General features: G+C 40.3%; 12 protein-coding genes and 1 pseudogene across 29 annotated transcripts in view; 5 read left to right on the top strand and 8 right to left on the bottom strand.

The window, feature by feature from the left end:
* Window positions 1-10,616, bottom strand: part of LOC101488096 (myosin heavy chain, fast skeletal muscle) — a 13,178-nt gene extending 2,562 nt beyond the window's left edge. Inside the window, exons 1-32 of the mRNA XM_024802469.2 lie at window positions 10,539-10,616; window positions 10,288-10,342; window positions 9,805-10,020; window positions 8,626-8,769; window positions 8,382-8,538; window positions 8,231-8,258; window positions 8,025-8,136; window positions 7,852-7,944; window positions 7,690-7,753; window positions 7,479-7,577; window positions 7,272-7,375; window positions 6,923-7,061; window positions 6,703-6,821; window positions 6,361-6,510; window positions 6,038-6,208; window positions 5,646-5,952; window positions 5,416-5,486; window positions 5,232-5,319; window positions 3,808-3,925; window positions 3,607-3,730; window positions 3,340-3,476; window positions 2,916-3,171; window positions 2,591-2,833; window positions 2,316-2,492; window positions 2,080-2,225; window positions 1,702-1,792; window positions 1,202-1,591; window positions 958-1,084; window positions 738-856; window positions 446-642; window positions 181-364; window positions 1-92 (exon numbers count right to left, since the gene is read on the bottom strand). The exon at window positions 1-92 is cut by the window's left edge and continues 74 nt beyond it. Coding sequence (XP_024658237.2) covers window positions 1-92; window positions 181-364; window positions 446-642; window positions 738-856; window positions 958-1,084; window positions 1,202-1,591; window positions 1,702-1,792; window positions 2,080-2,225; window positions 2,316-2,492; window positions 2,591-2,833; window positions 2,916-3,171; window positions 3,340-3,476; window positions 3,607-3,730; window positions 3,808-3,925; window positions 5,232-5,319; window positions 5,416-5,486; window positions 5,646-5,952; window positions 6,038-6,208; window positions 6,361-6,510; window positions 6,703-6,821; window positions 6,923-7,061; window positions 7,272-7,375; window positions 7,479-7,577; window positions 7,690-7,753; window positions 7,852-7,944; window positions 8,025-8,136; window positions 8,231-8,258; window positions 8,382-8,538; window positions 8,626-8,769; window positions 9,805-10,008 — 4,451 coding nt within the window. The 5' untranslated portion in view covers window positions 10,009-10,020; window positions 10,288-10,342; window positions 10,539-10,616. The remainder of the gene's footprint in view (window positions 93-180; window positions 365-445; window positions 643-737; window positions 857-957; window positions 1,085-1,201; window positions 1,592-1,701; window positions 1,793-2,079; window positions 2,226-2,315; window positions 2,493-2,590; window positions 2,834-2,915; window positions 3,172-3,339; window positions 3,477-3,606; window positions 3,731-3,807; window positions 3,926-5,231; window positions 5,320-5,415; window positions 5,487-5,645; window positions 5,953-6,037; window positions 6,209-6,360; window positions 6,511-6,702; window positions 6,822-6,922; window positions 7,062-7,271; window positions 7,376-7,478; window positions 7,578-7,689; window positions 7,754-7,851; window positions 7,945-8,024; window positions 8,137-8,230; window positions 8,259-8,381; window positions 8,539-8,625; window positions 8,770-9,804; window positions 10,021-10,287; window positions 10,343-10,538) is intronic.
* A 10,562-nt stretch (window positions 10,617-21,178) lies between these two features.
* LOC101487820 (myosin-4-like) lies at window positions 21,179-28,347 on the top strand (annotated as a pseudogene). Its single transcript, XR_013098732.1, has 13 exons — window positions 21,179-21,268; window positions 21,556-21,692; window positions 22,176-22,290; window positions 22,375-22,523; window positions 22,655-22,825; window positions 22,915-23,215; window positions 24,151-24,330; window positions 25,617-25,863; window positions 25,949-26,422; window positions 26,518-26,663; window positions 26,897-26,998; window positions 27,992-28,123; window positions 28,241-28,347. The product of XR_013098732.1 is annotated as a myosin-4-like (transcript).
* A 5,788-nt stretch (window positions 28,348-34,135) lies between these two features.
* On the top strand, window positions 34,136-45,639 carry LOC101472529 (myosin heavy chain, fast skeletal muscle). Its single transcript, XM_014412906.4, has 41 exons — window positions 34,136-34,186; window positions 34,389-34,440; window positions 34,884-35,096; window positions 35,475-35,618; window positions 35,706-35,862; window positions 36,067-36,094; window positions 36,178-36,289; window positions 36,375-36,467; window positions 36,552-36,615; window positions 36,703-36,801; window positions 36,931-37,034; window positions 37,137-37,275; window positions 37,368-37,486; window positions 37,584-37,733; window positions 37,858-38,028; window positions 38,140-38,446; window positions 38,541-38,614; window positions 38,691-38,778; window positions 38,881-38,998; window positions 39,113-39,236; window positions 39,332-39,468; window positions 39,571-39,826; window positions 39,912-40,154; window positions 40,241-40,417; window positions 40,501-40,646; window positions 40,739-40,829; window positions 40,906-41,295; window positions 41,396-41,522; window positions 41,822-41,940; window positions 42,027-42,223; window positions 42,301-42,484; window positions 42,563-42,728; window positions 42,844-42,968; window positions 43,226-43,534; window positions 43,629-43,832; window positions 43,921-44,046; window positions 44,160-44,330; window positions 44,426-44,530; window positions 44,621-44,716; window positions 44,830-44,961; window positions 45,485-45,639. Exons 3-41 carry the CDS (start codon window positions 34,896-34,898, stop codon window positions 45,503-45,505), a joined length of 5,814 nt encoding a protein of 1,937 aa, XP_014268392.3. The 5' UTR covers window positions 34,136-34,186; window positions 34,389-34,440; window positions 34,884-34,895; the 3' UTR covers window positions 45,506-45,639.
* A 3,302-nt stretch (window positions 45,640-48,941) lies between these two features.
* On the bottom strand, window positions 48,942-91,844 carry cacna2d2b (calcium channel, voltage-dependent, alpha 2/delta subunit 2b). Of its 2 annotated transcripts, none has more exons than XM_004548515.5 (38): window positions 91,409-91,844; window positions 81,700-81,781; window positions 74,538-74,654; window positions 72,411-72,470; window positions 68,233-68,277; window positions 67,714-67,849; window positions 67,492-67,623; window positions 67,320-67,377; window positions 67,175-67,225; window positions 64,306-64,405; window positions 64,054-64,215; window positions 63,828-63,938; window positions 63,627-63,705; window positions 61,728-61,777; window positions 61,461-61,550; window positions 61,291-61,356; window positions 60,792-60,866; window positions 60,619-60,693; window positions 60,361-60,432; window positions 60,022-60,093; window positions 58,964-59,025; window positions 58,735-58,811; window positions 58,591-58,651; window positions 58,419-58,516; window positions 58,242-58,332; window positions 58,093-58,155; window positions 57,902-58,005; window positions 57,319-57,417; window positions 57,113-57,204; window positions 56,983-57,030; window positions 56,245-56,316; window positions 55,155-55,307; window positions 55,013-55,065; window positions 54,759-54,814; window positions 54,425-54,548; window positions 54,209-54,318; window positions 54,025-54,107; window positions 48,942-53,507 (listed from the first exon to the last, which is right to left on the bottom strand). In XM_004548515.5, exons 1-38 carry the CDS (start codon window positions 91,519-91,521, stop codon window positions 53,394-53,396), a joined length of 3,306 nt encoding a protein of 1,101 aa, XP_004548572.1. In that variant the 5' UTR covers window positions 91,522-91,844; the 3' UTR covers window positions 48,942-53,393. The 2 variants fall into 2 exon arrangements, with proteins under 2 accessions (XP_004548572.1, XP_076740181.1); XM_076884066.1 differs by having other exon boundaries at window positions 60,792-60,860.
* Window positions 91,845-98,254: 6,410 nt separating this feature from the next.
* LOC101471948 (aminoacylase-1A) lies at window positions 98,255-106,648 on the bottom strand. Its single transcript, XM_004548514.4, has 15 exons — window positions 106,527-106,648; window positions 106,062-106,207; window positions 105,162-105,226; window positions 104,953-105,057; window positions 104,765-104,859; window positions 104,491-104,567; window positions 103,539-103,628; window positions 101,827-101,883; window positions 101,645-101,718; window positions 101,498-101,547; window positions 100,683-100,827; window positions 100,291-100,359; window positions 100,126-100,205; window positions 98,949-99,009; window positions 98,255-98,813 (listed from the first exon to the last, which is right to left on the bottom strand). The coding sequence occupies exons 2-15, from the start codon at window positions 106,186-106,188 to the stop codon at window positions 98,649-98,651; spliced, it is 1,260 nt and encodes a 419-aa protein (XP_004548571.1). The 5' UTR covers window positions 106,189-106,207; window positions 106,527-106,648; the 3' UTR covers window positions 98,255-98,648.
* A 1,564-nt stretch (window positions 106,649-108,212) lies between these two features.
* abhd14a (abhydrolase domain containing 14A) lies at window positions 108,213-113,707 on the bottom strand. Of its 3 annotated transcripts, XM_004548512.4 has the most exons (6): window positions 113,548-113,707; window positions 113,321-113,469; window positions 112,324-112,604; window positions 112,051-112,166; window positions 110,081-110,316; window positions 108,213-109,835 (listed from the first exon to the last, which is right to left on the bottom strand). In XM_004548512.4, the coding sequence occupies exons 3-6, from the start codon at window positions 112,584-112,586 to the stop codon at window positions 109,653-109,655; spliced, it is 798 nt and encodes a 265-aa protein (XP_004548569.1). In that variant the 5' UTR covers window positions 112,587-112,604; window positions 113,321-113,469; window positions 113,548-113,707; the 3' UTR covers window positions 108,213-109,652. The 3 variants fall into 3 exon arrangements, with proteins under 3 accessions (XP_004548569.1, XP_004548568.1, XP_076740179.1); XM_004548511.4 differs by having other exon boundaries at window positions 113,321-113,707; XM_076884064.1 differs by lacking the exons at window positions 113,321-113,469; window positions 113,548-113,707 and adding an exon at window positions 113,137-113,291.
* Window positions 113,708-114,893: 1,186 nt separating this feature from the next.
* On the bottom strand, window positions 114,894-120,714 carry hyal2b (hyaluronidase 2b). 4 transcript variants are annotated; one of them, XM_004548510.6, is made up of 4 exons: window positions 120,544-120,714; window positions 118,086-119,069; window positions 117,541-117,630; window positions 114,894-117,451 (listed from the first exon to the last, which is right to left on the bottom strand). In XM_004548510.6, exons 2-4 carry the CDS (start codon window positions 119,037-119,039, stop codon window positions 117,062-117,064), a joined length of 1,434 nt encoding a protein of 477 aa, XP_004548567.1. In that variant the 5' UTR covers window positions 119,040-119,069; window positions 120,544-120,714; the 3' UTR covers window positions 114,894-117,061. The 4 variants fall into 4 exon arrangements, with proteins under 4 accessions (XP_004548567.1, XP_004548565.1, XP_004548566.1 ...); XM_004548508.5 differs by lacking the exon at window positions 120,544-120,714 and adding an exon at window positions 119,445-120,231; XM_004548509.5 differs by lacking the exon at window positions 120,544-120,714 and adding an exon at window positions 119,537-120,231.
* A 3,343-nt stretch (window positions 120,715-124,057) lies between these two features.
* On the bottom strand, window positions 124,058-127,021 carry tusc2b (tumor suppressor 2, mitochondrial calcium regulator b). The gene is made up of 4 exons (XM_004548506.3): window positions 126,840-127,021; window positions 125,983-126,227; window positions 124,946-125,066; window positions 124,058-124,849 (listed from the first exon to the last, which is right to left on the bottom strand). The coding sequence occupies exons 2-4, from the start codon at window positions 126,129-126,131 to the stop codon at window positions 124,784-124,786; spliced, it is 336 nt and encodes a 111-aa protein (XP_004548563.1). The 5' UTR covers window positions 126,132-126,227; window positions 126,840-127,021; the 3' UTR covers window positions 124,058-124,783.
* A 1,415-nt stretch (window positions 127,022-128,436) lies between these two features.
* rassf1 (Ras association domain family member 1) lies at window positions 128,437-137,217 on the bottom strand. The gene is made up of 7 exons (XM_004548504.4): window positions 137,110-137,217; window positions 135,701-136,200; window positions 132,324-132,448; window positions 131,071-131,175; window positions 129,339-129,630; window positions 129,138-129,253; window positions 128,437-129,059 (listed from the first exon to the last, which is right to left on the bottom strand). The coding sequence occupies exons 2-7, from the start codon at window positions 135,990-135,992 to the stop codon at window positions 128,910-128,912; spliced, it is 1,080 nt and encodes a 359-aa protein (XP_004548561.1). The 5' UTR covers window positions 135,993-136,200; window positions 137,110-137,217; the 3' UTR covers window positions 128,437-128,909.
* Window positions 137,218-141,540: 4,323 nt separating this feature from the next.
* cyb561d2 (cytochrome b561 family, member D2) lies at window positions 141,541-143,721 on the top strand. The gene is made up of 3 exons (XM_004548500.6): window positions 141,541-141,909; window positions 141,993-142,030; window positions 142,114-143,721. The coding sequence occupies exons 1-3, from the start codon at window positions 141,777-141,779 to the stop codon at window positions 142,615-142,617; spliced, it is 675 nt and encodes a 224-aa protein (XP_004548557.2). The 5' UTR covers window positions 141,541-141,776; the 3' UTR covers window positions 142,618-143,721.
* Window positions 143,722-145,255: 1,534 nt separating this feature from the next.
* rad54l2 (RAD54 like 2) lies at window positions 145,256-158,433 on the bottom strand. 5 transcript variants are annotated; one of them, XM_076884058.1, is made up of 22 exons: window positions 158,312-158,433; window positions 155,968-156,166; window positions 155,516-155,819; window positions 155,292-155,428; window positions 155,052-155,195; window positions 154,722-154,954; window positions 154,416-154,598; window positions 154,146-154,279; window positions 153,875-154,071; window positions 153,106-153,448; window positions 152,821-152,998; window positions 152,422-152,652; window positions 152,194-152,312; window positions 151,824-151,942; window positions 151,445-151,544; window positions 151,140-151,345; window positions 150,572-150,747; window positions 149,005-149,201; window positions 148,527-148,705; window positions 148,362-148,451; window positions 148,184-148,279; window positions 145,256-147,165 (listed from the first exon to the last, which is right to left on the bottom strand). In XM_076884058.1, exons 2-22 carry the CDS (start codon window positions 156,113-156,115, stop codon window positions 146,159-146,161), a joined length of 4,521 nt encoding a protein of 1,506 aa, XP_076740173.1. In that variant the 5' UTR covers window positions 156,116-156,166; window positions 158,312-158,433; the 3' UTR covers window positions 145,256-146,158. The 5 variants fall into 5 exon arrangements, with proteins under 5 accessions (XP_076740173.1, XP_004548558.2, XP_004548559.2 ...); XM_004548501.4 differs by lacking the exon at window positions 158,312-158,433 and adding an exon at window positions 158,013-158,180; XM_004548502.4 differs by lacking the exon at window positions 158,312-158,433 and adding an exon at window positions 158,013-158,180 and having other exon boundaries at window positions 148,184-148,276.
* bap1 (BRCA1 associated deubiquitinase 1) lies at window positions 157,563-167,028 on the top strand. 4 transcript variants are annotated; one of them, XM_076884062.1, is made up of 17 exons: window positions 157,563-157,598; window positions 159,054-159,083; window positions 159,178-159,232; window positions 159,326-159,458; window positions 160,818-160,937; window positions 161,127-161,188; window positions 161,309-161,451; window positions 161,783-161,861; window positions 161,959-162,082; window positions 162,450-162,591; window positions 162,691-162,866; window positions 163,715-163,848; window positions 163,966-164,429; window positions 164,557-164,789; window positions 164,972-165,064; window positions 165,804-165,876; window positions 166,226-167,028. In XM_076884062.1, the coding sequence occupies exons 4-17, from the start codon at window positions 159,441-159,443 to the stop codon at window positions 166,357-166,359; spliced, it is 1,995 nt and encodes a 664-aa protein (XP_076740177.1). In that variant the 5' UTR covers window positions 157,563-157,598; window positions 159,054-159,083; window positions 159,178-159,232; window positions 159,326-159,440; the 3' UTR covers window positions 166,360-167,028. The 4 variants fall into 4 exon arrangements, with proteins under 4 accessions (XP_076740177.1, XP_076740176.1, XP_012773942.1 ...); XM_076884061.1 differs by lacking the exon at window positions 157,563-157,598 and adding an exon at window positions 158,189-158,268; XM_012918488.5 differs by lacking the exon at window positions 157,563-157,598 and adding an exon at window positions 158,567-158,791 and having other exon boundaries at window positions 164,560-164,789.
* A 2,974-nt stretch (window positions 167,029-170,002) lies between these two features.
* Window positions 170,003-251,298, top strand: bsnb (bassoon (presynaptic cytomatrix protein) b). Of its 4 annotated transcripts, none has more exons than XM_014412941.3 (13): window positions 170,003-170,320; window positions 179,184-179,574; window positions 197,536-198,315; window positions 230,617-230,826; window positions 233,420-239,713; window positions 241,761-243,846; window positions 244,202-245,049; window positions 245,365-245,476; window positions 245,580-245,726; window positions 245,887-245,942; window positions 246,180-246,291; window positions 246,891-247,092; window positions 247,995-251,298. In XM_014412941.3, exons 1-10 carry the CDS (start codon window positions 170,142-170,144, stop codon window positions 245,925-245,927), a joined length of 11,088 nt encoding a protein of 3,695 aa, XP_014268427.2. In that variant the 5' UTR covers window positions 170,003-170,141; the 3' UTR covers window positions 245,928-245,942; window positions 246,180-246,291; window positions 246,891-247,092; window positions 247,995-251,298. The 4 variants fall into 4 exon arrangements, with proteins under 4 accessions (XP_014268427.2, XP_023010738.2, XP_012773966.2 ...); XM_023154970.3 differs by having other exon boundaries at window positions 230,617-231,381; window positions 241,764-243,846; XM_012918512.3 differs by having other exon boundaries at window positions 230,617-231,381; window positions 246,891-247,016.
* The last annotated feature ends 6,888 nt before the right edge of the window (window positions 251,299-258,186 follow it).

Raw genomic sequence — 258,186 nt, 5'->3', positions numbered from 1 at the left:
AACAGCTCAGTGCTGAGAGAACGAGCTTCTTTTTGAGATCCCTCTAGTTCTGCTTGGGTTTCTTCATACTTCTGCTTCCACTCAGCAAGAATCTTAGATATAAGGCAGACCCATGTATTTGCATAATTCATGATTCATTAGCTTTGATTAAAATAAATAACTCAAAAATGAAAATGGTACCTTGTCAAAGTTTCTCTGCTTCTTGTCAAGGTTAGCAGCCAGAGCATTAGCTCTCTCCACGTCGATCATCAGGTCCTCCACTTCACCCTGCAGTCTCTGTTTGGTCTTTTCCAGAGAGGCACATTTTGCATTCACAGCTTCGATGGACTCCTCTGCATCCTGGAGACGCTGGGCGAGCTTTTTCCTGTTAACGATTAGTTAACAGACTTTATATTCTATTATAAACATAGTTTGCGATAGGACGAAACTAAAACCGACGACTTACTTTGCCTCCTCCAGCTCCTCAGTGCGCTGAATAGCATCGGTTTCATATTTGGTCCTCCACTGAGCCACCTCGCTGTTTGCTTTGGATAATGCACGCTGCAGCTCAGCTTTGGCCTCCTGCTCCTCCTCATACTGCTCTCTGAGGAGGTCGCAGTCATGACGAGCTGACTGGACAGCATGAGCCAGGGCGTTCTTGGCCTTACAGAAAATTGGAAAAAAATATTTAATTTATTAACTTAAATTGTGGTTTAATCAGCTCCGGGGTAGTGCAGGTGTTTTTAATGTGCACTTACTTTAACTTCCTCTTCAATGTGCCTCTTTAGCTCTTCAATCTGCTGAGTGTAAGCCTGCTTGCTCCTTGTCAGCTGAGAGATCAGGGCTTCCTTCTCCTCCAGTTGGCGAGCGATTTCACCTAAGGTGAGACAGAAAAAAAAGAAAAGAAAGAAAAAAACAATCCACATTTGAATATGATCATATATCGAATGAAAAAATAGCTAAAAATAGTTTTCCCACCATTTTCCGTTTGAAGCCTTGCCCTTTGCACCCCAATGTCATTCAGTTGCCGCACATGTTCATCATTTTTGGTCTTCAGCTCACTCAGCTGATCCTCCAGTGAGCGACACATTTTCTCCAGATTTGCCTGAAATGAACAAAAGCTGCAATAATCTAAAGTAATGGACACAAGAGCCAAATGTAAACGAACATAAGGTTAAATGTATGTTTTCTCTTGCTTGTCAAATGTTTTACTTTATCGTACCTTGGCTTTAGCGATGGCCTCCATGTTGCTTGCAAGGTCATCAATCTCCATCTTGTACTCGCTTTTCTCTTTCTCCAGCTTCTGTTTGACTCTCTGCAGGTTATCAATCTGCTCTCCTAGCTCAGCCACGCTGTCAGCCTGCTTCTTGCGGAGAGCTGCGGCGGTGGCTTCGTGCTGCAGGGTGGCCTCTTCGAGATCACGCCGCAGCTTCTGAAACTCGGCCTCGCGCTTCTTGTTCATCTCAATCTGAACAGAAGTGGCCCCGCCAGCTTCCTCGAGCCGCTCACTGATCTCCTCCAGCTCTCTGGAGAGATCAGACCTCTGCTTCTCCACCTTGGCCCGAGCAGCACGTTCAGCTTCAATCTCCTCCTCGAGCTCCTCAATACGAGCCTATGATTTACATGTTGAAAGAAACAGACATCTAATCAAAATGTAATAATAAAGCTGAATATACTTGTTACTTGTAATAGACTTGGCAGCTTGCTGTCAGATACACCAACCTGCAGTTCTTTGATCTTTTTCTGAAGCTGAGCAGAAAGAGACTGCTCATCCTCAATCTTGTTCAGAAGCTGGCTTATTTCAAAATCCTTCCTGTGGGGAAAAGTTCAAACCAAATTTTACATCCACATTTTTTATTTATTTATTTTTATTCTTGAAATAGGTAACCCTCATTCTGACTGCTGATTTTTACACTGAAATAGAGAGTTTTTGTTTTTTCACTTTTGCGGAAGAGTGGGCGAACCGTTCTGTTTTTATTATGATTTGTTTTTCAGTAACATATGCTGGTTGGTCGGGAAATGATCTTTAGCGTTGCTGCTGTCTGCTAAACAAACGCAGTTATATTAGATACTAAATTTGATTAATTGCATTTTGCTTACTTCTTTATTTTCTCATCAGATTGCTGCTTATCATTCTCCAGATCCATGATGGTTTCTTGGGCCAGTTTAAGGTCACCTTCAAGCTTTCTTTTAGCCCGCTCAAGGTCCATGCGAAGCTTCTTTTCTTGCTCCAGGGAACCTTCAAGCTGTGTAAAACAAGATAAGATTTTATTTTGGTTTTGAGATTTTTGGGGTTTATAGTTTATTTTCAAGGAAACTCAAATTGCTATACTCACATCGTCCACTTGCTGCTCCAGCTTGGTCTTGGCCTTCGTCAGACTGTTAACTTTGTCTTCCTCTGCCTGCAGGTCATCGAGGACCTGCTGATGGGCCTCTTGGAGGGCTTTCTTTTCTTTGGTCAACTTGGCAATTGTCTCATCTTGGGAAGTCATTTCCTCAACCAGGTTTTTAACCTATATTGACAGTATTTTTTAAAAAAAAAACCCAAAAAACAACGTCTTTGCAGTTTGCAAACAATTTGACCTCAAAGCCTTGAGACTGATGCACCAACCTTGTTCTCAGTGGCATGTTTCTCCTTTTCCACTTTGGCCAGGGTCAGCTCCAAGTCATCAATATCCTTCTTCAGCTCAGAGCACTCGTCCTCCAGCTTCCTCTTCTTTGCAGTCAGCTCAGCGTTCATTTCCTCCTCATCCTCCAGTCTCTCAGCTGTCTCTTTAAGTCTGGCCTCGAACTGGATTTTTGCTTTAATGAGCCCCTCACACCTTTCCTCTGCATCAGCAAGGTTTTCACCTTCCTAAATTGATAGTAATATACAAATGGATTAAGATTTCCTCATTCATAAAGACAGTTCAAATTCCTTTGTTATTTTAACATACCGCTTGAATTTGGATCTGCAAATCATTCTTCTCCTGTAGGAGAGTAACCATCTTCTCTTCAAGCTCTTTCTTCTTAGCCAGAGCCTTTGCCAGATCCTCTTTGGTCTTTTCAAAGTCCACTTTCATTGCGGCCATCTCTTTCTCCGTCTCTGCACTCTTCAGCAGAGGCTTAATCTTGAAGTACAACTTCATCCAAGGCCAGGTTTTGACATTCATGAATGAACGGATGTTGTACTGGATGGAGTAAATCGCCTCCCTGAGGATAGAAGATTGAGAAAAATTGGTATTTTTAGATCTGAAAAGCTGTAATAAAAACTATGGGCTGAAACAGAAAGAAAAAAATTGGCGCAGAAATTACATTGAAGTTGTCATCTGCATTTGTAAAAATCCCCTTTGGTGTGTAAAGCTACTATGCCTACAGTACCTGCGTTCCATCATCTTGACAAACTCTCTCCTCATGAGGAAACCTCTGCAGAGAGCCTGCGTCATTGTGACAAGGATAGCGAGTTTTTCATCACGCATCTCCTCCAATAGACCCAGGAGACCAGCTTTGAAGAACACCTGAAAAATAGTCATACAGAGCACATACAGCATTGTCAAAAGCAAAATTGTAATACCTGCTTAAAGTATCCTGATTTAGCAGCAGTTTATTTAAAATACCAACAAAAGTTTGCATTTTTTGTTACTGTACCTTTGTGTGGCCAAACTTGTACTGTGTGTGGTCAACATCAATGGAGCCCAAGAGTTTCTCTGAGGCCTTCTTGTTGTCGATGAACTGTCCCTCAGGGATGACACTGGCATTCAACACTTTGTATCTGATTGGGGGTACATGATGAATTAAGGAGAAGTTGATCTTTAGATTGTGGCAAATGTCTTTATTCTTAGTAATCACCTCTGCTTGAAGTCACCGTAGACGATTCTGCTGGGGAACCCTTTCCTGCAGATCCTGATCCCCTCCAGCACACCGTTACACCTTAGCTGGTGGATGACCAGGAAGTTCTCCATGAGACCTTAAACCCATATTAAATTCAGTCATGTACATGGCATTACATTTACCTTAAAATGCATTGTCAAAGGAGCTTGCAAAGAAAAGCGTCTGGACTTCTTTAAGTTACTTGAAGACGTTTCACATTGAAGAGAACGGCAACCTCAACATCGAAGTTTACCGGAAGCCCACACACACGGACCAGTACCTCCTCTTTGACTCCCATCACCCTCTGGAACACAAACTTGGAGTAATTAGGACCCTACACCACCGGGCAGAACATGTTCCCTCTAAGCCTGAAGGAAAAAAGAAGGAACACACACATGTAAAGGAAGCACTCAAAACGTGCGGCTATCCTAAATGGGCGTTCTTAATGTCAGCAAAGAGGCACAGAAAAGAAGACCAGACACCAGCGAGGGAGGATAAGAAGGACAGACGCAACAACATTGTCATCCCCTATGTAGCCGGTGTATCAGAAAAACTCAGGAGAGTTTTCTCCAAGCATGACATCCCGGTGCATTTCAGACCCAGTAACACGCTCAGACAAAAACTAGTTCACCCGAAAGACAAAACTCCAAAACACAGACTTAACAATGTGGTGTATGCTGTACAGTGCAGCGAGGAATGCCCAGACCTCTACATTGGAGAGACCAAACAGCCACTTCACAAGCGCATGGCACAACACAGAAGAGCCACCTCCACAGGACAAGACTCAGCAGTCCATCTGCATCTTAAGGATGAAGGACACTCTTTCGAGGATGCCAATGTTCACATTTTGGACAGAGAGGACAGATGGTTTGAAAGAGGAGTGAAAGAAGCCATCTATGTCCACTGTGAGCGACCATCTTTGAACAGAGGCGGGGGTTTACGACACCAACTCTCTGCCATCTATAATCCAGTTTTGAGATCCCTTCCCAGACGCCTTAACGCCCACTCACATCCTGGGCCATCTGATCTTAGGAATTCGCATGATAAGGTGGGGCCAGGTTTCACAATGAACTCACCCGAAACTCTGGCTGATTGGGACCCACACCCAGTTTCACACCTTGGCTCAGGCGATTAGAGGATCATCATCATCACAGAGGGACAAAAGGGGGTCCTTTTGTCCCTCTGTGGGGGGTTACTCCCACTAGGTTTATATCTGGGACTCTCCACCATTTGACCTTAGAACTGAAGAAGCTTCTTGGATGAGAGGTGAAACGTCTTCAAGTAACTTAAAGAAGTCCAGACGCTTTTCTTTGCAAGCTCCTTTGACTACGATGACCTGGATGACTGAGAACCTTCACAGACCTTAAAATGCATTAATTTACATTATTGTTACCAGTCTTTACCAGGAGTTTTTGATTCATTTGGAATGAGACAGCGTACAAAATGAGGATGAGTGCTCCTTAAGTTCGTCATCAGCTTGCCCAGATTCTCCTAAAATATGAAAATATTCAAATTTTCACATGATGGAAAGTAAACCCTGGATGCTACCTACGCATCTGAGGAAAAAAATAATATTTTTATGCTTACCCTGAACAGAGCAGATACAGTCTGAAAAGACCCACCCTTTTTCTTGCCACCTTTCTTTCCACCTCCCTCAGCTGAAACATTAAATGTCAGATATAAACTTAAATGACTTTAAATATAATTTTTTATTTTATAATGTAATTATTTTTCTGTTCTGTACTAAATCTGATCATTTTGAAATATAATGAAAACAATGGAAACTCTGAATTCTGTCCTAAAAATATGATCATCACCTTCTGCAGAGGCATGTGACGCATACAGGAAAGCCAACAGCTTTGTTGAAGACTTCTGGTAGAGCTGTACCACAGAGTCGTTCAGGGGGTCTTTGTTCTTCTCCAGCCAGCCATTAACATTGTAGTCAACAGTACCAGCATAGTGCACCAGGGAGAAGTGGGCCTCAGCTTTGCCTTTGGCAGGCTTTGGTTTCTGGAAGGGGGCACTTTTGCCAACATGCTGGTCATAGAGTTTGTTCTTGAAGGTTATGTCTGTTGCCTTGGGGACAATGCACTCCTCTTCAAGGATGGAGAAGATGCCCATTGGCTGCCATGATGAAAGAAGCATAAAAAAACAGTTTCAAGTTGTTTTCTATTGTTTTATGTGTGCAAATGGACAGCACACGGCTCACCTTCTCAATAAGCTCAATGCAGGCAGCCAAGTCCATACCAAAGTCAATGAACTCCCATTCAATGCCCTCTTTCTTGTACTCTTCTTGCTCCAGGACAAACATGTGATGGTTGAAAAACTGTTGCAGTTTTTCATTGGTGAAGTTGATGCACAGCTGTTCCAGGCTGTTGAACTGAAAAAATACAGATAAGGTCAGCAAGCGCACCCAAAACAAGACTGTGCTTTTATTCTTGACATACCCTAAACCCTGAACTGTTTTGAAAATGTTTTGCATAATTAGCAACATGAACATAAGACAATGCAGTGTTAGTTCTGCATACTTACATCAAAAATTTCAAACCCAGCAATGTCCAGGACACCAATAAAATAGCTTCTTGACTGCTTTGTGTCCAACATCTCGTTGATTCTGACGACCATCCACAAGAACATTTTCTCATAGACCGACTTTGAGAGAGCATTGACGGAATTGTTGACCTGATTTTGAAGTGAAGGGATATTGATTTTATCATTAGTGGTTATAAATTTAGGAATAGTGCCATTGTAACCTATTGGTAAAAAAAAAAAAGCCTTATCAATATGTATTAGTGTCTTGAAGGGTTTGGTTTAAAGACACTGTCTTACAGGAACTCATTTGTTATTTGTGTGTTTTCTTTGTAACATCTGTACCTGAGGAACAGTTTGACCTTTGGTCACATACTCGTTCCCAACCTTCACTCTCGGGTAGCACAGTGCTTTTAGCAAATCAGCCGAGTTCAGACCCATGAGGTAGGCGATTTTATCTGCAACTATATGAACACAAATTCATAAATAAATAAACCTCTACCTCAAAGGTCCTCTTTCAAGTGACAAAATCAGCAGTGCTTAAAGTGCACAATGTTCTTCATACCCTCAGTGCCATCTGGCTCAGCCTGCTCTTCTCGCTGCTTCTGCTTGAACTTCATGTTTCCGTGATGCATCACAGCTCCGGTCAGTTTATACATGCTAATTTTCTCGTCTGCGGTGAAGCCCAGGATGTCAATGGCAGTCTGTGAAATGATGAATAAGTTTTAATAAGCACAAACAGAACCCATTATATTTTAATGTAAAATAGAAAGCTGTTTTTGATTCAGCATTTATTACATTTTTAATTCAAACTCCCCATTAACAAAGCCGAACATCAATATGATGAGCTTCATGGAGTTCTGTTTATATAGTTATTAATATTAGTGAAAGGTCGTGAGTGAAGCTGTTCTTACATCAGTAGCGATGAATTCTTCAACGTCATTGATACTCGTGACAGTGATTTCACCCTGACTGATCATGGGATAGTCGTATGGGTTTGTGGTGATCAGGAGAGCCTCTAAATGAGAAAAACAAAATACATAAAACATAATGAACAATATATATATATATAAAAACACTATATTTTGTTTTTTGGTGTCATTTTGGTATAATTCTCTAACCGATGAGCTCAGGTTTGTGGCCCGTTGTGAGCTGATAGAAGATATGGTAGCTCCTCTCAGCAGAGAGCTGGAACGTCACTCGAGACTTCTCCAGCAGATCTGTACAGATTTAAGTTTCGTGGTTATCACAAATCTTCCTTGTAGCAGTCAAAGCAGTCTGATAATTCCCTCAAAAATAAATACATAAGTAAAACCAAAACAAAAATCATACATGTTTCAATATCAGCCGAAGCCAGTTTTCCAGTTGTCCCAAAGTGAATTCTGATAAATTTTCCCTAAGCAGGAGAATAATGTTTCAATTATAAATGCAACAGTGAACATGAACTGTGAATTTTTACCACAGAATTAAGGTAAAATCACCAAAATAACTTACAAAACGTGAAGAATTGTCATTCCTCACAGTCTTGGCATTACCATAAGCTTCCAACAGTGGGTTTGCTGCAATGATTTGGTCTTCCAGTGACCCCTAAAGACACCGTTCATGAGCTGTGAGTACAGGAATTCTTTGATTGATTTTTAGATCTCATATTTTGCAACTTCATTTACCTGCATTTTGCCGGGAACTTGCTCGGTTTTCTTTCCTCCAGCCACTGCAATTGTTGCAAAGTACTGGATGACACGTTTTGTGTTGACAGTCTTTCCTGCACCAGATTCTCCACTGGTTAGAGTAAGGAGTTTTAGAGTTGTAATTTCGATATTGCAAATAATACTTTTGGAAATGCTCATCATATAAAAGCATGCTTTGTACTTACGTAATCAGGATGGACTGATTTTCTCTGTCTGTAAGAGACCAAAATCATCAAGCCAAAATAATTCGTTCACTTTTGAATTGCAGCTGTTTTATTTCTGAACTGTAGCTTACAAAATGATCAGGACACATTGTATCTTAAAAAGGTTTATTACCTTGGAGCATGAACTGATAGGCATTATCAGAGATGCAGAAGATGTGGGGTGGAGCCTCAATTCTCTTCTTGCCCCTGTATCCTGCTACAACTATTGAATCATACACTGGGAGCCACTTGTAGGGGTTCACAGTGACGCAGAACAGCCCAGAGTAGGTCTGTGGAGTCAGAGAGGATCATTTATGATGCATATCTTCCTTTTGTCGTGAGCACGAGTATCAGCTATGGAGTTCTGATCAACTCACGTAGATCATCCATGCTGCATAGCGCTCTTTGAGGTTATACAGCACAGTAGGCTCACTGAGGTGGGTCATCATGGCCATGTCCTCAATCTTATCGAATTTGGGAGGGTTCATTGGGAAGACTTCATCTTCTTTCACGGTGATAGTCTGCCAAAGAAGGCACAAATGTAAATTCAGATAGAATTAAGCAGTTTTGTCTAAATTGTGATATTTGTTTTTAATCTTGTTTGTTTTATTCTCATTCTTATTTTGAATTATTCATTTGGCCTTCTGATCAGTTTTTGACTGTGGAATACATCCAAATGGGTCCAAAAAGCTACTTCGTCTTAGTCTACTTTGCACAAGGTTGTATTTCAGATTTAATATGTGGCAAGAATAGCATTGTCAGAATGAATCGGACAATGCTATTCGTGCCACACTCATTCACACATTAAGCTGTGACAGTTAACAGTACTTGGCTTTTGTTACTCTTCAAGTAGTTCATGTAAAGATTTTGCTGTCTGTTTTGTTCACAGCGATGAAAACCGGAGGTTTTACCGTATCTCAGAAGAAAGGAGTGCTAGTATTCTTTGGTGTATTGTTTAGTGATTCAAGTCTGGTGTCAAACAACTTTGAACTTTATCAACAGTGAAATTCTGGGTATGTCTGGCCTTGTTCTTTCTGTTCTTCCTCCTTCTGAGAAGTGTTTTAATTTAGCATTATAGCTGCACCTGCATTTTTTTTTGGTTTGTTTGTTGTTGCTGTTGTTGTTTTTTACAACACCAGCTTGGTTCAACTCCAAAGGAAATTCACATCACTGGCTTGAATTGAACCAAGTGAAACTTTCAGTCTAACCATTATGCTGAGAAAAGCCCCTTCTTTCTTACCATAACAACTTGAGTTATGACATTTTCACTCAGTTGTGATGCCATGTTTTCTGCTATCATGTGGTGAAGAATGGCTTCAGGGCAATCTCACAAGTTTACATTTGATTGCTGAAAAGAGTTTGTCAGATTCTGAAAATTCCAAATATATCTTACATGTCATGACTTCGTGTGTTACATGTAAATATACCCAAACCTCTCTGGTTTCAGATATTTGGACCATGCTACATATAGTTAACATATCCATATAGTTATTCATAACTTGAGCAGTCTGAATTCACATTTGAAGCTGCACAAATTCAAGTGTCACTACTCTCACCTTCCCGCACAGAGTCTCCACGGTGGCTTTGCCGCCCTCTCTCTTAGCAAGTTTCCCCTTGAGGTACATTTCTTTGGGCTCACTCACGAAGTATGCTGTTTTAGCATCAAATGGAATATTTTGAGCTTCAATGCGCTCTCTTTCTGGCTTGCGGAGGTACATGGCCGCCGCGCCAAAACACTCCATCTCTGCGTCCCCACTCATGATGACCCTTTACTGCAAGTGAGGAAACAAGAGAGGAGTCATTCATCTTATTTGTCAGCAGTGTATATATTACATATATTCACACTCTTATAGCTACCTATACAGTCAAACATGCTATTCCTTTAAGAAGAGAAGGCTTGAGAGTAGCTACTCTCAGAGTAGCTACTCTCAAGCCAGGGATTCAATAAGTACCAACAAGAGATGCTCATAAAGATCCGCTCTTGTGTCTGTCCTACTCATGCACTGGTACTCTTGATCACGAAAACTGATCACATTTACCTTGGAGGACACCAGATGAGAAATGGGTATTCCTGTCAGACTTCACTGCAGACTTCTGAAATAAGGAACAAAAATTCACAAATTAGACAGTTAAGTCAGTGGTTCTTTGTTTTAAAATAGTATTAAATAGAAATTAATTTTCTATTTTTTCTAAAGAAAAATCTGTTTGGAAACATAAAAATGTGAATAACCAGCCTGATTCCTATGATATGGCAAAGTACTGGAATAAATTACCTCCCCAAGATACTTACCTTTGCTGGGTGCCTGTGCTTGGTGGTGGCTTGCTCTTCCTTTTATATCAAATGATGGGAGCCTATCACAAGTGGGTTTCTCTATTTGGTCATGCTGTGTGGTGTTATCCTTGTGCACCAGTTCTTTCCTCCACCTCTGTCATCGCACAGTTTATGTCTTCTGGACGTCTTACATGCCAGAATTCCTGTACCTGTAATTACCAACACAGTCAGGTTGTGTTGCCTTCAGCAAAAATACGGAGATGAAGCAGCATTTCGAACTCCATACTCCTGTCTTGTTTTAAATTTTATGTAACATACAGATGTGCAGTTGGCTTTTGGTTGTTTATGTGTAGCACAGATAGGAAATTGGCTCATTTTTGGCTAAAGTCAAGTCAGCAGTTACAGACAGTCCAAAGGTGTGACTAATGGATCTTTTTATTGGTCTCTGGCACAACAGTAGTCCCTCGAAGTGCTTTGGGGAAGCTTTAAAAAGTCACTGAGGTACTGTTTCAGAGGCCTTACAAGTCAGAAATTATTATAAAATAAAATGAGTGCCAAAAAGCTTTAAAGAAAAGGAAGGATTGCCAAGGCATTACATTTTACAACAGTGCCAACAGCTGTTCTTAGTCTTGTTCTTAAGGGACACACAAGGGAGACTGAGACAATCCCTAAAAGTAGAGCAGCAGAGTACCAGTTCTTCTTCCTTTATGTTTGAAAAATGACCTCATCCTGGATTTTTCCTGTGAATCTAAGCGGAGCGAGTTAACACTGTTTAGGGCATTCAATTCCATATTGTTTGTGTTTGTTAGATGCTTGTTGAGGCTTTTGTCAAGGATGGCAAGCGTGCAGACATTTTTGCCAAGACTATGGAACAGCCGGCACAATTAAGCGTGGGTAGAAAGCCATTGGGCACTGTTTCCCTGGAAAGAAGATCAACTTACAGCAGTGAATAAGAAGAAGGCATTCTAAAGCACTTACCCACAAGATATAATGAGCCTCTGTCTTCAATAAACATGTGTTACACGATACCTGCTCCGAAATCTTCTGTCTTATTAGGGCAAAACTCAAATATAGCATCAGGCTTATGTTGATACTAAAGTCAAATGCTACATACCTAGCAGGCTTATTGTATTTTAATGGACTTTGATCTACGCCTGACACCTTCTTCATTTGTCAAAGAGTATCAGCTGGGCTGTGGATAATAAACCAAGATGAGTGCTGGGTAACATTCCAGTCTGTTGGCTGAACACAAAGAAGCATCCTTGTGCTTGTGTTCAAATGTGCAACACTGTAAGTATTGTCCAGTTTAATCTGATGTGTAGAACAGTGTTTTACCTGTGTTTTGTCATTTTTAGTTACATGTGAAAACCTAAGGTCAGTAGAGTGATTTTTTTTTAACCATGTGGTAGAGTTATATTTTGTATGTTGCGTTATGGCAGCCATTCAGATTGTTGTGTGGCATATTGATGCCATTAATTGCAAAGCCTGGAACTCAATTACTAAAGAATGTGTTATTATTTCATTAAGAGAAGTATTTGTTTATTAAACTCTCTTAATAATGCTGTGTTGTTATGCAGCTTTTACATTTTTAATATTGTCTTTTAATCTTTCAGTGCATGCTGATAATAAGTGGTGCTCAAATATAGCTGCAAGGAGCACTGACTGTGACCTTTTTTGATGACAAAGAGTTTTGTTGTTGGCGTGGTTTTTCTTTGTTAAAATTAGGTCTGAGATTTTGGCTTGGCAGTACCCATCTTGCAGTAGGGCTCTGGTATTAGGGCGTGAGAAGGTGATAAGTGTGAGAGTGCCTGGGTGTGACTGTTAAGCTGTCTCCAACAGTTACACTTGTTACTCACACTTGATATTTTGGAGGCTAATGGCTTCATGCAGATGAAATTGTCCATCATCGTTATGCAAATGAATCGACTATTCCTGATTTTTTGATAAAAGAAACTGAATTACAAATTTTTTTTTCTTTTGTTTTTTTTTAAAGAGCAAGGTCTGGTTATTAAAGCAGTAGTAGTTTGGGATGCACTAATTTCCTGGCAGTGTTAATGACTGCCACATGAGTGGTAGTCACTGGCATCTTATATGCCTCGAGTTGCAAATGTGCAAACATGTTGATCATGTTACCGGCTTCTCTGTCATCATCACCATCATGATCATCTTCTTGTCTCTTAACATTACACTGCTTCACCAGCTTTCACTGAGAGCCTGCATTTACCTAAAAATAATTTATTCTTTTATTCTTTTATTTTAGTCTTTTATTATTATTATTATTATTATTATTATTATTATTATACAAAATGTTTTATTCAGGTCACAGGGTGATGCTTGAATCTGTACCAGCTTGCATTGGACAGAAGATGGGAAAACCGGGGACAGTCCCTTGGAACTATCTTAAAATATGGTATGACATGTTTTCAGATTTTTCTATATGCTATTCAGCTTTCATACTGATTATTTATTGCATGCATTGTTCTGAGAAATTCAGTAGAATTTCCAGCCTTGCTTTTTTATGTGAACTCTAATTGTAATAGATTGTAAAGATATTTCACTGGTTTACTGTGATTTTTGAATGTAGGGAATTGCTCTAGATCACCTTGAACTGAACTTTAAGCATATTTAAATGAATACTGGGGAACATCTGGATTGAAATGAAACCTGTATGCCCATCAGACAAGTATAATTGAAGAGTTCACTGATGTAGTGCACCCAGTATAAACTCTATTATGTATCCCAAAAGCACCAGCTGCCTCTCCTGTCAAGCTTAAAAACACCATTGCTGTTTTCCATAGTTCTCAGCAGAACCTTTAATGAAACCTTTCCTGTCTTTTTTCTGACCACAGCCAAGGTTGTTTTCCACAGGCAGTAATGTGATCATCACAAATCAAATGATACATGTACACTTGATTGAGTAAGACATATTTAATAACTACTTATCACAAAATCCCATTGCCATGTGAGTTTTCCCCCTAAAGGTTTAAAGGTAATTAATAAAAGCAACGAACTAATGCTGTTTTTTAATTATCTACACAGGAATGGGGCAGAAGGAGAAGAGAAAAAACGGAAGACATGGAGAGATGGAACAACGACTCATGAAGTGCTAACTGACAAAGCTGGAAGAGTAAGAGAGACTGCAGGTGCAAAACTACTTTTTTCACATGTTTTAAAAAGGATATAGTAAAAAAAAAAACAATACACACAAAAAAGGAAACAATCCACATAAATGTTATTTGCAGATTTTCCCATATTAGAAAAAACCTTGGCACAGTGGAATAGATTTACAGGAATGATGTAAACATGAAATTGTAGCAAAAAACTGAAAAATGATGTGTGTGCAGAGACCCATCTACCTGTAGAAAATAGAATTGATTAGCATTAAAAATACATCAACATGAAAAGATGTTTAATTATTACGTTTTATACAACATTTATACACCTGAATACATATACAAGATTTATCTACACTGGCGTATTACTGGTTCCTAAGTTACTGTCAGCACTAAACATTTCTAGTTGGTTGCACATAGACAGAATTTTATCTAAGCTATCTTCCAGTTTATACAGCTTTCCAGATTATGGGTTAAGCCCTGCATTTCAAGCACTTGAATCTGATGCTCATCTCTTTTGCAACTGTGGAGTTCATTTACAAAGTAACAAATCATAATCAACAGCCACATGATTACATTTCCTCCACGATTACTATCATTGCTCTCTGTTTTATAGTTGTGTGCGTTACTGCAAAGTCAGAGCAGTTATGTTTTTTGTTATTGTTTGTCAAATAAACAATGGTGGAACATCGAATTAAACTTGGCCAAACTTTCAAATGATGAAATCTGATCAATTCCTGTTAGCCAAAATCTCAAGCGTCAAAGAGCTTGAAACGCTCTGTTTCTTGTAGGTTTTTTTTACTCTTGGATCTGTATGTATGTGAAGGGAGTGGAAGCTTGTCCTATGAGGATGACTTTTTCACCTGGACTTTTTCGTTGTTAAAATCAGCAGAAAGTTGGTTTAAAGTAGGATGGCAGCCTTTAAGGGAGAGGAGATAAAATGTTTGTTTCAGAAGAACTAAGGAGAACTAGGGAGCTAAATATTACCTAAATAAGAATGATTTCAAACTCTTAACCATCCAAAGCTTATCGGGCTAAAGTGAGTGTAATAGTCCTATGTCCTTTTAAATAAAATGTAATTAATCAGGAAAAAATGTTATGCACTTTGTAATGAATGAGGATGTGGGAGCAGCTGCATTTGTCTATTACAGAATGAGAGAGAACAGGCGGATCTGTTGGCCTTAGAGCTTGATGAGAGTTCACACTGTGACATATCTGCCACTTACAAAATAATTTTGCCCATCAAAAACAAATATGCAAATTAATCCTAGCCAAAAATTGATATATATATTAAGCAGACTGCACTGCTACCTCCTACCTCCACCTCACTCTCTCTCTTTGAGCTGCTCAATTCACATCACAGTGTCATCTGCAAACATGAACAAGCTTGGCTTTTTTGGAAGGGTTACCAGAAGAAAGCCTCACCTCTGTAAAAAAGAGTTTGCAATGCTGAATATGAACAAAGCAGAACACTTTAGGAAAAACGTCTAAATATTCAGTCATCAGTTTCACAGCTAAAGCTTGGTCAAAATAGCTCTGGCTTTTGGACAGACAGCTAAAGGCAGAAGTAGATACATTCAGCACAGCTCTGACATGATAAGCAAAATGATACTGAAGAGCACCCTTCAAAAACATTGTGTGGTTCTACAACAGGGCAATAATCCCAAGCACTCAAGTAAACCTATGACAGAATTACTGAAAAAGAAGTTGTAATGGTCCAGTCAAAGTCTAGAAGCAATGTTCTGAAAAGTGGACCCTACAGTGATGCCAAAGACTGATAAAGACATTGTTACACATTCAAAACCTTTTACTAACAACCCTAAGAGCAGAAAAGGTGTGTCCCATCTGTTATTTATAGGAGACTGGTATATATTTCATGATTCTAAAAAGGAAATCATACACACTGCAGTCAGCACCAAAACATCTTTGCATCATCCATCTGTCTGCAATATCAGTATCAAAAGGCATGTGGTACACAAGGAAATGCAGACACTGGTAGTGCAATTAACAAAACATGTGACGCTCCATTTTGTTTTTTGGTATTTAACTTACCTGAACTTTCCAAAAGGCAACCAAGAAAGGTTCAGCATCAGTCCAAGTAAGCTATGAATCAGCCTTAATCTCTCCTTTCCTCACTCTCTGTCTGCTCTACTGATTTGACCTTTTTGTCACTTAAGAATAAATGAACACACAGAAGCAAAATTGTCAGTCTGCTGCCAAAAACCTGCAGAGATGTCTCATTTATCACACACAGGGGAATATTTTCCTCATTAGCAGTTCAAAAATAACTCGGCCTTCTTGAAGCCAAGATAGATTGTTTACCAAAGGCGAACAGGTGCTCTGCCATGTGAACAAGTTGTTCACTTGTTTTCATTAAGACAAATATTCACTGTTGATTACTTGGTGCTTTTTCTATCTATAAAGCAATGGAGCGGATGCAGTTGAACAACGAAAAAATTGGGATTTCCCGACCTCGTGCCCTCCTCTTGTTTGTTAATACCATGTTTCACCCTGTTCACAGCACAGGCTGGTCCAGTACGATACAGACCATCCTACAATACCATAATGTTAAAGTATCAGGTGCACAGTTTTCTTTAAGTGCATAATAATCATCAACATTTGAATTTATAATTTCAGCAATTTTTATGCTTTTAAAGATTTTTCTGACTGAAATTCTCAAAGCTAATCCAGCTTATAAGACCATCATTGTCATTGTGTTTCACAATGAATTTGATTTTCTTCTTTGAATAAATTAACCACATGTAACCACACAGGAGTTCAACAGTTGCCATTTTTCTCTGAGTACCATCAGTGTTTGTAGCATCTGAGCCTCAAACACAAACTACAATCAGTGCTAAGCATGCACTTAGCAAACTCGCTGCGCAGAACAGAAACGATAACAGACTTGCAAAGATCTCTACTTACCATGAAAGAACTTAACACAATTGAACGTGATGTGTTTGTGACCTAGTTACTGTACTAACAGTCAGAAATACAGAGCTTAGGTGTCCTCTTTCTTTATAGAGGAAGCACATCATGATAATGGACCATAAAGAGATCTCAAATTAGCTTCTGGTTAATGCTTGGGCCTTTGCTTAAGAGATGTTTGAAACAATTTCTCTGCCAAAAATGTGTTTTAATGGTGTGGCTGTTCCCTTTGCTGATAATGTAATCTGTCATATGTATACAAAGACTGTCATTAATTATATTTCTACATTTTTTATGAATTCATAAAAGCCTGTAGAAATGCAGCATACATGAATTCATTCTTCCTTTCAGGTTTAGGTATGATAATGCATAAACAACCCCTTCAGTTATTTACAGGTCGCTTTTTTGTGAGGAATTGTTGAGTTGTTTGTTTTTCTGTTTTGGATAGACTGACATGATGAGCTTAGGAAGCAATCTGCTATTATTCAGAAGCACAGTGACCTAAGAATGAGGTGATAAATGGTGGCCAGAGATTTCAGTATAAAAGAAGCACCCCCACAAATCAGACTTCTGGCACATATAACCCCTCACTCACACCTGCTAACATGTTGGTTGCTTCAGAGATGCCAGAAATGCAAATTGTTATGGCCAGACCCATTTGTCCCTTCAAAGTCTTTATACCTGCTCATTTCTCCCACCACCTAAAAGTGACAGTGAGAACCATCCACTATATTCCACTTTGATGTGTACCATTGTTATGAGATCTGTTTTATGTGTTTGACGTGTAGGTCTTCATAATGTTTGGGCTTCTTTTATTTCTTGTCATTTATATGATCTTGTGCTTCTCAAACAGACCTACTCTGGCCTGTTCCACACTGAACCCCTGCCAGTGGCTCCTGGTGTATGATGCAATGGTTGTTGCAAGATACAGGGGCAAGAAGAGGATTGAGGCTCCACCCCACACCTTCTCCATCTCTTCTTCCTCCTAGCGTTTTTCCCGCTCGGTTGCAGGGTCCGCTTTTCTGCAAAGTCGTATCCACTTGGGTCGGTCAAGGGCGTCGGTCAGATCGGCTTCAATCTTCTTCACGTCGTCCTTGATTCGGTCCATCCATCTCCGCTTTGGTCTGCCTCTAGGTCGACGTCCTTGGGGGCTGAGCCGCAGTGCTGTTCTCACCACTGAGTTCTCATCGCTCCGTACCACATGTCCGTACCACCGCAGCCTCGCTTCTTGCATCTTATCTGTGATTGGCGCGATTCCCATCCTCTTTCTAACGTCGGTGTTCATGACGTGGTCCCATCGTGTTAGGCCTAGGCACCATCGCAGCATCCGCATTTCCATCGTGTGAAGGGCTTGTTCGTGCTTTGCGGTGGCTGGCCAGCACTCGGATCCATAGAGGGCGACGGGGCGCACTACACTCTTGTAGATCTTTGACTTGAGGCGATTGGGCATTCTTCGGTCACACAGGACGCCGGTGACTTGGCGCCATTTCATCCACGCTGCGTTGATCCTGGCTCGTACATCTAGTAGGATATCGCCGTCATTGCTGATCATCGATCCGAGGTATTTGAAATGAGGTACTTTCGCCAGATCTTCTCCATCGACGCTGATCGTCTGGGGGCCAGCCTCTAAGTATTCGGTCTTGTTGGTGTTGAGCCTCAGGCCGAAGTCAGCTAGGCGAGTCTTCCACTGCTGCGTTTGGTATTGCAGTTCTATTCGCGATTCATCGGCCAGGAAGACATCGTCGGCGTAGAGAAGTGTCCAGGGATGGGGTGACTGGAGATCCGCCGTCGCAGTGTCCATGCAAAGGATGAAGAGCAGCGGGGAGAGTGCCGAGCCTTGGTGGACGCCCACATTGATGTTAAAGGGCGGCGATGTTCCCACTGAGCTTCTGACCACGCTGGTGACTTGTCGGTAGAGGAGCTTTGTCCAGTTGACGTAGGCTTCAGGAACTCCATGTGATCGCAGGGAGTGCCAGATGAGGTCGTGTGGGACACGGTCAAACGCCTTTTCCAAGTCGAGGAAGGCCATGTGGATGGTCTTGGACTTCTCTCGGTGCTTCTCCAAAAGCAGGCGGGCAGCATGGATGGCGTCCGTCGTGCCACGCCCCCTGATGAAGCCACATTGGTTGGGCGTTAAGTTGACGATTTCTCGCATCCTGGCGTCGATGATCCGTTCGAAAACCTTCATGGTATGGCTTAGGAGTCGGATCGGGCGGTAGTTGGAGCATTCAGCCACATCGCCTTTCCCTTTCCAGATGGGCACCGTTATGCTGGTTGACCAGGCTGCTGGGACGGTCCCGTCTCTGATGATGCTATTGAACAGGCTGGCGAGGACTAAGGCGCCTTGGCGCCCGAGCAGCTTCCAGACTTCGGCTGGTATGTCGTCTGGTCCGGTCGCTTTACCATTCTTCATATTTTTAACGGCTGTTTCCACTTCCTTGATGGTGATTGGCGGGACAGGTCCTGGGACGGGCGGGGCACTGTGGATTGGCTGGTGAGGGAACTCCACGTTGCAGATATCGGAGAAATACTCGCTCCAGCAATTGAGGATGGCGAGCGGGTCGCGGAGGGTTTGATGGTTGGCATCCTTGATGTGTTTGACCTGGCCAATATCCTGTGTTGCTCGATGGCGGCTGCTGGCAAGGCGGTAGATATTGTTCGCTCCTCCGGGCGTGTCCAACTCTTCATACAGTTGGTCATAGTGCGATGCCTTTGCCGCTGCTACCGCCTTCTTTGCGGCCGATCGTAGGGCCCTGTATTGCTGGTAGTCGCCATCGCTGCGGGATTGAAGCCACACTTTGAGTGCCGACTTCTTTTCCTTGATGGTTTGCTGCACGCTATCATTCCACCACCATACTTGCTTGTCGATGAAGTGCTTCCCTGGCTTCGTCGCCCCAAGGGTGTTGCCTGCTGCGTCACGTATTTGACTGGCGATGTTCTCCCAAGCCTTGTCCACTGGCTCATTGGAGTCCACGTCGAGGTGTTCAAGGGCGTCCATAAGCTGCTGTTTGCACTCAGGGAGGCGCCACCACTTGATCTTCTCCACCGTCGTGGTTGGTGTTCTTCGTCGTCGTTGGCCAAGGTTGAGTCGGAGATCCATCACAAGTAGCCGATGTTGAGGGCCAATATTGGTTGATGGTATGACTTTTACGTTCGTGACTAGGCTGAGATGGGGTCTTCGGACTAGCCAGTAGTCGATTTGGGTGTCTCTGCCGCCGCTGGAGTACGTGATGAGGTGTGCCGGCTTCTTTTTGAAGAAGGTGTTGGTCACGGCAAGATCGTGGGCCTCTGCGTAGTCCAGTACCCGGCAACCGTCGTCGTTTCTGGTCCCAAATCCTTGGCCGCCATGGAATCGGTGATATCCGTCTCTCCCCTTGCCTACATGTCCATTTAGGTCGCCGCCTACCGCCACGTGTTCCTCAGGGCTAATCGTTTGCAGGTGGTCGTCGAGGGCGCGCCAGAATTCTGTCTTCTCCTCGTCGGGGCAGTTGGTCTGTGGTGCATAGCAGGAGATAATCCGTAGGATGGTCGGGTCGGCGTCGATCTTCACTGACATGATGCGATCCGATATGCGGGTAACTTCGACCACGTTGTCCCGGAGCTTTTGACTCACCACTATGCCCACTCCATTCTGGGCCCGGTTGCCATTGTAGAAAAGCTTGAAGCCTTCCACTTGGTTTCTTGAATGCACGCGATGTCGATGCGGTGGGTCTTGAGGGCGTCAGCCAATTCTCGACTTCTTCCGGTCATTGTTCCGATGTTCAGGGTTCCAAGGCGGATTTGGGCTTGCTTCTTCAGCCCACTCCCTCCATGAGCAGGTAGCCTTTGTCCACTTCTCACGTCGTTCAGGCGGGGACGACGCGCGTCGCCTGCGGGGGACGCCCTAGCTTTTTGAGACGTCATTGCATGGGATGTGACTGTGGAATACATCGACCGGCGCGTCACTCCACCTGACGTCGAGGACCCTCACCGTTAGCCAACTTCCCGAGGGTCGTTGTTTCCAGCTGGCACCGCGAGGAGGTGGTGATGGGATTTTGCCAGCCCCACACCTTCTCCATCTCTGATAATGAGATAATCAGTTCATGCTCCAAGGTGATAAACCCTTTGATCAGCAACTCCATTAAAGTAATGACCCATAAAAAGTCTACATTTTATATTCTACATAATGTCTTGTGTACTTCCCCTTTATGGTGATGGTGCCTATAAATACATATGAATTTATAATGATTTAATGTGGCAGCTTATAATAAATGAATTCAATAACACAATTTGTATTAAATTACATTTATTCACAGATTGTGAGAATCAGTCAATCATGATTACTTAAGTTTTAATGAAAGACATCTGTTTTGGACTGAAACAACTCTAAGTGATCTAACTAGTAATTTCTGCACTGTATTATGTCAGATTTACACCATTGCATGTGTGTTTCATTTTCCAGTGGCGAATCTGGTGCAGAAAAGACTGTCAACACTAAGCGTGTCATCCAACACTTTGCAACAGTCGCAGTGTCTGGAGCGAAATGTAAACGAAATGTAAATAGAAACTCGAAATGTAAAATGCAAGTTAAGTGATGTGATATGATGTAGAACTGTGTGATACACTTGCCAATTTAAAATGAAAAACACAAACGAGTTGGATATCATCATTTTAGGAGGTCGCTGGAGGATCAAATCATTGCAGCCAACCCACTTCTGGAGGCTTATGGTAATACTAAAACAGTTAGGAATGATAACTCATCTCTGTATTCACTGTGGGCTGATAGTCTTTTTTTCCACTTCATTGCTGTAAAATATTAAGGTTAATAGCTAAACTGAGAAGGAAACCCTGTTGTCTTTGTGTGCTTCTGGCTGTAAAATCAGGAATTGAAAAATGTAAGCTTCTCATTTCTTACTGATGAATTTGAGAACAAATTTGTTTGATGAAGAATCAGGTATCGTAGATAATGTAAGTAACACCTGTAAAATCTGTGTTTTTGTCGATTCTTTCCTTAGACCACCATTGACATCTTGGGTTTCAATGCAGAGAAAAAGATAAGTATTTACAAGTTGGCTGGGTCTGTGATGCATCGCAGAAAGATGAAGTTCAAGCAGAAGGAGTGAGAATAGCAGGCTGAGCGAGTGCGCTGAAGGTAAAATTGTGTTTTGATGTCTCAGGGCCACTGTAAATTTAAAAAATTGTAAAAATTAGTTATTATCCAGTTTTATACTTCCCAATATGAATCTACTTATATATCTTGTATTGTGTACACATTTGATCCTGTTTCCATGGTGGAGAATTATTGCATTGTAATGTTTGGGGTGTCCTGATTGTTTTCAGGTGTCTTGGCCGACATGTAACACTAGTTAAAGGTTTTAGGAAACTATAAGGAGCTCAGAGTAGAGCTGCTGGTCCTTGACTTTATAAAGGGCCATTTGCAACTCCTCTGGAGAAAGAAAACTTACTGTGAACTGTCCTGTATTTTGGGAATACACAAATACAAGACAACCAGAGGCAGACCCAGAACATGCATGATCCTTTGTTGTCATTTTATTTCATTCATTTCAAACTTAGTCATTTCTAAAACATCTTCCCTCTTCTCTTTTTTTGTTTTTGTTTTTTGTTTTCATCAGAGGCTGATACATACCTACCTCACGGGCCTGAACTCTCCCAATATGCTGAAGGCTTTCTGTTAACCAAGAGTACAGATTGGCAATGAAATGGTGGTCAAAGGTCAAACTGTGCCACAAGTAATTAAAAAGTAGTCTATGAGCAAACAGTAATTTATATATTTTTTCTGTGGTATAATCAGAACCCAAACTCTTATTTCTTAGGTTAATAATAGAGTGATGGCTCTGTCCAAGGCTGTCTATGAGAAAATGTTCTTGTGGATGGTTGTCAGACTCAATGACATTCTGGATACAAAGCAGCCAAGATTTTTTTCATATCTGTCCTGGACATCACTGGGTTTGAAATCTTTGATGTAAGTATGCAGAACTAACACTGCATAGTCTTACGTTCATGTTCATGTAAAGTAAGTAAAGTACAAACGTCATTTCTTCATACTTTACACAACAGCAACACACAATCTTTGACACTTTTCCCCCTTTTCAGTTCAACAGCCTGGAACAGCTGTGCATCAAATTCACTAATGAAAAACTGCAACAGTTTTTCAACCATCACATGTTTGTCCTGGAGCAAGAAGAGTACAAGAAAGAGGGCATTGAATGGGAGTGCACTGACTTTGGTATGGACTTGGCTGCCTGCATTGAGCTTATTGAGAAGGTGAGCCGTGTGCTGTCCATTTGCATAGAAAACAGTAGAAAACAAATTTAAGTTGTTTTGTTTTTTTACTGCTTCTTTCATCACGGCAGCCGATGGGTATCTTCTCCATCCTTGAAGAGGATGCATGTTGGGGTGCATGTTCTCCAAGGCAACAGACATGACCGTCAAGAGCAAACTCTATGACCAGCATGCTGGCAAAAGTTCCCCCTTCCAGAAACCAAAGCCTGCCAAAGGCAAAGCTGAGGCCCACTTCTCCCTGGTGCACTATGCTGGTAATGTTGAATACAATGTCATTGGCTGGCTGGAGAAGAACAAAGACCCTCTGAACGACTCTGTGGTACAGCAGACGTCTTTCACAAAGCTGCTGGCCTTGCTGTTTGCACCTCATGTGTAGACAGAAGGTAGTGTTTTTTTATATAAACTCATGTATCTACAAAATTTAAGGTATGCGGAAAGACTATTGCATTTATTGCTTCGCATTATTTACAAATCAGTTTGCAAAATGCGCTTTACAGGTCCAAAAGGTGGAAAAAAGGCTGCCCACATAGCAGACAGGTCTGGCCTGGATCTGGTGTCAAGCCGGCACTGCTGGCTGACTTCTGGCATGGTACGTGGTATGTCATCCAGATATGGGCCAGGCCTGGCATAGATGACACTGTTTATGTGATGGCATGCCACATCTGGCCCGATTGTGGTTTGGTTTATGTGGCCCAGGCTCACAGACAACAGGTCTGGCCTGGATCCAGCATCAAGCTGGCACTTCTGACTGACTGGTGTGTTGGCAGGGTGTATGTCAACCAGATGTGGGCCAGGTCTGGCAATGATGACACTATTTATGTTCCTATTTTCCTATTTTAGGTAGAAGACCCAACTGCCATGTTGCAATACTATACTGCCATGGTAGTGGTTTGATCCCTCCAGTCAGCATGTCAAGAGTGTGAATGTGTATGAATGTAGTTAGGAAGCACTCAGTTCAGAGAAGATGTGTGAATGTGGCATGTCGTATAGAACACTTTAGGTAATCCGGGAGAGTAGAAAAGTGCTATTTAAGAATCACTGTCTGAACAGAGTTTCGTCATGTTACTTTTGCACTATTATGTTCCGGCACATGTTGTTATTACATGGCTTGATTAAGGTACACATTAGGCTGACATCTGGGGCCAGAGCTGAAACTGTTCTGGGCCAGCACAGGACCACCAGTGTGTCTGCAACTGCCTTGTGGTGGCCCATGTGTGGGCCACCTCTGGCAAACCAGATCTGGGCCACCAAAGGGCCGTCATTCTTTGCGGTATGTGGGCCATGTGTAAGCACGTTGTGTGGGCCAGATCTGGGCCACACCAATTTTGCTATGTGGGTGGTGGCAAGAAGAAGGGCAGTTCCTTCCAGACAGTGTCGGCTCTTTTCAGGGTAATATTCATTTTCTTAAATACTTAAATGATGAACTTTAATGAGCATGCACCCACATTTTGTGTGCTGCTTGATTCCCAATGAAACTAAAACACCAGGTAGGTCCCTGGTTTAATATCACTGCAGGTGGAGACTTTGATTAATGTACAGAAAGTACTTCTGCTCTGAATAATTCAGGGAAAATTTAATTTTTCATTAGTCTGTGAAAGCTAAGTATTTTGGTGTGATTGCCATAAAAAGTCGCTATTTCCTAGTTACATAGTTCAGTCCAGCAGGCTCTTAATGCTGGAACAATCACAAAATCCAACTTTTTTTCTTTTCAAAGTATCAAAATAGATCATATTTGATATAATAATGGAAACATTTTAAATAAGTTTTTGCTTAACCTTGATTGTCAAGCTCTTTATGTTTGTGCAGCTTCCCCGCTTGAAAGGGATTGATGCATCTACCACAGGTGTTTAACTGGATTTCACTCAATGACCAGGCAGATCTTTTGTTTCCCTTTTTTCTTCTTTTCGGCCATAGTCAGCCACAGGTGAAAAACCTTTAAATACAAACCAAAAAACCAAAATACAAATTACGTTTGTTTTCACACATCTGTGAACATTAACCAATCCAAACCTTTTTTAACAGTAGCAGTGCATAAGCTTTGTAGCACAATATTTACTTGAGTATTTTTAAATGCTCAAATTATGTAATTCAAATTATGTAATTATGTGATTGAACACAAGATTAAAAGATCTTGCTTTTTTAAAAGTGCTAAATCAAATGGCTAATCTGCATTAGAACTTAAACAGTAAACAATAGCATTTATGACCAGTTTTTCTTGCATTTAACCATATGCAAGCATTAACAGTGTACCATATGCAGACCAACAACAAACAATGGTGTCGCTCATAAACATTAGTTCCAGCCTGTCACTTTTACTTTTTTGTCTCAGGGCTCTCCACCTCCTAAACTCAGTTTGACTTTACATTGACTGAACCCAAAAATGTAATGAAAAATGTTGACAATGTCATGGGTAATGTACAACAGCTGACTGTAACTCCTTCAGTTTTATGGTAGATAAAAGCATCTTGTTAGGCTACCACATGGTAAATGCAGGATTTGTCAGAGCTTCTGCATTATTCAGACTTATTCTTAGTCACATAGTTTAAGGTCTTTAATAGACAACAAAGCTGTGTGTCAGAGTGCCGGAGGCCTCTAGGGACATGTTATTGAACAGGAAGATGCTGAACTTAATGTTCTTGCAAAATGTATTTTTTGAGTTAAGAAACGATTGCAGTGCAGTTTTCTTTTTTTAGAATCTGGGAGACAGCAGTAACCTTTTTCTATTCAGTTTGAGCAATGAAAGAAAAATGTCCTGTACTCTGTCTCCACAGAGAATCCATTTACACCATCCAGTACAACATCCGTGCATTCATGAATGTCAAAACCTGGCCTTGGATGAAGCTATACTTTAGAATAAGGCCACTTCTCGGGAGTGCAGAGGCAGAGATGGCACGACGAAAGTGGACTTTGAAAAGACCAAGGAGGACCCAGCAAAGGCTCTGGCTAAGAGGAAAAAACTGGAGGAAAAGATGGTTACTCTCGTACAGGAGAAGAATGACTTGCAGATCCAAATTCAGAGTGTATGTTAAAGAGAACTGGAACCTCCATTTGTCTGTAACTTGATTATTTACAGCTGACTGTATCATTTCCTTTTTGCATTTACAGAAGGGTGAAACCCTCGCTGATGCAGAGGAAAGGTGTGAGGGGCTCATTAAAGGAAAGATCCAACTCAGGGTCAAACTTAAAGAGACAGCCAAAAGACTGGAGGATGAGGAGGAAATGAACGCTGAGCTGACTGACAAGAAGAGGAAGTTGGAGGACGAGTGCTCTGTGCTGAAGAAGGATATTGATGACTTGGAGCTGACCCTGGCCAAAGTGGAAAAGGAGAAACATGCCACCGAGAACAAGGTTTGTGCCTCGTTTCAGTTGTTTAGTGGGAACTGCATGCTGTAATGATTTTATTCACTTAACATTTTAGGTTAAAAGTCTGCTCAAGATGTGTCCATTGCCAAGCTGAGCAAAAAAAAGGAAGCCCTCCAAAAGGCCCAACAGCAGGTCCTCGATGACCTGCAGGCAGAGGAAGACAAAGTTAACAGCCTGACGAAGGTCAAGACCAAGCTGGAGCAGCAAGTGGACGATGTGAGTTTCTAAATTTGTTTGAATTATCACAAGTGCAGCACTAAGTTTTTATATATTGAAGCTGGCACTAATTACTGTGTGCGTGAATGCACAAGATTGAAGGTACACTGGAGCAAGAAAGGAAGCTCCGTATGGATCTTGAGCGAGCTAAAAGAAACCTCGAGGGAAATCTGAAACTGGCCCACGAAACCATCATGGATCTTCCACTAAAGGTGGCAAGAAGCATCTCCAGAGACTAGAGGTGAGAGTTTGTTTGCTGCAGAAAAAAAAGTGTTTTGTTGTTGGTTTCAGTAACGTGAGATCATTTAAGGAACTACTTTAATAAAAGTTGTAGAAGTGGTACCCCAAACAAACTTAAAACTAAAGGTGGGCTCTGTTTATTTCACTGAACTGTTTTGTGTAGGAAAAAAGTTCATAAAATGTTATATCACTTTTTTTTAACCATAAAAAACATCTGGGCTTGTGGCTGGAAAGGTTCGGGGTCTGGAGGCGGAGGTTTAGGTGGAGCAGAAACGTGGATCTGTGGCTGTGAAGGGTGTCAAGTATGAACCTAAAGTGAAGGAGCTGACTTATCAGGTAGGATGCAACAAAACAGAAATGCTTTTTCTGGCATAAAATCCCAAAATTTTAATTAAATAAGGAAGCGATGAGTAATCATCACGTATCGTTTTATAATTTGTGCTGCCAAGAAAAAGCTGGGTGTAGAATATGCATTACACCCCTAGAGGGCAATAATCTCCATTATATGAAGAGTCTGTGGCTCCAACAGTAGTTGACGAACTGATGTGATAAAGAGTACACCACCGCTGAAACTAAACTCTCTGGTTGCAACTATAAATACACACAGTTATGTGTTTATATCTATGCTAATTGTGTGAAATTGCTAGAGCTGTTCAACAGATTTTCACTTTGAAAAACTGAGGAGATCAGGAGCTCCTGCATATGCAGTTGCATGTGCAGATGGGTTGATAGAGATGTCGGTGATTGCGCTGCGCTGAAACATCCCCTTCACATAGTCTGCAGTATGTTGTAAGTGAGTGTTTGGTGCATATTTGTTTGTTGTTGTCCCTCGTGTGCGTCTGAAGTGGATTCACTGTGGAAGATGAGCGTGTTGTGTGCTCTGAAGTTGTTTTGAAGACGTTCATGAATCAGATAGAGAAGTAGGTCTCTGTAGTGGTAGTTTCAGACAGACTCTGCTGTCTTTAGGCTGAGTAGGACAAGAAGACCGGACTTCAAGATCTTGAAGCTGCAGCTGTCTGTCTGAGAAAGCTGTGAGTGTGAAATATTCAACACATGCAAAGCAGATAGTCATGACAAAGTAACACCTTTACTTCTGACCCTGTTGACAGCAGTGTACTTAAAGCAGGAAGCAGAATTATTTTACGATGGTTCACAGAAAGTTGACTGAAAGTTGTTCATCTGGAACGTTTCTCCCACTAAAAACTCCAGAAGCGTCCAGATAAACAGATTAAATTTCCTTACCTGGATTACTGAGCGTGCATCAAGAGATTTAATGAAAGTTATTTTTTACTGATGAGTGACGTCATTGCCTTAACTTCTACTTTTCAGAAGGAGCAAGCCAACACTGACATGGCCAGGAACAGGAAGGTTCAGCATGAGCTTGAGGAAGCTCAGGAGCGCGCTGACATCGCAGAGTTGCAGGTCAACAAGCTGAGAGCAAAGAGCCGTGAAATTGTCAGGGTAAAATAATTTTGTTAATTCTGTTTTATCGTCAAGAGCAAGGTACTCTGCAAAGGTGGTGCATCTCTTAACAGAACCATTTGACATTAATTTGTTGCTCTCTCTTTTGTGTTGAAGGTCAAGGAGACATGAATGAACCGCAGTCTGGATGAAATCACACAATATGAGCTTTTTTGTCTGATGTACCAACTACGTGACAAGAAATAAACACACAAGCAGTTGAATATCTTTATATGTCGTATGCTTTAAATAATGCTTAACTCAAAAGAAGTAGACATGAAGCTAGTTATTCAGAGACATTACGGTCATCAAAGTTAAACAGTTATTTTTTTTAAATATTTGTAGGAGTGCTCGAGAGCTCCAAACGCATTTCTCAAAATGCGTCAGGATTTAAAGGTGTACTTACACTTGGTGCACCTCTGCACAAGTTAAACAATACATATAGAACCTAATAACAGTGAACTGAAATGCTCTTTTATGTGTGTGGTGGTCTAAATGTGGGCTGCACAGCTTCATCACTCGCAATAACCTGGTTGTCAACTGTCACCTGTTATCACATAGAAGTTCTTTAGGCTATGATAACTGTAAATCTGTTCCCTTTGGTGATAATGTTACTGACAGTGTAGTGACCTTACAGTTTTTCTATGTGCTCCAGCACATATGTTGCACCATGTCACGACGTTGTGTGATGAAAATAGACCCATCAGTGACCCACAACCTGCAGCAACACTCCTCCTCGTGCTTAAACCCGAGCAGTGTCTTGGCATTCACCGTCACTACATCTCAAATTATTGCTTTTTATTTTAATAAAAAGAAAATCATGGAAAACCCAATAGAAACCTGAAGTATTCTGGAAAGCTAGCAAAGTACAGAAAAGCTAAAGTAATATTGTAATATTTTATTAAAGCAGAGTGAGGAAAAACAAGATATTTAATGTGGATGTTACTGCAGGTGTCTGATTTTAAATATCTTTGTTTTGACGTGAATCTCAGACATCCTCCTTTGGGAAGTGGTTTTATGAACATTGAATAGTGACTCCACTGGTAATGGGAAACGACCTGAGATTAATATTAGATAGGCTTAGATTGAACTGAAATCAGCCTGGAGTCATAAAGCTGAATAAAATAAGATAATCAGACTAAAACTAGTTGAGAAACTAGAAATGATAAGTTGAGCAAAACTAATTGATTATATTGTCTTTTTTTAATTAATAGTCCAATTAGTCTTCCTTTAAATGTGTTTATTTATCTGATATCACCTCATATCTCTTAGCTTCTTCTGCTAGAAGCTAATACATTTTCATTTCATATAAACACAACATGGACCCATAGATGCTGAAAACCTTTAAAAGCAACTATAGAAAAAATTACTTTTCTTTGCATTTTCTATTTAAATCTGGACTCACATTTTAATACCCTTTCAGTAAGCACTCTTGCATCCTTCGGGAGGCTCAGGCCACCAAGGAGGCAGTTGTTTCATATCAAAGGTCGTTCCACAATAAGACTTGAAGCTGTAACAAATGACTGAGCTCTGAGAGCATTGCTGAGGAGACAGCTATATTTGTGTTTCTTCCAAATAAGCACACCCAGGAGCACAAGAGGTCGAGTATCACATTTCTATTGAATATTTAGGCCTATTTTGTCGAGTGTCAAGTCCTCAATATTTGGCTCCTAATGCCCTCTTCCCTTCTTTGCTTCTTCAGTGTCATCTTTCAACAAGGAAAGAATGCAAACTACTACACGTCGTATAACACGATCCTCTCCTTGTCGCATATGGGGAACAAATACTGGACTTAAGAGAAGGTCAAGCTACAAGCCGCTCCTTGTCTTTAGTTCATCTGTCAGGGCACGCAGCACAACAAGACCATTTTAAGAAAGGGTTTAAAAATAAATCCTTGCCCTCGAGACAACACAAGTGCTTGCCCTGAGAAACCTAGAGACACAAATCTAATCACCTGTTACCCGTGGATCAGACGATGGAAAGTTTATTGTCCTGAAGACAAATGCACCGTGACACGTTAGGAAGTACAATGTCAAGGTCTTCAAAGGCGCGTAGCGATGGCACGAGAGGAACTAGAAACGGTGATGTACTGCTGTCAAAGACGTTCCTTCGCTCAGACACAGACAGTTAACTTGTCAACAGCAGTGGCTCGGCCTTAAGACAAAGCTGTCTGCCTTTGAATGGTTGACTTTCAGCCGCAGGATAAAGCGAGATGAGAGGGTTGCATCCGAACCCCCGTTGACTCAGTACAGTGTCAAAAATCCAGCAATGCAATCTGATATGGAGAAAAACAGTCAGTGAAGTGAAGATGCTACACGAAATGGGGCTCTAAAATCAGAGTGTAAAATACAAATGATGGGCCAGGTGTGTGTGTGTGTGTGTGTGTGTGTGTGTGTGTGTGTGTGTGTCCTCAAACACACCGCAAACGATCCTGTGTAAACCTGTACATATATACCAGTTGGTCCCCTTGGTATATTGCATTCATGTCTGGTTCTACTGTGTTTTCCCTGTTTTTAAAATTAAAGCATACAAAAGAAGCAGTCAGGGCAGAGTGTGGGGCTTCTTAGCCTTTATTGATGAGGAAGACCTCAGCGTAGATTCAGTACCAGGCCGCTGCATTAGCCTTGTGGCCCGTGAGTTAACGAGCACCCCAACAAAAGCAGGCAGCAGACATATTTTCTATCTTTTTGATGTTGCTCCACTCATAACATGAGATTTCATGTCAGTCTCTAGAAAGCTCAAGCCCACTGACACATCTCTCATCAGATTATCATACCTAGAGTAATCATAGCTACACAAAATATTACATCTGAGCCTCTGCAAAACAAAATATTGGGCACTGGGTAGCTTCATGAGTGTGCTTTGACCCTTACGTATTGGTTAGAAATGTTGAAGTTACGCCTCAGAGTGTGTTAAAGGTCTGTCAGTAGGGAATTAGTAGAAACCTGACACTGTTTCCCCTCCTTAACCCTCTCGAGGCAGGCGTTGCCGATTTGCAACAGTTAAAAACTAACAACCTGATTACCCCACATACATATTTTATGAGTTTTTTTTACTCAGAAGTACCACTGCAGGACTTGGTTGTGCATTAGCAACAAAAAGTTCAATTTGAGCCTGAGAGGGTTAAAAGTCTCATCAGGTAACACACAGCTTTCTGGTCTGATGTCCAGAGAGTATAAATGTCACAGCAACTGTTTTTGACCTTTAATTAATGCTTGCTGTTTTAATTATTAATGACTGAATTTCACTCTTACTAGTGTGGTGCCACACATTTACCCGTTGCTTAGCAAGCGAAAGGTTACTGGTTTAGTTCCAGCTGGTGACACGCATGTCCTTTGGGATTGAGTCTTAAAAGGACATTTGGTGTAACAATCAAACACGTTACCTGCTGTGGTGGTGACAAGGGAGCAGCTGAAAGTAGCGTTAATTTTGAATTGTACTGTTATTGTTGTTTTTTATGTGGAACGGAAAATAAAGTGAATGTGTTGAGATTTTTAAATTCGACCCAAAGATGACATTAATCCATCACTATGTGATACCTGTCTATGCTTTCATTTCCTCCTGCTTAGATTATTGTAAAGCTCTGTTTTCTTGTCCAACTAAAGCATTTATTAACTGACTCCAAACCAAAAAGCTGCTGTTAAGGCTTCTAACTCACGCTTATACCGAAGTCTTCACATATCTCCCCGTTTTTAAAGCTTCTCCTTGGCTTCCCTGGTTCCTTTTATGGCCTTACAGGCTAAGGCCCCGCAGCTACATTATTGAACCGCTCCGCCCCTATTCTCCAGGCCCTCTTGTGATTCTGTATGCTGAAAGCTACGGGTGATTGCACTTTCAAACCTTAGCTGTACAATTATAGAACAGCTTAGCGATCTCTCTTCATACCCGTCACTCTGTGGTATCCTTGTAAATGTGGCTTGAAACCTTTCAGAGAGGCGCAGTGTTTGTGTTCTTGTGTTATTTTACTCGATTCATGTGTGACCACCATGTCTTTAACATGTGATGTTTTTTTAAAGCACTTTGTGGCTGTTCTAAGTCTAGAAAAGTGTTAGAAAATCAAACTTTACTCACTTACTACCTACAACAAATGACACAGGCTGCTGTCATTTTAGTGGTTTGACATCACATTTATTTCCAAAGAACAGTTTCATACACTCACACAAAAAAACACTCATAGAAATGTAAAAAAAAGCCATAGAAATAGAAAGAAGGGAGAATAAATAAAAGTGAAGTGAGCTATTTGTACAGAAATAGTAGGACACCCCCCCCAATCACCTATGACCTGTGCCTTGCTGCAGTATTGCCAACCCAGCAAATCTGGAGCGCCTAAAATTTCAGTCCAAAGACATTGCTGAAATTCTTTGGGATCATGTGCCATTCGTCTCATTAATCTCATTAGTCTAAAAATACAGCCGTCATGTCTTTGTCTTCATTGAAACGATCAATAGTTGATAAAGTAAAATTATAATCTTTTCCCAAATGAATGAAGTTGTCCTCCGCTCTTCAAAATAAGAGAATATAATGAAAAACATGAAACATGTGATAAAGCTTTCATAGCACACAATAATAAAGTTGTGAGCAGATATAATTACCTTTTTATTTGTCAGCATATCTAAACGTTCTTTTCACATTTATTATCCGTCCACAAGCATGAAACAGTAGCTGAATTTCTTGATAAATGTTTATATAGTTAATTAAAATCATATATATGTGTCTAAGTACACAGTATCTGTCATAACCCATTTGTTCAATATTAAATACTGCTTATGAACACTATATGTGGGGCGTTAAAGTGTAATTTCATCACATTAACTGAGTTCCTTCACCAAGATATTCACCCTTGGCTTGTTATAATGGGATAATGAGATACTCTGGCCAGCATGCAGAGAGTATTAGTGAACTTTTCAAGGCATGAAACTGCTCGCAGAGGTTTGTTTTGAAGGTAAATTCTGATTATAGCGCATGACGTATTCCGTGATTGGCATTTGTATTGATCAAACTTCAAAGCAACATTTGTTCGACATGTGTTTACCAGATACATTCAGCATTTCTGGGACAGAGGAAATTAAAGTGCTATAAATATGAACATTGTTCTGCTTTCTGTTGTCCATTCTCGCTACCGAGCAAATTTAATTAAGTGTGGGATTTCATAAAACCCCAGACCCCAGTGCATGTTTCTGCTATCGTGAGGTATCATCATTTTCACAAGTTCTTAGATTAGCAGCTGTTAGGCCCAATTGTGCTCCTTTGTCACAGGAAAGACTTGCAAGGCTTCTGCAACAGAATCCCAGGGACACATGAGAGCTTCTCCACGGCTAAACTCAGATCCTCTGCAGTGCCAGGGTGCATTAAAGAGATTATTGTAAAGACCAACACAATGTCTGAACTTCAGTAACCGATCACCAGAACAATATTTAGGCAAAGTTCAAAAATGTTGCATTGCCAGTGTCTTCATCTATTTATACACTTTTTAAGGCTTCCTGTTTGACAGCGGTGCTTTGTGTGTCATCTTTACTGCAGCAGTGAAATACTTTACAACAGGACAATGGTGTTCTGTGCTCTCTGTCACATACATCAGTGCCTTAGGATCTTTTGATTCCTATTTTGAATATATAAATTATACCGAGTAGTATTTTAATTAATGACAATAGAAAGCAAAGCCACACTTATCTAATGACACCAGTGAGGTTAATATATTTACTTTTATTTAGACTTTTACTATATTTATAATTACATAATTATATTTACATATGTAAGTACAATTATAAATACTATAATGTGTCATTCACTCTTGATATTATTTCCTGATTAAAATTGTTGTCATTGCCTGAAACATGCCTCTGTAAACAAGTCATTCAGAATATGTGACAACTAAAAAGTGAAAGAGCCTGTTGATCAGTGACGAACGACGACAGGGGACAGAGAGGAGGCAAAAATACTCAAGGAAATAGCACAAAACAACCTGACCAAATAAAGGAGGCCATTTCTGCTGAGTGAACACTGATCTCCCTATATAAGAAGGAAGGCTGGACACCCACAAGGACTGCCAAACCTCCAGTCAAGGTGAGTGACTTACAGTCTTTTATTAGCAGGAGGAGAGCCAGCAGCTTAATGAACAATGCAGGGCATGATCATTTACTGCCAGAGACAGGACCGCTGTGCTAATGCCAGGACTTTACTGCAGACCGAGTGCCTTTTTATTTATTTTATTAGTTTAATTACACTTATTCATTTGAACAATTTATCTTTTCTTTTTCTTCATCAGAACCCTCACAGGACCATCAACAGCTGTTTTTTTTCTGAAGGGAGGGGAAAAGGTAATTGCTTTCCATGTTTATCAAAAGACACTTTTAATTAATAGCATTGTTTATATGCTGTAAATGAGACTTTGATGCTTGAATATCCAGCTGTTCGTTTAGCATTTTGTGAGATGGCTTACAAATCAATTAACAGAGTTCACGTTGAGGCTTCTCACTTTATTAACATGTTTGAATCATTGAATAAAGATGAGAAATTGTTAGTTTTGTTCAGTGCCTAGTGCCTTTTACCTCTTAATATTTTAATATTTTGGAGCAGATATAGGCAGTCGTGGGTTACACACAGATTGGAGTGTTTGTTACAAAGTATTTTAAACACAGTCCAGCTGTCACTTCATTTGACATCCACAACAGCTTCAGGATTCTTTATCCTCGTGCAGTACTGTCTTGCCATCATGAGCGAGAAGAAATAATGACTGTTGTCTTGTTTTACTTACTTGCAGTAAAGAGTCATCATGGGAGACGCAGACATGGAGTGTTTTGGCGCGGCGGCCATGTACCTCCGCAAGCCAGAAAGAGAGCGCATTGAAGCCCAGAACGCTCCATTTGATGCTAAAACAGCATACTTTGTGACTGAGCCCAAAGAAATGTACCTCAAGGGGAAACTTGTTAAGAGAGAGGGCGGCAAAGCCACCGTGGACACTCTGTGCGGGAAGGTGAGAGTGCCTTGACTCTGCAAAACCTTTTTTATTATTATTGTAGTGTAAATGATATAGAGCCGAGCTGCATGAGCCAGACTACTTGATTGAGTGGGTGAGTTCAAATATCTGAGTGCAACAGCTGCACTGATGCTAGTGTGGTCTCAGGAATGAAGGCCTCAGGATTGTATTCATGTTAGAAAAAAATAACTAAACAGCACAGCTTCATTTTCAGCTAAAATAAAACAGAATAGCAGGAAATGAATTATGTGCACGTGTTGTTTTTCTGACCTCTAAGGGAATAGATAAACTGATTGTCTTTGCTTGTTTAATAAGTTTGGACCACTTGCCCACTGATATCTGTGCCACTAATTTTTTTTTTTGTCTGTGCGTTAGACTATCACCGTGAAAGAAGATGAAGTCTTCCCCATGAACCCTCCAAAGTTCGATAAGATTGAGGACATGGCCATGATGACCCACCTCAGTGAGCCTACTGTGCTGTATAACCTCAAAGAGCGCTATGCAGCATGGATGATCTACGTGAGTTGATCAGAACTCCATAGCTGATACTCGCGCTCATGACAAAAGGAAGATATGCATCATAAATGATCCTCTCTGACTCCACAGACCTACTCTGGGCTGTTCTGCGTCACTGTGAACCCCTACAAGTGGCTCCCAGTGTATGATTCAGGGGTTGTGGCAGGATACAGGGGCAAGAAGAGAATTGAGGCTCCACCCCACATCTTCTCCATCTCTGATAACGCCTATCAGTTCATGCTCCAAGGTATGAAGCATGTGTCGCAGCACTTTGCATGTGATACCAGGCTCATATAACAAGAGAGGAACAATTTATAAGTTTTGAACTTACCTTGTGGAGTAGTAGTAAAGATAAAATAACTTACATATACACATTAAGCTCTAATAGTGGGTCACCGCATTACTGTTAATATAAATGATGGCCAATATCTTTGTTACTGTTTCTCCACAGACCGTGAGAATCAGTCCATCCTTATCACGTAAGTTTCTTTTTTAGAATTCAGCAAATGATTACCCAGTGCAAGGGGGTTTTCTTGCTAATGAGGTGTTTTTGTGACTACAGTGGAGAATCTGGTGCAGGAAAGACTGTCAACACTAAGCGTGTCATCCAGTACTTTGCGACAATCGCAGTGGCTGGAGGAAAGAAAACCGAGCAAGTCCCTGGAAAAATGCAGGTAAGTCATGCAATGTGTTTTCAATTATGTATATGAAAATAAAGAAATACACAAAATGCAAACATGTGTCATTTTAAACTTTCAGGGGTCCCTTGAGGATCAAATCATTGCAGCGAATCCACTGCTGGAGGCTTATGGTAATGCCAAAACAGTGAGGAATGACAACTCATCCCGTTTTGTAAGTGTCTATTAATTAAGCCTTTCTAAATAAAATATAATTAAAAAAAATCATCATACTAATCCAGTCTTTTCTTTTTAAAAGGGTAAATTCATCAGAATCCATTTTGGCACAACTGGGAAATTGGCCTCAGCTGACATTGAAACATGTGAGGCTACAAATGATCAAGCACATCCTTCGTCTCTGTCCTGTTAGCCTATGGACTTTCTTATCCTCATCCTGATTTGTTTTACAGATCTGCTGGAGAAGTCTCGCGTGACGTTCCAGCTCTCTGCTGAGAGGAGCTACCATATCTTCTATCAGCTCACAACAGGCCACAAACCTGAGCTCATCGGTTAGAGAATAATAATGAAAATATCTCAGTTTTTCCATAGCTTGTAAACAACAATATATAACATATATGTGTTGTTTCTCTGTATTGTATAGCGTATTATATTGACATGTATTTTTTTGTTTTCTTTAGAGGCTCTCCTGATCACCACAAACCCATACGACTATCCCATGATCAGTCAGGGTGAAATCACTGTCAAGAGTATCAATGACGTTGAAGAATTCATCGCTACTGATGTAAGAAAATGATTAAATATAGGTTACTATAAAAAAAACAATTAGGACTGTATTAAATGAAAGAGCTTTGTGTGAATGACTTATTTATTTTAATATACCTAGACTGCCATTGACATCCTGGGCTTCACCGCAGAGGAGAAAATTAGCATGTATAAACTGACCGGAGCTGCGATGCAACACGGAAACATGAAGTTCAAGCAGAAGCAGCGAGAAGAGCAGGCTGAGCCAGATGGCACTGAGGGTATGTTGGACCTTAAAAAATTTTTTTTTTAGTATGAAACAAACTAAAAACACTATTGCTAATTGTCCTACTGCCTTTCTCTCTACTCTCAGTCGCGGATAAAATCGCCTACCTTATGGGCCTGAACTCATCTGACTTGCTTAAGGCACTGTGCTACCCAAGAGTCAAAGTTGGAAACGAGTTTGTGACTAAGGGTCAGACTGTCCCGCAGGTGAAATATCCTAATCCATCCCGTTTTTACCACTTTAACAGTTTATTTGTGTGACATTCTCTCATGCTTTGTCTTTGTTGTCGATCTGTAAAATCAGGTCAACAACGCCGTCTCGGCGCTCTGCAAGTCCGTTTATGAGAAAATGTTCTTGTGGATGGTCGTCAGAATCAACGAGATGTTGGACACAAAGCAGCCGAGACAGTTCTTCATCGGTGTGCTCGACATTGCTGGATTCGAAATCTTTGATGTAAGTCAGCCGGAAATAGCACCGTTTTATACCTTTGTTATTGAAACATTTCTTGCAAGAAGCTTTGCTTTGGACAGATTTTAATGATGAGTTTAATATAATAAGGATTTTTTTCCCTTTTCAGTTCAACAGCCTGGAACAGCTGTGCATCAACTTCACCAATGAAAAACTGCAACAGTTTTTCAACCATCACATGTTTGTCCTGGAGCAAGAAGAGTACAAGAAAGAGGGCATTGAATGGGAGTTCATTGACTTTGGCATGGACTTGGCTGCCTGCATTGAGCTTATTGAGAAGGTGAAGACACTTTGTGTTTTTTTTACCACATGAACTCTGTACTGTGTGTTGATAAAAACAGAAATCAGTCTGAAGCCTTGAAATAATTTGCTTCATGTTTCATCCTGGCAGCCAATGGGCATCTTCTCCATCCTTGAAGAGGAGTGCATTGTCCCCAAGGCAACAGACATGACCTTCAAGAGCAAACTCTATGACCAGCATGTTGGCAAAAGTGCCCCCTTCCAGAAACCAAAGCCTGCCAAAGGCAAAGCTGAGGCCCACTTCTCCCTGGTGCACTATGCTGGTACTGTTGACTACAATGTTAATGGCTGGCTGGAGAAGAACAAAGACCCCCTGAACGACTCTGTGGTACAGCTCTACCAGAAGTCTTCAACAAAGCTGTTGGCTTTCCTGTATGCGTCTCATGCCGGTTCCGAAGGTATCAATTGTAATTTCTCCACAGTTTTTTAGATATTAAAAATGCATTGCCATTTCTTGCTTTAATCATTTCACTGTAACTGTCCCACTGACAGCTGAGGGCGGTGGTGGCAAGAAAGGTGGCAAAAAGAAGGGTGGCTCCTTCCAGACGGTGTCTGCATTGTTCAGGGTAAGATGTGGAAGAATCACTTACTAGAGATACTTGTCATTTATTTTGTTAACTCAATGCTGTTTTAATGCTTCAGGAGAATCTGGGCAAGCTGATGACCAACCTGAGGAGCACTCATCCTCACTTTGTGCGCTGCTTGATTCCCAATGAGTCAAAGACGCCAGGTACATGGCTGAAAGAAATCAAACCTGTGATGTGCTTTCACTGTTTCACATTTTCATTCTGTCACTCTTGTCAAAATGTGTTTATTTAATGACATATTACAGGCCTCATGGAGAACTTCCTGGTCATCCACCAGCTGAGGTGTAACGGTGTGCTGGAGGGGATCAGGATCTGCAGGAAAGGGTTCCCCAGCAGAATCCTCTACGGTGACTTCAAGCAGAGGTAACACTGCTAGCATCTTCACTGACAATGAAAGGTTTTTTTTTTATTATTATTACTTTTATTATTATCTTAAAGCCACTGCATCTGACTTGGTGATTGAACTCTTTACTTTAGATACAAGGTATTGAATGCTAGCATCATTCCTGAGGGACAGTTCATTGACAACAAGAAGGCCTCAGAGAAACTTCTGGGATCCATCAACGTGGACCACTCTCAGTACAAGTTTGGTCACACCAAGGTAGAGAAAGAAAAATCTCTCTGGAAAATGCTGTTAATGCTGAAATGTGGAGAATAGTTAACAAATTAAAAATAATTTGTATTAATAACTTTCAGGTGTTCTTCAAAGCCGGTCTGCTGGGAACTCTGGAGGAGATGAGAGACGAGAAGCTGGCTGAGCTGGTCACAATGACTCAGGCTCTCTGCAGAGGTTTCCTCATGAGGCGTGAGTTTGTCAAGATGATGGAGAGGAGGTAAGCTGTCTGTTGCTGACGCTGTAACAGACGTTTGTGAAACCTGCAATTTAATTTGTAAAACAAACATTTTATAACTCGTCCTTTTTTTTCTTTTATCAGAGATGCTATTTTCTCCATCCAGTACAACATCCGTTCATTCATGAATGTCAAAACCTGGCCGTGGATGAAGCTGTACTTCAAGATTAAGCCTCTGCTGAAGAGTGCAGAGACGGAGAAAGAGATGGCCGCAATGAAAGAGACCTTTGAAAAGACCAAAGAGGATCTGGCAAAGGCTCTGGCTAAGAAGAAAGAACTGGAGGAAAAGATGGTTTCTCTGCTGCAGGAGAAGAATGACTTACTGTTACAAGTGCAGTCTGTGAGTTCAGTCGCTACCTTGCATGCACAGTGTCTACTGATTATCAAAGAATTAATTTGATTAACAAACTTGTGTTGCCTTTTAGGAAGGTGAAAACCTTGCTGATGCAGAGGAAAGGTGTGAGGGGCTCATTAAAGCAAAAATCCAGCTTGAGGCCAAACTCAAAGAGACAGCTGAGAGACTGGAGGATGAGGAGGAAATGAACGCTGAGCTGACTGCAAAGAAGAGGAAGCTGGAGGACGAGTGCTCTGAGCTGAAGAAGGATATTGATGACTTGGAGCTGACCCTGGCCAAAGTGGAAAAGGAGAAACATGCCACTGAGAACAAGGTCATACTCCCTCTTTTAACAATGTATTGTTTTGTTAAGTGTTGCGAAAATCATTTGTAAGTTTATATTCATGTCAACTTCTTTAGGTCAAAAACCTCACAGAGGAACTGGCTGCTCAAGATGAGTCCATTGCCAAGCTGAGCAAAGAAAAGAAAGCCCTCCAAGAGGCCCATCAGCAGGTCCTCGATGACCTGCAGGCAGAGGAAGACAAAGTTAACAGTCTGACGAAGGCCAAGACCAAGCTGGAGCAGCAAGTGGACGATGTGAGTATTTTTAAAACTCATCTGAAAACCAACAGTCCACTAATACACTTTCTAAATCCATGAAATATCTCTGTCTTTGGTAGCTTGAAGGTTCCCTGGAGCAAGAAAAGAAGCTTCGCATGGACCTTGAGCGGGCTAAAAGAAAGCTTGAAGGTGACCTTAAACTGGCCCAAGAAACCATCATGGATCTGGAGAACGATAAGCAGCAATCTGATGAGAAAATAAAGAAGTAAGAAAAATAATTCATATATATTTATCTGCACTAAAATATTCTCTGATAAATACAACTGTAATATGCCATTATCATTTTTTCCCCTTTAGGAAGGACTTTGAGATTAGCCAGCTCCTGAGTAAGATCGAGGATGAGCAATCTCTGGGACTGCAGTTACAGAAGAAGATAAAGGAACTTCAGGTATAATTAGAAGTATTTACTATAGCAAAAAATCTTCAAATATGTTCAACTTAGCTTAAACTTTTTTGTGTTTTAGGCTCGTATTGAGGAGCTCGAGGAGGAGATTGAGGCTGAACGTGCTGCTCGGGCCAAGGTGGAGAAGCAGAGGTCTGATCTCTCCAGAGAGCTGGAGGAGATCAGTGAGAGACTCGAGGAAGCTGGCGGAGCAACTGCAGCTCAGATTGAGATGAACAAGAAGCGCGAGGCCGAGTTTCAGAAGCTGCGGCGTGATCTCGAAGAGGCCACCCTGCAGCACGAAGCCACCGCCGCAGCTCTCCGCAAGAAGCAGGCTGACAGCGTGGCTGAGCTAGGAGAGCAGATTGATAACCTGCAGAGAGTCAAACAGAAGCTGGAGAAAGAGAAAAGCGAGTACAAGATGGAGATTGATGACCTTGCAAGCAACATGGAGGGTATTGCCAAAGCCAAGGTAATCAGAGCGCTAAACTTGCAAAAGTGGAAAATAAACTGTAATTTTATTATCTATGTATGTATTTATTTATTTGCTAATACATGATTTATTTCATCAGGCAAACCTTGAGAAGATGTGCAGGACATTGGAAGATCAGCTAAATGAGCTCAAGTCAAAGAACGATGAAAATGTTCGTCAGCTGAATGATATCGGTGCACAAAAAGCACGACTTCAGACTGAAAATGGTACGAAACTCACTTCATATGAAAAACATGTTGTGATAGTGGTACTGAGGCAAAATGCAACCAGCAGCGAGATCTGTAACAATGGAAATTCACATACATTTTTACAAGTTAAAAATGTAGTGATGTGGATATTTCTAACCTCATTAGGAATGCTATTCACAAGTTTAGGGTTCATTAAGGTTTTTAATGTCGTTCTTCTTCAGTTGCAACAGCGGAAAATTTATGGTGCATCAGTGTATGCTTATTTCCTGCTCTTGTTGCTGTTGAGTGCTGCTAATAACTAAAAAATCGTTGCTTAGGTGAATATTCACGGCAGATCGAGGAGAAAGAAGCTCTTGTGTCTCAGCTGACCAGAGGCAAACTGGCCTACACTCAGCAAATTGAGGAGCTTAAGAGGCACATAGAGGAGGAAGTCAAGGTAACAGAATTTGAAAACTGTGTGAGAAGAAAAGGCGAAAAAATGTTTTCTGTCAAATATTTATCTGGTTTTTGTTCGGATTATAGGCCAAGAACGCCCTGGCTCATGCTGTCCAGTCAGCTCGGCATGACTGCGACCTCCTCAGGGAGCAGTATGAGGAGGAGCAGGAGGCCAAAGCTGAGCTGCAGCGTTCAATGTCCAAGGCAAACAGCGAGGTGGCTCAGTGGAGGACCAAATATGAAACTGATGCTATTCAGCGCACTGAGGAGCTGGAGGAGGCAAAGTAAGTCTCCAACCTTATATTTTTTCTCGTGTCGTGATTAATATACAGCAAGTCTGAAAATTGAATGTTCTTAACAGGAAAAAGCTCGCCCAGCGTCTCCAGGATGCAGAGGAGTCCATCGAAGCTATGAATGCAAAATGTGCCTCTCTGGAAAAGACCAAACAGAGACTGCAGGGTGAAGTGGAGGACCTGATGATCGACGTGGAGAGAGCTAATGCTCTGGCTGCTAACCTTGACAAGAAGCAGAGAAACTTTGACAAGGTACGGTATTTTTGTTTGTATATAAATATGATGAGAGTTTAAAAGAAAGAGAAACTAAATAGTTTGCTGTATCTTCAGGTTCTTGCAGAGTGGAAACAGAAGTATGAGGAAAGCCAGGCAGAGCTGGAGGGATCTCAGAAGGAGGCTCGTTCTCTCAGCACTGAACTGTTCAAGATGAAAAACTCCTACGAGGAAGCTCTTGATCACCTGGAGACCCTGAAGAGGGAGAACAAGAACCTGCAACGTAAGACCATTAATCCAGTTTTCACCAAGCACTCTGTCAATAAAATACACTTGAGACGAATTTTGAATGTTTAAATCGACCAGTATGCTCATGTACTGAAAATCTGCTTGAACAGAGGAGATATCAGACCTGAGTGAACAACTTGGCGAGACCGGTAAAACCATCCATGAGCTTGAGAAGGGAAAGAAGACAGTGGAAAGTGAGAAGTCAGAAATCCAGACAGCTTTGGAAGAGGCCGAGGTAAAACTGAATCTACGATTCCTGAGCTGAGTTTGGCTTCTGTGCAAAAGAAGTGCATGTTCTGCTCAAACAATTTGAAGCATATCTGTGTGAGATTTATCCTTGAAAAGTATTCGATGCACTATGTCTGAGCTATCTTTTCTTCTTTATTCACCAGTTTGTACACTCAGTACAAACTGTACAAACATTCAGTTTGTATATTTATACTAAAGGAAACGTTGTGTGCTGTAGTTAATATGGTTCACTCTTTTTCAAAGGCTACTCTGGAGCACGAGGAATCCAAGATCCTTCGCATTCAGCTTGAGCTGACCCAAGTCAAGAGTGAAGTTGACAGGAAGATTGCAGAGAAGGACGAGGAGATTGAACAGATCAAGAGGAACAGCCAGAGAGTGATCGAGTCCATGCAAACTACTCTGGATGCTGAGGTCAGGAGCAGGAATGATGCCCTGAGAATCAAGAAGAAGATGGAGGGAGACCTGAATGAGATGGAGATTCAGCTGAGTCATGCCAACCGCCAGGCAGCTGAATCCCAGAAACAGCTGAGAAATGTGCAGGGACAGCTGAAGGTGGGTCCACTGAAGGATTTGCCCGAACTTTCTAAAATTATCTGAAAAGTAGCTTAAAGTAGATACTGTTACCTCTTAATGTCGCACATTTCAGGATGCCCAGCTCCATCTTGATGAAGCCATTAGAAGCCAGGAAGACATGAAGGAGCAGGTTGCAATGGTGGAGCGCAGAAACAACCTGATGCAGGCTGAGATCGAGGAGCTGAGAGCTGCACTGGAGCAAACAGAGAGAGGCCGCAAGATTGCTGAACAGGAGCTGGTTGATGCCAGCGAGCGTGTGGGACTGCTGCACTCTCAGGTTAGTTACGATTCAAAAACTTCATATTTTTATAATTTGAAGGGTGAAAGTCCAAATCTGTGATTCATTATCCTGTATTTCCTTTCAGAACACCAGCCTTATCAACACCAAGAAGAAGCTGGAGGCTGATTTCATTCAGATCCAAGGTGAAGTGGAAGATGCTGTCCAGGAGGCCAGAAATGCTGAAGAAAAGGCCAAGAAGGCCATCACTGATGTGAGCCACCCTGATGAATGTCTATAGTGCAGTAGCATTACTCTACCAACTATATTAGTTGGTACAACAATACAAATGACAGTTACAACAATACATATGATATGAAATTTCAGGCTGCCATGATGGCAGAAGAGCTGAAGAAGGAGCAGGACACCAGTGCTCATTTGGAGAGGATGAAGAAGAACCTGGAGGTGACAGTGAAGGACCTGCAGCACCGCCTTGATGAAGCTGAGAACCTGGCCATGAAAGGCGGCAAGAAGCAGCTCCAGAAACTGGAGGCTAGGGTAAAGACCATTTTTCACCAGCATGACCTCAACTGTTTTTTTCACAGTATTTATTTTTGAACTCCCATCATTGTCATACATTGTTCATATTTTAGGTACGTGAGCTTGAATCTGAAGTTGAATCTGAGCAAAGACGAGGAGCTGAAGCTGTCAAAGGTGTTCGCAAGTATGAGAGAAGAGTGAAAGAGCTTACCTATCAGGTAGGAAGGTGTTTTATTTGATTTTGTTGATGCTGGTATCCCGGGAAAGTCCATATGATTACATTTGCTGTGACTTTATGTAAACTGCAGACAGAGGAGGACAAGAAGAATATTGCCAGGCTTCAAGATCTGGTGGATAAGCTGCAGCTGAAAGTGAAGGCCTACAAGAGACAGGCTGAGGAGGCTGTAAGTTAAAATGTTTCACAGTATTAAATACTTTGCTGTTTATGAGTCAGTCATTTATTCTCTGCAGCTTCAGTCTTTATGACAGTTAACTCCATTGTTTTATCTCATTGTAGGAGGAGCAAGCCAATACTCACATTTCAAGGCTGAGGAAGGTTCAGCACGAGCTGGAGGAAGCTCAGGAGCGCGCTGACATCGCTGAGTCCCAGGTCAACAAGCTGAGGGCTAAGAGTCGTGAAATTGGAAAAGTAAGTAATACGTAAAATTCATGCATTCATAATTGATTTTTCCCTAATTATGAAATTTCAAACTTCTCAGGTGAAATTATTAGTCAAGTTATTTTTGCTTAATTTCTGACACACACACACAGACAAATGTGTACATAAACAAACACTCTCTAAACACTCAGTTTCAGAGATTGTGTTTTGCTTTAAAATCTTCATGATGTCAAAGAAAGCAGGTATACCTAAGCTGTCACTGTAAACTTCACCCATCAAATCTTCTAAATGTGAGGGGCAGCCAATCAGAAGAAAGCCAGCTTAAAGGCAGGGGGAAAGGAGCTAAAATGGTTATGTTTCAGACAAATAATAAACTGTGTATAAGATAAATGGGTATTATCTTAAATAATGAACAACTAAAACACAGTACTGGAAATGATCAAAAAAGGTCTCTTTAAAGACAGAATATTTTCTCTGTCTTCACAGGGACAAAGTCTTCCTTCCACAGTTTGAGTGAACTTATCGTGTGTGTGTGTTTTTCTGTCTGTTTCAGGGAAAGGAAGCTGAAGAATAAGCTGCAACTTCTATGAGAGACTCAAATGAGAATCATAAAATATGATTTTTCGTTGAAATGCTCTCATTAAATGTTGTTGACTTGGCGAGTCTGCTGTCTTTAAACGTTCCACAATAAAAACAAAATCCTTCAAATCTGAGTGTCTTCATAGTTTTTATTGGATATATTATATTATATTATATTATATTATATTATATTATATTATATTATATTATATTATATTATATTATATTATATTATATTATATTATATTATATTATATTATATTTGGTGCCTTGTTTTTTGAGACTGGAATCTAGTCAGTAAAAGTAAGGAAAAAAATGCATAAGGTCAGGCATCGCACAAGAGAGGTCAAGAAGAGAGTCCAGGCAGGATGGAGCGGGTGGAGATGAGTGTGACGGGTGATTAGTGACAGAAGGGTAACAAGTGGTTTAGAGAGAGTTAGAGAGGTAAGGCTGAGATGGTTTGGGTTTGCAGAGGATCTATTAGATGGGGGATGTTGAATATAAGGGAAGAGGAAAAGAACAGAGGAAATTCATGGATGTAATGAAGGACACCACGCGGATTGTTGGTGTGACAGAGGAGGATGCTAGTGATAGCGTGAGATGGAGATGATCTGCTCTCGTTATCTCTGTATTACACATATTTACTTTTTTTTTATTCCACAAGTGTAAACCCACAAGTTGTGGTTGAAGGAGCAGCAAAGCATCAGATAGCTTTTTAACTTTGTATATCATGTCATGTCTAAACTTCTTCAGACATTTTATGCGAAAAGTAACGAAACACATCACCACTGTCTGCATCGTACCTGCACAGCCTTCCTCTCATTGAGCATGCTGCTAATGCTGATGTATTTCTCCTGCACAGCAGTGAAAAATATTATTCTAAAATGTCAGCAGACACATGCTGAGTTCAACTGTACAGTGTCTTTAGATATGAACCTTTTAAGATGGGGTGTGGTGCGTTGCTGTTTTTTCTAACACCAAATTATTTAGTCAAGTCCTCTGGGGCAAGGCATATGTTTCCTCTTCAGGGACCATTGTCATTAATATATCCTGACAGCTGCCTCCTCCCCTCCTCTCAGTGCACCTGTTTGTTCCTGAATATATGGCACCATGTGAGATTCTTTACATGGCTACTTATTGTTAGAGGTCTTATTTAACTACACACAGGGAACAGTCTGGTATTGTATGAGTCTTAGCTCCCTACACTTTGTTTTTTATGTCTCTTTTTCATTCTTATTGCTTAAATATCAACTGACACAGCCAAGCACGGTGTGTTACTGTAACATTTTTCTCCAAATAACTTTAAAATCTTTCAAATCAAGCTTGAACTTTGCTCCAAAATCACTGTATCAATATTAGTATAGGTATTGAAGTCACCAAGAAATCGCCACACCAACCACTGAACGGCTCTCTGTCAGTGTGCCACACAAATTTCAGTCATTATCCCATCAAAATCACAGTATTTCTGACCACAAATAAAACCCTTTAAAAACAACCAGCCACACAATATTTCATTGAGAGGATACATGCCTTCAACACCTAAAAACCTAAAAAAAAAAAAAAAAAAGAAAAGAAATACACACTCATCTGGTACTAAAACAGTTTCCAGTTCCCATCTTTCGTTAACTGTAATTAGAAGCGGTTTTACCCGGATTAGGTCCACTTCTGCAGCAAACCTACATCAGTGCCCGTCTCCCACGAACGCCTCGTCTGTTCTGTGTCTCCTAAGTTCAACTTATGTCCAACAAACTCATGAGCTCTGCTGGATAAATCCAACATGATGTTTTAAATTGACAATAATTCAAACTCCTTTGCCAAACACTGATCCACTGACATCATATCTAATTCGGATGGTGTATTTCTCCTTAAGCCACATAACAAGGCACAATGCCAGGTGGATGGAAGGTATCACTTTTCCAAACAAGACTAGTAAGAGTTGCTGGGTAGGACGGCTGATTTACTGAATCATAGAAGCATCAACAACCTCTATCCGGAGGTTTTAGTGTCAGCGACAGATCTCAGCCTACTGTTTGATATCCTCTCTAAATGAAGTTAGAAAAAATCACCATGATTAGTTTCCAAGCAGCTTAACTCTTGGATTACTTTTCTGGTTCTCATCAGTCCCCTCAAAATTATTGATGCGATCCTAAACAGCTGACAGAACTTTTTCTGCATCAGATAACAGAGGAACCGCTCAGTGGCTCAACTGAAGTTATTATACAGCAGCATCACCACGGTCTAAAAAGAGTACACAGTGCCTGAATCCACAGAAGACCGTGAAAAAGAAAATAGAAAATCAGTACACCAATTTCAATTCAAGGTTGTTTTTTGGATGTCATAAAAAAAATCATCTGTTGCTTACTAGAGTCTAAAATGATTTAAATACAACCTTGGATGAATAACACACAACATATTATACTATGTGAATATTAACAAATCTAAGCCAAAATACAAATTTAAAGTCTTGCTGCTTCTGTAAGAATCAAGAGGGTAAGCAGCAGTAATTGTAATAAAAAGAAAATAACCATCTAGACCAGCTGTTGTGTTAACACAATAGGAGAAAAGCAGTGATCTTAAAGGAGCAGCTGTTGCTGTCTATCAGTCCAGAAAGGCTTATAAGCCCAAGTCCATCACTCTACAGTGAGCTGTGCAGAAATGAACCTCAGTGTACTTAAACATAGAGGAGTGGAAAGAGGAATGGGGCAAAAGTCCTGCACAATGATGTGAGAGACTGATTAAAAAGTCATAAAGAAAATCGTGACTTCAGGTTTCTGCTACTGAACTGGGTTCAACTTTGATTTTTACACGCTGCTTATTCATTTTTGATTAGCTTTGTTTAAATAATCAGTGACATTGTGTCATTATTTATTTATTATTTATCTGAGGTGTAATTTAATTATTGTACAACCTGGTGAGGACCTTTTAAACCTATGCAAGCGGGTGTATTTTGCTTTGTTTGTTCCACTTTTTTCTATTTCTAATTATATCTGTCATTTTGAAATTTGATACCAGCGACATGTCTCTAAAAAGATGAGGTAGGGGCATTAGGGCGCATAACATGGGTAACTTACACATCAATGAAAGGCCCATTGATACCCTGTCATATGTAATACATCTCTATTAGGTGGTGCAGGTATTATAAAATGAAATGTATGAGATGGGACTTCCCTGTCCCATGTTTTTAACTTGTTGCAATCAAAATCATGCTTGCCAATTTCAGCTGTTAATATGTTGTTTTTGCACCAAGATTTAAATAATTTACAAATCACTTTGTTCATTTTAGTAACATTTTGTAACTTTTTGCACATCTCCTTGATAAGGGATTATAAAGAGCTGCAGTGTGTAAATCTTTGCGTTATAATAGTGTGCTGAAGTGTGAGGGTCACCCAACGAAAATAACAAATGAGCGAAGAAAAAGTACCAATCAGAGCTGAAGTGAAAAATATCAATAGCATTTAATCACCAAAGATATAAACATTTAAATATCCATTTTGTAATGTGGCTGACAAAATCTTTACAAAGTTAAGCCTTCGTCTTCTGCTGACTGCTTCACGTTGTCTGTACAAAAATGAGGTGGCGCAGGAGACTGGCACAAAGAGAGAAAACTGTCCCAAGTAAACAACAACGTCGGCAAAATGAAAAGCAAAGTTACAGCAAAAAACATGGACATTCTTCTTGTTTGACAAATTAAAGGACACAGACGTACGGGATATAACGATAACTTTGTCCTATTTCGCTCTTCGTCTTGTAAACTGCACCTTGTGCCCGCGCAACCTCCAAACATATTCACTTCCTTTCTGATCAACGCAAATATCATTCACGATGTTCAAATAAACAAACGAATGAACAAATAAATTTACATTGAAATAAACAAATAACACTTAAACATATTTCATAAACAAAGCCTAATAATAAAGGGGCATCCCCACACATGCCACTGCCTTATTTGTTATGCAGCCGTTAAATGCACGAGTCACTTCCAGTGTTTTTACATCAGTTTTTGCTGAATAAACAAATAAAGTTCAACCAGGCAGTATGCTGCTCATAAATCTTAACTGCTCTGTGCTTTAACTTCCTGCAAAAGGCTTAAACTACAAACGCTAAGTCACTGTAGGCTTCACTGAAGTCAAACTTTCAGCTTCGTTCCTTTACAGGCAGCAAAGAGCTCAGCGACCTCCACTTTACCCAAAATATCCACATTGGGGCACAATCGCACCACCGTCCCCGACAGAGCTGAAGATCCAGATGCAGACAGGAATGTAAAATATCCATCAGACTATGTACAAATTCAAAATATCATGCAAATAAATACCAGTAAATTTAAAACGAAACTACAACACTGACCTCAACAGCAGGAATATATTGTACTGTAGGGTACAAAGAGTTCCACAAAAGTTCTTTCCTCAAAGTACAACAGTGTTGTTTCAAAGACGCAAAATGACCTAAAGGAAATACTGCAGGTCTCAGAGGAACAGCTGTTTCCTGTTTTGGGTCTTCTTTTGAAAGCAGCATTTTTTTTTATTTAATTTTTTTTGAGGTTTTCAACCAATGTTGAGCTTGAATCTGCTTCTCCAGGTCCCCACCATGCTTGGGTACAGCAGAGATGCACAACAGTAGGTATACTGTACATTAACATTCACTCATTTCAGTCAGTCACAACTGAAAAGTTTCCAACAGGCATCAAATATAGAATATAGTGTGGTGCAGATGGGACAAAGTAGAAATCCATGTAAATGGACAGTGTCTGTGCCCGGCTGGACCACAGTATGGAGATCAGATGACACAGGCCAGAAGGGCGGCCCAGTTTGTTGGTGTAGATTTGACAAACGTGTCCATGAGAAGGCAGGAAAGGAGGCCGACTCTTCTGTTGTGCACTTTCACGACTGCGCTCCTTTAAAAATATTTTCCTTTAAAAGTTCTATGGGAGCATATTTTTGTTTTTTTCACATTCCCTGACCAGAAAGTCCTCTCAAAGCTGAACCACGGCAACCCTTGAAATTCAAGTGCGTCTTTCACATGGCCTGCACGGTGAATCTCCGCATCTACGATGCGAATGTTCCTGACATCTAAAATGACGAGTGCAACAAGGCACTGCGGGGTGGAACACCAGGCAGACGAAGAGAGAAAATGCATTTTTACAAATATTATTTTAAAAAAACAAAACACATTTTTAAAAAATACCCCTTAACTCTGCAACCAGATCAAATGATTACAGAAAAAGACGTACAAGAATGAATCACTGCGGAAAAACGGATTTCTTCATTTAATCATGCATGCAGCGAGCGCTCATGAATCACACGTAGCACCAGTTTTAGGCTCCTGTCTTTCACTTTCTTCAAAAGAAATCAAAATATGTTCTTTCTACTGGTGCTACCCGGGGGATGTTAGAGCTTCACTAAGCAGAGTGTGACTGTGCAGTGTTTGACAGCTGAAAGTTGCTTCCTCATTCATCTGCTGAAGGGAGGAGAGGGGGGGGGGGGGGGGGGGGGTGCTTTTCTATGAAGTTACCTTTGATCTGAGTGTAACAAGAGTACAGATTTTGACATCAAAACTAATTTGAAAGCCAACTATGCAGCAAAACAAACTTGAAATCTCCTGTGCGCACACACTGAGAGTCGACTTAAGAACAACAAATATGTTGATAGATATTAGATTTAATCTGAAGTAGGAAATTTCTCTTTTTTTTATCTAATCTAATGCAAGAAATGATTCCAAACATCTTTAGTGTAATAAACACCTGTCAAAATTACAAAACTGCTACATTTCTTGCTATTGTTGTCAAAAATCTTAGTGCATGATAACACCGAAATGTTCTGCCGCAGTAAGTCATTCAGTGATCAGCGACACGTCAGGGGTATCTCGACAGAAGGTCAGAAAGCGCAGAAGAGCATATTCATAACACTGAAAGTTTTTCAGAAGCTACATTCCCCATACAGAAGCATACATAAGTGCATAAATTCAGACTTGACAAACATTGGCAATACAAGAAAAAGGGACAAAGGACTTCCTATCAATCAACTAACTGACGTGTATGTTTAAAAACATGTTGGCAATATGCTGACTTCTGCGAGGCTTGTGCTAATAGACTACGCTGTTAACACTGCACGTTACACTGCAAGTATCCGATGATCACAGCACTTAAATATTGGAGTCCACAAAGGATGCACTAATAGCTCACAAAGTCAGTTACTGTTTGACAATTTAGTTTGTGTTGTTTCATTTCACATCATCTGACGACATCTTACTTGACTGGAAGCACTTCAAGATCATACCGAGCATCTGTGGAGGCGTTCGGAGAAAAAAAGCAAACCTCAGCTTTAACGATTCAGTCAAACAAGCAAACCACACAGATGCTTCTTTGTTGATGTGTCACGCTGGCTTTTCACATCTCTGTTCTCGTTTAGTTTTGAAAAAAATATCTTATGGGAAAAAATGATATTTTTATCTAAATCCTGTCAGACGTGTGCCTAAATCTAATGACATTAGAGGGCAAGGATACTTGACAGAGAAGTCTTTTGGGGTCCTGTCATGCATGACCCAATTTTTAGTACTAAAACTGGCTCGGCAAAGATCAGAACTGGATCAAAAGACACTGAAGTGAATGTGGGTTGAAGGCCCAGATCTACCGTCGTGTGAAAAACAGTTGTAAGTGCAGCGCCTCCTGATCTGTATGTGCAAAGACATCTGCTGGGACCGAACGAGCAAATACAAACAGGTGCAAGGGATTCATTTCAAGCCAACAACAGCATGGGTGCCACAAATAACATCTGAGCAGCCTACAGGTGGGAGTCTTCAAGTCACCCAGCAGCAGATTCAGCTTTTTCATTAAAATTTTCAAGGCAGTGATTGATCTCCATCTATACGCCATTAAATATCTTAGTTTGCCCTTTATCTGAACCGTTAACAACACTGTGACACTGTATGGTTGAAAAGTCATATACATATTAATATATTCAGCTGATCAGTAACGTTAAGTACTGAAAACTCTAAAAACTCTTGGTACTGTCCTTATTTAACTGTTACTCGTCTGTTAAGCCACTCAGAGCTCCTCAGAATAAAAGGTGATGGTGCGTACAGCCTCGTACGTTCAGTGGTAGAAAGTAATAATTACGTATTTTACACTACCTGTAAATACAGTGTTAGGTTTCTTGTACTTTACTAGAATTCAAAATATACCATGCATCTCAAAGGTATCCCATGGATTTTATATACAGATATATATATATACACAGCTCTACACTTGCAAAGGCCGGGAGGACGAAGGCTACGAGCTAGCATAAACTGTACAGTGCTGTAAAAAGGTTTTTCCTCCTTTCCTGAGTCCTTTCTCAAAGATAACCCAAGTAAATACAGATGCACTTTATAAATTATAATTGCATTTATTAAGCAAAAAAAAAGCTATAGAAACCTATGTGAAAAAGCTAAATCATGAAGTAACTGTGTTTAACCACATCTAGGAAGTTCAGGGAGTAATGTAATAATATGATACACTGTTCTGCTGCCACATTAGATTCTAGACAGTGAAACACAGTCAAACAAACGTGATCAACAATCTTCTACTGCTGGGTGGCTTTGGTCGTCTCCCTGACTTTTTGCCGTGGCTAAGCCTTTATGCAATAAATAAATAAAAATGTAAAGATGCTGTCTCAGTTTAAATAGCATGCACACGCAACGCATTATAATCATATGTTTTGCACTCAAGCCCCGAAACACCAAGAAATGCATTAGCAATAAGGCAAAAGACACTATGAGCTGATCCAGGGGTTTCTTTCAAAGCACTGTTCTCTGTGAGCTGTTTGTAGTTCAGAAAAGAAGAATTTTACAGTTGCTGTTTGATCTACTCTTCAGTAGATCCGAGCCTTAACCTACAGAGATCAAAAATGTCAGAGCGTTTGCATGTGTGAGAGATGAAAGAGAGGCAGAGTGAGCTGAATGAAGAGGAGGACTCCTATGGAGGACTGCAGGGAATGACCTCGTCCACACTCTGACGTGTTTTCCTGCAAAGAGAGTAAAAAGTGAATCCTTTTGTTCTCCACAACTAATGACCCTGGAGTCTTACAGTAAGAAAATGTGTCTTAATCCTGACCATGCAATGGAACAACACCACAGTATGTTTTTCAGGGGTGTCAAACCCTAATATTCAGTTTTACAAAAATAATTTGTTTTAGCCTTAGCCAACGGTTGTGGGAGCATTAGGACTTTAGTTTAGGACATTAGGATAGGATATTAGGACATTAGTTCACTTACTATGCAAAAGCAACTGAATGGAAGAGCCACACATTGTTTTGCTTACTGCTGAATTTTCAACTTTAATCACTATCTAATATACCTCCTTAGTAGCAGGTCTCTGTATTTTTTCAAATAGTTGTCACTGGATAGTAGTTTAATTGGTTATTCTTGATAATTATTGTTTGTGTGACGTTACAAATATTTTTTTTCTCAGAATTTCCTATCACACGCTCAGGACTAAGACACAAAATGATTCCTTTGAATAATAACAGCACAGGCACTTACTAAGGCACTGTAGTCAAAGCAGGAAGTCGGGCCTTTACGATATCGTGTATTGTTCAATACTTCACACGGATTTTCCTCCTGAACTGTTGGTTGTTGGTTATGGCGGTAACAGCAAACATAAAAACATATCTTCTACCTCTACAAAAATGAAAATGTCAGAAGTGTTCGACAGCAGAAAGGATACACTCTGTTCTGACCTGGGTCAGTGTCTCAATCTCACACGACTGGCAGAGCAGTTTCTCGGCGACCACAAAAAGCAGGTTTGTGTTTTCGATCCTCTTTGCATGGAACAGTCTGTAGGAGACAGTGACAAGTATTTAGCCAGCTCCATATGGACAGCACAGGGCTGCGAGCTCATAAACACTGCAAGCTGATTTTGCTGATTCTGTAGAAAACTCACCTGGAGCAGTTTCCACAGTCCTGCAGCATATTGTAGGAGTTTGTGGTGTTTGTGAAGTAGAACTGGCTTTGGATGGTCACACAGCTGCTTTCTTTAGTCTCAAAGCCTTCGATGAGGACATCAGCTAAAGAAACAAAAGCATGTTCAAAATCAGCTTATAACATAATGACATTATTTAGTTGCAGTCGAACACTTACTTAATGATGACGGGAAAATAACAAAGTAAGAATACAGTGAAATTCCTGAAAGTTTACTATTCATCCAATGTGTGTTTCCTTTCTTACTGTGTACCATATAAAACAATAAGGAATACATCAGTTCACATGCATGTCACCTTGATAGAGCCAGCTGTTATAGGCCAGTCCATAAAGAAGCTGCTGAAACACAGACCTGAAAAAGACATTAAAGAAAGAAAACATCGTTCAATAACAGTAAACTCAGAGCTATATATAAACAGCTCAAAATAACCGTGCAGGAGCTGTCGAACACAAAAAATATAAAATCACTTTCATGTACACAGCAAAGACTGTTTTAAAAAGACATAAAGTGAAGTAGATTTCATCTGATTTGCTGCAAATAAAGTCTCACCATGCCATTGTTGATGTCCACCATGCCAAGCTCAAAACATCAGCAATGGACGGCTGGAGAGACAGAGAAAATTAAGAAATGAAGGCAAACGTCTCAGACTGTCTAATCATTCAGAGTTTGACGGCCTGATGTTGTCTCTTACCACAAAAACACCTCTCGGTGCTGCGCCGGTGTGGCTGCTGCTGACCGGCTCACATGCAGACTGGTACTGGAAAGACTGCCGTCGAGTGAAGATCGAATTGTTGTAGAGGGCATACATCAGGGGAGCGTCCACATCGCCAAAGAAAAGACCAATCTGAGATTTTTTTTAAAAAGAAGGACAATAAGACAGTTACAGGGAGCAATAAAAACGTGAGAATAATGGCTCAACACTGAGCTCAAAATTATAGAAGCTTTGCATGATTCACAGATTTAAAAAAAATCCCAAATCACTTTATATTTCATAGTGCCAAAGTTCCTCTTCTTTTTTTGATTGATGAACCCCTCAAATTCATCCATATATGTCTGAGTCTGAAACTGCTACAGGATAAAATATCCAGAGCAACAAAGACTACAGCTAGGCCTCTCCGTACATACTATACTATACACGATGATTACTTTATTTGGTGATACAAGGCATAAAAAGATCCAATGAGTAGGTGTAGGGAAAGAGATAAACTGGTGATGCAAGTAGAAAACGTCTGCTCCACGAAATACTAAAGGTGATTTAAAATATAAATTGTTATTTTCCTGCGGCCATACTATAGGTTTATTTTATATACTGAAAGAAATAGATGATTATTGCACAAATCAAGCAGAGACTTTTCACATCTATAGAGCAAGAGGACTGCAGTTTGATCAGGTGTGTATGCTGTGTCTATGACAAATGCACTGCTGCTCCTCACTAAAGTGGAAAGAAGTCCCTGGAAACCACTGAGCTTCCTGTTTCACAGGAATTAGTTTTACATAGATTTCCTTCATAATTTAAAATCCTGGCAATGATTGGTTTGTTACAGGAAAAGTCCCAGTAGCTCATTGCCCAGACGTTTTATCATCACTTGCAGTATGAGGTCTTTAAAACTTACTCTAAAACTTACGAAAATCCCAAATTTACATTTTCTACCTAAATCCTCATTTTCCACTGGGCTGCATCGGAGTCTTTGGTGTGCCGAGTCTTATGTCTTATGTTTGATACCCCTGCTATGGATGACATGCATCATAAAGGGTAGACACATTACAGCACATAGACATACCTTTTGGAAGTGATCTGCCTGATTGGACATAACCAGGAACCCACCATCATCAATGAGATAGCAGCCGAGTTCCTGCAGAAGACAGTGTGGGTGCAGCAGAACACAGGAAGAAAGACAAAGTTTGATCTTACTAGAGCGAAAACAGACAGTTAAAAATCAATAAAAGATGTAATATGTGTTATTATATTCTGGACAATATTGAAATGTATTAAATAATATGGTAGAAGCATTTGTGATTGCAGTCATTTGCATTTTAAATCATGTGTGAAGGTCTCCTTAAGGCTTGGGGGCTGTGACAAGAACTGTCAAGCATTCAGCTGACAGCAGTTGAAGTTACAGGCTGATTCCCAACAGTTTATAGAGAAAAAAAGAGAAGAAGAAAAAATATTGTAGCTTTAAAAAAAAAAGGTTACATTTATGACAACAACTCATGAGTGAGCGCTTATGAGCTTTAATCACCCTCATAACCATTTACATGCAGCAGTGTGGATTATGTTAATCACGCTGGACACATTTATAAGAATTCCTTTTTTCTGTGAGTTGTCTGAAAGAGAAACAAGCAGCAACAACAGTTTTCTTCTGGGCTACAAACTGTGAATGACGTGAAATAAAAGGCCAGTCTATTAATCACAGTTTCATCAAGTTAATCACCACTGAGGGACCTTAGATTGGTCATTAAACTGATGGCACTGTCCTGCTGCGGCGCAGCGAGAGAGTGAAATAAAGAAAAGTGCTTACATTTGTGTCCATCTCGCAATCCATCTCGCAACTTCTCAGAGGTCCACACTGCTTAACAAAATGAGACCATGTGAGATTTTTGTTTAGGTGAATTTGCTTTTAACAGGTGATTTAGACTCAGAATCTGTACCTTGTGTGACCCCTGCCGGCCGTCTGACATGTTGCTGGCCAGGATTTTGAACTTATCCACCCAAGCTTCCAAGTCCAGCTTCCCACCAACCACTGCAGGACGACATCCACAGGATCAGAGTAAAAGGAGAACGGGACGAGAACAGGAATCACAACAAACCAAAAACCCCAATTTCATATGTATAACAGACCAGATAAAAATCTTACCTGCAGGTCTGAGCAGTTTTCCTGCTAAATTAACCTCCACAGCTGAACTAACCACAATTTCACTCGTCCCATTTTCTGCTGCAATGGGGTCATCCAAAGCTGGTGGAAATACACGGACATGAAAATAAGACAATTGGCTGAAATGAGCCAAGATCTTGGGATTAAGATGTTGCATAAACGTTCTATGAAACACGATCAAAGTATAGGTAAAGGAATCAAGTAATGACACCTGAGAGAGTTTCCATTTGAGTGATTTCCTTAAAAATGTTTTTTAAAACCTAATTCAGTGGCAGGCGGCTCGAAATAAACATCAAAGTTGAAGCAGAGAAGCAACTTATATTAGCTTTGCACAAAGTTAGGGAACTGCGGGAGCCTGTCTCTGCTCAAATGTAACAAAACGTGCTTACCAGCATGTGTAATGCTCACTATTTTAATTATTTAAAATAGTATGAAACATAACAAAATATAAGCTTGAAATATCAGCTGATGCCAAGCTCATGATTACCAGACAAACTATTGTTTTAGTAACGTTTACATCAGCGTCTCCTTTGAGTCAGTGAAGTCTGGCTGCTTAGTTACTCACAGGATCTGAGTGTAGATCTGAACATGTAGCCTTTGTTGTCGAGGCTCCGTCTGTAGAAATTTGAATTGAAGGGTTCAGGGTCCTCATCCCACAACTCGGCAGCTCTACAAAAACACGTGAACACAAGTCATCAAAAGTTTTCAAGTGGAAAGTTGTAGGAGCTTGAATAAGTAATTACTTTTATCACTCACATGTTGGGAAAAACTCGTGTTATTCCTCCGTCTGTGGATGCAAATACAGCTAGGAAGCCATACCTGTAACATTTGTTACTTCTTCAGCTCTAGTTTTGCACTATAGTAGTTTACACAAAAAACAACAACAACAATAGAACCAAACTTACGAATTGAGGTCCTTGTTCTTCCATACACGAGAAGCAAGCTGCCCGATGATCCTAGAATCAAAAATCAGGTTGTGGATCAGGCCATGGTCACCTGCAAAATATTTTAAAAAAATGTGGTGAATATCTTATCGGTGTGTCTACAGCAGTGAGATATTTTCATTCTGTTAACGCACTCACACTCATCAGATTCAGGGGAGAGGTCAAGCATGAGAGACAGAAAGTTCTGCAAGAACTGGGTGTTGTTGTCAGAAAGCTGCAGACGCTTGCAGTATTCCCTGCGGACACGGCAGCATAAATAAGCACCTTCCTTTTACTGAAGAATGAAATCATGACAGATGAAGATAGTCACCTTGGAGCTAGAAACACGTGCCCTGATGATTCAAAGGAGCTGGGCAGCAAAGACTGCATATCTGTAACACGAAAGAAGAGAGAGTGTGAAATGCTTCTGGTTTCCTTGGATGTAAACCTGAACACCCTGCCTCCATGTACTCACACTGGAGCTGCAGCATCACATCGCTCAGATCTGCCTTGATGTAGTACTCATTGTAGGATGGTAATACTAGACCGAGACTGCAGGTGGCAGCATCCCGACAGGATTCCAGTATGAATGGGGGATACAAAAAGATGGTGGGTCTTGGAGTGAATCAATCTGTGCCTGCAGGCCTCACTGGGCCACAGCTGGTTGGTTTTTATTCATGATTCATGACTCTCTATCCGCTCACCTGTAGTCTGTTCCATTGATAGGAGTCCAGGTGTAACCCCTGTAGACCTCATCGATGTAGCGCTGCAGAGGTAAAGAATTTCAATAAACATAAGAGGCAAAGCTAATAAAGTACAGTGATCAAAGTTTAAGCATTTTTAACTTTCAAAAACTGTGTTTGCTATTCGTCAGACTACTGCAGCCCTGCCTGGGTTGTACATTGTAAAATTAATGTTCACGTTTATGTTTCTACACACAGTCCAAGTCCACATAACAAGCTCCTTTAAGAATTTGATTAACTTAGATCACCAGACTGTCAGCAGTTTCTGCAGATAGAGTATGAAATTTGCTCAAATATACCTAATTTTTTATTAAATAAGATTTGGACCTTATATAACCTAAAACTATTTTATTATTTTAAAAACCTGTGAATTAAAGACAATGCAAGACTTCAGCCGCTTATTTCAGCATGCAGGAATGGTAATATGATGTGATTGTATAGGCTAAGCAGCTTATCTTTAACATACAGCGTTTACATAAAGAACAAAAAGGCAAAAAAAAGAGATAAAACATCCCCATGCCCCATACAACACAGAAATATACCCAACTGTCAGATAGAGCCCCCATAACTAATAAATAAATAAATCAAATGCACATACAGATAAACATAAAGGAAACAGCACTGAGACATCAGCAGGCATTTAAGAGAAGCAAGAGCCCAGGTTGGTACAAAAACCTCCTACTGGATAATCAGCCGTAAATAATCAACCTCATAATAGGAACTTATAGACCAAAAACAGTTTTGGTTGCTTGCAAGGATAAAAAAAGAGTCGGACACATTTAAGCTGGATTTTTGCTCTAAATAAAAACACTGTTGTTGGTTACAGTTCTAGGTCTATTTTTTCAAATAAAGTGATTAAAAAAAAAAAACTGTGTAAGCAGTTTGTTCATGGACCCACCACACAGCACTGTAAATTTATGAGTATGAGTCATCATGACATGTGTTAAACTCCTCATAACTGCTGCAGTCCAAACTAAAGAGGAAATGCGTGCAGACATTCAGAAAGAGAAGTGACTTGCCTCGTCAATCGACAGTACCAGAGTTTTGATCTGCATTTCACCTGGTCTTCCATCGATCATCTGTCGGCGGATCTACACGATGGAAACACAGAGCAAAGTTTTTTTTTAAATCGGCCACAGATATGTTCTCATCGACTTTCAATGACCTACACAGACAATTTATCCTGCTGGGCAGATTCTCCTGAGGAGGAAACATGTTGTTCACACAATTACTAAGTTTGAACAACAAAGAATTCAACAACAGAAACGCTACATCCAGATGAACAGGATTACTTTTGGGGATTTACTTACCTGGATGATTGAGCATGCATCAACAAAACAGCTCTACTTGTTCCTCACCTCTTCTTTATTGCTGTCCTCCAACTCTGCGTCCAGGAAGTCCAGCGTCACAGGTTCTGGCAGATTCACAAGCTGAGAGGAGTTGAGAGAGAACGCGATATTAACACATAGCCTTATATTATTAATTATTCATCATCATCATCACTGATGCTTAAAACCCAAACCTAAAACTGCCCCATCCTCCAACTTTCTTCTTCTTAAAGCAGCTCCCCACAGAATAAATAAAGCATTTTACCAAATGAAATAGATTTGAATCACCTTTGGCTGGAGATTAGGATGAAGGAGCAGGTATCCGTTTGGATCGATGGCAAATATGTATCCGTTGGCCCCGAGCTGTGACAACCACAGAAAAAGAAGGAATAGCAGTGAAGAGCTGGTCTTCTTCGTCCATCTCAGCTTATAAATAAGACAAATGTGACTTATGCACATACATTGTACCGCGGTGTGAGTCGCTTTATCTCATCAAGATGCACGTCGACTCCCATGACACCTAAAATCAGCTGATTCTTGTGAAAAAGACAAAACAGCAGCCGTACATTTAGTCATTTAAATAAATTGTTTATATATTGTTTCTATTCAAACTAGTTGTCACACTTTAAATGATGTGCTTATTTGCTTTTCCTGATGAAGCTGGAAGCAGCAGCCAATTAGAAAACTTTAGCAGCAGAAAGTCACCTCACCCATATGTAAACGTGTCCTTTCTATACAGACTGCTTCAATCACATGTAATATATTAGTAAGTATAGAAGCATCCTGATCACACTAATATTTGTTTTTGCCATACAAACATTAGTAATTGTAAATAATAAGTGATATTACACACTAGAGTTAAAGTCTGTATTTGTTCACTAAGACAAAAGGAAGAAAATAAGTAACTCGCAAAACCATCTCATCCACCTAAGCTCAAATATAATTATCCTGTTTTGTTACCTGTGAGTTTCCGTCCATGGTGAGATTAAAAACAGGCAAAGTCCCAGTTACTACCATGCCAAGACCCTGCAGAGTGCAAAGATAAAGTCCCAAAACATTTATTAGAAATTATATGAGCTTATTGTGTATTTAATGGATTAGGTATATTTGATGAGCTCATGCCGTCTCACCAGAGCATCCTGATACACATTGGTCCACTGAACCTGCTTGGCTTCGCTGCCTGCCAGAACCATGGGGCGTCCCAGCACGTCAAGGTACTCCTGACAAAACACAGAGATACGTGACAGGCCGCAGCTTGAAAACAACCGACAACATCAGGCTTCTGGGAGAAGGCTGAGCAAACAAATGAGCATAGATGTTTCTATAGGACGAGCGAGTGCCACAAAGAGAATGAGCAAACAGGCATCATCTGTATTAGAGGCACTAGACAAACCCACCTGGGTGTTAATCCTTATAGCGCAGATGGAACGGATCTCGAAATAGTAACCTGGCAAGCGGCGAAGAAAAAAAGACAACCAGCGAGAGAGAGAGAGCGAGAGAGAGAGAGAGCGAGAGAGAGAGAGAGCGAGATTGGAGATGTGTGAGCGGTTCTTTCAAAAAAAAAAAAAAATCAACAACACTGGAGTGGTGCTCATAAATATTCTAGATTTGACTGGATGATACTAGACCAGTGACTCAGCCTTTAAAATCCCACAGGTAGGAAGCTTAAAGAGCTTAAAGAAGAAAACTACTGAGCTTTAACACAGAGGTTTCTATATTCATGAAATTCAGTCAAGACCATTCAATCAGCTGGAAGTCTAAAATCTCCAATGACTGATCTCTTGATGGGATGAGGACTGAGACTGTTCAGTCCTCATCCTTAACATTCATTGTTTCAAATTATCCCACGTCCATATGCTTGTCTTTTTCATAATTCCAAACACATAAAAAAATGTATGGTGCATTTTTAAATATTCTGGTTGTCTTCCTGAAGACACAGCCTGACATATTTATTGTCTTTGCAAACTTTGCAAAGGGATTTCCTAGATTCTTAAAGAATTTGTAATGAAGGTTTGAAGGTCAAAGCAGTGAGACGCAGAGAGTTTAGCTCACAACGTTTAACGGCTAACAAAATATAACATGTGTTGCTCAACTGATCTATTTTATAAAACCATCAATTATTCAGTCAAAACTAGCAAACCAGGAGGACACTGACAAGGCTTTTTCTCTTGGGTCAAAATATCACTCGGCGGGCATGAATTTTTCAAGGCGTTGGCAAATGCACCACATTCCCCCACGTTCTCGCCAAAGAGGTTTTCAGTGTCAGTGAGTAACTGTTGGGCCTTAAAATATCTACACAAACAAAACTGTGGTAGCGACCTCTCTGTGAGTACCAGCACCTCCTTAAAGTCAAGTCCTCTAACAGGATCAGTGTGTTTTACATTATGCTCGGTTATTTATTGGTTCTATTCTTATTTATTCCCATTCTTACAGATATTGATGTTTAGGATTTCTTATTCAACTCATAACAATGAGTAAAAACTTCTTCATGCAGCTGTTCCCTTTAAGGATGACCACTGAGGATCATTTGCCTCCATCTCACCCTATCCCTAGCATTCTCTTCTGTCACACCAACCCTCTGCGTGTCCTTCATCACTTCATCCATGAACTGTCATCAGTCGTCCACTATTCCTCCTGCCTGGCAGATCCATATTTAACTTTGTCCAGCATAGCCACTATTCCTCCTCTGCACATGTCCAAACCATCTCTCTAACTTCATCTCCAAATTGTTCACCCCGAGTTGTCCCTCTGATGTCATCATTTCTAATTCTGTCCCACCCGGGCAATTACGATGACAATCTCAGCATCTTCAAGTCTGACACCTCTAGCTCGGCCTCCGTATTTGTGTTTGTGCCACAGCTAGCCTCACCACCATCTTATAAAGCTTTCCTTTCACTCTTGCTGTTGTCAGTCACAAATGACCCCTGATTTTCATCTCCACCCACTCTAACCTCCCTGCATGTCAGCTGCTTTGAATGCTTGACCCATGGTTGACCCAGAGTGTCATCAGAACCCTCTTTTGATGCCCTATTATATGCTTTTTGCTAGATCCTCAAAGACATAGTGCAAGTTCATCTAGCCAAACATTGCACACATTTCAGTGCTTTTTCTCGGCATGAAGCCACAAAAAACAAAAAAGTAGTAAAACTATAAATATTTTTATTTATCATTACCTTTTTTTATCAAGTGATCCACAGAATACATCCTCTCATCATCTTATCTTATCATCTCAAAACAGTTTTTAATACCATGGACTGAATCCTTTTGTAGTCTACAGTATATGAAGCTGAACTCACCTTTATTGGTGCACGCAATCCACTGTAAGGGTGTGACATCATAGTTATGCTGGCCCACAGAAAAGGTAAATACTCGAACCTGACATGGGTGAATAAAGAAAATGTCAAATTAACTGTCATAGGGTGATTAGACACTACAGAAACATCCTGCTCGAATGCAGGAGGTAATGGAGAGGTGTCTGATTAGCACGAGAAACTGACCGTTTTGTTGGGCCAGTTGTATTGCATGAAAACATCCTGAGCTCGGTCCTCTCCTCCGTCAGTAAACAGCATGATTATTTTATTGCAGTTAGCCCGGGGGACATTTGTTTTCTGAAAATTAGGAAAAAACAAAATGCACATGTCAGTCAATGCAGTAAAACTGCATGCAGAACCTTTATTTTATCACATAATGCCAAGTCAAACAAAATCAGTATAGATGACTTGCATTTAATAGCTGATTGAAGGCAAAGTGAAATCCAGACTTGTAGTCAGTGGTGCCTTTAGCCTGCATCTGCTGCACTGCATCCTTGAAAATCTTTTTGTTGCGCACATTAGCCTGGACTAGATGGCTAAAGCAAGGGACCACAGCCACAGCCTTCTCATTAAACTGAAACACAGGAGCAGACGCAGTTTGAAAACAACAGGGGAAATGATGGAAAAGCAGTGTTCAGATTCAGTAAGTGTAGCATATGCTAACCCTGGCCACATTGACATAGTCATCGTCGGATAAAGTGTCCAGCATTTCCATCACTGACGCTTTGATCAGTTTCAGGGTGAGTCCACTGACACTGCCACTCCTGAGGAAACATCAGAATAAACATGCTTAAATAAATACTTGTGTGGAGACAAACAAAAGGCAAGAAGATAATTTTGTATGAGGGAATGCAAAAATTACGCATTCATGTGTCAAGAGTATTAACTAATCCTAAAGGTTTTGGCTCAGATGTAGTTAAAACTCGCAAAATGATGCTAAAGACGATCTAATTTTATCCATTTTTATGCCAATCGACAGTTGTGGAGAGCATAGACTGACACAGGGGTGTCAAATTTCAGGCTCAGGGACCAAAATTGGGTCAGCCAACACTTTAATTTAGCCCATTGAATGACTTTGGAAAATGTGAAAGAGGGCATAGATTTTGGAATTTCAGGTGTATTTTCATATGTTTTACAACCAAAGCATTCATACTATACCAAAGTAATTACAGTAAGTGATAAATAAACAATTAAATGACTAAAAAAACCCTCAGTTTTTTCACTACCTACTATGAAAAAAATAATTTTACTTTAACAATGTTTATACCACAAGTCAACAAAGACTGAAAACCTGAGACTTACTGCTGAAATTGCACCTTTTTTTATACTGAGGTATCTCAGGGATTAAACTTCTTCACACTCACAGGAAGGGCACTTTACTGGTTCACTGCTGTGCCTGATACAAGTATGTCTGGCAATATTCAATTCAATTTTATTTATATAGCGTCAAATCAAAACAACAGTCGCCCCAAGGAGCTCGAAATAAAAACTCAACAGAAAAGTTCTGTACTGTAACTGTAAAAGTCTCCTTCAAAGTGAAGATTCTTTTTCTTGAAAACTTTCAAACTCTCTTCGTGAGCCAGGTTTAAAATAATTCAAGAGGCCAGTTTAAAAAGAACAGAATAATTCATAATGCCTCCACTAAAGTCTTCAGTAGTGCTGCAAAATCTCTCCTGCTGCAGCGATTGATCGGCACTGATAAATATATTCAGTGGTTATATAATGGTACTTTTCACTCCTTTACTTTCCACTTCTGTTTTAATTTTGTACAGTTTGCATTCAACAAAACACAAATTTCTGCAGTACTAGTGGAAATGTGATCTCAAAAACTACAGTAAAAATGTGGCTAAAAAATAAAGCTCATGAATACTGCATGGAAGAATAGATCTGAAAATTTGTTTTTGCATTTTTTGCTATCCTAATGTACACGTGATGAGCAACCAGGTTTCAAACTTATGAAAGGTCTGCTGATTTCCCACATTGAGCTTAATAATGGGATTAACCTTGCAGCAAGTACCAATGAAGTATGTCCTTTTACCACAATAGCAACCATGGGAACAGCACAGCAACAAAAGACTGCTGTTCTCGAGCGTGAGTTTGAATTCACTCAGCAAAAAAAAGCAAAACATTAGTGTCTGCTCTGCCATACAAATACAAATGTTTCTGATTAAAGCAATACTTGAAAAACATTTATGAAATATACAAATTTGCAGATGACAAAATGATGCTACAGCCAACAGCTTGTTGTTAAACAAAATACCAAAAACAGAGAGCAAAATACCTCATCGAGTTTGGCCCTAAGGCAGAAGGATTTTACTATTAAAGCAGTATTTCACACTTTATCCAACATAGTGCAAATCATGCTGATGAAAATGTTCCAACAGAAAGGCTCACACAGTGAAAACAACCAGGCTGGACGTGCAGGAAGTTAAAACAGGCACTTTAAATTGCCAGGGGTGAGGGGAAAAAATCTATATAGCCTAATGTCAGAATATTTTGCGTATTTTACGATACATTATATCCATACAGGGACACCAAATATTGATATTTTGTTGCATAAATTAAAATACTCTGGGTCTACGAACTAGAGGACTCATCACGCCTGTAGGAGGTGATCTTTCTGGAAACAGTTGCAGTCTGACTTGGACTGACCGCCATCCCTTTTTCAAAGGTTTGCAAATAACTGCTGTTTACTCAGAGTGCCAACATGTTGCCATCAGTATGAATGAGACTTTATCAATAAGCATAACTCAAGGGGACTCAACTCAGCTAGCTGCTGGCTGGTTGTATTCTAGTAACATTCCTATAAAACAAGAAGATTGTTGAGTGCAAATCTAATCATTTTCAGTCTCTGTAGACTTTAAGAGATATCTGATGTTCTATGATCTATCACAGTTGCTGTATTATCAGAAACAGATTGCAAGTATTTGCCAACTTGACCACATTCAATCACGACTGATATCAGACTGACTGTCAACATTTAGCAGGTTTTAGTGACAGCTTGAACGTCTCATTTTGCAGCAAAAAAATAAATAAAAATTGGATTGAACAGATAATGACAAAGTTTAACTTTGAGGACATAACGTGTTTGAAACAGGTGATAAATCATATCAATATCACAAAATGTTAAAAATTGCAATAATATTGCATCATCAGAAAGTGGTTAATAAAACAACAACTAAAGGGGATCATAAAGCTCTAACCTTCAAAATTAAACAGGGAGCAAAATGAAAGAAGGGCAGAGGTGAAATTTGCATGTTTAACAGTGAGAGGCACACAGAGAAAAACTCAGGAGGGGCATAAGAAAAGTAATGAAATTCAGTAAAATGACTGGATGTTACAAGAAAAATCCGAGAATCAGAATAAAAAAAACCCACATGGGCAGAAAAAAGCGATTTCCTGGACTCTCTGTACATTGCCAGCCAGTCTAGCCTTTGCTTGTGTCCAGCTGTGATACTAAACTAAGATAACCATAAGAAAAGTGAATGTTCATTCTCTGAATGGGTCAAAAGGAGTTTAGCAGAATTACTCACACGTCAACAAGGATGACCATGTCTTTGGGGGATGAGGCACCCTGGATGTACCTGTGGGGAACAAAGAAGAGGACACAAAACTTCATCTGCTTCAATCCAATGCATGCAGCCCACATGTAAACATGTTTAAAGCTGGAGCGCATACCAGGGCCTCCTCCTGACATCATACAGGTCAATTTTATCAGGAGCTTTCCAGGGTGTTGCTGCAAAAAAAAAACAAAAAAAAACAGAAGAAAATATTCACGTCATAGTATTTACTTTGACTTTGGCTTATTCACCTCCTACCTGACAGCTGGAACCTAAAAACTAAAACCTACCTGGATAATAGCGAGTGACTCCTGTCGCGCTCCCAAATGCTTGCCACAGCAGTGACGGATCCTCTCGACTATTCTCCATGAAGACTTTCTCCAACGCCTGCGTCCAGTTCAGTTCGTTTAGAATGACGGGAGCTAATCAACAAACAGTGAAATATTTTAAATACACACCTTAACCTTAAGCTAATTGCAAACATGTCTTTACAGACTGGGGACTCTACTTACCTCCTTTATAAATATCCGTGGGAATCTGAACAGCTGTGTAGGAATAGTTGACATTATTCTTGAAGTTTGGGTCATACACAAACTCCAGCTTGATGTGAGAGGGATTTTCCACCTCTCCTTCTCCATCCATGGAATACTACATGAACAGGAGGACAAGCACATGAAGCACAAACACATTTCTCTCCCTAATATTAATACTGTAGTTGAGTCAATTCAGGCTAGGTCAAGTAAGTGTAAGCCAAATACAGTGGAACCTCGGATTGCGAGTAACTTGACCTACGAGTAATGAGCAAAAAACTCATAGTCAGTGACTTATATAGAAAATACCTTTAAAAATGATTTTTATGTGAATATTTTGGGAGCTCGGAGCGGTCCATCAATCATTTCTCATGGGGAAAATTCTCTTTGACATACGAGGGTTTTGGTTTGCGAGCAACAGCGAATCATACTCATAAACCAAGGTACTACTGTACTTAGTTTTTTTTTAATAAAAGTTCAGTTTATTTGTCCCTTACTCACATAATCCAGCTCTGCCTTGGAATCATAATAAGCCATGTCCAGCTCCTAGTAGAGAACAGATGGAGATATGAAGAGGCTGCAACTGTGAAACTGTTTGAGGACAAGTAATCATATGCATGCATGTGTCAAGTCTGTCTCTGCACAGTTCTTCATAAGCATAGCCACTACTTAGAATGTATGTTCATTTAAAATGATGCCCATCGAAAGTCCAAAACTGCATTTTTTAAATACTACAACCTTGTTTACAAACAAACAAACAAAAAAACAAATTAATGTCTTTTTAATAATTTAAGTAATATTTTTTAAAATTATATACAGAATTAAATGTGGTCCGATGCTGCTGAAATAAACAAGGCCACTCACTGATGAGTACACTTGTGAACATTCACTCTGAGATGAGTTTCTTTCAGCTATCTGTAAGAGTGACCTTCTCTGTTCTTTATATTTTATAAAAAGTGGACAAGCTACCTATACATGTTCATGATTTAGAGTTGTGCATACTCCTACTAAATCTGTATTTATCGTTCACATTCTCAGACATGCAAGTCACTCATACCTGCATACAACCCCCGTACGAGCATGGATGCCGTACGTGTGCTGATAACTAGCTGGATGGTCAGAAATGTTTTCTATATTGTCTGAAGTTTCAGGAACTTGCTGAAATGCTTTTTTTTATTCATGGTAGGATTTCAGCATGCTTTTGTGGATAAATCATCAAAAAGTTCCAAGGCAGTCTCATTTCAAATACTGTAAAATGCCTTTATTCTTATAGGACGGTCAGGTTTACCTCAAAAAAAACCCCCCAAAAAACCCCCCAATGCATTTCAGCAGGCAAGCCTTGTTATAGTTGTTGCTCTTAGTTAAATGTAGATGCAGAGACAATGTTAGCAGACATGTTGAATCACTGAATCCCATGACTATAGACCATGTAATATCACCTAATGATTTTCTATTGTCGTTGACTGAATGGACGTTAACTAACAACATTAAACAGTATTTAAACAGACCAAAGGATGTGCTATGGAGGCTTTTTCAGTCCCCCTTAAGCAGGTGTATAACTGGGTCAAAGGGAAGAAAACTGTTAAATTATAAAAGAAATATTTGTTTTTTTCAAACACATTATTCAGAAAAAGATTGTTTGTCTTAATCTGGATCATGTTTTTTAAAATAAAATCAATCCCAATTTTAAATTATTTTAGTGTACAGCAGGGAGAAAATAAAATTCTTATATCTTATAACCTTTAAAGAGAATAAAGGGACTTTGCATACATCTGTATTTAGAAAATTAACAGATAGAAACATTATGGTACACGCCAGCAGCTTTCACCCAAAGTGGCTTAAAGAAAATGTCCCTTTTGCTCAAATCTAATGAGTGAGGACAGTCTGCACCCAGGAAAAGGACTGTGAGGCTAAATCTAAGGAAATAGCGTTTTCAGGAACATAGATATAGAAACACTATCCAACACCTGGACACACAAACCTTATTAGTTCCAAAACTAATAAAACATGAATTAGTCTTGGGGGAAAACATGCAGTACAGAGGGAGAGACAAATAAACATATAATGACAGGAATTGGGGTATTATTGGGAGTGATGATGTAATGACCCAGATCTCCTCTGAACCACCATTGATCAGTTTTAGGAAGACTCTCATCCTACACAACAAACTGGTACACACCAATCAACAACCAGACTCCCAGGAACATGGCTGTGCCCAAAACCTAGAGAATCCTGTTTGATAAATCATGACGTTCTTTCGTGACTTAGCTCATGTGTATCTTTTCCAATGAGCACCTCAAATAGAAGCAGTTTGAATCCAGGGATTTGAGACTGTGTTGTTTTCTGTCTCTCTCGGTCAGGCCCCTCTCCAGGGTGTACCCCACCTCTTGCCCAGTCACAGCTGGGGGGGGACAGGCACCAGCTGTTCCGAGACCCCAAGCTGGATGCACGGATCCAAAACATTTTTTCCCAGAGAGGAGTAACAGCCCAAAAAATGATTCCTCCATCCATAAAATGTTAACAAAAAGCACAAGAGCTTTCCAAAGTAACACTTTCATCTAAACAGCAGCCAAAAAAAGTACAGAAGTCTTTAGTTTAAAACTACATTTAAAAAAAAAGGAAAAGCTGCATTTGTGATGCTGTAACCACCAAATGTTTCCTATTGTTCGGTACTGTTTTCTGTTCAGCACTCTCACATTACAAATCAGTAGACAGGCTGTTAGGCTTGTGTGGAGCATCGCCATCTGTTACTGTCTTTACTTCAGAGTACGCGTGACATCTACACTGAGGTGGATGTGTTCCTATTTTTGGCCTGTTCTGATTACCAGATTTGATCTCCAAAGAGCGCCTTAGCCTAAATCGAGCTTAACATGACAACTCCATCAGTCTGCCGTTAGTCATCCTGTTGTTAGTAATATAAAGTTTTAGCACCTCTGAAAACACCGAGCTATCAGTCAGTGTTCTTTTTCAGTCAGTCCAAAGAAATGATGCTGCTCATCCAGCATGTTAACTTCTCCTATGAGCTCTGCTTCTTCTAACATTAATCTGTCAGCAGCGATAAAGGATAGTTTCATTCATATATGATAAAAAAGGAGACGTTTAGGATTTACTCAGATCGTCTCTTCAGTCTGTCTCTTTCTCATCATGCCACCTTTATGTATAACAATATGCTTGTTCCTATCTTTGCTAAGAGACAGATGAGAAGATGGGTATCACTCTTATATCCCTCTGCTAAATATAGAGCTCCACACTAAGCAGGCTGGGTTGCTCAGCTTAGCATACATACTGGTTACAAGTGGAAACAACACCATCTCTATACAAATATTTATTTTTAAAAAACCCAAAGAGTAAAATTGCTAATCTTTGCTGATAAGGCCTTTTTACTTTCAGACTTTATATAGCACCAAATCACAAAAACAGTCCCATCAAGGTGCTTTTTACACTAAGGTAAAGCTCCCACAATTATGGAGATAAAACCCAATGATCAAACGACTCCCTTTAAGCAAGCACTTGGCAACAGTGAGAAGGAAAAACTCCCTTTTAACAAGAACAAATCTCTGACATAACTATGCTCATTTAGTAGCAGCCATCTGCCACAACCGGACTCAGCTTACAGAGATGGAAAGAGCATCTTTGAATGCACAGCATATCCAGGCTAATGGTGATGGTGTAATGGTGTGGGGGCTATTTACTTGGCACACTTTCGGCCTCGTAGTATTGATCATCATTTAAAAACTCCAGCCTACGTGGCCATGTCCTTCCCTTTATGTTAACAGTGTACCATCTTCTGATGATCAAATCACTTTGCCTACATTCAAAAACAGAGAAGAAACGAAAACAACGGCCAGTTAAGACGTGGAAATCTAACTGGGAGCCTAAGGCAACAGTGTCTACTCAGATTGTAGCGGATGAGCAAAAACATGTAGTCCTTTGAAATCACAGGGGAATTCAGTGCCTCTGAGAAGGACGTGAGAACCCATGTGAGAGGATGAGGTTAATCCCGTCTCATTTTGTCGGGGAAATGAAGCAGACCGAGTGGAAAAGTGGAATGCCAATGTGTGTAGGACTCAAAAGAACCACACGGCTGAGTGCACTCAGTCATCTGTTTCAGCCAGACGAGCGCAGCGCAGAGGGATCCACTCAGCTGCCTGGTGTAAATGTTTCTTTCTCAGGTCATCCCGTTTAGAGACACAGGGCTGAGAACATACCCCTGAATTATTTTATTCAGTGAATTCAAGATAAAATTGTACCGTTTCTAATATGTGAGGAAATGTGTGATGACAAGTATAATGACATGTGCTTTTTTTAGGGAAACAATACAGTGATTACAATAATATATATTATTGTAATACACTGTATTGTTTCCCTAATTTTTTAATTGACACATTTTCAAGTATTTCAAACATATAATTTTTTTGAAAAAATAATTTCCCCTTGAAATTACTATAGATTGACTCAAATCCACTACAGACACAAAAAACCTTATGAAGAAAAGTAAAGACGAATACGTTGAAAACAAAAACTCACCAAGGCCTTACAAGTAATTAAAAAAACACATTTGGACATGGAAAGTAAAAGAAATGGAGCTGAATTGGCTACATGCACAACTATCAAAGCTATAAACTGAGTAACATTATATTTCTAATTTAAACTGAGAATATAATGTTATTGAGACTTACCTTGATTTCATCCTGCCACAGATGCTCCCGCTGGAGCCGCTCTGCTTCACTGGCTAACCTCTACAGAGACACAGCCACATTAGACAAGCAATGTTCAATTTCTCTAATCAGATGATTTTGGGGGAAGGTCACAATTAGACAGACTTAATCAGACTTGTGTTAACTGGTGTTTGTAAATGATACTGTGGTCCTGCATTTTGCAGGACATGAAATGGGTTCTCAATCTAACTTTTCTGTCTTTGCTTGCATGTGCGCTATAAGCAAGTAACATTTGTATCTGTAGGTCATATCTTTACAAAACTTTTTTTTAGGTTTTGCACAAACAGCATTGTACAAAAGGACAGAGAAATGGATTGCATGTAGCCATGTGAAAATAAACTTCACCCTCTATCATTTCTAAGGTTTTAGGTATAAAGAGTTTAATTTATAAATTTAATTAAAATTTGATTAAAAAATCATCTGTTCTTTAAAAGGTTATAAAATTAAGTAACTATAATCTGCTGATATTCTGTATTTTGTTTTTGCTAAGCATGGTGCTCTAACTTATGTGCAAAAATCTCCACTTTATTCTGGTTTATACAAATGATGTTGCAAAGACCTTATGGTTTGTTTAGATGCAGCTGTCCAACCCTAAGCCATGCTGTTCATTTTAGAGAGAGGAGGCTTTGTCCTGGCAGCCCCTCCAAACAAAATGTACTTTTCTCAAATGTACTAATGCTAACTGTCGCAGTTTCTCTAAGCTTTGCTCAGGCAAATGGACTGATTCTTATATGGCGCTTTTCTAGTCTCCCGGAGTACTCAAAGCGCTCTATACAACATGCCACATTCACCCAATCACACCCATTCTCACAAGCACTTAGTGCTTTCTAAGTACATTCACACACATTCATTCATAGGCAAGGCAAGTTTATTTATATAGCACAATTCAACAACAAGGTGATTCAAAGTGCTTTACAGAGACATTAAAAAACAAAAACAAATAAAAAGCATGATTTAAAATTGATTAAAAAAACAGTAGATAAAATCAGTAGTTAAAATGTAAGTTTTGAAATTTAAGCTTAAAAGTGTGGATTTGGTGTTTTATTCAAATGCAGCTGAGAACAGGTGAGTCTTCAACCTGGATTTAAATAATGTGTTTCAGCTGATCTGAGGCTTTCTGGGAGTTTGTTCCAGATATATGGAGCATAAAAGCTGAATGCAGCTTCTCCGTGTCTGGTTCTGACTCTGGGAACTGATAAAAGACCGGATCCAGATGACCTGAGGGCTCTGGAAGGTTCATACTGGGTCAGGAGGTCACTGATGTATTTTGGTCCTAAACCATTGAGAGCTTTATAGACCAGTATCAGAACTTTAGTATCAGAACTTTAAAGTCTATCCTCTGACGGACAGGCAGCCAGTGTTAAGACCTCAGAGCTCCGATGGATGCATTGGAGAGCAACTCGGGGCTAGTATCTTGCCCAAGGATACTTGGCATGCAGATTGGAGGAGCCAAGGATCGAACCACCTTCCGATCAGTAGATGACCTGCTCTACCTCCTGAGCTACAGCCACCCCAGCAAATTCACCACTCCAGCAAAGATTGGCAGCTGTTTTGAGGCTTTTACCTTTGTGAATAACATTTCTCGCTATATTGGAAATGGTTTTATAATCCTTCCCAGATTGACAGCAGCAGCAATAATTGTTTCTCTGAGATCATTGCTGAAATCTTTTCCTCCTTGGCACTGTGCTAACACACAACTGAATGCTCCAGACCAGCAAACTGATAGATCTTTTTCTTTCAGAGAGGTGCACATACTTGATGATGTTAACTGGGTATATTTGATTATCAACACCTCTTAACTCCCTTAGATTTAGTAAATGTCTTGTTAGACTTTCACACACTAATTCTGCAGTTTGATTTTTGGTAATTAAATAAGGACACGGCATAATATGTCACGAGTTGCTGTGCATCTGAGATTGTATTTATCTAATATTAGAAAAATGAGAAGGACCAGATTATTTTATGTTGTGATAAGTAAGGCGTTTCTTTTACACGTTTTTTAAAGCAACATCGTATGATTATGGCATTAAGAAATTAATATTTAAAAATCACAAGACAAAAATATAAAACTTGAGGAAACATACTTACATCAAGTGCTTTGCGCTTTTTAGCCAGAAGTTTCTCAATATCCGAGGCCACTTTTTCAACAATCTTGCGAGGCTGATTCTTCACCAGACTAAACCGACGCCTTTCTTCATTGTATATCTGTAAAATTTGAATGGACAGCTGTTAAAAACGTGCAACATGTGCATCGAGTGCAAACCTCACTCCTGCTGACTTTTCCAGAGATACGTTATCTATGAATAAATCGTTTTTTTCATGAACCTGCAGAATAAAAAAGGACACTGACAGAGTGTCTGAGACAGAGCTGTAAGATTCAAAGCTCGACAATATGCGAAAGCTCATCTGTTCATTGAAGGCGCACTTGCTGTGTCTGCATGTACAGTCCAATTCTAAGATGTCTCCATTCATGCATAAGTATTTATGAACACTGTGTTAACACACTGAAGCGCCCAAAGTAATTTTATGAGCAATCATCACCATGTCATAAAAAACATATAGAAAGTAATCTACATTAGAGTTAATTTATGCTTAAATTAAAAAGGCATATTTGTATCACACAGCGGACTTTCTACAAATTAGATGCATGTTATACACATGGGGGTCTTAAGCTTGATACACCCAAATGACGCTCTTAATGCTTTTCTCTGCAGGGTCTGAATTTGAATTAGGCCGCACAGAGAAAGTTAAATTCAGAGCACCTGCCGTACAGCTTTGGTACAGCCACAGAAAGTACACAAGGAAACTTTACAGGTCAGTGGGAGACATCTGGGAATCACACTGGATAGATAGTGGGTGGAGCTGTATTGAGTAATGATTTTATTTAGGAGCAATACCTTCCACAATATTTGTCTTAGAATCATTTCTGCTCTGTTAGAGCTTAAATCGTGGCCACACTGCTAGTGCTGGTTTAGGCCCTTTTGCCTTCTGCCTTAATTTTTAATGGCGCTAATTCATCAAGGTACTGAAAACATTCTGGTTCATATTGACATGACAGCATCAAAGAGTTGCTGTAGATCTGTCAGGTACACATCCATGATGAGATTTTCCTGGTCCACCACATCTCTAAGGTGCTCTATAGGATTGTGTAAAGTAGTCAGACTCGAACGTCAAGGAAGGTGGTAGGGAAGCAGACTCAGCAGACATTTCGGGTTTCCAGAGGTGAGCAATTTATTTACAGTGAACCCCATCCTACATGAAACTTAACAAAACGTCCCCTCCAAACTTAATTAACAAAACAAAAAATACATCGATTTGGTAACTCAGCTCGCCTCTCCTCTCTCATCTGAGCCTGGCAGAGACTTACTATATTGTAAGAATAGATTATTGTAGTATTAGGGATTTAGTTGTATTAACGATAGTAAAGCATTATATTCGTTATTCATTTAAGTAGGCCATAGGTCAAGCTGCTAAACACTCACACATAGAGAACACACACAGAATTGGGAGAATAAGTCAGATGTGTATGTGAGAAGCAGAGGCGACAGAAAGGAGAACACAGTGTGCGAAGAAATGTGCAACAAGGACACGAGATAGGGAGACAGCAGATAGACAGGCATTAGCAGGCGCCTAGTTTTGAGAGACAAAGGTTGGTGACTTCTGTGTCAATGTGTGCTGTTGGGGCCAAACCTATGGCGTTATTTTTGTGCCACTATTCTGAGCGCATGTAAAACAAATTTGCAGGTGCAAGTGCTGCATTTTGAGAAGAAATTTATTTACAGCGAAGAAAAGCTAAATTTGAGTGAACAAAATTCATTGCTGCGTGCAAAAAATGTATTTCAGTGTTTGCTATTATCCATATACACTCAAAAACTGAGCCCCTCTCGCTCAGTTTTTGCATCTGCGCTTGCTCGCAATGTGCTGCTTGCGCTATCAACATTTCTGCCCGTGCACGTTCAGCTCTTTCTGTACATCGTTATATTTATGCCACAAAATCAGCAAATCACAGACTTGGATGTAAAAAAAAATCTGATTGGCTGTTTTGGTCTCCAATCAGCTCGAAATGACGAAATGCAATATCCCAGAATCCATTTCGTCCAAAACTCAAACGAGCCAGTCAGATTTTTTTGCATCCAAGTCTGATTGGTTTGGTTGGTTTTGTGACACAAATATAACGGTGTACAGAAAGAGTTGAACGCGCACGGGCAGAAATGTTGAGAGCGCAAGCAGCACATTGCGAGCAAGCGCAAATGCAAAAACTGAGCAAGAGTGGCTGCTATTGTGTGTGTGTGTGTGTGTGTGTGTGTGTGTGTGTGTGTGTGTGTGTGTGTGTGTGTGTGTGTGTGTGTGTGTGTGTGTGGATAATAGCAAACGCTGAAATACATTTTTTGCACGCAGCTTTTCTCCGCTCAAAATAAATTTCTTCTCAAAATGCATTTTGATGATTGATGCTGAACTGTGAAAATCAGTCAAGAGCCGTCTGTGTGCATGGGTGTTTGTCTTCCTCACTGGCAGAACTCAGGTGGTGAGGATGGGTAAGTGCATTTCCAACAGCATCACCATCAACACGAGAGCGCCACAGGGATGTGTCCTCTCGCCACTGCTCTACTCCCTCTACACTTCAGACTGTGTGGCCACCCACAGCTCCAACACCAAGTTTGCTGACGACACAGTGGTGTTGGACGCCATCTCCAACAACGATGAGGCGGCCTACATGGATGAAGTGAAGAATCTGGCATCATGTTGCCAGGACAACAATCTCCAACTGAATGTTGGCAAGACCAAGGAGCTGGTGGTGGACTTCAGAAGGAGTCAGCACAGAGACTACAAGCCCATTATCATCAATGGAGCTCCAGTGGAGAGGGTGCAGTCCTTCAAATATCTCGGTGTCCACATCTCCTCAGACCTGACATGGTCTGCCCACATTCAGGTCCAGACCAAAAAGGCTAGGCAGCGCCTGTACCACCTACGACAACTGAGGAAGTTCAGGGTCTCTCCAAAGATCCTCAGGATTTTCTATACAGGCGCTGTGGAGAGCATCCTCACACAGAACCTCACATCCTGGTTTGGGAACAGCTGTGTTAGGACCAAAAAGCTCTTCAGAGGGTGATCCGTACAGCAGAACGCTGCTGCAGGATTGCTCTCCCCCCGCTTCAGGACACCTACACCAGGAGATGCCGGACAAATGGAGAGCATTGCAACTGCTCATCCACTTTGTCACAGATTGAAGCCATTTGAGTACAGTGAAGTTTAGATGGTGTGGTCGTCTGCTGCTGTAGACCATCTGCTTCAACATTTGTTTGTTTTTTTTAGTTATTTTTGACTCTTCTTATTAGCACAGAGTGTTTAACCTCTGACTTCTGATCAATAAGACATTTCTCAACCAGAGAGCTACTACTTTAACAGGTCACCTTTAGTCTACATGAACCAAATGCATCAAGTTGCTGCCATGTTATTGGCTGGTATTGGCTAGATATTTGCATTAACAGGCAGGTGAACGGGTTTATCTATCCCACATGCAAAGATGTCGGAGAAAGAATTAAGATAAGCCAAAAAGAAACGCAGTGCTCTGGATGAATCTGTTTGGCAAGCATACATACAGACTGCAAGAGGACTTTTCCACTAAAATTAGCTTTCTTCCCTAACTTTAAAATGTCCCAAATGTTGAATACTGACCAGATGCTTTACTGGCCCATGCTGCACAGATGGGAACATGCAGCAATGGGTGTTTCTGTGAACTGTGCTGTCTGTGAAGAACTAGGTCTTGTGTAGAATCCATCAAGGAGCACCACTGAGGACACGCATTATGTGGGTAAAACATAGACAACAACCATGTAGGAACATAAGTATTGAACCTGGTAGCATTTTCCTCATTAAATATATTTCTAATAGGGCTATTGAGATGAAATGCAAGTCAGGTGATTGATCGGGTCGATCTATCAGCTTCATGAGGACACACATATGATTTTCTCTTAGTATTTAGGTATGAAAACAAAACCAACAGCACAAAGAGACTTTAAAGCAATCGCCACAGTGATTCTACTTTAGAAACAGGAACAGAAACTGAACTACTATAAGAAGTGGTTCTTATTCCCAGCCTTAGTGCTCACTGCAACATTCATATCCAACACTATCAGTACATTTTGCAACAATACGGTCACTACAGTCTTGACAGAGCTTTTTGCTTTTACTCATAAAGAGATGCTTCTTATATGACACCGTGCCAAAGAAAAACCTTTTCATGGGCCATCAAATAGGACCGAAGCCTCTAATATTCCAAATGAATATGGGGTAGGCCTGCTTTTAAAATAGCAGCTGGGGCTTTTTTTTTGGGGGGGGGGGGGGGGGGGGCTGGCTTTGATAAAACAATTTATACCTGTGTCATTCCACTTTATTACACATAAGTTCCTTTTTGGACTTATTTGTTTTGATTTCTTTCTATGTCTAGATTACATCAGAAAATTTCACATCTATAGCCCCATTAAAAATGTTTAGTGTGAAAATGTTGGCACGTTCAATGCTTATTTTCCCCTCTGCATACAAGCTGCTGGTCCTCAACACAAGTTCAAACTGAAATAGCACTAAGTCTTAATGGATATCCACTAAAAATTTTGACATCTATGGTTAAAAGACAATAAATTTAGTAATTTACCATGATAAAGAAAAGGTTCTGTTTTCCCCATATTGATTTGCTTTGTGCAATTATATATAAAACTCATAACAATCCCATTATCATCTGTTGTTTATGCTACATAGCCAGTGTTATTGTGCTAACATACTGATACTTCTTGTCGGTACAGAGTCACATCGTCCTTCGTTCTTTTCTGGAATGAGCTGCCATTTTGACTGATTTAAGAACCAAATACTCTTACATAGCAGATGTTGAAGTGACCTATTTCATAGAAGCACCTTTTTATTCAGTGAAATGTATGGAACATATGAAAATGTCACTTCAGAAAGGTGCAAGAACTGGACAGTCAGGATGTTAGACCTAACTGACCACAGCAACGTTAACATTGCCATTGTGAACACGTTAGCATTTAAGCTCAAAACAACAACAAAATTTCTAGGAGAGCTGCAGACTTTTTAACCTTATTACTTTTGATGGCTTGTACAAGGTGTCTTAATTTGACCTATACAGATGTGTCGGCTTTCTTTAAGACTAAAAAAATGCTGATTTGTTTGAGTTCTTTCCTGTTTCTGCCAGCAGAAAGAACTAGAAACCTAAAGTCAAGTGAGAATAGAGTTATATTCAAGTTCTAGTTAGCCTTGGGGTTCAGAAGAACTGAACTGAATTCAGTATTCACAGAGTTTATTATTAGAGTTTAGGTACTTGAGTTTTCTTGTATATTGGTTCATTGTTTTAGCCTCATCAGTGTTTCATGTTCTGTGATTTTCCTTATCTCAGTCTTTAGTTTAGTTGTTTCACTTTGTTAGTTATTGTCTCTCATATCTTGTTTTGAGTTTTACGTTCTGTCCTAAATTGTTTCAGCTCTGCCCCACTTCCCACCCATTTTTATATTCTCCTCTGTGTACTTATGGTCCTTTCATTATTTAACATTATTTATAATTACCATATCATTCGCATGATGATTCCTGATCTTATATTCCCAAAGTGTCATGGTAACCAGTGTTTTTGGAATTTTACTGATACTTTCATGCCTCTCAAATTAGGCCTCAAGTTACCACTCTACACCCAGCTAACTGTGACAGCTGTAGTTATCTATAAATTTGAACCCCTTGTTTAGGAATTAAAATGATGCCTGACGTGAATAACGGTTTCCTCACCAAGAGAAAACTTTCTAAGCAAAGGAGAACAATCTTGAACAGATCTGCAGTGTTTTAAAAGCATGGCGGGATTAATGAGGATTGAATGAACAAGTGAGTTTCACATCAAGGCATTACTGCAGGCTGACCATCTGCTATGGTGTGACACAAACAGAGAGGACACGTGCCACTGCTCTCTGCTGAGGGAACGCCCCCACACATCTCCTCAGAGCAGGGATCACTTGCCCCCTACAGATGATCTTTGTTCCTGGTCTCTGGCACTTGGCTTCAGAGGGACAACCCCTCCCAGCCACCTGTTACACTAAATAATGTTGAAAACATGCTGGAAATGAAAAGTAAAAGAAAACTGAATACACTCCTAATGACAGTCTACCAGATCACTGTGAACAATTAGACAAAAATAAAAACAAGTACAATCTGGACTTACCTGCAGTCAGTGAATGTAACAAATCAAAATCCCATTTTGTAAAAAACCTTCAGTGGAAATGTTTTTGGGTGGGTTTTTTTTTCAGCCTTTTGCTTACACTATTTTAGGGTGCAACTGAGCTACATTTCCACATTAAAATGTTCTTTTATTTCAGTAAACAAACAACTTTTATTTTGAGTTAATCCTAAGTATAAAATATTTATTAGGAATTCATCATTTACTTCTGTATGAGCAATGCTCACTAAAAACTTTGATGTCCAACCTTCAGCTGGAAAAACCAGAGTTGGAATCTGAGATCCAAGTTGACTGGATATTGTTTAGAACCAGAACTAGAACCATTTAATATGGAATTTAACGCACAGAATCAGAATCAAAAGACCCTGGAATAAGATTACTCTAATGCACCTGTAATGTAAAAATCAATCATTAATGACTTCCAACTCAGAGCTTAATGGAAAATACCTGTTATGTGTTCAAAAATGAACAGTTTCAATATTAACACAGTTATTATATGATCAGCTCATGAAAGGCCTAAATTAGTATTCATGAATGTAGGTGTTATTAAAGCTCTTGATTTCATGAAGCTCAATTCAGATATTCTAAATCTAACCACTGTAGGTGTGTGTTGAGGCATCTCTTTCACTTTCAGGTGTATAATCCAGTGCGCGCAAAACTGATAATTATTGTAAACACAACGCAATACAAAATTATGTATCTAAAATGTCTAAAAGCAGAGTATATGTACTAAAAATAACGGCTAAAGAGAAAAGATGTAAGAGAAAGATTTATGGCTGCTCTGAGAAAACATTATTTTTTGTTATTGGCTCTGCAGGGATCCCAGAAAACCACCAAACAAGGAAACAAAGAGGTTTAAGTGAGACAGACTGTGACTGTTTTCTGGTTTTTTGCACCTATTTAGCTGCGGATCTTCAACTTAATGGAGTTACAGTCAATTTGCGCGCTGACCTCTCCGCTCGGTGCACTTCTTATTGAATTTATCCAACACTGTGATGAATGAGAGAAGCAGACACTCACCCCTTTCAACTGCTGAGCTCCAGTGATGTGCTGAAAGACTCTGTCAATCTCCTGCTCGATACGCCTGGCCCAGTGCATCATCCTGTGGATAAACACCGGAGGCTGACTGTCACACAATGCAAAACAAATGAAACAGAGAGGTGTATCTGTTTCACAGAAACAATCAGTGATGTAACAAAAATAGCAGGAAACTGCACACAGATTACCACATCTTTTATGCAAACATGCTTCATTTTTCTTGCAGCAACAGAGCGAGAGAACAGCTTTATTGGTCAGTGTGGATGTTTTTTATGTCGCTCTTGCAACCATCTGTAATTGCATATGATTTGCAAGCTTGTCTGTACTTAATATAAGTATTTATTTCTTTAATTGTTATATAGTTTGGATATATGTTTAAAAAATATGCATCCACACTGGAATTATAATGGCTTCCAATGCAGCAGAGTAAGCAGAAAAACATTATCACTGGTAATTGTTTTTGAACTTATCTGCACAAATCTGTCTTTTCTTGTTTTTGTATTTCGAAAAACTCAATGTGTGTTTGAATATCTTTTAAAAGGCAACATTATAGCCACAAACTATCAATGAAATTTGCATAATGACTGACACCAGCCCACTGAAGGAACAATGGGCAATCTTACTGTTTATAAGATTGGGGAAACCTGCAGTCAGCTGAGACTGAAGAAGTCACTCGGATGAGTGACGAAACGTTTCTCCCACAAAACGCCACGTCCGGATGAACAGAATCAACTTTTGGAGAAAGTGCTTTATACTACAAGCTACACTCACATACTCAGTGTCTTCCCTAGTAACGTTTCAAGATGCGAACTGGTTAATCCAAGAAATCCCAATAAACTAAAACTTCATTCATTATTTTCTATTCGATCAAAAAACAGAAACCTATACTCGTATCAATACAGCAGAGACACTATTTGTCAGATTTAAACAGACACTGTTGGGAGGAGTATTCTCGGGCTCACTTTCACACAGTATTCCCTGTATGTCCATGATCCAATCTAATATGTATCCAGTGTAATCCTCACATGAGACCGGACGATATTTAATTAAAGGTGAAACACAAAACAAGCAGTCAAAACTGAAAACCTGGGACACTGTGGAATAAAAGCCAGTGATGATCAGGTTTGACCTTAAATTTGACCTTGATGGTGTTACATAGTGTTTGAAAGGGAAAAACATTTAAATACACTATATGTAAAACACAGAAATGGCACCAAACCTTCTCTACTTTTCATCCTACTGATTTTGTTGATTTTGATTTTCTGCATACGCATTCAGCATATACAAATCTCTAGCTGTTTTCACACATCTACTGCAGCCCTGAATTTTTCAGAATTTGTTTTCAGGACACAGACATCAGACATTTAAAGGTGTCCAAACTGCTCCCTAGCACAAAGACCATATGACTCATGTTGGGATACGTCTGATACACGGGTGGGTTAAATGGTCATCATGCAGGCTCCCTCCCTTAACCCAAATGAAGCATGAATTTGTCTGAAGTGGGCTGCTCCGTTTTGAGTGCTTTGTTATGTGAGAAAGGGCCACAGACCTCAATTCAACACCTCCTCCGCCTCTCCATGTGGAGTTTCCCTAATTGACAAGTACTGCCCATAAAAGAAAAGTAAACATTGATGCTCTGACATTGGGGACAGCTATTTTGAAAACATTAAAAATGTTCTTTAGGGGAAAACGCACTTGTTTAGAGATGATATATCACTAATTACTTCTATACTGTCAGTCCACCTACCACACAAAGGTTAATTCATGACTAAAATAATTAGGTTGGAGTCAAATCGTCTTTTTATGCCTGGAAAGGTTCCTACAGTGGGGCAAAAAAGTATTTAGTCAGCCACCAATTCTGCAAGTTCCCCCACTTAAAATGATGACAGAGGTCAGTAATTTGCACCAGAGGTACACTTCAACTGTGAGAGACAGAATGTGAAAAAAAAAATCCATGAATTCACATGGTAGGATTTGTAAAGAATTTATTCGTAAATTAGGGTGGAAAATAAGTATTTGGTCACCTCAAACAAGGAAAATCTCTGGCTCTCACAGACCTGTAACGTCTTCTGTAAGAAGCTTTTCTGTCCCCCACTCGTTACCTGTATGAATGGCACCTGTTTGAACTCATCATCTGTATAAAAGACACCTGTCCACAGCCTCAAACAGTCAGACTCCAAACTCCGCCATGGCCAAGACCAAAGAGCTTTCGAAGGACACCAGGAAAAGTATTGTAGACCTGCACCAGACTGGGAAGAGTGAATCTACAATAGGCAAGCAGCTTGGTGTGAAAAATCAACTGTGGGAGCAATCATCAGAAAATGGAAGACATACAAGACCACTGATAATCTCCCTCGATCTGGGACTCCACGCAAGATCTCATCCTGTGGGGTCAAAATGATCATGAGAACGGTGAGCAAAGATCCCAGAACCACACGGGGGGACCTGGTGAATGACCTGCAGAGAGCTGGGACCAAAGTAACAAAGGTCACCATCAGTAACACACTACAACGGCAGGGAATCAAATCCCGCAGTGCCAGACGTGTTCCGCTGCTGAAGCCAGTGCATGTCCAGGCCCGTCTGAAGTTTGCCAGAGAGCACATGGATGATACAGCAGAGGATTGGGAGAATGTCATGTGGTCAGATGAAACCAAAGTAGAACTTTTTGGTATAAACTCAACTCGTCGTGTTTGGAGGAAGAAGAATACTGAGTTGCATCCCAAGAACACCATACCTACTGTGAAGCATGGGGGTGGAAACATCATGCTATGGAGCTGTTTTTCTGCCAAGGAGACAGGACGACTGATCCGTGTTAAGGACAGAATGAATGGGGCCATGTATCGTGAGATTTTGAGCCAAAACCTCCTTCCATCAGTGAGAACTTTGAAGATGAAACGAGGCTGGGTCTTCCAACATGACAATGATCCAAAACACACCGCCCGGGCAACAAAGGAGTGGCTCCGTAAGAAGCATTTGAAAGTCCTGGAGTGGCCTAGCCAGTCTCCAGACCTCAACCCCATAGAAAATCTGTGGCGGGAGTTGAAAGTCCGTGTTGCTCGGCGACAGCCCCAAAACATCACTGCTCTCGAGAAGATCTGCATGGAGGAATGGGCCAAAATACCAGCTACTGTGTGTGCAAACCTGGTAAAGACCTATAGTAAACGTTTGACCTCTGTTATTGCCAACAAAGGTTATGTTACAAAGTATTGAGTTGTATTTTTGTTATTGACCAAATACTTATTTTCCACCCTGATTTATGAATAAATTCTTTACAAATCCTACCATGTGGATTCATGGATTTTTTTTCCACATTCTGTCTCTCACAGTTGAAGTGTACCTCTGGTGCAAATTACTGACCTCTGTCATCATTTTAAGTGGGGGAACTTGCACAATCGGTGGCTGGCTAAATACTTTTTTGCCCCACTGTAACTGACTGAACCGACATGGAAATATCTAAGTGTCACTCTTTTCTCTAAATACTAAGGAAAGGGGCTTCATTTCCTTTCTTATCTCCTTGAGCATTTAGGATACACTGAACTACACAATAGGAAATGAAAAGGAATAATACCGCTCCACAGTTCCTTGCAGCGTTAACATTCAAAGCCTAACACACTAAATAATTTATCAGTTGTTTTCATACAATCCTACTAAATGGAATTCATGTAGATAAATATGAGCAGACTGAGGGAGAGCTTAAGGAAACCTTCTGCATGAGACATTAGTATATCTTTATACTAAATGGTCACATTATTATCACTTTATTTACAGACCTATCATGTTTGCCATCAAGGTAATAAAGTGGCTAAAATGTAGCACTTCTACAGTTTGAATGGATATGAAACTCACAGTTCACTGGCTGATGTCTGATTAAGAGTTGGAGGTACAAAAAAAACCTTGCAGGTGGATTAATTAAATTAAAAGCTAACTTTTGTATTTGGGGTAAATTCTGGAGTTTGGCGCAGTGTTATCAAGGACAGCAACAAATTAGTTTGAATTTGCTACTACTCTGATTGGATCACACCTCTGATTGCACACCTCTGATTGGACTCTCAAGTTTCAAAGTACATAGTACTATTTTTATTATTATTGTTGGACTTTTCTGCACTTATTACATTGAAGATTTTTTATTTATTATTTTTTTTACAAATGAGAAACACAAATAGAGAATAAGGAGGGGGAAAACACTTGAAGGACCAGATTTATGAAATTCAAGATATTCCATTACTACGTGTGCTGAATTCTTTTAGGGTAACTAAATATGTTATCCTATTCCACAAATGTATTTTAACTAAATACAGCCTTCCTTCAACTACTCATTTAAAATAAGAATTTTGCACTTAAATCAATATCATAAATATAGCACAGCATGTGCTCTTCCATTTTAAATAATAAATACTGTGACATAATCACATCGCAAGCTGCGATTTCAAAGCGGCACCCAATCCTACACAACCTACCTGAACAAAAGAGGGATCCTGCAGTATAAAAATCAGTTTCCTTCAAAATTTTGCAGTCAACCATTACTACATAAATGTAAAAATATGCTTTAAAAGACTATACACTAAACTATATACTATATAGTTATTATACCATATAATATACAACACAATATTTGTGTTATGCTCTGACTATCTTACTATATATTCCCCTGCAATCCTGTACTTCACTTCAGTCAGATTTAAGAAAAGTTTCTGGAGATGAAATATTCATTTTAGTTTCTACCTAAATAAGTCAAACCAGGAAATCAATTAATCAGACCTGTAAGTGCCCAGAGAGTCGATTCATTATCAGTCAGACAGCTTCCAGCAGAGTTACAAGACAACAGCACTGATTAAAGTCTTGTTGGACTTGTTTCTGCTGTCGGACAAGCCACAAATCTTCACTCAACTGCCCGAATTCACAGGAAGACAGCTTTTTGGATGCTGCAAAGGATTCTTTTTCTTTCTTTTTTCTAGCCCAGCTGAAATCGAGGACGCCCAGACCTGATGAAGATCAGACAGCTCTTAATACGGTGCGAGACATTTTCACATTCTTTTATTTGAAGTGATAATTTACTTCTGGGTTTCTGGGAAGTGCCCAGCTACAGGAACCGTGTATAGAAACTAAGATATAACCTTTTTTTTTTTTCAAATCCAGCAACATCAAGAGTATCACTTTAAAGGCCCATTTAAGATTATTATAAGACTGAATGCCTGACATGTCTTCACACTGATCCATTTGAAAGTGAATTTCTTTTTTACCTTGAGGCGTTCGAGGCAGTGATAGAAATAAGCGAGGCGTGCTGTGGAAAAGAGAAACAGCATGCACACTTTCCTTTTCCCTCTCTATAGAGGGATGCAATCGGAAAAATATCTAACGCTTTAAATAAAGCCTTTAAAATGCACTCTGTTCCAAAGTGTTCTCAATTTGCTGGTGCTATTAAATCTGGATTACATTAATTTGATTAACTGAAAATATCTTGAATATTATTAAAATATCGTTTGTTTGTTTTTGCATTTAGCTACTTTGTCATCAGTCTGGAAAACAGTCAGTTTGTCTGCTGACTCAGCCTTTGGAGGCAGTGGTCCATTTTTCAGGGCTTCCGGTGTAACCAGCAGATATCCATGCCATGTCAACACTTGCTGTTGCACCAGTCATTATTACTGACTGCTTCCAAATGCAGATGCATTTTAGAGGAGAGCCACTAAAAGCTAAATTGCTTCGTTCGCATGTGATTGGTCAGTGCAACCCAGACTACAAATAGATACTCTGTATGCATAATCTGTTGCAATGATTACTTTCTCGTTCATTTAAAACTGTAAAAGGAGCAAATCCAAAGGCAGGAGTAGCAAAGTAGATGCAGACAAAAAGACTTTGTCGCAGATGCTAGGATTTCTTTAAAAGGCACCTATAAATTGGGCAATCAGTTACATTAATCCCAGCAATCCTACAGGTTGCTTAAATGTCACATGGCGCAAAACAATATCATGTTTACAATCATGAACACACTGAGCAATCCCAAAGCTGAAGCATGTCAGATGCCATGACTGCTTCATTAACACACGTCCTCCATCTGCATCCCATATGTTTTGACATTTGCTAAAACAAATGTGTGGGGTTAATCTTCATAGATTAAAAAAAAAAGAATCAGCATTATGAATATGTGGCTTTTCTGCAACACTCAAACCTGGATAAAAACACTTTTTTATCACACTTTTTACAGAAAATGCTACAAAGCATTTTATTTATTTACTTTACACAAAAAAACAGTGCACACTTTGTTGTGCTGGCTAGTCTGTTGTGTGTTATTATAAAATCTTTGCAGATCGGGTTTACTGCAGTGGAGAGAATACTATCCTGAGTTTCTGGCACATCCGAATTTTGACAACAGCTGCTACCGGCTCCAAAAATTGAGCTTTTCTCATGCTACCATTTTGGACTGACAACTGTGCATTTCTCCACATTTTCCTCACGACTAGCTGAAGACAGCACAGTAAGCAATCATATAGGGGACTGGTGTCCAGTTGTACCCACAAACCGACTAAAAGTTAACTTTTTTTTTCACATAAAGGAAATATTTGTTTCTAAAATGTAACTTTAATGTCTTTCTGAAATAAGGCATATAGCTTACTGAAGACACCAAGCTTCCTTCCTTCACAGTTTCAGTTAAAATGCCCTCAAAAAGTTGTGTCTAAATTAGGTTTGTTACATGACTGCAGAGCAGCTTCGACCCTGTGACTCAGTGCCGCTGAAGCACTAAAGTTTTTGACTGTGTGCTCCACTTCCTCTTAAGCCCTGTGGGACATCAGAAAACCAAGTACAGGGGCCACACAGCAAAGCACTCTTGTGCCTCTACTCTGTTACCGGCTATAGTCACACAACACTGTGAAGACAGATAGAGAAGCACTACATGATGTGACCCATATTCACTTACAGCAGAGAGAGCAAAAGGTTGAGAGGAACAGCTGAGCCATAGGTGGGGTATAAGGAGCAGACGGAAAAGCCATAAAGCATCTATCTATCCTTCTATCTATGGTTATCTATGGTTTGGGTTACTGGAAATCAGTAATTAAATCAGACAGAGACAAGCTGACTGCCACTTTGCAACCCGCCTCTTTTTATGCTGCTCATAAACTGTCTTATCCGCCATTACTGATGCTTGCTCAGCTCTATTCATATCTTGCTGCTCCTAAAAATCGTCTTTTGACAACAGTACCTGGCTTTGTTAACACATGGCCTGCTTCCTTTAATGTCTGTTCATGTGCTGTGCAAAAACACAAAGCTACTCGAGACACTGAGTTCTAGTGCAGCACCAGCAGTGGCCTTGAGAGAAAGATCAGCGTTGTGGATTTAACTAAAAGAAGATTTCCTCTCTGCTCTGTTACAACTCCACGTGTTGCATATTACACATGGTTTTGCAGTGATAGGTGAAGTACATAAAAAGTACATAAAGGCACCAAAACAAAAGTACTCGCTGTGAAAAACAGCCCCATTCAAGGTGTCATATGTGCCATATTAGTGATGACATAATATTAGACTTTCATTAAATTCATCGCTGCAGCCAAAATAAATCAAAAATAACGATATAACCATGATACTTCCAGGAGGTTTTATTCATGCTATTCATGCAAACATACATACACTATGATTATTATAGTATAGCTCTCTGATTCATTGTATTGTGACACACCACTCTAACCTGACATTCGATTCTGTAGTATGAATGTGTTAAATGTAAAAATAAATGTGATTGTGGGATTTGTATAGAATATTTGTGTATGCTGTAGAAACGTTGGGACCCACTGTGCCATAGGCAAGGTTTATGCAAAGTTTCATCCACTAAGCAAAATACTTTTAGCATGATTTTATTATGGTCAAGCTTCAAATATAGCAGTAGTAAATAACAGAAGCTGAAATCTGATGCAGAACAAAAAAAGGTTGTACTTGAATAAAGTGAAAGTACCTCCGATTTGAATTTGAGTACTTTAACAAAGGCATTTTGATCAATGTTCTCAAAACACTTATTTCTAATGTAAACTTTTACAGGTCATGAGCTCCTTTGCAGTCTGAGAATAACTGCAATAAAATAACATAAAAAAATATTTGATTTTCCCCCATTGATGTTCTAGATGTCAGAACACGAGGAAGGCAGATTGCAATGCCTGCAGCATGGCAGGCTATTACTACAAAAACACATATTTTTTGTAGTATCTATCTATCTATCTATCTATCTATCTATCTATCTATCTATCTATCTATCTATCTATCTATCTATCAGCAGGGAGAGGCCGTATCAAGACAGAAAGGGTGGGAGGAGAAAGAGCAAAGCGAGAGAGGGAGAAGTGGTATAAATCCACGCTGCTGCAGTATTAATTCTTAATTGGAATGAGAAGCTGTTCTACAGCGTCGCAACACCGCTTCATTTAGCTTAGCCGAAGCGACCCAGGGCACAAGACTATATGGAGCTGTTTCAGAGCACTCAGCAGAAAAAAGCAGCAGAAAGGAGGAGGAGGAGGAGAAAGCAGCAGCTTGAAATAACCCATTTCATCATAAAACACACACATATGCACACGCCCACACTTGACTGGTTTATAGAATAGACCCCTCTTTTCTAATTGGTAAATAAACCTCATATCTCCAGTTGTGATTGGCCAGAAATTCTTCAGCATGTGCCCTGGAGATGAGTGGACCATCTGGCCTGTTCCTCCCTCCTGAGCAGCCCGATCGCTGAGCCTGGAGTTGGGCCCAGATAGTCTCAAGTTAAGTGCCAGCTGTACTTAACTGTAACGGGTTAAAGGTTAGGATTGAAGAACTGGGCAGGAGATTGATTGAAAAACAAGGGGAAATGGTATTTCGAATGCAGCCTTCAGCAAGAAGCCACAGTAAAACCACACCTTTCTTCTGCTGTGCTAGATAGTAGGCATGGTACTAGTAGGCTACTCCTGAGCTTTGAGTACTTGTGTTGTACAGTGCACAGTGTGGTTTCCTCAAGAGGTTGTAGGAAATGATAGGACTGTTTGATGATTTTTTTTTTCAAGCCATCATGGAAAGATCTAGCACTTAGTGGAGCACAAGAACAACAGGGGAAACAAGGAAAAGAGCCTTACCAGTTTTATGACTCCACAGACTTAATGTTGCATGTCAAATAGAAATTCTCCAAATAGCTCAACTAATTAAAGCCACAGTCTAGCTCACCTTAAACTTCCCTGTACGTCCTTGCAGTTTTAATTTTTTGTTTGTTTTTTGTTTTTAAACAGGTTTTTGAGAAAGTCAAAGTTAATATTCACTGTCGTCCATTGGGTAAAACCCTCAGATCCTATTTGTGCAGAACATCAGATGAAGGCTCTAACTCATCATATGGTAATAGGGAGGATTAATCATTTGCCAGATGCTCCTAATTCTGCCTAACTTGATGTACAAACACTTACAGTATGGGGTCTTCTGCTTGGGAGGAACACTGAAATATGATTGCTCATTTAACCCTACAAATATACCTATATACCCCTATATATCATAGCGTGGACTACACCTTCCAGCTCTTTAAATAACCTGCCTTTACATTGATGTAATCGCCAACCCTGTCAAATTACATAACAGCAGAAGATAAAGCATGCAGGGTGACTGGAGTATCTCCTGGTGGCAAAGCGAAGTGGTCAAGCCCAAAGTTGTCTCTCATCGGAGCCCGGCTGCGTTTTCACTGAGGGTTACTTACGTGTATTGCTGGGGGAAGAGACCCTGCGCTCCAGGCCACGATGCGCTGAAAATGAAGATAATCTGGATAGATAGCAAGCAGACGATGCTGCAAGACCTTTCGCCTATCGCCATTTTCCATTAAAAATTCTCGTCACGGGCTCTCGTTGCGTGAATGAAGCGCTCCGGACTGTCTCCGGGGCATACAGCGAGCAATGTGTGAACGTCAGGCTCAGTTTCCCGACGACTTCATCTCGGTTTCTCTCGTCAAGTGGACGCGGAGGAGGCAGGCATTGGCCGTGAAGGCATCGCGGACGGTGGGAGATGCACTAATGCAGCTGCCAAGACACTGCAGAGTCTCCCCTCCTGCTCCCACACACATACACACCACCACGAGCACTAACACCACAATCACACACAGGCCGGCGCGTCCACGCCCGCTCTCTCTTTCTCTCTCTCTCATCAGCAGCCCGTGGATCCGTGCGCGCTCACGCTCACCAGGCAACAGAGAAGCAGGAGAAGAATCTAGTTTGGCTTTATTTATCTCTGAGGAGCCACGTGGGATTTGTCACTGCCATAAATTTAGTTTTTCTATTTAGAGGAAGACGCAACACTTCAGGTACTGAAGGGTCCCTGAATGTAAAAAAATCAAGACGCTTCTAACTCCCGTTTCACTCCCCCGGGGTCCAGTTTACCAACTGGGCCCCAGTCCACAGGAGACCCAGTCATGGTCACGCATGACTAGATTAAAAAAAGTGGGGTTATGTTTGATCATTCATTTAATTTAGCTGCTGTTTACTTTTTAATGTAACCATTAAAATTGTGAGAAAATTCAACCACTCTTTTTAAATATCACACTATAAAACCATCTGTGATCATTTTATAGTGTGACCATGTCCCACAAAATTGAAATAAAAGACAAAGAGTATATATGGGTTGTTGCAAAGTGGGACATGTTAATGCTGAAGGTGTTAGAAGTTAAAAGTGGGGATTAATCATTTAGTTTTAAATATCTGCTAAACGGATCTCATCTAATATTTGCCTTTGTGTTAATTTTCCTTCATATATCAACTGTACAGCATCCTGAAACATTGCCTGCTACCTACCTCTGCAAGAGCAGCGGAATGAAGGTGAGTTTAAATGCCATCCAGAGCAGCAGACAGTGCACAACAGAGGTGAAGAAGAAAGTAGAGCCAGGGTAGAATGAGGGGAGTGTCAGGGTTAATTTGTGACAGAAGAATAGCAACAAGATGGAAAAGAAAGGTTTACAAGATGGTAGTGAGACCTGCATGTGACAGTGGCGCTGACAAAAATACAGGAAGTCGAGCTGGAAGTAAGAGTGTTGAAGATGCTCCAGTTTCATAGGGAATTACCAGGATGGACAGAAGTAAAATGGGTACATCAGAGGATGTTAGAAAGGTTAGAGAGGCGAGTTTGAGATGGTTTGGACATGTGACCACAGAGAAGATTCATGGGTGTACTGAAGGAGGACATTCAGAGGGCTGGCGTGACAGAGGAGGATGACATCGAGGCAGATGACCTGCTGTGGCACCCCATAAATGGAGCAGCCGAAAGAAGAAGGAATTTACCCACGTGAGAGTAAAAACTTAGGTTTAAAAGAAGATAATCTCAATACTTTCTTGTTGGTTTTTATTTTTTGTACAGTGTGTTTTGGAGAGGAGAGTATCTGTGGATGTTCTGTTGCTACAAGCTTTTTGTACACGAGCCAATCTTTATCTAGTAAGGACTACTGAAGTGTTATACACTGGAAGAGATGCAAAAAACAGTGGCACTACAGGGTAAATTAAGGATGCTTGGGGCTGTTTTTTGAATTTCCAGGAACTTTTTAGAATGAACTCATTAAAGTATTGTTTAGAATACAGTCTCATTCGAACTATCATTTTTAAATTTTGTATGACGGTAGATACTAATAACAGTTGGAGCGGATTTAATTTAGGTGAAAACTGCGTCAAGGTCAAGGTCAAGGTCACAGTAAATACGAAAATCAGTAAAACTTCATATTTAAACTTCACATCTTTAAAACTTTACAGCAATATACTAAGCCTTGGGGGACATGAGTACCTAGGCTGGCATTGGCTAAGACCTTGACCTCTATTATCGTCAGCCATGGTCAAAACTGACTTGTAAAAAACTTTCATGAAATCATATGAAGTAACATATCATATGAAGAAGCGTGTAGAGAGCTGTACAACACACCTTCAATACAACATCACAACGACGCCATCACAGTGTAATAAAAACAGGCTGATGTCAGCATTTTGTAATAAAAACATTATAAAGCATGCAAGCAAGTTTTAGTGTAGCCATTGAGTTGGGTGTGGTTGTGCTCGCTGAGAGTTCTGGTTACTTCTTTGAAAAGTCTCACTGAAACATCCCCACTGAACAAATAGCTTGTTCATGAAAGCCTTTAAACATAAAGGGCAGAGCTTTGCTGTGTTCTTGGTGTCTGTATGCTGTGCATCCTGTCCATCATAGATAGACCCACATTGTAGTTCTTGTTTTTGTTGGTACTTGACCTTTAACAGAATTTTAATCAAGGAACAGCTTAGGGTGATTTTCTGGGATGAAAAGTTCAGAATCAGATTGGATGCCTGGACATGAGTAACCCTCATTTGTGTTGGCTCTGGTGGCAGCCACGCAGGGCGGCTCATTAGTTGAGCAAGACAATTCAGTCAGTATTTGTTTTGGTTTTTAAATCAATCCAGGCATAACAATTATTTACACAGATGACCATTTGATTTGATTTTATTAGCCATATTAAAAAGAAAAAAACCTCCCCCCATCATTTTTGTGTGTGGGTGTGAAACAAACCACACCCATATGAGACGTGGGAGTGGAGATAATTCCTTTTTGGAGGAATTACAACATGAAGTGGAAGACTCACATCAACGAGGAACTCTGTCACTGGGGGAGCTGATCTGGAATATCCTAACTGTACTAAGGGTTTATGTCTTTTATGTAATATGAAATTTAACAGGAGATTTTCTTAATGAGAAACTTGATGAGAAGGATTGAATTTGTGAGTAATTTGCAAAGAAATGGACTATGACAAGAGTCATAATTGCCTCTGAGAAAGCCATCGTGCAGAAATAGAAACACACTCCTTCCACTGAGGATTTGGACATCTTGTTGAAAGCAGCTAGCAGCTTGAAATGCAAGGACCAGGACTGAACTTTCTTATTACCCAAGGATAGGTGGGTATAGTTCTTTTATTTATTTATTTTTTATATGTAACGTGATTGGATAAAGACATATATTTGATCTATTCTTCCAATTAATCCACTCCTCTGTATTTACAGTCCTTGGACCTTATAATACACCATGCTGTGGTAATTAGCGTGTAACCAATAATATTACCGATGCCTTCTCTCCATTCACACATTGCCATAAAAAAGAGCCGGAATGGAACTGAGTCATAAAATTTAATAAAATCACTATTTATGTTATTAATTACACCTCTGATTTTCTGCTATGACAGTTTGAAACGCGTACTGTGACAAATTAATGTTAAAGCTGACACTGATGTAAACACTGTGCTAAATGGGAACTTAAAGGCATCAGGCATTAGGCACACATAACGCAGTAGAGTCATGAACAGCGACCTGCAAGCCAGTTTTTGTGACAAGCTCTACACTTTACGCATGCAGTGAACACATATGGTGCTAAATTGAGAACTCTCTCTAAGAAGGTGACAGCAGGTACACTGGGAAGTCAACAACAAGACAACTCCCAAAAAGGAATAGTTTTCACAGACCAGCTCTGCTCTCTCTGTATCCCACCTGAATGACTTTTCTATAGCTAGTGTTCTTCTCACTGCTGAGACAGTACCTGCAGCACACTCATGTTGGACACATAGTCCAGCTCCTCCACACCTGCCATCACATGAAGATTTGCTCTCTCCCCCAGCACAGTCTCAAGAGTGTGGAGGTGTTATCAGGAGATAGGCCACTGCACAAGGACAACTGGACAAGGCTGTAGAAGGGCATCAGCAGCAGGACTAGTATCTGCTTCTTTGTGTGAAGAGGATCAGGAAGGGGACTGCAAGAACCCAACATAATGACCTCCTGCAGGATACTCATGTGTATATTTCTGTCCAAACTGTCAGAACCAAACTGCATGAGGGTCCTTTAGTGAGACCTGTTTTGACATCCCTTTCCCCAGAGAACACCAAAATTAGTTTCTGCCACTGGTGCCTGTTCCTTTTCACATATGATGTTGCAGGTAGCGTAGACATTTGCCACGGTGTCTCCGTGCTCTTTCATGCCCGTCACGTGTGCTCAAACCAAGAGATCACTTCCTTATGATTTAGGTGATAAGTTAAAGTCAAAGTCAGAGACAGTACTTAAGCTCATCCCATTTTCATGCAATCTGTCAGATGCACAGGAACACAGCCCAGAATAAGTCTGGCAATGGTAGACTACAAAATGATGTAACATATACTGTATCAGCCAGGCATTTGGACATGCTCTATATAAGAAAAGGAGATTTTAAAATGCAGGGAAATGAATTAAGCATCAAAATGTGCGGTGAGACAGAGAATGTGTAGAAACTAAGAAGTTAAAAAGCAGATGTGCGGACATGGGTCTCAAATATATTATATCAAATAACTGTTATTCTTTTATGGCCTATTTAAGAATAGAAATCTCTCTTTTAAAAAAAAGAGAGATTTCTATACTTAAATAGCTTAAATATGGAGCTTCTTTCTTCAGCCAAGGCCTATACAAGAAAAATGTTTTTTGGAAAACTACTAAATTAACTACCTTCAAAACACAGATTTGGATTTTTGTAGATAAATTTCCTTATCTGAGTAAAAACAATTAAAAAAAAAACAGATGATCGCAGTGGCTGTTGAACTACAAGCCCTGAGAGAGTTAGCTCCTTCGATTACAAAAGGGTTTGGATGTATTTACCACCAAAGGACAGCTGTAGTTGCACTGCAGTGGAGCAGCAGAGCCATTCAGCTGTGTGATTTACACTGTGCATATAGCCCTTCATACACTGCAGCATCTGCGAGTATTAACAGCTCTCCCCAGAAGCAAGAAAACCATGGAAGTGAAACTCATTACAGCCTTGCTATATGTACACCAAAGCTACTTTACGGATACTGATAGAGAAAATGTTTTTCAGACTGCCTCTCAGTTCTTGTTTACGATTTTATTTCTATAAATCTTCAGGCTTTACTTGGTCCATTAATTGTAAAAGGTCTTTGAGAGCTGTTCATGAATTATGATCATAATCCTGGAAACGCCACAGTAGGGTGTGTGCACAGACCTTGTGAATCAGGTAAAATCTCCCCATGTGGGCAGGCACCCTGCTCAGAGACCACAATTAAGTGGGGATCAACTGTCGAGCAATTTTCGTTTCCAAGGAAAAAACATGTATACAAATTACTGACTCTGGTACCACATATAATAAAGGCTTTCCTGAAATACTGAAACAGCGAAGTTGTCATTGACAAACTGTTTAACAGCACCTATGTTTCCCCACAGCCCGGCATTCAGAAGCTCGGCAGCTGACCCGACAGGATGGCTGCACCTTTTCCCCCCCCTCTGGGAGGAAGGATCTGGGTTCAGCTTTTATTCGGCTCCCTGATGGCCCCATGTGCTAATACTGCTGTCACGTCCTGGGGAGAGAGAGAAGACTAATTACTGACTGCACTCGCTTCCTGCCAGTCCCCCTCTGAGAGCCATACACTGTTAATTAGACGACAATACCAACGAGAGCTGCACTGTGGATGAGGCCGACCTTTACCTCATGTAAATAGCATTAAAAATCAAAATACATTTTTAATTCCTCATTGCCATTATTCCATCTGTATTTCATAACATCCTTCTTTACAGAGTTTTTCCCTTTTTAACCATCCAAGTAAAGTGAATAAAAAAATCACTTTCTATTTAAGGGACACGCTAAATAAAAACACAATTTTAATCTGGCTGGGTGAGCAGAGATTTTAACTGTAGGCCAGTTTTACACCTTTCTGTCTTACAGATTTTAAAATGATGCATTCTGATTTAGTGATTCCCTCTGGCCAACACATTAGATATCTGTCTGATATTTTAAATATGATTTTTAGCCACAGACTTTCTGTGAAACTGCACTCAGGCTCTGGAATAAAAGCTAATTGCAGCATACTGACATGCTCACAATGAGATCACCGTAAGCACAAACACAGTAATGCCACCATTTTACTTTAGGTTGCTAGAGCGCTAATGTTTGCTAGTAAGCACTACACCTAAAGCATAAATGATGCTGATGGAATATTTTGGGTGGGTGAGGATAATACTGGGTGAATAAATATCAGGACCAAAGAAAAATCAAAGCACCAAATCAAATTTCCTGCAGACATTTATATTTTACCTATTATCGCAACTGCCACCTATCTGTGGTCCACTATCACCAAATTTAGGAGGATGAATCCAGTGAGACATTTCTGCATTTTATAGTGTTGCGTTCCTTTAGGAGGCAAACCCATGTTGTGCATTTTGTGAAATACGAGCTCTAGCTCCATCTTGCTGTTAACAGGTGATAAAAAAAAGCAGCCTTTAGGAACATAATGGTGAAATTAAGTGGGGGGAAAAGCTGGATTTTTGTTTGGGGTCCACTTTGTGATTATCTTGAGGCTACAAATGGATTCAGTGTTTTATTGATGTGATTATTTTAAGTGTTATTGCTGGACCTTTAACCAGATGTTTGGAGGTTAAATGCCTCCCCCAAAGGCAATAAGAAGTGTTCTTTCATAAAACAACAGCAATTCTGCCTCTAATTAATAGGTCTAATTAAACCGAGTGTTAACGTGGCATCAGGCATGTCTCTCCTGTTTGTGTAGCAGAAAACAGGACAGTGACAGTAGTGAAGAAATACATTTATTCAGTTTGACTTTTGGTTAATTAAAATTTTCTGTCATCTAAAATTTTAGATTTGGTTTAATTAGAAACTGGCAATCAAAAGCCTCTTCAGCTTTCACTTGAGTTCTTTAAATGAACTGATTTACACAACAGGCATTAATCCTTCAAAAAAAAGGTACACTCAATCTCAACGCTAACATAAAGGATGCTAAGACTTGCTGCTGTGCTGAGTAAAGCAAAGCTTAGTGTGACTTCATCCTGAGAATCAAAAAGATAAACAGTACCAAAGGCTCAGTGCTCCGTTTAATGATATACTCTTTGGTAATCTTTGATAATTCCTCAAGTTAAATAGTCAGATAATCTGGTAAATATGTTTTAGAAAGGATTAAATTATGTCTAAGCCTCATTGGGAAGGGCAGCAACGCTGGCAAGAGCCGGGATGATCCTCTCGTACACGCTGATGCCTTTCAGGAAGACTTGCTCGTTCAGATACTCGTTGTGATCATGCAGCAGGATCGGCGTCCGGTTCATTGGAGAAAAGCCAATCGCAGGGATGCCCACCTAGATCATTAAACAAACATTATTTAAAACACAAGAACTGATTTCTCCCAGTAATGTCAATAAAAGAAAAACCTCAAATGACTCTCAGAAGAAAATTTCCTCTATTTACAAACTCAAGTCAGTTCTTAAACTCACCGCACGGATGAAACGGCTATCTGTGGCAGCAGGAAAGATCTCCTTCTTCAAAGTCATATTCCTAGAGTGGAGATGATCATATGAGACGTGGCTGTTGATTACACAGTATGCTCCTGTTTTTAGCTGAAACTATATGGATAAGATGTTTTTAAACGTGTGCAAAAAGTGTCACTGCCTATATTGGAAATGCTTGCAAAGCATAAGTAAAAACTCATATATATGTAAATCTCCCTGAATAACATATTAAATGAAAAAGAAAATTCTAGTGTTTCACAGCTCCACAAGTATCTGTGACAAACCTTTCCAAGCACAAGGAGCAAATTGTGAGAGTTGTGTGAACATTTGCAGCTAATGTGTGAAGACTCATAGAGCGGATATTTAAAAAAAAAGAAGGAGAAGAAAAGAAAAAAAAAGTTATGTAAGCAGATTACAAGGATATAAAATTCAGTTTTGCCATAAACTAATACAGCAGATCATTTTTATTTAAAATCTTAAATTATTAATTGTTCAACAGTAAGATGAACACATACTATTTGAAGAATCACCAGAGTTAGCAGCTGCAGATGAAGCCAAAACAAAGGTTTAAGCTGTGACCACTACACAACACTGCACACCTATCAGCCAAAACACTGACACGGGGAAGTAAAAAACACTGATCATCTGGTTACAATGACGATTCAAGACTCTTTATTGTCATTATGCAAGCATAACAAAATTAAAGCAATACTCCCTCACATGGAGAAAAGAAGACTTAACATAAATATACTGAGACAATAAAAATACAAAATGCAATACTTTAACAGCCCACAATAAATGTTGGACCCTTGTGGAGATAAAATCACTCAAACACTGCTGCAGCCTTTAGCCCACCATAGTATAAGCACTGCATGTCAGCAGCGGTCGCTTTTTTGTACTGGTTTTCATCTTTGCTTTGTGCAGTCAGCTTTGTATTCTACTAAGACAAAGATCTTACAGATGTGTGCCGTCATTTGTGTTGGGGTGTGGGGTTGTAGCCTCAGGTTTATATTGTTAAATAGTGATGTAGTAATCTGATGGCATCTTAATGTGACAGATGCAAATCAGAGTAGAATTGTGGCTAAATGTCGTCACTTTCACAGACTCGTGAAAACAGCAGCGTTATGTATTCCAGGTTTGAAAAAGGATTTAGTCCACTCACATTTCTTTGCAGGAAGCACTGAAGGCATTCCACCATGGATCACTCTCATCTGTGGATGTGATATTCTGGTTCATGTGTTTCTACAACAGATACCAGCTGATTTAGACCATCTGACCATCAGAACAAACCAACAGCAGTCTTAGAGTTGAGAGCAAGCACACTGACCTGAGCAAAATCATAGGTGACATCTTCTCCTGCTTCCTTACACCACTGCTTGATCTGTCTCTCAAACTCCTGGTACAGTGGTAATTTAAAAGTCAATGTGGAGTACTATGACACTTGCAGCCATGTGCATAATTGTACGAAGGAGTTACACAAACACATAAATGGTAAATGGTAAATGGCCTGCATTTGTATAGCGGTTTTCTAGTCCATAGGACCCCAAAGCGCTTTACACTACATTCAGTCATTCACCCATTCACACACACATTCACACACTGGCGATGGCAAGCTACATTGTAGCCACAGCTGCCCTGGGGCGCACTGACAGAGGCGAGGCTGCCGGACACAGGCGCCACCGGGCCCTCTGACCACCACCACATAAACCACTTACGCACCTGTAGATTTACTGTAGGTGGTATTCTTAGGTCAAAGCTGACGTCCATTTCAGCCGGGATGACATTGTAGGCCACGCCCCCTTTGACCATAGTCATATTTACTGTGGTGACGTCACCAAGTGTAAAACACTCACTGGTATTTAGCCTGAGGAGAGAGAAGGTAATAATGCAAAACAGACCAAAATGCAACTTTGAATCAAACACAACTGCATTTTATAAAAGTTTATATTTTATTTAATGGTCTCTTCCCAATTATCTATGGGACACAAAGACAACTGATGAGCAGTATTTGACAATTAATACATTATTGCTTCCATTTCTGTAGTTTTTTAATGGTTACAGTGAATTTAGAGGTAATGTGCCAGAAGACACCTTTTTAAAATATTTTCCTTTAGTTATGTTGAATCGTTCATGAGAGACTGAACAATTGAATTTCCACAACCCAATTATGTCATACATTTCTAGGCATCCAAAAGTGTAAATATTTATCTAATGTCCTGAATACTGTGTGAAAAAAAAAAAACAGAAAAAAGTTTTTAAATAAATAAATATAGGCTACTCACATTTATGACATGTAAAGATAAATTAGAAGTTCTTAATGTCTACACAGTTCATTAAAGCATGCTGCTATGGGACAAATTAGCTGCAAATAGACCTACAAGCAAATTAACCCATCGTCTGTACAATTGAAATTGATTTACACACTTTTGTGAGCAGGTTTTGGGATAACCTATCACCTCAAACTAACTCCAAAGAGATCTATTATAGAGGAAATCTAGGACCTGCTTACACTACCAAAGTGTAAATTTCCTCACCTGTGTTTTTCCTTCTCTCTGAAGTCCAGGAAGGAGTTCATGACATGGCGCTATAAGAAAGTGAAAAGATAAGTGTTGTTACTGACACTTTCCTTTAGTCCTGTTTTCAACCGCTTTATTAACCAGTAACATTGTACAGATAAGTACCAGCTTCTCAGCTGCTGTATTCTCCACAAACCGAGACCCATGACCTGGACTGCCTGGGCAATGGACAGTAATCCCTGAAAGCAGAGGTAATCCTGCTTGATTCAAGACACGTTTTATCATCTAACCAGTAATTCAAAACTAATTTAAGTTGAGGTTTCAATTTCTGTGTATTTTGTACTTACACCAGGGGTTCCTTTCCCCATAAAACACAGTGAACGCATCAGTGGGATTGGCCAAACCTGCAGAGTATGCAGAAAAAACTCAAATACACTTTGATCCATCCATTTTTCTCCACTCATCCAATTCAGGAACAAGGATGGGAACGGAAGCCCATCCCAGCTGCCACAGGGCAAGAGGCAGGGTACACCCCCAGAGACAGAAAATCATGCACTCTCATATTGACACTTGCAAGTCACTAGTTAATTTAGTATCACAATGAATCTAACCTCATGCACAAGAACATGGAAACTCCAGTTCAAGATGTACTGACTCCCATTTCTGAGCAGACATAACCAAACACTGGAATCTCTTGATGTTTGGATGTCAAATTTAAACCCAGTGAAGACATTTATGAAGGCATATGAGGCAAAAGTCTAACATCTTCACTATTTTTAGTCGAAAAATATTTCAGGAAGTGTTCTTATCTGTATTGAAACCTAAAACTTTCTAGATTATCATGAAAAAAAAAAGAGATTAAAAACTATTACATTTTTTTTTACTTTGTAAACTGTGTCTATTTTTTTTAATTACTGTGGTTTTATAACAAAGGGAATTAACAATCATTTGAAGCACATTTGTCAGCCAGCATCACTGGCTGGCCACTTTTCTATCTAGCAGTCGCTGTTAATCAGCTTGCTGTTGCATTCTCTCTTATTGTGTTTACGTCTGATCAAACCAAACACTGGCTCTGTTATAAACTCAGCCATGCAGGCAAGTTTGTTTTTATCTTTGGCATGAATAATGTAAAAAAAAAAAAAAAAGCAATTTACATATATAACCTGAAATTTTCAGACCTGCATTTACTCATTTTTTTAAAGGTCTCAGTGAAAAAGTCAAGAAGTTCAGAACTTTTTGAACTGATGTTACTGACACCAATTAAAAAGTAAAATCACACAACAACACAACGAAGTTACAATCCCGACTTAATGGTCTCACCCATCCTAAGAGAGAGAAAAACAGGAAGCCCAGTTAGTGCTGATCACAAAGAAAAAACACCCATATAAACACTTCCAAACCTCCCAGAGTAACACTTCTCCTTTCTCCAGAAAGTGTGTAAGGTTGAGGCTGAATCAGTTCGGGAAGATAAGGGAAGGTCTGAACACAGAGTATAACATAAAAGAATATGGACAGAAAATTACTAATATATGTGAAAGAAAAATAAGTAAATGCCAAATTTGATTTATAATTTATACATTTGAATTATAATCTTCCCCCATTAAAAAAAAACTTATTAAAAATAATGTAGTGGGTTTCAGGATTAAACCACTCTTCTATATGACATCAAAGAGAAAAGATAAAATCAAATGTTTGAAAAAGAAAGAAAATAAGGGAAAGGCTAGTAAAGACCGCCAACAACAAAGACATTCTCTAAATCCTTTTATTTCACTACAGCATGATCAATTCTCAAATTTAAATGTGTAGGTTTTTATTGTTAGTCTCTTCCCTTCATTAGCTTAGTTTTACTAGGTGCTCTTGTTATGGATACCTGCAGTTTTATCTTGTTTCAAAAGTAAAAGGATTTTCTGTGGAAATAATTCAAACTAAATAAATAACAAGTATTTTTAACTCACTCATACACTTTGGCATGTTCAATATTTTGATTTTGATTCATTTACTTTTGAAAAAGAATACAAAGGCTGCTTTATCTTTAACTGTATCTCTTTATTTTTTTTACCTTCATCAAGGGCAAAGCCGATGTTTAACTTGTGAAACTCTGGCTGCTTCACAAATGTCTCCATCCCCTTGTAGCCTCCAACTTCCTCATCTAAAAAAATAAGTAAATAAATAAGTGACTACAACCTAACAAGACTCGGAGAACAAACTTCATCCTTATTACTTGGATTCAATGATTATGGCTGATTAGACATCTGCTCGGGACGAAGCTGGGAGGAGCAATGCTGGCAACAATGTAAACTCCCAGGAGCCAGTGCCTCCGCTCCACGCTGGCACAGTGCAGAAATGTTGCTGAAAGGGGTGCTGTTTCAGTTTAATTTATTCAGACTTGAATCAAAGCCTTTGTGTGGAAAGCAGACAATAAATACCGTACAACATGTACAAACAGATGCAGGAAACAAAGCGTACTTGGACGCACATATTTAACATGTCTGTACTGGATAAATGTGAATAGACAAAGTCCTGCTGTTAAAGTTTACATCTCCACAACCTAGGAGATAATGTTTAACACACTGTGTGTTTTCCTACCCATCTACACTGTTAACAGACCCCCTAATAAGAGTCTACTTAATATGCATTTCCTGTTTTTATGATATCTTGAGGTGTCTCTGGCAGAGTGACAGGTCAGAGTTAATCTTAGATTGAGCACATGTGTTTGGCTGACCAAAGGTAAAACTCATCTCCTTTGTGTTTAATGAGTACAAGACTACAGTTTGTGATCAGTCTTTATCCCTGTTAAAGAATTACTGAAGCTGCATCATAAGCAGTTAACAACAACAGGAGAATGAGGATGGTATCAGTCACACACTGTATGTGTTTTTACTGTCCTAGCATTACTAATTAAGGAGTAATCAGTCACAGTAAGTAAAAATACCCATGAGCCTGTATTAACAATATGTAAAGACATTACAAACAATTTAAAAACAGAATGGAGAGGCATATTAAAATCTTACCAGGAACAAACATGAGATGGAGAGTGCGTGTCGGTTTCCATCCCCTCGCCTTCAGCCTCCTGACTGCCTGGATGTACCTACACAGAACAAAGTGAACGCAGCAGATATATGACAGGAACAAGGACGAGAGTGTGAACTGACAGTATGCAGGCTGAGTGAGCGGGTGTTAAATCGGGTGTTTCTCATAGAAACATAAATACAAGAGAGCATCACAACAACACTAGAGCACAAATCCTGTTTAATAAAGCAAGTTATCAAGGCAGGTTATACCCACTGTATAGTTACACATTTCATGTCCTGTGATCCACGGGCATAAATGTTGCCCTCTGCATCTTTGAAAGCACTGAAAGCATCGTACTTCCAATGTTCCTGGAGAAAAGATTGATATCAAATCTGTTTTTTTCAGGTCTGTTACAGGTGATAACAGGATTGTAGCGCCATACAGTGAGACCGATGTCATACCTGATAAACAGGTACAACATCTGTGTGGGAATTCAGCAAGATGGACTTCAAGGTGGGATTCGTTCCCTCCCATGTCATGATGGATATGACTCTACCTGGAAAAACCTAAAAGGAGCAGGGACAGGAAAAGGATCTTTTTATTATTAATGTTATGTCCACTGTATCATGTAAACAACTGCTCTCTGAATGTAGCCATCAATGTCACACACCTCGATCTTCTTCAAGGGTAGCTCAAGCTCCTCCGCTATTCTGTCAAGGAACCTAAGAGCAGCATCTATGAAAGAATAAACAAACAACAAGACATCGCACTCAAGCATTAATAATTGAGTGAAAATTCTCAGTCACAGCTCCTGCTGCTGGACTTTGACAAGCCTTCTCCTGTCATCATTGCATTTTCAGCCACTCTTAGATGTGCATGTGAAAAGCAGTCTAGCTAGCCAGTCACACTCTCTCACTTTTTCTATGATTATTAACTCTCTCAGAGCAACTGGAACACAAACCCTGTTTAACATGGTTGCTGTTAAACAGGGTGAAATATATTTCCAACAAGGATCTAACTGCACGGGACGCATTTCACAACCGTAAACAGGGTCGTAATGCCTCCAAATAGTTGTTTGGAAAATGATCCATCCCCAGGGTCACATGTTTTTTGCCTCATGGCTGTTGCTTTTATTTTTTCTACTCCTGAGACTCAGCACAAGGTGTAACCACTGAACTGAAAACTTTACATAACAGCTCAGCGTTTAAGAACATCTGTTACATGCATAACTGTGAGCATTTAATGTTTAACTGACACAGATAAGAAGTGAACTTTGATTACTTTTTCTCTTTGAAGAAAGACAATGATGCCACTGATACGAAAAAATCCATGTTACAGTTTCTCAAAGGAAGCACAGATACTGTTTACAATACATTTATTATTATACTATATAAAGAAACAGCATTTGTCGAACATAATCTTAAAGGAAAACCACAGAGAAACAAGACATGAAAAAGATCATTAGTCAAGCAGCGGTTTGGGGTCTATTAAAGACAAATGCATCCCAAAATTCAATTGCGCCATATCGCTAAAGGTCACGAACTGAGCTCATGTAATAAAAGTCTCTCACCATAGTCGGGCTCTGGGTGCACAGTTCTGAGCCGGAGGTAGTCTCTAAAAAGAGACACGGAGGGGTCTTCACCCTCAGGAAAGCTCTGTCCGCCTCCAACACCTGGACCGTCTTTGTCAGGCAGCATGGTTCGACTTATCCTCTGCCTGAGGACATAGGAGGCAACACACGGCATGTCACAGTGATAACACGCCAGGTTCATGTGGCAAATATCTGTTCTTTATCTGGCACAGACATGACGCTAAATCCGTTTATCACTGTCTCCCTTTTACCGCTGCCATGACCTTACCTGCTTAAAACACCTCAGCTCGGGTCCTGATAAAAGCTAGCTAGCCTCAAGCGAGTTGACTTATTGTCCCTGTCTTTTGGCACAGGCTCCAGCAGCGGAGATTACAGGACGGCAAAGAGCGCAGTGTTATTTACTCCACCTTATTTTAATACTTATTATTACTTGTTATTACTCACCCTCTCCAGCCACGCAAGCTCCTACGACCCAGGTAACCAGGTTTGTGACAGTGTGTGGCGTGTGTGTTACTGTGTATCAGCTGACATGCTGCTGGCTTCCTGCCCTTCAAAATAAAAGTCTACTAGCTGTGGTAACTACAATGAATTTGCATTTTCTGCCTTTCTGTTTCACACATTTGAAAGACACATTTTAATGCTATCGCCCCGTACTGACACGCTTTCAGGTTTTCCGATCGTGGCTCAAGAGTTGGCAGTTCGTCTTGTAATCGGAAGGTTGCAAGACCTTCCGAACGCCAGGTTCGAGCCCCGGCGTCCTTGGGCAAGACACTTCACCCGTTGCCTACTGGTGGTGGTCAGAGGGCCCGGTGGTGCCAGTGTCCGGCAGCCTCGCCTCTGTCAGTGCGCCCCAGGGTGGCTGTGGCTACAATGTAGCTTGTCATCACCAGTGTGTGAATGGGTGGATGACTGAATGTAGTGTAAAGCGCTTTGGGGTCCATAGTGACTAAATAAAAGCGCTATACAAATACAGGCCATTTACTATTACCATTCTTTTCCCTTTAGGGGTCGCTACAGCCGATCATATTCTTCCATCCCGCCCAAATTCGAGCATCCTCCTCTGTCACATCAGCCCTGCATGTCCTCCTTCACTGCATGCATGGATCATCTCCATGGTCTTCCCTTTTTTCTCCCGCCTGGCAGCTCCATCTTCATAATCTTATGTCCAGTTTACCCACTATCCCTCCTCTGCACATGTCCAAACCATCTCAACGTTTATCTCCAAAGCACTCATGAGCTTTCTCTGATATAAAGGCTTGATTTAAGTAAATTTATTTATTTTACTAATTTACTTATTGAGAGGTTTCTTCCCATATAATTTCCTTTGCATTGTTTTATATCTTGTATGCTTTGAATGTATGTATTACATTTTTAAAATTAAAATACAAATTTAATACCAGACACTTCAGTTGGCATATACATATGTGGATTTATGTGCACATGCAGTCTGTGCATGTGCACACATGAATAATTTTGTTCCTTAAATAAATGGCATTGTTTCACTGCTGACTGATATCCTGCTCAGTATCTTTTGCTCCCTGCTTTTAAATCAGATGTCACTCTCAACATGCCAGAAAGGACCAGAAACTCAAGTTGAAACTAGAACTTAAATTGTGAAAGCAGGCTGATTGGTGAGCTACCAGACAGTTACTCATTTAATCGTCTCCATCCTGGTCTGCCACCAGCTCGACCTCCTGTCTTTTTGTCAGTATCAGTCTCCAAATCATACATCATAGCAGGTCTCACTACCATCTTGTAAATCTTCTCTTGCATCTATTTTTTTGTTGCTCATCTCCACCCACTCCACCCTGCCTGCACTCTCTATTTCACCCCTCTTTTGCACTGTCCATTACTTTGAATGACCAACTAACCAGAGGTATTTCTTGCAGCTCATTCACCTGCACTACCTGTGAGATCTATGCGACTTCACCATTCCACCTGCCTCCCTTTCGTTCATTAATTTTATTTTAATTTGGGGCCTGGATAAAAAAAAAAGTACAAAAAATATATACAAGTCACAAATTATATACAGAAAACTTCTACAAAGAAAGTCATATAAATACATCAAGGTTAAGCTTAAGGTTTGTTCCTTCTTAACATGGCAGCATGCTGAATGAAATACACAAAGCACAGATTTTTTTGCCTTTATTTTAAGCAGTGCACGTATTTTCCTTTTTCCATGATTGTCCAAACTCATTGAAAATATATTACATACAACTTCAATATTATATAATACAAGAGTTGGTTTTTAAATTATTTTTACATTGTTAACACTTTCTTTTACTGTTTTTTAAACTCCATTACTTTGAGCATCAAGTGTGTTTGCTTTTGTTTAGCACAGCTTGTGTTTAATGGGAGCCAGAATGGTTACCAGATATTTATAGAAATGCTGTTTGTTAAATGTGAAACTAACAGAAGCTTTCAAATACAGGTGGAAGCAACATTTGCTTATTTACAGTAACCTACATGTCACCCACAAAAATGGTAACAGTCACTCAAACCACATTAAATATTTTTTACATGCAACAGGCGATGAGAAAAACAAGAATCAAAACTCACCACTATACAAGTCTCTGTTTTTTTGTTTTTTTAACAAGATAAGCTGAATTACTCTTGTATTTTTAGGCGGCAAAGGAACTGAAAAATAATGCATTTGTGACATCTGAAATACTACATTGTTAAATGTAAAATTTTAAACACTATTTTCCAAACCACAGAGTGTTGACCTGTCCAGGGCGGACACCCCACCTCATCCCCTATAACAGCTATTCCCTTGTCAAAGTTTTTTTTTCTCTACAAGAAATAAGAATTCTGCTGATTTACGTCACTACAGTCAACCACTGATTGGCCGAAAAAAACATCTTCCTGTCTTTTCCTAATCACTATTTCTTGACTTCAGTGGAAAAAGCCATGAAGTAAAAGAAAGATGTGGGGGAGGGCTCGACTGCGTTTACGTTAGACTAATCAATAATGTTACAGCAGGTGCTGCTGACGAGCACCTGCTGTGAAACTTTAATGTTTCATGTAGGCTTCCTGTGCCTACACTAAAATTGGATAATGATAATCCTAAAGGCTAAACCTTAGATTTACTTTGATCATCATTTTTAATATAGTTCATGTCTTTCTTCATATATATTTTTTAAATAAATCTAAATTCTTTACAGAGAGAAACAACATAAAAGCTAATTTAGTTACAGCAGCCTAGAGTTCATACGTCGCCTGTAGGTTTATCATAGCCTGTCACTGATGGTTTAAAACATATCAGCAGGTTATGGCATAACATGGAACCTACTGGAGCTGGATTGAAATGGAACCATTTACCTGCATGATTTTTCAGTTATAATTTCATGAAAAATTGGATGGTGTGTCGCTTTGAACTGTGGGTTGGCTTTACCTACTGCCCTTTCACAAAGCATGGTCCAGTGTATCCTATGCTAAAGGAGTTAAAAAAGGAAGCACTGAAGCACTTTCTTTAGTATGTAGAGATTTCAATCAGCTCCTATTATACTTCCAGGTCACTACATTCAAAGAAAAAATGACTATTCCATCCTAGCCCAGGTATTCTGCCACTCATTTCAGTTTGCTGAGGAATTCAATCAATCCTTGGTGAAATTCTCTGGTTTTGTCAATATAGCAGGCATGGCGCGCTCCTTCCAGCTTCAGCACGAAGTGATTTGGGAGTTGTATGAGGTTCTTGTGGGACTGGGCACCCAGATTTGTGTCCTGTGCTCCAAACACAATCAGAGTGGGAGTCTGAAAAGGACACAGGACTAAGAAGTCAAAGAGGAAGACACCCATCCTACAACATACATACATACATACATACATATATATATATATATATATATATATATATATATATATACATATATATATATAAAAAAAATCGCTAGCCCGACGCCCCGGAGCTAACTTCTTATCTGGTGCGCGTCTATAATACAGTAAGTATTTATAGTCATTGTATTCAGAGATCGCATCATTATTTGTGCCTCTCTCACCTGAATATTTTGGTACTGCTGTGCAGAGTAACTCCGGGTCCCAACTGGTGCTATAGGGATAAAACCGTGTAGCTGAGCACTGTTCTTCATGAGAAAGGGGAGGGAGTAATGTCCACTCATCGATGGGCTCAAAAGCACAGCTGCCCTCACCCCCAAAGACTCCATGAACCTTGAAAGGAGATCCACTCGACTTTGGTCAGTCTTCAGAGACTCCGAGTCTGGTGATTTTCCATATCCTTAAAATATATATAAAAGAAGGGGGATATAATTTAAATAAACTTAAATAGATAACACTACAACACTACGCTACATATATTAAAGTTAATTTACACCTAGTGCAAGAAACTCTCACAGGTTTAAGCTGAAATTTTTTTTTTAAGTATTTAAAGTTATTCTTCGAGTAATTCTTCGAGCATGCGTAGCACCATCTTGTGAGAGTACAGAATGTGACATCACTGGGTTGGTTGGTTATTGCTAATCGACTGACATTAGTTTGTGTCCGCTAACTAGTGAGAGAACTGATAACAAGGTGGAAAACAAGGGGAAAAAAACTAAAACGTAGTCTAAGGAATCCCTTTTGTGCTGCCCCTGGCTGATAAATGAGTTTTATGTTAATAATAAAATACACAAAAAAAAATAAAAAAATAAAAGATATACTGTTGTCATTCACTCTCTGTCTCTTAAGCAATAACCGGTTATTCATTGCTGGCTAGCTGGACTGAAATGGGAAAACTGAGACGTTAGCCGTAATGTTCGGTATTGTAGAGTAGTTTATTATTGAGGACTGTGTGCAGGAGAGCCTGTTGGAGTGAGGTGTGCTGGTGGTTCACCGAACCAACAAGCTCAAGTTTTTCTTTACTTTTCCTCATGGTGTCAGGTATACATGTATATATTAAAGTCTGGTTTGTATCAGGGGTTAGGTCTTTTCTTTTTCAAACCACATCTAAAACACTTTACAAGATAACTGGTTACAAAAATAAATAAACCTCCAGGTTAGCCTCCTTCATTTACATTTGTGCTCTTCCTCACTTCTCGTATGAAATAACTCACTCAGTGAGATAATGTTTTCAAACTAAAGAGTTTCCACAGCAGTTTTCCGAGAGAACTTCTAAACGCAAAAATCTGAATCAGCTTTAATACATGTCCATTGTAAACAAAGCAATCATTTAGGAATGTGTGCAGAGTGGGATTTTAAAGTGTTTTCCAGCATTCCCTTTTGTCGTTTTAGGTGTTTCTAGTTAATCTGGTTGCTCAGACCGCTTCTCAGTTCACCTTGATTTGGAGCAGAGTTGGAAACTACATGCAAACATCAAATTTCAAGTAAGGCTTGTCCTGCTTACATCAACCCACATTTAAGCCCTTTTCCGAAAGGATGCTGTACTTAATCACAAAGTGAGTACCAACAATCCATATAACATACGTAATCATACATCAGTGCTCATATATCGGCTAGCATAAGTATGATAAACTAGACTGAAGTGAGCTTCAAGGTCTGCGATCATACAATGCAGGTAAAAATATTTTTAACCACAAGAGTGCGCTATTAACTCATGAAACCGGAGCTTGCTAAACCAACTGCACTATTGAATAACTACAAAAATGTGCATGAGAAAACTGCTGTAGCCTACTTTTTACTTTAAATGTATGCTGTCAGTCGACTCATCTCATAAACTCAATACATTAATAAAACTTACTGACTCAATTCTCATTGTGAATATAATTTTGTTTTCATATAACTGAGGAACGGCCAATAGTGTGCAAACTTTGTTTTATTGTTTTACTGTATAATTAAACTTAAGTAATTATTTTGTAACTAATATACTGTGTCCGATAGCAAATACTTGTAATAAGCAAGATGATCATCACTAGTGACACATGAAATTTCCCCTTGTGGGACTAATAAAGGTATATCAAATAAAGGTATATCAAATTCTTAGTGCTTGTGACGTTTGATTCAACTTAAGTTCTACCTGGTAGGTCCATCGCCAAGGCCTGATATCCATTAGTTGCCAGCAGGGCCATGGTACCAAGTTCTTCCCAGGTTTTGGATGTGAAGGCCTGACCATGCAATAAGACAATTTGCAGCCTGCACAAACACATAACTGTGTTAACCGGGATTTTAGAGCAGACACAAACCAATCCTGTGATAATCACCATCGCCATCTGGTTTATTAACTAATTTTGTAAATTGGTTTGATATTAATTAAAACTGGAATGCATGCTATGTCCTCAGATAAGCTCACCTTGGCAGTATCTGCCGTCCAGCTCCATCCACTGGTAAAGCTTCTCGGAAGAACAGCGGGGGGTCTCCAGGCAGCTGTCCGGTGCGAATAGACACATTGATAGTTGGAAGTGGAAGAGGAGGGGTGGCCATTAGCCCCATTTTTTGAGCTTCCAGGGATGGCTCCATGCTGCCCTGGCGAATGGATGGCAGCAGAAGGTAGAGCAGTAACGTGGCCAACAATACCAGGCCCAGAACAACGAGACGATTGCGCAAGAAATTCATTTCCTGAAGATGAAAGATCTAGAGAAAGCGGTAAACAGTAAATTGTTTGAAAGCCCTTCATATTATTCCGGTTCACACAATAGTGCTATTCGTCTGGCACTGTATAAATGGATGAAAGGACTAGTACCCAGACCTGTGGTTTTACCTGCACAATGTGGTTACAAATTGCAAACTTCACCTGTATTGTTAAAGTATTTACTGTCACATTGCTGATAAACACAGCTGATTTTCATCTTCACATATAATAAATAGAGCTGACTGGTAACATTTTTAATGTAAAGCTACCAAAAAAGTGTTTGTTGCTTGGCAGTTCTTCACTTAATTAGGTGGACATTAACATTTAGAAGTGAATTGGTTTTCCTTAAAAGATTGAAGGTGAGATCCTTTGGAAACAATCATCTAAATGCAAGCTGAGACAGACTGCAAATGAATAATCCTTGCACACCCCGCATGAGACACTGTTCACTCTAAAGGTGCTTAATAAATGTCAATTGGACAAAAATGTTTGGGGACGGGTGGATTTGCAAGGTAACAGAATGAACAAACAAACCTAGATACAGCCAGGATTAGTGACTCCAATTGTTTGGTGCTGCAGTGCAAAACAGTAAGACGACCAATATAATCGAGCCAAATGAAAATGACAGCTAGCACCAGCTAATTGTATTGCTCCGGTACTAGCTAAACCCGCACAATGGGACGCAGCGGGAGGCGACCTGCATTATGCAGCAACATACCGACACAGAGGAGGTAATTAAACACGTTCAGTGGCGGAGGGGCGAGGCTTTCTTCTCTATCGTCATCGTCCTCGGCGTTGCTGGTTGCCAGTGATGGGAAATGTTGCTGAAAGGCTTCGGTTCGCTGCTCGTTTGGATGGCTAATTTAGCTTTTCAAAGTGAGAGGAGAAATTGTACTTAAACACAGATGCACATCTTTATTCTTCTAACAAAGTAAAACCAATTACCCGGTCAATGAACGAGTGGTTGCCGATAAACTCAAAGTAGACGAGATATTAACCAACAGACGAGAAAGACAGTAGCGCAAACACATTCTAAAGAATTTTTGTCCGATATAAATTAAATCTACCACGATTTTAAACCGACTTTTTCTCGTCGGAGCACTTTAAGAGCTGCACACAACACTAATCTCAACGGCACTTCCCGTTGAAAGTTTCTTTCCCGAAAGCGAAGATGTGAATTATTTTTGTTTTTTAAAGGTTTTGGATACTTGGTTTACTTTTAGAAAATGAACCTAACAAAGCTTGCAGAAATAAAAATTAAATAAAACAAAATAATAATAAATGTAAAGTGTAACTGAGCGCTCAAAAGAATGTTAAGCTCTAAAGTAAAATGCAGTACACGCCATTTATCCCAGACGCTGTATAAAACCTACAACCTATAACAAGATAGACTGGCATATAAGTACAGTATTTTTTCCAATAAAATAAAACACAATATGACAAAACAAATATCTCAAGTAAAATTTTTACAATAATATTTTTTTAATATTAAATAAGTAAAAAAATAAAATAAATACTGACTATAATATATTAGGATGATGTTATAAGGTAAAACATCTCAAGATAATTAAAGTAAAAATAAAACAGGATAAAAACATAGCAAAAAAATAAAATAGAAAAAAAATAGCATTATAAAATTGAAAAAAGAAAAAGATGAAGCCATAAACCAAAGTCATTTCTCTGAAATCTAATTCAAATGTCTACCTGGACACCCCCAAACTCAAGACCATACTTTTAGTACTATGTCACATCAAACTTAACTCTTTAAATCTTTATGACATTTTTTATGTACTTGAACCGCAAGTCAATTGTGATAGGCTGTCCTAAAAAAAGGTATTTCATGCACAACCAGAACTTGTCATTTCTGTTAAAAAATATTCCATACTAAGAATTCACTTGTGTTCTTATATGAATTAAAGCACAGTGGTGGAGGGGTGTTGATTTGGGTTTGTTTTGGTGCCACAGGACCTGACTATAATAAACGGCATTAATCCAAACATTGAGTCAACCATGAACCTCAATCTGATTGAAATGCTGTTGTGAGACCTTAAGAGTGCTGCCCGTAAATGAAGGTATGAACTGAAGCAACCATGTAAAGAAAAGTTTCCCAAAATTCCTCAATGATGTGACAAACTGTTAAAGTCACACAGAACACAGAAAATGCTTACTTCAAGTGACTGCTGCTAAAGGTAGCTCTAAAAGCTCTTTTTCATATGACTTTGCGCTCAGAATCTCCCTGACAAAGCAGAACCTCCTTTCTGCTAAGAGTAAGGAAATAACAGACAAAGAAATCATATATAAAGACATTTTAATAATGTAATTCTCTAATGCAAAAGACAAATATGAAATTTTTAAATACAGAACACTTTGATTTTGTTAATTTGCTTTGAAACAATAACCAGTACATTTCAGTTACATTATTTATATCTTAATATTGAACATAATTACTGATCACAGAATCACAAAATCTGCTTTAAATAGTTAAAAACGTTCTTCTTGTTCTCGTTCTAGTCAAGTTTTACCGTGCAAGATCTTTATTTTTGTGCTTTTTGCATACTATTTGAAATAATATGTTGAGAAACATTTGCTGTAGAAGAATATCATGTTTATTATTTAAAAAAAAAAAAAAGACTTAAATTTTTTTGGATACTTCTTAAAAAAATAAGATGAAAGCTGATGGAGAGAGATAACAACCATCGAGGCAACCCTTTGCTTTTCAGCAAGATTCACAGTGAAACAGAGTATTTCCAATGTGACACATTACACGCGAAAAGCCACTATAGCACTGTCATGCACTGACAGTATTCACTCAGTTTTGTCCCTCACGACATGTAATGACACCCAGTCCAACTCTGCATGAAAGTAAAGTGCAGAACTTGAAGACCTATGCAATATAAGTACATATAACATCACGATTCAACACCAGCTGTGCAATTCTGAGACTACCGTGTTTGTGAAAAACCACCTGCTGGCTTCTTTCATAACTCATTTTAGCTACTGAAACTAGTACCTACTGTATAAAACATGCAACTGCTCAGCTATATTGGGAACAAACAATTCTGAACTTGTACCTACAGTAATTGCTGTTCACACAGTATCACCGGCAAGATCCTTGACACAACATTTTTTTTCAGTCGGCTAATATTCAGTTAGACAGTTGCAAACAATTTCAAAGCAATCCTATACATTTGGTTATGAATGGAGCGAACATATAGCCTATTCCAGTACATCAGACACAAGCTGAAATCAGCTATAATCAGTTATATTGAACTTTTAGCTGCTCCCTGCTTTCAGGGGTCGCCACAGCCGTTAGCTCCACATGTTTGACTTGGTAGATTTTTTATACCGGATGCCCTTCCTGATGAAACGCTAAAGCGATCCGTTTTGTCTTCCCAGGATCAAACTGGGGGCTATTTGGCTTGTTGGGCAAATGTGTAAACTACAGTCAGTTATAGTGTCAAGTTGTGTTTAAATTGCCAGTCTGATATATTTCCTAATGTTTTATGACCTGTTTTCACAGTGATATCCATTTAAGTTGATGGATACCTTGTAACGTGTATGTATTTGCTCTGCACTGTTCGGTTATAATAAAATTGTTAGCCATGATGGAGTTTATATCAATATAAAGCAAGGACATAAAGACTGCAACTGCAAAAGAGAGCTGGTTTCAGCCCTGTTAAGGCACAATATTGAACTGAAAACAAGCAGGTCCATCCTTGATGTTTCTCTAAGCAAAAAAATACAAAAGAGATTTAAGACTGGCTTGTATTTCATTAATAAGACACTTAAGAGCTTGATATTCATACTATATAATACTATTGTAATGTAGTGTCTGTTTTGCCATGAGGCACCAATAACCTGTAAATATGTGTGCGTCTGTTCCCTTTTATCCACTTTTTCTACTTTAAGCCATGTGTTGTTGTTCTGATGTTAAACCAATCATAAAAAAAGCTTTCAAAAATAGATATCTTTGGCTTCTCTTCACTATGGAGACAGTAAAACATTTACACTAAGGTCCTGTAAAGCTACTCAACATCCATTTATCTGGTGATTACTTTGAGAAAAGACTGATTTTAGGCATGATTTTCTACAAGGTAATCTTGGTGGTAGGACATTCATTTCAGCCCATTGTTATAATGATGGATTGCATTTATATAGCGCTTTTCTAGGCACCCAAAGTGCTTTACAATTCCACTATTCATTCACTCTAATGTTCACACACTGGTGGATGCAAGCTACAGCTGCCCTGGGGCAGACTGACAGCAAGTTGTTGCTGCAACTTGCTACCCACAGATATTTATGTTCCATCAGTCTGCATGCCAGGACAAAAACAGCTTGGGGAGGTCTCAGATTACTTGGTATTGTCAATGCATCAATATAATTTCCATATTTATGCATAAAAGTCTAAACTGTCCACTTCTAGGCTCGCTGAAACAGAAAATAGTTAGTCTCTGTTTCCTCAATGTAGAAGAGTAAGGAGTCCGAGCGGAAGTAAAAGGCAAAGAGGCCAAGTCCCTAATACAGAGGAGGCTCTATTGGGCTCTTTTTCTTTCAAAGTACAGTCATCACCCCTGTACCCACTGTAGCACTGGCACTGGAAGTGCTTGTGGAAAAAAGTCTTCTCAGTTTGGCTGAGCATTCCTGTAACCTTGAGCTGGCCACTCTGACTAGTTATCTTGTGTGTTGAAGGGCTGAGATGCAGATATATATCGCTGTCCAATATTCTGCGAAAACAGCGGCCGCTGAAATTACATAGCACATGACTGCAGTGCTCTGCTGCTGTGGACACATTGAGCAGGTACCGACCCAGCGGTCCCTTAAGATAATCATTTAGGGTTGAGCAGTTGGCCTGGAAGACAAAAAAGAAACGTTAACTTGACTTGCCACTAATCACCAAGCAGTTCAGCATCAAAGAAGCATAGAAAATACTGTTCTTACACTGCTGCTTGCATGAGAGGTGTCGCCCCAGAAGATTACACCTGCAGCTCCAAGTGCAACACTCTCACCAATTGTGGAGACCAAATCTGTCTAAAAACAAAAACAGTTCAGGGCTGTTCAGTGAAATCATACAGTAACCTGTGTTTTAGTAGGACAGTCAAATATACACACATTTTATATCCAGTACTAATGTCTAGTTGCCAGTTGAATGAGATTTCCTAACACCTGTATATGGAAGGTGTAAGTGACTATAAATACTGATTTAATTTTATAATAACTCCACCAAAGAATAAAAATTGAGAACCTGAAGATGATTGTGGTGAAGGACAACAAATTGGTGTGTCTCCGTCAGAAACAGATGGTATAGTTTTATTTTTTAAAAAGTATATTTATGTTCATCAAATTTAGGCTAATGTTGGCTTTGTTTGCTTGTGTGTTGTTGCATAATGTAAATATAATAATAATAATGATGATCTAAATTAAATCACACTTGTATTGATCAAAGTGTAATCGTCTTGTATAAAATTCTGTTCTAGCCAACTAACCTCAGTTAGGAGAGTCGTTTGACTGATATAGGTAGGTCGGGTGTAAACATAAACAGGACGTGCTAATCCATCCCCAACAGATGCCAGGCGCATTGCCTCCTTCACCCTGTTCCGGACAAAAAGGCGCCCTTGGCTCGTTGAGCGTAGCACAGGTTCCATGTATACTGACGGGAAAAGTGCTGTACATTCCATCCACAACCAGTTGAGATGATTATTGCGGTCCACCTCCACTGAAGGACAGTGGCCTGTGTAGTTTTGCAGACCATTCTTGTTGTAGTCATGGTTGTAACAATCTGGAAACAGGTAGAAGCCCCACAGCTGATTGGGCCTCATATTCTTGGCCAGTTTCAAAGTCTCCTGCATGAATCTTTGAGCCGATAGCTCAAATTCTTGTTCTGCAACTTTCTCCACTTGTTTTGAGGTCCATGTAGGGTTCTTTTTGGCTATCATTGCATAGGATTTATTTCGATAGATAAGTTTAGCATCCCAATTTCTGACCCATATAGGACGCCACTCCTCCCAGTCAATAACAGCCAAACCTTTTGCCCCTGGCACTTTTATGTATTTTTTAAGGCCTTCGGGCATCTTTTTTGAGTGCTCAGTGAGGCTGACAAGCTGTGGAAGGCCTCCATTCACCGCACTGCCATCATGCTTATAATAGGGATACAACCCAAGACGTTCCTTATAGAAGATTGTAAGGTTTTGCCCCACAAAGCCCTCATTGGGGGTCGCTACAATGTCAAACTGGCTCAAAGATAAGGTTACTCTATGTCGTGGTTCACACTCCTGTGTTGGGGCATTCCAGGCAAGAAGAACTGGCTTCTGGGTATATAATGGCCTTCTTGTCTGCTTTATTTCTGCAGAACAAAAGGCTGTCCACGATGTAAACACAGTCAGAAGCAACCAGGGCAGCTGGCCAGTTGTGGTGAAGAAAGGGTGAAATGCAGCCTCCATGGTTACAGCTCACCCTTCACCCCTCTTTGTCTGTAAAAGACAAAGCAGTTTTGTTAAATTCAGCCAAAACCTAAACGAAATAGTTCAAATCTATTTATAATCTATTATCTATATATTTAGATATATAGATATGGAAATCGTTCGCAAGCAAAGCTCGCTTGCTTTGCTCACGAAGGTTTCTGTGAGCTATTACTACATTATTACCTCATTACTCATTTGTATTTTCAAATAATACCAAATAAAGTCATACAAAAAAACTTCCTCTATTCTTCAGGAAGGAAATTAAAACTACTTTTAATTACTTTGAAAATAGTTGTGGGAAGCTAGCTAAATAGGCTACTGGTAAACATGTAATGTTAAAATATATATATACACACATATATATACTTTATATAAATACATTACCGAACGTTACCTCGCCGTTAGCTCAAAGTTTCATTGAAACGGACTACCGTGCTAAGTTAGCTAACGGCTGTCTTCTTCGTGTCCATTCTAACCTGTTCCGCTGAAGCCGAGAAGTTAAGTTTATTCCATTCATGTAATCGTCGGGTAAGTTATTTTCCACTGCCCTGCCATGTGAGGAATAACCTCACTTTTTTCTATGCATATCGATGACTACTAATTAATCAATTCTCCCAGACCATGGCAGGAGTGGTGAGTTGAGCAACAACAGTTCATTGCATTTACTTCCTGAGTAGGGGGGTGTTCAGTTATTGAAAGACGTATTTTATCCGCGTTTTCCCGTTTATCTTCCCAACAGTGTTCCCATCATTTCACATTACTTTACAGAATAAAAATATTTCACCATGATCACAGCTTCATATGGCTTGAATTTGAGGGTAAATGTACATAGCAGTAAAACCTACCCCCCTCCTCGTGAATTAATATCAAGTTAGCCTGTTCTTCGAGTTCTGCCCTGAAGGAAGTTTCACTGATAAAAGCGAATCTTAGATTAAAATCTAGTGTTTTGCTCCTGATTTAGATCTGATTATCACCCTAACCTGAATGGATGAACTGCAGCACTCGGAAGTGGAATGGAAAGGTTATTTTGCTTCCTTTTGTTTAAACAAGAGCTTAATAAATGCAAACTAAAAAATATTAACTATACGTAAGTTTTTGCTTAAAAAAGTCTAGTATCCATGATATAGTGTATTTAAATCGATATGCACTATAGATGATTGATGCATTTTCATCAACTAGCTTAAATGACCTGCAGATCACACTAAACTTTGGAAATGGTGACCTCTCAGGTTTATAGGCTTAGTTTGTCACTTTTACAGTGAGGTTGATTTGAATTGTTAGGCAGTGTAGAGCGAGAAAAACTCTCATGTCTCATCTCATGTGCCCCTGCATTAAAATAAAATTGATAGCATCAGTTATACATCTCAAGATATTTTTTAAACATTTTTTTAAACACTAAAAAGTGCTATGCCACTGCTGTGAATACCTTCAATTTCTTTTTAAAACTGTCATTTTTTAAAAGAGTAGTAATTATGTGTCTTACCAGCAGTCTTTTCTTTTACTTTATAATCTCCAAATGAAAGTGGATCAATCAAGCTGTCCACTTGTTAAAAATAAATACAGCTCAGTCCTTGTGCTCTGTGCCAAGAGTCTAGAAAGTTCTCCTAAGAGATCTGTCTAACAGAGGATACAAAAACAGTTGTTCATTGCTATTTAAATGTCAAGGAAACCCCACCTCTTAACCACTAAGTTGCACACGCAAGTACAAACCCCTCACTTTATATTCTTACCTGGTCTTAATTTTAAAGCGTGGTAGTTAATATAGGAAGCTACTTTCATCACTAAAACTCAGTGGTGTGACTTTACTTCTCAAACAGGATTTTTGCCTGCTGGGTCTTACATGAATCAAGTGTAAATTTTACATGGGTAGGCCACATTCACACAAACTCATTGGGTTTTGCAAAACAATACATAATCCAGTGCGAGGATCCTAATATATGTTGTCAGGATCATGGTAAGTAATATCACAGTAATTTAATACTTACTGTGACACTTGGAGACACACAGGCTGCTCCCTTTCAGCTAATTAAATCAGATTACTGTAAGTGGTGGGTTCCTGCTAGGCTGCATCTGAACATAGTTTTCAGTCTCCTCTGTGAGAAACAGGAGTCTGAGACCTCTTTCTCAAAAAAAATGTATGCAATCTATATGTGTCCTCCTGAGCTGTCAAGAAGACAGCCTGAGCTTTTTGTTTGCAGTGATTTGACCAACATACAACACTGACTTTCTTCAAAGTGACCGGCATTGCAGCTTCCACTTTTTATAGCAACAAAGGAGATTAACTCATGTCTTTGCAGATATTATCTTTGTGTCGCTAAAAATGTTCTTCTATCTTAAATATGAGATTAACATCAACTTAGTACTGAAATAGTACTATAAACAGCAGGAGTCCCGTTTTCAACCTACGCCCATACTTCAGGAAGCAGAATGCTGAGTGAGACAGAAAGGATTGTACTCAAAATTGTAGAAGGGGAGTCAGATGTATAAGTATCAGGGGAGGAGGTGGAGAAGGGCCAGACGCTAGAGCATGAAGGTGAGAGCTCAGAGAAAGACAGCAGCTTTCGAGGAGCCTGAGCAGGAACAAAGTGACAGCACCCACCATCCATTATGAATACAAATAAACATTTAGTCTAGAGCTCTAAGATTTTTTAGCATTGCAATATGTAGAAGTGAAAATTAGAGCCTTTTTAGTTTAACACACACACACACACACACACACGCATAAATTCTGTTTAAAATCAGCTAAAACGGTAATTTCTTAAACTGTTTATTCTGTTGATTTGTTTATTTAATATGTGTCCAGTAAACTCTACCTCTCCTTTATCAGTCAGAAGACTAAAGATAAAACTGTAATTTTTGAAATAATATGTTTGTTTATGTATTAGGGAGGCACCCCATTAGCATCGTTCTAAAGCACAGCTAGTCTTAAATACATTTGGTTAATAGGATATTTGCTGTATTTAAAGTTGATGTATTTAAAAGTATAAAATAATGTAAAAGTTGTTTTTTTTTTTGTTAAAGCTTTTGAGTTTTACTTTTTTACTTTACACTTTACAGAGTTTCTGGTCCCTGTTTTGATCTTATTATTTTGCTGGTATTGTTTCTCCTTCTCATCACTGGGCTTGTTCCTTCTGTCTTCCACTCTGTCTGTATCATGTTTAAGTCTTCCTGTCTCGTAGCATTTATTACTTCCACCTGTCTTTTTTGTGCCTCGTGTCATGTCGCTCATCAGTCCGCAGAATATAAAAATAGTCCTGTCCTCATTTTTTGCCCTTGTCAGACTGTTTCCCGTTGCATTCGGTGCCTCTTTCCACACATCTTGATAAGAACATTGTTGAAACTGTGTTTTTCTTTTTCACAAAATGTATTATTCCAAAAGAGCATTTTTTAATGTCCACCAGAAACTCCAAGTAACATGTAACACTTTGCCGCTTGTGACCTCTGATTGTTATTGTGTCTGGTTTTCAGCAATAACAAATGAAATGTAAACTAGACTGAGGTGCACGTTTTCCACTTAATCAGAATCCACCCAGTTATTTTCCACAATCTGAGTTATCGACTCTTTCCTTTGAAAAGAGTTTTTATAGAAAAACTCATCAACATGCTTATAACAACAAAGCACGTTTTCATTCTTGACCTTCATAACCCAATTGTGCTATTACTTACACCTTAAGAAAAAGCTGTCAGATATATCTATTAGAAGGTGGAATAATTTAAATACTCCTTTAAAAAGACAAAAGAATATATTGACATTACTGCATGGCTTAAAATGTCATGTGACCTGTCAGCAAAACCAGAGGATATGTGGTTTGCTGAGTCAATTTCATTAATCCTGAGACTGCAATTCACCTTGTGGCCTTTTATATTTGTTCAGCTGTGAGAAAATAAACAACAAAAAAGTAATAACATGGCATGTCTTCCCCAGACTGAAAACAGTACGTACCCACAGAGGGGGCAGGGGGAAAGCCCAAAGACTGCAGCAGAGACACTTCATAAAAGCAATAAAGTGTAGTGGATTTTGGCACTAAACTCTTTATCCTCTAAGAAGAGCAATATTAGACAGCTTTGTCAAAAAACCCTTTCCCATGGTGACTGCATTGATAGTCTTTACTTCTGTCTTAACTTCATCCATAACTCATTAGCAGATGCTCTTATACACGCTTTACTTCCAAGTGCTGGTTTGCCATCGCAATTTCCTCTACAAGTGCCTAACTTCGTTGTAGGTGGAGGTCAAGAGCGACATTTGAAATACACATCCACCTTCTGCTCACTCCTGTGTTTAAAAACTCTGTAAAAAGATTCAACTGCCTGTTATATAAAGGATTATTTGGCAAATAGTTTCTATGAGCTTTGAGAGTTATATAAAAGTTCATCTTTCTTTAAATAATTGACTCTTTTACTGAAGTCAAATTCAAACAGGATAGCAAAGCCTTGGCAAGTCAAACTACTGAAAACTTAAAAGTACTCCAATCCAATCCTCGAAACTTGAAATATTTTAAAACCTTTAATAACATAATTGAATGTGATTACTTGTATTAAAACTCGTGAAAAATGCAGTGTCCACCAGGGCCAGACTGATGGCTTTATAGTCATGACTCCACATTCCCAGAAGGCACCTGAATAGTTTCCAAGATTAGTTGATGCCATTCCCATGCAGGTCTAAATTCCAAGAGCCAACCACATTACAAATGTCAGGTGTGGTTACCATATATGGCAGGGGCTTTAACCCCCTCCCGTTGCTAGAAGATCTTAATTTCCCACCATGACCTCTGTGTAATTAAACTGTAGTTATCTATCCATCACTGTTAATATAGAAACCCAGACGACTGTCTAGGGCCAAAAAAAGCACAAAAGATTAACACGAGTGTCCATGTTAATCTTCTTTTGTCTTCACTGCTCTTACTGATTTTTACTGGAATATTTCATAATGAACTGTGATTATGTGAAGTTACGGTACATTGAAATGTTCATCTGTAAAGTTTGGATACAGAAAAGGAATGTGATTTAATTCAGCATTTTATTTTGTAATTAAAAAACAGTTATAATAAATTAAAAGTTAAACATTGTATGTCAAACCAGCAAAGAAAACAACAGGATCTGTCATTAGACTCACTGCTGCGATGCACATCTTGTGGCTCTGAGGTCACTGAAGCCAGTCCTTCCAACATTAAATTGTGACATTAAGGGTTTGTGAGCCACTGATTGTCAACTCATTGGGCTGTCCCATAAGTAGATCCTGTTCCATGCATAATGAAGCGAGTCATAATGTCAAAAAACGTAAGTGTGCACTGGCAACTTTTCAACTCTTGCTCAGACCCCTTTGGAGGGAAGAACATTACATTCTCCTTCAGCTCTTTGAGTTTTATGAATCAAACCAGAAGACAATCTACTGCTAAATATTCAGGCCTCAGTCATGTGTCATCCCAAATCTGCACACAGTCACACTTACATGCACACAAACCAAGATCTGTAAACTGATTTTCCCCAGCTTGGCACCATTCTAGATCCCTACTGGTGACCTATTTTGTGTCTTAACTGCACACAAGCCAAAAACAGATCACATGCAGAGGCTCAGCACACAATGCATCAGCCTGTCCACATAAGGGCATCAAATATATCAAGAGATCATGTTATTTTGAAAGGTGGTTCGGGCTTCCATCTGCAGTGGAAGCCGAAGGACGGAGTTGACACAGTGGCTAGTCCGAGACGCTCCTCAGACATTGTCAGGCTTCACAGATGACAACTGGGAAATCTACATGGATGCACGGATGGTCCAGCTTTATAATTCCCTGTGAGGACACGAGAAAATAAAACGATTTGGACATATGCTACAGAGATCTGGTATTAGTGTGTAAAGTCTTGCTTTAAAATCTTAATTTCCTCACCTGAGGTGTGAGGTTTTTCTGAATCTTCTTCAGCTTCGCTTTTTTACGGCCGTTTCTTGTCACAATCGTCTCTTCGTAGAACTCATGGGCCAAGTCACCGTCTTCATCAAAGAACATTGAGCTGGAGCAAAGACACAAAATTACTTGCGCACAGTAATTATTTTTAATACACACAAGCTAGCTTGCTTCTTACGCACGTATTGTGTAAATATTTCTGGTCCACATACTCTAATTTGTGTACCACAAAGAACATCCACATAAGTGTGGTTTTAAGATGTCAAACTTAAGGTGTCTGAATACACCTTAAGCCACTTCCCATTCATGCGTGATGTGCAAAAAGAAGAAGAAAGAAAGAAAGAAAGAAAGAAAGAAAGAAAGAAAGAAAGAAAGAAAGAAATGTTGGCTAAAATGAAAACAGTGTCTTCCTGTGGGTTAAACGGCTGGTTTTAAAAGGTTAACAGTGTGAGGGGGGAAAAAAAACCAAAACAAAATGAAAAGCAAACAACCAGATCAGTGTAAAAGTGGTGCGTAAGAGGGTAGTTAAAACCACTACAGGTCTGTTAAAGTCTGCTTGTGTCCAGTCTAAATACAGTGTGGAGAATCAAAATAGTGGACACATTAGCAGGAAGAACAACCTCAGCTGATCTGGTGTGATTCACTGGTTAAACACCATAAATCTTAGGACTTTTTCTCTCTCAATAGTGTTGGCCAAAGGTGAATGTGTAACTCTGTTTTCACCGAAAACATTTTTACAAAGAACATTTTCAACCATTCTTTACATTCCCCCCCCCTTCGAAAGAACACACTGTATCACATTGCTGTTAAATATTTTCAAAATCTTTGCAAAATCATCACACACATACATCGCCCAGTTTAAATAAGGCTGGACAACATGCATGAAACAATCCTTTTCGAGCACTGCTTTTGAGTTGGAACCTCAGTCTACTCAAAAACCCACAGACTGCTAATTAAAAACGACACAAGTCAACAACAATGTCATAAATGAGTGTCTTGGTGTATGACGACATTACATTTACCTTCTTCTTGTAAAGACAAAAGGAGTGGCACCCGGGAAACTTCGAACTCTTGCCAGTGTCTGCTCATTTCCATCTTTGGTTGGATCGTCTGAACTACCTGAGCCAGAAAAAGGCCAAAATCCTTTGGATTTGGAGCCGCTACCTCCCATCTTCAGCTGCAGCACATTATTTTCTCGGGTCCCGAGGCTGCCAGTGGTGCTACAGTGTTACTGTACAAGATGAAATGTGCCTTCAGGGTGTGACACCTGTGAAAAGTGGCAAATAAAGGGTAGCTTTAGCTGCTTTCAGGCAAAACATAATGGCACGTATTGATTTATTTAGTCATTTTTACAAAATGCTACTTTAAGAAAGGCCGAGACCTGACTTTTCTTTAAACAAGACAAGTCCGGACTGAGTTCAGTTATGATCATTTTCTGCTGTAGGCCAGAAGCATGACGGTGCTAGAATAACACAGCAGCCAAAAATCACGCACGCAGTCACGCTTCTGTGTCACGAATTACAAATGGTTAGATATGGAGTTTAAATCAAACACATCAACATGAATATCTGCTTCTATCTGTCTAGTAGAAGACTCGGTAACATTTTGAAGCCATAGCAGTTAGCTAGTAAGCCTTTCCCGACACCAAGATCAGTTTGTCACCAGTGCTGAGAAACTTATCCCGGCTGCGCTAATCGTAGCTGCTTTTATGTCACTTTATGTACCGTCTGCTAACATCACCATTAGCTTTTATACTAGCATTAGCCAGGTCAACATGTTCCTAAACAAAATAACATTTATTGACGTCGCCATGGGCTAGCATGGACTGATTTAACAGTTCGTGCTGTTCCTCGTCGCTTTAGCTTAGCGGAGCACATACCTAAATTGCGCAGCAGTGTGCTCGTAGGTAAGAATTTCTCTTTGATGAATTTATGTTACTGGCTCGCTAATTCTGTACAAGCACAGACCTCATATCACACAAAGCTACGCTAAGTTGTTTATGCTATCTGACGGCCACGTTCTTCTTCTGTCCTTTCCCTCTGAAGCTTGGTGCAGAGACGCTGTGGTGAGCTAACGCCATCACATGGACAGGAATATAATAGTACTAGTGACTTGTCCGTTTTGATCTCATGTTGGGCCGAAACTAGTGAAACTGTCCCTTTTTTCAAGTGTATAGAATTTTAACTACACATTTAATTCCTCAGATAGCTTAATATTAAAAAAGAAGTGCTAATTCAACAGCACCTCTCTGTTTTTTCTACATAATAAAGAAATGCTGCTGTAGTAGATGGGAAAAAAAAGATCAGCACGATTCTTTGGGATTAAACTATAAGAAGTAAATGTGCCAAATTACATAAATCTATAACTGAATTACTTTGGTGTAGTATGACCAAGATGGAGGTCTTCATCAATAGGAAAAGCCTGAAAACCTATCAAAATAAAACTAAAAGTCCAAAATTTATGTTCTCTGCATTTTCCAAAGCCAAACTTTGGGACAGATTGGAGTCTTTGCTGGTCCCCCATGTCTTCTGTTTGACACCCGTGCTCATGAGCCAATAGTATAGCCACCCCTTGCCACATATACAGTTATTGGACACTTTACTACACCTTATTAGTACCAGGCTGGACTCCCTTTTGCCTTCAGAACTGCCTTAATTTTTCATGGCACTGATTCACCAGAAACATTCCTCAGATTTTGGACCATGTTGATAACATCACGCAGTTGCTCCTGATTTGTCAGCTGCTCAACCATGATTTCAATATCCAGTTACACCACATGCCAAAGGTCCAGTGTTGTAATGTTCAAGAAAGCAGTTTCAGATGTTTTGAGCTTTGTGATATGGCATGTTATGGATGTGACTGAGAGGGAGGCAAGTGTAATAATGAAGATGCTAGAAGTAGAGGCAGCAACGGTGACCTACAGTGAACAGCTCACTGTGGGTCTTGATACTTAGGGTGAGAAGTAGGGCATATCTGATCACCAGTGGGTTGCAGATATCCAAAGCTGCTAAGGGATGCCAACAGAAACCTTCACACAGACAAAACTACTTGCCCATGTGGGGCCCAAAGCAGTTTTCTGTAGGCAAGCACATTGTGGGCTGTCCACAGAAAACTTTTTAGGGTCTCCAAAGGATAAAACTGCTGCTATCCCTGCGTGAACACACCCAACTGGGCCCACATGCAATGAGGGGTGGGTTTGCCCTGTCCACACAGCCCCACGCCTACCCACTGTGGGCCCACATGAGTGTGTTTGTTGTGTAGACGCCTAATCTCAGCCACATTCAAAAGACTTTGTCAAAAGCCCTTCTAGAAGAATCAAGGCTGACATATCAGCATATTAATACCTACATTTGAATGAGATGTTCTACAATCACATATGAGTGTAATATTCATGTGGAAACTACTGTGGTCCCCCACAATGGGCCTTCTAGTCGGGCACGCTGTTAGAAATAATCAAAAGTTTCATATTAAACAGCCATTTTTCACATTTTATTAGATCATCTGAACATCCACACATTTCAGCTTACCCAACTCATTTTCAGAGGCTGATTAAAGTGCCACAATTTTAAAAAACATCGTTGCAACATGAATAAAACTGAGTATAAGATGATAAACCAGATAAACTAAGATATGTCACTTTAAATAATCTAATCAAGCAGCATGATGTTTAAAGAAAGAAGTGTGATCAATTAGTCCACAACAATTTCATATGTTTTGAGTCAGTCCAGTTCATAGCTGTACTAGATCAAAATCACCCTGAACTGAACCTTTAAGTAATTCACATTAAATATTACAGCAAACTCCCTGCTTTATTACCAATCTCTAATCCATACAACATCATCACCTGAGCTATTTCATTCCCCTTTACCATGACATAAAATTTCTTATCGACACTTTTCATGGAAGAATGTCTTCTAATTATTCCAGTGTGAAGCTGAGTGTCTCGGTGTCAACCCGGTGTAGTCATCGGGGCCATGGCTTGCTTCATCATGTCTCTAGCAAGAGCGTAGCGCTTCACGATCTCTCTTACGTGTGCTTCTTCCTCCCGCTGAAGGATTCGCAGGAAGTTGCACAATTCAGGAAAGCTAAATGCATGCCACTGTGAAAGAGAGCAATTCACCATCTAAGCCCCATATATTGACAAGTTTATCTTTCTCAGAACAGAATGGAAACTTACATTTACATCCCCTGTCTCGTTCTCTTTCAGAACCAAGCTTAAGACTGTTTCACTGGGGCCAGCGCACAAGCGCAGGTATAGAGGACGCTCATCATCAGACAGTTTACGCATGTACACTAGAGGAAAGAGAAGCAGAATTTCACGATTCAACAATTGGTTCTATTTTAGTTTGTAAGAACAACGCAATTTTAGGAATCCTACCTTGACCTTGTCTCTCTGTGCGTTCAAACAAGGCAAACTTTGCCGGGTTGTCCACAACGGTGAACTTATTGAGCAGTGCTTCGATGACTTCTCGTACCCGTGTTTCAGAGCTTATATGTAGGTGCTTTGCAGCATCTTTGGGGAGGTAGAATGATGTCCGCCGCTTCATCCGTCTTCCCTGATAATCATCTTCCTGCATCAAGCTCAAACTCTGACGGGGAGGAGGGAGGGAAATGGGACGAACTAACTGAAAGTGGACCTTGATGAAACCAGTGTAGGACCCATCTTTATTCTGAAGGGTGGACAGATTTATAGCATATAAATGGGAATTAAAAGGTTTAATACATTATCAACAAATATTATGAATAGAAATATGTTCACACATCTACATAACTATGCTAAGATGTGGTTGTAGTCAGACATTTATGACTAAAAAAACAAGAATTGCGTGCACAAGTTTAAATTTAATTTGGTTTTTCTTTAACCCACACAGGGTCACATATATACATACATACACCCCACAAATATTTGGTTAAATATCCCTTTGCATGTTGTGAAGGTTCTGACATAACTCTAGCTGGGTATTCGACTGCTCTTCTTGGCAGAACTGGTAGAGTTCATTTAAATTGATTAGTTTCCTGGCATGGTGCTTTTAATGGTAGATCACAAATTCTTAGTATGGTTGAGGTTGAGGCTTTGGGAAGGCCATTCCAGAAGCTTAATGTTAGCCTGCTTTTTCTTTGCTCCATTCCAAAACCAGTTTTGATGTTTGTTTGGGATCATTTTCCTGTTGAACTATCTGGTTGTATCCTAGCTGTTGATTTAGGGCGAAGTTGAAGAATTTGGAGATAATGCTGCTTATTCATCATTTCATCCACTTTGTGCAATGTACCAGTACCACTGACAGCAAAACAGCCCAAGAGCACGATGCTACCACCACCATGCTTTACAGCTGGAATGGTGTTCTTAGGTTTGAAAGCCTCAGCTTTACTCCTCCAAACATACCTCTTGTCATTGTGGCTAAATAGCTCAATCTTTTCTTGGCTGACGATCAAACTTGTCCACGTGAGCAGTTGCAAATTTTAGTTGAGCTTGAAGGTGTTGATTTTGGAACAGGGGCCTCTTTCATGGTTTGAACCCCTTCAAAAGTGGTGACACATCTGAACAAGTTGTCCATTTGTACATCTGTTTAAACCTATGATCTTGGAAGCGCCAGTTGTTTGGAAATGGCTCTAATGACGCCAACTTGTGTAACTCTAGGATTGTCCTTCTTGGATCTTCACTGAGTTCCTTGGACTTTTCCATTGTTCTGATTATTGGTCAATCCAATGAGTGCTTTTAAAACAAATTATTTTTATGCGTTTTGCTTTTTATACCCATTGTAGTCAATCATGATTACTAATGAGAAGTTTTTAGTTGTCGGTGTTTCTATATATTATAGTTTGTATGTATACTTTTAACCCTGTGTGGATCAGAGAAAATCTAAGGAGCTTGGAAAGAAAGCGACTGGCAACAAAGCAAGTCCAGACACTTTTCTTTCCAAGCTCCTTAGACAACGACGACCTGGATGACTGAGAACCTTCACAGACATATAGCAACAAAGTGGTTTCTGTTTACATACAATCATAATGATTGTATGCAAACCTCTGACCACAACTCTATGTATTTATATGAAAATGCACATTTTTTGCTTAACTGAATCTCAATGAAACTGTTTTTTTCAGTTCCTCACATCCACCATGTAGAGATTGTTGCTGATCTGAGCATTGTATTCCTTCACCTTCTGTTGAATCTCACTAACACTTAACTCCTGTTTACCCAACTCGATCTGTTCATCCTGAAAAGAAAATGGAAAGAACAACAAATAAGCCACGATACAGTGAGCAGAAAGCTTGCCTTCACAACTAGGCTTTAAAAAGGGAAGGTGAAATAAAACAAATGCATGAAAAAAAAGTCAGCTCAATACAAGCTCTTTTTATGTAGCCAGAAAAAAACAATAAAGAAATATTTACTTAAAACAGTTGACCAAAAAAAAAAAAATAGCCTGATAAACTATGCCACAGCCTCACCAGTACATTACTGTGAAAGAAAGATGAACACACAGTGAAATGCAGGTTCATCTCCCAGCTGCTGGCTTCCTGAGTAAAGGATGAGTCGCTCTTCTAGCATCACCATTACCATTTGCTCCTCACTGACAGTAAAAACGCAATAATGACATCTGGAGGGGGAAACCTACTCCCAGTGGGATCTGCTTAAATTATCTTAAGTGACAATTTTCCCCTCATGTTATTGCTCATCTATACTTCAGAGGATTTTAGTGGAGAAAAATCTAAACCTCGGCATTATTTTAATGTTTTCTATGTTTATGTTTCTATATTTGTAAATGCACTTATAACAACCACACCAATGGCTTTATTTTTGTTGAATTCAATACTTTGCTGCAGCTTTCCCGGGAGCCTAACACATCCAAACATGTAGGCATTAGAACTTCCAAAGCCTTGTAAATGCACTTTCATCCTTCTACAACAAGGCCCCTAAATTGTTCTGATTGTTTTCCCAGTAAAAGGTGTACTGAAAAAAGGATATTATTATCAGTTATAAAGTTACTATTTACAAAATATAATAAAGGATCTGACTGTGTCTGGTTGGTGCACAATCATAAATGAGACCAGGCAGCCAAAAGAAGTGAACTGAGAAGAAAAATTCCAAAATAATCTAAAATCTATACTCCCAAGTATTCCTGTGGGGAACCAGAGACGAGAGTAGTGGGCAGCTTCCCTCCATTTGACCTACCCACCTACTCCATATGAATGTAGGAAGAGTTAAGTGCACTTTATTTTTGTGCAAAAATAAAAAAAATCCTAGTTGTGCAAATAAATAACAAGCAACTGAAATTTTTCTGTAGCTACGAAAATAGAAAAAATACAAATGAAAACTGCTGTCTACACAAATACACTGCTATTATAGTGTTCTTGTTTTCCTTACCACATTTGTGTCTGTCTCGATGCAGTCATCAGATAAAGCTGCAGGCTCTGCTAACAAACTTCCATGTGTCATGCAGTCCAGCTGGATGGACGGTCGGCACCGGTAGTGACAAGTGTAGCTGCAGTCTATGAGAGTGAGACGAAAAGAGAGCGATAAATCACTAAAGGTGATATATGTCAAGACTTGCGGTGTAGCTTCTTCTCATGTTGTTTCTAGTCGTAATTGTTTTCCCTTCCTAAAAACCTGGCTGTGTCGAATTGCTTCATAGCGCGCTGCTGCATGCAGCAGGAAGGCAAAAAAAAAAAAAAAGACGCTCCCTGGCTCTACATGTAGCACACAGGAAGTCAAAATGTGATGCTTTCCAGAGCTTCCTTCAGATTAGGAAAAAATGTGTGATAAAATTCCTAATGAATGGAAAAACTAACATATGAATCCTACATACTATAAATCATGTGATGCAGAAAGTGAAGAATACATCACATGTCCTCAGTTTGAACCTCATGAATGGCTGGAGGCTTCCTGTGTAGCCATTTTCTCCCTGTGCCTGCATGAGTTTCCTCCTTGTGCTTTGGCTTCCTCCCACAGTCCAAAAACATGGATGATAAGGCCACTGATGATTCCAAATTGGCCATATGTGTGGATATGGGTTGTCTGTTTCTTGTGTTTGCCCTCTGATGTTCTCGCTTTAGTTTCACAATATTTTTAGTTATTTATTTAAAATTTGCTTTATCTCAATTTCAGCACCTTCTTCAAAGGGCAATGATTAAATATTTCCACTAGTTAATGTAATAACCCTAAACTACTCACTGGATGTGGTAGAGCTGGTAGTGTAGCCACTACCAGCTCCACCACCATCATCAAGTTTGCTGACGACACCGTCGTGGTGGGCCTGATCTCTGATAACAACGAGACGGCCTACCTGAAGGAGATTAGGAATCTGGAGAACTGGTGCCAGAGGAACAACCTCCTTCTAAACGTCAGTAAGACAAAGGAGCTGATAGTGGACTTCAGCACTAAGCAGGAGAGGAACTACCAGACCCCTGTCATCAACGAGTGCCCAGTGGAGAGAGTGGACAGCTTCAAATACCTCGGAGTTCACATCACGCAGGACCTGTCATGGTCCTGTCACATCAACACCGTGGTGAAAAAGGCCCGTCAGCGTCTCTACCACCTCAGATGCTTGAGAGACTTCCAACTGCCCTCCAAGGTGCTCAGGAACTTTTACTCCTGCACCATAGAGAGCATCCTGACGGGAAACATCTTAACCTGGTTTGGGAACAGCACCATGCAGGACAGACAAGCTCTACAGAGGGTTGTGCGGTCAGCTGAGCGCACCATCCGCTCCGAGCTCTCTTAATCACACCACCACACAGTACTGACCCACACATATAGTTCTTACACACACACTGGACATTCTGGACATTGTTTTCATTTCATCACTTAAATCACTTTAAGCATATTTGCACTGCACAAGACATAATGTGGATTGCACAACACTGGACATTATATTCTTCATTTCCAGTTAATACTTGTACAGCTGCTGTTATTGTGTGTATATTTATTTATTTATATTTCTTCATACATTCTTATATAGTTCTATATTGTGTATTTTGTTGTACAGTTATTTTATTTTCAACTTTAATTTATATATTTTATCTTATTCTTCCCAGTTAAATTTACCCTTCATTCTAATTTGTGTTGTATAGTTATTTCATTTTTAACCTTAATTTATATTTTATTCCTTCCTAGTTAAATTTACCCTTTTTAATTTTTCATATTTATTTCCTTTCTTATTCATAGCCTTTTCCTTTTTTGTTTTCTTTAGGTCACGAGCAGTTGTCCAAGCATTTCACTACATATCGTACTGTGTATGACTGTGTACGTGACAAATAAAATTTGAATTTGAATTTGAATTTGGATACTACATAATTAATCAAAGAATAACGCTGTTTCTATTTCCAATGTTCAAATACTTTCACAAAAGAACAAAGTGAATTTGTGATTCTGTTGCTCGACTCTCTACTTCTAATCTCCCCGGCAGATGGGGCGATGGGAAGTTTACTTGTTCATTAGGAAGATTTGAATCTTTAAAAACAAATATCTAATATATAACTTTTATATACAGTGACTGGCCAGTTTATTATATAAAATTATCAACCACTCGTTCACAAAAATATCTAATCAGCCAATCATGAGAAAGGTGATTTAAGTGACCTTGAAGGTGTGGTTGTGGGTGCCAGATGGGCTGGTTTGAATCTTTCAGGCATCGCTGATCTACTGGGATTTTCAGAATTAGATTTTTTTCTTTTGAGTCAGTGGAGGACAGGAGGTCACTGAACAAACTGCTCTCCATCATGGACAGAACATCTCACCTGCTCCACTCCACACCTCAGAGGCAGCAGAGGCACTTCTACCTCAGACTAAATCAACTCTGATGGCATGAAGAAGGCGTCAGGAGACCATTCCCAATGTTCTCTATAAAGGTGTATTATAACTCTTCATTCTGCAGTTGTTTTTCTTTTTCTTAGATTCATAGTGTAAATATTATTTATTAATTGCAATTTGCACTATACTCTCACACAATGTCATTTAAAACACAGTCAAAGTAAGAATAACTTCATTTTTTACTTTTCTTTGTTTTGTTTTGTTTTTATCAGTGCTGTATAAATACATCTCATAGTATAAACCCTTTACTAGACACCTGTGGTGGGTTTTTTTTTACTTTAATTTTGTTGTTTATTTGTGTTTTATTGTAGACTTGATTATTTTTATTCTTTTTCCTACTGCTGTAACACAACAGTTTCCCCTGTGGGATCAATAAAATATCTATCTATCTATCTATCTATCTATCTATCTATCTATCTATCTATCTATCTATCTATCTATCTATCTATCTATCTATCTATCTATCTATCTATCTATCTATCTATCTATCTATCTATCTATCTATCTATCTATCTATCTATCTATCTCAACCTAACCTTTGCACTTTTGGAAAGTGGAGCAATAGAAGCTTTGGATCATGGACAAATCTGCAGCAACTGTGTGATGTTTTCATCTGAGTGTATAGCAAGAAACTTCAAAAGACTACAGTTTTCAGCAAACTTTACTCTACTAGGAATCAGCAGTGCATTTGTCGGAAAATGTTTTGTGCTTTGGATGTGGACGCTTGGAGGGACTGACTGATTTTATAGTCAGGCTGTCAGCTAGAGTTGTGTTTAGGGGATGATGGAGGTCTGTGATGTGAAAGAAGAAGATCTGCATTATCAGGATTTACTTGTTTGTTTTGTTTGTTTCATGGGAACTGTTGACGGTGAGAGAAATAGAGATTATAACCAGGATTATCCTGTAAACAAATCTTTTGTGGAAGTACTTACTGGTGCAGCGTAAACTCTGCTTATAAAGCCCCCAGATGAATTCACCACACAGGTCACACCAGGTGAGATGTGCATGACTGTATGGCTGGAAATCATGACCCACACCAGTCTCTCCTGTGTGATGACCAGAGGCCTCAATGCTGACGTTATCTCCAACCAGACGGACGACACAGTAGTGGCTGGGATGACCCAGGTTTGCAGTCGACGGGGCTACGTGGACAGCTGGAGCGGCCAGCTCGATGGGATCATTTACACTGAGATCCTGCAGCTCTATCAGCTCACATTTAGACATCCTGACCTCGATGCAGAGACGCAGATGCCAATATGTCAGCCAAGCACTTGCTGTCCATGAGCTATTGTGGGTGCATGTTGCCTTTCAAGATGAAAATATATGCACCTTTGCATGCTTTGCAAATTTATAGCGTGTGAGGCAAAAAAAAAGGCACTGGGTCAAGATTTGATTGAGTCCACTGTGATAATGGCCTCTAAGTCCCCAGGAGCTGCAAGACAGGTAAAACAAAAATGTTAATGGATACGTTTAACATAAACATGCGTTCAGCATGTGCACTGTATGGGTTTTACGAATAAAAAAAATAAACCAAAAGATTAGTCTTTGTTATCTGATGCCAGGATAAGATTATATTAAAATGTGGGACAAGACGACAAGTATGATCCTGTACAATCCTGGGACAACTCGTGTTGTTTGACAGTAGGACTGTGAGGCCAAACTGCATATTTAAGACAAAACATTGACACTAAAAGTGGAAAAATAGCAATTGTTGCATGCAGAAAGCACAGAGCTATGTCAGAAACAACTGGCAACTTCAGTAACAACCACATGGCTCATACTTTTTGTTGATAATTGTCAGTTTACTTTGAAGAACCTGAATACATCATTCAGCTGAGACAGACAGCATGTGCACACTGCTTGCCAGTGTTGATCTCTGAGCTGCAGAAACTGATAATAATAATAATGATGATGATAATAAAGTCAAATACCACTAGGAAGAATAAGTGTACATGCTCACAGGTTCATCTGGATCTCTTTAAATTAGTGTCCTTGTGGAGCTGCTTTGTGCCGTGAATATGAATACCCGGGAGTCTGTCTGCCAAGTGGGTCACCACACGGTGCAATTATTCACACAGGGCAACAAGAGCCCATTGTAACCGTCCATAAGTATCCATGCAATTTATTTATTATGGGGGGTCTTATCGGTTTGTTTACCAGTCGAACTCATGTATGCTTAAGTCTTCACGACATCTTATTGTTTCATTGGTCATCTGATTTGCTTAATGCAAATGCGGAGTTAATCCCGCAGTCTGAGACGGGACGACAAACTCAAGTTGACAGTCACACCCGAGCAAAAATCCGTATTTTTTGAAAGACAAAGTGTTGAAGATGACCTTACCTCGCTTACTTTATCACCCACACTCATTCTACAGGGAATCTGAAGAGCGTTCGCAGCTTCTCGTTGAATTAACAGCGACCCGTCCCTCGTCCGACGCACGCACTTCTGTTTGCGCATGCACATTGTGGGTGTGGGATTACCGTATAATCCCATATGAGTATTAAGCTACACTAAGAGGAATCCCCTCTGTTCTCATCAGACACTCGACTGTTAGATGGAGTTGTAAGTGGGAGCTGTTCTTGATGATACTGATGATAGCTTTGGCAGGATGTTAAAACAAATAAAAAAAAGATCGTAAATTAAATATAAACGGTTACTAAATAAATTTATTATTATTTTTTCATCTCTGTGTTGTTGCTGAATGACGCATTTCATTTGGGAAATTCCTTTGACAACAAAGCCCAGTATTTAATAAACGTTGCTGTATCAGAAAGAGTAGCGATCATTTAAAAAAATAATAATAATTTAACTGTTTAATTCCGAATAACAAAATTAATTCTTAATGATAATCTTTTAGTCCATAATAAAACAGTAGATATGCTTAAACGGATACTTGTTTGAAATGAACAGAATGATTCATTTTTGATTTGGGGACACTTGAACTGGCAAATCAGTCAGAGAGAAAAAAAAAACCTTCCAGGCTCCAATATGGCAGATTCTCCCAGGCCAGAAATGCATGTTAGAATACCATAACATGATTTATTCATGTCCCACACGCTCACTCTCTGTTTCTCACAAGTGGGAGTAAGGCACATCTGAAGCTACAAGAGGGCATGAGATAATTTCTCTACAGTTAGTAACGACTAAAAACCAGCCAAACAGAAAACAGCGTTTTCACAGTTAAAGGTCCACAGCTCTGGAACATCAGAACAGATAAAAAAGGAAGGGAATGTATGGCTTAATGAAGAAATAGAATAGAAGAATAGAATAGCCCTTTATTGTTATTGTACATGTACAACGTAGTCATGGAAATCTGTCACTAGAATGGGTCTTTTGGGCTCTGCAAAAAAAGAGCCACGTCGCTGCAACCCCCTCTGGCCTCGGCTCCGTGGCTGCTGGGTGACCCCTCATCTGGGGCTCTCCTCAGCTCTTCCCAGGAGGGTGGCACGGTTGCCCCTTTAGTGGTCCTCCTTGGGTCTTCGTACTCTGGGCCCTCTGGATGTCTGGGGCCTGGATCTCCTCCATACCTGCTTCATGCCCTGGGGGACGGGGCTATGGCCCCCCACACTCCCTAGCAGATCGTTACATGGAGAAACCTTTTGAATACAAGCGTGCTGATCCACACAGGTATGCACACAGGTATACACACGGGTGTTCACAGACACAAACTACACCTTTCTTGGCTGCTACCTCAAAGCACATTGTGCGCTGTTGATCTTGCGTGCTGCACAATAACATTTAATATTTAGTATCTACTGTTAGCTAGTTTATTGTGATAGTGTTATATTTATTATGTTGGTCTTTTTTGTTTGTTTGTTTTTTTGTTTTTTTCTTCTCTCAACAGGTGATCCAGGTGTTTTTCTTTCTTTCTTTCTTTCTTCCCTCCTTTCTCACTATCTATTCTTCCCAGTTTGTCTTTCTCTCCCTCTCTTTCATTCTTTCTTTCTCCCTGTCCTATCCCCCAGTCATCTCTGTCCCGTCTGTAACAACTGAAAATAAAATAAAACAAATATATAATTATAATAAAGGTCAATCAAATGGACTGATGTGGCAAGGCCATGATGATGCACTTGGTAAAGTAAATTCGCTAGGCATCTTTTTTGGCCTTCAGACAACAATTCTATTGGCTAAAGATCCAAACGGGACAGGCAAAAAAAAAAAAAAGAAAAAGAAAAAGAATGGGTCTTTTGCTTTTTTCCAGTCTCTTTCATTTACTTTTCTCTTCAGTTAACTGAAAACATGCTCTATTGAACTAAGGTCAGGTGACTGACTTGACCATTGAAGAATATTTAATTTCTTTGCACCCAGAAACGTTTGGGTTGCTTTTTCAGTATGCTTTGAGCTATTATCCATTTGTACTGTGAAGTATAGTCTGATCAGTTTTGCAGCATTTGGTTGAATTTGGGCAGAGAGTATAGCCCTGTGAACTTCAAAGTTCATCCTACTAGTTCTATAAGTAGTCGTATCTTCAAGAAACACTGCTGACCTGGGTCCACTGGCAGCCGTACATGCTCATGTCATAATATTGTCTCCATGTCTGATAGATGACGTAGTATGAGCCGTTTCTCTCATCCTCCACACTTTTCTCTTCCCATCAATCCGACACAAGTTAATCTTGGTTTCATCTGTCCAAAGATTTATTTCCAAAACTGTGCAGCCTCTTTTCGATGTTCTCCAACACAGTATAATCTAAACTTCCTGTTTCTGAGTGTAACCATTGTTTTTTGTTGTAAGCCTTGTGTATTTCCATTCATGAAAGTGTGTCTTGATTATAGACTTTGACAATGACATGTCTACAGTGTTCTTGACTTGATTTGATGTTGTGAATTGTCTTTCTTAACCATGGAAATAATTCTGTTATCATACCCTTTAAATTCCTGCCAGGTCTACTTGCTCCTTTAAAGAACCAACAACGTGAGTATCTAAAAGCAAAAGCAACTTTACTGCTCATGCTTACCTTTTAAGAAGCTTCATTTTTAAAGCCTGCAACAGTGAAGACATGCAGTACCCTGTGTGGTGTGCATTGTATAGGACGGAGAGAGGAGACAGATACTCTGACTGACAATGTTGTTGTTTTCTGTGCTCTTTGTGACTCTGCAAGTGTGGAAGCCATGCAGAGTCACAAGCTTATTAGAGCGTAACTGAAGAACAACAACTAATAGGCAGCTGACCAGTAAGTGCTGGGTGTGGAACTGGTGCCATTAGTCTGACATATAACATAAACTGAGGAAATGCTTTAGGTACTTTAGATGACACTTCTTATCCACTGTGCAATAAATAGCATGAGGGATGCATCTAATGGCACCGAAATTTATTTTGCAGAATTTTCTCAATAACCGACAACTACAAAACCACTTTGTTAGAGATAAATACACCTTTTCAAGGACCTTGACCACGTGTTAAAGGGCCTGGCAGCAATCGCGTGCAAGTATTCAAGCACTTTTGAGGAGAGGTTGTACTACAATGCTCTGTCCACGTCAGCTAGCAACTGAAGCCGGCGGTTAAGCTGGTCAGAATAAAATGAAAGGAATTGTGGGAATTTCGGTTTCAGAATAAAAGCTTTACCATGTAACAAGATTGCCGTTTTATTTGGATTTGAGTTATTTCTGAGTCTTTGCACAGACTACTACAGGTTAATCAGACAAAGCTCAGATCTTGGGCTGGTGGACTAAAAATATTATGTCTGTATTTTTCAGATCAGACAAGCCAAGGAAACGATTGTTATGAAAACTCTTGTGGAGATGCTCCTATATCAATAGATCATTTACAGAACCCAAGGTTAATGCTCCATCTGGTATGTTATAACCTTATTTACTTACATGATTTAATTCAGGATAAGGATAAATGTGTTTATGTGCAGGACTGTGTAACATACATGTTTGAGAGGCTAATTCAGTCAATATTTAGGGGGAATGCGCTGCGTGTGAATTTTGAGACAGAATGCATGTGTGTGACAGAGAGGGAAGCAGGTGTAACATCTGCAAAGAGCAGAGGCAGTGAAAGTGGATGAGTGTGAATACCTGGGGTCAACCCTCTAAAACAATAATGCATAAGAGAGATAATGAAGTTGAGTATCAGGGATGATCTGTGACAGATGGACAGGCAGCAAGAATGAAAGGGGACCCTTACAAAATGGGTGAGACCAGCTCAGGTTGAGTTAGTGAAGCAAGGCTGCGCTGGTTTGGGCATGTGCTTGATGTGAAGCTGCGAGAAGGAAAAGTCAACAACAGTGGATCATCATCATGTGGAAACACTATAAATGCATCCTCAGGCACACGACCAGGATGCAAAAGAGCTATTTTCCGACTGTTGTCAGGTTGCTGAATAAATTACGACCTGTTAATTTACTTTTATTTTTATTGCTATTTTGATGTCAGACATATGCACTTTTACTAATGCATTTGAGCATATATAAAATGTGGTGTCTCACTGTGTTTCTGCTGATCTGTTCTGAAACAAAAAGTTTTTCACCCACTTTTTACTTTTGCTAATCTCTGATGTGACAATAAATCTGACTCTGACCCATAAAGGGAGCAGCTAAAATAAAAGAAAAAGAAGAAGCAGAAGAAGAAATAATAGTAGTAGAAGAACCGTGTCAAATTTGACACAATCGGACCAGATGTTAATAACGAAAATCTTTATTGTATTATTTGACAATGTGGGGATTTCAGATTCAGGTAAATCAGCTGACATGTTACAGAGTCTCCGGATGAACGTTTGTGTGGAAGTGCTCCAACGTACTTTGTTTTGAAAACCCTAGCCGGAAGTCTTATCATCGCCGGCGGAAAACACCAACGCTTGACGTGTGTTGACGTCACGACAAGGGACATGTTAATAAATTACTAATGTAGGCTTTTGTTTGTGCCGGGTTGTTAAATAAAACAGTGGAGCAGCAAAAGAAGACAACGCAAGGACTTTTGGCCCATCGTCACTTCCGCTTCTCATTGATTCAACTAACGGCGAGTTCACGTCGGTCACATTGTGGCGATTGAGTGAATTTTAAAGACATGGTTCACAAGAAAGAGCCTGAATCAGAGCCTCGGCTTTATGGCTTTACCAGAACAGCGTCTGTTGTGTTGACCCACCTCATCTGCTTTGGCTTCGCTGTCTTCATCTCAGTTCTCTCTCGACCCGGTACAAGTGAGTGCCTTAAGTAATCACACATTTCTACAGCAGTGCCCGTCATTGCATCGCATTTAATTTGATTTCCTGTTTTGTTTTAGGTTGGTTTTCTTGGCATCCTTTCTTGATGACCCTAGCTGTAAGTTTAAACAGTTAAAATGTTCTTAGATTCTTTAATTGATCAAATTTGCCAACGACTCAGGTAATGTCCTTTCCCTCCAGTTTTCCTTCTTCATGACAGAAGCTATACTCCTCTTCTCACCTGAGGGCTCTCCTATCAAAAGTTTTTCACACAAAACCAAAGGTGGTGTTCACCGGCTCCTGCAGGGCCTCTGTGCTTCTTGTGCAGTCCTGGGCTTTGCTGCCATCTTTTATAACAAACACCTGAGTGGTAAACCCCACTTCACCTCGTGGCACGGTCTGTTGGGCCTGCTGACAGTGTGTGTGGTCATTGCGCAGTCCTTGGCAGCGATGCCTCTCAGTTATCCTTCTCTAGCCAAAGGCTGGTCCCTCGCCAAACTCAAGCGCTACCACGCGGCGTCTGGACTCATCACCTACCTGCTTGGCAGTGCCAGCATGCTCCTGGGCCTCTGCTCTGTGTGGTTCGCTGGAGCTGTCAGAGAATACACCTGGTACCTGTCAGCACTCTGCCTGGTGCTCAGTGCCTTGGTCATAATGAACCAAGTCTCCAGATCTTACATGGCTAAAAAACGGTTCCAGTCCTGATGAGGATGTAAAAGAACTTAAGATGAGCTAGCCTCACAGATTAAACTTATTTGAGTTGGATGTTTGTTTTTAAACTGATTTACATGGAGGGCAAAAGGTGCTGGTTTTTGCTGCCATGAGCCTCCCTGATGTTTTGTTTGTTTGTTTGTTTTTGAAGAAGAAAAGGCACTATGTGTGATTTATGAAATCCTTTTTCAATACGCATGGAACAAGAGCTGCAATTGTAGACACTGAGGTCATGTCTTATGTAGTCTTTGTTGGATTTTGGGTTATCAACAAATATCAGCTATTTGCTGATCTTAATGCTATCAGCATTTGTAATAGCCAGTAAATGAGAATTAAAGATGAGACAGAGGAAGCAGCCTTTATATTTTGAGTGTCGAGAAGAGTGTAAGCGAGTAAATAAATAACTACACATCAACGTTAAATGTTGAAAGAAAATGAAATATTGGCACATTTATTGGATATTAGATTTTTATATCAACTATCAGCATTTGTATTGTTCTTTAAAAAAACCTGACACCAGTTGGCCTCTAATTTTGGGGTAGATGCTACCAAAGCTGCTGTCTGGCTTGTTTAGTTTCTGCTGCTTCATGTTAGCTTTAACTTAACGATCAAAGTTTTTGTGTTAAGTAGAAAATGTTGCAGTTTTAAACCAACAAACATAGATCTCAAGCTTGCAAAGGGTGGAATGTTGGAGCTAGTACTTATTCAATAAGGGATTTTAAAGAATGATATGTGTGTATATACATGTATGAATATATACACACACCATTTATTTACTTGTTTATGCTCTCTTTGGATCAACTGGTGTTTGTGGTGTTCCAAACATGGAAGGTGCAGGGTGCCCTCTGCAAAATCCGCACTCTCAATATAGTTGAAGGGTGTTTCCCCGTCTTTTAAAATTTTAAAGTTTTCATTCATTTATAGATAAGCAAATACCTAATATGTTAATATTATTAAAAGCCCATAATATACTGTATATTGACCTGACATAACGTTGACCTCTTCTCAGGTTACTGATGATCCTGTCATTTGATTGTTTGTACTGTCACATTTGGATACATCATGGCTTTTAAAATAAATGTATTTGTGTATGATTGACACTGCGATAGAAGAGTGTTTTATTGTTAAAATAACATTGATAACACAGTCATATTTTGCTTCGGTTTAGGCTGCATGTATGAAAATCTGACTGGATCAGCCATTAATGGGACAAATCGAGAAAAAAAAAGAGGTAAAAAATGTAATTACAAAAACAACATTTTCCATCATAAATAAATACATTTCCGATATTTAGAGTGTAATGAGGGACACGACTGCCAGGTGAACACCAAAGATTTTTTTTTTTTTTGCAAATGAATGAAATATTCCAAAGAACAAAAGATGTAAAGCATTTCCAACTGATTGAGAAGACGTAACAAAGACACGGGGTCGTTATTTTGTACCTTGTACAGCTCACAAGCGGATATGGTCCTTTTACAAAGTGCTAGCTTTACCTTCAAATTGGAAACAAACCAAATCACAAGTTCCCAAGATGTGTTCAAGAAAAACTGGAGGGGGAGGAAAAAAAAGTATCCAAGCTGACAGAGGAAGCCTGCAGCAAATAAAGAACACTCAACAGGGGAGAGAGAGGATCCCCAGAAAAAAACGCATACGAATAACGTAACTCAACTGTTGTCTCAGGTTATCCAGTGTCTCTAAAGGCTAATAAGCACTGCATCTAGCCTAGTTTACCAACATAGGAAAGCGACTTTCCTAAAACTAATTAGCTCAAGGTGACATGATAACACAGACACACAAGGCTACGGAGAACAGTGAAGACCCAAACTCCCTAAAGCACTGCATATCTACACTGACTGACACTACTGACAGAAGCTACTTACACTGCACTGCACTGAGGTGAAAAGCTACCACATTATGGCACTGTCAGTTTTGTAAGGCCACCATATCACCTGACCCGGTTCTGCCACAGTCACAGGCGGTTGTACCGAAAGGGTAGTTACATCTAGTTTGATGGTTGGTGGCTACGTTAGCGACATTTTGATGCTCTCAGGCTGCATGAATGCAATGGTTTCTATAGCTCAGGTAACGTTTGTTCTCAGAAAGAAAAACCCTAATACAGTTACTGCAGCTGAGATTACATGTTGTGTAAGCTCACTGAGTAGTCGTGAATTAAATGGTGGGGACACTTCAGTAAGAACTGCAATGGAGGAGAAATGACAGGCTTCTGCGAATAAGCTAGCAACATTAAACCTTGGTTTGAGCTCCTTTTGGCTTCCAGTCAAAATCTACCTTAAATTTGTATTTTGAGTTTTGCGCCGAGGGTCTAAATGTCAGTAGGACGGATTTGTAAAAAATAAGATAAATGCTAAGACTGAAGACCCCTTTGTGTCTATTTAAGGCTAAAAATGAAAGAACACAGTCCAAATCCATGTCCCTGCCCCTGTGTTATCAAAGGCTAGCATGATAGTACATTCACTTTAATTTTAAGGGAAAAAAAAATACAAAGTTAAACAGAAATTTGCTTCCCCAGCATCCTCAGGGTGGGTTTATCATGATGACTGTCACCGTATTAATAAACCATTTCCTTACGACCAAAATCTACACACTGCACAGTATTGACTTGCAATATAAACAATGATAATGACTGTTTATTTACAAAGTATCAACATGTTCAATTATAGTATCACACATATCCTTTAACAGGGGAGCTACAATGTCTATCAAACTGCTAAAGACTAAAATATGCTTGAAAGCCTAAAATTCCTGTTGTTAAAGGTGAGCCTTGAAGAATCATCTCTCAATATATTGGGGATTTTCACAATCCCCTCCACCCATTAGCTACTGTGTGTTACTCATTATTGTGGCATGTAGCGTTCCAGTTTTGTTACACTTTTTAATAAGAAACTGGCCATGAAAAAAAAAAGTTTCAAATCACTTTCATTTGAAGTCAGAGGAAAGAAAACTGCAGGCATAGCCTTGCTTTAAAACGTAGCACAAAGAGGCTGTTTTGCCTCCCTGAAAGATTCGGCTGGTCCCTGTATGACAAAGGTCTGTTCCCACTGCTCTGCTGCTCCAGCTCAACAACTTGGGACAGTCAGCATGAGGATTTTGTAACTCTTGACTCTGGAAAGTCAATAAGGTATGAGCTGTTTGTGTGCGTCCTGATGTGTGACATTTAATGACATCATTAGAAATGGGAATTCAGTTCCACTGTTTGCTCGGTCATAAGTGAAACACTGCCAAATAAAGTCAAAGCAGGTAACTTCGTTCTATTTAAGAGGTTCAGGATTAACATAAATCCTTCCTGAGACGTTTTATTATTTATGCATTTCAATCTAATCAAGTTGCACTTTTTTCTCTTCATTTGCATTCTGAGAGCAAATTCAGAAAATAGCACGCAACTTTGGGGGGTACAACAGAATTTCGTTGATTTAGTTGCATAAAAGATTTAAATATTCCCATTCCTAATGCACTTTAGGTTAAACAGGTGTGTATGTGTGTAACTGCCTTGCCAGCACTTTCTGAGACTCCTGACTTACTGTCCTGTCACCTCAATAACATCATCATCTGAACTGTCACCGCCGTTCTCTGTACTTTGATGTCTGTCTGGTTGGGTCAGAGCTGCCCCCAACAGGCTGGAAGTGGGATTGTTGAAGTGGGACAGGAAGCTGGATGTAGCCGAGCTGGAGTTGGGTGCAGAAAACCCCCCTGACCCTGAGAGAAGAGGCGTGGAGAACAACCTCGGCTCAGAGAGCAATGGCTGACTGAAGGTGAGGGGGAACCTTGGTGAAAGCAGGCCAGCCATGTTGGGGTTCATCAAGTACCGAGGCAGAGAACCAGATGGTAGGGAGGAAGAAGTTGTTGCTGAGGATGTAGATGACATAGGAATGGTCGTAGAGGCAGAGGAGAAAATAGTGGACAGAGAGGAAGAGGAGGGGGTGGGAAGGTGCCCGTTCCCTGTGGCAGGTTGTCTCAGTAGGTCTGTGCCTGCAGAGGGAAATATGGTCTGTAGGTCAGCCAGTGTTTGTCCTGGTGTTTGTAGGAATGATGATCCACCACTACCAGCCATTAGAAGTGGGTGACTCATGTGACCAAGGTTCCCAAGTAGGGATGAGTTCAGACCCACTGGAGGAAAACTGAGCCCACCTGAAAGCGCAGGGAAATGAGCTGCAGCAGAAGTACATTTGTCTCCCATTTGTGCGTTTCCCTGACTTTCAGTACTCTTGCGTTTGGTGCCTCGCATCTCTAAAGATGAACTCAGAAGGTCGTCACCGAGCCTACTGAGATCGCGGGCCTGAAAGTTTTGTGAAGCATTTCCATCTCCCGACGGCACAGATGACATGTCTGACGGCGACGCCAAATCGTTCCCTGCTCCAGCAGCAGCAGCGTCGCCTGTGGATGAGGTGTAATGGCTGAGCTCTCTGAGGATCTCCGTGCCTAAGGGAGAAGAGGGTCGCTGCTCGTCGTTGGGGGAACGTTGGTTTTGATCCACAGGGGAAGAACAGCCATTACTGACTGGTCGGATCCCCGAACCCTGGGTGTCTGTAGAGAAGACAGAAATGCAGACATGTCAGGGGTCTTATACAGGGTTCCCGTCTTTGGGGAATTTAATTTTGAAAGGTCAATCCTGAAAAGAAAATGACAAAGTTATAAGTTGAAAATCTTGTTAAAAAACTTAATGTAGTGCATTGCACAAATGTGATCACTGATTAATGGGACAGTTCACCCTCAAATCAAATTCACCTTTTTTTCTACAGTTCCCCAGTTTGTCCAACTTCTCTTAAATATAATGGAACAAGATGAAATGTGGTCCTCAAAGAATCAAAGACATACATCCAAAAAGAAAGTAGGTCCTACATACTCTCCGTCTTACCTAAATGACTTGGATCAGGGATGTCAAACTTGTTTTACATCGAGGGCCACATACAACCCACTTTGATATTAAGTCGGCAAGACCAAAGAAACTCCCTTTTCCATCAGACTAAGGAAGTTTAACTGCACATTAACTACACTTTGTAAAAAAACAAAAAAAACTAAGCAAAACAAAACTACATTTTCTATTGTAGATAGAAAAGTTCCAGTTTTTCACTGTCATCTAAAATTATTTATTTATTTATTTATTATTCAATTACTTTGGTGTACTATCCTTCTGAGAACCAGCCAACTGAAAGTTAGTCGTTTCCTCGGTTCTCAGGAGGCCATGAATAGCCATGTGGGAGGTCTTTATCCGTAGGAAATGCTATATAACAATACTGTTAAAAGTCCAATATTTATGCCCTCCTTTAGATGCTCCAATCACATCAGGTGGGCCAGACTGGAGTCCCTGCCAGGTCAATTCTGGCCTTGTTCCCTGGGCCTTGTGTCTGATGTACCCAACTTGGATGGATAAACAGCATTACAGACCGGAAGAGAAATATCTAAATTTGATTAAGTGTAAGACTGCAGCTATCGATTATTTTAGAAATCAAGTGTTCTACTGATTATTCCACTGATTAATCAGATAAGAAATACTTGTCTTATGAATGAGACAAAACATCTGAATGAAGAGGAAAACCCCTACCTCTTGAAGCAGCAGAACCCCCGGCTACAGGTCGACTGATCTTTCCAGATCGAATGGCAAATATTCGTCCATCGTTTGTTCTGATGTAGGTACCTGCTTTGCAGAAAAGAGTAAGTGAAGAGAGACGTTTAAATGAGTGTTTGTATGCACAGAGTTCTTAACACAGCACTGAACCAACCTTTAGATCCTCTGATAACATGGATGCTCTCTCCTGCGCTGATTCGAGCTTGAACATCTGTTGAGCTGTTGGCTCCTGGGATCACTATATCTGTGAATCCAGACAAATGGCGGATGTAATATCTGATCATTTATTTATTTATTGTGATTTAAACATCATAATAACCTGTTGTGGTGACAATCCTCTGCACGTAAACACCGGCTTTCTGGAGAAAGTTGACAGGGAGACTGCCGGAAGAGCCAACCATGCCCATGCCGACCTGGCGAGGCATCATGGGTATTGGTGTTGACTGAATTGGCCTGACACTTGCCACGGGCTTGTCATCTGGCCGTGTCATGGGACGCCTGCAAATATGAAGGCTGAACTTATTAGATGAACTTGAACTTGAACATGAACACACACACACACACACACACACACAGTTTGTAGTTTGGAAATTCATTAGAAAGAGATGAGAAACGCAGGTAAAATTAAAAAAAAAAAAGAGGCAATCAAAGCTACCATTTTTTTCAGACTTTGCCGAACCTGGAGTGATTTTTTAAATTATATTATGCAAGATACTTAGTGTAGTAATGACTTCAAAAGAAAATCAAAAACTAACATTCAATGAATGCAAAACAAAACACTGTAGACTTGCACTCACCATCCACGCTGGGTAAATGCTGGTATGTTTGTGAGCGGATAATCACTGGTTGGGTAATAGGGGGCATATGATGGACGGGAATAAGGTACAGAGGCTCGTTTCTCATCCTCGTAGCTCTTCTTAGCAGCTCTCTTCTCTGCTTTGGTCAATTTCGACTCTTTCCGGTCCACCAGCAGAGACTCGTGGTGGAAAGGTAGCTGTTGAAATTAATTGAAACTGAATCAAATATCAGCGATGCCGCATTTCATGAAGAGGCAGCTCTCTCACATGCCACACATGCTCGGCAGTCAGTCAGGACTCTCTGAGTACCATGTTTTTTTAAAAATGGCCTCCTTACACAGTATCAGGAGTTATTAGGTCAACTAGTGATCTAAATTGGCCATAAGTGTGAATGTGATCATGAATGGTTGTCTATCCCAACTTGTATTTGCCCAGCGATAAACTGGGTGTACCTTGTCTCTCGTCCTATGACAGCTGGGATAGGGTTTCAGACCCCATATGACACTGAACTGGTAAAGAAGTTAAGAAAATGAATGGATGGATGGATTTTTCTTTTGCTTACTCATTCACCGCACAGTTAAGACTTTGCTCTTCAGTGGTTCAGCTGTAACTCAGCAGGAGAGCTGGCTGGCAACTAATTCTTGTTGGGAGCTTTTATTGGACTTACAGTCAGCTTATAAGAAAAAGAACCACTGCTTTTACCCCCCCTTTTCTTTTTCTTTTTTTTTTTTAATATTCTTACTTAAGCAATAGCAAAATCTGAAAATTTGACAGTTATCTTTTAATATATCATAGCACAACATTCCACTAACTACACCTCCTACCGTACTTTGAAATAGGAGGTGCTTTTCCCCCCCCCTTTTCTTTTTTTTTTAATATTCTTACTTAACTCATTCACTGCCATTGACGTCTATAGACGTCAATTACGTTTTTCAATGGGAGGAGCCAGAATACAACCTCGGGCAGCTTGTCAGTGAATTTTATTTTTTCATATATTTGTAAATAAATTGTTTTGATACAACATAAACTTTCTCAGTGTTATTTCTGTTTTATAGAAGTGAAAAACTATTTTATATGTTAGAGGTGTCACAAAGCAAGAAATATTAGTGTCAAAGGCACTTTTCTGCTTGAAATGTATTTTTCACAAAAAGCTCGTTTTCTCCCTTTTTTTGGTCAAAACAGGCATTTTTGGTGGAACCCACCTCTCTTCTACAGCTGATTACTAAAGAATGGAAAATGGTAGAAACAAGCTTTTTTTTTTGGATGTAAGAAGAGAGTCTGTTCTTCATTTTGGTAGGTTCAGCGTTTATATGATCATAACACACAGTTTTCTGTGGCTCTTCAAAAATGAGTAAAAATGCTCAAAAACCCTGGCAGTGGGGAGTTACCTGATTTGAAAATGGCTGGCAGTGAATGAGTTAAGCAATAGCAAAATCTGAAAATTTGACAGTTATCTTTTAATATATCATAGCACAACATTCCACTAACTACACCTCCTACTGTACTTTGAAATAGGAGGTGCTTTTGAGTCTGTGGAATATAAGTAACAACTTTATTGCAACAGTACCTTGGAGATGAGACGTGGATAAAGCTGACAAGCTTGAGATATCACTGGCTCATATACTGCCAGGGATTCTAGAAGGATTTTCTCAGCTTCAGGCTCCTCCTCAACGAAGTGCAGCAGCGACTCCACCTCCTTACGAGTAAAGTTAAGCACTGGGTTCAGGTCATCAACCACACGGTCTTTAAAGGCACAGAAACAAAGTTTCAGCATTTGAGAAATACCAGTCGATGTTAGTAACAAAGCAAAGCAATGGCAAGAAAATTTTTGGTGCAGCACCATACACCTTGTTGCAACCAGTGCCTTGGTAGCAACTGCCAGTAACCCGTTGCTATCACTAGATCACTGCTCAGTCTCTAGGCCTGTGTAACTCTGGCTTTGGGGATCAATTTCACACGAAGTACCAACAAGCACACTCCAACCAGTCAGGGAACACACATTTCAGTATATGGTTGCTACTTGGTCTCTAGGTCTGTGTAACTGGGGCAAGACCAGAGCTTTTATAAGGGCTCAAGTGAAGTACCTGTCCACTGTAACGATTAACAGCTCTTGTTCAGATTAAGAAATCCCTTACCCGACATGCCCTGTTTGGAGACTTGTCTGTCGTAGATCTTTTTCTCCAAGGTAAAGTCACAGACGAGGCGGTAAATGTGGCAGGGCTTTCTCTGACCATATCGGTAAACCCTACACACAGCCTGGGCATCGTGACAGGGGTTCCACGATGCATCAAACACGACGACGCGATTTGCGCCAATCAAATTTACCCCCAAACAGCCCGCTCTGAAATACACAAAAAAAGAATAACAAATAAATGTTAAATAAATAATTAATGAGAAAAGGTGAGAGAGAAAAAAATGAAGCGAATGCAGAGATTTATACCTGGTAGAAAGCAGGAAGACCCGTGTTGAGCTGTTTTCTGGATCATTAAACTGATTAATAAGCCGCTCCCTTTCTGAGGCAGATGTACTTCCATCCAGTCCTGCAGACACACAAAGCAGGGGTATAGCATCTCTTTACAGTGAAACACCTGAACACACTTTAACTTGTGAAGTGAAGAAGAGATACTGAGTTTAGGAACATTTTCATCAAATTCCTATAGAATACATTGTCTTCTCCACAAAAGAATATAATGAGTGGAGGAATCCAATACTATAGAAACTGCAGCCAGGGACACCAAATCAATAAAAGCAATCACAACTTTGAGGTTTCAGTGTTGAAGAGCGCATTTTCTGCAGAGGGCACAGATTGGATGACTCACTGTAGTAATTGAGGTTGCGAACCCAGTTCTGGCTCTGGCCATCAGTGGAGGCAATGCCCTGCGGCATGGGTCTCTTTGATAAGAAGTCTTCAATGACCGTCAAGGTGGACAAGCTTTGGCTAATGGAAATACAGCAAAAACAGATTGTAAGGGCTAAGCAAAGTCAGTGTGCTTACTTTTATGGCTATGACCAGTAATTGGTTTGTTTTCAAGAAAGTTCAGAATGTGGGGTAATTGTTAAAGTAACCTGAAAAGACGCAGAAAACCTAGAAAAATGAGGTTAATTAGGCAAACTGCAGTCAGTGTCTTCTATAAGCTTCTTATTGGTGGATTTGTCTTTAATGCCCTGTGCATGGGGCAGAGGACTTACCTAAAGACCAAAATCTTGTCTCTTCTCCTCACACTCTCATCAATCAAATGGAAGAGCAGAACCATCTTGGCAGAGTTCTCCAGAACTCCTGTCTGATAGTTGGACATTATGTCCTTTGCCTAAAGTATAGAACAAACCTTTAGGCATGCTGCTGGCATATTTTAAACTGTGTGTTTGTTAAACAGTGACACTAAAAATGTCATGCCAAGCTCTATGTTCGTGACATACCCATTCATATGTGATGACTTGATTGGCTCTGTCCTGAGAGGAATTGAGTGGTGGCAGAGTGCTGTTGACTTTACTGTTGCTTGAGTCTGCTACTTTGGATTTGAGGCCAGCACCGGGTGCAGGGCAGCGAGGGTTGCTAGCTGAAGTGATGTCATCGAGGTCCAGGTCCTGCTCGTTGGCCTGATTCTCTTTCTGCAGGGCTTCATAGAGGACGTCTGGGTGATTCCAGATCTAGATGGAGAAGATGATGATGATGATGATGATGATGATGACGACGACGACGACACAGGACTTAGCAACTCAGATAAGATGAAGAAGAAGAAAAAAAAAAAAAGCTCCCCAATGTAAACAGGGGTTTTAGTAAAAAATAAAAATAAAATAAAAAATCCATAGTCTTACCTTGCAGCAAACACAGAAAGCTTTGAGTGGATTGAGGCCGAGCCAGCCTGTGTTCCCTGCTTCTCGAAAGCGTTTCATAAACTCTGTATAGAGTGCCCTCTGAATGGGGGAGAGCCGTACCAGGATCACATGCTCCTCCTTCGTGGGAAGCTGGTCTCGCAACACATCGTGACCTCGTCTGCAAACAAAAAAAGCACTCCCGTGAACGTGGTGAGGTAAGCAACTTCCATATTAGTATGCTTCGTTTTCACAATGTTCAATTTCTGAGCCTGACTGAAAGCTTACCGCTGGACAAAGCCCTCCAACAGGCTATGCAACACGTGACTACGGTAGCGCATCAAGCGAACATCTTGAGGAGTGCTGTCCACACACTGACCATTTAGGATTGGACGCTCAAACATGTTGCTGAACTCCTGGCGTGTGCCTAAAAAGTCAGGTCTGACAAAGTCCACCATGCACCAGTATTCGATAAGGTTGTTCTGCAAGGGGTAACCTGTCAGAACTACCCTGCGTCTGGACCGGATGTTCTTTAGGGCTTGGGATGTGCTGGCGTGGTAGTTCTTAATGCGATGGCCCTCATCACAGATCACTACGTCTGGGCCGGGCCGTGCTATGGCCTTCTCAATACCTGAAGAAAAAGGATGAAAATTAAACAGATGAAAGTGTAAACTGCATACAAAAGATGGAAGCATGTCACTGGCTCGTTTAGAAGTCTCGGCTTTAGCTTTATCGCTGCTGCCATAAGTTTTTTCTGAGCTTTAAGTGACTTATTTAGATAAGATGAGGGAGTGCTAAGTTATCAGCTAATGTTAACAAGCATGGGTAGAAAGGCACGTTCACTCACTGTATGGGTGCTGTGCACAGTCACAGATACCTGAGAACTTGTGCTAAGTAACATTAAGTAGTACAATATGACTCCTTGTATAGCCGCGGGTACAATTAACAGATCATGGTCATAAGGTCCAATTCAATGACTCAAACAGTGTTAGAGTGACAAGGAACATCTACATAGATGTTTGTATAGTTTCCAACGGCTCCTTATACTTGTACTTACTTTTCATGAGCTCTTGCTGTCTGTCTTCTTCATCCAGGTCAATGATGATTGGTCCGGCAGGCTTCTTTGATTTCCTCTTCTTGCCCATCACAAAGCTCTTCTTCATGGACAGCAGCCGGTACATTTCATAACCCATGAGCAACACACCTCCATCTCTAGACCACTCCTCCACAACCTTGGCCCTGGCCAGTGTTGTTCTGCAGGTCACATAGTCAACATGATTAAACAGCTCAAATATTTCACAGTGCACACAAATCACTAAGTTACATACTTGTGCTCATCATTGAGAATGTGAACTTTGAATGTGCGGCCAGTGACGAATGTGGGGTTGGTGTCAGGGGGGAGGGCTTCTTGAGGTGGGAGCCAGAGATTAAACTCTGTTAGCCAGTTCTGAAGTGTGTTCACCTTGTATGAAGGAAACAAAAAATGTGGAATGTTACTTTAATCCTAACATAACTGTTATTTCAGGAAACATTAATGTGCAACTTACATAACTACTTTTTTTTTTTTTTTTTAAACCCCGTATACACTGATTACTCACAGGGACAATAGCAAGCACAGTGTGGGCCTCAGTGTTCCTCAGCAGGATGTCAATAAAGGAAATGACTTGCAATGTTTTGCCCAGCCCCATGCTGTGAGCAAGGATGCAGCCAAAGCCACTGCTGGTATTATAGCGCTCCAGAGACTCAATGAGGTTATCATAGAGAAACCGGATTCCCCCGATCTTAGAGATGAAGAAAAGAAAAGGTTAAGCAATAAAACAAGCTGGACTATGATTTTTTTTTTTTAATGTTACCAAAGATTTATGCTCTGCAAGCATATGAGCTGTATGAGATGGCAGCTATACCTGATGAGGTTTGACAGCCCTGGCCAGCTGTGGGGCCAGGAAAATGTCTTTCTCCTCTGCAGGGTGATTGATATTAACCAGCACTCGACCTTGAACATCAGGCAGGTTCAGATCATCGTTGATGTGTGCTCCACTGCTCTCCTCTGTCCCATGGGCACCATCAGGATCTTCATCAGCCGACTCACTGCTTATCTGCAGGGCGTCTTCGTCCCCAGAACTGAGCTCAATTACATCTGTGAAGTCATTGGTGAAGTAAACATTGGGTTAGTATCATCGAAATTAACTTGGAAATAAGAAATTACAACTGCACAGAACTATCATCAATCTCACCATCTCTAATGGGAAGTCCGGGCAACGTTGGCTCCGCTTTTTCATCTTCTTCACCACTGCTGTCCAGACAGATCACATCCTGCTTGCTCAGGAGACCAGGGACTAAGTGAGACACTTCTCCTAAAATTGAAGCAGTCTCCACTGCTGGAAAGATGGAAAGGGAATGGGAAACTTAGAAACTGAGTATTATGAAAGCTGCCAAACTGAAATACTGTTTACAATTCAGTCTTAGAAAGTCACCTAGTTGAGAGTCAGGGACAGCTGGAGCTGGTGTAGGAAAGTCCTTCCTCTGCTGCTCCAGACGTTTCCGCCTCTCCATCTCTTCCTGCTGAGCAGCCTTGGTTCCAGCCTCTAGCTGATCCTCTTTCAGCAGCTTTCTATAAGCACAGAGAAAACTTTCTGGTTACACACAAGCAAAGATTTATTAGGAAATATACCTAGAAATCATAGAAACATAATTGTACCTGATATTCTTCCTCATGTGTGCAGGCTTAGATGGCTTTGAAGGTTTGGAGCCTTTCAGAGACTTTGAGGATTTGTTCAGTTTAGAGGCTTTCTGTTTCTTTGTTTTGCTGGAAGGCGGCCCACTCTTGCTCGAGTTCTCTGGGCTTGTTGGAGAACGAGAGGCAGGTCTGGAAGGGGCCCTGGAGGATGGGCGGGATGCAGGCTGAGATGGAGGCTCGGAAGAAGGCTCTCCGGAGGTAGCTGAGGTGGAGTCCCTGTCATCCTGACCCGTTTCTGTCCGGCTCTGGGCACTCGCAGGTCGATCTAACAAGGGAGCAGCCAGTAATGAAGTTGAATACTAGTTAATATTTGCTACAGATCTTTGGCTTAAGAGAACAAAACTGCTGAATTTGATGCCTGAAATGAATCTGAATATTAAGAGGTAAAAGCACAAAGTTAATTTGTCACATACCAACACTGTCGTCTTCATCATCTCCATCATTTTCATCCTCATCTTCCTCCATGTCTTCATTGTCTTCCTCTTCCTCATTTTCTAAATACTCCTCTTCACTGTTAAGGCTGGCCTCCAGGTCACTTTCTGAAATTGCCTCTTCAGACATGGCGTCTTACGGGGCTCTCAAAGTATTACCTGCACACCTTCATCAGGAGCCCTGCAATAATGAGGCACATCCAATCTTTACATTACAACAAAGGTGATAAGTTAGCAAAAAAAGAAAAAAGAAATCCCCTGCATTGTTGGAACCAGAACATGTGGAATGTACAGTGACATGAAAAAGTATTTATCCCCTTCCTGATTTTTGCATACATGTTTCAGATAATCCAAAATATATACAGTATATATTAACCAAAGTAAATTCAAAATGCTTTTATTAAAGAAAGAAAGCTATCCAAACCTACCTGCCCTGTGTGAAAAACTATTTTAAAGCAGACCGATATGCTTTGGTATCACCTTAAACAGGCTGTTTATGATCAAAAACCCTCCACTGTGCTGAATTAAAACAATTCTACAAAGAAGAATGGGGCAAAAAAACAAAATCAGAAAGATGGAAAGTACTTTTTCACAGTGCTGTGCACTTTGAGACATATATTTACAAACCAAGAGCAGCTATGTATTTTACAGAGACCTTTACATGTTTTTACAGTAAATATTGTTAAAACAGTGTAAAAAAACTTATTTGCCATTGAGTTGTGGTTCCTCTTTACTTAACCTGGATTTGTTCCTCTCTCCATCTCATAATCTTGCAATGATAGAGCAATAAACACTATTCAAAGGAGAAATAGGCCATAAAAAGGACACATTCAACTGTTTCAAAATCTAAGACAGAAATCTGAATTCTTTTAAATAATCCTGCAATAAGTTTGCCTCATCCCAAAACTTGTGTCCTTTCATTATGCATTATACTTTTATAAATTTCATTATACTGTGACTGTGTGTGGTTAGCTGCACAGCGGTAGAGAGGAAAGCTTTCCAAAGGGTCTCCCTTCTCTAAAAGAGGTTTATACTTAACATCAACTAAAAAAAACAAAAACAAAAAAACAAAACCCAGAGCATCACAAAAAAGGCATCCCGTTGTTGACACATTCAGTTTGAACTGCAGCCCAGACGTTTCAGGACATAAAAAACAAAGGTTTGATTTTGTTTTGTGCGTCTTTTATCCAAAAGCCATAACTACATTAAACGTTTTTAAAAGACTCAATCGTACAATGATCGTCAACAATTAGAGGACAGCGCGGTACATGTTCAATGATAATGAAGCTGTTATTAAGTTCTGCAAAAAATAAAAAAAGAAACAAAAAAAACAAAAAACGTGTTCACTAGGTGAAGTCAAGGCTGCAGACCTGATGTCTGATACCGGAGAACTTCACAAGTTTAGCGTTTACAGTCTGTCTGAAGGACAGAAATTAGGTTCAGTTCTTATATACTTCGTTTTCAGCTTTCGTATTTCTTGTTTTATTACCTTCCGGGTCCATAGATGAAATTAATACGAGTATTCATTCACACGGGAGAAAAACCCCGAACCCCCTCCCCCTCTTTCCAAAAGGCTTCTAAGCCCGGGATGGCGACAGCTTGCAGCCACCTCTGTAAGATGTTATGCATTTTTCTTTTAAAAGATTAACATCAAGCACCTGTCGTCAGACGGCTTATTGTTGGGCTGCATTACTGCATCCACAAAAAATGTTACTGTTTGTCGGCTATGTTAGCAGACCAATGTGCTAGCTAATTACACAACAACAAACGCATTTTCAGCCCCCGAGGGTCAGCGGTAACCTCCACGGCCCATGAGCGGCAGAGGTGGGACGGGCTGAGACCCATCTGTGACTTGTGCTGGAAGAGCAGCGGCTTTTTTTGCAGAACCGACTGCTCTGTTCGGGCGAGATAGCGATCTAATACTGTGTAGGTGTAACGTCCCAGCAGCTAATGCTAACTCATCTTAGAGAAAAGCTAACACACTCGGCTAACTAAGACGCGTCATTTAAACGTAAACTTGAGCTTACCTTATATAAGCGGACACTGTGCTGTTTAAGACGCCAGTATGTTAGTGCATATAACTATTACTCAATCAAATAAGCACGGTAATTGTGTAAATGCACTGATAAAACGTTGCTAATTTCCAATTTTTTCCAGTGTGACCATAAATACTGTCCCCGTAGAGACTACTCTAACTTGCGTTCCGACTAACTAGCCGGATTTCCCAGGGGTCGTGGTATCCGTTCTTACTTGCAGTTTTGGGTTAGGATATTACGCATTACAGTAAGCTTATTAATGTAACCATAGTTCTGTTTATTGTACTCACATTAAAGATGCCCCCCCCCCCCAAATTTTGGTCCTCTACTGCTGCTTTTGGACAAACGTCGCGGTTTTATAGTCGCTACTATTATAATCAGGGACCTGGTTGTTTCCCCGAAGGTTTCATGGTTTAAATCATAGCATCAAACTCGCTGATATTTATACAATTCTATGTGTAGTTTTTATGGGTTATGTTATGTTAGACGTTATCGCCATGCCTGGTTGACCGCTCGTCGTTGCTCTCGCTCAGGAAGTTGCCAGTCGGACTGTTTTTCGCGACGAACCGTCATTTCTTGTTCGCGTATTATGTAGGAGGCTTCTTTCTATTGTGTTTACCTAGGGACTCTACACAGCGGATTTGTTAATGGATACGGCTAAGATTTCCACCCTACGTTCTGACATGGACTGGAGAACCTCTTAGATATTAGTCTGCTGCCCATAGATGCAAATATGAATAAAGGGTGGCTAGAGCTCGAGAGCGATCCGGGTGAGCAATTTCGACGGACCGCGTAGCTAGCTAACGTTAGCTCCCACATGAAGCCAGAGGCACAATTTAGCTTTTCAATGAACTAATACGAGTTTAAAACCTTTGCAAGTAGGATGCCAATAGGCTTTGTGTTGTGCAAGATGGTCATGTCAGTAAAGACGGGCGAAACATTGAATATAAAGAGAGAGGATAGCAGTGAAAGTGGCATGTGTTGTCTGTTTTTATTTTTCGTTATTGAACCTTAAATGCTTTATAATTGCAGGACTGTTCACTCTGCTGGTGGAAGATTTCGGTGAGTAGCTGTGCTGGTTTTCAGTGAATACCAGTAGATCTGTGGAGTCCTCCTAAAACAAATCATGCTATTTCCTTGTGTTTCTATTTCGTAGGTGTCAAGGGGGTACAGGTGGAGGAAATCTATGATCTCCAAAGCAAATGTCAGAGGTCTGTGATTTTGGGGGATCATTCGGGGCAAATCTGGGTTTAGCACTCAAACTGTCTAAATGGATTCATGTATTTTATATTTATATTTTTCAGCCCAGTCTATGGCTTTATCTTCCTCTTCAAGTGGATTGAGGAACGTAGATCCAGGAGGAAAGTTAATACACTGGTGGATGAAACGTCAGTCATTGATGAGGAAATTGTAAATGATATGTTTTTTGCTCATCAGGTGAGTGCTTTTCTCGTAGTAGTATTATGACAACATTTAAAGCTGTTAGGCTTGTTTTAAATTCCGTATGAGGTGTCAAGCTATAAAGTTTGCCCACTCTCTAACTAGACTAGTTCTTTCTCACAGGTGAGCAAAATTAATGTATATTGTGTGTGTGTGTGTGTGTAACTAAAAATTATTTAATTTTTGTCATTTAATTTTTATTCATTTAAGTTACAAAAACCAGGACAAATAGCATACATTTTCTGTAAACTTGTAAAAATGAACTTTTTTTGTGCAGTTGACTAAAAGAATTATTTTTGTTAATGGTAATTAAAGCTGGATATAACTTAGTGCTCGAACAAAGTTTGGGTCATAAATTGCATTATTTGCATTTTTTATATAATAGATAATATGTAGATGTACACCGATCAGGCATAACATTATGACCACTGAGAGATCATGCGAACAATGATTATTTTTCATTATGGCACCTGTTAGTTTGTGGGATTTATTAGGGAGCAGGTGAACATTTTGTCCCCATTGTTGATTTGTTAGAATCAGGAAAATAGGCAAGCACAAGGATTTGAGTGAGTTTTACAGGAACCAAATTGTGATCGCTAGATGACTGGGTCAGGGCATCTCCAAAACAAAGCCTGCATAGCCGCAGAATAGTCAGGGTAGCCATGCTTACTCTTTCCCATCACTGAAAGTGCCAACAATGGACATAAGAGCATCAGAACTAGACCACAGAGCAATGGAGGAAGGGAGTTTTGTCCAACCATGTTTTCTTTTACATAATGTGGATGTCTGGATAGGGAGAAGTCAAGCCAGCAGACGCAGTGTAATGTGTTAAGCAATGTTCTGCTGGGAAACCTTTGGTCCTGCCATTCATGTGGATGTTACGTTGACATGTACCACTAACCTTGGTTTGAGGCCATCTCTGTGCCAGATAGCACAGCACACTTTCAGGGGGTCAGGGAGCCAATGCTATACTAGCCAGAGAGTCATAATGTTAGGCCTGCTCGCTGTGTTTAGTATTTAATTTTAAAAAAGTTAACTAAAATATTTTCTGTATATTTTATATCTTTGTTCTTTTGATCAAATGCTGTTAATCAACTAAAGATTTTATCATTTGTTAAAAAATGTAATTTTGTTAAGTACCCTGTAAATAACATGCTTACAAAACCACAGAACAGAAAAACTGAACTTCAAAACTGGATTCAATCACAAGTGACCCAAAACAAAAGAAGCCCTTTAACACATTTAGATTCCAGCCCTTTAAAATCCACATCTACACTTTCATATGTTACTATAAAGTAAAAAAAGAATAAGGTGGTCTAATTTTACATGTGTGCTTGTTGTCACTTTTATATCTAGCTGATACCGAATTCATGCGCCACCCATGCTTTGCTGAGTGTTCTTCTGAACTGCAGTGGAGTTGAGCTTGGCACCACCCTTAGTCGCATGAAAGCTTTTACAAAAGGCTTTAGTCCAGAAGTAAGTTGTCCCTCTCACTCACTGGCCCTTTCTATTCATTCAAAAAAAAAAATCATATAAGTAGCTTACTGTGGTTACTGTGGGGGATGTATTAATTAAGGTAACCTAAACATGCTTTTTACGTTTCTGTCAACAGTGAACTGCTTCTTCCGTATCGTCATGTGTAACTCTCAATTATGTATATTTCAGAGCAAAGGTTATGCAATAGGAAATGCCCCAGAGCTTGCTAGAGCACATAACAGCCATGCCAGGTTGGTTTCAGTCAGTGATTCCTTCTCAAATCTTCTGTGATTGGTCTGCCACACTGTGGGAGATGTCAAGCTTTGTGCATTCGTCAGTTTCTCAAGCTTTCTTTCCGTGTTTCTATGGAGACCGGAGCCTAGGCACTTGCCAGAAAAACAGAACGGGATCAGTGCAGTGCGGACCATGGAAGCCTTCCACTTTGTTAGCTATGTGCCCATCAAAGACCGCCTCTTTGAGCTTGATGGGCTCAAGGCTTATCCCATTGACCACGGTGAGACTCGGGAGACTTTTTTTTTCTTTCATTATTCTATTTTTTATTTATTTATTTTAATCCATTAAAGAGTCTGAATTCCAGGATAACCTCATTGGTTGTTTGAGAGTCTATGCTAAATGCAAACACTGACCGAGAGTTCTTGGTGTCTTAAATAAAGCAGTGCCTTTTCTGAAGTAATCATGCAAACAAAACAAATTGACTCTCCTTTAATTTCTCCGTATGGAAGTTTTTTGTTTTTTTTTAAACTGAACTGAACCATGCTGTTGTTGAGCACTCACTTTATGGAAATTGCTGTTTAAATGAACTATAACCCACCACAATATTTCAGGACCCTGGGGTGAGGAGGAGGAATGGACTGATAAGGCACGGCGTGTTATTATGGAGAGGATTGGACTGGCCACTGCTGGGTGAGTCCTAAATCAGTTAGCTTCAAGTAGCTGTGCTTTAGCTTTACAGTCACCCTTAAGGCTTCATTATTATGCTGCTGCACTGCTTTTTTTTCAGCGAACCATACCATGATATCCGCTTTAACCTGATGGCAGTGGTGCCTGACCGCAGAATGAAGTACGAGTCCAAGCTGGAAATATTAAAACGAAATCGACAGACTGTGCTGGAGGGTCTACAGAAGGTCAGGAATTGAGTTTGATTGCAGGCCAATTACAATCCCCAAAGTCCAATTAACTGAGAGCATATTAGCCTTCAAGTTTTTTTTTGTTTTTTTTTTATTGTCCAAGGGAAAATTTTAAAAGAAATGCATGGGGCTAAAATGTTTAATTTTAATTTTACAGCATCGGTGTACAGTAAACTATAGCTGCCTTATACCGTAAGGTACTGTGCAATACTACAGATTGAGACCCAAAAATCTGGTTACCCTCCCGCTGTAATGGGAGGAAGATCTCCAAAAGAAGAGCCCGCATAAAATAAATGTATGGACTTTTTTTGTTTTTGTTTTTTCTTTTGAGAATGCAATTAAAATATGTTGTCGCACCAATCAGATGATCCGGCTCACCCAGCCCGAGCTTGTCCATGACAAGAAGCAGCAAGGCTCTTCCTCTCCAGATGAAAGCAGCGTCACAGTCAAGAAAGAAGTAGATGCAGACCCAGTTACATCCCAAGGAGGTGAACACGCATCTTCAGGTAAAGCGGTCGGCTCTCTTTCTGCTATTTCATTCTAATTTATTCCTTTAAAATGTGTAGTCGGCTCAAACTTTAAACCGAAGCATAAATATACAACAGACGACTCAGGGGTTCAGTCCAAGGACACCACTAGCTCGTCAGGAAACACTAAGGTCATGGGCAAACCACCAGTCCCCACCGGAGGAGGTTCCCAGCAAGTCACTAGTTCCAATCCCATTGTTCAACGTCTGCCTGCCTTTCTGGACAACCACAACTATGCCAAGTCTCCAATGCAGGTAAGAAGTGGGTCAGAGAAGTGTTTAGCTAATTAGCATTTTCGTTTTTTTTAGCACAGAAAAGAGGAAGACCACAGAGAAGGTTCACGTAGAGACCGAGGATGTGTAGAGGGTTGGTGTGACAGAGGAGGATGCTTTGGATAGGGTGAGATGGAGGCAGATGATCTGCTGGTGGGAAATCTAAAGTGAGCAGCTGAAAGGAGAAGAAGACGGAATGAACAGCCATCATCTATGTGGCCATTTTAGATATTTTTATTGTAATGTATGACTGTTTTGGGTTTTTGTTTTTTGTTTTTTTTGTCCGGCCACTGATTTAAGCCTCAGAGACGTTGAGTTTATTCAAATATGTGACAAAAAACAAGCAAACAATGAGATCACAGTGACACACAGTTTACACACTTTGCCGTTATAAGGTAAAGGGTAACTTGGATTTTTTTTTTTTTTTTAATGTTTATTGTCCTTTTCCCTTGAAATGTGAATTATGTAGCAGTTTATGTGGATGCTTATAGAAATGGTTCCAATTTAGCTGTTTCATGCAGTAGAGTCAAGAGTTAGGTGGCGAATATTATGGAAACTATATTATGCCAAATTATGTAAAGCTTTCTCTCTTTTCTTGCTTCTCTGCATCCTGCACTCTCTAAAGTGTCGTGTGTCCGGCACACTGGGCCTTATTTAAAAAGCTGCTGCTATTTAAAAACATGCTAGCTCTGCACTTAAACTTTTAACTCACTTTACAGATTTTATTTTAGGGCCTTTACATTTCCTTTAAAAACATTCTTAGAAAAAGAAAAAAAAAAGGGGGAGCGGGGCTAATTTTGTGGCACTTTATTAAACACTCTGGTTGACAGGAGGAGGAAGATCTTGCGGCTGGTGTCGGACGCTCTCGGATGCCAGGCCCTCCTCAACCCCCTTACTCAGATGATGAAGATGACTATGATGAGGAGGAGGAAGAGATGACTGGCTCTGCAGGGACATCCAGCAGGCAAGTATTGGAGATTTGTTTCTGGCGGATGATTTTGTTTTATTTTTCCTGTTGTGATCCGACCTGAAGCTAAAGCTCTTTTAATCTGTGTTTGTAAATGTCACTCTTTCTTTTTAGGTTTAGGCGGAAGGCAAGCCTACGCTCGAGGACGGGACGGGTTGCGACTGGAATGGAGAGCCAGATTGCCCTCAGTGTTTTGGCTGAGAAACTAAAAAAGGAGGCTCAAAGAAAAGATGCCCTGAATACACCTCTGTCTGTCCGCACTGAGGGTCGCACCGGGGGCATTTGCATCACATCTGCTTCACAACCTTCCCCCACACCCAGCAACGAGAGCACTGATACAGCCTCTGAGATTGGCAGCGCCTTTAACTCCCCCTTGCGCTCTCCGGCTCGCTCCCAGGCTGCCACACGCCCATCCAGTCCGGTCGCTTCCCATCTGTCTCGCGTGCTGTTTGGAGAAGATGAGATGCTGAGGCTCGACTCCAGACATAACCGTGCCGTACGGGAGCTCGGCCCCTCTGTCAGTGTGGCCCTGCTACATCTACAGGAGGATGGAACCATCTATACTCTCCCTCCATCTGGTGAGTAGACAGGGTCATTAATGACTTTACATTAGGTAGTTTAAAAGCCTCTGTTCAGGTAATCCTTTCAGTTCAAGTATGTAAATAATTTTAGACATGGAAGTAAACACATGTGTCACCTGTACAGCAGATTCGGCTGCTGATGGCACAAAGAGACCCAGCACTCCTGAGAAGTTGAAAGACAAAGAGCAGGCAGATGGAAAGGAAGGCGTGAAAGGAGGAGATGAGGGACCGTCTGCAGAGGTGAAGAAGGAAGAAGGGAGCACAGATAGAGCTGAGGTGAAACCAGGCAAGGAAAGGCTCAACACCGTGGAAACTCCTGCAGACAGCAAGCCTCTTGGGGATAAGTATTCACCCAAAGTAAGTCCATAAAATCACCAGGATTTATTCCACTGTGTACACTGTTACTCATGTTTATCAACCCCCGCAACTTATCTTTATGTCACAGTACTTTTCTTTTTGCTTGTGCTGACAATTAATGAGCCGTTGCCAGTCACGTATGTTAGAACACACAAAGTGTCTTATTTTTCTGTCTTTTGCAGGAGCTGCTTGCACTGCTCAAGTGTGTAGAGGCTGACATTGCCAATTATGAGGTGCATCTAAAGGAAGAGGTGGAAAAGAGGAAGAAATACAAAGTAGGTTTTTGTTTTCAGTTCTGTGACAAGTCTCAGACTGCCCCTTTGTTCATATGTTGCTTCAAATAAGCCAAAAAAAGCTTGTGCTTTTTCTTTTCATTTTTTAAGCCACTTAACACTGACCTATGAATCATTCAAGCATAAAAAGGCATCTAACTCAAAGGATGATCCAGTGTTGTGTGTAAACATAGTAAACAACTTTTCTTTACTAGCAGCCTGTCACAAAAACACATCATTAATTCAAATTTCTTTGGGTGAATCTATGAAAAATGCTAAAGAGGAAGGTTAAACAGTTAGTGTCTGTAGTCATCTGTAGCTAAAAGTAGTGTGTAGCATATCTAAAAGTACCTTTTAGCTTTTCATCCACCATGTATTACCATCTGGAAAGCTTCTAATTGACAAGAGCTTCAGTTTTTTTTTTTTTTTGTTTTTTGTTTTTTTTAACATGACATTACAAGAAAACTGCCTAAGAGTTCAGGGCGTGTTGAAAAATTTAAGTGGTCATAGCAAATATTGACTTTCAACAGACTGTTTTTACCGTATATACTGTATTTCCATGCATTCTGCACATGCTTCAGTAAAACACTGCACTGCTTTACCATTTTCTTAGCAAAATCTAATACAAATCAGGGGTGGTTGAAGACTTTTTCACAGAAATTTAACATCATTTATTTGACTCATTTTTAAAAACATACAATTATAATCAAATCTCTCTCTCTTTTTACCTCCATGTGTTCAGATCGATGATCAAAGAAGAACCCACAATTATGATGAATTTATCTGCACCTTTATATCAATGCTGGCCCAAGAAGGTAAAGCTGATTGCCATATTCCATCACAGTTTATCTTGCATTCCTTTTCCCTTCCTGTCTAAACCAGCCTTTAGGAACTCTTGAGATTTCATTTATATTCCATAAATTCTCAGTGGTCACTAGTACTGTGTACAAGTTAAATCCTACCACATTTATGAATGTCTTCATATAAAGTGTCAGTCATTTTTCTGTATTTACTAAGAATAAGAATCTTAGGAATGAGAGAACAAAATGAGAAGCACTCAGTTGTGTGCCCATTCAATCAGAAGTACACATTTTTCTACACAAACAAACAAAACACAAGCGCCGTGTTGGTATTTTTGTAACTTTTGCTGGTATTCCTGTGCAGGCATGTTGGCTAGCCTTGTGGAGCAGAACATATCTGTGCGTCGTCGGCAGGGAGTGAGCATTGGCCGCTTGCACAAACAGAGGAAGCCCGATAGAAGGAAACGTTCCCGACCTTATAAAGCCAAACGCCAGTAAACACGAACAATCATAACTTCTGAGAGCAGCAAGCAATCACCATGGGATTGGGGGCGGGGCTTCACTCCTGAAACATTCTCCTGAAGGCAGGTTATTGCTGCGTTTTTGTTAATTTCTTTTATCATATTTGTACATGCTATTTTAGACTTAATGTAACATTTTCCACCTGTGCCATTGCTATATGCAGCCTCTGGGGAAAAAAAAAAAAGGGCATGTCCCAAGTGAAGCTGGATGCTTTTTTTTTTTTTTAAATTCTCTACAGTTTTGTGTGGTCAGTACAATAAATGGTTTTCTTCTGTATTTCTATAAAATTCTATATATCACTAAACTTTTGTAACAACAAGTCAGCATTTCCTCAGTTGTATCCCTCTTTGACGTTTTCACAGTGCCAATGAAGTATTTAAAGTATTGAATGTTTGGACAATAAAGCCTATGTTTTAGTCATTCTCAGCACTTCAGCATATCCAGTGAAGCAACTTCACTATATAACATAAAAAATAGACTTGTAATCATTGTAATATATATGGACAGTTAAGACCTCAATGGCACAGTCACTCACAGACTGATTCATCACGTTTTTCTCTTCACTGGAATGTCTTTTTCAATCGAGGGTCTCTGGATATATATGTACAGTTTGTCCTGCAAATAATAAAAATTTAAAAAAGGAAATTAAGTTATTGTCATTTTAGCAAAGATTAAAGTGTCTCTTTGGAGGCGTATCTGTTTATTGGCTTGCCTATATACTGAGGTGAGTTCTTTGTGCTCACCAATTCATACTACAATAAAGAAAGGTGTTAAAGTGGTAGTAATTATCAGACAAAGGTAAATGCACTGTAGTGGCAGCCGATGCACACTAGGGAGAGCAATCATTCAGGGATGAGCGGGACCTTGCAGATCTGTCTTTGGACCAGTGGTTCTCAAACCTTTTGTGGTGTGACCCACTTCAAAATCTGACAAATGGCTCAGGTCCCACACATTTTTTTTTTCAAACATAAAAAAATGAATGAAAATAATCCAGGTTGAATTACAGTGAAATAAAGGTCAGCACAATGGCATCATTTTTCATGTGGTCACCCACACCCCACCTGCAGTAGCTATATCCCCACCATTATTCTACACTGTGCTTTAAATACAGCTATTCAGAATAGAACTTTTGATTTACTGCAGTCAGACTATGTTGTGGCACAGTGTCTGAGATGTAAATTTCTATTCATATAAATATTTAATGTCAGCCTTGTTGCATCAGTATTTTGTCTTTGCTCAAACAAGCTCAGTGTTCTTCCACAGTTTTTTGTTGCACTTCAAAGCTACATTTTCTATTTTACCCCATATGAAATGAAATACATTCGTTTTTCATGATCGCAGTCAGTGAGCAGTCTTTGAGCTATAAAACATGAGCTACACCCATAAGTAAAACTGTCAGTCTTAACATGACAGGTATTTTATGTTAGTTTGTGTTTCATTTTGTTTTTCAGCTGCTGTCTGGCTTTACCTTAGGACATGTTTGAGCCTCTTTGTGATAAACACTGGCTTCATGGCAGAGCAGAGAAGCAAGCACACAGTAACCTATGTGGGAGTGGGTTTTAAAGAAAAAAAAAACACCCCTCGGCCACACATTTTGAGTGCAGCAGATGTTTGAGTTAAGTAAATCCATGCTGCGGTGTGTTATGTCACTGATGATTTGCTACAGAGACATAGACTTAGAACTGCAACCAGCTTCTTCACAGTAAACACAAAACATGATAGACATTATATGAATAGATGTCCTTCTGTTGTCATAGTCATGTTTACCGTTAACAGAAAATTATAAATAACAGACGATTCGTATGGAAGTATGCTTTTTGGGGGTTGGTTTTTATAAAATTACACTCACCTCTACTGGATCTGTAGTAAAACTCTCATTTTTTAAGTGTTATTCATGCATTTTTATATCTTAGATGAAGCACAGTTTTACATTTACTAAAATAAATGTAGGACTTTTCATATTTATTCATGTCACTGGGGACTCCAAAAAGTCCTCAGTGACAACAAACAGAAAGCAGCAAGACAGCAGAAGAGCTTATAAATACATAAGAGTTGTTTGACTGGGCTACATTCTCTAATCTGCCTCTTCCTTCTATGCTCCCTCTTGTCTCTTTTTAAATGCAAGGAGGGCCAGTGGATGGAGATGCACTAACATGCAGGAGTGACTGCAGCACTACCATAGTGCAGAACAGGAAAGCTATGATTGCAGTACACTGTGTGACATCATTCTTTGCTGATGGTGCTATTACCCTATTATCTCTTAACACAGAGATGGAGGTGCACTCTGGCCCTGGTTTTTACTCCTTTAGGTGCAACAATGAATTATTTTAATGATCTTTTCATTTTCCTTTTTGTGTCCAACAAACCACAATCCCAAACATCACAAAAGACCAAGATAACAAACAAGTTCACATGTTATAAGCTCCAGGGAACAGTTGGCCTTTTTGCTTAAATGACTTGAAACATTAGCCCGAAATGCTTGGTGATTAATTGTCTGCTGGATGACAATAATTGCTTTAGCTCTAGAGAAATGTAATTAAATTGCAAGTATAACCAAATCACTTGTGGCCGACTATGGACTTCCTGAAGATCTGTGCAACTATTTTTAGAGGTTTAACTGTGTTTCATTTGATTTCAGGTACAAGTGCTTGATTCCATATCATTTTATTCTTTTTGCTGAATAAAAAAGATGGATTACGTTAACAGGATTTTTTTTACTTTATGTCTTGCAGGAAAGCTAATTCGATTGTACTTTATTTATATAGTGCCAAATCGCAACAACAGTTGCCTCAAAGTGCTTAATTTTGTAAAGTAAAGACAGTAATGCAGAGAAACCCCAACTATCAGACCTAACTAATAGCAAGCGCCATGTCAATAGTGTGAAAGAAAAACTAACTTTTAACCGGAAGAAACCTCTGACAGAACCAGGCTCAGAGAGGGGCAGCCCACTACCATGATGGGCTGGGGGTGAGGAGAGGAAGACAGGACAAAAGACAGGCTGTGGAAGACATAGATTAATAATGATTAAATGTAGAGTGGTCTATAAACACACAGTGAGTAAAAAAAGATAAGTGAAGAAGAAACGCTCAGTGCATCATGGGAAGCCCCCAGTAGTCTAGCCCTATTGCAGCATAATTAAGGTAGTACTGAAAGTTTTAAAGCTAATATTAAAAGAGAGGGTGTCTGTCTTACAAATCTCCTGTTAAGATTGCAAATATAATATTATTGGATTATTTCTAGCCACACCATTGGCTGGAAACTGCTTTGACACAATGTTTTGAAGTCTTTCAGTATTATTTTATTTTCTCTGACTTTCAGCAGGCTCACAAAAGCGAAACTTCAAAAAGTAGTCAGGCATCTCAAACACACACTTCGCTTTGTTTGGTGTCTCCATCATTTAGGTTACTAAACAAACGGTCCATAAAGGAAACGACGTGCTCTGAATCAGGGATGCCTCACTGCTCTCCAGTCATGCGCCCTGGAGGTCTCGGGCCAGGGGAATTTGCGCCGTGGTGTCTCGAGGCTCGCTTGAGATAAGTGACCACCGTGCACGCGCACGTACGAGCCACACAAGTCACCACCCATTGCGTCAGCGCGCTCCCTCACCCTCTCCGTCAGCGCGCGTGCTCCGTGCGGGATGCTGAATTGTAGGTGATGATGGCGGAAGGGGAGCACCGCTGAGTTTCATCTGAGTTTTCACCACAGCTGTAGAACCATCTACAACATCGTTTCTGTCCATCGAGACCTATCCCGAGGCGATGGGGAACGAGGCCAGCATGGAAGGGGAGGGACAGGCGGGACAGCCCGGCCCCGCCGTCCCTGCAGCAGGGGCTCCGGCTTCCATTTCAGCACCACCGGACTCTGGACAGCTCATCAAGCCCAGCAATGGAGCGCCAGCCGGAGGAAGTGGGGCTGGACCCGGGCCGGGGATTAACAGGTAGCAGCAATAGCTAGGACGCTTCTCCGCCAAAGTGTGGAGAGGAATCAGGGAGGCTACACGGCAACGTGGTGTGTAGCGTACATTAGTAGCCTAACGATGTGCAGCGTAGATATAGGATCAACCGACTGCGTGTAGATAGACTTGAATGGGTGCTAAATTATTTATTTCAATATCACTGTCAACACAATTTACCACCACCCCCCTTTCAGACCAATTTATGCTTTTTATTTGTAATTTTTTTGGCAGCACCGCCCTGTTAATAAGAAAATTAATATGCAACGGTCTCGATGTGCAATCAATAAAACGTAAATATGCTCTCAGACGTCTGAAGTAGGAATTTACGCCCGTTTTCACGGTGTCTGTCCCGAGGCACCAGCAAGTATCATGAATGAAAGAGCGACGTAGTGAGGCAGTGTTAAGTATATATATATATCTATATATATCTATATCTATCTATCTATATATATATATATATATATATATATATATATATATATATATATATATATATATATATAATAATTGTAAATGATTCAAAGTGCACTAGATCTCACGTTGAAGGGCTCGATCGCTTCCATTACATGATGATTTCCACCGAGCATGCCTCGACATCAGTGCTAGTAAATAGAGAGTCATGACAAATCACCCTCCACCTTGCAAGGAGACGTCTGTAGGATGACAAAGCTACCCTTAGATATCGCCAGCGTCAGTGGAAGAGCAGTGCCAGAGAGCATAACCCACAGCTGTCCCAGTTAACAGATCTCAGTCTCAGTCTCAAATCAATATGCATCCGGTGAAAATTGTTTTTTCCACTTTTCTGTGTACTGCACAGAAGAGAAAAAAAAGAGCGTGATTTCCTCTCCTCAAGAGTGGTGCTCGCATCTCACCACAAGAAACCCAGACACTCAGTTCAGACGCGTTATGGCGTTGTGGCAGCTTCTCATGTGACAGCATCACCTTCAGATTAACAGGAACATACACTACATGAACCCCTACTCCCCCTAACACCCTCCCACCACCCCTTGCTGGCTTATACTGACAGCAATGTCGGCTAATAAAATATTAGCCTTTCCCAAAAGCCAGCACAAATCATTAGTGTGATCACATGTAGCAGCCTGCAGGTCTGTGTTTTCTGTGTGGGTGTGTGGGAGGGATTGCCCTTCCAACAAGATCTGATGTTGCCTTAATTATACAGTTCAGCAGTTGTAGACCTGAATATGCACATGCACAGTCACAGTCACAGCTGCGTCTTACATTCGCCACACCTGCTTACAGTCTCTTTCCATAGATTTTAGCCTGATATTCAAAGCTATGTGCTGATTTCTTAGTGCAACAGACGTCTGGTTTTTGATGCCTTTTTTTTTTTTGCATTGCGCTGCTGCTTAACTTCTTTTTATTCCACAGTGAGTTTTAGTGGGCTTTTTATGTGTGGTCTGCAAAAGGACACCGTACGCTTTTAATAATGTCCAGTCTTCTTCGTGTTTCTGTTCGTCCAAGCATTTACCGTTCATCCCATCTATTCACTTTGGAACAGGTTTAAATCCTCATAGCTCCCTTGTAACCTCATGATTCTTTTATATCTTGATTTCTCTCTGGTATCCACCCTAAGGTATCTCATAAAGTGATGTCTACTGCTGAGAGACTGAGTGTACTAAAAGACCGAGGGAGGCATTATAAGAAATCGGCTGGGAGAGAGACAGAGAGTATATCATATGACTAATTTAAACAGTCTTTTTAAGATTGTGGCTGCACATTCAGTCTGAATCTTGCCTTAACATATTCCTTTACAAAGACCTTGTGAGTGTTTAAGAAATAATGAGACAACGCCTGGGTTGAGACTGTAGATAGGAGACTTTCATCTGAATGAAAATGAGGTGCACCATTTTATGGGTTTGCCTATTAATATCAGTAAGGGTATAATATGCTTTATATAGCTTTATTCAAAAGCAAGTTCCACGTAGGAGGTTTTTGGGACCAATTCTGACAGTTTTACACTTTATTTACTGCAGTTAGAGAACTCTATCTGAGCCCCTGTATGAGTCTGTGAAGCTAGGGGAGCCACTCTTCTGCTTCTTCTCTTATCATAACAGCTTTGACTAAGTGCATAGTCATCCTGACTTATTGACCACAACTGAAAGGCAGTCTGACACAAGCTCCAAATAGTTCCTGTTTACAGCGATGAGCTCAGTGTCCTGCTGCTTTGGCATCTCCTTATTATCAGTCTAAAAACTCAACTGGTGGAGAACTGATATTGATATTAAATGCGGGTTTGAGTATTGATACTGGTACTTTACGAACCCAGACACAAGCAGAGTGCATGAAACCAATCACAAGTAATGGATACACTCAAATTCAAAGACTTTGAGCACACTCCAAATGCAAAGCAGTTCATATTGTTTATCACCAGGGAGGGGCATTTATAGAATATCATTGCTACCAATACTGTTTTTGATTCTGATTATAGGTTAGCGCCTTCACCTTTTCTCTTATTGATTCCTGATTTGTTTCTTTGTGGAAATAAGAAGTCCTACACAGTTTTTCAGCATCAGCACAATTGTTACATTATCTCTGTGGCTGAACACATTATAGTAACCGAGTAAAAAAAAAAAGACTCAGTATGAGTTTGACATCATTGTTAGTCAATGCATAGCTGTCAGAAAAACAAGCCAGCATTGTTAAACGAATTGATAAGCTGGGAGGCAAAAGATTTAATTATTTGGAACCAGTTCTTCATTGGCACCCTTACTAACGACACTGTTATAAACAGAAAATGGATGTCTACCAGCGCTGCTACTTTATGGCAAAAAATCACAATCAGTTATTTTTGTCTATAATGAGATCGCGATTATTTAACACAATTACTCACAGATGGAAAAGAATAGCGGCATTATCAAACTTTCAAAAAAGAAGAAACTTATTTTATCAATTAAACTGATTTTTTAAAAATACGTTTTACTCGTGAAGCTGGCTAAAACCACATATCCAAGTCAAGTACCATCTTCTTTGTGTTTCCAGGCTGTTCTGCGGATGAAACTGAACTTGGATGCCACGTTGAATATTTTGGCAGCGCAGACACTGTGTCCAGTCTAGTCACAACTACACACTGGATGCGTTTTGCCATCAGAGTAACAATCGCCACAAAACACAATACAGCTGTAGCTCACAGCTTGCGTGCTGTCTTTGAGGTTGCTTTTTGAAGGAACCTCTGCGTGATTTTTTGGGAAAGACCATTTGATGTACTGAACCATGTTTCACATTTATGATGTGAGGCATTGCAGGATAAACTTAAAAGTTTCATCACTGCAACTACTACTTTTACATTTGTCCAGCAAGATTGGGAATATGTTGGCTCTAGAGTAAGCTTTCCCCTCATCTATGACTTGGCTGCTCATCATTTTTTAGGGGCAGCCAAGCTTGTCTGATGTTAAAGTATGAAAAGTGGTGTAAATAATGAAATCAAGAAGTGCTGTGCCCTCTAACAAAGCTACGTAACGTTGTCAGAGATGCTGTAATACACGCTTTATAACATTGATTTGGATCTTGTTGTCACAGCTTTTTTGGCAGGTTTGACCAATTGAAAAAACTAATTGAAAATCATTCATTCTGTGTCTGACATCTTTTCTGGTTGTTAGTGGCAACAACTAATAATCACTTTTTCTTATTTTTATATATTTTTTTGCAGAAATTGCTTAAATGTGTGCCAACCCCTGCTTTGTTCCTCTTTAACCCCGATGATTCACTTACACGCAGAAACACTCTTGTCTAATGTCCAGCAGCCATTGAATGACAGAATTAAATCTGCCCTGCTGGATAATTATGAAGCTGTAAGTGTTTCCTTCTGGGAAATAAACATAACCTTGTTACATTTTCTTTCTTTCCTTTTTCTTTTTGATGTGACGTACCCAGCGCTGATTGAAAAACAAGTGCGATAGTTGTTGATGCTTTTCGACAAACAGATACTTAATGGTGGATTTACATTTTACTGATACACTGAACATGCAATTGGACATTCGCATCAAATAATGCCATTAATCATGTGCACATCTCATTCATCACCCTAACCCTTTCTACTCTGACCTTTAAATACTGCTAAATGGGAGGCACATTCATTCAGAAGCCTCAGCTACAGGTTCATTTCCAACAGAGAGAAAGCCTAAACCAGATACAAACATACACTACATCACAAGTATTTAAACTATCATCCTGTAAAAATAGCCCTGATTTGCCGTGGACATGGGCTCTCTGGGGAATCTTGTTGGGTGCACTTAGTTGCCAGTTGAGGTCTCTGTGGATCAGACTGTTCACACTTGGGACCTGGGAGTTATGAGAGCAGTGTAGTGTGACTAGATGGTCAGTATTTGTCTTTGAGTGGTTTTAATGTTGTGTCTGTAGCATCTCCACTGTATAGACTCTGAAACTTTATCCAGCTAAAATTAAGCACACATCAGTCTGATGACTACCCCTCTACCAACGGACCTAATTGGCACACCAGATGTCAGTGCGAAGACAATTTTTAATCCAAATGATAAAAGTAAATATAAATGAATGCCTGCTGTTTATTGTATAGCTGCAGTGGTTTTTATTGTTCAGTAAACCCTTTCAAAGCAATGTAATGGGTTGGTATATTGTATAGGCCAGTAATTAGATTTTTATTAGGACAATGAGTACTGTTAGTTAAAACATGGACTATATGAAACTTTGCTGGGAGGAAAGATGGAAATGCACAAAAACAGCAAGACTACTACATTTTGGAAAAAAAAGCTTTGATTTGATGTTAAAGGGAGCTGATGTTATTCTGTATTTAAACTGAAAACCGACTTGAACATTAGATGCTGATCAAAAAGGCTCTCAGCCATGACTCTTATGCTGGATATTTAATAGTGGATTAAGTTGAATTACTATGTCTATGGCCATCACTGTGCAAACAGCACTTTCAGTCTTTGTGGATACCCTCCTGTGCTAAAGTATTGACAGGATTAGCATGACTAGTTTTGTCTCACCTGTCTCGCATTACATCGCCAGTCTGTCAATGCCCACTGCATGTGTTTTAGCAAGCACCTAAAGGATGTACTACAGATAAGAAATCACACTCATATCTGTTTAGTCAGTATTAGGGACCTCAAAGTAACTAGCTAGATTAGCTTAGCCTGAAGCTTGGGAAAATATCAAAAACAGCTCTGTCTGAGGGTAATGATAAAAACATGAGCATTTTTTCAGTACAAATTTCTCATGTGACATCATGCACACATTGCTTAATTTGTCAGACATATTGGATGTGATACAACCACCGGTTGCTAGGGCTAAATGTGTGCACCCCAACTGGTTGGCAGGTGTTTCCTGGAGGTTTCTGGCTGTTGCTGGATGAAATCGTTTGCTTTGGGTGCTAGCACTGCAACAGACTGGCGTGGTGGTGTACCCCGCCTCTTACCCTATGGCAGCTAGGATAGGCTCCAGCCCTCCCACGACCCTGAATTGGATAAACAAAAGAGGATGGATGCATGGATGCTAGCAGACTGTCACAGTTGCGTGTAGTTTTTCATGTTTGTCTAAAAAATACTCACTAACTACTAGCCCAAGGGTGTTATAACTTCAAAAAGTGAGAGGCAAACCTGAGATGGAGAAGGGTCACCTTCAAAGCAAAAATTGTGTCTCAGTGCTGCAGACAAAATGTTTCAGAAGGCGCAACTTTTACTTTGAAGGCAAAGCTTCTCCATTTCTGGTTTGTGTTGTACTTTTTAAAGTTTTACTACAACTTGAAGAGCTTACCAGCATTTGCAGATGAGTGCATCACTCCTATGACAATCAGAAGGAGGTTTTCAGGAACTAGTTGGGGAACAAACATTTGCCCCTAGAAACAGGCGTTTGCTACGGGGTGGACTGTAGACTCGTGTGACTGGAGCTTTATCAATCACTTTCACAGTGATTGCAGTCAACCTCCAGCAAAAAACCTAAAATCTAATGTTTGCCTCATGACCTGTGTTGGACAGATGGCCTGTGTAACCAGGGGCTTATTCGCTTTATTCTACATAGTCAGCGTGATTGTCACGTGTCCAAAAGTTGTCAGCACCTACATGTTTTTTGCTGTTGTCCGTTGCTGGGAAACCTTCAGCTACATTAGACAGGGATAAGATTTTTCACAGTAAAACAGAGGTATGCTAAATGTTTCTCTCTGCAGTTAACTTATATTACTCTTCTCATATGAAAGTGGTAAAAATTTTCCCATCGAATTCTTGGCAATTCAGGGAATAGTGTTTCCTGTAATACTAAAAAATTCCTCTGAGATTTTCATTGTCTTGCATTTCAATTTTTAATTAATGTGACATTGGGATATTGTCACATGGATGATTAAGGCTGAGTAGACAATCTAATCATCTTTCTGCTTATTCGCGATCTAAAGTTTCACATGGGGCTCCCCAGCACGAAAGACTGGCAACACACAAATGCCTTACTATCCACTTTGTGAAGCAGTCTCTAGTGCTTTCGCCACAAAGCCACAAGTTGTTCTCAGTGGATTACCACTTACTGATGGATGAGAACATTTGAAGAAATCTTTTGAAAAAGTGTCCTCAAGTTTAAACTATGCTTTTGACTCTCATTAAGCCATGGTGCCTGAGGCTTTACATAAACCACAAGAGACTCCACTTAGTGCCTCGGTGTTTTAAATTGCAATTATTTTCTGAAAACACCTTGACATAGACTTAAATGTAGACTGCACAGTGGATCAACGGTAAGACGCATCAGCTACTAAAAAATGTTCATTTATCTGAGGGTTTCATGTCTGAATGCTTACCTTCGTAAAATCAGCAGCAGTGGCGGCAATCACGCCGAGTCACACCTGATAACATTAAGTATCCTTTTCAACATAGCGCGTCTGAATGCATGGAGTCAAATCCATTATTGGATTGGCGCACACAACACTGTACTGTGTTTATTCAGAGTGAGAGAGTTTCATGCATTTGTGCACACAGCACAACAGCAGTACTTCATTAATTAGTTATGTGAGATTATCCCTGACATTGAGACAGGATTGATCAGGATCTCACTGCAAATTACATTATGTACTTCACTTCAGGCAGGTGAACTGTAGTTTATAAGCTACATTTGTATATGTACAAGTTTGTATGGATCTATTCCCATAACCACATACACAATGATCAAAACAACTATCGCATTACAGCTGCTAATCAAAGAAAAGTTAAAATAATTCATTATATGTTACTTAGTGTCAGATCTTGCTCATACTACATAATATTGTGTGAAACTGGTAACTGCTCTGTCAATGTTCCCTGAGGATTATTAACATAAAACTGACCCATATGAATCACCGAATGCCTACATTTTAAATATTCATGAAGCCAGCAATGTTACATATCCCATGTCTGAGAAGGAATGAGTGTAGCCTCAGAAGGACTGAAAGTGATGGTCCGCCATAGACTGTCAGCAACTGTGTGAATTTCAAGTTCACAGTCGATAGATGAAAAGTAAAGATTTTCCCGATGGGCTCACTGCAGTAAACACAGAGCTCCTGTAGAGAGTTGAACAAGGTTAGAGTTTTGTGGCAACTCAAGTGTTTGCCAATGAGTCACAATTGCTAACATGCTCTATTTTAATTCCTTTATTCTCCCCATTATCGCCACACTTCCCTCACTGTGGATCCAGGGCTGCTGCTTCGACTGTCTTTGAAGATGACGGCCATGACTAAACAAGGTCTAAGTTGTTATGACAGTGGAAATCCTCCGTTCCTATTTAACTGTTGGCACCAGTGCTTGAAGGCCAGGGTGTGCAAGAAAACCCAAAGTTTACAGTCCTGATACGCCACCTTTGTGCCACCCCAAACAGAATGCTGAGGCGAGAACAGACCAGCTTTAAAGACAAGCACTTTACAGAAAGAGGCACTATAAAATAGGCAGCATTTGATTTACTCCTGGCCTCTGTTTTGAGTGGTCTGCTATCACATCATGAACCACAATACAATCTTTTAATGATATGTGCGCCTAATGCATCTCAGAGCTGAAGGACTCCAAAATGCATCCTTTATGAAGAAGCACTGCTGCTTATTTATATTCAGTAGCTGTTACAGCTATAAAAGCCCACTTAAGAAAAAGTCAAATGCAATGCATTTAAAATATATACTAATTTATTATAAAAGAAAAGGTCAGAAAAACAAAGTTAGGTTCCTTTGTTTTCCTAAGTCTAAACCCGGAAACACCACGTTTCTCTTAATGATGTTCACTATTCTTCTTTCAGTACTTTCAATCACTCCAAAAGGCTGCTGTGGTTATTTTCTTAAAGTTTCTGCATGTTAACAAAAGAAAAAAACCAAAAAGCTCGTAACCCCGTGTAGTTACTTCCAGCAGAGAGTGTAATGAGTTTTTATTTCGGTGTTCTCGTTTATGCAGTAGATGGCCTTGCATTCATGAGTAAAAAATAGCATGGACTGGGTGTTTGCAAATGTGTGCTTATAAGAATAAGCGTGTTAACTGGACTCAAAGACTTTATTTGTCACAGACACAGTGGATATGTGTGCTTCAGTGCAGTCTGATATAGTGATCATAAAGCCATTTCCAGCAAGCGAACCTGAAAAGGATTTTTAAAACGTATGACTTTAAAAGTGTAAAATGTACATAAAGTGTGTAAAACTCAGTCTTGACCTTGCAAAGGGTAATTGAGAGAATAGCTGAGAAGCTTCTTGAGTTTTTTCAGAGCTAAAGCCTTTCCTATCCCTAGACGAATAGAAATATTTCCATGCTCAGTTGGCTCTCAGTAAACAATAGTCTCTTTGTTAAACTGGTTATACTCCTAGCTTAGGACACAGATCTAATGTACACCTTGTTTTGTGTTCTCTTTACCTCTCTGTCAGGCCACCTCCATCAGACTCAGGACCTAAAGCAGGCGGCCAGATCGGTCATGGGACAGGTGACAGGTTGGCTTCCCATGACACCCCACAGCATGCTGCGCCTCATGGAGAGCAAGGCCAGGGCCATGTGGCCAGGAAGAGTCTGCAGGTGGACGTCGGTAGTAGCAGAACTGGGAGGTCCCCTTCTGCGTCCCCAGACCGAGGCAGTGTCCCCACCTCCCCTTACTCTGTGCCTCAAATAGCACCCATGCCCAGCAGCAAACTGTGCCCCGTCTGCAAAACCACCGACTTGATGGGCACTGGGGATGACAAGCCGAACATCAACACCTGCACGCAGTGCCGCTCCATGGTGTGCAACCAGTGTGGCTTCAACCCAAACCCTGACCTAACAGAGGTAGGTGGATCTGCTTCACCAAGATGTTTTTATTTTCAAGGATTGTTCTCTTTTATCTTTCACTACAGCAGACCAGTGCCACATAGTAAAGGTGAATTCATCTGATTCCCGGTTACTGTCAGTGAGGGAGTTACAAACGTAGTGAGCATCTGCCATGGTGCATTCGCACGGAAACAAAAACATCTCAAATACTGCTAAAAAGGTTAAAAAATGCAACCGTGTAATCGACTGCACAAACATATTTGGAATGAATTCAGGCATACAGCATTGCAGACTGCCTCAGAGCTAAAGAGAATAAAAGGAAGAGGGTTACTCTCTAATGTTGACAAACTGAGCACAAGATTTTCCTTGTAATTTTGATCTGCTTTAAAATAGGACCAAGTCTAAACACCATCAGGTTTTGTTTGTTGTCACATGATTGTATTATTTTCATCATCAGTCAAATATGTGTACTGCACGTCTAAAGTCCTGTCAGTATAAACTTACCTGGGACGTTAGGAGGTACACCTTGCTAGTACCACGTTGGATCCTCTTTTGCCTTCAGGCCTGTCTTAACACTTTATAGCATAGATTCAACAAGATGATGGAAACATCCCTCAGAGATTTTGTTCCACATGATAGCATCACACAGGTGCTGCAGATTTGAGTACAGTGAAATCATTTTCATATTCATGAAAGCAGTTTGAGATGAGTTGAGCTTTGTGGCATGAAGTGTTCAAGGTTCAACATGTTGTGGGTTCAGAGATGATCTACTGCACTTGGTTGTAATGAGTTGTTGTTTGAATTAGTGTTTCCTTCCTTCCATCCTCCTCTGACCTATGGCATCAACCAGCCACCTTTGCTTTTTTGGACCATTTTCTGTAAACCCTAGAGATGGTTGTTTGACAGGAGATCACCAGTTTCCAAAACACTCACATACCAGACCAGCCCATCCATCAGACAACAACAGTTTCAACTTCAGCAGGTCGTCTTGACTACATGCCTAAACATGATTGGTTGCTGCCATGTGATTGACTCTTTATGATGAACAGGTGTACCTAACAAAGTGGCTGGTGAGTGTACAAACTGACTCACTTGTTGCTGTAGTGGAGGTCAGTCATTGGTGTCCTTTGCTCCTACGGGTTATCAGTAATTGAACTCAGTACCTGCTCACTTTCCAACAGCTATTTCACCAGCTGTCGCCATGGTCTCTGGCTGCTGCACTGCCAGTCTTTTCCTCTACACCCTTTGTAACGTCATAGTGGTGTATGCATTTTTTTTTGAAGTGGGTGATTCAGGTGCTACAATTTGGTTTAATTTGTCTTTTGAATGTTATTTCTCATTGACATTTATGAGTAATGCTGTTGATGACAATTGTTATCAAGTTGGCTCTGACTGACTCATGGGTTGAATTGCACCAAATGAATGGGAGTCAAGATGTGAATTAGATGCATGTTGTTTGAGAGCTGTGAACTTCTGCTCCAGCCATGATTTCTCTTGATAGGTGGAGTATTTAATAGTTTGGTTGGCTTATAATCTTTCATCTGCAAAGACCTGGTTGCATGCACTTTTCCAAGGTGCATAGTAATATATTACTCACCCCCTACTAGCCATAATAAATCAGAGGCTCTTACCTCTAGAGCAAACTCTGTTGTTTATTCAGCTAATCTATCTTTACATAACACTTATGTGAAGTATATTGTGCCTGTATATTATACATCCATCCTTTCTGACAAGCACATCCTAATCATGCCCAGAGCCTCTTCTGAAAAATCTGAACAGATTCTTATATCATCCCAAAAAAGGAGCACAACACATTACCCCATCATTCGCAATCATTCATATGCGTCTAAACACTCATCGCTGTTAACAGGTAGCTAAGAAAGCCTATTGCCTTCATCTGAAAATAAATCACTTGCCTAATTTGAATTAGGCCATGCTTCACTGTAACTGTGAGTCAAGTGTGGCTGTGTCATCTGTCACAAAGTTTCAAATCAACTTCACTGAGTCATGTTGCAAATTGAAGCCAAGAAGCAATGTCAGTTACGCTGGCCTACAGGCTATCAGAGCGACCGTAGGCTGAGTAAATATTAGGATGCAGAATATAATGTTTAGGTTTTTTGAACGATAAATGCGTGCATGTAAATGTACTGCCCAATGGGTGTGTGTAAGCTTGATGACATGTATGCATCGGGTGCATAAGAGAGGAGACTGCAAACGTTGGAAGAAGAAAGCAGTGGGAAATGGAAAGATGAGAAATAAAAAAGCATGGACCAAAGTGGAAACAGACAGTAAAGAGTAGCTCATGGCAGGGAGTGAAGGAGAGCATGGCAGTAAAGAGAACAGCGGAGGTGGGTGCTTTTCAGCTCAGGCTTGGTGTGCTTGTCAGATCCTGACAGAGAGAGAGAGAAACAGGGAGGGAAAATGTCCAGCCTCTGGAGACCTGAAGATTTACCCCCTTAACCTACTTAGGATGGATTTGGCTTCAGCCTCACTACAGCATATCTAAAACAGCCTTATCACTCATCAGGGAAACTGATGACAACCAAGGTGATGATAATGCAGAAGATGACGATGACAGGAATTACGATTACAGTGATGGGAACTGGCCCAGAGAAAGGATAGCCATAGCAAGGCTGTGTCAAAATCCACACAGGGATTCTCTTGATTCTTAATAGTAAAATATTTGTATATAAACATATATCCTGTCCTGTATAATAACAAGGTTTTGGGATTTTCTGAGATTATAATCTTGTTTTCATTTGAACATTTGGTGTTTTGTGTGAAAAATTACCTGAAGAATTTTCTCATTCGTTGTAGTTTCAGGATTAGACCTGTGATGACAACACACTATTAGGACCACTTCTTGTGCAAGAGATGTGTGTCTGCAAATAGTTTACAGAGACCCACTGAAGTCCCCCAGATTATCAGGATAATATGAGCAAAAATCTGTCATTGAAGAGGATTTCCCATTAAATCACAGAAAGATGGCAGTGCCGATTAAAGTCCTGATAGCTGTGGATGATTTCATGTTTGGATTTTTGAGCACAGACTCAAATAGCGGGGCTAGCCTGGATTTTCTTTTAAGAAGCCACATTATCTTGTAAAGAGAATCTCTCTTCACTCTTTGAGGGGTGAAGATAATTGTTGCGATGCACGTCAGAGCTGTGTTAAACTACCTCTTGATGGTAATGCAATTTGGATGTAAACAGCGAGCGACAAATTGATCTCACAGACCGCATCTGTTACGTGGCTGTCAGTCAAGCTGAGAAGACAAGTTTTATTTAGACATGATAGCTACGAATTCAGACATGCCAGCTATCGTGCACGTGAACTAAGACTTACATGTGACGTGACGTAGGTAGCACCGAAATGAGAAAACGAGAAAGCCAGAAAGGCAAGAAATGAGACGGTCTAAAGGCAGCCTTAGAACAACAAAGAACAAGAGCAGTGAGAGCGATACTGAGAATACCACAGACATTCTCCCCTGACAGTGTTCTCCCACCACCATACAGGGGAACATCTGCTTCATAATTGGTCCAATTTCTATTTATAGACCCTACCCTCCTTCTGTCTGCAACGGTGGCCCGGTCCTGAGAAGCCACAGCTGAAAGAAGGAGGGAGAGGAAGAGAGAGAGAGACAGAGCTGGTTGAAAAAGCTGTGCCGTAGCAGGAGGAGACAGAACGGGAGGAGAAAAAAAAGCATCATCATAAATTAACCGTAATAGCCAGAGTGTTCGTACTGACACTATCTATCTCTGCATAAATTCAGTGTAGGGAGAAAAAATACCCCAACAACAACAAAATGGAGAAACAAATCAGAAAACAATGCTAAGATGCTTTTGAAAACGAAATTTTTTCTTCATACAGTTTGGTGATGAAGACACACCCCTGACATGGAGCTGAAACATTCTTCAAACAAGTCATGAAACAATGACTCTTTAAAGTCTTTGTTTCAGAAATGCCTTGGAGGTTCTTCTCTTTCTTTCTTTTTTTATCAACAATCCCACAAGCTGAAAGAGCAGTTTTAACAAATGCTCCCACACAGAAGCACTCTATCTCCTCATTCGAGTTTAAAATATAGCAGGTAGGTGGCCACAGTTTACAGTTGCAGTAGATAGATTTAGCAACCAAACCAAAAGCAGTAATATCGATTTGGACTCTACAATAAAATGTTTCCAATCAAGATCAGACAAAAAGCTTCAGTAATCAGATGAAACAGGCAGACGTTCAGTATAAAAAGAAAGAGAGAAACCCACTGTACATCTGTTAGGCACCAAACAGCAGACTGGCCTCGTAGACACTGTGTACTGAAAACCACAGATTAGATTACCGCGCTATTGTCATTGTTAGTTAGTGAAGGCCCACTTTCTAGCTTCAAACGGAGAATTTTTGCCATCTTGGTTTTGAAACTGGACACAATGAGTGAGGCACAGGGCTGACTAAAAAACTGAGGCTCACTACATACTCTTTGGATAGTCATATGTCTGACAAACGGAAAAAAAACAACATCCCTCTAAAAGGCATAAATTCAATTACCCTTGAAACTAGAAACTGAGACCACAAACTGATCAGGAAAACATATACTGGGTGCACAGCTGGACGTCTTTTGTACACAAGCTTACAGTTAAACACTACATTTCTCAGTCAGACATGGGACTGTTTAAATCGACTTTAATGCTCTAAAGTTCTAATCCCAAGGCTGAAAATCAATTTTCTCAAGCGACACCAACCGGGGAGAGCAAGCTGTCCATAGTGTCATAAGTAAACATTCTGTAATTTTCAAGCGTGCTCGAAGGCAGCTTTGTGGGTTGTGAGTGTTTCAGGTATGGTATTGATCCCAGTTTGACCTTAAACTTGTGATTACTTCTAAACTTTTAGAAAGTGCGCTGTGTTCTTCAAACTGAGGGCCACTTGAGTTTTTTGCTGAGCTAAAAGGAATAAAAGAAGGAGTCTATCTGCATATGTGTGACTGTTTATATTTCTTAAATAGAGTTCAACCAGTCTGCTTCCTGTTCGGAAGGTGAATTTGTCATATGGTGTAGAGCAGCTTGAATGCAGACTCCTGAACAAACTGATGATGAATCCAGAAACAGGCAAATATGGTCCAAAATCCAAAAGAATAACACAGGTGCCTCACACACCCACACACGTAACAAAAACAAGAGGATTATATATTTAGTCGGAGTAACACAAACACACAGGTGTACTGTCTCTCTCGCACTCACGGCAGGTACACAGTATGATGCTACAAAGAACTGAGGCCAGGTAATCGAGGAAAGTGGACACAGGAGGGTGACGAGACACAGCTGAAACTGATTAAAACAACACAAGGAAGTAAATACAAGGCACAAGAGACAAATGACTACCAAAGTAAAACAGGAAGTGAGTAACAGAAACACAGAATATAAAGCACTTCACAAAAGAGGACTAATAAGATCTCATAGAAAACAACAAGGAATCAAACTGAAAGAACTGCTGGAGAAGAAAGGATGTGTACTGTTGAATATTATTATAGTTTTCATTTTTTGTTGCTAGAAATTGTGGAGATGCAGAGTAAAATTCTTAATTTTTCCCATAGCTGAGGCCTTGCACTATTTGGACAAAAATATTGGGTCACACCCCTTAATCTTTGAATTCAGCTGTTTACTGTGCCATTGCCATGGGTGTGTAAAAGCAAACAACGGGCCATGAAGTCTTTCTTTACAAACATTTGGGAAACAATGGGTCATTCTAGAGAGCTCGATGTATTTGAGCATGATACTGTAATATGATGCCACCGTTGAAACAAATCACTTCTTTTTTTTTTTTAAATGACATCAGAAACAGCAGTATGCGACATTACGTGATGGCAGAGCTTCAGTTCATCCTTTGTCATTTTTTTTTTTTTTTTTTTTTAATAAATAGGACAGGGGGAATGAATGAGAGAGAGAGGGGGAGAGAAAGAAAGAAAACCCAAGGGGAGAAGAGACGGTGAGAAGGGGGGGGAAGAGAGACAAAAAAAAAAAAAAAACTCCTGGGTCACCTGTATGGAGAAAAAACAAACAAACAAACAAACAAACAAACAAACAGAGGAGACAGCAAACAACAAAGAGCAACATAATAATAGAGAAAACAAAGCACCATCACAATAAACTAGCTAGTCATAGATATCAGTATTTACTAAGTAATAAACGATATTGTGCAGCACGCAAGATAGACAGCGCACAGTGTGCTTTGAGGCAGCAGCCAAGAAAGCTTTAGTCCGCGTCTGTGAATACCCATGTGTGCATACCTGTGTGGATCAGCATGCTTGCATTCCAAAGGTTTCTCCATGTAATGATCTGCTAGGGAGTGTGGGGGGGCCACAGCCCCATCCTCCAGGGTGTGAAGCGGGTATGGAGGAGATCAAAACTCCAGACATCCAGAGGCCCCCAGAACACAAGAGACCATGGAAGACCAACAGAGGGGCAGCCGCGCCACTGTTCCAGTAAGAGCTGAGGAGAGTCCCAGATGAGGGCTCACTCAGCAGCCGCGGAGCAGAAGCCAGGGGGGGTTGCAGTGACGCGCCCGTGAGCTCCGCCGGCCCCCAGCTGCGCCTGAGTGACCGAGCCCTAGGCCGAGAGGCCGGGGGCACCCCACCTCCAAAGGGGCCCGAGCGAGCCCCAGGCCCCAGGCCCCGACAAGCGGCCGCCAAGGAGTGAGCCGGTGTGTACCCGGACGCCCACCCCCAGACACAAAGAACCACCAACACACCGACACCTGAGGGAGTCCGCCACCGGCAGGGGAAGTGGTGGTGGGTGGAGATAGGCCTCCAAACCTTGGAGGGCCTGAGGTGTCCCCAGAGAGGTGGCGTCTGATACCCAACCTGACATATAGACACAGACATACAGGCACACACAGACACAAACATCCATTCCCACCCTCATGCTCTCATATGCACTCACTCCACACTCAACCAACGTGGAGACAGACATAAAGAGACGCTGTACACACAATCACACTCCCCAAGCGTACTCTACAAACCGGGTCTAGGTACCCTTGCCCCTGGAGGGGGGAATTGCACCCAGACCCAGGTGGTGTTACCCTTTTCCCTGCGGTGGGGAGAGGCAGACCACCCCGACTCCGCAGCAGCAGGGAGGCCCCACACCCCAGACCGCAGTCGGACGGCCAACTCCTCCTACTAGCCCCCCCGCTCCAGCAGGCCGCAGAGAATGGGGGTGGGAGAAGACTCCAAACCTCCCTCCACCCGCTCATTGTAGTGTTGATGCATATGTGTTCTAAGGTGCAATTAAAACCCAGGAGGGCATGGAGCTACCTGCCAAGGAGCAGCAGGTAAGCGCATGGTCCCTCCTGCTAGCCCTCAATGACTAAGTGTATTTAAAATTGAGAGGTGGGCAACGACGTCAGGGGTGAGGTATACACCCTGATGGTGATTTGGACTCCGTGATTGTGCCCACCCCCAAGATCCTATATGTATGTGTAATGAGAGTGTGAATAATGTGAATGTCTAAGTTGTGGGATAAAATTGAGGCAGAGGCAGCCAGAAGGGGACAGGGGGGGGGGTAGCCTCCTCTGCACCCTGGTGACATACCCCCACTCCAAGGCCCTGCATGTGTGGGTGGTTGTGGTTGTGGTTTTTTTTTTTATAAAAAAAAAAAAAAAAAAAAAAAAAAAAAAAAAAAAAAAAGAAACAAATCACTTCATGATGATTTTTTTTTTACCTCCTAGATATTTCATAATCAACTGTGAGTGGTGTTATTGCATAGTGGAAGCGTTCAGGAACCACAGCAACTCAGCCCAAGTGTTTAGAGAACGGGGTTGCTGAGTGTTGAGGCTCATAGTGCGTAAAAGTCACCAACACTCTGCTGACTCAATAACTTCCTCTGGCATTAACATCAGCACAAAAACTGCGCCGGCAGCTTCTGGGCATGGGTGTAAGACGTAGTACTTGAGTCGATATAGTGCATGTTTGTTTGTGGAATGACACAAACACAAGCGATCTGTTTGAAAGTTTTAAGGTCTTTCAGATTTTCATCACATTAGCACTTAGTGTTTAGTGAGATGACATTTGCCATTAGCAGATGTTATTCTATTTGCCCAATAAACAGTCAGCAAGGCTGACACAGGCAATCGGATTGGCTGATATGTTGGTGCATTGCAGAAAAAATAGTTTTCTCTGTATGTTGCTGTATGTTTTCAGGGACATTATTAGTGGGCATTCATGGTTCTCAAAGTATATTTTTAGCTGATTATTCTGCAGTGCCTGCCTAATTTGGCAGTTCTGCTTCACAAGCTCACTTGGGGTGTTTTTTGTTTAATTCTGTGCTTATTTGTGTCCTTTTGATAAAACAGTAATGTTATATGTGTGTCTGTGCTAACTCTGTTCCACTGGCTTATTTAGGGCCTTTGTTTATAATCACAGTACACATACACACACATTTACATGCAAATATAGAGAAAACTGCAAAGCAAAGTTAGCCTACACATTAAATACAATCTAGATTTTGTCAAATATCAATATAAATAATTAGACGCTACCTGAATCAGCAGTGTGTTTGCTGACAAGCCTCATTCCTTGGTCAACAAAAGAATTCATCACTCACTCAAGCTGCAAGCTGCAGTTGGCCTTTCGAAACGGCCACATTTTGAGTGGGTAATGTATTAGTTATATAAATGTAAATACAGTGATATGGTCATATCAGTGAAGGATAAGTCCATTATACCCCAGAGGAGGCAGAGGACGGTTCCTAATCCCCTCAAATTAATTCAGATATTTAGCGTTAGACTTTTCTAATCCCCCTCTAACTCTGGATGATGTGGCACAAGAGATTCAGTGACATTCAGATCTGGCAAAGTGTAACACAATGAGAATGTTTCATGAATCACTATTAAAGTTTCATTTTAGTGAAAGACGGCATTGCTTCTGTCTGACATGGGTGAGCTGTGAAGAATTTAATGTAGGAAATCAAGATGTCATTTGGTTAGATTTAGAGTAGGAGATAAATCATGTATGAAAATACCATTTAGGGGAATCTCTTCAAGATTCACTTAATTTTAGTGAATGTGATCTTTTTTCTCTCGATCCTTCTAAATTATTCTTTCCATGAAGCTGTTGATCTTTGTGTGTCTTGCTCTCTTTTGATGAGAGATTCATTTTCTTCCGTTTGACGATGCTAAATAACATCAGAGCAAAAAAACCCCCCCAAAAACCAAAACATGTTCTGAAATGAATTTATTTCTGAGTCTACCTACTAGTCAACAAATGTTTTTCCAGGTTTTTCAACAAAAACATTGAGTGCATGTCTTTTGGTCACACCCTAAACTACATGATACAATACATACACTTACACAATATTCAAATAACCATTTAGCCAGTATGATATGCACAGTCGACTATTTAGGTTTTTGGACAATGACACAAATTTTGTAGTTTTTCCTCTGCATACAACCGCAGTGTTTCTTAAATCAAATATTCAATATTTGAATATAATTCTATAGCCTTAATTCTAGGTTTTTAACAAAAGTATTGTATTGACTGTTCGATGTGTGGTTGTTTTCAAGTTTTGAACTTGCACTTTTTAGATGTTCACTGGAGCTCTCTAAACAGAGATGTTGATGCAAGTGAAGGAGGCTGACAATCTGAAATAAACCTGTGAGAGAGATTTGGTAGTTCGGGAGTGTCCATCTGCTTATCCATTTTGGGGTTGTGGGAGCTGGAGCCTACCCTACCTACCATAGGCTACCAAAGGACATACCCTGGACAGGTTACCAGGCGTGTCACAGGGCTAACACACAGAGACAGACAACCGTTCACACTCATATTTGGACCTATAGGCTATTTTTAATTTAATAAAATTTTAGTTATATAGCACCAAATCACAACAACAATTGCTTCAAGACACTTAATCTTGTAAAATAAAGGCACCCTTTGAGCAAGCACTTTGGCGACACTGGAAAGGAAAAACTCAATTTTACCAGGAAGAAACCTCCAGCAGGACTAGGCTCAGGGAGGGGCGGCCATCTCCTCAATTATTTGATGTGAGGAGATGAAGACGAGATTAAGACACACTATGGAAGAGAGCCAGAGATTAATAATAACTAATGATTAAATGCAGAGTAAACTATAAACACATAGTGAGTAAAAAACGTGAGTGAAACAGTAACCCTCAGTGCATCATGGGAAGTATGTGGCGAGAACCCACACAAACATGATGGGGAGAACATGCAGACACACAGAAGGTCCCCTGCGAGATAGTGGATTCAAACCCAGGACCTTCTTGGAGTGTACAATACATTCTTACAAAGACTGAATGCACTGGGCAACTTGGCAACACCAAAACACCTGAAAGGCCACTCTATATATCGACAGCCACTAAACTAAAGTGGATGATTGCAGAATTCTTCCTCTGGTTAAGAAAAACAACAAGTCAAGAACACTCTTGAAGAAGTTGGGGTATTATTGCCAAAGTTTACAGTCAAGAGGCACCCTCATGAGTGCAAATACAGAGGGTTTTACAACAAATGGCCAAATCAGTGGTTACAACCAGCTATTTGATAACAAGAAGGCCAAATTAGACTTTAAACATATAAAAGTGTCTGCTTTGTTTGGGGAAAAAATTATTTGCACAGGTTAACTTGTACCAGAATGATGGGAAAAGAAAATGATGCAATGTTATGATGTGGGGATGGCTGCCAGTGGAACCAGGGCACTAGTATTTATTGATGATATAACTGCTGATAGAAGAACTCTGAAGTGTACAGAGCTATACTCTCTGCTCAGATTAAACCAAATGCTGCAAAACTGATTGGACGGCGCTTTACAGTGCAAATGGATAGTGACCCAAAGCATACCGCAAAAGAAACCCAAGCGTTTCTTAAGAAAAAGAAATGGGATATTCAAGTCAGTCACCTGATCTCAATTCAATTAAGGCCTAGCAGAGTGTCTCAAGGGACGAAACAGCATTTGGTTGCTATGTTTGTTTGTCCAGTTACTTTTGATCGTCTGAAAATGTTAAACCCCTTGAATTAAAACTTTAAGTCTGCACTTCAGTCACATTTGTATTGTCTGATTTTAAATCCACTGTGGCAGTGTGCACAGGCTAAATTACAAAACAATGTGTCATTGTCCAAAAACGTGTGATCCTAACTGCACATGCACGACAAACATACACCATTATATAGAGAACACCGATCAGAAGGTTTGATAATGTAAGTCTTTCCAAACAGTTATATTTGGACATCTCGATGTTGCGCTGATGATTTTAAATAGATAATTTTAACAAAAATAAACAGTATAACATACAGTGTTTCAAGTAATTGTCCTTCCTTTGCAAACCTCTTATCCTATTTACTGTAAATCATTTCATAAGAAAGTGAGACAAAAAGCTCCTTAGTGAACACGTATGTTCAAATAACAAAATAATTATTCTGTGAAACTTATGTCAGGGTTTGGGTGGCTGTTTTTCCACACTGTGCTTTTGGATGTAATCATAGACTGGTTTAAAGTGGACAAACAGTGGGAACTAGGTCAGGAATCCAGCTGAGACACTTCATGCTGCATTTTGCATATACCAAAATATTTTGCAACAAGAACTGCCAGACACTAAATCTGGGACACTGTTTTAATTATTACACCATAACCTACTGCAGTTAAAGTCCATCTTACAGTAGTCTTTTCTGTATGGAAAAATTGCACAGGAATCTTTAGTCAGTTTTCCTAATAGTGCCCTTGTTAGAACTGGACACGCAGAAAGATCACTTTCAGCAGTTTGGTATAATTCTTTGACTCCGTGTTGCAAACAATGACTTCTTTTAGGCCTTCTACTGATTATTTAATCTGTCATCAAACAGGATTGTACTTTGCACTGTTATTGCACATTTGTTGCATGGCCTATCAGACCACAGAAACTTTTCCCTCGCAGCAAATCTTGCTAATTTTCTGGCTGTGTGTGAAACATCCAGACAGAAACATTTGAAATCGAAATGCTCTTGGCTTTTCAGTAATACTCTCAAGTGACAATAATGACACATGATGTACTGTAGACTCAAACGGTATTGCAGAGTGGAGTCTAGAGCTCTCTGTGGCAAAATCTCAAAGGAACTGACTATTAAAAGTTTCATAAAGGTAGCAACAAATCCTTTGCAAGGGAACGGTATTGCATTGCAGTGCACAAGCGTTCATCATATCATGCCGATTTCCTCTACTGTAGATCACGATTTAATGTTATGCACTCTGCACTACTTTCCCGCATACTTATTAATACCATGACTCCCTGCCATTCCCAACACTGCACCAGTATACCTGGTGAGAGAAGTTGAATAGTATGCATGAAAAGAAATTTAACAGCAATTCCCCAACAATGACTCAGGATTTTCATTAGCTTTGTTTCCCTGCTTGGTAACATTCAGGAGTAAAACAGATGTGTTTTATTGAGACTGTTCTCGTGTAGTTGTTTGTAGAGCTGCTTGTGTTTGAGTTTAGCAGAGGCTGGGAGACAAATTGACAGAGAGAAAGAGAGAAAGGGGGAGCGAGGCATAGGGAGGAATTTCAATGTCTTTGGCCCAATTTGCAAGGAATTGATAAACCACTGCATTCCAAGTGTCCCGATCCCCAAACTGCAGTGCTCAGCTGCTGTACATACCGCATGGTGATACTGCATTGTGATCTCTAAGACAAAGCTGCTTTCTTCATCTGCATCTTTGTCAGCTGAAGTTTGGATGTGTCTCAGCGCGTTCGTTATCCAGCTTTCCCGGGGAATGATGGACGGCATGATGTCTCACACCTGTCAACGAACGCACGAAGAAGAAAAACAGGGAAACTTTGTGCACCTGTGTGATGTATGCAGTGTTACATCTTCTAACGTCTGTATATGTGTCAGACTCCAAGACAGCAGAAGACAGAAGCACGCACTCGTAAATGAGAGGTAGACACTCTCAGCATAGTTCTTTGTTACGCGACTATTTTGGTACAAACATTTACCTGGCAGTGTGGCAGTTAGCTTTCTGAAATTTACCCTCATTTGAAACTAGCTGTGTATGAATTTCTGGCTCTGAAGAGAGTCGTCATAAACACACAGATGATGATGGAGCTGGAAGAAGAAAATTAGATGGAGTGATGGGATGTGAGAGATGCAGATAACAAGGAGAAATGAAGATGAGTGCAGGAGAAAAAGATGGAGGACTGCAAAAGAGAACTGATAGAGAGGCAGGGGAGGAGACACAGTGTGCAGTGTGCTTGTGTGTGTGTGTGTGTGTGTGTGTTTTTTTTGCTGATACAGATCAGATTTCATAAAGATCCACATGATTGCCTCATAACAACGGGGACGCAGAAAGGAATGAGATGGAGACATGAGGCAAGCAGAGACATGAAGAAATTGATAAATAGCTGCTTGCCCTTCGCGCAGCTGCTTTCTTTGTTTTTTCCAGAGTGTTTTTCCCCCTTGGTGAGCTTTATATGATTATCCTAACAGTGTGTCTGAAAAAAATGTCAATGACAATAATTGTCATAGAAATAGGAGTTTCTACACGAGTCTCTGATTAGATAAAGTGTGCAGTGTTAGATGGCGCTGTGTTGGCTTTTTTCACTGTCCCCAGGAGTCACCTCTGCACCCGGCTTCTCAGTTTCCCTGATTGACAGTGAAAACCACGGCCTGATCGCTCCTTATACCAGGAACTGGCAGTGAGCCAGGCAGTAGGCTAAGGTGCTGCTGAGCTTGTGACTTACTCTGTCTACACGGACTTACTGAATGACTGACTGATCGAATGACTGACTTAAGAGATAAAGAAATACTGTGAAGCAGGTGAAGAGGTTGCTAAACATTTAAAAGCAGTCAACAGTCAAATTTTGAGCTATTGCAATAGATTCATTAAAGATTTTGTTGCAATAAGAATAAGATAATATATAATTAAAAACTGCATTATCTTGTTATTAAAAAATGACTGTTAAGCAGAGGGAAATGTAGTCTATTACTGCCCCATCTGGTTGAAAATTTCAAGCCCATGCCTCTTACAAGAACAGATAGGTGTGGTCAGAAAGCAGCAGCAGGGATTCGAAGAAGAGTTAAAGTTCTTCCCGATGACTAAAGCAGTGCTGTAAAATCATGTTAGCAATCTCAGAGTCGTGCTTGTCATAATATGTGTGGTAGTTTTCTGATGAGTGTTTCATCTGTGAACTGATGAATAGATTTTTAATTTCCTTCACTTTTAACACAGCCTGAAAGCTTCTCTTTGCATAATCAGAATTTGATCCAGAAAGGCAGATAAAAAACTAGACTGTAGAAGAGTTGGATCAGGATAGGATTTTATGGCATTTATGCCGTATGCACTCACTGCATAGAGCCTGCAGGCAACCAGCCAGCTCAGCCGGAGGAAGTGTCTAACACACATGATCTCCCCGATTGGTTGTTTTTTTTTCTCCACCCAGAGGAAGCAGCTGCCTGTTAGCAAGTGCTACAGCTACAGAAAATGCTGTCTAGCTCAGCACTACTGTACTTCTGCCCAGATCAGGATAGTTACTGTAGGTGCTGTATTGCACCTGTAATCATACCTAATGGTGAGATCAATGTGTGCTGAATATGACAAACTCAATTCTACATCATCTAAACTAGAATTCTGACCACTGGAGGCAGAAAAAAGTGCAGCGTTGAGAGATGTGAGTCATATCACTACCCATATCTCATTTTTTGCAGCAGTTCAAATAGTGAATAACTATAACTGAATAATGAAGTGCAATGAAATGAGTGCAGTCCGATCAGGCTTCAGCAAAACTCGATGTTATGAGTGGGTTTAAGTTAGAGAGCTTCTTCTTCAACCAGAAATCCCAGCATAATAGTGAGTCACTGCTTTACAATATGAGGGGCAATACTACAGTTAAGGTCCAGTGACTCATAGTTAAACTGTGAAGTGACTAAATTATGTCTTTCTTCCTCCTGTTTATCTAGTAGTATGATACAATTTTGCTTAATCTTGATTTAATACATGTTGTCAGATACCAGACGGCTTTAGAAATGCATTAATAAATACAAGAGATGCATAAAATAGTATGAAATCTTTGCATTTACTGCATTTATCATATGCTGATATCAGCTTATGCAGAGTTTTATTAAAAACTAAACTTGTAGAGTCATTGTTGATAAATATTTTATCAGTATACCCCTTTCTAGTGTATGATATTTGATACACAAGTTTTTGAGACTTCATCATCATCCTCAGTGGGATTTTCTTTCACCTGAAAACGTAAATAAATTGCACAGCACATGTTAAAGCAATAAATTGGGAAAGAAATGCCATTAAAATGAAAACTTATGTGTGCAGATGGATATTTATTTATTTTCTTTACTTGTCAGAAGGTTCAATAAACACTCCATACTCAAAAAAAAAAATGTTTTCTGGAAATTATTTCATGTTTCAAGCTTTAGAGGGTTAATGTGACAACTCCGCTTGAATCCACACTGAAGTCTGCTCAGCTGTGATGTGTACTCTGCCACATGTAGTGCTGAGTGTATTGTAAATTATGGAATAATGGAGCAGGAACATCTCCGCTGACAGACTGTTAGTTAAAAGCATTTTCAGACTGCCCTTTTTTTTAGCATTACACTTTTTTTTAGAAATTCTTAGAGTGCAAATAATTCTCAGGGAAAGTTGAACTAAAATCTTTATGAAATCCAGATTCACAGACTGAAAGGCAATTTTGACCCTAAGCTCTAAGGAAAAAAAAACCCCAGTCCAGCCTTCCCAGCTTGTTCTTTGAGGCCCAGACCTCCAAGCGATAACCCAAACCTACAACCTTTTGCTGCCTTCATTTATAATTCATTAAGGTATTATGCAATGACCACGAATCCAAGACAGTTACAATAGTGTGGCAGCTGTCAGAGCACCAGGATGCCAATTACAGTCTATGGCCATGTGGCATCACTAGCGCCTCTTTCTGGCTTTCACCTTTTTGTGTGTGTGTGTATGAAGCAGTAAGTGAACAAGAAATGAAAACAAGAGGCAAAGAGATCAACAGGAGAAACACAAGGAGATTGGAGGAATGAATTTAATGAGGAGCTCTCCACGTTATGTAATGCAAATATGAAATCATGAGAAAGCAAAAAGGAAAGAGACTCCCAGAAAAGACAGAGGAAGGGAAGATTATAAAATCAGGGGCAGCAGTGATTTACTGAGGATTTTCAGAGTTCATCTCATTTGTCAGATTTATTTCACACACATTTTGTTTATGGGTAAGTGATGGGTAGCAATAAATGCCTATGCGGAGGCATGGGGATACTCAAATCCTTCCTCAATGAGATATTTTACACCATTCACAATTATTTTGCGGTTGAATCATTTTCCACACACAATATTTCCCATTCAGAGCAGGCTGGAGGCTACCCCAGCACGCACTGGATAAAGGACTGCGCCCAGTCTGTCACATAAACAGATCTACACACTCATTCACATTCACACCCATACAAGCATTCTTCAGTTTTTAGTTCATTTTACTTGGATATCTTTAGAGAGGGAAGAGAAATTGGACTAGTGGCGTTTATGGTTCACTAAATCACTGTGGATGACATGAAAACACAGTTACTCACACCCAGTCCTTGCTTTTATAGTTTCTGGTGGTCATTTTATAAAAAAGCTAATGGTAATGTTTGTCACACTGCTAGTGTTTTATACTTCAGTGGGAAATCTACAATGTAACCTACTGCCTCTGTGCAAACCCCTCTGAACCATGCACCTTAACACAGGCGGTTGCTTGATGTGCGTCTCCCTAAAAATGTAAATACACGTCAGGTTGGCACACCTGGATTCATCCTGCTCACTTTCGACTACTTTTTCACAGCAGTTTTTAAATATATCAGTGAGAGAAAAACAACCATCATCTCAGTATAAGGAATAACATCAATATAAGGACACACATAAGTTGGCAAATTCCTGGAGAGAGTGTTGAAACTATCGGAATGGATGTGAGGGACTTTACAAAAAAGTGGAAAAAGTTGAATCAACCACGATAAAGAGTGGGGACACAGGTGGGAAAAAGTCCCAGCATTTTATTGGTTTCTGTCAGCCAGCAATATGTATGAAACAGGAGCCACACACACACACATAAAAATCATACCAACGACATCGGCCACTTCTACAAGTTATATCGTAGGCACTCGAAAGATTCCCAGTGAAAGCCTAAATCAGACAAGATGCTACCAGTGATGCTGTTTCTATTGTTGACTTGACATTACGGTCATAAATGAATGCAGTGGATTTTCAGCTTTTCACTTGCTTACATGAAGACTTAGTTGTGTCTGCTTTTGCAGTCAAAAACAGCACATTCATGTGTTTGCCTTTGTGGGGGAAACAGAGTTAAGAAGCTTCCATGCTGAAAGCGAGTGGCAGAGCACTGATTGTTGCAGCAACAGGCAAAATAAAATAGGCTGGTTCCAGTTTTAACTTTTCATAACTTTGGGGTGAGAAATTAAAGTGACTACCAATAGGAGCGAATGATACTGCTGATTGACACATGAGGGGGTGGTAAGTAGATTAGAGAATTACCAAAACAACTGAAAGCCAGAATGCCCACTAGCAGCAACCTGTCAGCCACGGAGTGATGTGTGATGAGTGAATCACTTTTTATGTGGCTTTAAAGTTCGCAGTAGAGAATCTAGTGAGTAAATGGTAATGTTGGTCTGTGAGGTAGCTGCTTATTCTTTCATTCTTTTTTCAGGGGTGTCAGGCTTGCTACTAGGAGAGCATGTTGACATAGTGAAGTAGAGGAGGAATGGAGAAAGAGGCTTGATTATCACCGGGACTTTTCAGGCTGCCTGCAAGACTTTTCCTTGCTATCAGTTTGTGGCACCATGGTAAAATCACTCAGTAGCCAGCAAGATAAAAATGCAACCTTCTTTCAGCAGTTGCAGGAAACTGATTATTCAATGAATTTCTATTTTTGTATCCAGTGTACCCCATTGTGAAAACAAGATACTGTAGCTTATTGCCATTGCCTTGTTTTTCTTTCTTTTTCAGGTCCAAGAGTGGTTATGTCTAAACTGTCAAATGCAGAGAGCACTGGGGATGGATATGACCACACCACGTTCCAAGAGTCAGCAACAGATTCACTCTCCTTCTCATGCAACCAATCCAGAACCTAAACCTAACGCTTCAGCTCAGCCCACACCTCAGACACATACACCTCCTCAGACGCAGCCTCCATTGCAGGCCCATCCAGTGCCTGGCCCTACCAAACAGACTGGTCCAGCTGGCGCAGGTCAGCAGCAAGCAAGGCTGCCTCCAGGGGCAGTCCCTCTCCCTGGGATGGCCAAGGCCCCATCCCAGCCTGATTTATCCCGTAGTTCACCCGCCCACCAACCCCAGCACCCACGCCAGGACCAGACGCGCAGTGCAGGAAGCTCCCCTTCACGACAGCCCCCACCTCCAGAGCAAACCTTCGGGAAGTTGTTTGGCTTTGGTGCGTCTCTTCTCAACCAAGCAAGCACTCTGATATCAGAGACTACTCAACCCCAACAGCAGCCCCCTAAACCAGCCCCCAAACCAGGAGGACCTCCTGGTCCAGGAGCTGGGGCAGGTAAACCCTCAGGACCTCAGTCTGCACAACAAGGGCCTCGGCCCCCTTCTCAGCAGCAGCAACAGCAAAGGGGACAAGAGGCCAAAGCCTCTTGTCCCCTTTGTAAAACAAATCTCAACATAGGCAACACAGCAGAACAACCCAACTACAACACCTGCACACAGTGCCGCTCTCAAGTGTGCAACATGTGTGGATTCAATCCCACTCCACACATAGTCGAGGTAAGATTCTGATTTCCAACACAAAATGGCATGTTTTTGTGAAAAACGCTGAATTGTTGCATACTCGCTACAATGGTTGTTATCAACTTGATGCTGCCAGGTCATCTTGGTGTGTTCTTGGTGTGAACAACTTCATTTCACTGAGGATGACTGCTTGTACGAATCCAGCATGTGGCTCCAGGGATTGTCAAATAGACAGCAATTGCTGCATTTATTCTATCCTTGAGAATCACCGTGACTCTGATTCTCTTGTTCCTTGGTATTTTTTTTTTAAGAATGACCCACTCTTTCTCACTCTCATTCTTTAACACAGAGCTATGAAGGCATTATTACAAATGATAACTAAATGATAAATAGCTAACTTGATAACATTTCTTCATTGATATTTGGAGCCTTCACAGCTTGCACAAACAATATTTTACATAAGCCTGTGAGCTTCTCCTTTTTCTCCTGCCTTTCTCTATTTCACAGTCGGGACCTGCTTCATTCAGCTCCGTCAGGGCCTTTCATGTGGTTAGCAGAGTGAAGTCCAAGCTGTGACTCACCTCATCAGTGACTACCCTGGAGAAGCGCAGAAATAAATGACCTATCTACAGGAAACAGAGGCTTATTAAATTCAATTTAATGGATAATCTTAGTATTGGTTAGTCATATCTCAGGGTCACCTGAGGGTATATTTCTTCTTTAAGTGCCCCCTTGTCCTGTGTCATGCTGGGAGTCTGGTTGGTAAGAACAGGACCTGACAATAGCATTCAGAGCCAGGCAATAACAGAGTTTAATTATGCAAATCAAGTCCAATTGAATGATAGCAGTAATAACAGGCTTGCTGCAGAGCGCTAGCGTTTTATGGGCGAGTCTTGTCTTCACAGGCATCGGGTTGTCACAGGCAGTAGCACAGCCCATTCATAGATTGCTATGGAAACAGAGAGATAATTTGTTTGTCAGCCATCCCTTACATGCTTGGATGCTGAGATGCTCAGAGTCTGCAAAAACTTTCAGACTGCTGTTGCTCTTCTTTTAGGAGGAACTCAGTTAATAGGTGTGTTGTGTTTCTGCTCTGCAGGCTTAAGCCTGCATCTCAATCCAGGATTCTTTCCAAATCTGTGAACAGGTTTTGTTGTCATTCCTCGTGAGCTGGCAGGTGGGTCGCTCCAGAGTGGGTGAGAACCATTTGGACATGGTGTGAGGCTTTGTACTTTGAATCTTGGTTCCTCAGCTTGATTTCCACAGCTTGTTTGGCACAGATATCCTCCTTCTCATCCTCTCTTAATCTCTCCAAACTTTAGTGTTTCTTTGCGCCGGCAATGTTGTAACCATTCTTTCTTCTTTTCAAGGATGTGGTAACAAAGCTGTTGGGGTTAGGGATGCTGTACTGTTGTAATTGTAAAACTTTTGATACGATGCATCAAATACCACTTTTGCACAACACGAAGTTTGAGCCATGTTGATATAGAACGTAGGCCATGGAGGAGAATTGTCAGCATTATGGAGATGTTTAAACTAAGCAGTGGTAACAAAACTAAAGAAGGTTGCCTTCCCTATGTGCATGAGTCCAACAGACTCATTGAAGAAGCTGTCATATGCTAGATTTATTGTCTGTTTGACATGCTGGTTGTTGCATAGATCTGGATATCCTCTTCCCACACAGTTTTTCAATGTCATGACAGTGTTGCTCATTAGCTATAATAATTTTGAGCAAGTTAGTCAATGATGTGATGCACTTTTTATGCATACAGTGACACTATGATTTTATCCATGTGCTGATTTGTGTTTGAGTTTAAAGAAATCAGCTTTATCAGGTTTTGGCTAAACAAGAAATACTAAATGATGAATAGTTTATTGTGTATAGTGTTTGCTGTTATTTATGTTATACTAGTTTTTCATTAGGCACAGGTGTTTGTGCTTAGGACTGCTTGTTATTGCAAATATCTAATCCGCTAATCACATGGCAGCAGCTCAATATACTTAGGCTTGTAGATATTGTCAAGATGACCTGCAGAAGTTAAGAAAAAGCATTAAAATGGGAAAGGAAGCTGATTTAAATGACTTTTAAGGTGGCATTGTGGTTGTTGCCTGACAGGCTGGTCTGAATGTTTCAGAAAGTGTTGAACTGCTGGAATGTTCCTAAACAACAAACTCAAGGGTTTATAGAGATTGACCTGAAACCAGTAACTTAAATAATCACTTGTTACAATAAAGGTATGCAGAAGAGCACACAACACAAACTTTGAAGCAGCAGAAGAAGACCACACTGGCTGTCACTCCTGTCAGCTAAGAACAGGAAATTGTAGTTACAGTTCACACAGCCTCACCAACACTGGACAATAGAAGATTGGAAAAAGGTTGTCTGGTCTTATGTGCCTTGACTTCTGCTTTAACATTTGGCTATAGAGTGAGAAATTTGCATAAACCAGCGGTCCCCAACCCCCGGGCCACGGACCGGTACCGGTCTGTGAGTCAATTGGTACCGGGCCGCGAGAGTTGAGGCTCAGGTGTGGGTTCAGGGTTTCTAGCGGTTTTTAGCATTTATCGTTTTTATCGTTAACTTGGTTTCCCTTGGTCTTTTCTTGTGTGTTATGAATAAATTGTCTTTTTTTTGGTACCAGTACTGGTTTTGTTTTGTTGTATTTATCCGTGACACCTTAAAGGCCGGTCCGTGAAAATATTGTTCGACATAAACCGGTCCGTGGCGCAAAAAAGGTTGGAGACCGCTGGCATAAACAACATGAAAGCATGGCTCCATCTTGCTTTGTACTGTATCCGTGACTCAGGATGAATTTGCAGCAACTGTGATGGCTAAAGTCAACATGGACCAAAGTCTCTAAGCAATGTTTCCATTATCTTGTTGAATCCATGCCACACAGAATTTAGGCAAGTCTGATTGTAAAACATTGTTCAGCCATTGTAACAAAATAGCCTGTTGGTGTATGTTAAAAAAAACATCATTACCAGATTTATATTTCTTTTCTGCTTTTGTTTTTTTTTTATATTGTTATTTAATTGCATGATATTTTTTAGAGAAGCAGTTTGGTTTTTACTGATACAATTATCTGAAGATGTCTGTTTTTCCTGCTACAGTTGTACAGAGAACTTAGAATAAACAGTTCCTACAGTGTTGACAGCTCAGAAGATAATTACATTAACTGAAAGCGGGACACATGTAGAGAAAACTAGTGTCTAGAAATTGGCAAACAGAGGAAACGCAGAGAGAAAATTTACCTAAATTCACTGGACCTATAAAACTGTTGAATTATTTGTTTCAGCCGCTTGCCTACGTCATGCCAAACCATCTCCGGTAACAGATTGTTACATTTATCGAATGCATATTCTCTCGCAAGGAGAAAAAAAAATTCTAGCCTGTGGAAATCAGAAAACGCTTGAAGCATTCAAGAAGAAAAAAATATTTTCCGTCACATTATTAGTGACACAATGCATAATTCATCCAGAGTGAATTAGGCTGAGCTGCATTATATAAAAAAATAGCGAGCCCCTTTTTAATCTGGGATGAGACGAAGATTGCCAGTGTCTATGCGAGAACGTGTTGAAGAATGGAGGAGGAGGAGGAGGAGAGGAAGGAAAGAGGTGAAAGATTGAGGAGGAGGAGGAAAGTGAGAATCAGTGATAATTAGCGTGAGGAAGCCAACTGTTTGTTACATTGCGGAATATTTCACATCAATTAGTGTTGAAAGTCATGTGTGGCTCTGAGTAAATAAGATGTCCTTGTTTTGGGAGGTTTCCTCCCCCTTTATTGCTTCTGAAGGAGATTTAAACAAACCCCCGTGTCATTGTCATCTCCCCAGAGTTTGGCTGTAAATAGAACATAGAATATTTTCACTGGAGTGTCTGCTGCTCAATCTGTTTCACAGTACACTGGATTTCAGTCCTTACTCCTGAATAACTCTGTGCTTCTGTCTCTCCTCCTGGTATCACAGTCTGCTAGTGAGGCAGACACGGCAGAGTGGATGTCATACTTTAGATCTTTCATGACTCGAAATACAGGTAGAGGTGTGACTAACATAAGAAATTACCTCTGACTTCCCAGCATTCTCACTTTAACATTACTTTAAAAAAACAAAACAAAACATGATTTCATTGTGTTTTTACTCCATATGCCTATTTTTCCCCGTCCCCATGGTTGGTTAGATGTTCTCATCCGACCCTGTTTGCTTAAAATTGTCCCCATTGTTTATAATGTGAAAGAGGCCCAGAGTGGATATTTAGTCAAAAAGGAGCAAATTTCTCACAGAACTGCAGAAAAGTGTAGAGAAACAGAAAACATAGCTCATCAATAATTCAGTGAAGGAGAACATTATAAATAGTTCATGCAGTGTGCAGCAGTGAGAGAGCTGTGTTTGATTCCACATGTCACATAGGGTCAGTGTGTGTTGATGCATGTGTGCATGTGTGCATGTGTGCGTATTTGTGTCTGAGAGACAAGAACGCATAAACGCAGGTGTCCTGAAACTAGTTATTGTTTCTGGATACGTATTTGGACATTTAGACACAAATATTCAGGCCTCTATGAAAGAGTTGTTCCTTCTTTTATGGGAATGTGGCTTTTCGGCTGCTGGTTAATGCTCTAATTTTCTAGAGTATCGAGGTAGATCAGACAGACTTGTGTTTAATCTAAGCACATCCTGGTCATGTGTCACTAAAGTAAAGTTCAGCTGTGGTCTATTTTGGATCTGGTTTCAGTTCACGGCGGTTAGCGTAATAAAAAGCTGAAATAAAGTCAGAATTTAATAATCAACTTTTTGACATCAACATATGATATTTACCAGTTATAGTATACACTGTTACAGTCTCATTCTTTAATATGCACAGCTGTAGCAAGGCAGTAAAGAGGAAAAGGCAGTCTGTTAAATGAAAAACCTGTATGGTAAATTGGCGCCTTTTATGCACCTTCCACAGAGGATACAATAAACTATGCTGCTCACACATGAAGTGAATTTGCAGAAGCAGTTTTAGCTGTTAAAACAGGGCTGTCAGACACTGTGGGCCACATCCAGTCCACCGGAGGAGTGGATCTGGCCCACCAGCAGCCCAAGCAGTGTAAATTGTAATCATTAGAAATGGTTTTAATGCACATGTAATGACAGTAGATCAGTAGATGTTATAGTAGATGTCTCAAGAATGTAGTGTGGAAGTATTTTATTTTTATTTGTGCACTGTTGTGGTTCACTAAAGATCCAGTTAGGCTGTACATGAGTCATGAGCTGAAATTGGTGAGACACCTGCATTTTACATGTGTTTAATAAAAAAGACTTGATTCGATTTGTGTTGCGAGCTATGCATGAATGAAATTCATATGAGTTATACAAATCATTGGTCTTCTTTTCTGGCTTTTCACCACAGGAGCCCGGTGTCCTTGAGTACACATCCTGCATACAGTGAACATATGTAGAACATGTAGTATTTGCGAATGTGTCACCGGACTGCAGGAACACAGTTGCTGCTTTCACACAGAGCGGCAGTGTAGCTGAACACACCATTCTTATTCTCAAACATGTTGGAAGTGTTTTCTGAAGGTTGGCACCAGCCTGTGTCTCCCTTAGGAGTCTCATCCAAAGCCAGATGGCTGGTGGCATCAGGCATCCAAGCCTGCCATGCTGAGCCTGGCTGCTTCCAAAGTGATGATGGTACGCCATCACAGATTCAGACACCCACCCGGCCTCGATCAGCTGCTCGCTGCCTTTTAATATTCTCATATTCCTTTATACTGCAAGTGCTGCGTGCCTAGAATAACCCAGTGCAGATAGGTTCTGGAGGAAGAATTACAATTTTCAGGTCCACATGAATCTTGCACATGTCATTCACGCCTGCACGTTTCTAGTAGGAGTGAATATGACTTAATCACAGCCACTGAAACACGATAATGGGGATTACAGCTACATGCAGCGAGGTCTGAATTTACAGTTTTAATTTCTCAATTTGTGAGCTGGCTGTTGAAAATTACAACATAAAAATACGGAGCAAACCATATTCATCTGTTCTCCTCAGCTTAAAATGGCCCTTATGCCAAAAGTACATATATATTATGAAACACCTCAATGCTTGCTTGTACCTTATGATACCTTTGAATATTTCATCCCTTTCTCATACGTGACTATATGCAGATTAGGGTAGATTTGCCATATTCATACAGTAAAATTGTCCTGCTGACACGTCATTCTTCATTGTGATGCTCTGGTTGTTTTGTTCTCTTGTCTTATTTTCCACTTCGTGATGGATCTTTGCACGCACACTCCTACTCTTTGCGTTTCAATGATCTCCTTGTTCCTTTTGCATTCCTCTTCCTCGTGTCTACACGAAGGAGTTGGGAACTGCTTGCTGTTGACACATTGATTGAACTGGCAATTGCTTCTGGTTGAATACCTTGCAGTTGACATTGCAGCATGGGTACTCAGCACTCTTGATTTAGTCTGTGTTGTATTTATTTAGCCACAACAGAAGGACTAGCATTTTAAAACCTCCGCACATAATAAGAGAGTACTTAAAGGAGCTGATACGGAGGGAAAAAAAGAAACACAGAGATGAGTGTGTTTCTGTGTGCATGTTAAGGGGTTGAGTGGGGATTTGGGGTTGGGGTAGGTCGTAGAGGGAGCTAGTTGGGAATAGTACTAATCCATTTTGAGGGAGTTTGGTGGTCCCTTTGAGTAAAGAGCTTAACCCCAACACACCATTGTAAAGATCCACCCACACAAATAAGTGCCATCTGAGAATTGTAAGCCTTGTTGGGTGATTAAACTGAGACAATGCCATTTCTTACTTTGTTTGATAACCATGTTAGTATTGAAGAGGCTGTAAGAGGGAAATACCCTGTTCTTAATCACATAAACCCTGCGTTTCTAATAAATGGGTGCACTCTTAGCTTGAATTAAGATCAGTACAGTATACACTACAGTATGATAAAATTCAGTGTGTATGACTGTGCTGTGGATGACTTGAAGATGATGTGGTGTACAGCCATGACTGTTTCCTGTTGAGATTATGTGGCACCCAGCACAGATGGCTCGCTGGTTTGAAGGCTTAAATGCCACTCACTCTCATCCCTGGGAACTATGTGTTTGGAACCAGGCTCTGTGCTCAGACAGAGTTGCATACTCTTTCCCTGAACTTCTGTATGCAGCAGATCTATGGAGACAACCAGAGGCAAAGCTCCCAGAGCAGCTTTTAGAATTCAAGTCTTTTTGAGATTTTTGAGATTTTATGGCAACATTGTTTTGCCCGATTGTAAAGAAAAGAACAACAAAAAGTAGAAAAAGATAAGAGGAAAATGTCTAGCACGAAGCCGACACTGGGACTGCTTTGGTTTCCGCATTATTCTGCTGCATTTCTGCGCATTGCAAACGTAAATTTGTCTCTAGATGTCTTTGAGATCAACTTTAACCTGTAACTTGCTCTACCTGCACCGGCTGTAGTATCAGTGCTTTTCATGAATAACTACATGAGGTGAGGAGCACATGGACCATACTGAACTTGAATTACCCCTTCAGACCTTCTGGTTCTATCTTCAAATGCCTTTTCTCTCCTATCTTGTAAGAAAATGTGCTTTGAAGCCTACAAGGGGCCTCGGCACTGGCTTAATCACCTCTTCAAAACTCATCATCTTCAAGGCCTGATGGCTATGCTAACTAGCTTTAGCTATGCTCCAGGGATGTCTGGCAGTGTTGGGTCTATCATTGCTGTCAGAGCCACAGAGGCGGGCCAGTGCAGTCCTCCCATCTCTGCTACTGGGCCCTCCCGTCTTAACACATCACTTCACATGCCTCATTGGTGCTCCTGCTCTCTCTTCCCCTCAGCACCTCAGTCATGCGATTGCTCCCTAATGCTAGCATTAGGAAAGAAGGAGGGGTTAGCTGAATGCGCTCTATGCTTAGAGGCTGCAAATACTAAAAGCCTGGCAACACAAATGTGAGATTATAGGACAGGAATGTGTGGTTGTATGTCAGGGGAACACAAAAACCGAGCCAGGAAGAGGGAGAGCTATAATGAAAGGGAGCGGGAGATTGAGAGACAAAATGAAAGAGATAAAGCTCACTGATCGCACAGATATTACATTTAACCCCTTGCTAATCTTCTCAGTGCTGCAGCTGTCGGGCAGCTCTGGAAATGACCAGATCAGTTAGTGATGGTCTGGGCTGCTGCCCTGAACAGCATCCCAACAACAAGTATAGCAAAAGCAGCCTGAGGATCTTTAGGCTCTTCTAAACAAATGGTGTTCTCACTGTCTCCATTAATGAAGACATCGGGACTCTGCTGCCGAGGAAGATGGAAGCTGTGTTTTTTCGATATATATATATTTTTTTGATATAGTATTTTCTGTTTTGATCGTTGGAGAGTTGATCCCTGTTGACAGGATGCCACAGAGATGTGCAAAAGACTTGAGCCACCACTCGTGTCTCTATATTTTACCAGGGGATATGGGAAATAGATGCAGAGAAATGTGCAAACATACATGTAAATGCAGTATAAAAAGGGAAAAACAGAGGGCAATATCAGCAAACTTTCTTGTCATTTCTTTAAGAAGTCATCAGGAACAGTTTTTCTGGTCTCCTGAAATGCATTCAAAGCACTTTGGATGTTGGCTGCCAATCCCACACTGTTTCAATAACATTAAGGTCTGCGCTCTAGGGAGGTTAATTCATGACTGATAGTGTTCCACTGTGTGTTTCTAACCGCTTATGCTTTTGTTGCATTGGCAGCGTGTTTTGGCTCATCCTCATGCTGAAAAGTGAAGCCACTGCCAATCAGATGCTTTCGAGATTTCATGGTGGATCAAAGTTTGACAGATCCCCAAAACCACTGGCTGAAATGCAGGCTCAAACCATCACAGAGCCTCCACTGTGTTTTACAGATGGCTGTAGACACTGTTGTACCTCTCTCTTGAGCTCCTCTGTGCATATTGATGATGATTTAATCCAAAAATTCAAAATTTGGATTGAGATCATCATCATCAGATCTGTTGCCACTGATTTTCAGTCCAGTTGTTTTCTAAGTTGGCACACCTCAGCCTTTTCTCTGTTTCCCTGCATTAACCCTTTAAAATCAAGTATATTATATTTGATGCAAGTTTTGTGAGCTTTTGAGACTCCTACATCATTAACGTGATTTTTCTTTTTCCCTCTGAAAAAAACAAAATAAATTGCACTGTACATTTTTACAGAATACATTTTTAAGAAATGCCTGATGTAGCAAATATGATACAAATTTAAACTTGCAAAGTTACTTTTCACCAGAAGGTTCACTAAACACTCAATTTTCATGGTTTGGACTTTAAAGCGTTATGAATGGCTTCTTGACAGCCACCCTTCCCCTGGTACCTGATGAGGCTTCAGGGAAAGCAATGAATTTAATATACTATGTTTCATATGGACACATCAGCCTCTTGAATTGCTTAAATGTATAATCATGAGAAAGAAGTTTGCAACTTTTTCTTACATAAACTTTCTCCCCAGGACATTTTGTCACATGTCAAGTTTAGTATTTTCTTATCTAATCCAACCTGTGTGAGCCCAGGCTATCTACAGCTAAGGTAAAGCACACATTGTGTCTCATTGTGGATCTTTTCATTAATTGAAATGGTCTAATCCTGTCTAAATTATGCCAGATCATATCTATAAAGCATGTAGATACATTTCTAATAGCCACATTTCATACTGCCTTGCAGACTCAGTCGGATGCATATAAGATGGCTCATCAACCTGCACGTGAGCCTACTGTAGAATTAGCAGACATATTTCTGCTGGACGTGTTCCATTAAAGTTGTCATCTTACTATGTTCCAGTGATAGATTACAGCTTGAGTGACTTGTTTTGAAGGCTTATGTGAGGTACATAAATTTTATTTGCTTGACTGCTAGCTGTGGCTTTCTCCGGCAGAAGTAACAGAAACTCATCTAAAATAAAACAGGACTTAGCAGACAGCCTGATTAACCTGTCCTGGGGACAGACATATGTGACAAGATGAGACGCATGACTAGCGTCGGCTGCCAACCACAGTGTAAAATAGGTTTGCTTGACAGCAGCTTGATTAACATTACTGGAAAACAGAAATAGTGTTAGAGGTGTGACTTTTGTTTTTGTTACCATCTTTATTCTTTATTTGCCTTTGAGGTCTTTTGCAAAATGTGCATCTGACTCTTTAATCTTCATGGCATAACCCATCTTCTGTATGATGCTACCGCAGATAGACTATACGCTTATCGACTAGTACATGCATCTCACTTAATCTCATTTTGCCACACTGCAATTCTGTGTCTTTATTATCTTGCTGACATTAAGTCTGTTTGCTGATTAAATCCTGCAAAGGTTCAGAGCAGTGAGTAAGTCAAGAAATATAGCTGCGCAATCACAGAAGAGGGTAGTGAAGGAAGGTGAAAATAAGACACATCAAAGACTTTATTGTACTGACTGCGTTAGACAGTTTGGCCACAGAGAGTAGTGCATTCACTAAACTAAGTTGAGCTGTATGGCATCGCTGTGGGTGCTTTTAAAGCAAGATTGCAGAGGGATAAACACTGCAATTCATCTTGAATATTCTCAGGGCAAATTAACAGAGCTGGGCTAAAAGGCTTAACTGTGAAAGGAAAGAAAAAAAGAAAAAAATGAAACAGTCAGATGCCTTTCTTGCCTTCAGAACAGCCTCAGTCATCCTTTGAATGCTGTCTTACAATTCCTCAAGTGTAAGAAGGAGGATATTAGATTGTTCTTGTCCTCTAGGGATGAAAGAGGTGGACTGAAAGAATCTGTCACGATGATTGAGTTATATTTAGCAGGGGTGGAGGCGACAGATTAGCATTATTACTGTACTGTCTTTTTATAGAAATATGTCCTTCCCCCTACCTTATATTACAATGCGTTCAGTTCATACTGTAAGCATGTGGACATTTTGTTCTTTGGGGTCTGTGCTACAGGAGATTAAATTGAAAACGAAATAATGGGTACGTTCGGCTTTAATTTGAGAATCCTGCACAGCGGCAAGAGTGTGACAGTTAAAACATTTATTAAACACTTGGCTGTTAAATAAAATATGATCAGAACCAAGAGTTGGATATGTTTCTTTTCTAAAGATGGATAAGTGGAATAAGACAGGAAGAGCTACCACTTTGTGATTGGAGGCAAGTAGGAGATGTACATGTACATGTCACTTGGTCAGGAACTAAAAGAAGACTTTATAATTATAAGCTTAGAGGATTCACCAGGAAATGCACCAGAAAATGTCTGGCAAAGTATCAAAAACAACAAAAACAACAAAAGACCAAGCTGCAGTTCACAAAAAATGCCAAACTGTGAAAGGAAGTGCTAGAGACTAAAAGAAAAACAATAAAATAAAGAACAAATCAAACCTCTGTGCTATGGTGGAAAATGAGAGTGGGGAGGAAAAAGAACAAGTCGTGAACCAGTGAATCCTTCAGTGAGCTGCAGACTAAGTGAGGACTGAAGAAGGCACAAAACATCTGTTAATGTCTTTGTGTCAGTCAGTAGGGCCAGTTATTACTGCAAAAGACTTTCCATGAAGCATTAAATATGAATAAAAACACTAAAAACAGTACCATGTTTGTACATGTTTATATCAACCTGAAGATGAATCTGTCCAACAACATTCTGTACGAGTTTTAAGTGGTGCAGGCTATTTTGGCTGAGCCAGCTGAGTATGAGAGTTCGCAGTGATTCAGGAGAGACACGAGGGAATTTACTCCTTTTTGTAGGTCACCTTATGAAATGAACGCTCCTGTTTATTAAACAAGCCAAAGAAAGCAAGACCTGACAAGTTGAAAATGAGGCACATAAGTTCTTAACAGAAGACTTAACACAAAGTGGACAACTGATTTATCTTAAAAAGGAGCAAATAATAAAGTGTTGTCCTCATGAAGATATAACAAATATTGACTAATCTCAGACAAGCTGGTAAGAAACTAAAGAGTATGAGGGGTGGAGAGCTCTGTAACTCTCTGCACATAAAATCATTTGCAGTCTTTAGAATACCAGATATATATTGAAATGATTGAATTGTATATTTGTATGTTAATCAGTAAATAATTGATGCATAAATGCGTACATACAGTCAAGTCCATAATTGGTTGGACAAGCACACCACCACCACCACAAAGACACCCCTTTAATTCGAGGGGTTTTATAGAAGTCTTGAATTAACTATTTAGGAATCACAGCCATTTTTGTATGCAGTCCCCAATTATCTGAGGCTCAAAATTAATTGGACAGACTAAAATAATTTGAAATTATAAGTATTTGTTTTAATACTTGGTGAAAATCATTTGCATTGAATGAAGGCCTGTGTACAAATGCCATGCTTCTTCCCTTTCTAATAAAAGTAGTTAAAAATATTTTGTTTAACCATGTTTTGGTTTGTTGTTGATACTTTCGTTAATTAAATCTATTCTGTATCTTAACTTATTTTTAACTTTTATGGACTTATTTATGTTTCTTATTTATTTATTTAGTGCACAGCAATTTGTGACAACTTTAATAAACATTAATAACCATAAACATACTAAATATTACTTACTTGATGTTGAGAGACCTTTACTTCAGGTGCCATCACTTGTTACTGCTTGTTACTAGTACCTCTCAGTGGGTTGAGGTTAGCTGACTTGTTTTTGACACTGAAGAATATCTCATTGCTTTCTTTTGAGGAACTCTTGGGCTGCTTTTGCAGTGTGCTGTGGGTCATTTTCTGTTTGCACTGTTTAGTCCCGTCCGATAAGTTTGCAGCATCCGGCTGAGTCTGAGCAGAGAGCAGAATTTATCCTGATACGTCTATCAGCAGTCACGTCTTCAATTAGCCAGTCATACATGCCCATGCTATAACATTGCCTCTGAAACTGAAACTGAACTGAAACTGACACCATGCCTTAACATTGCCTCCACCATGTGTTTTCTCTGTGTTTACTGTTTTCTCCCCATCATCCTGGTACAAATTAATCTTGATTTCTTCTGTCCAAAGAACTGTTTTTAGAATCACTGTAACCAGCGGGTTGCACCTTGTTATAAAGCCTCTGTATTTCCATTCATGAAGTTGTATCATGATTATAGACTTTGACAATAACACGAGTGTTTTTAACTTCATTAGATCTAGTGAAGTTATTTTCTTAACCATGAAAACGATTCTGTCATCATACTCTTCGGTTGTCTTCTGTCATCTTTCAGGCCTTTTGCTGTTTTTGAACTGGTCAGTGCATCCCTGATAGGTTTATTTTGTTTGTTCAGCCCAATGATGATCTCCCCCTATTTAAAATTACAGTTTACACTTCACAGTGTAAAGCTATAACGGAATCAACTATGAACAAGGCTCGGCTGGCTGTGAAACTCAGTTAAATTAATTCTGAGCCTCTGATAAGAGGAGACATAATGCAAAACAATGGCTAGAATTGTTGAAGAGTGCAAACAAACAATGCTAAATTTTTATAAACTCCTTGAATTAAAGCTGTACTTTAATTAAATGCAATTTTTCTAAATATAAGAAGCAAAACTATACAAATGACATCTTTGTCTGACACATTATGGACCACCACTTTGCTGGGTTGAGCTACTACTTAACCCAGCAGAGTCTCGCTTAAAATCACTGGGTGGGATCCTTATGGCGTGGTGGTCGTTGGTGGGGGAAGTATTCACTTAACAGTTAAATGTATGATTTATCCCAGTGCAAAAGCCCTGTGGAATATTTTTACAATTATTAGATCGATTATATTGGAATTGTGCTCCAGCTGTGTTGGAAGATTGCTCTAAATCGTTATCAAAACAACTGACAGCTATCTGTCAATAGACTAAACGATAAATCTGATTTATGTTGATTGTTTTTGTATGAATTGTATTCATCTGTACATATTTTATAAGGTCTTTATATGTTTTATATGAAAAAAGTGCGAAGAACCTAGTAACTAGTGCCATTAGATAAATGTAGTGTAGTAGTAAAAAATGTCTTGGAGAAGTGTAACGCCTAAGTACATTCCACTCCTGGTGGTACTATGTAGGCTATAGCTAATGAGACAGGCAGGCAGAGCAGCACAGAGCTTGACAGCATGAGTCTGAGCTTAGGGCAACCGAAATCCTGTAGTCGCAGAAAACTGTCTCCACAAGCACTTACAGATTCGCCACAACAAAAGACGATATAAGATCACATTTAAAAGGACGCCAATTGAGAGGAGCAAAATCCTTGGACTTTTCAAGCCTTTTTTTCTGAATGCTTAAAGTGATGCTTGAAGAAGTATCTCTTAAACTAAACTCGTACACCTAATACGTTTACTAACTGTTCTAATTTGGATGCAAATTCTTTGCTTGGCACTCAACTTGTAATTTTATACCACAGTTTAACAGGAGTGTTGTACATTCAAACACAGCACTCCAGAAGACAAGCTGGTGAGCTCAGAACAATATTCCATGTGATGTGCCTGCAGTTATGGCCTGACCCACAATGCCTAGGTTTTTTCCTAGCACTGCAAGGTTACCTTTTTATGTATTTGTTTTTAATTGAAAAGTATTAAGCTGTTTAGAGGAAAAGAAAATGCACGTTTTTTTTTTTAAAACTACATATCAATGCTTTATTTTTCACAAAATTTCATTGCCCTGAAACATAGAACGAGCCAAAACCTCACAGTGTCTTTCACTGATATTCTTGTTAGTGCTCAATAACAATAATGCTCAATAACTGATTTCTTTTGCATGAGATGCATAGTTCAATTTAATTCAGTTCAATTCAATTTATATAGAACCCCTTCACAAAAGCAGTCGTCTCATTATAAGGTAGAGACTCTACAATAATATAGCGCAATTATAATACTTTTCACATTTGAAGTTAGGATTTGTGGTTATTATGTAGGGTTTCGCAGAAAGAGCCAGTAGTTTTAAAAGTAGTGTCAAAGCAGTTATGTTTACAGACATGTTACTGAGTCACAAGTTTTCATATAATTCACTCTCAATAATGACTAAGACTGAGTACACTAAGGTTTTGAGTAAGAGGCAGATCTGTCTGTCATCAGCAGTGGAATGGAACAAGACTTTATGCTGCAGAATAATGTGGCCCATAAGGAGTACATAGATCCCCTGTTCAAATGACTGCTGCGAGGCAGACATCACCTAACACAACACAGAATTTTCAAACGTTAATGTAATAATAAAGAAAAGCTTATTCCCACACACAAAATCCTGGCAAAAGGGTAGTGGTAACATTCCCCTGCTGACATTTGTGTCTGAAAACATACATTTTGGACACTTCTGTATTTCGAGCTCCCTGCTGAGGCAAGATTGCCTCACCAATCAAATAGGTCTGCATGTGTGCTGGGCAAGAAAAAGCACCTGTTGTTCCTGCTGACATGAATAGAAAAAGACAGAATATGTAAATAAAAAGCAGGAAACATGACCTGACCCAGTGCTGCGCAGCTCCCAGAGGGACAGCAGAGACACACATTATTGATTGCAGATGACGCACTATTGTCCTGCAGCAACACACTCTGCTGGAGAGGCCATGAGTCCCCCTCTCATAGAAAATTATTTCCCATATAGAGTGCCACTGTTTTGGAAAATATTTATCCTGCACTCTTAGCACCTTGGTAATGTGCTTGTTTGTACACTGGTCATGTTATGCAGTCGTGAAGTTATTAAGCCATTATGGTCTGCTTAAATGCCCAATCTATGCAAAAAATAGATATATTGGCTGTATTTACTTTAATCACATTAAGTATGACTCTGCCAGACTAACCATTTTATGAGTGCTAATTTTTAGTCAGTTATCCTACCAGCGTCCACATTAAAACATTTACTGACAGTAATGGTTGTTGCATGACACTAACGTGAAATCTTGCACATTCATGGTTCACAGGGGACAAATTAGTTGAGTTGACTCATCTGTTTATCCAGTGCTTTTGTGGATAAAAGCATGTCTGCAACTCAAATCATATCCCAATCAGTCTGCTGGGGATGACATGCAGGAAATTGTCTGGAGCAGACAGTAGCCTGTTTTCATATGGGCGCCTGCTCTACCAGGTGAACTGTGCATCATCTTAGCTGGTTTTGATGTCAAAGCGAGGTTGCTAGGTAGTGAATTTAATCTTTCTGGGATTTGTTTAGCTGAGTGGGACATTGCAATAACAGCGGATCTGACAGTCATTTTGTAAAAAAGCTTATAAAGTGTATAAAATAAATAAAGTGTAACTATCTATTTGTAAGTGTAAATTACATTTCATGTCTACAAATAGAAAACTGCTGGCAAGGCTCTTGCAGTACTTCAAGTATGGACAGTCCTGCTACATCATCTGTCTTACATTGAATGTAAGTCTCTTCTTGTATTTTTCTAACTTGAACAGCATTCAGCATTCACACTTTCAGTATAACCTTTGTCTTTATTCTAAATCTAAAATCAGCTCAGTGACTACTTAGACATCAGATGTTTGGCCTTGTAATACTGAAACAACAGCATTCATTCAGAGCAACATAATGTGAAGACCTGCAAAACCCCTTGTCATGACCATTTAACCATTCCTCTGTGCCGGATGGTATATGACTGACAGTGACTGTACTTGAGTCCTGCTTGCTCAGTAGATGATCCTTCATTTCCTCTCTAATCCACAAGCTTCACCACGTGTCCCCATTGAAGGAGTCCCAGGGGATTGACCTATATACCTGCTGACTCTTACTGACATGTCACAGTCGTGGCACTGCCTGGCACACTGCTGGGACATGTGCTCAGTCACGCTTTCCATTGCACACTTAGTATCTTGACCTGTTGTTCATTCAGACTCTTCACATTAGAAATATAATCTAATAGTGCTTTTAAAGATTGCCCCGCTAATCTTTGACTCTCATCAATATTTTGCTTGAAGATAATGTAATTATTGCTATGGGGCTACTTGGAATAAATTATATATAAAGCACAAAAGACTGAATACAAACTTTTTCAATGTAAGTCTCTGTTATTTGAGTGCATATGTAGTATGTCTCAGGGTTTATTATACCTTTGCTGGTACTGATCATATGTGTGTCGACATGTCTGGGCACCAAACTGTGTGTAATGTATTTCCCCAGTCAACGTAGGCTCACCCTGTTCACACCTGCTTGGCAGCTCGCCCCTGTGCACGTGTTAGTTAATAATTCACACTGACCCTCTGCTCCCATGACCTTCACTTGTTACGAATTAATTATGACCTCCTCCGTCGCATGCCTCATTAATCTCTGCGAGACACAGAACGCGAAGGATTATTATGATGGTTGCTGCCTTTGTTGCTACATAGCGACGCTTTGAATTTCAGTACTCTGTAGTTTCTTTGATGGTTGATGTGGCCACTTCTTTTGTTCTGCTTTGTCACAAATAATTTATATTCAGCTAGTGACCAAGGCAGTTTTGATGGGGAAAGATGTCAAAGCTGTTGTTGAATTACTTGGAAATAACTAATATGTAACAGGCAAAGTTTGACGTTTTTAAATAAAACTTTGGTGAGGAGGATTACACACGATGCGTGACTGTGTTTCTGAGAATATTTAATACTAGATGTCGTGCTTCCACTTCCTCACTTCCCTTGCACAACTTAGTATCTTTCTTTTACCATTGCCTCCCCCTTTGCGGTTTTTGTTTTGGCTTGGAAACAGCCACTGTAATTCAGATCTGCTAAACAATAAGAAATGTCAGGCTTTATCCTCTGCTTGTATATTAGCCACGGCGTGCTGTTTAAATATTCAAAACCCAGGAGTTGTGTCAAGGAATGGCCACCTGAAATGGGATAGGATAGGGATATGTCTGGGATAGGGCTTTTCGTTTCTTTCTCGTAATGAGCACCTAAAATATTATATCTCAGTGAGGTGTGTGAGTGCATCTAATGACAGTTGACATTTCTTGCTCACAGCTTGTGTTCTAGTTCCTGGCAGAGAGACCATGTGGGGCACAGACTCCCACTGGGAGCTGGCTGACAGTAAGAGGTGTATACAGAAGTTGTGTAAATTGAACACAGTGCTGCCTGTGCATGTGTTTCTCTTCTTTTTGTCCAGCACATTAAAGTAGATTGATGTGCATGTATAAGTGTGTCAGAAGTAAAGTGGGAAAGGGGCGTGCAGATGTCAGCACCAGTTGTGCAGGGACTCAGAGCCAGGATAAAATTAAAAACCCTGGTGTTAAACACGCAGCCTACTCTAAGTGCAATATTTAGCAGGATGCTCAAATGCAAGTTAGTGAGTGTACTGTTCGTTTTTCGTTTTTCAGCTCTGCACGTTCATGTTGTTGTGTGGGTGTGTATGCTCCCACAGGGGCTCCATTTCTCTCCTTGAAATTGTGCACACTCTGGCTCCCTCCATGGGTAGAGATGGTTAAATCTCTCCACACATATCTCACCTCACCAGCAGCTTGGTCTGTAGGTTTGACATTATTTACATGCACACACATAGCTATTTCTGTACAGTTAAACAAAAAGAATTATGAACAGCCGATTTTGAAGCAGTCTTAAATTCATGGATCCCCCCCCCTTTTCTTTAAACTCTCCTCACATCTTTTTGAAAGCTGGTATGGTCAAAAAAGCGAAGAAAGCTAGAGAATGCACTCATTAGTTCATTTGCAGATTAAACAAAATATGCAAAGTGAAACTAATTGTCAACTTGGTTTTGTAAAAGAGGGTAAAAACAGGAAAAAAGGATGAAATATTATCGACCTGCAGCTGTTATGAATAGAAAGCAGACCCTTTTTAAAATTCTACGGTTTTACAAGTGCCAGTTTAAAGCCACATTAGCAAACAGTTTAAAAGTAAAGAACAACAAGTGCCACATTACACTCATTACATAACACTCAAGATAAAGCTAAGTCCTCCCTTAGTGTTTCCATAGGAGTTACGAGTGTAAGTATCAGCTGCTAATCAAACGCACTTGATAACTGATCATCAGCAAGTGTGTTTACCTCTATGAAATCAGAAGTTTTGGCAGTTTGCTAGTTTGGATCATTCAGGTGTGTTAATACAATGGCAAGGTCAAAAGACATCAGCAGTGATCTTAGAGAAGCAATTGTTTCTGTCCATCAATCTCAGATAGGTTTTAAGGAAATTTCTAAACAATTTGAAGTCATTCATTCTGCAGTGAGCAAGATTAGTCAGAAAGTGGAAAACATTCAAGACAGCTGCCAATCTTCCCAGGAGTGTCCCAGCAAATTCGCTCTCAAGGTTAAACTGTGTAATGCTCAGGGAAACTACAAAAAACCAAAAATAAAACGGGCCTCAGTTAGCTGGCTAAAATGTGAATGCTAACAACAGTGCCATTCGAAAAACAATGAAAAAGTATGGCTTTTTGGGAAGGCTTTGCAGCACAGCTTAGGTTTTCAAAACAAACAAATCACAAGACTTCTGGAACTATATGCTTTGGACAGATGGGACCAAAGTGGAGATGCTTAGCCATAACGCTCAGCATGTTTGACAAAGCCAAAAACAGCATATCAGCATAAGCACTTCATATGAACTGTTAAGCACAGTGGTGGAGGGGTGATGATTGGGGTTTATTCTGCAGACACAGACCTGGGCACTTCATTGAGTAGACCATGAACTCCTCTGTATTCTAAAGTGAAATGTGAGGCCATCTGTCAGACCACTAGAGCTTGTCTGGAATTGGTTTATGTAGCAAACCAATGGTTCCAAGCACAGCAGCAAATTTACAACAGAAGATCTGAAAAAGAAACAAATTAAGGTGTTGCAATTTCAAAGTCCAGACCTCAACCTGATTGCGATGCTGTGGTGGGAACTTATCAGAGCTGGGCATGAACAAATACCTGCAAACCTCAGTGAACTAAAGCCCCACTAATCTGAAGTGTATTCACCGGTACCTAATATTAAGATCTGGTAAGGACTAGAACATTTTTACTTGGGTATTAGAATAGTTTTTACTATGACTGTACAGTGTGCTGTTTCATATATCCAGCATTGTTTTGCACATTTGGTGTCCTAGTTAAGTGCTCATACAATTTTATGAGCTGTTGTCAGATAGAGAGACAAAACTATACTTAAATGCTTGTAAATTCATATTTTTGTGTCAACAGTGCATCAGGTGAAAACTTGAATGTACAATGGTAAAGCTTTTTCACTCCAGAGTGATTTATCACTCCCAAACTTTTGGTATGGCTTTACCTGTCATTATTGTTTTGTGCCCCCGAGCTTTGTTGTTCTGTTCAGAAAAGGCATTGAGGAGTTGGTGGAGACCAAAACAAGACTAAAAGGACAGCAAATGTTTCTGCTTGAGTCACCAGGTGAACAGAAAAATAACTGCCAATGATCTGGATAATGTTGAGTGCGGTTTGCTGCTCAGCTGGTTGCTAACCAGTTTCACCAGTTCTGCATTATAGTATTAGTGTTGTGTTTCTGCTGCCCCCAAGTGGTCTTCAGTGTATCCACATCCGTATAATTGCATTCATTTCAAACGACTTTCTGCAGAGATGCCTTTCCCCCCTTGTTTTGTGTAAAATAAGACAAATTTTTGTGCTTCATAATTGTTTTTTATTACTTCAAGAATCCTTCTATTGCCTGGAGTTGCTGTTTTTGAGTTTTACTGGATCTTTCCAATTGAAAGAAATTGTATGTAATTCAGAAAACCAATTTTTTAAGTAAATGAGCCGCCAATAAAAAAAAAGCACTATTAAAGTACTTTTAGTTGTCATTTACAGGCACTCTGTAAGTCTTGGTCCCTGTTACTGGTTTGCTGTCAGGGTAATATAAGCTAAAATATGAGTGTAATAGCAAAAGTTTTTTTTTCATGATTTTTTTTATTTTGTAACTTTATGCTCCAAAATATCAATACAGACTTGTGCATCTGCAGCCATAGATGCACAAAAATGCTGTACACACATTGTGCGAGTGGGCTTTAATGTCTCAGCAACCTCCAGTGAGAGTGGGATCAACCTAAGAGAATGGGATCAATCTGTCTGACCTTTTCCTTGTGGTAACCTACACTGTTCAATCGCTCATTATTTTGACAGTGAAAGGGCAGCTTTTCCGACTGTGAGCTGTGCACCTTTGTCTCATGACAGAGTCCGATTCACACAGTTACTACTCACCTACCTACACCTCGATTTTCTAGATATATTAAGTAATATATGCTAAAGAGACCTGCAACTGTGGAGTAAGACAGGGACAACACAGTTATTGTTTTTTCAGGAATGATTAAGTGGCCACGAGAGCACAGAAAACTATAGACTTAATATTAAAAGATTGATGTATCCACTGTGACATCACCCATCATTTTTATGAAGTTAATTTTAGCTTTGTGTGCTTTCTATGTTATTTATGGATTTAACTGTTTAAAAGTTTAATGTGGCCTCCTGTTTTTGAGAGGAACAAATTGCTGTAAACACTCTGTTTAGACATAAAAAAAAATTGTCTCTTGATTGTAAACTTCTTAAAAAATAAATCCATAATCGTGCCAAAAGTGGCCAGATTTGGAAACTGTTGTGGAAGGCCACACCAAGAAGCTGAACTCAGTTCTGTTCTATATGACTTTTATCTCTACTGGTAAGAGTAGATGTTACAAATAGGAAATAGAAATGTGAAAATGGAATAGTAAAAACAATATTTTAGCACTTTTTAATCAACATTCCTGTTTTCTTCCATTTCATCCCCAACATGAACTCCATGAATTCCCTGTTGCAGTCCTTGTCATTGAGTGCTTTACTGCCAGCTCCTCCATAATCTAACTCTTTTGTTATCCCATGTACAAAGATGAGTACCTTGGCTGTGTTGCAGACATTACAGCATGTGTCCAGAGCTAAGGAGAAAAAAGGCCAAATTGTCCGCTTTGCTTTTAAACTGAAGCTCCAGAATTGCAGAGGTGTTTTTCATTCATCTCGTTTCACACGATATCATTGCAAAACGTGTAATTGACACGCTTGTCCACAGTGCCCATTTCACGCTTTGCCTCTACAAAATGTGAAAAGGACACGCATGCAGAAGTTGCAGTAAGATGCAGTAACAGCAGAATGAGATATTTTATTTTAAGCCAACATGAAAATAATAATGGGAAAGTGTTTAAACAGACATTATTGACACATTTACATGGAAATACGTATTAGCCGCCTAGCTTTACAATTTCTTAAAGACCCTAGAGTGCACTGCATACATTTTTTGCTCGATACCGACTTTGTGGCTTTAATTAAACATATTACCACCCCCTGCTGCTAATGCAACTTCTGCATGGACCGGTGGACTGGTGTTTCTATTACTTATTTTGCCATGATACTGTTGTCTTGTCATAGATCATCTGGGCAGGGGAACATTCTCAAATGCTTCTTTATTCTTGGGGTATATTTTTAGTGAAATCACAAAGCTGGTCTCACTGCTCCATCCCTCAATGTGTAAAGCTTGTTAAAAAGTCATTGTTGCTTTTGCAGCTTTGCAAGCAAAGGTTCATCTATCCCTGTCTGCTTTGCATCAGTCAAATGTTTGTATTTCTCTGAGTATTTAGTCTTGTAATGGTAATTCAAATTGAAATCCTCAAACATAGCAGTCAAATGGAACAATACAAATGGTCTTACTTGAATACTGAATAGGAAATCATTGTAAAATGCAATAGCACAAATTTAAAGAAAGAATTAATAGATATTCTGCTACAGTTGAGTCCTACATATTAAACTAAGACAACAGTCTACATTGACAGGTTTTTATTTACTTTCGTGCCGTGAATCATCTGCAGAGTGTTGCCGTCTTTTACCAAGATCTGTAAATCTCTGTTCAGGTAACAAGGTGACCCTGTTCTACAGCAGCATTTCTGAGTTTGAGAGTTAATAAAAATGTGAAATTTACTTGGTCCCGTAACGCGCTCTAAAGGATTTTGGATCACAGGTTCTAACAGATTAGGGCTGATCTTTCCATAAAGGAATGTGGAGGCTTAAACTTTGTCAAATGCAATTTTTAAGCCTTAATAATTTAAGGCAGAGAAATGCTTTAATTTAATGTTTTTAAAAATCAAGTCAGACACAATGGTACAGAACATATTTATTTATTTATTTTGTGTACCAGGCTGCTATATATGTTTATTTCTCCTGTAAATATGGGTATTTTGACATATCTGTGGGATATAGGGTTAGGGTTTTTGGTGCTGTCCTCAAGTGGCCATTCCAGGAAGTGCAGTTTTTGCGAGTTTGACTTTGACATTATTGATTTTTCAGTCCCAAAATTTGAAATTTTTGGAAAGGATATACAAACAGACAAACTTCAATCAAAGAAAATATTCTTTCAAGTTATGTAGAAATGCATGATCTATAAAACAGAATCTCAAACTGTGTATACATACTAGTATTGCTAGAAGTGAGAGCAGTCTTAAAAAGTGTGTCTAAATTTAAATCATACTTGCACCTGTCCAATCTAACAACGGTTGTGTTCATTACATACTTTACAGTATTTGTAATTATACAAATCTCTGTCAGTGCGCATTCCTTCTGTCGTATAACCACCAGGGTTTCTCACTGACTTTTATTGGTTTACAGAAAAAAATCAAATGAGAATATTTTACACATCTAGATTTTGTCAAGAAATACAATAAACCAAATGGTTCTGACAGCTGCAGAGAGTAATACAAAGACACACGTTCAATCCCAAAATGTATTCAAAACATGTGTTCTGTCAACAAATTGCTAAAAATCACTTGTTGGCACATGTAAGCTTTAGCAGATACAAACAAACATTAAATGCTTATTATGTGTATGTAATTACAAATTAACAACCAGTGTGTAGTCCTGTTGGCTAAATCTGAATCACAGATGAGAGTGAATGTTAAGTACACTGTCCACTGATCAGATAACTTAACCTTAACCTGCCATTTAACAAGGTTATCAACTCACTAACAGGATAATCCTGCTAACAAACTGAGCCTGCTGTCCTTAGAGAAAACCCCCACACACTTAATCCCCTAAAAAAATGAGAGTTCCAGCAAATGAAAAACGCAAACAACAGAACAGCACAGAGGTATGTCAGTTTCTTTGCAGTTAAAAGTAACAAAAAGCTGTTTTCAGAATTAATTACTTCCAGCTTAAAGAGGACATTTCATTACTTGTGTCTTTTGTAGTTTTTGGCTACAGTTTAATTTGTATTTATCGAGCTGCTGGAGACTACCACAGTGAATTGGCTGTTTTGTTTTCAAGATGCATTAAAAGGCTGTTTCTGAAGCACAGAGGCTCGCTCTTTTATACGGTCCTGATTTTCTCCACATAGTGTGGGTAGAGGTGGGAAGCACAGCCCACAACACTCGCTGCTGTACAAGCTAAAGCATTCTACATGAATAATTTGCTACTCCCTGCTCCGGTTTGGCCTTGCTCCTCTTTCCCTTTCACCCACGCAGTGGTGTTATGCTGATTCGGGAGCAAAGAGGAGAGTTTGGCACTTCCAACATGGCAGGAAGAAAAACGTCTCCATAGAAAAGAAATACTATTCAGCATCTCATTTAAGTGATAATGTTAAAAAGGATGATTAGATGGGGTTTCGAGAAAGTTAGAGACGTGAGTCAAGAGTTCAGAAGCTGGAATTTTTATTAGCTGGCTTAATTGTGTGATCATATAAGTATACACTCATATAGCGTCTTCACTGTAGCTGTTGTTGCATAGCTTCAGTAGTTGTCTCTTGGTCGCAGCATGTACTAGCTGTCCACAAACACACAGTCACTTGTTGTGAAAGAACCAGCACAGATGGCTAGTTCTGAGAGCACTGCACCTGTTTATATATAGCTTCTCAGTAGAGCACTTGAGAGATAGGAAAACAAAGCAAGTCTGTCTGTTTGGCATTGCAGTAGCTCCATCCACGCTTTGTGGTCTCAGTTGAGACAGCAGATTCCTTTAGGATTCGGGCATATTAACAAAGGTTTTATCTTGTACGGAGGAATAGCACCAGCAAAAATAGCGCATTATAGATAGATTTTTAATGTAACCGTCACGTCTATTTTTGCTGCGTTATATTTGGTTGAGGCCCTTTGTTGGGTTTCGGACTTTATCAAACTGAGTAGGTGAAGTTAAGTAATGTAGTACCTTACAGTCATAACCTGTAGTTTGTGTTTTCACGGTGCACCCAAATGTTTTCCTGCTTAATGTTGAAAAATGATGTCGTTGCCCACACTATTGTTAGTGCTGCATTAACCAAGATGCACTGCATATTTTCACACTATTCATGATTCAAATGGCATCATTTCTGAGGGAAGGAGTTGCATAATTTGTCACTCATGTTGCATAATTGAGTTATTATTGAGGTTCTATGTTTGCTGGGTCATTGCCACTTATTACAGCTCTTTTCCCCCTGACTGATTGGGCGTCATCTTTGAAACGTGGCTGTTTTTGCAAAATTAATTGTGAAACCAACAAAACATCATACAAGTTTAGCAAAAGATGACAATGAAAAAACTTTTTTTTTGCAAAACTCCTTTAAGTTAATTACATTTAAAGAATCGTCAACTACTTTCTGACTTAATAGATTAAATAAGACTTGGAGGTTTTCATTTTTCTGTGTGCAGGCCACAGCAGCTAAGAATGTTTTATACATGTAATAAACATAGACACGCAGATATCCAAATGTGTATTCTAAAGAGAACGCACCACAAATACAAAAAGGGATTTTTTTTAAGGAAGCAAATATAGTGATAGTGCTTCTTCTTCATGCACATCTTTTCCCTCTGTGTGTTTGTCCACCACTTTGCATTTAATCATTAGTTATTATTAATCTCTGGCTCTTTTCCACAGTGTGTTTTTTATCCTGCCTCCCTCCCCTCACCCCCAACCAGTCGTGGCAGATGGCTGCCCCTCCATGAGCATGTTTCTGCTTGAGGTTTCTTGCTTTTAAAGGGGAGTTTTTCCTTCCCGCTGTCACCAACTGCTTGCTCATCGTTGTCTGATTGTTTGAGTTTTCTCTGTATTATTATTGTAGGGTCTATACCTTACAATATCAAGCACCTTCAGGCAACTGTTGTTTTAATTTGGTGCAATGCAAATAAATAAAATCAAACTGAATTGAAGAACAGTAAAAACAAAAGGGGATCTATGTGTATAAAGCCATGAAACTTCATTCACACTGCATGCAGTGTTGTTTTGAGGTAGGCAGTGTGGAAAGAATCTGCTGGAAGGCTATATCTGAGTGTTTTAAAAATATTAGCTGAGTGTAAAGCAGAGAATGTGGATTCAGTTTCTGACACTTGGCAAATACATTGGCTGCAGGTGTTTTGGTTTCAGTAATTATGCTTTGAAAAATCATATGCATTCTTTAAGTATGCAGAAAGGGGAAAAAAGGTAAACCCTGCTATAATTTGATATGTCTGTTATTGCATTTACAAATGTACATGTACAGTGACGTTGCTGTCTCACCACCTTTATACTGTTGCTCTGTCTGCAGGGATGTGCATGTAGGTATACTGAAGAGGTTTCAGTATGTTAGCTTTAGTGGCCTCCCATAAATAATAATTCAGCTTAGATAAATAATAATTATACATTATTATAAGCGGCATATAGTAACAGCATTAAATATAGCAAATATTATATACCTATATCCTGAATAGACATTATCTTCACTAACAGCATCATTATTCTTACAGGACCACCTTCTCCTTCCTCTTTTCCCATCCACCTCCTCATCCTTTTCATCCTGTTGTGTTAAATGTGAGCTGTAGCTTTGTCTACTAACACCTACGCCAACATGTCACTAACCATTATTTGTACATCATTTTGTGTTCAAAGTCAGTTACACTGAGCAGATACAGGGAGTGCAGAATTATTAGGCAAGTTGTATTTTTGAGGAATAATTTTATTATTGAACAACAACCATGTTCTCAATGAACCCAAAAAACTCATTAATATCAAAGCTGAATGTTTTTGGAAGTAGTTTTTAGTTTGTTTTTAGTTTTAGCTATTTTAGGGGGATATCTGTGTGTGCAGGTGACTATTACTGTGCATAATTATTAGGCAACTTAACAAAAAACAAATATATACCCATTTCAATAATTTTTTTTTACCAGTGAAACCAATATAACATCTCCACATTCACAAATATACATTTCTGACATTCAAAAACAAAACAAAAACAAATCAGCGACCAATATAGCCACCTTTCTTTGCAAGGACACTCAAAAGCCTGCCATCCATGGATTCTGTCAGTGTTTTGATCTGTTCACCATCAACATTGCGTGCAGCAGCAACCACAGCCTCCCAGACACTGTTCAGAGAGGTGTACTGTTTTCCCTCCTTGTAAATCTCACATTTGATGATGGACCACAGGTTCTCAATGGGGTTCAGATCAGGTGAACAAGGAGGCCATGTCATTAGTTTTTCTTCTTTTATACCCTTTCTTGCCAGCCACGCTGTGGAGTACTTGGACGCATGTGATGGAGCATTGTCCTGCATGAAAATCATGTTTTTCTTGAACGATGCAGACTTCTTCCTGTACCACTGCTTGAAGAAGGTGTCTTCCAGGAACTGGCAGTAGGACTGGGAGTTGAGCTTGACTCCATCCTCAACCCGAAAAGGCCCCACAAGCTCCTCTTTGATGATACCAGCCCAAACCAGTACTCCACCTCCACCTTGCTGGCGTCTGAGTCGGACTGGAGCTCTCTGCCCTTTACCAATCCCATCCATCTGGCCCATCAAGACTCACTCTCATTTCATCAGTCCATAAAACCATAGAAAAATCAGTCTTGAGATATTTCTTGGCCCAGTCTTGACGTTTCAGCTTGTGTGTCTTGTTCAGTGGTGGTCGTCTTTCAGCCTTTCTTACCTTGGCCATGTCTCTGAGTATTGCACACCTTGTGCTTTTGGGCACTCCAGTGATGTTGCAGCTCTGAAATATGGCCAAACTGGTGGCAAGTGGCATCTTGGCAGCTGCACGCTTGACTTTTCTCAGTTCATGGGCAGTTATTTGGCGCCTTGGTTTTTCCACACGCTTCTTGCGACCCTGTTGACTATTTTGAATGAAACGCTTGATTGTTCGATGATCACGCTTCAGAAGCTTTGCAATTTTGAGACTGCTGCATCCCTCTGCAAGATATCTCACTATTTTTGACTTTTCTGAGCCTGTCAAGTCCTTCTTTTGACCCATTTTGCCAAAGGAAAGGACGTTGCCTAATAATTATGCACACCTGATATAGGGTGTTGATGTCATTAGACCACACCCCTTCTCATTACAGAGATGCACATCACCTAATATGCTTAATTGGTAGTAGGCTTTCGAGCCTATACAGCTTGGAGTAAGACAACATGCATGAAGAGGATGATGTGGACAAAATACTCATTTGCCTAATAATTCTGCACTCCCTGTATATGTCTTTATTTATCTATCATACATGCATGAGAAATGTATTATATTAGGAATTTATTATATTAGATCATAATTAAGAAATGAGGAGTTCTCAGAATGATACTCTTACTGCAACTTCATTAGGGACACATTGCTAGTACTAGATTGGACCTGCTTTTTCCTTAAGAACTGCTTTAATTCGTCACATCTCAAATTCAATAAGGTGTTTGAAACATTTCTCTGAGATTTCGGTCCATATTGGCATGATAACATCCATGATATGAATCCCTGGCTCCACCACATCCCAAAGGTGCTTTGCTGAATTGAGATTTAGGGGCTGTGGAGGCCATTGGAGTACAGTGAAGTCATTGCTGAACCCTTGTGGTGTCCTCGGGTCAAAACTGGTCCTTAGGTGAATGGCAAACAAGTATATGGGAATCCCGAGGACACCACACGGGTAAAAACCCACTTTTGACTAGATGGTTTGAGCTTTGTGACATGACACGTTGATGGAAACAGGCATCAGAAGATGGGTACACTAGATGGGATAGATATGGACAGCAACACAATACTTAGGTAGGATGTGGTGTTTAAATGATGATCAGTTAGTAGGGGCCCAAGGTGTGCCTGGAACATCTTCCCCATACAGTTATACCAACGCAAGCTTGAACCGTTGATTCAAGCTAAATGACGGCTCAATCGAGACTCAGCATTTTTTCAATCTTCTATTTTCCGATGTTGGCGAGCCTGTGTAAACTGTAGCTTCAGTTTCCTGTTCTTAACTGACAGAAGTGGCATGCAGTGAGGTCTTGTGGTTATGTAGCCCCTCTGTTTCAAAGTTTGATGTTTTGTGTATATTCATACCTTGATTATAATTAGAGATGGACCGATCCGATATTACGTATCGGTATCAGTCCGATACTGACCTAAATTACTGGATCGGATATCGGAGAAAAATGAAAAATGTAATCCGATCCATTAAATATCACGAAAGCACCTCACAAAACTTGCAACAGCCGTAACTCACCTCAGAACGTTAGCACGTCGGAGCAGTATGCATCACGTGATAGAGCGGCTGTGGAGCTTCGCTAGCAACCCGGCATTTCATCTCCGACAAAGTTATCCCCGAGAGAAGTAAAGCAAGTGTGTAAGTCCATCTCTGAATCTTTGTAAAGCATTCCTGCGTTAAGCTTAACAAGCGATATATGGAGCCACTGCCTCTTCTTGCTGCTACTTCAATCATGAAACTGCTTAACGATCAGCTGATCGGCTTTTCTGTTGCGAGTCCGTCTCTCTTGTTTGCTTTTGGCCCACTTTGCACCAGAAAGAGGAAACCAGTGGATAAACAACAGCAGCACGTTTAAGCTTGATAAGCTGTTGTTAGAATTTATTTAATATTTCTTTCTACACCAGGATCTTTTTCTACGTAGCTGACGGCTGGTAACTGTGCAGGGGCGGATCTAGCAAAGTTTAGCCAGGGGGGCCGATAGGGCATTAACACGGAAAAGGGGGCACAAAGACATACTTTTCTTTCTTATTCTCATTTAAAATGTCTAGCTTTTAATAAATAATTATCTGACACCCAAAGTTTTAATTTGATGCAAAATGAATAGAAGTCAATTACTGTATATAGTAACTATTAAGTCTAATATATATACCCTAGTAAGCTATAGTACTTTTTACTTTGGGAAGGTACCATCTGTGCAGTCTGCAATTTTGTTGAAGAAAGATGTTGAATCTATTTAATATTTCTTGAAAAATAATTGATTTCTGTGCATTTTTTTTCACACTGCATCAAATTAAGGTTGATTACGTTGATTAAGCATCATGAGGTGGAGTGTGAGGGGTGGTTCCCTATTTTTTATTTATTTATTTTTGTTGTTGCTGGGAGTTGGAACCCTATTAGTTAGGTTGCTTAATATTTACGCTAAGTACTCTTTAAAATACCAGAATAGGGAGGATGGTGTAGGTTTAAGTTTATTAGATTGATCAGTATTGCTGAACTATGAAATTTTTTTTTTTGCATACAGGTATAACAGAATAGCTTTAGTGTAGTTGTTGTTTTAAACTTGAGTATGAACTTGTACAAAATGCAGCAAGATATTTAAAAAGACAGTTTTGTTGATTAAAAAACACTATATCGGATTCATATCGGTATCGGCAGATATCCAAATTTATGATATCGGTATCGGACATAAAAAAGTGGTATCGTGCCATCTCTAATTATAATTAGTGGTTATTTGACTTACCCTTGCCTTCCTTCCAGCTTGAAGCAGTGTGGCTATTATCCTCTGACCGCTGACGGGCATTTTCACCCAGAGAACTGTCTCTCATTAGATATGTTCGCTTTTCATTCTGTGTAAAGATGGTTGTGAGAGAAAATCACAGTAGTTGTACATTCAAAGTAACTGAAATCACCTTTCTTCCATATTCTGATGTTGCTGCCCTGCGATTGGCTGAATTAATCTTCACATTAATGAGCAGTTGAACTGGTATACCTACATTTTCTATAGTTTGTTTTTAATCCTACTTTTCAATTAGGGTGTCCATGACCATGCGGCCACCATTCATTGTGGCCACTGAATCTAATAGAGGACAGACAAGGACCACTAAGAAGAACAATCAGTCTCTCCCTTACACAGGGCCGGGTCAATGTCTCTAAAGGTTTTGTATAAAATGATAAAGAAGACAGACTGTTGTACTCACAGACCTTATCACTAGAGACATATCTATCAAATGCTGGCCTCTTGGGTCTCTAGATTAAGATCCCTATTGTGCTGATCAGATGTTTCTTGCTGATTAAATGCTTGTCAGTCTCTGTCAGTCTCTCTTTGTCTTACGTGGAACGTGGGCTTTTCTCATTTATTTGTATAACTCAGGAGGATCTCTTCTTAATGTAACTTTCCTTAATTGAATTTGACTGAAAGACAGCATCCCAGTGACTTCAATGACTCCCTTTTCCATTTGATCATTGCAGTGTGATGAAAACGTAAGGGTGCGTTAAAAATAAATGTTTTATTTGCAACCTTCTCTGCCATCTTGACTGTTTGCACCGCGGTAAAGATGTCCTCTGATACAGTCACTGCACACCTACCACCATTATTTTATTTATTAGCTGTTACCGGGCATGTTGTTAAATTCCATCTTCTGTATTTATGCTTTTGAAGTATTACACCAATAAAAGAAATGATTTATTTGGGCAGATGGTAATCAGCAATGGAGGTGTTTATGAGGTTATTTGTTTTGTTGTACAAGTCGGTGACACAAGAATGCTCATTCTTCAGGCCCGAGGCACAGATGATTGTCATTAACAGGAGGCTGTGTTACAAACATAGTTCCTTCCCCTCTATTTTCAGCTTTCATTACCTGTAATCGAACCATTTCTTTCCATTGAGCAGTTTGATCGATGTGTTGTGTTGACCTGAAATTGAATCTGTTTATGTTAATATCCTGTCTGTGATGGCTTTTGTACTAGATTTTTAACAGTGTCACACTCCTCTCTCCAAACATAGGGCTTAGCGAGGATGACTGTGAAGGGTGAATGCTGCTCTTGCAGATGCTATGGGCTCCATAAAAGATCTGATGATTGTTGCACCCGTCCAATCTAATAACAGTTGTGTTCATTTGTATTCGTGCTGCACTCTTTCTTCTGTGTACTCGGTTTGAGAGTGCTAAATGCTGTCAAATTATTAAGTCTTCTTGAGGAGATGAAAGGCCTTGTTTGGACAGGCTTTCAAATATTCAGTTGTTCAGACTTGCTATAGCATGTCCTTAGCACACCGTGACCATTTATGAAGAAACATGACTTGGATTTAATATATCTAACTAACAGACAGATCTTTATGCTTGTACCCATCAATCACTGGGAATAAGAATCCAGTAGTGTGTTTTGGAAAATATTACTATGAGCACCTAATCATGCCTGAGGTTTGCTGGTGGCAGAAAATTCAAATTGTTTCTTTTACTAGCATTAGTGTATAATTTGTTTTGCTGATGTACATACTATGAAATCATGTTCTCCTATCTGATTTCTTTACTTCATGGCTAAATCCTGCTTTCTTCTTTTTGTTTTTCAGAAGAAAGAATGGTTATGCTTGAACTGCCAGACACAGCGGGCCCTGTCAGGAAGCTTGGGAGATATTCCAGCTCCTGTTCCACAGCCAATGGCATCCCCCCGGTCACCTGTTCCAGCCAATCAACAACCACCTCAACAGAAAGGGCCCAATCAACTATCAGGGCCCAGGACCACAGGTCCTCAACAACAACAGAAACCAGCGGGTCCCCAAGTAAGTGGCCCTCTCTCTAATGTGAAACAGGCTGGGCCTACCTCTGAAACCAAAGGTTCTGCCCAACTTAAGAGTTCAACCCAGCCACCTTCCCAAGTTAAGGGTCCAACACAACCCACGGCTCAGAGTAAGGGACCTGGTCAGGTTAAGGGTCCTACTCAGTCACACGCTCAAAGTAAGGTCCCTGCTCAGCCAGCTAACCAGACAAAGGGCCCGAGCCAGGCCAAAGGGCTGACTCAGACAAAGGTATCTGCTCAGCCCTCTGCTCAGACTAAGGGCCCTTCTGGTCCCAAGACTTCATCTACCCCTGGTAAAGCTGCACCCAGCAATGCCAAGGCTTCTTCCACCCCTTCAAAAACCATACCTACTCAGTCTAAACCCACAGGTAACAACCAGGCCCGCAAACATCTGCAAAGCCAGGAGAAGACTAAAGTTGCATCTAAATCTCTAAAAGAAGACGTCAAAGCCTCGCCAAAGAAGGCATTGTCAGAGACTGTCACTTCTCCAAAAGACACGAAGATACCTGAAGATGCGCAGAAGTCAAGACACCATGAAGTGAGCTACCTGCAACTTCTTCGCCTTCACCTGTTCCACTTGAGTCACCATTTTTTTTATTTATTTTGCTCCATTAAGAGTTGTTCTTTTTTTTTTTTTTTACATTTTTTAATTATTGTGCTTATCAAGCTCTTTATGATTTTATGTTCGTATTATAATTTTCATAACTTCATCTGTTCCACCACTCTGTCATCATTATCTCTTTAATCCTGAGCAAAGTTTAAGGTGTAAATAATTACATCTTTACCTAAAGGTGCTATATCATAACATCTTTTGCATAAAATAGAGTAGTGCTGTCACGAAAAGGTAGTTGTCAGCATCAGTTTTATTTAGGAATTATTATGATATCAAGACCAGTGACATCATTAAGAAGGCACGGAGGAGGGTGACGTCAACTTTAAGGTCACCTCGTGTGGAGAAAATAAATGTGAGAAACTACATTTGAGAGAGGCAAAGAACAGATAGAGATACAGAAATTCCTTCACTTGGTAGTGAGATGATTTCCTTTTAATGGACTTTTTTCATCATCATGATGTCCTTAACATCACCATCTATGTCATTTTCATCCTCATCCTTATGATCGTCATCATTGGTCTCAGGAGCCATTTCTTACATTCAGATCATGCCTTCGTTCTGCAGCCATGTTTTGTCCACTTTTATTTTATTTGCAGGTTTTCTTGAACTTTTTTTGTGTTTGTTTAATGTGACACGTGATGATATTTTAAGCATTCTAAGCATGTTCGTTATTCTTCAGCGGTTGGAAGAATGCAATGGAGAATGCATCAAAGATGGCAATGAAGCATGTAATCAAATGACATTTGTCCGTAATTGTTTGTATGTTCAACTGTCTGTTATAGTCATGCTGTGTCAGTGTATTTATCCATCTGTGTGTACATAATGCTGAAAGGCAAACTCAACCCAAATCAAGACGAGACAGTCAACAGCCATAATAAACTATGAAATAATTCATTACTAATGACACTAATTATTTTGTTTTCTTTTTTCTTTTCTATAAGACAGAAACATTTTGCAGTTAAGTTGGTCTTTTTTTCCAAGTACAAGTACAAATGCATAAATATTTCTAAATGGCAACTTTTGCAAATTTGCCTAATTTCTAAAACCAAAAAGAAATAAAGTGTAAATATTTGGGTTGATTTTAACCTAAAATGTTAATATATCTGGTTGTTTGATTGAAGAAACAGTTCACACATAAAAAAGACAAATTTATGTTTCCTCTGGCCTATAGTGCTGACTTTCCATCTAAACTTAGTGCGAGCTGCCCACTTTTTTTCACCATATAGTTTGGTGAATATCAAGGAGCTAACTGCCACTTACCAAGTGGTGCTCAAAACTCAACCCTAATAAAGTCTGTTTCTCAACATCATGACCTGGTTACTCTAAATAAATAGTGAATCCAGCACTAATCACTTTCAAGAAGTTTTTTTCTTTCTACCCCACTGCATCCACCACCTGCATCACATTTACCTGTGCTGTGAGGCTTGTAGTTGTGACAGTGTGGCAGCATGTATAGTTTCTTTTTATTTGCATGTGTAGTTCAATAAAAAGAATGTAGTTCCTAGAATGAACTACTCCCACCAAGGTCGGTGGTCTTTTTTTAGTTGTGCAGTCATACATTCTAGAAAGAGACATAGCTCCTGGATTTTCAAATTAACCTTTTTTGCCTGCCACCCAAAAAAAAACATGTATCAAGACAACTTTTTTTGGTGCTTTGTGCGCCACGAAGTAAGAATTGTTATTTTGGGGTGAACTGTCTCTTTACGGATATGTTATTTCCAAGTTAATTATTCTCTAATATATTACTATTAGAGACTATTTCATCTTTATTAGGTGTAGTGAATTAATTTTACTCCTAAGCATTTCAAAAATGCTCATAGAAATGTCACTGATGAGCTGGATGAAATAGTTGGATACAAGATGTGCACTGAAGCTTGTAATATACTTTTTCATTAATTAATTACAGGAAAAAAGTATGTCTTTTTTGCTTCTGACCTCTTCTCTTCTTCCTCTCTTTTCTTAGGATTCCAACAAATCAAGTTCTCAGAGTTTAAGTGACACTGGATACTCTTCAGATGGCATCTCCAGTTCTCATGGGGAAATTACTGGTCAGATTCGGGAAGAAGGAATCAAGCTCAGTGAAAGAGGTGCCTCCATCCCCTCAGAAATCACCAAGCTGGAGAGCTCCATGAAACCTCTGTTGGAGTCAAAGAGTACTTCAGATCAGAAGCACAGGCCACATTCACTGTCGGTAGGACAGGACATCAGTCCCGATGACGATGCAGCAAGAGATGAATCAGAAGATGACCTCAGTTGTAAGCTTCGGCATGATTACGTGGAGGACAGCAGTGAAAGTGGTCTCTCACCATTGCCAGTAAGACAGAAGAAGTCACATAAAGATTTAACAGATGAAGAATACATGAGGAGGCAAATTATGGAGATGAGTGCTGATGAAGAAGATTTAGAAGATTATGGAAATCAGAAAGTAAAAAAGTCACATAAAACAAGTGGAGACTTAAACAAAGAGAGGCGACGACTCTCTCATCATTCTAATAGTTTTGAGGATGACGCCAAGGTTTCAGAAGGGGCTTATAAGGCAAATGAAGAAGAAGACGTTGTGATCGCTGGAGGCCTTCGCCGCTTTAAAACCATTGAGCTAAATAACACCAACAGCTACAATCGAGACATGGAGCTCAGTACTGAGCATGACCTAAGAGAACCAGAGCTAGAGATGGAAAGTCTGACTGGGTCTCCAGAGGAGCGGTCTAAAGGAGAGTATTCATCAACTCTGCCTGCCACCACCCCCAGCTACACCTCTGGAACATCCCCCACATCTGTGTCATCCATGGAGGATGACAGTGACAGCAGCCCTAGCCGTAGGGCACGACTAGAGGAGGCTAAGCAGCAGAGAAAGGCTCGCCATCGTTCCCATGGGCCCCTGCTGCCAACCATTGAGGACTCATCTGAGGAGGATGAGCTTAGAGAGGAGGAAGAACTACTTAGAGAACAGGAGCAAATGAGAGATTTAGAGCAACAGAGGATCAGAAGTACTGCCCGAAAAACAAAAAGGGATAAAGAAGAGCTACGAGCCCAAAGACGCAGAGAAAGGTCCAAAACTCCTCCAAGTAATCTCTCTCCTATCGAGGATGCATCACCAACAGAGGAGCTGAGGCAGGCTGCTGAGATGGAGGAACTTCACAGATCGTCATGTTCGGAGTACTCACCTTCTATGGACTCTGAGGCAGAAGGCTTTGAGATAATTGGTGGAAAGCTTTACAAATCAGGAAATGAGTATAACCTTCCAACCTTTACTTCTCTCTACTCTCCAACAGAAAAGACAGCAGTTTTACCATCTGATAAAACACTGAAAAGTGCAGAGGAAGTGTACGAGGAGATGATGAAGAAAGCACAGCTCATGCAGAGGCAGGGGCAAGCTGTTAATCAGCGGAAAAGTACCTCTCAGTCTGATGATAAGCATCATCTTGAAGCTGGAACTGCACTCACCCCTGGCTCAAGCCCAACACAGGTTACTGCACCTATGTCCTTCTCTACAACAGGCAGTGATCCAAGAATTCCAGGTATTCATGCAGCACAGCATCTATCAAAAGAAACACAAAACAGGATGATGACACAGAGTGCCAAAATTGAAGGTGTTGTTGGAGTTGCCACAACAAAAGCTGTGAGTCATACTGTGACAAATCGCCAAACAGGTGGCCCGGTACCTGCTGGCACCAAGGTAGGCTCCCAGAGGCCAACACAGGCACCATCTGACCCTGGAACATCCTCCCTGACCTCCAGAGTCTTTTCCCTTTTCAAAGGGCCTAGCCCCCCAGTCTCTCCCACTGCTTCTCCAGTACAAAGTCCAACTCATGCCCCATCTGTGCGATCCACTAGTAGTGGCGGCAGGCAACTGCCATCTGTGCCTGGTGGTCCTACATCAGCTGCAGCATCCCATGGGGCTCAGGCACCTCAAAGAGCAGTTTCGCCACGTCTCATACGACAGCAGTCCTCCCAAGATTCACCGGTGATGGTGATAACTCTCGGTTCAGAAACAACTAGTCCTGCCAAGCCACTTACTGTAAATTCTTCCACTTCGCCTTTGTCATCACCAACACAAGCAAGTTGTAAAACACTTTACAGCTCGCATCCCTCTTCGACAAGTTCGCCAACATCACCTCAAAAACACCCATCTCAACAGTCCCTGAAACATTCTTCTCAGATGGCTCAGAATGTTGAAAAAGTTAATGTTGGTATAAGTGCTGGATCTGTGGAGATATCGCTAGGTAAAATTTCAAATATTCAAGGCACTTCAAAGGTTGTAGGTCAGGGTGAAACACTTCTTGGAACTAATATTGTGGATTTGAGGGCCCCAATGAGGCCAGCTCCAATTATAATGACAGACCAGGGAATGGACCTAACATCCCTTGCCTCTGACACGAGACGATACTCTTTAGGAGCAGAGCAGCCGGCTGGTAGACACACAGCAGTGCAACCTCTTATCATGAACCTAAATGCACAAGAGCAACCACACGTATCTGTATCAACGCCAACCACAGTGAGTGTCACAGTCGCAGGTTCAACATTCATATCCCAACCAAAGCAGCCTGTCGTGTATGGAGATCCATTACAAAACCGTGTGGATCTTGGGCAAGGTGTTGGATCAGCTGTCTGTTTAACCCAAAGTAAGCCACCAATCACAGACCCATCTATTCCCAAAATTGATGCCTGTCTGGAGAATCTGGGTATACAACAGCAACAACTGCAGTTACAGCAGCAGAAGCTGCTTCAGCAGCAACAGCTTCTGGAACAACAGCTCCAGCAGCACCAGCAGCAATCCTCTTTTGCTCGTTATAATTTGGCTAATCAAGTCCAGCCACTGCTGATAAAAAAAGACCTTGTAGTGAACCAGACAAGCAGTGCCCAGCCTGGAGTGACTGCTAGTGCCATACCTAGAGTCTCCCCACTGGCTCCACCATCAGTTTCTGGGGCTCCTGCTTCTAATATTCCCCACGAATTGTATGGTGGAGTTGCCTTAGAACTAAAAAATAAGCCAACAGTAATGAACCTGTCCACAGGTAAGCCCCATGTGATGATGGTGCACCTTGATGAGAGTAATCCATCACAAAGTGGCACAGTGACTCAACTGATAAAGCGAGAGGAACCTCCTCCCCCTCCTCAGGTCTTGGATCTTACTGGACAGATCAAACCAGAAAACCAGGTGGCTTGTTGTGATGTTGTTTACAAATTGCCCTTTGGTGGTTCCTGTTCAGGGTCACTCACTCAGAAGTCTACCACAGTATCCTCAGATAAAAACACGACCACTGAAAGCTCTCAAGCAGCCCATCCTCCCCAGTCACCTCACTACAGCATTAGCCAACAACAACAACACCAGCCTCAAGTTACACAAGGAATGACAGACGAACATAAAGCATACCAAACACCCATAGTCCCCTCAGGAAGAATACAGCCATCCATGTCGGATACTAATCTGCCTTCCATGACTGATGCTAGCCACTACCAGAATAATCTCCAGGGTGGTATGGCAGTAGATCTTAGCAGTATAAATCAGGTTTATGAAGGTGGATACCTTGGCATGGGAGCACAGTATGGTTCCTACACAGACTTGCGTCACCAAGGAGATCTCGGAGGCCCTTCGTTACCCCTTCGCCGATATGGCTCCATGTCAAATATCAGTTCAGACTATGCCTACAGTTCACGTGACCTAACAGTATCACAGGACTCCAATTTGGCTCAGTATAGTGCGACCACTGCCAGGGAGATCAGTCGCATGTGTGCAGCTCTTAACACAGTGGATCAGTATGGGAACCGGTATGGAACTAATGCAGAATTACCATATGGGGCAGGAAGGGGTGGACCTTTAGCAAAGTTAAATCTCCAGCAAAGCTTAGCATCAATAAGAGCAAATTTACTCTATGGACCAGATGGAAGACCAACAGCAAATGGCCAAACCCTAACAAATCTAATAAATGCTAGACAAGCTAGTATACGCGCCTTGTACCCTGCTGCTTTGAGGGGAGGTGATGGAATGATATATTCTACCATAAATGCTCCCATTGCCTCTACCTTGCCAATTACTACACAGCCTGCCTCTGTCCTGCGCCCCATGCCGAGAGGAATTTACAGATCGTACCCTACAGGTGTAACTGCTGTACCATTGGCTAGTCTTACAAGGTTGCCTCAGTTGACTCCCAGGATGCCTCTGTCCACGCAGGGAGCATATTCATACCCTCCTCCAAACCAATATCAAACGTCTGCCACACCATCAGGAGGTATGCCCGTGGTAAGCAGCTCCCACCAAGAAACTCCAATGTACCTTGGAAAGCCTTTAACAACAGTTGCTCCACAAACAGTTACAACAATTGCACCATCACAAACTGCAGTACAAAGTGTTGTTGCCACTGGGATGTACACAACAGCTGATCATCAAATAGACCACTCTAAGCTCTCATCGCAGAGTATTACAGCTCTCTCTCAAGCTCAAAGCCAGCCTCCAACTGTCCAGCCAGTGCAGGCACAGCAGTTGCCTGCTCAAACTGAGCCTTTATCCCTCACTCAAACCCAAACTCAAGCACAACCTGTCAGTCAGCCTCAACAGTTAGTTTTGCCGCAAAGTCACTCGCAAGCACCACCACATGGTTCTGCACAAGCACCAAGCTCCAAACTTTCTCCACCCACAGATGCTCAGAAAGGTAAGGAAGATGAGAGACTGAGTCAGCAACAAGAGCACATGCTGCAGTTAGAACGAGAACGGGTTGAACTAGAGAAATTACGACAGTTACGTCTGCAAGAGGAGCTTGAAAGAGATCGTATGGAGCTTCAGCGTCACAGAGAAAAAGAACAGCTCCTGGTTCAGCGTGAGATCCAAGAGTTGCAGACGATCAAACAGCAAGTCCTACAGCAGCAGCAAGCTGAGCGCGAAACGCAGCTCATTATGCAAAGGGAACAACTAGCTCAACAGAGAATGCAGCTTGAGCAAATCCAGTCATTACAGCAGCAGCTCCAGCAGCAGTTGGAGGAGCAGAAAAGGCAAAAGACAGCAGCAGTGGAGGCAGCAGCGGCAGCTGTGGCGGCTGAAGCTGCTGCTGCATCTGCTGCAGCTGCAGCAGCAGCAACATCTGCCCAAGGTGCTATACAAGGTGTTGTTGTTGGAGGAGGTCCCCCTCAAGGGTTTATTATTTGTGACCAAAGTGGTAGAGTTATTCAGCAAGATGGACAGAGTGTTCAGTTTTGGCAAGATGGACAGCTGGTCCAAGCCGTGGTGGCAGCTCGACCTATTCATAGTTCAGCCTCTGAAATGTCTTTAAAAAGCAGTGACAAACAGGTTGACTCTAAGATTATGAAAAAGCAGAATTCCATGCCTCGGCTGAGGGATGGCTCAGAGGAGGACTCTGTGAAAAGGATTACAGACAGCTGTGTGCAAACAGATGACGAAGATGGAGAGGAAAGATTCATGAACAGGCGCAGGAGAACTCGGCGAATTGCAGACTGCAGTGTACAGACTGATGAGGAGGACCAGGCAGAATGGGACCAGCAGCCCGTAAGGCGCAGGCGATCACGTGCATCCAAGCACTCTGAATCTAGCGGTGAGGCTAAATCTGAAGGATCATCCAAAGTGGTTTCTGCAAGCATAGCTATTCAGACCACAAATGATTCATCATGCCAAACAGAACCTGACCAACTAGGCAGGGTTTCGCCTGCAATCCACATTACAGTGGCAGAAACCTCAAAGGTTGACCTGTTACATTACATTGCGGCTCCTGAAAGAACGCACAAAGGAGAGAGTCTGGCCTGCCAGACAGAACCAGAGTCTCATTCCCAGGGAGTGGTCGCCCCTCAGCTAAGTGTGCCCACAACTATCAGCCCCTACTCAACAAGTCTGCATATAGTAGGAGCAAACACATCTGACCCAATCTCCCCTAGACTCCAAGGAGTTGTTAAGTTTGAGAGGAGGAAACCAGACCCCTTGGAAATCGGCTATCAGCAGCAACAGAATGAGTCTCATTCTCGCCAGCCCCCCAAATCTCCCCAAGTGCTATACTCCCCTGTATCTCCGCTGTCTCCTCATCGCATGCTAGAGACAACATTTGCCTCACAGGAGAAGCTTAACAAGGCCCACGTAACGCCCCAGCAAAAGGCCTTCACCGCCGAGTCACCCCAACGCCACCAGACTCTACCAAGACCCATAAAAAGTGTGCAGCGTTCGATGTCGGATCCAAAGCCTCTCAGTCCTACATCAGAGGACCCTGTCAAGACCAGGTTCTCCCCATATCACCAACAAGCTGTGTCCAACAGTCAGGTACAAAATCATAACCTTTTGTTTAAACAGAGTTTATCATGCATGTAACATATCAGTGTTTATACACAACAAAGAACTAGTAGAATTCTAAAAATTTAAATGCCTGTTTGAAGAGTATAATCACAAGACAAATCTGACTTTAGAAACTAGTTAAACTAATGTGTGGTTATTAGTGTTACACATTCAAGACTAATTTATTCTATAGTTACTAGAGCCTATTAGCACAGATACAATCAAATAAAAGGAGCACCTTTTGGGGGCTATTTGAAGTCACATAGTGCTTTTCTACACTATAAAACTAAAACTTCATTACGTGAATTAAAAAATACACACACACACACACACACACACACACACACACACACACACACACACACACACACACACACACACACACACACACACACAGAGTTTACGCCAACATATGCTGTCAAAGCTGCTTCAGTGCACCTTGGAGTTCATTTTCCAAGGTTGAGATTTTATGGTAAGGATGAACACAATTCTTCCAGAATATTTTCCCTTCATTTGGTGTTTAAAAAAGGGAGGTGGAGAGCGATGTACAACAAACTGGTCGAAAATCAACTCAATTTAGATTTGAAGACTTTTAAAGCCATAGAATATCATCCACATCATTTTCATACTGGTCAAACCTGTCCCATCAGGACAGAAATGCTCCATCAAAGGATAAAGGTGATTATAACAGTTCTTATATTAATTTGCATAACAGAGCCAGTATATCCCCTGACTGCAAGGTCAAAGGTTCAGGCTTTTCCTTTAATATGTATCCAGGATGTCTCGGATGCTTTGTGTGGACATGAACATGGATAATCACACAGGATCTGGCATTGACAGAGTACCAGAATGATCTCATAAGAGCAGATGGCAAAATCAGAAAAGCTTTTCTGCTACGTCTCCTCCCCTATCTTCTCCATTTATACATTTTTAGTCCGTTTGTCTCTCTCTCTATTTGCCACGTTTTCTATTTTTGGTAAACCCTAAAGTTTTGCCACAGGGAGACACAATGTGAAGTAATCCCACCGCTGCCTTGCTCGCTCCCTAATTGTTAGCAGCTGGTCAAAATAAATTAATATCGCTCTGCACTTAGACCAAGTCTTTTTCATATACATACCTCTAATCTTTAGTGTTAACATTTAAAACTCGATTCTCTTGTGGATACTAAAAAAAACCCTCCATCATGGATCAACGAAGCACAAATGTTTTGTAAGTAAAAGACTAGCATAGATATCTTTTTAAACTGTGTTTTATTTGTTATGTTTCACTGTTCTTACTTGCATGAGGCGCATAAATATTTATGTCTTGTAAAAGAAGTCCAGCCACAGCAACTATCAAAGCAGTAAAGGGAAAATTAGCATTTTTCTGAAACTACATTTGGAGTGAAATCAGAAGACATTTGCTTCATTTTATTCTTCATTTTATTCTCCTTGAAAAGTATGTCTAACCATCATCTGCTTATCTTTACATATACTAAACTGCTAAAACACAGAATTTGTTCAACATTATATTTCATCAAAAATTTTGTCATTGACCTTTATGGGCCTTAAATTTAGAAAAATTGCTGTTATTTTAAGATAATAGCTTTGTAGACTAATGCTTAGTTCATTACAGTAACAGTGGTTTTAATATTACTGTTTTAATAAACAACATGGTTACATTTGAACATTTTTATGTAGTGTGATATAGCGTGGTGCTCTGTGTTGACTTTTAGTTCTAAACATTTTATTAAAATTATTAACCTGGCATAACATGAAAAATTTCAATTACAATTTCTGGCTTCAGTGGAACGTTTTAATAAAATTAAACCATATTAATTAAAATACTGATGAATTTCAGGCTCTCATAGTACATAGCTCAATTAACGTCAGGGAGTCTGACAAAACACAGGGCTTAATAGTTCTTTGCTTCGGTGTAGAGATGAAGATGTGTGCAGCTTCTCTATGAGTACTAAGTGTACAGTAATGAGTTTAATTTACATAAACACATTCTGTTTATAGCTCCGTGTTTGCTGATGTGTATCTGCCCCTCCTAGCAGATGGCCTCCCTGCAGCAGCAGCAGAACTCTCTGATGAGGAAAATAAAGAGGACTCTCCCCAGCCCCCCTCCAGAGGAGACTCCACTTCCCATTGTTACTCCAGCACAAATGTACAGCTCTCCTGGCATGCACCAGAGGGTCCTTCCAAGACCCGCCCAGGGTGTCACCAAGGCTGGCCTTCTGAGCGAACTAAAAGCTGTGGAACAAGAGTCGTCGAAGCTTCGTAAGCAGCAGGCTGAACTGGAGGAAGAAGAAAAAGAGATTGATGCCAAGCTACGCTATTTGGAGCTAGGCATTACACAACGAAAGGAGACTATGGTGAAAGAGAGAGAGAGGAGAGAATTGGCCTACCTGCGATGTATGGGTGATGCCCGAGACTACATGTCAGACAGCGAGCTCAATAACCTTAGGATGGCAGCTGCAACTGGAACCTTTGACGCTAATGGTTTGCTGACAAGGCCCAGCACTGCCCCACTGAGTCAGTTTACGAATGATCTCACTGCATCTTCCCAGTATCCCTCAACTTCATCTTATATGTCTTATCCATACCCTCAAACATCTACACAGCAACCAGGCTCCACTTACCAACAGATAGGTTTCCAGCCTCCTCAGTACCCTTCATCCTCTGCACCCCAGCCTGGAACATTCCAGCCACATCCCCCACCAGGCCCTGGATATCAGAACCAGGGAACTTATTCCTCACGCATGTATGGCCAGTCCTCTTATCAGACAGACATTGGCATGCAACAGCATGGTCACCAGGGCTTCCATTCACCTGCTCAACCTATGCCAGGACAGAGCCTTCCTTATCCCACTCACAGTTCCTACCAGCCTGGCCTCTCCTATCAGCCCCAGGCTGAGATTCTCACAGTCCATCAAAGACCAAGGCAAACATCTTTGGCTGACCTTGAACAAAAGCTTCCCACCAATTATGAGGTCATCAGCAACCCTGCAGTATCTGTGGCTACATCAGCTCCAGATAGCAGCTATGGTTCAGCTTATGGCAATGCATATGGACAATACCGCCCACCTGAGCCAGGCCTGACTCATTCTGTGGAGAGCCCCACATCTGCTTATGCTACAGATGGTCTCTACACTTCTAACTTAGAGCAGAGTATTCCTAGGAACTATGTCATGATCGATGACATCAGCGAGCTGACAAAAGACAGTGGGCAACCCACAGATGCTCTGGGTCATCCAGTCGGAGGGCGGTATCGTAGTGAGAATGGCCCCGCTCGAGGAAGTGCATATGGCAGGCCAGATGATGAGCCCGTGGACGCTTATGGCAAACCTATAAGTTCCACAGGTTACCAGACCACAGTGGACAGTCGCACTGGCACCACAGTGAGTGGAGGCTCTTCCTATTACTATGATGATTATAAACACTCATCACGCAGCAGCTCTAGCAGCCACAAATTAACTTCCAAGAATCTTGCCCCTGCCGTAGTCTCCTCTAAACGTAGTAAACACAGGAAGCAGGGAATGGAGCAGAAAATTTCAAAATTCTCCCCTATTGAAGAAGCACGGGATGTGGAGTCTGACCTTGCCTCTTACACAATGACAACATCAACGGGGGGTTCCTGTACAGTGGTGTCCAGATCCAAGAAGCTTCAGGATGATGCCACCTACGGGATGAAGAAAAGTGCATACGACCAGCAGAAATATTATGGCACCAGTCGTGAAGGTCTTGAGGAAGAGGACCGCATGTATAGCTCTGGTAGGTCCAGGTCTACAGGATATGGTATGGACAAGATTTCTTCCAGAGATGCCACAGGGCACCGGAGTAAATCGTATGAAAGAGATGCTATGGAGCGATCTCAAAGAAGCAGCCGCAGTGGAAGGCCTCCTATGCGCCAGAATTCAGAAGAGGAGAGCCCGCTCAGTCCGGTTGGAAAGCCTGTCGGCATGGGAAGAAGCTCTGGCATATCAGAAGCCCATGACGTGCGAAACCAGTACGGCTCCAGCCATTCACTTCCAGATGTACAGGACCATCATAAGAAGGACCTGCCCAGGAGTCATGTCTATAAACCAGATGACCCTTATCTTGTAGATGACATGCATTGTGCTGTTTCTGACAGTGAAGGTAACTGGTGCTGAATTATTTGTGCTGTAGTTTGTTCCTCTGTGCTGAAAAGACTGCATGCCAAGTTTGGAGAACATCACCATTTTTATTTTGATTTATTTATTTTTTTTCCTTTGACAAACAATGCCAAAAATGTTTTATATTCATGTTTTGCATGCATAGTTTTTATGTATGAGGTGGGCCGTGAATGCTGCTTCTTTTTTTCCTTTTGTTTTTTTTTAAACATCTGCATGGCTCTGGAATATGGAGCATGGCTTTACAGATATTTTGCATGTCATCAGTCTGCATGCTACTCCACCCGCCAAAGCAATACCACTGACATTGACTGATCATGTCTGTATTGATTTTTGAAAAGCCTATCATTTGGGTCAAGAGGAGACTGACTGGTTTGAGAAACCACGGGAGGCTCGTTCTGATCGCTCAAGACATCATGGAGGCGGGAGTCACTCGTCCACAGGCAGACGTAGTAAACATACTTACCATGATTACGACGAGCCTCCAGAGGAATACGGTCCACAGGATGAGTACAACCAACGCCACTCATCCTCCACACCACGGGACCACCGTCACCACAGCAGCACCCCTGGCAGACACAGCTCTTCCCGCCACTCCACAGAAGACTCCAGGTCCTCTCGGTCTTCCAGGACACACCCCAAAGACCCATCTGGCCGTTCTGATGGCCGGAGTTCCTCATCTTTACAAAGAAGGAGCGGTGCAGACTCACGTTCTGCCCAGGGAAGCCCTCGGAACTCAGGAGACTTCTCTCGTGACTCCGGTCATCACCATGGCACTGCAGGAAGGAGTCAGAGGGGACAAGGAGATCGCTCAACGTCCCGTAGACAGGATCCCACTGCAACAGGGCCTAAACCACAGCAACAGCAGACCTCTCAGGGCCATTCTGGACAGCAGCGGTCAGGTGGGCAGGACCAGTCGGGGAGGCATCCAGGCTCTGAGCCACTTGATGGTACCCAACATGCTCAGCAGCAGCACCATCAGCAGAATGCACAGCAGCAGCAGCAACAACAGCAACAACAGCAGCAGCAGCAGCAGCAACCGCTGCAGCAAGGCCAGATACAAAGCAGTCAGCCTATACCAACAAGTGCAGGGGCTGGACCAGCACAGCAGCAGCCAAAAGCTGGCCAAGCTCCAGCACAGGGACGACAGCCTGGAGTAGGGTCGGCAGCAGGGCAACCACCTGCAGCGGTAAGTAGAGCTACACCTGGCCTTGCTTTCCCCATATACAACAACATACATGTTTTTATGGCGACATATTTTAAGTAGTTGTGTTTTCTAAATAATCCACAGAAGCCTTTTATGATGATATAATAATTATAAGCAGTGAATTGCACTGGTGTGTCCTATTCAGCTTTCAAAAACGGTTCCAAATGCCACTATGGATAAAGCTGTTGTTTGATGCTGTTGCTGAAATGCAAGTGTGAGAACAACGTGACTCACTCAGAAATCCACTCAGTAGTTTCAGTTTCCCCGTACTCAGTATTTGTCTTGATTTTTGTTCAGGCAAAAATGGATACCACGCCTGCAGCAGCTGCCACAGGAATGAAACCTACAGCAGGAATCCCAATAGCACCTCAGCCTACCAAAATAGCCACGCCACCTCTAACAGGCATTGGTACGTCATAGTATCACTGTCAAGATGCCATAACCACCGCCACAGGCAAAAATATGGCACACAGTACATGATGATTTAGATTTTTTGTTGTTGTTGTTTGTAGGCTCCAAGGCTGCCCCCGTTGGGATCGGTAGCAAACCGGGAGGTATAGGCAGCGCTACAGCAGGCCAGGCACCTGCTGAAGGGGAGAATGTTCTCACCAAAATACTGCAAGGAGGAGCTGCAGAGCAAGCAGGAAAACTGGGAGATGGTACTCTCATTAATACTTTGATTTATTGAAATAGAGTTTTCCTTTAGGTTTAGTTTTGCTATGATATGGTAAAACAGAGAAATTTATTACAGCTAAAACTAAGCTCTTGGATTTTCTTGTTTTTTCATATTTGCCTTCTTCTCTTTTGTCATTCTTGCAGCTTTGTCCGGCCTTGGGAAGAAGTTCACTTCATTCTGGTGAACTGTAGAGAGGAGGGTAATGAAACTGTAGTTCTTAATAAGAGACTTGTTGAAATTATAAAAATGTATACATTTTTGTTGTTTTTCAAGCTGTTATGTTAGAAGCGTTAGAGAAATGATGACGGGCTGACATCTGTCAACAGAAATGATGGAACACTTCCAAATTTTGAATAGTTACTGCTTAGAAAAGGGAAATATGTGTGGTTATTATTTAACATGTTCATTTTCTTTCTACTGTGCTGCTTTTTTCCAGGGTTTGCAGAGTGGAAATAAGTTGGATTGGTAGCTTTGTACTGGAAAAACCTATGAAACTGCTTTAATACATTTCACTTTTTAGAGGACAGGGAGGAATGCTGAATGCATCAGTGAGTATCTCTACTTTTAGGACAAGTTTGAAAGAGATTTAAAGGGTTTAACGCTCCAATGTATTTATTAATTGTCTGCTTGAAAAAAGGCTGAATAAGAAAATACTTACACATACACTGGCCTCATTGTCTGAATTTTGTTATGTTTAATGTGAGCGTCAACATTTTAACAGTGTACATTTGAAAGGGAATCGTAACAGGTCGACTTTGATTTTTATTTTTTTATTTTTTTGGGACAAAGCACCACTAAGCAGTCGAAAACCACGTCATAATAGTAACTTATTGAAAGATTTGATAATTTTGTATGTAGTAAATGCAGCAGATGTTATGCTATTGATCATTGGTGGTATTTTTTATGCATTTAGGTTTGTGTTTTGGTTTTCTTGGGGTACACCAACACTCCAAGCTGTGAAAACATAAAATGCTGTCTCACTTTGATTAATGGATTAAGTGTTCTATCAGGGTATATTTACATAGATTAGCATAGTCCATGTCTGCATAATGAGAAGACTCAAGTGAAGTGATGACTCATTAAATGTCTTGATTGTATATTTGAACTGATTCGCGGTACCTCTCCTTTACCCCGAATTGCTAAACAGAGGTGGAATCAAAGGATGCCTTGTCAGCACTCAATTCCCCAGACATGGGCGCATGACTGAAGTGGATTAAATAAGGGCGATCGCTTCGTCAGCACAGTGTTACAAGTCCTGAGCAGAGGGCTGAAAGTAAGTGGAGGCTTATACAGAACTATGGTCCCAGAATGATGATTGCGAAGACATCTGAGGCCTCATTAGACCAACGGCAAGTCACTTTCACATGCTGCACATCTGTGTTCTTGTGTGTGAATGTATGCCTGTGTTGCTGGTTTAATTAACTTTTCTTTGCATGTGCATTTTTTTTTTTACAGTTTTGTTACTGTCCACTTGAAGTTTGTGTAGCAGAGATGATAGGCAGAAACCAAGAGCAAGTGAGGTCTGCACTAGAATAGTTTACCTCCTAACTAAACACACCTCCGATAATCTGGGCCAAGCACACTGGGCTATAATTAGCCAGCGAAAGCTAACTGTGGCGTGGCTTTAGTTGCACACACGCAAAGACACACAGAGACAAGAGCACATGTAGGGACACAGATTCATGACTCATTGTAATTCATTACATGGTAGAATGAACAAATTCTGCTCAATGGAGCAGAATTGCAAAAGTGCAAATAAAGCAGATTTCAAAGCTCGCTTTTTTTTCTCTTTTGCCTGTGTTAAAACTCACGCAGGGACAAAGTTGAAGTTTATTTGAGTGAAGATCTATCATTTAGCTTTGATTCTGTCTGCTGTCGAGTTTGGATTGATGTCAGCAACCGTGTTGGTCATCTCTGTTGGTTGCCACTCTGAGGAGTCAGAGGGGAAATGTAGAGATAAACCAGACCCAGTGGCTCAGTGAATTACTGCCAGGACCAGCAGGGCTGTGATAGGCTGGAGTGTCATGTGAAGGAGGATGTGGTGGGCAGGCTGCGTCGTGACATGAACAGAAGAAAGAAAGCTTTAATCTCTGTCACTATGTGATTGCTTTTTACAAAAATATGGGTTTTTTTAACGTCATTTTTGGTATTTTTCTTTTAACTGTATTGTTTTAATTTAACTAGCATCTGTTGTGCATTAAGGTTTCATTTATTTCTGCCAACATTAACATTTCCATTGTCTCTATTTCAGGTGGATAATGGGGATGAGGCAAACTGGAAAGAGCAAGTCATGCCTCCCATCCTTTTTTAAAAAAAGAAAAAGTCCTCCTGGGATCTGTGTGACAGTAAAAGCCCCACTAACTGAGGCAGGTGGATATCATAGGGGAAAGTCAGCATGCTCATCCTTGCGTGTCCCTCCTTTGAAGCAGCTCAATGAAGAAAGCCTCACAGCGCCCTCTACAGGGGTTTTAATGTGACACCACTCATGTCTTTCAAGGATACTTGATTCTACTTTGATGCCTTCAGAGTATTTTCATGCAAAACATGGTGGAAAATCAATAAAAAGAAGTCAGATTTCATAGGTTTTACCTTGTACCAAAGAGACCAATCTTAGCCCTAAAAGGCACCACATACCTGGAGCAGAACCTGCATATCACGACAATGACGACCAACCTGATGACGCCACTAAAACTCTTCAAGGCTTGGTTTCTCTGATCTCTACAGTACATTCCAGTATAGGGAAAATGACCCTGTCTTTGAATGTGTTTTTATTTGTCTTTTATTTTGTTGTTGTTTCAGTGTCTACAGAATGCATTGTGTAAACGTGGACATGAGAATGCACGCACAAATGAAAAACTGCAAAAAAGAGAAAAAAAAGCCCATATCAATACTTTTTCACCACCTCGAAGATGCCGCTAGTCATTAGCTGTAGGTTTTTAGGGAAGGGAAATTACTACCGGTGTGCCCACATGTGTGAGATTCACACGGATGAGAGGACCAAATGAAAGAATGGCCACGGCTCTTTATTAGCCATCACAAAGCCATCGTTGTAGTCAGCCCCAGAGCATTCTGGGACTTTATCCTTTTCATTGATTTGGCTCATCTTTTAGTTTCTTTTCACTTTTTTTTTGCCTGATATATTCACTGAATGGAAGAGCCTTATTCGGTACGTTTTTACTTGTATACCTCATATGTTTGAAAACGTTCATATTGTCACGCATTTGTTTTTACACTGTATACTACTGTATGTACATAAGACAAAACAAGAGATATAATTATGTAAATTTGTTGTTTTGTGTATTTAATGAATCACTTTTCTGTGACTTTTTTTGTTATGTGGTTTACTTTGGTAAAACTTTTTATTTATATTATCTATTTTTCACTTTGTATTTATTTGAATCTCTGTTTTCTCGCATCAAACTAATTTGCTTATTCATTTTTAAAAGCAATAGCATGCAGAAAATGCTATATAGCACATAAATGTAGTTTATAGTAGTGAAGGGTATTATCAGACACTTCTGTCAATAACTAGCCGTAATACAATTTGTCAGAGGGTTTACAATCACAGTACCGTGTACAAACATGCATGGTATATGCAGACGCATAAGAGCATGCAGACAGGTACGAACACACTCTCACTTTCTCTTTCTGTCTTTCTCTCACTTTCTCTTTCTCTCTCTCTACCAATTTCCTGCAAACACACGCACACACATACTGCACACGTTACACACTTTGCATCCCTGTTACACTTCAGAGCCAAGGCTAATTGAGTTCTCTCCAAATAGACCTGTTAACCTCCTGCTGATTGATGAGGTTACCAATAAACCAACGAGATGATCTCACTAACAAGCTGGGGCCACTGCCTCTATTTGTACAAAGACACACACGTACACACATGCGGACACACACACAAACACACACCTACACTCACAGACAGATACAGGAGAGGACGAAAGCAATTATCAATTCAAATGTTCTATGCAATGACTCATTTTGAACCTGGAAGTGATTCAGCCTAAAACAGTTTATTATCACTGTACTCACAAGAAAACAAGAGAATTATGAACTACGAAAGCAGAAAAAAAAAGTACTGAAAACGTTTTTACTTAGCAACTTGTCTGTATGAATTTGAATATTGAACTAGAGTTCTTGTTTGTTTTTTTGTTTTTGTTTTCTGTGGCATGTTTTGACCCCTCACTCCCCGCATGGGGGACTTGTTGCCAAAGGGTAAACTGTGTTAGACTGTCGGTTTTATGAATGTCCACCATCATGTTGCTTTGAAGCATGGGTTTGCTTGGCTTTGTCTGGCTGTTCGTAAGCCCTCATTCAGTTTTTGTGCGTTTTGGCTGACCTGGGCTCCTCAGTGTTTGGCTTGCAGTGACTGTCTGTGCTGCTATAAAACCTGTGATACAGATGGTCAGCACTCCTCATTAATATGTGTCAATGTACATATTGGGTGTCAGTATAACCTGTAAGGATGAATGGAATGCTTCTATCAGATATTTCATTGTTGATTAACCCACTCAGCAGCCAAGCCATTGGAAAGGTGCATGATTAGAAACTATATTCTTGGAAGTTGTACCTGAATTTAAAAAAGGAAAAAAGGAAAAAAAAAGGTAAGGCATGATTTCACCGAGGTTTGCCTAACAAACCTTGACGTTCATAGGCCAACGTAGAGAATAACAATGAGTAAAATGTTCAGCCAGTCATTCACAAATCAGGGCATGTCATTTTGAAAGCACAAGCCTGACTGGCAGCACTCGATGCTTGATGAAACACAGGAATATCGAGGTTGCGTGACAGTGCCTCTCTCTGAACAACGTTAATACTTGCATAAAAACACGGTGAGGAGCGACGGCGAGGCGCATGATACTAAACAGAACATTATTAACAGAAGGGCAGACGGGCACATTCTCACATTCTTACTGTAAATATAAAGTCATTCTTCTGTACAGCTTTTGAGTTTCGAGTACGGCTGTCATGTGCATCCCCATGCCGTATTTGCTGCCAACTTTTGTGTATAAAAAGAATATTTATTATCACAATAATGAGGATGATGACGATAAAACTAATGATGACGATGATCATTATTACTGCATAAGCATAGTGTATGTGGCTGACTTGTATTGACTGTTTACAACAGTGGAACAAACCTTGTATTCAGAAACATATCCAGTCTCTGTGGAGTTTCTATACATATTGTATTTGTTAAACGAGGAGAAAAATATAACCTCCGTGGCAATTGCAGAGCAGAATGCCTTTGTCAGACTATCAGGAGGTCTTTAGTTTGGTGGGTGTGATCCGCGAGGTGACGAAGGGAAGCAACGGGAAAAAAAGGAAACTAAAAATTTGGAAAAATGTCATTCACTGTTGTAAGTGCAATGGGCAAAATGTCAGTCGTGTATCCATTGTGAAACCTTGTGTTTTATTCAGTGTATTCCTGTAAGCAGAGTAAAAATTTTGGTGCATCATGTCAAGTAATGTGATTAATGAAAATATTGACCCTGCAATTTCCAAATGGAGAAAAGAATAAAAAGAAAAGGAGTATATTGTGATTTCTGTCTGGGGTCTCTGTGTGAGTATGTGCATGTGAGACACCGATATAGACTCATAGTTGTAGGCAAGTTGTGCGGTAGGTTTGCTGCCAGCCAGGAGAGGAAAAGATCAAGAATAAGACCCTCGAAGGCAATGATACTGTTCAGATGAGACTAGGCTTTACATGCTGAGGCAGGGATGACTTATCCCGGTGTGGGTGGTAGAGGGGAAGGATCAGCGTGAAGTGGAGCGTTTGCCAATGCATAGGGAGAGATGGAGGTGTGAGTGTGTGAGTATTCGTGACTGAGTCTGCACATGTGTGCATGTCAGAACAAACCGATTACAGTTCCTATCGTCGCTAACGTGTGCCTTGTGTCACGTGTCATCTGCGTGGTTTGAAGGATGCAACATGATGAAGATCCTGATTTTTATTCATGATATTCTCATTGAGATTGAAGAATGTACCTTTTAATAACAAATATTCTTGGAAATACTGCTGGATTTAAAATTTGTTAAGAAAACTATGAAAAGGATGGTCTGTGTTTCATATGCACATTGTGCCAGATATTTACCTGAAACCTGAGAAACCAGGTTGATCTGTGTGTCCTGGCTTTTTGTCATCCATGTAATAATAATTCACTGTTTATTTCAATTCTGCTTACACGTATAATGTGTCCTCATCTGCAACACTGTTTGACTTACTGGTCCTCCAAATAGGCTTTGAAGTTGCAGTGCATTCAAGTTGCTGAATTGTGCTTGAATTGATGGCGGTGCAGTACAATAGTGTACTACTCTACAATGTGCTGAATTGCCCATCACCTTACTATAAAACACCACCCACTGAACAGCTCGCCATACCACACAGTAAGAAATCAACACCCACATTTCCTAATCTTGACTGCCCTCAACTGGTGTGATAGAGAATTGGAGTCAATGTCATTTTATTTTTAATGTAAGATGCACATAGTAAAAATAAATAAAATGTGCACTTGTGGATAAGCTCTTTATGATGTTGTTAAAATATTCATTTTAAGTGCAGGGCTGTAGAAGGAGCAAGGAGGAACAGGAGAATGAACTCCAATGGACTGTTCGTGTGTACGTTACTTACCAAACTGTAAGAAAGTTACAGCCTTGAGACGACTGCTGTAGTGATTTGGCGCTATATAAATAAAATTGAATTGAATTGAAAGTTCCACATAAGCACTGAAAAAAAATCGTGATACCCTTTAGTGAGACCTGTGCTCACAGCCCAGCATCACGCAGCTCGACTGGCATACGCCAGAGTACACCAGAACTGACAGGTCTGCCATTGGCGCCTTGTTCAGATGAGAGCAGGTTCACACTGAGCATGTGTGACAGGCGTTACAGAGTGTGGACATGACGTGGCAAATGTTATGCTGCCTGCAACATCATGTGTGAAGAGAACGGGACACCAGTGGTGCACCTGCCAGCTCTAATGCTCTTGGATGAATACCAATTGAGCTTTACCTTGCCTGGCTGTGAGCACAGGTCCCAGTAAAGGACAGCGAGCCCTCATGGCACCTTCTCTTTCTGACAGTTTGGCCAGAAGGAGAAAATTGATTCACATCAGCTTCTGCTGCCCGGCTGAACAGATTGATATCCCTGAAGTCTAACCGACTTTGTTGATAATCAAGTGTTAACTTTATTTTTTTGAGCAGTATACTTTATAACTTAGAGTTTGGAGAGGCAGATAGAAATAATGTATTCGTGCATTCGAAGTGTTTAATCATCACACTTCAGGGGTTATTTCTGAATAGAAAAGCAAGAGAATAGCTTAAAAATAATAATATAACCAACTGGAACCCTCTAAATGCAAAACAGGATGAAACCTTAAACTCATCCTTCAGTGCTACGCCCTTGATGCTAATCCTGACTCAGAGGTAGTCAATTATAACTGTGCTGGACTGCATAGTCAAAGACTACACTGCGATGTGAAAGGATTAAACTGAATTTGCACCCGACTTTACAGGCAAAAAGGTCAATGATTTGTTTAATGAGGTCAGTTTCTGTGCTGACCTGCAAATGCAACAATGAAAGATCTTTTGATTACAAAACACACACACCATCACATTTCCTCCAAAGTTTAAGATATGGGCAGCATGTTAAAGAAGAGACATGTTTTCTGGGATACAAAAGATATTCTTCTTTTATAAATGTGAAGTCCAGCTAGAAACAAAACGGAAGTCTCAGCAGTGAGGGATCTATTGGTCCTGTTAATTAGCATTACCGAGGACCTTACCGAAGTCTTTGATACTTCGAAGGAAGCATAGAGTGGACTTCACAGAAGATATACTCTTTGATACAGATGATGGAGCCATAGGGCCACAAAGGTTAAAACGAGACTAAAAGAATCACTGTTAGCTGATATCACCCATCAGTGAGAGCACCGCAAAGCTTTAACTCCTAAATCTTTTTCCTAACAAAGATTTATTGCCAAGTCCAGCAGCCAGCTCTACATCACGGGTGTCCAGCCTTTTTGTAACTTTAAGGAGTTCTAATGGGACACATTTAACATCATAACATCATAAATGACACTGCTGGGCTCTATAGTAACTTATGGACATATTTCTTCTCTCACAGAGGTGGTCTTTGAGGCTTTTTGAGCCAGCTCTATCCAGTCTCTCAGTGCAGAACAGATGAACGACTGTATACATCAGGCTGATTAATTGCCTGTTATTGCTGAACCCAGTTATACTGTAGGTCACTTAACCTGGATGTCCTCATATTAAGGGCATATGTGATAAATGATTAAACTATAATTGGTACGCTCACATTCATTCATTTCCTGAAAGCCATGACGACAGACTTTGGCTCCAAGGATTAAGCAGTTATTAACATCAGCCATGACCTGAGAGAAGCAGTTTATGACTCATCCTCAAGTGATGGAGGTAGAAGCAGAGGGTGACCAGAAGTGAGGGCCACTCATTCTACAATTTAGTCACCGTTACGATCACTCAGTGGGCTCAAAGATTACAGGAATTGAGGCTTTAAATTTAAACTGATTCACCGTGCTACTCATTTCTGAGAAATCTCCTGCGAGTGCAGCACTCCCTGTTTCTAAATCTTTTAAACACATAACAAACCAGACAAGTGTACGATGAAAAGTGTACAGAAAAACTAAAAGCGACTTTTACAGACTGAGGAGATGCTTAACAGGACTTTGATGTGTTTGAAACCATCAAAAAACAGATCAATAACCCTATCAGCCCTAAATATGGCAACATTAACCAGGCTATTGAAATTAAATAAACAGGGTTTCCTCCCTCACCCGTCACAGTCTCAACCTACCCGCTCGCAGTCCTTTAAATAATGAAACAACCCCTCTCTGTGCGCCTTTATGGACTGATGACTTTGTTTCGCCATTGATTGGCTAAGTTTTATTAATTTTAATTTAAGAACGGAAATTGATGACTAAAAAGTAAACTCAAATTATTATTGTCACGGTGCTGGATGCCTTGATGTAAGACAATATGACTCGATCAAGAAAAACTAAATATGAGAAAAACATATTGCTTGAATAGCATATGTCAAAAAAAAGAATTCCAACGATTCGATTTTGAAATTTTTTAAGAAATTGTTAAGACTCGGTTTTATTATGGTGACATTTTGTACAATTATTTATATGCCTATCAGTGCAAATACTGATTTTAAAAACTTTTCAAAAAGGACATTTCTGATATTTTTTTATGTCATAGTGCTACTCTGACTGACAGCCGTGTTTCACCGACCCATCAGCGTTCAGCGAAACTCCAGGTTTCTCCAGCAAAGTAAGGATAAAGAAGAGGGAACAAATTCCCACCAATATTCCCTGAAATCCATCATATTTGAATGCATTGTTTTGTCTGAGCATCAGCACAAAGTTTCATTAAAGGGTTGTTTTTAGTTTTCATTTAGGATTGTTTATTTTAAAAAACGTAAGCAGTTAAGAGAACTCACAATATCAACAGCAATGTTTTGAACAACTAATCAGTTGATTGTTCATTTCAGCTGAACACTGGCCCCTTTCTGGGTGTGCTTCTGGGTAATAATGAAACTGCTCACACAAACTTTATAATGTTCGTGAGCACTTGGCTCTCGGGGTCTGGGGTTTTTTGTAGCGTGAGATAAACCAATTTTAATAAAACCAAGATTTAAGTTTTGATTCAGTTGTCTCACTGTTTCCATTGTTTGGATACAGAGTTATCAGAACAAACCACATAAAACCCCACTGCCTCTAAAAACATAATGCTAGATAAAATAAACAACCACCCCCCCCCCCCCCCCCCACACACACACACACACACACAAAGCTTACACATCAATATATCATATGCATTAATGAATGTTTTGTTTCCTCACATTTTTATTACTGCTTCCTATTTTATTTTTAGCTCTCTTTTCATTTAAGAAACTTCCCTTCTTGCCCATGAGGGTTTCCTGTCTGTGTGACCTACTCTTCCCTTATTTGTTTCACCTTCATTTCATTACCCTTGCAGCATGTGCGTTTCCTGTGTGTGTGTCTCATACAGGCGGTTTTCTTTTTCAGTGGTTCACTATTGGCATTTTGTTTTATTTTATTCCTTTCTCATGTTTTTAAAATAAGATTTCTCTTTGTTACAGATTTACAATCCGTAACACATTTCAGAATAATTTTTAATACAGTTGTTGTTATTATTTGACAACTTAGTGGTTTCTTGTGAACTTTCCACATTGTGATGGAGTGATGGAGCTTTTGGGGTTAGATTTGTGGCACTTGGCATTAGTGTTTTTGATGCAGTGCTGGTTATATTTTGGGTAGTGTGAGATACTTAAGATATGTAGGAGTGTGTACCAGTACCTGTGCATGCAAATTCTTTGGGATTGTGGCCTTAAACTCACCTAATTGAATTCAAAAGTTAAGAAGAGAGATTGCCTCTGATTGTCATGGGTCTGTGGATGTTACAAACTGCGTTCAGTGTTGTGAGGATGGCCTGAATGCAGGCTCTCGGGCAGGCAGAGGTGATGATAAAGCAAATGATTTAATAGAGTGTTAACAAGAAAAAATAAGGGAAACACTGGAAATGATGAACTACAAGAAAACACACACAGGGAATGGGAACTGCCAGGAGAGCAGACACTCTAACAAAGACTAATAGGACACATGGCACTGCATACACACAGACAGGGAGAAGGGCAATCAGCGAAGTGGAAACAGATGGAGAGAACGAGGCAACACCTGAACTAAATCACAGAAGATGGGAGAAGGGAAGAAAAACTAAAAGCAAAGCACAAGGAACAATGGACTATCAAAATAAAGCCGGAAGTGAGTCAACTTGGAAAACAGACAAAGGAATAAACTTAATACAGGAGACTTGACAAGAGAGGATGGCACACTGAAGGAGGAATTAAACTCTAAAGGACCGAGAACAGCACTAAATACACTAAAGTGGGGAAATACATGAAACAGCCTAAATTCTAAGTAAGCCAACAATCACATCAGATATTTACAAAAACAAAACTTGAAAGTCTAAAACACTTAAATACTGAGCAAACTGACCGTGGCACTGATGTCACACATGAGGCAAGTAAACCTTATGGCTAGCACTCACAACAAAAAAGAGGTCCTGCTGGTTATGAGATATGATAATGGAAACATCAGAGGAAGATAGAAGAAGAGATTATTCAGTCAACATGCCCAAAGGGTGTTTTACTGCTTCCTCTTTCCCCCTCATTATTGTTTCTGGATACTGGCGTGTGCGCATGAAATAAAGAGCTTCAGAAACAGAGAGACCATGTGAGCTGGCGTGTTTGTGTGTTCAGGACACAGAAATGCTGATGCTTCTCCTTTGGGCCCTGTCAAGCACACTTAGCGTCAGTGTTTACAATGTAAAATTGGAGAAAGTCCCTGTAATTCCAGGAGGCCTGAAGGCTGGTGAGAACAGGAGGAAGACAGGAGCCAGGGGGAAATTGTTCGGAATTGGAAAAGCCCTCGGGGCTGTGTGTTCAAACACATGTGAAGGACGCACTCACCTCATGGTAAAATCACAGTGCATGATGTCATGGGTTTAGATTGATTTCCGCTGCAGCGTAGGTTCCTCTGTCAGAGCAGCTCAACAGATTCGTGGTTACCCTCAGGCAAATTTGATTTATAATGCTGGCAGGCTGAATACTGTTTTATAAAAGAACACACAATGTGTCAGTGCTTTTCTGGCTCTGTGATTCTTCCAGTGGTTTGATTTAAAAACAAAGATTATCTGTCCTAGTTCAGGGCTGCTTTCATATTTTAAAGAGGATGTTTTTTGGGTGTGGGGGCATTCCTATTGTGTTTGTGGAGAGTTAGAGAAGATTAATATCACTCTCTTGTCTGTATGGTAAAATGTTACTGCATGAAGTTTTGTTGTTGCTGTAAGATTACCAGTGCATCAGATGAAACAGTTTCTGCCTCTGACTGAATACAGAGGCAGAAACTGCCTAAAGCTTAAAGCTTTCACTACATTAAACAAGACCAATTTCAAGTTAATTAATGAGGCCTTGAGTTGCTGATCAATGCAGTAGATTTTTATGTCTTATACATACAGCAACGGTAGCGGTTTCCTGTTGTTTCTGAGCTTCATGCAAGGCTAAGCTAATTGCTAAGCTAATTGCTAAGCTTTACCATGTTTTCAAGGATGGTCTGCATGTTTTCTGGTTTGTTTCCTTTCATCGGACTGATTTACAACTTTTTATTATGGATTTTCTGATTAAGGCCCGTAGCTTATGTAAACCAAACCTGGACTGGCTTTAATCACTCTAACAGACATTAATATGTAATAAAATGCACTTGATCCACTTTCATGCAAGCAGATTGTTTCTTCTGCTTGATGAGAAAGAATGAACTAGATCAGATGTGCAAGAGTGGTCCTGATTCTGTGACCTATCATTCTACAGAT

This window comes from Maylandia zebra, linkage group LG5, assembly GCF_041146795.1.
Source record: "Maylandia zebra isolate NMK-2024a linkage group LG5, Mzebra_GT3a, whole genome shotgun sequence".
Classification (NCBI taxonomy): Eukaryota; Metazoa; Chordata; class Actinopteri; order Cichliformes; family Cichlidae; genus Maylandia; species Maylandia zebra.
Note: the sequence above shows the minus strand (reverse complement) of the source record. Positions and strands in the feature narration are given on the sequence as shown.

Bases quoted from the DNA above. Each gene is read 5' to 3' on its own strand.
- bsnb (XM_012918512.3), top strand. From the start codon at position 170,142: ATGGGGAACGAGGCCAGCATGGAAGGGGAGGGACAGGCGGGACAGCCC. The intron at 243,847-244,201 runs GTAACTGGTGCT...ATTTTTGAAAAG, and splicing joins TGCTGTTTCTGACAGTGAAG to CCTATCATTTGGGTCAAGAG. The intron at 245,050-245,364 runs GTAAGTAGAGCT...ATTTTTGTTCAG, and splicing joins CAGGGCAACCACCTGCAGCG to GCAAAAATGGATACCACGCC.
- cyb561d2 (XM_004548500.6), top strand. From the start codon at position 141,777: ATGGTTCACAAGAAAGAGCCTGAATCAGAGCCTCGGCTTTATGGCTTT. The intron at 141,910-141,992 runs GTGAGTGCCTTA...GTTTTGTTTTAG, and splicing joins TCTCTCTCGACCCGGTACAA to GTTGGTTTTCTTGGCATCCT. The intron at 142,031-142,113 runs GTAAGTTTAAAC...CTTTCCCTCCAG, and splicing joins CTTTCTTGATGACCCTAGCT to TTTTCCTTCTTCATGACAGA.
- hyal2b (XM_004548510.6), bottom strand. From the start codon at position 119,039: ATGGAGGCTGCATTTCACCCTTTCTTCACCACAACTGGCCAGCTGCCC. The intron at 117,631-118,085 runs GTTAGTTGGCTA...TTTTGTTTTTAG, and splicing joins AAACGACTCTCCTAACTGAG to ACAGATTTGGTCTCCACAAT. The intron at 117,452-117,540 runs GTAAGAACAGTA...TTTGTCTTCCAG, and splicing joins CCTCTCATGCAAGCAGCAGT to GCCAACTGCTCAACCCTAAA.
- rad54l2 (XM_076884058.1), bottom strand. From the start codon at position 156,115: ATGTCTGAAGAGGCAATTTCAGAAAGTGACCTGGAGGCCAGCCTTAAC. The intron at 151,545-151,823 runs GTGAGTCATCCA...GTGTGTCTGCAG, and splicing joins TCGCAACCTCAATTACTACA to GACTGGATGGAAGTACATCT. The intron at 150,748-151,139 runs GTAAGGGATTTC...GTGCCTTTAAAG, and splicing joins CTCCAAACAGGGCATGTCGG to ACCGTGTGGTTGATGACCTG.
- LOC101472529 (XM_014412906.4), top strand. From the start codon at position 34,896: ATGGGAGACGCAGACATGGAGTGTTTTGGCGCGGCGGCCATGTACCTC. The intron at 36,290-36,374 runs GTAAGTCATGCA...TTAAACTTTCAG, and splicing joins AAGTCCCTGGAAAAATGCAG to GGGTCCCTTGAGGATCAAAT. The intron at 38,615-38,690 runs GTAAGATGTGGA...TTAATGCTTCAG, and splicing joins CGGTGTCTGCATTGTTCAGG to GAGAATCTGGGCAAGCTGAT.
- abhd14a (XM_004548511.4), bottom strand. From the start codon at position 112,586: ATGAATTTCTTGCGCAATCGTCTCGTTGTTCTGGGCCTGGTATTGTTG. The intron at 110,317-112,050 runs GTAGAACTTAAG...ATATATTTTAAG, and splicing joins CTTGGCGATGGACCTACCAG to GATATGGAAAATCACCAGAC. The intron at 109,836-110,080 runs GTGAGAGAGGCA...TGTCCTTTTCAG, and splicing joins AGCAGTACCAAAATATTCAG to ACTCCCACTCTGATTGTGTT.
- LOC101471948 (XM_004548514.4), bottom strand. From the start codon at position 106,188: ATGCTGCCTGACAAAGACGGTCCAGGTGTTGGAGGCGGACAGAGCTTT. The intron at 105,058-105,161 runs GTGTGTGACATT...TGCTCCTTTTAG, and splicing joins TACCCTTGAAGAAGATCGAG to GTTTTTCCAGGTAGAGTCAT. The intron at 104,568-104,764 runs GTGGGTATAACC...TGTTCTGTGTAG, and splicing joins ATGAAATGTGTAACTATACA to GTACATCCAGGCAGTCAGGA.
- bap1 (XM_012918487.4), top strand. From the start codon at position 158,755: ATGAATAAAGGGTGGCTAGAGCTCGAGAGCGATCCGG. The intron at 159,459-160,817 runs GTGAGTGCTTTT...TTTTATATCTAG, and splicing joins ATATGTTTTTTGCTCATCAG to CTGATACCGAATTCATGCGC. The intron at 161,189-161,308 runs GTTGGTTTCAGT...GTTTCTATGGAG, and splicing joins GCACATAACAGCCATGCCAG to ACCGGAGCCTAGGCACTTGC.
- cacna2d2b (XM_004548515.5), bottom strand. From the start codon at position 91,521: ATGGCGATAGGCGAAAGGTCTTGCAGCATCGTCTGCTTGCTATCTATC. The intron at 60,694-60,791 runs GTATGTGCATAA...TGGTTGTCACAG, and splicing joins GACTCACACCGCGGTACAAT to CTCGGGGCCAACGGATACAT. The intron at 58,652-58,734 runs GTGAGTACATGG...TTCGTGTTACAG, and splicing joins TGTGATGCTGCAGCTCCAGT to ATATGCAGTCTTTGCTGCCC.
- tusc2b (XM_004548506.3), bottom strand. From the start codon at position 126,131: ATGGGAGGTAGCGGCTCCAAATCCAAAGGATTTTGGCCTTTTTCTGGC. The intron at 125,067-125,982 runs GTAAATGTAATG...TCTTTGCTCCAG, and splicing joins TTTGTCTTTACAAGAAGAAG to CTCAATGTTCTTTGATGAAG. The intron at 124,850-124,945 runs GTGAGGAAATTA...GTGTCCTCACAG, and splicing joins AGAAAAACCTCACACCTCAG to GGAATTATAAAGCTGGACCA.
- rassf1 (XM_004548504.4), bottom strand. From the start codon at position 135,992: ATGTCTAAATGTGAGCTGATAGAGCTGCAGGATCTCAGTGTAAATGAT. The intron at 131,176-132,323 runs GTAAGGAAAACA...TTTTCTTTTCAG, and splicing joins TCGAGACAGACACAAATGTG to GATGAACAGATCGAGTTGGG. The intron at 129,631-131,070 runs GTGAGGAACTGA...TCCACCCTTCAG, and splicing joins ACAATCTCTACATGGTGGAT to AATAAAGATGGGTCCTACAC.